Here is a 288,358-nt window from a genome sequence, read left to right as displayed (position 1 = left end):
AAAGTTACGCGAAAAACGCACTGTGGAAGACTGCCACTCATCAAGGTGATGAGGATGGTATGTTTTTCGCGTGGGACGATAGCAAAAAGTTGTAGGTGGTATGATTCCGAACAATTCCTCAGAGCACTCCCCGTGATACAACCGATAGAGGATGCAGAGTGAAGCTACATCTCGGCGTAACTCCAGGGGGTCCAAGCTGTTTGAAACACTATGGCAGTCAACAATTTGAGCAGCCCTTCGTTGGATACGATCCAGAGGGAGCAGTTGGTATTTTGGCGCCCATGCCCAGAGATGAGAACAATATTCCATATGAGGCCGAACCTGCGCCTTGTAGAGTTGTAGGCGTTGGTCCGGACTGAAGTACTGTCTCGCTTACATTTCCTTTCTCCACCTATTCCTGCACCTTATTTTCAACAAACACCAGCCTGCCTAGCATACGCCAACGAGATATCTCACTCTCGAGATAATTAAAAACTACTCATCTCATAATGTCAAAATCTCGACATTATCTCGACAAAACTCTATAAAAATGTGTTATTTCGATGATAGATCTACGCGAGAAAAAATGTTTGTCATGCTAGGGTCAATAGAGATGAAGAGACAAACCATCAAACATCGAGAAAACATGTAGAGTGAGATATCTCGTTGTCGTATGCTAGGCAGGCTGGAGTCGCAAGTGCCATAAACTCTTAATTCCCCGTATGCACCTGCAAACACACCTGCTCCAAAACTCCTTTCCACCAAACTTCTTTCCTCAGGAGAGTCACTGCTACCTCTCCAAGTTCAAGATCCTATCGACCAAGCACGAGATGTCGCAACTGGGCGACGGGTCGAAGCAGCAGTACCGGTCCATCCTCGAGGGTCTGCGGAAGGAGCTGAGTGCTGCTGAGGTGGAGTGTCGCAGGATACAGCAGCTGATTGAGTGGGTGTCGCAGAGGAGGGCTGAATTGAATGATGAGGTAATCCATATTATTATTCTAAGGGCCTGTTTCACCACTTCCTGATAAGTGCGGAATAGGCTATCCACCAATATATAACTTGACAGTTAAAGTATGGAGAATCTGTCAAAAAAGTTATGAATAGCCTATTCGGCACTTTATCAGAAAGTGATGAAACAGGCCCTTAGACCTTAGTGTTCTAAATCACTAGGCCGAAAATACGCGACCGAAGTTTGGCATGATTACGCCAGCAATGCGCTACGCATACAATATAACGCGACGTAATTTCGTCATGGTGTGTGATGTGTCATCTGTAATTTAAAATACTTGTAGGCGTAACTATGCCGAGCTTCGGTTGCGTATTTTCGGCCTAGTATATTTAGATACTTTACTGTGCATGTATATTGTGCATTTTATTTGTAGATCCCAGCCAGAGAGTTCTAGCACTTTTAAATTTAAATTTGCTGCACATATTATAATAAATGATTTTAATATCACGAATCCACACCGAGTCGAAGTCAGTCGAACACAAACGACGTTAGACGAAGGTTAAGTGTTTTTCGTTACGGAATTTCTTGATTCGGTCACCACGCTCAAAGCCCGCGATAAAAGCTATATTTAATAGCTTAAAAAGCAAGGTTAGCCTCGACGTCACGTATTCATCACATTTTTAACCGACGTCCAAAAAAGAAGAGGTTGTATATTCGACTGTTTTTTTTTTCAGATCCAACTAGGTCACCGCATGTACGGGCGGGCGGCGACGGAGCTCGCCAGCAACCTGACAGACCTCCAGCAGGGGCGGTCGCTGTGTCGACCTGCGCCCTACCAGGTGCAGACTGCGGTAGGATGTCGGTGTAAAGAGTAGGAGTTTCGCCTTTACTAAAGACTAAGTTGGCGCAGCTCTGATGAATCAAACACACTGACTCATAAGTAAAGTTTTCAATTTTTTTAAATCGACATTTTTGAGACATATTTTTTGGATACTTTTTTTGTATTAGTATTTATTTATTTAATAATATACTTTTGCTTTATCTAATCGGATTTTATTTTAAACTTATGCTTGATGATATTACGTTGAAAACACCAATAGATTCCGATGTTAAATCAATATTGGATCAATGCTAAGTCTCATTCTTTTTAACCCGGCGTCAATGACGTGAAAATAATTACAAGGACTTTGACGTCGGGTCATTTTGACCCGAATTTCGTAGATATATTTTGATAAAAGTAACTAAGATACCGCAATTTTGTTTATTACTTACTCATTTAAAAGTGGTCTCTTATTATGTATTACAAAAAACCTAAGTAAATTATTAAAAAAATATTTTGCCTTTCTTCATGGCACAAGCAAAATCAATCTTGAAACTTAACTTGTACATACCTACGTTAATTTCAAATTTTCAAAAAAAATCTATGCATAAAAAAATTACTTAGGAATCAAAAAAGAGGTTGAGTAAGTAGTAACTTACTAATATAAAAATAAAAAGAAATCAGTTCATCATAGTCATTATAGTTATTACAATATGTAAATAATAGTCTGGGCATGTAAAAAAGTGACATGCTGTGCAATTTTAAGACGCGTTTTCTTATTTTTTAGTCGGACAGACTTCACACCTTTTGTGATTTCCAGGAATTTTTACACTTTTATCTGGATACGTGGTCCTCAAGTTCATTGTCCTAAGTAGCCTAACTCGTCATCGTCAAAGTCTAACTCTTGTAATTTAACTCTAAAATCCTTTCTGGGCTAATTATTGTCAATGATATTCTTCTTCAAAACGTAAAAAATAAGGCAAAACAATAATATTTTAATACTAATAAAAGTTAGTCACGACAATACGTTACACTGGCGATGACGCCGGGTCATCAATCATAATGACCCGTTTTGACTTGACGCGCGTGTATCTTGCTGCACACGAGGTGTTGCTCTAGCCGTAACAGCTAGGCGGATGGAAGGGGGTTGTATCTCCAGCTACACGAAGATTGGAAAACATTTGATTGGCGCAAAGATAAAAATTAAAATATACTTATCAAATAAACATGGCTCTGGTCAATATGACCCGGCGTCATTGTCGCCGGGTTAATTTATTTGCTGATCCAGCCAGCTTATTCCTTTGGAACTTAAAGTGGCAAAAAGACAAGGAGCTAATGTCTAGCAATCACTCGGACCTATAACACAAGGTTCCATAGTACGGTATATTCTATTAAACAAGGTGCAAGGTTTACTCTGAGTGGGAGAGTCTTTATACGTGGGAGAGCCATGCTTCGGCACGAATGGGCCGGCTCGACCGGATAAATACCACGTTCTCACAGAAAACCGGCGTGAAACGTGAGTTTACCGAAGGCCCAATCCCCTACCCTATTCCCTTTCCTATTCTCCCCTATCCCTTCCCTTCCCTACCCTCCCCTATTACCCTATTCCCCTATTCAGCTCTTCTGATGCTGCGAGTGTCCATGGGCGACGGAAGTTGCTTTCCATCAGGTGACCCGTTTGCTCGTTTGCCCCCTTATTTCATTTTAAAAAAAAACTGAGTATCTTATGCCAGAAAACTATATGCCTATAAAAAATATCCAAACAATGATCTATAACAATGCTGCAATGATCTAATAATTGTAACCTCAGGGATCCAACAGCGAGAGCGCGATAAAATGAGCCAATTATGGAATATCATATTCGCACAGACTGCATATCTCCGGTCTCCCTCGGCTGTCAAATTCGAAAATAATGACTTTCCGTTTCGCGCGGGAATAGAGCCGCTTTTTCCCGCCAAATTCCGCGTCAGTTACGTCACTCTGACATTCAAAATGGCGGCCCCTAATCTAAATTAAAATCTAAAACCTTGTAAACAAGGCAAGTGCTCACTTTTTCGGGGATTTAACCCTCGTGAGGGGTCCGTATATTGATGTGGTATTAACTTTTTAATGGGGTCCCAATTCGAAAACAATTAAAATGCTACAATGGTTTCGTTGCGAATTTCAGTATTGTGTTAAAAGCTTCTAAGTTCCACTCTTAATTGGCAAATTATCAAGAATCAAACTCGGTACACTAATTATCTTAATTAAGAATTTAGCCTGAAAGATTAAGATGAATGGAGAAATATTTTAATTATGGCTTAGGTAAATTAAATTAATCGCCACTAGCATATAAAAACATTTAAATAATGCAAAAATGTTATATTTTTTCATGCAGTTTTAATGAAAAATTCTAAAAACACTTGTAACTTCTGCACTTCGTGTTTAAAAAAACGTTCCGATGTACGATTTTTTGAATGCTTAGATATTTAAAAAAATATATTTGATTGAGGTGAAAACATTAGAATGCGCCTTCTTTTATGGTCTTTTATTTAACATTGTAGTCGATATCGAAAATAACAAGATAATACTTAATAATTTCAATATGAATCTTATATTTTAAACTCCTTGGTGTAAATAAAATAAACAAAAAAGATATTGACCAAAAGGCTATAGCCAACTCGTATTAAAAAAAAACCTGCATCGCTACACCGAACCAAAGCACCGAACGTTTTTCTATAAAAATGCACCCACCCGTGTCGTTTAAAGTTTAATAAACAAAATGGTTTAACTGCCTATCAATTAACGTTCGTATTGACTCACATTTATTTGCGCGGCCATCAAATAACCCCCAGCACTACAATCTCGGGAGCAAACACTGCGGTACTTTTTACCCAGATGTCGTGTTTTGATTAATAATAATTGAATCATTGGCCTCAACAGTTGGTTTGACATGCGGACATGCCCTAGAAGATGTTTGAATAACCGTTGGACGTTGTTATTCCTACGGCTGCACTTAGAGACATTTAATTAAACTTTAATTTAATGAAGGGTTTGACAGATAATGTATGGGGCATAGTATGTCAAAATCTTTATTTAATTACAGTTATATAAATAATTAATGTTCGTCTCTGAGTGCGGTAAAGAAACGTATTATATCTAAACTTTAGATACATGGTCAGCATTTTGTATGAAATTTCAAATTTAGTGGTTCCATTCGCCGTTTGGACATATATATATATATATATATATATATATATATATATATATATATATATATATATATATATATATATATATATATATATATATATATATATATATATATATATATATATATATATATATATATATATGTCGTTATTTTCGTTCAAATATGGAAGTTATTGCCGCTAGACGGACTTCGACACATTGACCTTATATGATACGGAACCCTTTGTGAGCGAGTCCGACTCGCACTTGTGTTGTGATTATTTATTCCTTATTTAGTTAATATTTTTTATGCCTAGGTCTACCTGCAGCACTCTAGTTCGAATAATTTTTGCAACACAAAAACATTTTTCAATTCGAGCCAGTGGATAAGTCGATATAGGTATATTCTTCAGATTAGCGAATTCATTCTAAGAGAAAAGAGATGACACTAGGATGTTGCCACTTTTTAATTTCTTCACTTTCTTGACAGACTGATTAGTGTAGATGATGAGTACTAATACTCAGTATCACTCTAAGTAGGTATGTACCACAGAGCTTTATAAATATCTCCTTATCCGAGACCGCAGCTGCTACAACTTCTGTACATAAAAAGTGTTAACGCTTTCAGCGAAACTTCGGGAGCTTTAATAAGCGCATTAGGGGCGGAAAAAATTTCAAACTCGCCCCAAAAGTTTGCGCTTTTCTTTTTACATTTACAAATGTACTTAGAAGGGGGGCGACGCTTTGTCTTATTGCGACGTGTTAGAGGCTAGTTTCCTTTGTGTAATTTTTATAATATAAACACGAGCTTAGCGATTTAAAAGTGCGGGGGCCAGAGGGAGGGGGAGGGGATGGCCACCCGCGGGGTTTAGTGCCTGTTTAAAATGTCTTTGTTGTTAAACTTTGATGAGTCTCATTCGAAAAGAATACGCAAGTTGTGATGGGAAAAAACTGAGTGTATTTCGGGACGAATACTTGTGTCTATTGGTATTAATGTGTATTTCTGTTTGTCTGTCTGTAACTGTAACCTTTACGCCTTACCGGCTAAACCGATTTAGATAAAAAATAATAATATATACTTCGAGTTACTTTGAGAGATGGCAGAGGACATACAACCCTGTTCGTTGCCTGATAGACGTACAAACTTAAAGTACGCAGGTTTTAAGTTCGCGAACTGACTCGGCTCGCGTCGGTGACACACGAGAATCGTTCACACTGGATTACCTGCATGCCGCCAGGCTCGCGGCTCGCGGCTCGCGGCTCTTTGCTGACACACAGACGATTAAGATCGTCGAGCCATAAGTCCGTGTACTTACTCGTACGTCTGTCACCCCCTTTAGGAAAAATGTACGGTTACCTCTTGATAACTGACTTTCGGCGAATCGGAATCGCGAGCGTTATCTAGTAAGTTCAGTAATCCATCAAAAGCAGTTTAGCGGCATAAGCGAACTTAATAGGCAACAGAGTACAGACAGCTGAGCCTTCGCATATTTTATAATACATGGTTTACATATTAGTAACATCAACAATACAATACAATCTTAACTTAACAATACAATCTTTGCCGAGAAAATATAAAATATTATATTTTCTATATAGTTAAAACCTAGTAACAATACTTCAGTAAAATGTGTACAGTAGCGCCATCTGTGTGCAGCCGCGCACACTAAGTGTTCACTGTTCACTCAGTTCAGAAATACATCGCGTACCCTCGCGCTAACTATTTTAAAACGCCAGGCGTTTTTATATTTTCGTTTGTTTTTTTATTATTTTTTATTTATTTATTTATTACAAATCACAACTATCATTACAGGTTAAAACCTAATACAATAGAGCGTTACTATTACTTACATAAAATTACATTCTAGCTTACTTGCTACACAATATGTGACCTTGGTGAACTCATTCAATGAGCACGTAAACAAATCGACCGTGTTTGCGACCGTGTTCAGCGTCCGCAGCGCCCGCGTGAGCGGGGCCATCCGCAGCAGGTTGGTGCGCGCGCGCGACACCTCCAGTAGCGGCGGTCGGCGCCGCCGCTCCGCGTACCCGTCCGGCACACTCAGTCTGGCTGCTTGCAGCACAGCTGGATTGTGCGTTTCACCGCGCAAAACTTTAACTACATAAGTAGCTAAAGCTACTTCCCTCCTAGCTTCTAATTTGTAATATCCGACCATACCCAGAACAAATAGCGTTGGATACAGTAAAGGGTAACCTGGGTAAGCCCCGTACCTCTTGAGGTATATGAAACGCACAAATTTGTTCTGGATACGGTCTAGCATTTTAATGTACTTGTCTTCGTACGGGGACCAAATGACGGCATTGCCTTCTAAGTGGCTTTTCACTAGAGCCTCATAGAGGGCTTTCAAAGCTGCGATGTTAGAGAAGTGATGCGCTTGCCGTAGCAGAAACCCTAAATTGCGGTAAGCCTTTTTACATACTTCAACTACATGTTTTCTAAAGTTTAGATCGGATGTGAAGCTGACTCCTAAATCTTTAATTTCAGTGACACGTTTTAGTGGTGTTCCCTCTATGCAGTATTGATGCTGACGAGGTGAGCGAGCGCAGCTGAACGACAATACGCAGCACTTAGTCGTGTTGAAGTACAGTTTATTGTCTATGGACCACTTCACAATCCTGTCAATATCCTGCTGCAATTTTATGTGATCAGCGTCCTCTATTATTTTCATTATGATTTTAAGGTCATCAGCAAACAGTAAGGCTATCGTTTTTTTTACAACTTCAGGTAGGTCATTCAAAGTCAAAATGAACAGAAGAGGACCTAAATTGCTGCCCTGACTCACTCCAGATCTCGTGAAATACGATTCAGAAAAGCATCCGCCACAATCCACATACTGGCATCTATCCCGCAGATAGTTAGCAAAGAAAGCCAGGGTATGCGGGGCACAACCTGCTTCAGCCAATTTTGACAAGAGAATGTCATTGTCGACTGTGTCAAATGCCTTCCTAAAATCAAAGTATGCCACATCTACCTGTTCACCAGCGTCTACAGCAGGTACAAGATGCGTCATTAAGTCCAGTAAGTTTCCTGTCGTTCCTCGCGCAGGACGAAAACCATGCTGAGCGTCATTCAACTGGCTACAAACCTGAGTATACAGGTCACGATGAATGGCCGACTCAAAAACCTTAGCTGGAGTACAAACAGTTGAGTAATGACTAATGAGTCATTTGCTAGTCATTTGACTACAGGGCCCCCGCTACTAGGGAATGCAATCTTGATCTTGCAAGATCAAGATTCCACCAAAATCTTGAGTGATTTTCCAAGATTCCAAGATTTCCAAGATCTTGAAAGCCATCAATCCTGAATTTCGAAATCCTGTTCGCGATCTTGACAAAATAGTCCAAGATTGTAACAAGATTTCGAGATTTTCAGACCTGCTTGCAATTGTTCATACCTGCGCTGCAAAGCGCGAACCACATATATAAGGGTATATACTATATAATATAGTAGACAGATAAGCGCAGACGACGGACTATCCGTGACGCACTTTTTAGTCCATGGAAATAGAACCTATGCAATTGCCAAATTATATGCAGTAACGCACACGTCTGCGCTGCGCGTCGTGTGCGTTACTGCATATAGGCAGGCCTGTCCCACTCGCGCCTTTAGGTATCGAACTGTAAGTACCCCTTTAAAGGGGCAGATCACAAGGGACTCACAAGCGAGCGGTAACGCGCGCGCAAGATTTTTTCGTCGCATATATCTACGTACTGATTTAACCGCTGTGACAGAATCATTATTAATCTGATAAATATGAACAATTGAAAAAAGTCAAAGAAATATTTCAATAAAGTAATTTAAGACTTTAAAATACAAAAAAAGATAAAAAAAAATACACAAACATAGCAAATAAACCAATTTGTTACAAACAAACCGCATACTACACATAAATAAACACAAGTTACTATGTTTAAGTTGTAAAAAATTCCTGACCAGCTCCTACACTATAATCGAATATAAAACTATTATAAAATATACGTTGGGTTACTAAAATTTGATTATTACTATAAAAAAGTTTGCTATTAGTAGCTATAGTAATTAAAACAAGATTATTTTATTTTCTAAAAGGTGACAATCTTGATTTCGTCAGAAAGGGAACCTCTTACGAGATAGAAAGAGAGCGCACATGTAGGCAAATATAATTGTAGGCACCTAGCACTGCGCGGTCGGAATTTGAACTTTATAGTATCGCAGCAAGAGTTGTTATTGAAAAAAACTTGAATTTGTAAAAACTGAGTTTGTTATGTTTTATATAATATATTAAAATATTGGTTACTATCAATGTGCAGCAAAAAACGCATTTTTTTTCAATTATTTTGCTCAATCTTGAAAATCCCGAAAATCTTGATTCGCGACCAAGATCTCGACCCGAATCTCAACAAGATCTCGAACTGACCAATCTTGGTTCAGAAAAAAGACGCCAAGATCTTGAGTAGTCAATCTTGGTCCAAGATTGCATTCCCTACCCGCTACCATATGTGTAATGTGTGCAATGCACACGGGCGCCATCCTCTAGGGGCGCTAAATCGCCATCTTTAGGGGCGCCAAAACCAAGGACCCAAAAAATTTGCCTAAAGGGGCGCCTAAATCTTTTTTTTGCACACAGGCGCCAGTAGGCAGTAGCCCTTACGGGGGCCCTGTTTGACTATACATCGGATTTATATTAGGCATTTGCATATTTGCATAATATATATTTGAATAATCAAATTGATAGCCAATTTGTCTATAAAATATACATACTAACAAGGCTCGGAATCCGGTGTTGGGAGTTGGGACACATTGTTTCTACGATTAAGTATACAAAGTAATTAATGAAAATTCTTTATTGCACCAAAACAACCATGACATACAGAACTTAGAACTATTGAGTAAAAAGTACAAAAGTAAGGTTTATGTAACCGATTTCAATTATGATACTTTCAATTATAGAAGAGCTACAGGTCCGTTGCCGGCCTTACTTAGTCTAAAATAGCAGCTATATCCAACTTTTTTAGTGGCCCGCATGATGTTAAACCATTTTTAATTTCACCCCCACTGGCAAAATGGTGCAATAAAAAATTTTGGTTGCGGCCTGCGACGCCCAGACCAAAAGGTGCTTGTGGCCCGCTTAAAAAAAGGTTGAGGACCACTGGTCTAAACTCCACGTGAAGGAACCAGTAAAACAAAGTTTATAATACAATGATTTATTTATACATAACACTTATGTACGATTCTGATTACATTATAACTTAATAATTATTGCTATAGTCTGGTCTCAGAGCAAGTAAAATCTTACATTGACTAAGCACCACTTACACTCGCTCGAATTATTGCTATCGCGAATCAGTGGAAACATAATAGCACCATTTTCGTGCCCGATTAAAAAAGATAAACGGCGATAGGTCAATGTGATAATTTCTGTGCGCTCCGCGACCGTACTTCAAAGACTTGTCTAAACAAAGATAAAAATTCAACACATTATTGAGCTCAAGGATTTCATTTCTGAATAAAAATGCAGTAGTAAACGTAGTTATAGACCGCACACAATTTTTAGATCGGTCGGCAAAACATTAAAAAGACCAAGCGCAGTTTTTCATTTATATAAAACAAAAACTGAAATATTTTCGAAAGAATTAACGGGATGTACCTATTTGATATTATTGCTACTTCTCATCGTCATCTTCTATGCCAAACTCCGCGTCCAGTACGTCCTAAAACAATAATATTTGTAATGTGTTAAACTGTATTAAAATACCTTATCTCGCTTAGCACATATCGGGGACTACTTTGTGTTACCAAGTGATCCCCGATATCTGACAAGCTCTTTAACAAGGGAAATGCGCGGTGTAAGGACCAGGCAATGTATGGCAAAAACAACCTTTGAAAAGCAATGTATTAATATCACTTAGTTTTGTTACATTCTGTATATTAGGAACTACACGGAACCAATCATTGTAAACACGGGAACCACGCTGTTACCGCATCCACCACTTCCAACATACCTCCTGCATGCCGGCGACGGCCCTGTGCGTCTCCTCCTCGCCCTCCGTCTCCGCCTCCCCCTCCCCCTCGCCGCCGCCCAGCTCCATCTGCTCCTCCACCACCTGCATCTGCCCGTCGCCGTCTGTAAAAAATGCGATTTAGTGGTGTTTGTGGCGTAATTTATCACGTAAAAAAAGTTGTCATCTGTCAAAATGACGCTGTCTTCTTTATGCTTATAAATAAGGACTTTTACTCAGATCAAAGAATAAACATAGATCAAAGACTAAAAAACATATTATCGTTCCTATCCCCCATAGAAGTTCTGAATGTTTACTTGCGGACGTGCTTACGTGCGAGCTACGAATAATAAAAACTAAGGAATCGTAACTCCCATACTATTACCGTTTTAAATTTGGTTCCTTTTGATCTGTCATGTAACGTCAGCCTAGTACCGTTCAAGGTCACCTAAATATTTCAAATGTATTGAAATGTGTACCTAAGGTACACTTTTTTGACAAGTATTGTGGAGCATGTTTTTTGACGGAGTTACTTTTCCTTAGTTTTTATTATTCGTAGCGTGCGAGCATGCGTAAGTGCGTGTATGTGTTTGTGTGTGTGCGTGTACATGTGTACGTGTACTTTTGTGTTACTTGTAAGCGTACGTGCGTGCTATGATTGTGCGAGTATACGCTTGCGTTGTCGACTCACCTCCTCCAACGTGCATAATCTGCAGCGTGCCATAATATACGACGTGGAGCCCGCGTGTACACACTAACGTTGTATGTGTGTGTGCGCGTCGGTAACCGCTTGCGTTGTATGCGTGTGCGCTTGTATATGCTTGCGTTGTACTTATATGTATTGTCTGTATATTGTATACGCTTGCGTTGCATGTGTGCGCTTGTCGCTTGCGTTGTATGTGTGTTTGTATATGTCGCAGCCGACTGGTTTAAATAGCCGTTCAATCAAACAGCTAGCCTTTTGACTGAACAACGCCATTCAATCACACGGCTATACGTCGTTTAGCCGACTTGTTGACTACAACGTTCAACACTACAGCTAGACGACGCTTAGCCAACTGGTCTGTTTTTGTTTTGGCGTGGGGCTGTGCCCCCCGAGCCCCCCTTTTATTTAAAGGCGGTCGCCGGCTGCTGCCGCAGCACGCTCGTTGCGCTCGCTCGGCTCCCTCTGTGTTGTGGTCTAAATTCTAACCTAACCAACTTTTGGACTTTCTGGATTGTGTTTGTTTTTGTTTTGACGGGGGGCTGTGCCCCACGAACCCCCCTTTCGAGGGAGGCTGCGTCCATCCATTTCATAATCCCGTAATTTCTCCTCGAATATTTGTTGAAATTTTAATTCACTCGACGTATGTGCCTCGACAATTTTTGTCTCTTTAATAACACTTGTAACTTTTATTAACTACTTTCTTTCCGAAAAACAACCACAAACACCAACAAACACCTGCTAGTTGACGCCATATTGTAAATAAAACGCACCTAGCGCCGCAGCGGTGCGCGCTGAACTACTTCAATTAGACGGCGGCTTTTGAATCAGCTGTAGTGTTGAACGTTTTGAGCGACTAAAATATTCAATAGAAAAGCTAGACGTGTGATTGAATGGCATTGTTCAGTTTTATTTAAACCAGTCGGCTGCGACATATACACTATGACTCACCCTCACCACCGACGTGCACGATCTGCAGCGTGCCGTCGACGACGTGGAGGCCGAGCGCGGGCGCGCCGCGCAGGTTGGTGACGTTGGCCTGCTGGCGAGCGCGCCGCGCCTCCGCCTCGAGCTGCTGCTGCGCGTACAGATCCTTGTGGTGCACCTTGTTGTGGTACTTGAGGTGGTGGGCTTTGGTGAACTTCTTGTTGCATGGACCGCATCTGTACATAAACATAACACCATATTAGTAATTAGTATTATAAATGCGAAGGTGTGTCTCTCTATATGTCTGTAAACGTATTTATGTTTAAACGGTTGAACCCATTTAGATAAAGTGACATAAAAATACTATAACAGACGGGAAAGGACAAAGGATTATTTCTATTGCGGAAAAAATTATTGTTTCAGCGCGACAAATTTTGGGCCAATTAAACCATACTAATATTATAAATGCGTTTCTGTCTGAACCGATTTTACTGTTTATATTATTTATGGAGCTCGAGTCAAGACGTAGGATATTTTATCCCAGAAAAATGTACGAATCTCGCTCGATAAACGAATTTCGGCGCGACGGAGTTGCGGGAGTTGTCTAAATATGTAGTAGTAAGTAATTAAGTATACTCACGAGTACTTCTTCTCACCGGTGTGCGTGAGCATGTGGTTGGCGAGCACGTACGAGTACGTGAACGCCTTGCCGCACAACGTACACTGGTACGGACGGACGCCCATGTGGAGCCTGTAATGTCAAACAAACAATCATTTAGTTTTTCAATATAAGTGCCGTTAGCTTTTGTTTGTCTGCTTAGTTTGTAAATCAAACGTAAACAAAATGATTCAGTTCAATAAAGTAGTTGTTAGTATGTTAAACGACTGGCTGAAAATGCCTTGTATTTTTTGGCTCGATTTTTGATCTGTATCAAATACATTTTTCACATCACCTATATTAAGTTTTATTTAAAGAGATTATTATTCTATAAAATGTATGAAGTGTTGTTTTAGCATATCACCTCTTAGCAGTACAACTTGTATAATGTTCTTAACTATAGTTTTGTGTCGTGAACTACCTAGTGCTTGCAGTTTCACGTGAGCGTTGGTCCTGCGAGCCGGATCGTTTATAAACTCGGGACATACCTCTTATGTCATTGCTAAGTGTCGTATTAGGTAACGGTATGTTACTCCGTCGAGTTTCCAATTCTTGCTTCATACTGCTGTTAGTTAAACTTGCTGCTGCGTATTACTGCCACTCGCGTGTTGGTCCTTCGAGCCAAATCACCTACAAAACTTTACCTCTCCCACTTCTGCCACTCGCGCGTTGGTCCTTCGAGCCGGATCACGTACAAACTTTACCTCTCATGCTTCTGCCTTGTGCCGTAGTCACCGAACCGTCGCTCGCATATGCGACACTTGTACGGGCGCTCGCCGGTGTGCCGCAGCATGTGCCGCTTCAGCGCCTCCTTCATCACGCACGCGTACCCGCACACGCTAGACACGTCAACGCTTGTAGCTTGGACCGCACGCTATCGCATGGACCATACGGTATCTCGTGGGCCAAAACGATGTACTCACGCTAACCCCCTTATTGCATATCGAGGCATTATACAGAATGTTTCAAACCATATAACATTATTAAACTTCAGTTTTACAGATGCAAATATTTGTATTTACTAGTTAGTAATGATTACAAGGCAAAGTGACGATATTTTAGCAAGATTTGTTCAAAATACACTCTGTATATAACCTCATATACAAAATTTGACGTAGAAATAGTCGAAACCGCATGGCCAGCTTGTTTTGTGTGATGTGTTGTGTATTTAATACCAATCTGGAATGTATATCTCTTTTACAAGCTATACTGTACTAATACCAGTTTTCTGACAGAAGTTTATCGATTCAACAGTGTTGTTAATTGGTTACTATTTTGACTTTAACCAATCAAATGTGCTACTGAAAAGATAAATTGAAGTGAAAAAACCTTAGAAACCGGACATAAGTAGAGTATCAGGTACGACGTGAAATCAAGACTCACATTAAATATACCCTTCTCTTTCTTTCATACAATAAAAGAGAGACATACATTCCAGATTGTTCTTATTTTAATACTGGCCTCTCATGCTTCTGCCGGCTGCCGAAGTCTCCGAAACGGCGGTCGCAAATCCGACACTTGTACGGCCGAACCCCAGTATGCCGCATCATGTGACGACGCAGTTCCATTTTCAAAACGCACGCGTATCCGCACACACTAGAACATTTTCAAAATTAACTTTTTTATTCTTACCAGCCAGGTTTTTTATTGTAATCAGCCAGTTTTTTTTATTGCAAATAGCCAGTTTTGTAAATGGCCAGTTGTATTTTTTTTTAGTAAAACATAGGTGCGGATGCGGATGCGTTTGCGTTTATTGTGTACGGTTTCGACTATTTACTACGAATGGGAGCAGATGACTACTATTATGTCACTTAAAGTAAGGGTTTAAGAAAAAATATTTTTTTCCGTCAATACAAGATGTAGAAAAATCAAACATTATATCGAATCAACAGACTGTATGCCCGTAAAGGTATACCTAAAAATGTTTAATATATTTACTGGCGAGATTAAAATATTAAGCGCCTTACTAGAAAATATTATGTTTCGATTCATTAACTATAGTAAGGTGGTTAATATTATATTACCCACCCGCACCCATGTTGTTTTTAGAATTATAAAATGAAATAAAAATAAATGTATTTTTTGTCTTTATTCAACCATTGATTACATTTGGTTGAACATAGACAAAATAAAACAGAAATAATAAAATATTATATTAAACCCTCTGATAAAAATTGAATCATATTAAATAAAGCATATTTAGGGCCTGTTTCACCAGTTTCTGATAAAGTGCCGAATAGGCTATTCACAACTTTTTTAACAGATTCTCGATACTTGATCTGTCTAGTTAATTGGTGGATAGCCTATTCGTCACTTATCAGAAACAATATAAGCGGTGAAACAGGCCCTTAAGTTATTTAAGGCTTGTTTCACAATCTCCTCATGATGTTAGATTTTAAACAGACTCAGGACTTACTATGCGGAAAATTACTAAAAATGAATATTATCTCAAAAAAATTAAGACATATTTGGCAGAAAATTGTGAAACAACCACTTTATAATAAGATGATGATAACGATCAAAATAAAATGTATATTTAATATATAATTGAGTCTACTAGAATCAAAAACCGCAATGTCCAATAATTATTCTATTGGACATTGCGGTTTTTGATTCTAGTAGACTAATATCTCCTTTTAATAAAATAAAAAAAATACAAAAGCTACACAATATTTTGCCCTTGTTTAAGAGGGCGACTAACCCAAAAAATCAAATCGTCCTTCTCTCTTCACACTCATTCCCGTCTTTCATATGCCAGGTGAAAAAGGACGACGCGGATTCATCGCCAAATGAGTTTTTTCTCAATTTAAAAATCCGCTAGGTTCAATGATAGGATTTTATACAATGTGTTAAAATATTAACTTCGTTTAATGCACGGTTATGGCAATAAATGAAAAATTCGTGAAAATTAGATGAATCTTTGTGATTTTTTCTATCGAGAAAATTTTAAGACATCGTGTTTTTGCTCAGATCGAATTCTCGGAAATATAATTTAATATCTAATTTTAGAAAATGAAACAATTCGGGGCTTATTTTTAAGTATAAAATTAATTATAAAATAGAAAAATTTGGGTTAGTTGCCACCTTAATACTTGAGAAAATAAATCTATTCTAAATATTGTAGTTTTATAGTTACCTGCAAACAAACGGCTTGATGCCGAGATGTCGCCTGATGTGCGCCTGCAGCGACGCGTTCGACGTGAACGACGCGCCGCACGTCTCGCACACGTGGCTGCGGGACAGACATACATACAGTTTCACATTAAATATACATTGCGGTTGCGGTTCCCGTGCTTATATTGCGCGGTTCCCGTGCTTACATTGCGCGGTTCCCGTTTTGACAATGTGCAGTTCCGTGTGGTTCCCATATATACAACGTCATATTCCCGTACATATACCTTGTGGTAGGTTACAGGCAGTACACGCGGAAACTGCGCGGTTCCGTATGGTTCCTATTTATACAGTGTGTAACTAAACTAAGTGATAATACCGTAAGGTATGTATGGGTAACCTATATCGAGTTTGTTGTAAAAGTATCAGCGCTGTAAGAGTACTCAGTATTTTTACTTTTGTATGGGAAAATTTATGACGCTCGGGCGCTAGCCCATGCAAATCACAAAAAAATGTTCTTTCAGAACTGCTACTTTTGCAGTGAACTCATACACACCCTAAAGTATTATTACTTAGCTTTGTTATACCTTGTATAGACATAGTTACACGAATAACAAAATGAATCCGGCAAGGCAATTGCATGACTTGACAAGAGAATTTCGGATTCTAATTTCTAACAGAAATCTAACATAATAGGCGTTTGTCAGTAGTCAAACGCCTATTAGGTTACTGCGGGTCGCGGTCGCGTTCTGAAGCACGCATGGATCGAAAGGCTACCTTTAGGTACAGCCCATCGAAAAACCACATTATACACAGTAGTGTCAGACAGACAGACAGTAATAATATTAGCACGGATATTATGGAACTATGGATATTTTATGAATAATAATGATAAACACGTTATGCAGTGATTTAGTAAAAGAAAAAATATTTTGTAGTACGCGTGGTAATTCAAATATAATCTTCCATACCTATGGACGATTATAGGAATCAAGAAAAACGAATAGCATATCAGCCACGACACGAATTTCGCGTTATGGTCTTTTTGTGATTGCCATAACGCGTCGTGGCCGTTTTCATTAGAGCCACGACGCGAATTTCGCGTCGTGGGCTCGTGGCTGTTTCACTGTGACCACAACGCGTTGTGAGCCATTTTTTCGCTCATTGAGCGATTTCGGTCTTTGAGCGTAACATATACATGCTGGATAAGCGCGTGTACAGTGTAGTACGGGCGCGCACTATTTGGTTTTCATTACATCTCAGCATTGTGCATTAACTCAAAACATTTTGCTAGTATTTACACATCAATAACTTACATCTTATCATACACATATTTCTTCCTGGGCTGGGACTTCTTCTTCGGCTTGGGATTCAGGATGTGGTCGGGGATGGGCTCGGAGAACGCCAATATCGTCTCCTTCAGCAGTACGTCCTCCCCGTCATCATCCTTAGTCTTATCAGGAACCTCTGCTGGGATCTTACGTGGACGACCCCTTGGTCTCTTTGAAGTTTTCTACAAAAATGGTAGTTATTAATTAAATAAACTCTTTTATTGCATAGATCGTATTGTTTTGATATACCCAGTGTCACTATAATAATATAATAATATCTATGGATGCTTCACACCATGTCAGTCTGGCCCCGTGCTAAATACCTAATAGATGTGTGTTACAGGTACCAGACAATGGAAATATATGTATTTAATACTTTTATACTATACCTATATTTAAGATTTTTATCATATGATACACATATTTAATACACACCCATGACCCAGGAACATTGATTCGAACCCTCGACCCCCGGCTTGAGCTACCAACACAATCACCCACTGAGCCACAGAGGTCATCAAAAACACTATACATGAAATATGAATACATTAGATGAATATTGGAATGAAGATACTTAGAAATTAGATTCCTAGTACCATAGGCTTTTTTGTCTTCTTACAGACGAACGGCATTGTTTTCATTATTATTATATTTTTTTTTCATTTTTTTACACTTGTCGATGGCTGCCGTAGACGCGTGCGGTCGACAAGTTCCGTTCGTCTGTACGCGCTCTTAGATAGTATAATTTTTATCAAAGCAAAAAATGATGTTTCCCACGCCATAATATTATACAAATCGCGGTTTCGAATTCGAGCTTACCTCCTCTGATTTATTTTCAGCGCCTGAGCCCTCCTCACCATCCGGAAAGAAATCTGGATCATCATCTGCAGCTGAAATCATTAAAAATAAAAGACAATGTAGAAACTTAAGAAATAAAGTTTTTTGTAATTACAAAAAACCTCTAAGATGAACTGAGGCCAGCAGAATATCCGGACAAATATGAATTGCTCTGCTTAAAGGTTTTCAAATAATCGGCCAAGTGCGAGTCGGACTCGCTCCAGGGTTCCGTACCATTATAGAGCAAAAATAGGCCAAAAATTGTTGTATGGGAGCCCCCCTTAATTCTTTCATTTTATTTTATTATTTTTATTAATTAATATAGAGCACATATTATAATCTTGAAGACTTTGTGAAAATTTCAAAAGCCTACCTGTTACCATTATTGATATCAAGCAAAAAAGGCCTTTTTCCCATAAGGCAAATGTTTGTTGTATGGGATTAAATATTTTATTTTATTTTTAGTATTTGTTGTTAAAGCGGCAACATATATACACAATCAGTGAAAATTCATAAGTCTAGCTATAGCGGTTCTTGAGATACAGCCTGGAGACAGACAGATGGACGGACAGACGGACAGACAGACACCGAAGTCTTAGTAATAGGGTCCCGTTTTTACCATTTTGGTACAGAACCCTTAAAAATAGGGTATGAACTCTTAAAAGGCCGGCAATGCTACTCCTTTGATGTTACCGGTGTCTATGGCATAAAAAAAAAATGTATACTCTATTCTATTTTTAGGGCTCCCACACAAAACTACGAATTTGCATCACATCAAATTGCAATGTCATTTTTATCATGAATTTTGTCTCAGATATTTGCAATGCAATGCAAATTCGCAGTTATGTGTGGGAGCCCTTATTCTGCCGAATTATAAAGATGACTAGAAGAATATGCTCGCTATGCTTCACCTCCGTCAGCTTCAAACGGCTCCTCATTAGGTTCCTGCTTCAAGTCCAGGGATCCCGAGGCCAGCAGTGTGGTCAGGGCCTCCGGCTCCCTCACTATTGGCTTGGGCTTCTTACGTTGGTACGGTGATGTTGCTGTTATTAAAAAATAAAGAATAAGCAATATTATATTGACAAAATTGTATTCTGATGGTTTAAAAAATGTTTTTAGTTACTAAGAGGACATAATTTTCTTATGTATTAGAATTTAGATAGTTCTGTAGCAAAAAATTATAGAAAAGTTTGTAATGTTCAAAATATGCAAATACTTTGTGCATTCGATTTTCACCTTTATCAGCTGTAGCAATTCTTTTACAATGTGGTTAAAGATTACTTAGGACAAGAGCTATTTGATATGGCAGTATTTGTTCCTACATTGTTGTTTATGACAAGAATAAATACATTAAACTTACTTATTTCACCCTGTTGATTGGGGTACTTCCTCGGCCGGCCTCGCTTGCGTTGCAGCGGTGCTTTGGTGACCACGGACTTGTTGGGAGTCTTGATGAGGGTCCTCGTCCACTGTGACTGCGGGTCGTGCTCCACCGGCAGCTCGTATTGCAGCAGCAGACCATTCTCTTGCTTTATAGTTATTGTCTCCGTTTCATTTGCTACAAGGAAAAAGTACATTGGGTTTTGATGTTCCTCCATTACTTACAAATGCTAAGACTATGTAGATACCGTCATAGACCTAAGAAATATCTTTATAGGTTACCGTTACTTATATGGAAATCGGTGAATAATTATAATAAATTGTACACTTACATTCGTCCTTGACGCCTGAAGTCGCCACTGCTGAGGATTTGATGAATTCGTCCAAACATTCCTTGAGGGTGTCGATAGAAGAGAGACATTGCTGCTTAAACTGGCAAGCGTAAGTCAAGCGGTCGACGCAATTTAGGCAAATTAGCGTCGGCAAAGAATCATTTTTAGTCACCTGAAAATCAATAAAACAATAATTTGATTGTTGATGTACTTTTTGTCTATCCGGGGATGACAGCAAAAAATCCCAAAAATTGCTATATATTTACACAATATAGCAACATTATTGAGTGAAAAAATTATAGGGTGGCCATCGCAACCATTTTATATGGCATTTTTCGCACCTCCACTCCACAGCAGTACGCGTACTTGTCACCGAGTTGCTCGTTATTTTCGTCCCAATCGAACAGGGAAACCATGTCCCCGGTTTCCAAACAAACACGACATGTTAATTGCCAATCCATTTTGTGTAGAAATCAGCGTTTTGTAAGTAAAAATTAACTTGGAAGCCATGAAAATCCAAGCTTGTAATACCGGAAGCAAGCTCACCAACTTGACAAACTTGACGTAAGCGTTCCGTTGTACGCAAAATGTAAGAATGCGTAACAGCTTGTCATTGAAATATTACGGTATTCTTTGTAGTGAAATAAAACAATAGGATTATCCTTTATTCATTTCATGCATCATAATATAATTCTACATTTTGTATCTAAATTAAAATATACATTTTTGATTTGGTAAATAGTTATTTATTCGACATTAAATACGATGACTTACAAAATTACCTAAAAATTTTAAATAAATGCGTTACTATTCAATGGAATATTAATTATTGTTTTAAAATCATATTATTGATTTATAAAAATGTTCATGAAAAGGAACGTTTAAAAACATCAATGAAACAGTCTAGCCAACATTCGGAAAAAATATTAAACTCCCTCCAATCTGTGCTCCCTCCCTCACCCCCCTGTCAGACGTCAAAACCAAATTTTACAATAACAATAAACAAAATGAAAATAATTAAATTGTACCAAATAAAATAGAAGTGAAAATACAAAAATGGAAGTTTTTCGATCCGAGCTGTACTATATATTCGTCAGACAGGAGTCAAGCCTATGGTGGAATAGGGTGACGGGAGCATTTTCTGTAAAATCAGGTAAAACTTCATTTTAACAACAAAAGAAATAATTTATGTGCTTCCTTCCTTCTACAAATACATATCCTTACAGCATGGGACCTATCGGACATCGAGGATATCGAGTGCTTAGGGATTACGGACGGAATACTGGGTATAGTTGAGCACTCTACTATTTACGAGCCTCGCCTAATGATTATCAAGGAGAGCGTGGCAATCGGCCAGCTATACTTCCACCACACGATATACAAGATAAAGTCAATATGTATCCTGAACATGGGCACCGCTAATCAGGAGCTGGAACTGTCTCCGTGCACTAAACACAACTCCTCAGCGAACAGCGCTAAAGCTGGTGGCAGAAAGATTGGTGGCAGGCTGTTTGAGAACTCCGCGTTTCTGAACAAGACGGTGGGAGCTGTGAAAAATGTCAGCAACACTATTAAAACTACCACACAACAAGCAGCAACACAGGTATCTCCTTTGTGACCAACTTTTAAATTTTTTTGTTTATCCAACTTCCAAAAGGGCTCTCAATTCTTCTGTGTGTTTTTAATACTTTCAAATATTTTATTTTGTTATATATCTTTGACTATAACAAAAGCTATCGCTTACTTTACAATAAAACAATTGCTGTCTATTTGAATTTAACTATTAATTTATATTGTTACAAAGTAGATTATGAACTTGGTTACAATTCATAAAAAAGCAACTTCCATTTTCATATTAACATTTTATACAGGTAAAACAGACAGTTAAAAAGCAAAGAGATCCAAAACTAGCAGAAAGATTTGAGCAGAGGCTCACGGACGAACTACACAAGATATTTGACAACTCCGATAGCTTCTATTACTCAAGAACATTAGACCTTACCAACAGCCTGCAGCGGCAGTACGAGATTGAGAAGATTCTAGAGGCAGAAGAAGGGAATACAAAGCCCATAACCGACATAACAAGATGGTGGAAACATGTGGACGAGAGATTCTTCTGGAATAAGCATATGTTGAAGGATATTATTGCTTTAGAGGTAATTCTGGGACATCATCACAAAGTATGGTTAATTTTCAGTTTTGCTTCACATATTGCTTAATACATTTATATCAAACTTGAAACAAGCTAACGAGGTAGTGAGGATATAACAAATTATTATTATTAAGGTTATTGTAGAACTTTTAATTAGATATCATCATGCAACTGTTGAAATATTTATTAGTTGTGAAAATTAAAAAATATGTGCTAATTATTATAAAATCATTAAATTTCTTCCTGCTTTACGCCATAAATCGACCAGTATTCTTTTAAATCGTAATTTTCCACTGTGCGTTTTTCGCGCAACTTTCTGCCACGCACAGTAAAACTCTGGAACGAACTGTCACCAGCAGTATTTCTGGACCTATACGACCTGTAAACATTTAAGAAGAGAAGGTATTCCCTCTTAAAAGGCCGGCAACGCACCTGCAGCTCTTCTAATGTTGAAAGTGTCCACGGGCGACGGTAGTTGCTTTCCATTAGGTTGACCCGTTTGCTCGTTTGCCACCATATTTTATACAGTACAGACTATGGAGGTATGTTGCTCTGACTTTCGAAACTTCGATAGCGCGACTCAGATTTGTGTGTTGCCATAAAGTTAATATACCTAGCAAAATAGAGCAACAATCTCGAGCTGTCAAACGAAACCGAAATTGGTTTCATCTGTGTGTAAAAATATGTGTACGTATACACTTACACAAGCACGATTGAACATGATTTCTATGAGAGTAAATTGGCAATGTGCAGCACGTGCCGACTGGACGTCAAAAAAAGAGTGCTGCTGTCATGTATCACATGTCTCTTTTTACCATGCAGTGTTACTGATAGTGACATCTCCCTTGCTCAGGCCTTTGTTTCTCTATTCCACTAGGTATATTAACTTTATGTGTGTTGCTTAGTTTACTACAGCTATAATGTTAACCCCCCAGAGCCCAGCGTGCGACGACTGGATCCTCCCCATCATACAGGGTTGTGTGCAGCTGTCTCAGCTGTCCGTGGGTCCACCAGACCCCAACCCCCTGGCGGCTCCTGGCGCAGACGACACGTTCACGCTGGGGTTGATATCGCGAAGGTCGCGACACCAGGCTGGCACCAGGTTAGTGTAAAATAGATAGGATAGGATTTAATTACAATTTTAAAACTGTTCTATATCTTTATCCATACTAATACTATAAATGCAAGTGTGTGTGTTGCGAATTGGCACATCCATACTTCCATACTAATATTATAAATGCGAAAGTGTGTTTGTCTGTCTGTCTGTTACCTCTTCACGCCAAAACGGCTGAACAGATTTGGCTGAAATTTGGTACAGAGATACTTTGAGTCCCGGGAAAGGACATAGGATACTTTTTATCCCAAAAAAAATGTATGGTTACCGCGCGATAAACTAATTTTGACGCAACGGAGTTGCGGGCGTCATCTAGTTCGATATAAAATTAGGATACCTATTATTGTTGTACGCCAATTCCCGAAAAAGTGTATATAAGAACATATCAAAAATATGTCTAAAATAATATAATTGGTTCTGCTGATCCTGTAAAATAAAGGAGTTAATTATACTGTTTGTGAGTGTTGACCTGTGTATGTCTGTCTGTTTGTGTACGTGTCTGACTGTAGTCTGTAACCTCTTCATGCTTAAGCAACTGAACCGATTGATATAAATGGTATAGAGCAGGGGTCACCAAATGGCGGATCGCGGTCCGCATCCGGACCGCCTTCTATCCAAACTGAAAAATACTTTGGCATAGTCTTTACACTACAATATTTTAATTTTTTGTGAATCGCGTCTCATACCAAAGATTTACGAATTTCTAATTTTTATTCGCGCCTTAAAAAATTTAAGAGCAAAGTTTCATCGAATTTAAGAGCAAAAAAAAACGACCAAGGTGATGAAGAATAAAATATTTTATTATTTGACTGATTTATTATTTGAATGATAAATAATTGACTGTATATTTAAATTGTAAATGTTTTATTTTTTGACTGATTATAAAAAAAATTTTGATTGATGGAAAGCAGAAAAAAAATAAAGTCTAAATATTTTAAAACATTAAAATCTCAGGAACTACTTGAATTGTAGGAATGAAATAAAGTACAAAATTTGTGTCTCTTAATGATCAATCTAATCAACTGAGTAGCAAGTTTACAAACCCTCGTAATTAATTTAAATAAAATAATTTCGTTTTCAGGGAGTCAAAAAATGACTAATTGAAAAATTGATTTTCTCAAAAAACGAAGTAAAATGCGCACACGGGAGTTCTACTCTTGCATTTGAAATATAAGACGCCATCGACTCATTGCATTAACTTAGTCATGTCCGATTTTGGGGATTTCTAAAACACTGTGCGCCGCGTCGCCGACCCATTGTGTGCGGACCAAGCATGTTCGAAGATGATCTTCGTTCATCTTAGAACTTCAACATCTCTAGGATTTAGTGTCAATATCTATAGCTTGCACCAATATTTCACTCCAAACTTCAGAGAGATTCATACACGTGGGAGAGCCATGCTTCGGCACGAATGGGCCGGCTCGACCGGAGAAATACCACGTTCTCACAGAAAACCGGCGTGAAACAGCGCTTACGCTGTGTTTCGCCGAGTGAGTGAGTTTACCGGAGGCCCAATCCCCTACCCTATTCCCTTCCCTACCCTCCCCTATTCCCTTCCCATTCCTTCCCATCCCTACCCTCCCCTATTACCTATTTAAAGGCCGGCAACGCACTTGCAGCTCTTCTGATGCTGCGAGTGTCCACGGGCGACGGAAGTTGCTTTCCATCAGGTGACCCGTTTGCTCGTTTGCCCCCTTTCATAAAAACTTGTGTGTGGACCGCGAAGGTCATTTCATATCTTAAAACGGACCCAGAGCGAAAATAATTGGTTACTTCTGCCGGGCTAGCCCGGCCACCAGTAGAAATGCGAAAGTATGGACAAACTGTGGACATGAACTTATGGTGCCGTTCCGATCTTTACCGCGGCTAATCGCGACCGACAAAAATTCAATTAAAATGCCACTTTATGACAGACTATATTATATGTCATAAAGTAGGATATTATTTGAATTTTTAGGGCTATAGTCTGTCATAAAGTGGCATTTTAATCGGAACGAAAAAAGATCGGAACTTCACCTTGAGTTTATCTATACTTTCGCATTTCTACTAATGGCCGTGCTAGCCCGGCTGGTATAGAGATATACTTCAGAGAAAGAAAGACAATAAAGGGTAGTTTTTGTTGCGGCAATTATTGTACTCGTATGGCAAACTATTTTTTCAATAACTGTCTAATCAGAACATAAGTAACTAAAAATATCGAAATAATATAAAAAGATGAAAAATAAAAAGTCACGTAAATAGTGGTAGCGAGGTTTTTCATAAAGTAACCACATATTGCAAGTTTTCAATTAAAAAGTGAACTAGCTGTAGGTCAAGAGTACTCCGCTACGGCTGGCTGATCGCCAGATGCTCGGGTGTATGTGCCAAATAGAACAATCATGGTGGAATCTATGAGGCAATATTTTTGTACTTTTTGCTTACTTTACTTTGTTTGGATTTATATTGATGTTGTAGCAAACCGAATATCCGATCGGGTAGCAAACTATCAAAAACAACTAACCGCGCTGTAATTCTTGTGACGCGACCACGCCCCTTTTTTACAAACTTTGTATTTTTGTACTTCCAACAATTTAACCTGTGACGTGCGTGAATAAACTGGGCAAGGGCGTATATAAGTGGGGGCGGGGTCCTAGGGGTCCGGACCCCTCTAAATTTTTATGAGATATATATCTAGAACTTAAGACTAAAACTAATGAAAAAATTTCTGAACACTGTTAAAAATGACCGCCCGTTTTCTGTTTATAGCAATACGATTGAGTAATTAACTTTTATATAATTTGTCGCTTTGGAACTATCACAAACTATCCTATGTTCTGTCCTGTCCTGTGTTTAATCAAAATCGTTTCAGCAGTTTTAGCGTGAAGACGTAACAGACAGACTTTGGCATTATAATATTAATATGGATAGAACAAGACTGCATGTAAATGCTTAACAGCGTCCAAATGTAATCACGGTCACAGGTACAACCGGCGCGGGATAGAACCCGGCGGCAAGGTGGCCAACTACGTGGAGACGGAGCAGATAGTGTCCCTCGTCTGCGCAGACACCGTGCACCGAGCTGCCTTCCTGCAGGTGAGGAGGTGTCAATGACAGTGCGAGCTGTCAATGACACTGCGAGGCCGAGGTATCAATGACGGTGCGAAGTGTCAATGACGGTGCGAGGTGTCAATGACGATGAGAGGTGTCAATGACGATGCGAGTTGCCAATGCCGGAATGAGGTGTCAATGGCGCTGCGATGTGTCAATGGCGGTGCGAGGTGTCAATGCCGGTACGAGGTGTCAATGACGGTGCTAGGTGTCAATGATGCTGTGAGGTGTCAAAGACGCTGCGAAGTGTCAATGACGCTGCGAGGTGTCAATGACGCTGCGAGGTGTCAATGGCGGTGCGAGGTGTCAATGACGGTACGAGGTGTCAATGACGGTACGAGGTGTCAATGACGGTACGAGGTGTCAGTGACGGTACGAGGTGTCAATGACAACTTAAAGTTGGAACAGAATAGTATATATTTCTTCTCCAAAAAAAACTTTAATCAGCTACTTTTTTTACCACAGGTTCGTGGCTCGATACCGATATTCTGGAGTCAGCCAGACTACAAGTTTCGCCCGCCGCCCAAACTCGATAAAAGTGAGTACATTTCACCAGCATAATTATCTTATCTTTTCCCACGTTACAATGATCAATATCTCTTTCTCACAATCAATGTCAATTTTATTCAGCTTAAGAAAATCTCAAATGTCATTTACAACACACCACGTACTTTAATCAATGCTATCTCTTTCCCCAAACTCATTGATTTCTATATTTATCTCTTTCTAACGATTTCGTCTAGCCAAAGACAAGTCTCACGCGTTTTTGACACACCACGCTTATTCGGACCTATCTTTTTGCCACACCTAATAGATTCGTATATCTATCTCTTTCTAACAATCTCTTTTACCTTAACACGAATCTCACGCAGCGTTTTTGCATTTAAATCGATCCAATCTCTTTCCCACACACGCTAAAAGAGATAGACATATGAATTATGTCTATCTCTTTTAGCCGAAGACGAGTTTCACGCGGCGGTTACAAAACAATAAACATCACCTATTTAAATCGATCTTGTCTCTTTCCCACACTTCACCAATTAATATATCTATCTTTTTCAGCCGAAGACGAATCCCACGCGGCGTTCACAAAGCATTTCGACGAGGAGCTGTCGCGGTACGGGCGCGTGTGCATCATCAACCTCGTGGAGCAGGCGGGGCGGGAGCGCGTGCTGTGCGACGCCTACACCCGCCACGTGCGCCGTCTCGACCGCCCTCAGCTGGTGTACGCCACCTTCGACTTCCACGAGTACTGGTGAGTGAGAGAGAGAGAGAGAGGGAAACAGCCGTCATATAAGAATAAGAATACTTTTATTTCCAGCATCACACGAAACATCATAATAATTAAACAGTATTCAATAGTACAGTTATTATGATCTAGTTACATTAATTATATTATTACAATGCTGTGTGATGCCAAAAATTGAAATATGACCTAACACCAGCGAGCAGGTTGATACGCAAGTACGGATGCGTGTACGTACGTACACGCACTATTACGTACGCGAACGCACTATTACGTACGCCCACGACACACTTACGTTCGCATGCGTATACGTACAGAGTCTGTACTACAGACACCAATATACGAAGAATATTAATTAACTAACAATAGCTGAGCCTATAGCCATAACTTGGCAAAAAAACGTGCGTCTTAACTGAGGTCGCATTTTTTTTTAAGCAATCCTACACTACGCTAGAATACACTTTTGACACAATTGTCAATACGTACTGGAGTTGACAAGTACTGTAATGTTGCCACAAATAAAAAAAATTAGTTCCGGCTGTCACCGCGCCAGGCTCTTTTTTGATAAACTGTACTTGAACAATATATTGGTCTACGATCCAACCGCAATTACATTATAATAACAAATTTGTCCGTTACAGTCGCGGCATGCGCTATGAGAACGTGAGCGTACTGGTGGGCGCGCTCGCCGACGTGATCGCGGACATGGGATTCACGTGGCGCGACGGACGCGGGCTGATCTGCGCGCAGGCTGCGGTCTTCCGCGTGAATTGCGTGGACTGCCTCGACCGGACCAACGTGGTGCAGGTGCGTCGTGACCACGTGATCATACAACCTCCGCCTTCTTTGCTCTTTCATATAACTCCATCTTGCTTCCACAGACGGCGCTGGGGCGGCACGTGCTGTTGCTGCGTGCTCACTTGAGCCCCGCCTTCTTTACTCTCTCTCCGTCTCTCATATAACTCCATCTCGTTCTCACAGACCGCGCTGGGGCGGTACGTGTTGGAGCTGCAGCTGTGTCGGCTGGGTCTGGGCGCCCCGGGCTCGGGTCTCCCGCCCGCCCTGCGCGCCGCCTTCCTCGCGATGTGGGCGGACTCCGGTGACCTGCTATCCAGACAGTACGCTGGAACCAAGGCGCTTAAGGTAAACACACCATGCTGGACGTTTTCCAACAGAGTAATTCGTTGTAGAGATGTTTTTAACACGGATAATGTTAAGTCCAAAATAAATCTAAACATAAAAAATATCATCAATGTACTTTTAATGAACTATTGATCAATAGGGATGATGACAAGGTTAAAGATTAGCGAATTTTGTTAATAAAATAAAGAAATCACGGTAAAAAATAAGTGTTCCCAAAATTTCAGCTTGATAGCATTTGTATATTTTTAGTTATGCGCCTTCAAAGTTGGATATTCAATTCGATTTTTATTTTCAATTAAATTTCTTAATATTTGTATACAATTCGATAACTTCGATAACTAAAATTTAAAGCAACTTTTGTTATGAAACCACTTTCATAAACGCAATATTTAATATACCTGTCGAACAAAGTTGTCTCCCGATGCGTACAAACTACGAAAGACTGACGACATACTTTCGTAGCACTTTGTATGGAGCGTTTCGGGCAGGTCTTTTTTATGAGATATTTGAATTGTCATATCTTGGTGAATTTTTAAGCTATCAGAGTCATTCTTTCAATGATGTTTCTATCTTTTAAGTGTATTTCAATTACCGATAAGAAAAAAAATAGTCATCATGCCTATTGTGTTTGTTTTACACAGGGTGACTACACGCGCACCGGCGAGAGAAAGTTCACAGGCATGATGAAAGATGGCGTCGCCTCCGCTAATAGGTAAACAGCAGAACCCTGTGATACACCATTTTATTTTGTAATATACACACACACACCTCCATAGTTCAGTGCCTTAGAGCGATGGCTCTTGACTGAGTGATGGTCGTTGGTCCCACTGGGTGATGTGAGTAAAGGAAGCACGCAAAATGCGCTCGTGCCTGCGCGCACACTTGGGCACTATAAAATCACTCCTGCGTAAAACGGGCTTCTTTTCAATGAAATTGGCCGCCGTTTCCGAAACCGGTGCAGTTTTTATAATACAAAAACATTGGATAACATTATGTGCAACTACTATAGTAATATTCTCTATGACAGGTACTACTTGTCGACGTTCAAGGACGCGCTGCGTCAGGTGGCGGTGGACGTGATGACGGGTCAGGCGCGCGCCGTGCCCGACCGCCTCATCGTGCCCGACGCCATCGACGCGCCGCTCTCTGACCACGTACGTATACGCCAGCGTAAAGCACGCACGCGTACGTATATGTCTGCGTACAGTACGCACGCGTACGTATACGCCAGCGTACAGCACGCATTTTACGCACGCACGTTCCAATGAAGTATTAGCACACTTCGACATTATGCGCCAATGATTCGTATTATGCTCTGCTGTTGGAAAACAAGGATAACAGCATTTACACAGCTCGCTTACTACGTAGGGCGAAGTACGAACGTACAGTATAGAGGCACGCACATGGCAGGCGTGCGTCGTCGATAACGTCCTTGCGGCACGGCGTGCTATTGCATGCCAGCTTCAGTTCAAAACATATTGAGATTCGTCTCATTATATTTTGATCTGGTTTTACTCACATATGCAAATAAGTGCGTCCGGTACGCAAAATGCGTCCAAAACGGACGCATTCATTTGCGTATTTAATTCAAAGTGTGTATGCGTCCTTGATTAACTACTTCTTTTACGTGATAAATGAAACCATTGACTTGATATACCGTTACTTATTAATTAATATTGAATCATCAAATGATCCGGGTGTGCGAGCACGCGCCTTGATTAATCGATGCGAACTGATAAGCTACCCGAGCGCGTCCCACACGCTGACACATCAAAAACCCTAAAACTGCTTAATGTACGATATGGATCGTACAGTGTTTTAGCTTATTATAATACTCATCTAATAATGCTCAACAACAGGAGCAGGGCGCGGTGGACACGGCGGCGATGGCTCAGCACGTGAAGCAGCTGATCGACGACTGCAAAAAGCTGCTCGTCGACACAGAGCCCGTGCTCGGCTCCTGGGGACTCATTGATGCTGATCCGCAGTGAGTATATTATGTCAGACATCTTTATGTCAGGATCTTATTCATCGTTTTTTTATAAGGAAACTCACAGATTGAAAATAGTAATTGGGAATATGCATTTTTTTATTTACTTTAAGTAGCCAGTTAGAAAGAGAGATCAGATATCCGCAAATATAATAATCTGAAACCGAAACTGTTATACACAATTACGCACGATTGGGCCACGCCCCCATAACATATCTATATATTTTTTCAAGTCTGTTGTTGCTGTCCTTGTCTATTAAATGACGCATAATATATGAAACATATACCTGTTGTATGTTTTATAGTACTGGCGACCCTCACGAGACCGAGATGGACAGCGTGTTGGTGCTGACTGCGGAGGCGCTGCACGTCGCCGACTACGACGAGACCAGCGACCGCCTGCTCGCCGTGCAGCGCGTCCCGCTCGCCGACATCACCGCCGTCGAGCTGGGCACTCTCGACCAGCCCGCCTCGGTGAGCGTGTGTGTGTGTGTATGTGTGCGTCTGTGTGTGCGGGCGTGTCTGTGTGTGTTCGTGATACTGAACGTTGTCAAAAACGACGAGACAAGCAACGTGTGGTGCGTGCGTAAATGTGCGTGTGTATACGTACGAGTGCGTGTAAATGTGCAATTCATGACGTACACTTGTGAGTAAAATGTAAATAGGAATGAGAGCATCTTTATTGTAAGAAGGTTGCTATTCGCATTATTGTTGTTAACTACAAAAGGATGTGCTATCAAACTTGTATAGCCTGTCAAGAAAGTGAAGAAATTAAAAAGTGGCACCATCTTAATATCTTTTCTTTCCCTTTTTTCTTAGATTGATTTGAAAGGGATGACACTACGATGTTGCCACTTTTTAATTTCTTCACTTTCTTGACCGGCTATAATTTAACTGTTCCGTTCGTAATCGGATAGCAATTTTACGTGCCTACAAATGTTAACAAACATTTCTGTTCCTAGCTGTTCGGCGTGGGGCGGCGCAGCGAGGCGCTGCACTGTGTGCGGGTGAGCTACAGTCACGAGGGCGAGGCGGGCTACTACCGCATGTTCCGCTCCACCGCGCTGCGCTTCTTCAACAACATGGCCGTCGCCATCACCACCAAGGACGAGATGATCGGTGAGTTAGCATAAGACGAGAACGCACTAAGCGACACCACGCCGCCGCGACGCGACGCGACACTAGTCAGTACACGTTTTGCGGGCTCTACACTCGCGGCGCGAATTGCGGCCGCGATTCGCGCCGTGAACACGATTCGAACAAATACAAGCCGCGAAACCCTCCACACTCGCGGTTCGCGGCCTTCGCGGGCTTTCGCGCCGCGAGTGTGGGCTTTTGATAGAACTGACGTTTTGTGTCGCGTAGCCTTCACTGCATTCACCCACTTCATCATACGTCCGTCGTTCGTAAAACATCGGAGCGTAATCGTTGCGGCAATGTAATAATATCGTACGGTGCTCCCAAAGTGACAATGCGCATAGAAAATTTCGTAATTCTTCGGCAACGGTCGTATTCTCCGAGCGTCAGAAGACGTCGCTGCAAGCGCTGTTTTAAACTTAACAGCACTTTGCAGCGACGTAGAGGCGCCTGACATTGCTCGGACGCTACCGTGATAACGCCGCGATGGCGTCCCGGTATGAGCTAAAGCACTTATTGACAGACCGGCGACAGCGGACAGCCACCGGCTATATGATATTTACTTCTATTTCCTTCGAACAAGGTGCAAAATGCAAGTGCATTGTTTGGGGCTCTTACGTTTCATAAAATCGGGTGTTTTCGTGATTACGACAATTAGCGAAGATTTCCATGGGCATTATTAATTTGGGAGTACTGCACTCGTAATGCGATGGAGCAATCTAGCTACACATTTACCCTAAAAACTATTCGGGACAATATTACATCTACCATATGACGGTACTTCTTTCCAGAGCTTAATTAGCATATGCATCAAATAATGTTTACAGAGTCGCTACACTCGATCTGCGAGTCTATTCTGGTGGCGCGCGACGTGGCCGGCCTCCCGCCTATACCATTCCACGATGGCGTCAAGCTAGACCGGAGAAAGTCCAAGGTAGGTTATAGAATAACAAGCGGAGAGTCCATTATTATTATTACCATTTAAAATTTATTACAAGTTAAGCCTAATACAAAAAAATCGGCCAAGTGCGAGTCGGACTCGCGCACGAAGGTTTCCGTACCGTTATAGAGCGAAAATGGAAAAAAATGTGTTTTTGTATGGCCTTAATTATTTATTTTATTTTAATTTTATTATTTACTATTAAAGTACACATAATTGAGGATTTAGTGAAAATTTCGAGTGTCTATATGTTGCCATTATGGATTACGAGCCAAAAAGACCAAAAAAATAACGTTTGTTGTATGGGAGCCCCCCGTAAATATTAACTTTATTTTGTTTTTAGTATTTGTTGCTATATCGGCACCAGAAATACATAATCTGTGAAAATTTCAGAAGTCTAGCTATAGCGGTTCTTGAGTTACACAGCCTGGAGACAGACAGATAGACGGACAGACATCGAAGTCTCAGTAATAGGGTCCCGTTTTTACCCTTTGGGTACGGAGCCCTAAAAATCAAGCTGCTATCTTCACTATAAAACACTAATGACGTCATTATATTGAAGGTGGTGGGCGGGTCGGGCAAGGGCGGGGCGCGGTCGAGCCTGTACGCGGACCTGTCGCGGCTGCCGGCGCTCACACGCAACGTCAGCGAGACGCAGCTCGTCGCCGACATCCGCAGCGCCGGTACGTGCGAGAGAGAGAGAGAGAGAGAGAGAGATTGATAGATGAGGGAGACATATTATCTCAAACAGGGATATATTTCTGTTTCTGTCACCACCCTAATGGTATAAAAATTCCCAAAGTCATTAGTCCGCCATTTTAATATTTTAATTGTGTTACTTTGTTCACATTACGTCCTTTAAAATATGACTTGTAAAGTCCTAATTGTATGTTAAGAGAAATGTCGTTATTATATTATTATCTTAGTAACGATTTTTCAATACATAGAATTCATTACTCCTTTAAAAAATAATTACAGAACGGATAACTTATATTAGCTGTCTTTTTCTGTCAAGTGACATTCTCTACGTGTTAGACAAAGACAGCAAGCATCCTCTGTGTATTTCCTTTAGTAAGCAGAATATATTTACGCATAGGTCCGTACTGCCCAGACACATGTTGTTACAAGATTTGGAGCAGCGAGAAATAGATCAAGAGGCATTGCTATGTATGGATCGACACTAAAATTGTTAGTTTACATTAGTTCAAAGTACCTTTATGTTGTGAAATAAAGTATTTGGTGTTTGGAAAAGTGTATTATGTATTATTGTTATTTGTTTAGAAATTAGCTAACAATATGTTAGCGTTGTAAGTAGGTACATACTTCATCACATAATGTCATATCTTTGACCACATCTTATTATGAACGTTGCGAGCAACAAGCAAGTCCATTATAAAGTGTGTTATGAAACAAAGCGATAATACTGCTCCCAAAGTGATAATGCGCATAAACATTTTCGTCATTGTTCGGCAACGGTCGTATTCCCCGAACGTCGGAAGCATAAAGTTAATATACCTAGCGGAATAGAGAAACGAAGGCCTGAGCAAGAGAGATGTCACTATCAGTAACACTGTGTGGTAAAAAGAGACGTGTGATACATGACAGCAGCACTCTTTATTTGACGTCCAGTCGGCACCTGCCGCACGTTGACAATTTAATCTCATAGAAATCATGTTCAATCATGCTTGTGTAAGTGCATACGTACACATATTTTTACACACAGCACAGATGAAACCAATTTCGGTTTCGTTTGACAGCTCGAGATTGTTGCTCTATTCCGCTAGGTATATTAACTTTATAGTCGGAAGACGATGCCACAAAACCTTTTATTGCACATTTCCAAATCATGTCGTGCCAAGTCGTAAATGTAACTCTATCTGCGCTGCTACTTTCACAATGAATAAATATAAGGCCGGCAACACACCTGCAGCTCTTGGAATGTTGCGAGTGTCCAAAGGCGACGGTAGTTGCTTTCCATGAGGTGACGCGTTTGATCGCTTGCCCCTATTATTTTATTGAAAAAAACCTTGAGAGGTGTCAAGGGACACCCGGATGGAACGAAGTTTAATATTTCTTATGTACAAAAAACCTGTATACACGCAAAAAAAAAACTAAAAAATGCAAAAAGAAACAAATGTACGCTACATCACACTGTTCAATGCGAGAGAGAGAGAGATAAAGAGAAAAACACGCGCTACCGCACGGCTTACAACTTTTACTATAGCAAAAATGCTATAGTTGTAAGCCATGCGGTTGTAACGACACGACACGTTGTCGTTACAACTTTTCATCTTAATTTTTTCTGTCTAGCCCCCTTTCGCAACTTCGTTCCAAAAAAAACTATACCAGAGGCACATACACACCCTAAAGTATTATCACTTAGCTTTGTTACAAAACTTATCACTAAGCCTGTAAATACGAATATTATATTGTATTTACAGGGTCCAAAGCTCTCAACAACATGTCGGAACAGTTCAGCAAACTGAACAAGCTGGGCCACTCCCTCGCGCCGCGCGCCCGCCCCGCGCTCAACCTCAAACTCGACCACAACGCCAAGACCAAGAAGATCTTCACATTAGGACCGAAGACCGACACCAAGAAGAAAGGAAGTCTATCCGACGGCATGAGCTCCGACTACTCCTCTGATGATGAAAACAGAACGAATATCTTCGAACCGACCCTAGACAACTTCGAACACATGTCCCACTACATCGGAGACCAGAAGAAGAAAGAAGATGATTATGACCTCGTCCAAAACCCGCTGTATTCGTCCAAAATCGAGCCTCATGATGAAGTGGAGACGAATTCGGAGCCGGCAGAGAAGCAGACCCTCAAAACACCGAGTTCGAGCAAGAAGAATCCGTTCGATTCGGAATCGATAACGCCGGAGATACAAGTGGACTCGGTTCCGGCGAAACCGGTGCCGCCTAGCTCGCTGGTTCTCAACCAGAAGCTGTCGCAGAGTTCAGGGTTCATCAACTTCGAAGACGACAAGATGCCCGATGTTTCATATACCAGGTATGTCAGACTTTGAATCGTAATGATTGTGAAATGTGTAATAAGTTTGTGTTATTCACAAGTTCATATTTACCTTTTAATTCGGTCGCCGAAACGTAGAAATTTATCCATTGACCTTTCGCTTTTTGACTCTTCCACGACTTTCGTGTAATTCGCTATCTCATTGTCGCAAAAGTGACACATAGCGGTAGGTCAAAGGCCAAATTTCGAGGGTTCAGTGACTATATCGCTAACACTGAATTGCTGGGCTACACACCAAGTCCCATGAAGAGGTCCCTGGTGGGGAACCAGGTCAAGGGTTATATCCTAAATTGCTTGTCTTTAGCGACTTATCTTTATGTCCATGTGTTGCCGTTTTGCTCACATGTTTGCACTGTTGTTATTAAAAAAAAGTGCTGTTAATCTTATATATAAAATTATCGTGTCACAATGTTTGAATAAATAATAGAAAATTATTACAACTCGAGACTGACGGCGACCATTGTTTGTGCGACGGGATAGCGATGGACGTTGCCATGGTGACATACTTATTTAGTCACTTCAATAAAATAATACGGGCACAATACTTTATACAGGGTGTAACAAAAATAAGTAATAATACTTTAGGGTGTGTACGTGTAGAGAATTCACTGTGAAAGTAGCAGCGCTGACAGACCAAAATTTTTTTTGACTTTTGTATGGGGAAACTCGTGACGCTCGGGCCCTTGCCCATACAAAAGTGAAAAAAAATCCCCTTTCAGCGCTGCTACTTTGACAGTGAACTCTCTACAAGGAACACGTACACATCCTAAAGTATTATCACTTATTTTTGTTACACACTGTATATGGCAAAGAAACGTTTGCCGGGACAGCTAGTTAAATATAATATTTTCTTTGTATGATTCCCCCTGACACAAGTCCTTCAGGTACTTACTACAGCCAGACTGACGTGGTGTAAAGCGTTCATAGATATTATTACAGTACTATTATTATAACCTGATGAGGATGATTATAATTTATACGTGGGAGAGCCATGCTTCGGCACGAATGGGCCGGCTCGACCGGAGAAATACCACGTTCTCACAGAAAATCGGCGTGAAACAGCGCTAGCGCTGTGTTTCGCCAAGTGAGTGAGTTTACCGGAGGCCCAATCCCCTACCCTATTCCCTTCCCTACCCTCCCCTATTCCCTTTCCTTCCCATCCCTACCTTCCCCTATTAAGTATCCTATTCCCTCTTAAAAGGCCGGCAACGCACCTGCAGCTCTTCTGATGCTGCGAGTGTCCATGGGCGATGGAAGTTGCTTTCCATCAGGTGACCCGTTTGCTCGTTTGCCCCCTTATTTCATTAAAAAAAAACCTTTCAGGTCTAACTCCCAACACGAGATCACTCTCAACATAGCGCAGTCGCACAGCGAGTCGGCGCTCCTCCGCAGCATCGCCAGCCCCGTCACCAGCGCGCGGGAGATGGTGCTCTCCCCGCTCTCCAAGCTGGCGAGGGGCGTCCAGTCGCTCTCAGCCAACCTCGATCCCAGGAAGATCAAGGTGAGCTTATTTAATATAGTTATAACTTATAACGCCTTCGTGGTCCATTGGTTATAGAGCGTGGCTCTTGACTCGGAGGTCGTGGGTTCGATTCCCGCGTTGGAAACATGTTATTTCCAAGTATAATTAGGACAACGCATAGTTTTTTAGTTATTGACGAGAAACCAAAGATTTAGATAGAAATCGCTTAGGTTCCCGCTCACGCACTCTATACCCTCTTTTGAGTCATTCGTTAACCGGACTAAAAGTCCCGTGGATTGACAAAATAATATGATAAACAACAACTCAGACTTTGGTTACAAGTTAAGTAACCGGTTAATTAACCGGTTGAAACCGGTTTCGGTGACGGTGGTCGGTTTCATTGAAACCAGGCCAGTTACGCAGGAGTAATTTTTATAGTGCCCCAGTGTGTGCGCAGTACACAAGAGCACTCTCTATTCTTTTTACCCTCATAATAGAGTAAAAGCTCTCATAACCCAGTGGGATGGAAGACCGACACGACTGGCGAGAGATCAGGCGCAGGACCGACTTTTTACATTCCCATCCGACGCATGGATCATCTTACTTGTCAGACAATCAGGTGATCAGCCTGCTTTGTCCTAACCAAACTTGGAAATAACATGTTCCAACGCGGGAATCGAACCCACGACATTCGAGTCAAGAGCCACGCTCTATACCACTAGACCACGGAGGCGTTAAACAGATGTTAGTCTCCATCATCTGTCTCTATCTACACTATCTGTTTCACAGAGCGCGGGCGCCGTAAAGCACATAACGGAACAACAGTATGAGGAGCATCGCCGACTGCAGGAGATGTGGCAGGGTTGTAGCACACGACTTATTGCGCTGTAGGGCTGTCACACCAGATAATGTATTAGCTAAGAAGTTGATTCAGACAGATGCCGACCTACGTCATTTGGTCGGACTAGGTTACTTCAATGTTAGTTGCAACTGTCGGCTGGGTTTGACATAACGCAAAGGTCGCAGCAGAGGGCACTTCTAGCACATATACAATAAATAATCCGACAAAGGTCGGATCGGCTAACAGATCACAGCTTATATTAAACGAGCTTTTACCCGCGGCTTCGCTCGCGTTAAGAAGTATTATTATAAATAAACTTTCATCCCCTATTTTAACCCTTTGAATATGAATCCGCTATGAAAGGATTTTGATCAATCCTACCCGATTGATCAAAATCCTTTCATAGCGGATGCCTACGTCAAACAGCTACCTGCATGCCTAATTTCAGCCATATCCGTGCAGTGGATTAGGCTGTGCGTTGATAGATCACCATGTCCGTCAGCCACCTTTTAGTTTTATATATTTAGATAGACATAATCCATCCAAATGACGCAGGGCCGCCATCTGCCTATAAATCAATTTCTTCGACGGTATTTGAAGTATAACGTGCTAGGGCTGACACACACGAGATAATAGGGTGTAACAAAATTATGTGATAATAATTTAGGGTATATACAATATACATGTTCGTATCGAGTTCACTGTGAAAGTAGCAGCGCTGAAAAAGTTACTATTGAATTCTTTGTTTCTATAAAAAATGTTCCAACGTTATAAATTAACACTTTCAACGCTGCTACTTTCGCAGTGAACTCTATACAAATAAATACGTGTCGTAAAGTATTATCACTTTGTTTTGTTACACCTTGTATATCGGTAACTGGTAAGTTCGCTCTCTATGATTATAGGGTTGTCGAATTTAAGTTTATAACTAGGGTTACCACACTGCAAGTATTTAAACAAATGACGGTCAATCGCCTTTAATCGTCACGATAAAAAGATGAATAAATAAATTGCTTACATTTGAAAAAGCTTCCATAAACGAAAACAGATTTTAAATTGAAAACCATGAAGAATAAAAATGAAAGTAGGAATCATCTGGCAATATGATTAGAACGCATCTGACAATAGTAAAAATCGTGGGACAGAGCACAAAAATTCATACTGGCACACTTTATATAGCGTAACGTGCCTCGTTTAGCGTTTTCACATTACGCGGTACCGACAATCGAAAAAAAATTGCAAATATTCGTAACGTTTGGTACGTTGCACCAAATAATTATGTCTATTAATATTTCGAAGCATCATCATTCATCAATTTTATTTTTCTCACACCAATGTTTTTATCAGTACGACATGTGATATCGTATCGTATAATGTAAAAACGCTGTTTGACAATTTTCGATGTTAGCGTCTTCAATTAAATTTCAAAATGGATTTTTGTGGAAACTTTTCTATTCTTCATGACAGAGTTGCCAATGAATGCTTCAAATAGTATTAAATACGCTATGACTTATGACAGTATATGTTTACTCAAGTAATATAGTATTAAAATACTCATAGTTCAACAATCGAAATCGAAAAAAAACGTAATTATTAAAATTCTTATAACCAAATAGAGATTAGAATAGAGTTTTGCCAATAGCCACCGTAAATAAGTTTACTACCATTTATATTTCATAGGATAAGTTGCCAATGTTTGACACTAGAGGCGCTGATTCGATGTCATAGAAATTAATAACTTTTTAACCGCGAGTATTGACAGACAATCCCATTCTACACCTCGGTAGTAAAACAATAATCTTGCTCAAACTAAAGCAACGATTCCTAGAATTCTTAGCAATTTTCTTGTAGATTACTTAACTATATTTTTCTAACCGAATTCATCTTATGTTTTGTTATTCTTTTACGATTGTTGAATCCTGCGACGAACAAAATATGTAGCTTAAGGTTAGTTAGCGATTATTTTGACATAAGTAATAAGTTCCTAGTTACAATTGATTTCAACAGTACAATAGTCGGTATTATAACGTTCCCAGTTATTAATAGTGTAGACTCGCGGACCCCTAAATGTATGGTTTTTGGCTCCTCGAGGTCATACAATAATGTTAATGCACGCAAAATATTTAAAAAAATAATAGACAATTTAGACTTTAGAGCGAGACGATAATACATCTATCTCTTGCTCGCTCAATGATCTCGCAAATAAAACACACAAAATGTATGAAGTGAAAATAAACAGTGTCCCAAAAGGTAGGGTGAGAAGGAAAGTCGTGTGCCTCTCGCTCGCTCTTACGCATTCTGTACATTTGGGGTCCGCGTAAAGCGTGATAAAACTTAGTAATAAAATAGCCAAAGTTCACAGATATAGATCAAGATAGATACCGCATGTCGCTCCATTTGTATGAAGACGAGCGTGTCACTTTTTTACTACCTACTGTGACGTACCGATGATAAGAAACGTGTCCATTATCAAGGCCAACGTTTCTATTTGAATTTCTACAGCTCAATACGGCACTTTTAGGCATTTAGGCGATTTTAGAATTCCGATTGACGTCCGATTCCGATAGCAGACTAAAGAAAAGACTTTCGAAAGACGAGCATTTCTCGTCGTTTAGGAACGTGATATGGCACGCGAAGTACATACACATGCGGTATTTATCTTGATCTATGTCTGTGCCAAAGTTAATGTCTGTCCGTTGCTATTTATTTTAGATAATAATATATGACTTTTTGAAAACTTAAACGTTATAAAAAGTATTATACGTATGCATATAAACCTAGTTGATGAAATAAAACAAAGATTTATTTGATCTGAATGTATACAAAGTTTAGTATGGGCGGCTGTAATATAGCTGCCGTGTACCTCGATCGTGGGAATCACAGACACAATAGATATTCAATTGTTATGCGGCACCCGGGTTCCGCTTGGGAGTTGATGGTATAAATCGTCACTTGATGCTACGAAACCAAAAAAAACTCTGTTTCTGAGGTCTTTTTAATAAGGGTTTATTCATTCATTAGCGCCTCTCATTGAATTACAAGAAATTAATCAATCAATGATGTTGAAAAAACTCCTGTTTAAAAAAACCTTAGAATCTAGAAATTAGGTCTCTGTTCATTATGTACGTCTATGGACGTTTGAAAACTTGTCAAATACCTACAAGATTTATACGTATACGTAGCGAGCGCGCTTGTATAGATATGTATATCCACTTTGTATAAACTTACAATTCCTACCTCTTTACAACGTTTGTAAACTTTTGACTCTGCAAATGAAAATTACCACTTTAATAAAAATATACCTTAGTTTAGCTATCACATTCCGTTAGTTCACAAACGCGTGTAAATGAAAGAAAAAGCATGTGAATTAGAAAGAGGTGAGCGGGTCAAATATTGAAGAAAGAGATAGCAAATCATGTCTAGAAAGAAGTGCTGTCGGAAGAGAAATATATTTACTATCTCTTTTTAGAACGCCTGGTTGCGGGATAGAAAAAAATTCTCCCAGTGAATGCTGCTTGTCTCTTCTAAGACCACACGAAAGTGTCCACACTATGCGTGAGTCAATATAAGAGTTTAATAGAGACAAGCAAGTGATTAGTGAAGGTCAATGGACGATATTCTCTCTATGCTGCGACTGGACTTTAGGGATGTTTTTATCAATATTTACAGGAAGAGTGTATGAGTAACAAATATAGAAATATACGCTAGCTTTTTGCTTTGATCTACACATAGTCAATTTTATGAAAAACTTAACTTAGTTATTGTATATAAAGTGCGGTTGCAGGGCACTTTGAATTTCGAACAAAAATGTAAAGGCCACTTCTCCTTCTCTATCGCAATATATAGGGTGCAATTAAACCTTCCGGCCAAATTTCGATATATTGATCCTTGTTAAACATAAAAATACAAGTATTTTTTCTTTTATAATCACTCAGTACTAAAATGTTGACAAATAGCTTCCGAAAGTTTTCCTCAAAAACACCACAATTAATGGACACTTCACACTACGCGTCGCCGGCGCGTGCCGCGGCCAGACCTCCCGCGTCACCCGCGCTCTACCCACCGCCGCGAAGTGACCGTTCTGCAACGATTTTAAGTGACATGAAATATGTTATTATAAAAAAAAATTAACTCCCTATTTTTTTGTTAAATGGACTCTCCAGATGATACCTAAGCCCTAAAGAAAATTTTGGCCAGTAGATTTAATTGCACCCTGTATAGTGGTCGTCTGGAAGAAAGCACTTAAAGCTTAGCGCTTTAAGCTGAAAGCGCTTAAGGCCGCCATTTTGCACGTATTACTTTAATGTTGCGACTTTGGTACAGGAGTAAATGATAACTCGACTGTAGGATCAGAAGAAGTGTTTTATTCATGAAACTTACGGCTATATATACAAAATTTTACAGACTAGAAAGAGACGATACATATTAGCACAATAGAGACAAAACATAAACAAAACGATAGCGATGAAAATTGAGACGATACATGTGTGACGTGTGTTGAACTTTGAACCTCACTATATTCCTACCCATAGTATGTCACCACATAACCCCCCTTCAAGTGATACGCACCGTAGGTTTGCTAATGCGGCCGGACCTTGTGACTCGAACTTGCGGCTGCGTCGGCTGCAATGGCTGCGGCGGCTGCGACGGCTGCGGCGGCGACGGCGTACTTGATGTATTTTCCGATTCACATGCTTCTTGGTTAAGGAGATACGCCGGTTTTAGTCGATCGAGCGATACGACTGTAGTTCGAAGCGGCAATTGTATCTTGAAATATTTTTCGTTGCGCTTCAATACTTCGTAGGGTCCATCGTACGGTGGTGTCAGCGGGGCTCGTACGGTGTCGTTTCGTACGAAAACATGGCTGCATGTATATAGATCTTTGTGAATGAACGTAGATCTTTTTTCACAGGAGCGTTGTTGCGGTTTTAACGTGGCCATCGTTTCAGTTAGTTTTCGTACAAACTCTGCATCTTCGATTTTTGATGTTGACGGTACGAAGAAATCGGATGGCACTCGTAGCGTAGTTCCGTATGTCATAAGCGCAGGGCTCACTTTTGTGTCTTCGCGGAGCGCCGTGCGGAGGCCGAGAAGTACAGTCGGCAACTCGTCTGTCCACTGCGTCGATGCTCCGCGGGCCACTAGTGCTGTCTTCATAGTGCGGTGCCACCTCTCTATTTGACCGTTCGATTGTGGATGAAAGGCCGTAGTTCGTATTCTTGTTATTCCAAACTTCTGTAGTAGAGTTCTGAATAGCGACGACTCGAACTGGCGTCCTTGGTCTGTAGTGATACGCAAGGGAACACCAAAACGAGCGATCCAGTTGTCGTAGAATGCCTTGGCTACGACTTCGGCTGTGATTTCTTGTACTGGTATTGCTTCCAACCATTTCGTACATCGATCTGTCATCGTGACGCAGTATCTGTAGTCTCGAGATAAGCGCAGCGGGCCCACTATGTCGATGTGTATATTTTCAAAACGCTGCGACTGCGGTAAACGCTGTAGCGGCGTGACGACGTGTCGCTGAACCTTAGCGCGCTGACAGCTGATGCATGTTCTCGCCCATTCTGTGACTTCTTTATTCATCGACGGCCAAAAATATTTTGATTGAATTAATCTTCTCGTTGCTCGTACGCCGGGATGACTTAAGTTGTGTTGTGACTTAAATACGGCGTAGCGATACACTATTGCAGCAGTCTCGTCGTCGTCTGCACCATCAACCAGCAGAGAAAATAGCGTCATAGAAATGATGTCCAAGAAAATCGAAGAGCTTACCATTCAAGTGGCCGAACTACATACTCACTCATCGCGGCCGCACTATCGCCGTCCCTTGCACACGCGCGCGCGGTACTCTCGCTCCCGGTCAAAGTCCGCGCGCCGAAGGCCTGTAACGAGAGACGAATCGACATGGGAATGTAAATATCACTTCCGATTTGGCGATAAAGCTAAGAGATGCGAATCGCCATGCTGCAGAAGGAATAAAACGTCGGAAAACTAAAATCGACACCGACTGTGGCGGATGTCGGTGTCCCCAAGACGACAAATCGCCTTTGTGTCCGCGATCGCAACACTAACCAATGTTTCCTCGTGGACACGGGCGCGGATATCTCCGTGTTAGCCGCCACTATTAAAAACAAGAAAAAGGAAGATCACGTCGGGGTCACCAATATGTGGTGACATACTATGGGTAGGAATATAGTGAGGTTCAAAGTTCAACACACGTCACACATGTATCTGTTTTTCTTTTTTAGAAGAGTGACACAAACACTATGTAGACTTACTTGGTCATCTCCCAGTTCCTCTAAAACGGAATTCAAATCATCATAGGTGATTCCGTTCATCCCAACCTTCATAACAAACTCTCTAGTTGGGTTTGACCGGCCTTTTAGAGTGAAACCATCAGTGAACTTAGTTATTATAGCCATCTGATCTTTGTCTGACTCTTTACTGTCCGGAGAGCCTTCACGCGGCCCTGGCTTGTTCGAGACATTTTGAGTGTCTGTTTCAGCAGGTTCAGTCTCGACCCCTCTAGATACAGTGTTAGGCACACCTGAACTGAAGCTCACTTTGTATTTTAGAAATGTGTGACATATAGACCGCATAGTGGTGTCATATGCATCCTGTACTTGCTGGACAATTTCTTCCGGTAATCCAGGTAGAGGAACCACCACAATAGACGTGTCTTTTTTAGCATCAGGTAGCCCGAGGTAACTGGATGAGGACGATCGATTAAGTCGACTTTGTGCGTGTTCAATAAGGGCATCCAGCTGCTCTCCGTCTCTTTCGATACGGTCCCCAAGATCATCATTTTCCCCATCTGAGCTGATTGTATCATAGGTCGAAGGGCCATGCGTTCGGCTGGATGATCGGCTTATTGCTTCGTCCGTTTGTAAATCATCTCTGCACTCTGTGAGACCTTCGATGGTAGACTCGGTATTCAACATGTTATCGAATAACCCACTCTCGTCAGCTTCCTTGATCTTCTCTCTTAGCTCAGAGGTTGATGGTCCTGGGCGTTCCATGGTTCGTGTACTATTATTTGTGTTGTTGTCGCCGGAATACTCCATCATTTTATCGGCCATCGCTGCGAGTGTGTCTAGTGATGATTCATTGTTTACGGAGAGCACGCAACGTATGTAAGGCGGCAAATGATTGAGCCATTCTATTTTTAGACCATCTTCAGTGATCATGCCGCCTGCTAATTCTCGCATCCTTCGGAGCAGCTGTGTAGGCTTCTGGTCGCCGAGTTCTAGGCCGCTGATGAGCTTCTGGAAATTTTGGACTTCTGATTTCTCGTAGACGGTGAGCAGGCGGTTCTTGATCGTTGCGTATTTGTCTTTCTTAGGCGGGTTGTAGAGGATGTCAGTGAGATGCTGGAGATCTGTGTTTTGCAGCTGTTGAAGAACGTAGCGGAACTTCATGTCGTCCGATGTCTTGAGAGGTTCGACGACGGCTTCGAATTGTATAAACCATGCTCGTGGAATTTCGCGCCAAAATGGTAGGAGTCTTGACTGTACGGATACGGCGGAGAGTTCGTGACAAGGTTGATTTTCTTCAGTATTTCTCGATGGTCCGGCTGCCAGAGTTTCTTCTTCGCTTCTGATTTTCGATGCTTCCTCGGCCATAGTTTCTGCTTATTTGTTCTTTTTTCAGTACGGGGTCACCAATGTTGCGACTTTGGTACAGGAGTAAATGATAACTCGACTGTAGGATCAGAAGAAGTGTTTTATTCATGAAACTTACGGCTATATATACAAAATTTTACAGACTAGAAAGAGACGATACATATTAGCACAATAGAGACAAAACATAAACAAAACGATAGCGATGAAAATTGAGACGATACATGTGTGACGTGTGTTGAACTTTGAACCTCACTATATTCCTACCCATAGTATGTCACCACAGTTTATTTTTTTCTTGGTTGTTTTTTATTTTGTTTTGTCACTTTGAATTTATTTTTCTGTTTTTATTTTTTAACCGCAAAATATAAAGAATTTACACAACATTAATAAAAGCTCAATGGCAAAACATGTAAGAAACAAATAGACAAACAGTGATTATAGAATGTACAAAATTCTACTTGCTCCGCGGCTGCACTTTAGACTTAGTTTTAATATGAATGTGTTTTTAATTTAATATTATCACTATTATATAACAATAAATTATCTGTTAAATTTTTCACAATAAATTTCAAATATTATATTTTGATTCTACAAAAAGGTCTATCAATACATAATATAACTATATTATTAGAAAAAATATATTGATTTATTTAATAACAGTATTAATACAAATACCATATAACACTACTGATACACATAGCACAGGTCACAAAATGGAATTTCATGTAGAAAATATATTTTATCAATTATTATTGTCATTATCATTAATTATTACTTATTATAATATTATTATCGTATGTTCTTAGCTGCACTTCCGCCAATATGGGTTATTTAGCTAACTATAATAATATCATGTCATTCTTTAGAAAACAAAATGTTAGTTAATCCAAGAGCTTTGTAATGAACATGGAACTTAATCCAGAACTTTTACCCAGATGGCACTAACTTAACAAAGTTTTCAACCACTATCCGAAAAAAGACACTAATGTATTGCAAGTGCATTTTTCTCGGTAATGTTATGTCGATATTAGTTATATACAAATTAAAACGTAGCTGTGTCGATCATACCTATGTAATGGGGAAGATTTTGTGACCAAACAATAATAATATGTTAATGAGTTGCGCCGGCCAGTAACAGATAAGAGTTTAAACGTCAAAAAAAATATGCACCAATAAGCGAAACGGATCGTAGTAATTACGACACCTAGCGAGATAATTTGGCGAAAACCTTCCCCATATGTCGGTGCGATATCTGATGTCGTATCGTGTGGTCTAAAAACGCTGTTTTATTGTTTTTTTTTTATTCGTTTTATCTAATATTTTTAAATTAGGCCAGTGATCAAATCGAGGTTATAATTTAAAATAGTACCTTATTAAATTAAATTTATTCATTATTTATAATTATTCATATTATTATTCGTGTAAATAATTTTAATAATATTAAACAATGTGTATGCCAATTATTATTGTATAACGTGGGTCAGGTTAATCCTACTGTAAAAAAATAATACTTACTTCAAAAAAATGTGTAATTTCACTATTATTGATCACTTTTCTGTATAGCATTATCTTAAAGTAAAACTGGGTTAGAGCGAGATCCAATATTTAAAGCATCCCTTTTTTACGTATGAGACAAGATCCGATCCGATCAGCCGGACTAAAATGGTCGCTTTGGCGACCATTTTAGTCCGGCTGATCGGATTTCATATTATGAATATAATATGATTCATTTTTTTTTATCGTTATATGGTCACTCTGCATGCAATTCATGTCTATACTCCACTCGGGCTAACTTGTCGCCAGCGGTCATTGACCCCCTGTCAAAAACCTGCCACTTTCCATATAAACCGCGATTGACAATGAAATGTCAGATATTGTCAATCGTGGTTTTATATGGAAAATGACAAGTTTTCGACAGGGAGTCAATGACCGCTAGCGACAAGTGAGCCCGAGTGGAGTATAGTAATTCGTACTAATTTGACATTCGTCAGTTTGACACTATTGATTGAGAGGAATTGCTAAATGTGACCATTTTGGCCCTCGATGATCATTATAATATAAAATTAAAAGACTTACAAAATTGAAATATCCGAAAGCGTCACGTTTTTGACATTATATTACTTTTATGTATTGCCGCGTCACGCCTTCTCTTGTCAATTTTTGGTAACCTGACCATAAAAGCTTGATTCTTGTTCATAAAGATGTAAATCATACAGGCGTTTACATTCAGCCACTGCCGCTGCTCGTCGCGCTGCCGCCAATATTTCCCTGAAAACTGCTGTGGCAGTTACGACGCGAGTGATTGTTTACACTCAGCCCTCTACATGCCGCTTCGAGCGTCGACAGCGGCATGAAGAGTGGCAGCGTGAGTGACTATTTACATTCTCGCGCTGCCCACTTCCCTGCCCAACAGGGCTGAACATAAACGTCACACCAGATCTGGGGATTAACCTGGCCTGCGAGATACGAATTGTAATCAAAAGCTGTTCAGTAAAGTGAGATAGATATAGTTTAGCGTCGTCTAGCTTGTGTGTGGGTAGCTTTTGTAGTGGTACGCCCACATGATAACGTGGAGAGTGGTAGAAAAAGAAAAGATAGCTCGATCGCTTTGTCTCTTTTCTGAGAGTAGGTAAGGTACGTTCAGCAAGTTGATTTATAGTCTATTCTTTGTTTTTTTTAAACTTTGATATTTATAAGTTGCTATTGTAATTTCTGCGACGCTAGCGCCATATTGTATCGGAACTTTTATAATTAATTTGATGGTACCTACCTATTTGTAACTAACTTAGTAAATAGGAGATTTTAATATTATGTTCTTCTGTGTAAATTTTTCAATATTTCTCTTCCATTCTCCATGTGTAGCAAGTTAGAAGCTAGAATTGTAGTTTATTACTTACAAACGAATTTGCTTTTACAATTATTATTAAGTATTATTAACCACAGTATTTATTCAATGTATATTTTTTAGTATTTAATAACAAAAAATATAATATGTATCGCACTTATTTTTACTTATATTTTCTGTATACGCATATTATCAGTAATTGCACTATTTTATTTTAAAGCTGCTATAAAATTTGTCAATATTATATTCTTTAAAATGTATATTACAAAAAATGTTGTTAAATAATAATTAAAATCTCTATTTATTCGAATTGTTATTTAAAAAGTTGTAGAGCTCGACAAGGCTTTAAATGAACGTGGCGAGAAAAAGAACTAACGCTGCTAATCTTTTTTTAGTAAGGGAGTTTCTTAATACAAGCCCAATCTTTTGCACATTTAATATTAATTTATAGTCTTTGGGTCTCTCAGATTTGCTGGGCTGTGTAATAAAAGTTAGACCGCAGTACGCGACACTACGCGGGAACGACACGACGCGACACTTCGTGTTCCATGGAACTGACGTTTTACAAACGTCTTTTTTCTTCTTTTATATTTCTATGGTACGTGAAATGTCGTGTGACGTGTCGTGTCGGTTAAGTGCGATCTCGCTATTGCGGCCACAGCCCGACGACGTACGAAAAGGTAATTAAATTCAAATTCAATGTCCAGTGTATGATTTTGTTTTGGTAACATTATGTTCGTCTGTGATTTAAATAATAATGTTAGAAAATTATAAATGGCTTTTGAAATTGTGTTTGTTTTTTTATACTTAACTCTTTATTAAATTTAGTACACGTAAGAGCGAGACGCTGCTCCGGACTGGTGCCGTCCGCGTCTGGACTGTGGACTCAATGTTTTTATACTAGAGTGACTAGAGTTGGGACGTAATCTCTGTTCTTCGATGACTTAGTTGCAACTTGCAACGCAAGGCTGCGACTTACTTGGATCATATTCTAATTATTACTTTCAGTCAATGATAAATAATAAAAATGCCCTCCGGCTCACCTCCTAGACGTCAGGACTTTTAGTATGTTTTGTCCCTGATCACCCTGAATAAGTTCCAGCAGAAATCGCGTAGGATCCTGCTCGCGCTCTTTTGAGTCATTACTCATTCCTTAACCGGACTATATTGTTACCTAGGTGAAATTGTTAGAAACAGTAGTGACAATTTAGTTTAAGAAAATGAAGATAATTGTTTGGTTAAATTATATTTTGTAATATATTTCATGATGTACGGTAAGTATTAAAGATGAAGTTTTAATACTCCGACAAAAACATGCAAGAGTTTTCGTCAAAAACAAAACACAATGAAATGTATTGCAAAATAAAATTTAAGTAAACAACAACAATAAACTTATTCTTGAAATGAGTTATCCTAACTAAAATATAATATTATTATAATCAAGTATCAAAACTAAAATTCCGACTATAGACAAGATTGCCATACGTAGATTTTTGAATTTGCCGCCTTTTTTCAGTCTCATCTTTTGCTAGCCAGACTCTACTAGCGAATGGTGCAATAATACAGGGTGTTTTATTTTTCCTAAGTAATAAAAAAAAAACATCCTTCATTATTGCACCAATGTAGGATATTAACCACATAATTAACCAATATTCGTGCACAAGTGTAGGAAAGTGATGCAATATCCAGAAACGTGCTATTTTATATTCCCTCCGATTTCCGAAACTCCATCGTTGCTCCATCGAAATAGAAAACGATGCTGAATATTGTTTTCCCGCCATAATATAGGTACTCAACAAATAGCCGAAGTGCTATAATAAGAAAAAAAAATTTTTTGAAGTTTCGAACTCCGTTGAGGTGATACCTAATAGCGGCTCTACAAGATGGGCCAGCGCTGGGCGATCGAATAGCGCATGCGATGGCCATGCAATGGTCGCAACGCCTCTACATGATGGCCGTATTCAGGCCTTGTACCATGAAACTGTTTTGAGACTCAAATAATCGAACGAAAATGCTGCGTCCTACTCTAACAAACGTGAAATGACGTTGTTAGAGCAGGACGCAGCATTCTCGTCCGATTGTTTGAGTCTCAAAACAGTTTCGTAGTAGGCCTACAGTTGTGACCTAAACGTCGTTAAAGATGGACGTGTAAGCATTAGCCATTGCGGCAATGCGAAACGTGCATTTTTAATAATTTATGACTTCACCAGATGACCCGGTGAACTTCGTATCACCTCCTATGAACCTTCCCCCAATATGAACCTTCTCTTGAATTCTAGGAATAATTATTTCGAGACTAAAATTAAAATAATGGTTTATGGGAGTGATGGTGATGACAATGATGAATGTAATAATAGCATATTAATATGCTTTCCGTTCTTAAAACAACGCCGATACTCCCAAACTTGTATGTTTGAAAAGTCAGGATTTATGTATATAATGTAAAAGCTATAATAATCTTTGTAAAGTTTCATTAAAATCCATTCAGTAGTTTTTGAGTAAAAGAGTAACAAACATCCATACATACATACATACTTTCGCCTTTATCATAATATTATTATAGATTCATTCATTATGAGATCACGTACTCGTCATTTAGAAATAAATTCGTAAATTGTAATACGAATTACGACGTCCTCACTCGACCGCGGTCAGGCACCGACTGTCGTATCGCCAACGTGTAGAGGCGTACCGCCATCGCTGGGCCATCATCCTTTGATGCGCAGCCGAAAAACCGACACCGCCGCCATTCCACGGCCAGCGCTGGCGCCATGGCCATCCTACGCCACTACGTCCTCCCCACGCTGGCCCATCGTGATGGCCCACTACGCTGGCCGATCGTGTAGAGCCGCAATAATTTGTTTTCTGTGGTTTCGAAACAAAGAAGAAGTAAACTTTATTTACTCAATGTTTTTGTTGTGATCACGTTTTGTGGATATTTTGGCGAAACAGTAACACTAAGATAAATAGTTAAAAGTTTGTTAAAAGTATGGAAGTGAATACACCACATAACGAAAGTTATTGGTTTGTTGTGAGAGAAGATCAAAATAATGTTGTATTGAGTAGGTTCAGTGGTAACAATTTTGCCATCCAAAGTCCTCAAAGTAAGTTGAGTTTTTACTTTTTGAATAGGTACGGTACCAGCCAACAAAGTCGCTTATCATATCTTTTCAGTTCCAGGCCCCGAAGCTCGATATATCTTAGAGCCTTCCGTGAATCAACAGTATACCCCAGTTAGCATACCGTCAGAGGACGTTCCCAAAACATACGCTAAAGAGAGCACAGCTAATAAAGATGGGGAGAACTTCTGGGATAGAAACAAAGTCAAACTGTTCCTCAGTCTGTGTCTTAACGACAGTTTCAGAGATGAAACAAAGAGCAGACCGCTCTGGAACGAAATCGCCCTGCACATTGGTACAACGCCAGAGGAGTGCGATAAAAAATACCGAAACCTTCGACGCACTTTCCTGAGATTACTAAAAAAGAAGAGATTAGGAAAAGGTATAAAGTGGGTGCACTACCACGCTTGCGAGGAGGTGTTCAAAGACTGTAAAACGATGTCGCCCGCCATCTTAGAGCCGTGGGAGGACTCCAAGATACGACGGCTCTTAACTCTGTATATTGAAAACATCAACAGGTTCCGAAGCTCAGAGTGGCTACAGAAAGATGTGTGGAAGGAAATAGCGATTCAACTCCACACTACAGAGTACAACTGTTACCATAAATTCAAAAACTTGAAAAGAACATACTTCAATTATGTCGAGAAAGGGAATGAATCTGGAAAGATAAAGTGGCCGTACCACCACTATTTTGAAAGAATATTTTACAACTACCAACCTGGCGAGAAGCCCTGGAGTAGAAACAAGGTGAAGGTGCTCATTTCTGCATACACAGAAATAGCTGAGAAGTTCAAGAGCACTAAATACCAGAAGAAGGAGCTCTGGAAGGAGGTGGCGAGAAAGGTCGGGGAACCTGCCGGCAGCTGTGACAAGAAGTTCAGGAACCTCAAACAGACGTACCTCAGATTGAGACGTAAAGCCATCTCCGGACGATGCATCACAAAATGGCGGTACTACAATGACTTTGTAAATTTATATGAAAACGAGCATTCTGCACTAAATATACCAACAGATGAGGTATTTAAGCCTGTCGAAGAAGATTATGTCAAACACCTGCTCAGGTTTTACATAGAAAACAAGAAGAAATTTAGGGACCCACTAGTGAAAAAGAAAAACTTGTGGAAACAGATAGCTCCTAAAATAGGTTACTCCCCCGAAGAGTGTGACAAGAAGTTTCGGAATTTAAAACATACCTACCTAAGATTGGCAGAGAAAAAATCTGCAACAGGCAAAGCCGTCACTTGGCCCTACTTCTCCGATTTTGAAGAAATTTATGGTGAACCGAACTCAGCCCGAATGCAAGTCAAGCAGGAGTGTAATGTTGACAATGCAATGCTCTCAGAAATAAGGAATATAGTCCACACTGCAACTGACAGTAACGATAGAGATAAGTTTGATAAATTAGTAAAAGCTGTTGAAGAGTCTAACAACATACAACGGGAAAGAAATAGAATATTACAATTAATGTTGGATCGAATGCCAAATTAAGTATGAGGAATCTTATTTTATTTTGAGAATATAATTTTAAGTAAAATGTGTCGTTTTATTTTAATATAATTCCTGGAATTGCTATAATGCTTCAACTCATAAATCTGGATGAAAACAGGCTCCCACACATATATCTGCGAATTTTTTATGCATCGCAAACATCGGCAGAAAAAAATACAAAATTACAGATGTACTTTGTGAAGTGATGCGAATTATTAGTTGTGTGCGAACCTTCGATCACTTAGGCTGGTTTTATAGTAGAGCGTTTCGCAGCGCCGTTGGAGCGCCGCGCGTTCGAATATGTATGGGGGTAGTAGTTGCGTTTTAAAGTCCGCGCGCTTGAGCAGCGCCGTTCGTCCATACGTTTGTTACAGCTTCGAACGCGCGCGCTCCAACGGCGCTGCGAAACGCTCTACTATAAAACCAGCCTTAGTGATCGAAGGTGCGAACAGCTGCAGACTGCAGCTGTCTCTTGACAAGCAGGTGCAGCCATTACACCCATGAATGCTACAGTTATTCGCCATTTTTTTCTTATTTGAATTTTAAATTTGGCACAACAGCATATTACTTTCTTTGACAATGTCTTCAACATGCTTCAACAGATCTATTTGAACTCCCACTGGCCACAGGGGCAGGTCCTTCGCGTCATAATATAACGTGACGTAATTTCAGCATGGTGTGTCATCTATAATCCGATTTTAGGTCTTGTGTGTTTAGACCACAAAGTTAATATACAGCTATATTAACTTTATGGTTAGACTTTAGACAACGTAGTGATTATATTTTAGACGTCTTTCTTGATTCGGCGCGCGCGTTTACAGAACGGAGAGCATCGGAGAAGATTTTATACTAGTGCATAAATGCTCGAACCTTGCAAATCACGCGTCCTCGAGGATACGCATTACGCGGGAATCCTTTATCGCACTTAGTGTAATAATTTTAAAGTATATTTTCAAGTGCGTTATATTGAAACACTTGAAAATAATCTGCTGCACTCCGTTCTGTCTTTCCTGATTCGGCTAATCGGCGCGCGCTTATTGCGCAAGGGTTAGGCAGGGGGCAGACTTATTTCGTTGTCTCATCTATTAGAGAAGTTAGGGAAAATAAAAGCAGTTCAGAATGTTTAGAAATGTTTTATTATTACCGTCCTTATGTTTTAATGTATATGTACAAACAAACTATAATAGTTTTTCATTCTGAAAAGAGAAATCGTTAGCAATTTTATGTAAATCTGCGGATTCCATTACAAATCGTTTCTTATCTTACACCCATTACGCTTAACTTAAAAATACGCGCGAATCCGACGTCGCACGCTATACCACAGTAAGGAATGAAAATATGAGTACAAAAAAAAAGTGTAAGAAATCACGCTTATAAATAATCCAAAAATAGGATCAAATTATACGACCGACAACAGCATTCACCGAAACACACACGCGTCCGCACCTCGCTCGCTCTCACACTAACCTATGTTACCGCACTAGGACGGCGCCGGCCCCCGCGGGACTTCAACAGAACTGGTATGATCCGGGCTACGGCATGAGGGGATGAAGTAAGTCAGTCTTTAGCGGGATCGTGAGGGCGGGGGCGCGGCGCGCGGGGGGGAGGGGGGAGCGCTCACTTCTTGGCGTTCTTCTTGGGCGAGGGTTGCTTGCCTTTAGCGTTGTTGGACATTTTCGCCTTCTTGCCCTTGGGTTCGCCTTCCTCATCGTCTTCGTCCTGTAATCAATTTACAATCTCGTTACTTCACAATGATATAATGATTTCAGTAGTTAGTCGTCAAACAATAATTCTGTAGACGCGACGTGATACAGCACAGACAAAATTTAAAAAATCGATAAAATTAATGTACCATTGTATTTTTTTGTGTGTATGCTCATTCACATAAAACAGAGTATAGAATCGCGTCGCGCCTGCAATTATTGTGCTAAGGATACTCTCGACGGAACCGACCCTAGACAAAACCGGCATGCACTCCCGTACCACAGAGACAAATACCGACATTGAGTACTCTTGTGATATAAATATCTGTTGACACAAGTATGTACAGCACAGTAAACAACAAGACTATCAGAAGGTAAAGGGTCTGAATGAGTACAGAAAACCAACAGCCAATCATAAATGTTGCGTCAATTTACAAGCTATGGTAGGAACAGCTAAAAATACATAACCAAAATATTATATTCTACCAAACACAATCCTCTATCGGTGTATGTATAGAAAATACAATACAATTTACACTTATATCCGTAATTTTTTACTTCCTTATTATATTAGCTGTTCTAATCATCTCAAGCTGGTATTTTATTGACGGCATAAAAATTTGTGTATCGAGGGCACAGTTTTACCAAAATATGATATTTCTTTAAATCATAATTTTGCAGAATTGGCCCTCTTTGGCCCTTTTCCCTCTGTTAGACGTGTACAAGATATTAGTTGAAGGTTTTCAGTACCTCATTCGTCTTGCGCTTTCCCGCAGATCCTTTCCTTTTATTCTCATCTTCCTGTAAATTCAGTTTACAGTCAATAAGTTAATAAATGCATTCTAAAGACCATTCACATGTACATAGTTTAAACTGCACAGTGACTTTTCCTCATGATATAATCCTACTAACCCAAATATTGAAGTTCCTAATGATAAAGAATTAATTCTTTTGAAAAGAGATTTTCAGCTATAATAGTTTGTCTTCAGTAACAGCATATAATTTGTCAGAGGTGATTGGTAAGATAGTTTGGGTGGCTATCCAGTCAATAAAACGCCTGCAGACGACGGGCACCTACCGACGACACGCGTCGACGGTAACCAGTGTCAAAAAAAAAATGTTAAATAAAAAATCCCAGCGCCAGCTGTCGAAGCGTGCCGTTCGTCTGTAAGAAGCCTTATATCAATGAAAAAATAACCAAGTTACTCTGTGTCGAAATACTGAATGTCCCTTTCCAAACATTCATGCCCATTTTGATGAAATTCTCTTAACATGCATTATATTTGCCCGCTCATCTAACTGACCTTGAACTGGGAGTCATCTCCCTCCTCCTCGTCAAGCATCTCCTCCTCCATCTCTTCCATGTCTTCGAACTCCTCCACCAGCGCTCCGAGCAGGTGCTGGCCGATTAAGTGCACCGGTCCGGAGCCCTGGAATACAAACATCACTCATAACTACATTGTGGGACATTGTAATGTGTTATGTGCTATGGACAGTGGTGTGTGAACTCAGACAAATGCCTCAAAGCAATCATTAAAAAGGTGATCATCTTCAAAACGAAGTCAATCTCCCAATCAAAATAAATGGTTGTTTGTATCATCATTGAAAACGCTGAGTATTTTAACAATTTTATAAGTATTTTATTTAAATCGGCAAAACAAGTATTTTTCAAGTTTAGTTATACAAAAGTGTAATCTAATAATCTGTTACTCCTTTGTTAGTTTTTACTAAACAATAGCATGAATGAACAACAGTGTTGGACTGTGGACTGGTATTTTCGCTAGTTACAAATTAAGTGGCAATTCCAAAAATATCTGCTAAAGTTAATGATTGAGTTATTAAAGTGAAATGTCTGGTTTTCAGTAGAAACTGATTACATGAAACTGAAGGTAATTATAGAAATTGACAATTTATATAAATTTAAGATAAAATTCCTAATCAAAAAAAGTTTTTACACAGTTAAAGAATATTTAAATGAAATTCAATGATAATGAATAAAGTATTGTCCTGTAATGTTCAATTCCATTTTTAATGTATTCCAATTTGTATGTTAATTAATATCAATGTTACACATTTGCTTGAGAATCAATGAATATTTAAATATTTTGGCTGTTAATTTAGAGGATCCTATTTATTGTAATATTTGCATGCCATTAAAACGGCAAAACATGTACTGTTTTCGCAAACTTGTAACATCTTCTTATCATGTTTTGTGCAAATAAAGATATTGAATTGAAAATTGAATTATTTTAACATGCCACAGACCAAAAATAGCAAAACGTCACTACACATTACTTAATTCTATATAATTTTATTTATTTATGATTTCCTAGCCGATAGTTCAAGCTACAGTTGTCCTTTTATGTTTGTTGCTTGTTATATTAAGCTTGTTTGCTATTTAGACAAAAGACCTCCTCCGGGACTTGCCAGCTTTCCCCGTTCCTCCTCTTGTAATAATTATACTGTATACTAATTAATTACCTGGATAAGTGTGAAGGTGACAGGAGCATCAGGAAATTCAATGTCAAGGCGCGCTTGCCTCGTCTCTCCCACTTTCAGTATGGCCACTGGAATCTTGATGGAGTCTTGTAGACACATGGTCTCCACCTTCAAAACACTTTGTGTTAATCGGATGCATTGTATGTTTAAATAATTGCTAAATTAGGAAGTAGTCAGACAAATGCCTCGAAAGTCATCACTGTATGACTAAGTGTGTTAAAACAACACACAAAATCATCAAGGAAAATGGTAAAATTATCATCATTCTAGTAAGTATAAGGTGCTAAACTATAAAAATATTATTTTATTTAAAAAAAAATGTCATAACTAAGATTTTTTAATAATCAACCTTGACTTACACTAAGATAAGTACCATCTTAATATAGCATGATCACTACATATTATTATAAAACATAGTCGCTTTTTCTCCCTCATGTCCTTTGTTCCCTTTAATCTTCAAAACTACGCAACGGATTTTGATGCGGTTTTCTTTAATAGATAGTGATTAAAGAGGAAGGTTTTTAAGTATAATAACATTCATTAAATAGTGTAGAAATATTGTTATTTTTGGGGTGTCTAATGTGATGTCGTAAATAATTAAAATAATTTCTCTGCTTACATAGCAAACACAGATCCCTACGAGATTTATCAAAATAATGTACTAAGTATTGTACACTATAAAAATGTCTAAGAAAACTCCACGATGGTATATTATGTCTATCTCTTACAGATATCCCACAATAACATTTTTTATATATATTATATGGCCCTTTACAGCATATGATTTAAATGAATATTTATGAAGATATCATTACAGATCCTAAAATTGCGGGATGTAGCTTTAACGGCGGTACCTACCAATGTGGGCCAAGAGTAGTAATGAATATTATAATTAAAAACTCCTGAATCGATTTTAATTATTTTTCAGTGAGTGACATGGGCTGGCAATATATTTTATACCCGTGCGAAGCCGGGGCAGGTCTCTAGTATTACTATCAAGGGTTGGACTGAAGGAAACGGGGCACTTTGAAAAAAAAGACTTAATTTTAACCTAGTTATAACCACCCTTTTTGAATATACCAATCGATGGCCTTGGCGCCTCCTGCCAAGGGAAAAAAAAAGCTCAGAAAAACTTTTCTCAAAAATCAACCCCTGTCTCTTTCTAAACTCCTGGGCTCCATCGACTTTTTCCCATAGTGCCCCGTTTCCTTCAGGCCAACCCTATCAAGTCTAAAATCAAAATAAAAGAATTGCAGTAACAAACTAGATTCCTCAAATTATTTGTTAACTAAATATAAACTTTTGCATCATGGTATACAACACTGTACAATTTCTAAGTTCTATTGTATGGAAGTACTCTCAGAAGTTTTCACAAACCAAACAGTACAGTAATAAATAGTTTAATAAACAAGAACCAACTTTAACCTTCAAAAGGTAAACTTGTGGCTCGGTATGGTGTACAGTTGCAGAAATATCCGGTGCGCCGCTTTTCGACCTTCCCACTTAGCAATAAGGTTCGGTTCACAAAATGCTACACAGTTACAAATTACAATGATAGTTTACCTGTACGACGTTGAGTTCGTCGGGTTTGGCGTCCGGGCCGAGCAGAGCTTGGCGAATTAACAGTTTATTACTGCGGGGGTACTCCGCTTTCGCCTCTGGGTCCCATGTTTCCGACTGATGTGAAGATGAGAGGGTTACACCTGGAACGTTCGAAGTCAGCCGTCAAACACAAGGATCCACGTTCCACCTGCCTCCTCGAGGTAACAATGAGTCATAAAACGATATCACACGTGCAAGTCGGCATTTAAACGGTCACTCGACGCCCAGCACAAGGACGCCATACTTTTGAATTCCGCGCCCGACTCTGCCCGCTGCCGCCTATCACGAGCGGCTTACGCGACATACCGAGTAATAAAATCAATAAATTATTATAGCATCAACGTGATAGCACTCGTAGTGATGATAAAGGACTACAGGCAGATTAATTAGTTACTCGAAATAGGTGCAACCTAGAAATGGCGGCAAGTAGGTGTAAAACCAAAATCCAAACAATACAAAGTTTTACCGGTAGCAGTCTCAGGCGCATTGGATCACCGCAAAAACACGCAATTGAAAAGTAAAATGCTAAATTTATCACTGTGAATTCGCAAATCCATTGTGAAATAAAATGGCGAAGTAGCCGGGAGCCAAACACTCCAAACATTTGAGGCGTCGTTTTCGTAGCAAATTACACGTTTAAATCCATAAATACAATGAATATTATACACGACATATATTAAAGATCGGTACAAACCATAGAAATATTCGTCAGACATTGTGATTTCACTAATTTATTGAGATTTTTGCGACACGTTCACGTGCGATGCCGGCACACACAAATCTGAAACAGGGTTGTCAGATTCAAAAGAAGTAAAAAAAGTGTTTGACAGCTAGAAATTTATAGCAACACTGATTTTTAAAAATACTCAAAAAAATCAAATTAATATTATTAATAAGACGAATATAATCATTAAATTTTAACTTCTAAATGATTGCTAACTATAAATAACGATACTTTAGATTTTAGACCCTTTCTATCCACAGCAGACAGAAAAAATCGGCCAAGTTCCAGTTGGATTCGCACTCGAAAGTCGAAGTGTTCCGTTGACCGTTTCAAAATTCAAATCAATATGTTACGCTCAAAGACCGAAATCGCTCAATGAGCGAAAAATGGCTCACAACGCGTTGTGGTCACAGTGAAACAACCACGACGCGAAATTCGCGTCGTGGCTGTTTCACTTTTTTTTCACTTTTTCGTGTTATTGTTTATTGTTGTTGTTTTTTTTTTTAATATAAGGTAATCTGATCTTAATAAATTATAAAAATTTAGCTTTATTTTTATTTATATAATTTAAATATAATACTACTAGTTGATGCCCGCAACTACGTTGCGCCAGACATACAGTAATATTAGCTAGTACGTATAGTATGGAATTATGGATATTTTATAAATAATAATGATAAATACGTTATGCATATATAATAATAATGATAAATACGTGATCTAGTAAAAGAAAAAATATTTTGTAGTACGCGTGGTAATTCAATCATAATCTTCCTTATAATGTAGAAATATCCAGATTAAAAAATGGTTTCAAAAGAGTTATCAGATCAAAATTTTTAATTAATGCGTTTGGCGTTCCTCAGGGAAGTATCCTAGGCCCTTTTCTGTTTTTACTTTATATCAATGACCTTCCCAATGCTATTGATCATAAAACAGTATTATTCGCTGATGACACAACTTTGGCAATTAAATGTAAAAATAATCAATTATTTCAAAACTTAGTAAAAAACATACTTGACAAAATATTAAAATGGCTTGAAAACAATAACTTAAAAGTAAATCTAAATAAGACAAAAATTATACAATTCGGACACTCTAAGACACAAAAAATTAACCTTGACATACAATATAATAATACAAACATTGACATGGTAAATAACACAAAATTTTTAGGACTAATAATTGATGATCGCTGCGACTGGAAATTACACGTAGAACATGTTTGTAGTAAATTGGAAAAATTTGTCTACGCAATAAAAAAATTACGAATTTTGGTATCGGTTGAAGCAGCTCTAAATGCCTACCATGCTTATGTATCCTCTGTACTTTCATACGGTCTATTATTGTGGGGCAACTCAGTTGAAGTTGAAAGAGCTTTTAGAGTACAAAAAAATGCGTTAGAGCAATATGTGGAGCGTGGTCACTGGATAGCTGTAAACCATTATTTGAAAAATTTCACATTTTACCTTTACCTTGTATGTACTTAAGAGATATTAATGTGTTTGTGAAACAGCATCCAGAATACTTTATACTAAGTGCAAATGCAAATGGAAGAACCGCCCCACCAAGAAATAAATTTAAATTATATATGCCCCAGTGCAGGCTTGATATTTTTAAACGAAATGTATACATTAATGCCATCAAAATATATAATAAATTGCCAAATCATTTTAAAGACCTTAATAACCTAGTTTTCAAAAGAGAAATTACAAAGTGGTTTGCAGAGAAAAGTTTTTATAGTATCCAAGAATATATGAATTATAATTGAATTTATTACTGTAATTTTGACATTATTTTGAATTCTAATGGATAATTATAATTGAATTTATTACTGTAATTTTGACATTATTTTGACTTCTAATGGATAATTATAATTGAATTTATTACTGTAATTTTGACATTTTGCTACTTATTTTTTATGAATTTTACTTATTTTTACTTCTAATGGATATTTTAATGCTAATTTAATAATTACGAACTTCGTTTTGTAATCGATTCTAATTTTGTAATTCTATAAATTAATTTTCAATATTATATTAAATGTTTACTTTGACTTTTGCACGCCACCTGGATGGCAGAATGTTTAGAACAGTATTTTTAATTTGAAGACCTATGTAATGCACTACATTCTTGCAATAAATATATTTCATTTCATTATTTCATTTCATTTCATACCTATGGACGATTAATCAATCAAGAACAAATCAAAAAAAAAACGAATAGCATATCAGCTACGACACGAATTTCGCGTTATGGTCTTTTTGTGATTGCCAGAACGCGTCGTGGCCGTTTTTATTAGAGCCACGACGCGAATTTCGCATCGTGGCTGTTTCACTGTGACCACAACGCGTTGTGAGCCATTTTTTCGCTCATTGAGCGATTTCGGTATTTGAGCGTAACAAATATTATAAAGAAAAAAGGAATGACACTACGATGTTGCCACTTTTTAATTTTTTCACTTTCTTGTCCAAATTTGCCAAGTTTGGCACTGACATTTACCTATTTGTATTTGTGCAAAGTTTTAACCACGGAATATATAATGGCGGCTCTCGACATAGGTGAACGCGTTGGCCAACGCGTCTGCAGACGCGTTGGCCAACGCGTTCGCCTATGTCGAGAGCCGCCATAACACTACAGGAAAGGGCATATGGGCGTGGCCCGCGTGCCATAGTTATGTCCAGCTGGACATAACTTCACTCGCACGCAAAAGAAAATTCGTGAGTACGGATTTAAACCTTACGTTAGTTGACGTAAGGTGTAAAATTGCGTAATCGACAACTTCAAGTCTTATCATATTTAGCTGTCAAGCGCCATCTAGCGTTGAATAACTGAACTCTGTAGTCAGACCCGGTATTGCTAAATTTAAATTCTTCTTTATTTCAAAAGGGTTAGAGTTGTTTTTTCGACATTGTAATTAAAAAAGAAATCTCTTTATGATAGGTTATTTCTTTTATGTGCGTAAAATGTTATTGTGTGAGTTTGGCGACAGCAGTTTCAATGAAACTTACTTGCTATGGCCCTTCCTTTAGTCTTTAAGATATGTAAAGAAAGGGTGGAACTTATTTCTGCTTACGACAATCGTTTTATTTATTCGAGTCTATTTTTCACAATACAATAATAATAACAGTTGCTAGGATACATTGGAATAATAGACAATAGTTCAAAACTATATATGCTACCTTCTTAACATTCCCTCTCCTCTGAAGCAACTGTTCATTATTTGTATATTCCAGCTAGCTTACACAGCTCGGAAAGCCTCGGCTTGAATAGCGGCTTAGTCAAAAAGTCTGCTAGTTCATCATTGTATCAACCTTCTCAACTCTTATTTCCTTTTCTAGGACACACTGCCTTATGAAGAAATGTCTCAGCTTTATATGCTTTGTACGCTGGTGCGTTTCATAAGGTGGATCATAAGCCAATCTTATGGCGGATTCGTTATCTATGTACAGTGGCGTGCTCTCTACCAGAGTGTTAGCCTGCATAAATTTGACGATCCGTCTAAGCCAAATAATCTCTCTGGCGGCTTCGCTAGATGCTATTATTTCTGCCTCTGTAGACGATATAGCGACAGTAGTCTGACGTTTACTTTGCCATCCTATAGCACCATTGGAGTTAAGGCAAATTATGCCGCTGGTGGAGCGTCCAGTCGATTGATCACCACCATGATCAGCATCACTGTAGCATTCTATGCCTTGGCCCGCAGTGGAAGACTTGTACGTGATACCGTACTCTATGGTGCCTTTAACATAGCGTAGGATTCGCTTTACTCTCGCTACGTCTTCTGGTGTAGGGCTATCTAGCTTACGTGACACTATACCAACCGCATAGGCAATACCTGGTCTAGTGCCAACCATCAATTATGAGAGTGCTCCAACTACTTGTCTGTATGGAAAGTCATGATAATCATTTTGATCTTTTGAACCTGGCACGCTGTCTTTTACGATCGGGGTTACTGCGGCTTTGCAATCCTGCATTCCAAACCGTTGTAAAAGCTTCTTTGCGTAACTTTTCTGATCAACTTTGATTGAGCCATCTTATTTCCGGTTTATTTCTAAACCTAAGAAATAGGAACCGTTACTCGTCGTGATTTTGATTCTTTGCCGCATTTCGTTCAGAAACACCTCAGTTTCTATTGAACTCGCTGACGCTATTAATTCATCATCAACGTATAACGCTATCAGTAGCTTTCTCTTTCTCTCTCCTCTTCTAAACAAGCAGGGGTCGCTCTGACTCTGTTTGAAACCAAGTTTGAGGATGTGTTCAGTAATGGTGGAATTCCAGCATCGCGGAGCTTGTTTAAGTCCATAAAGGCTCCGTTTAAGTTTGCAAACCTTACCATCATTGTTTGAGTATCCTTCAGGAGGCTTCATATAAATCTCCTCTTTTAATGTGCCATACAGAATTGTTCCGTCTCAGGAAATGTCTGTTCTAGCACAGCCATGTCATCTTCAAAATCAGCTCCATTCTCTGCACACGATGGTTCAGCAGCATGCTCTACTTGCTGAGGCGGTGATGATGTACCTTCATCATGGCTTGTTGATGGCTGCTGGTTTTCTATGACGGCGGGTTTAAAATTTTAAATTTCACGAGGTATGACGAAGTCAAATGTTGTGTCAGGTATTTTATCAGCGGTACTGTTCGGTGTGGCTATGGGCTCGTCAGATTCTTCTGAATGACCGATTAGAGGATTCTCATCAAAAATCACATCTCTCGAACTAATCAATTTGAAGGTGCTGCTGTCCCATATACGGTAGCCATCATCAGCATCATAGCCGATAAGTATTCCCTTCTGTACCTCCTTATCTAACTTCTTTCGTCTTTGTTTCGGAACATGTGGATAACAGTGGGATCCTATTATTCTTAAGTGGTGTATTCTGGGCTTCTTCTGGTGCCATAGCTCATACGGTGATTTATCATTTACAGTGGTAGGACCTGTCCTGTTTAAAATGTACACCGCTGCAGATACCATTTCAGCCCATAATGCAGGAAGAATTTCAACATGTGCATACATTAGACTTCGTGCCATTTCCACAACGGTCCTGTTGTCCCTTTCAGTTGGGTTCTGTTGTGGCGTATAGGGCATAGTCAATCGTTGTACAATTCCTTTCTTCTTGAGAGTAGCTTGTACTTTCGCGTTGACAAACTCTCCGCCATTGTCGCTCAGCAGTTCTTTAATAACAACTCCAGATGCTTTGACTTCAGCGAGCATGAGTAGCAACTTTGCATGTACTTCAGCTTTCTGTCTCATAAAATATACAAATCTGTACTTCGTATATGCATCTTTGAAGAGGACAAAGTATCGTAAGTTTGTGATAGAATATGGGAAGGGACCGCAGACGTCTGCATATACCAGCTCTCCGGGTTTTGTAGCTTTATCTTCCCAAACTTTAGACGGTGGGATTTTCCATAGATGCATCATTCACAGAGTTCTTTAGTTGCTGGTACTTTAATGGCAAATTCCTTCTATATCACTTTCTTAACGTGACTCTTATTTTGATGTCCAAATCTTTCATGATACAGCTGTAACCATAGACATAATAGCATTATATTATGTCTATGGCTGTAACAGATTAGAGGTTGTGGACACATGATTAACTCGTACAGTTGGTTGTAGACATCTTAAATTTAGTTTAAATAGTCCTCCAAACTTGCTGCGAGTACCAATCAGTTTTGTCTGTCCATCAATCTTTATTGTACATTTTTGTGTGGTAGACTCAAAAACGCTTTTGTCCGAAATATCATGGGTGGCGAGGACTGAGAATAAATTCTTGCTAATGCCGGGTACGTACCATACATTTTTCAGTAATATTGATACTGGTTTACCATTTACATCAGCCTCTGCGAGAATATTTCCGATGCCCAGGGCTTCAATACATTGGCCATTCGCGCCAGTCACTGTTTGACGGCTCTCGAAATATTTAAAGGTCTGGAAGAAGTCACTCCGATTGGTCACGTGACTGGTCGCCCCATTGTCAACGTACCAATTTAAATCCTTCCTGTCACCAAAATCTGGCTGTATTGACATTGCCTCTGCGGTCTTGGATTCCTTGGGAGGTTTCGGAGGTTTTCCATCCTGGATCCACCGCTTGCAGGTTTTTGCCCTGTGACCCTTCTCCTTGCAATAGTTGCATTTGAGCTCTTTGAAATTATTCTTTTTCTTATTACTTCTGCAGTTGTGTCGTCAGTAACTTGCGTGTCTGTCTGACGCAACACTCTCATGTGCGCATAGCTGACTTGTCAGGTTCTCGACTGAGCGTTCCTTCATTGAAATCAATAGCCAACTGGCCCTAAATCCAAGATATTGGATTTAGGGCCATTGGTAATGTGTCTAATATTTTACATACAAGGAGAATTTCTGGTAATTTCGCCTCGTTCTTTAGTTCTAAACACAATTCGCTCCAGATGTTCTTTAACATTGACACATGTGTAATTACGAGTATGTCATGATCTGGGTCCTTTTTGTAGCTGAAGAATTTCAGGCATAGATCGTATGTCTTGTCTACACACGTACCTCCAATCTCCATAGACGCGCTCAAGTTCATCCCACATGTCTTTAGCAGCATCAAATCGCAGAAACTTTTGCAAAATATCATCAGACATTGTCGTTAGCAAAATTAAAATGGCGCTGTTCAAATTTTTCAAAACTTTGAAGTTCTTTTTCATATCGCTAGTTGCCATCGCGATCCGCGCCGCGGTCCGCGGCAGTCACTGCCGATCCACACTCGCGCGCAACAGCGTGCCGCGGATCGCGCATTCTGCCAAATTTACTGATCCGCACTCGCAAAGTTCGCGTCATGTTCGCAATGTTGCCACTTTTTAATTACTTCACTTTCTTGACCCACTATAGTTTGCGCGCTTGAGCCAAATTTATCTTACTTTATATTATAAACTAGATGTCCCACGCGGCTTCGCTCGCGTAGATTATTAGGAATTTTACGGAAATCGTACATTTTTTCGCAACAAAATAGCTTATCTCTCTTCACGTAGTCTACTTTATATCTGTGCCAAATAACATACAAAATTGCTTTAGTAGTTCGTGAGATAAACCCTTGCTAATAATTTCTCGTTTTAACCACATTTCCTCTGTTTCTTCGGTCCTATTAGTTTGCGTGATAAAATATATTTTTTTATCGGACCCATAGTTCCTGTGATTAACGTGTTCTTTTTTTTTTTTTTTTTTATGAAATAAGGGGGCAAACGAGCAAACGGGTCACCTGATGGAAAGCAACTTCCGTCGCCCATGGACACTCGCAGCATCAGAAGAGCTGCAAGTGCGTTGCCGGCCTTTTAAGAGGGAATAGGGTAATAGGGGCGGGTAGGGAAGGGAAGGGAAGGGAAAAGTTGAGGGTAGGGAAGGGAATAGGGTAGGGGTTAGGGGATTGGGCCTCCGGTAAACTCACTCACTCGGCGAAACACAGCGCAAGCGCTGTTTCACGCCGGTTTTCTGTGAGAACGTGGTATTTATCCGGTCGAGCCGGCCCATTCGTGCCGAAGCATGGCTCTCTCACGTAAGTTCAATCAAAGAAATAAATATTTTTTAAATCGCTTGACAAAATCGAATCTTAAAAGTACCAATGGGTCATAATAGGCTCATTTAATCATGGGATGCATATAACTTTTAAGGTATAATATGGTAGTGATGATGAATGTAATTTGCATAGTAGCATATGCTTTCCGTTCTTAAAACAATGCAAAGGAGTTCTCTCAGCACCTTTCCAACCTAATTATGGTATACCTTGGTGCAAAATCTTACTTGTTGATTACATTATGCTTAGACTACTTCCCACGAAACCGAAGTCACCACATGTTTCCATATAAATTTTGAGGAGTTCCCTCGATTAGTCATGGCTCCCAGCATCACCACTTTTGTGAGTATAGTACTAAATTGGGATGATATTCTGTACGCCAAAAGAAAAATTTTGAAAATCGTTTCACAAACGGCGGAGTAATCGTTGAATTAAAAAAAAACTAACATAACACCTCCCCCATTTTGAAAGTCAGTTAAAATTATAGCCTATGTGTTATTCTGATGTATAAGCTATAATATTATTGTAAAGTTTCATTAAGATAATTCAGTAGTTTTTGCGTGAAAGAGTAACTAACATCCATACATCCAAAAAGTATAAAGTAGGATTAATTATATTCTGTTCACTAAACAATGCTGGCATGTCTTGTATGGCAAAAGCCAAAAGAAAAAAAAAATAAAGAAGAAAAAAAAATCTCTTTGTCGCGGGACAGAAAACCGCAATATATACTAGTAATCTGTGGAAAACCGACAACAATCGGGGAACGGGCCGCGAAGTGCGAAACATATGCGAATCGGATCTCTCACTCATGCTTCGCAGGAATTTCGCGGCGCCGCGGCGTCGCGCACGGTTCGCGCGCGAGTGGGGATGCGGTCGGGGAACCAGCCGCGAAGTGCGAAAAATATGCGAACCGGATCCACACTCACGTTTCGCGGAAATTCCGCGGCGCCGCGCGAGTGTGGGGATGGGGCTTCAAAACTTTGAAGCCGTTTGGCAGCACTTAAGCCACCCCCACACAGGCGCGTTATTATCGGTCGATAATATCGCATGCGTTATCTATTCTATTCCTACTTCCAATGGAAGTCTTCCATTGCGGCCTTATTATCGCAGTCACTGAGCATTTGAGCAATATCTTAACTTAATACAAAATGTACTGAAAACAGATATCGCAATAACGCATGTGATATTATCGACCGATAATAACGCGCTTGTGTAGGGAGCCTTTGTGTTTGCCATTATTAAAAATCAAGGCCAAAAAACCCATAGACATAATAATTATGTCTATGAAAAAACCACTTGATACTTGATAGGTCTACCCTGGTCTACCCAAGGGTCTACTGTCAAGGTAGTCCTATACCTATTAGGTATGGCCATACAAGTGATTTTTGACTGATAGAACGGTTTTTTTAGGCTAAAAGGATTTAGAGGTAGACAGCAAACAGCAACTTTATTAAAAAAGAAGAAAATAGGTCATGGTCATAATATGACACATTGCACAAGCGAATAATAGGTACATATTCATATATTATATAGTTATGTAGGTATAATAATAATTAGTACACAACTTCAATAACTTTCAAGTTTCAACTCAAAACATTGTATCATATTACATATTATACATAATTTTATTTAATTAAAAAATTTATAAATATACTACAAATCTACATATTGGATTCACTTCCTACGAGATTTTCAAGCTATCTAATGCTTAAATAATATTTTTTATGTATTCCCAGAATGCATTTGCTCCTTCAGATATGCTGGCATTCTACCAAACGATATCTTCTCACGTTTATGGACATGTCGCTGGTGTTTCATCAGAGCCTTTCTGTATCCGAATGCTTTTCCGCACATGTTGCACACATCATTCTTTATTCCCAGATGGTCAGCGTCATAGTGACTCTTCAACATTCTCTGGGTGTGGAACGCTCGCTTACATGAATCACATTTAAACTGAGGTTCCTTGTGCTTAAACATGTGTGTGTTTAGATTGCTCTTAAAGAGGAACCTGGCCGGGCATTCCGTGCACATATACCTGTAATCCCCCGTGTGAGTTCTCATGTGCGTTTTGAGCAGCTCCGCATACCTGCCTCTGTACGGACAGAACTGGCATTTGAATGGGAAATCTTTGCCATGTCTGAGACTGTGGTTATGATATGCACAGCGCAGTCTGAATGACTTACCGCAGACATCACAAACATACTTGTGATGGTTGGGGTCGTGCATGGTCATGTGCTCCTTATAATATGTTCTAGTTAAAACCTTGTTGCAAACTTCACATTGGACTTTAGCAGACAACTTCACAGGGTCGACTTCGGGTATTTTTATGTCTTTTAGGTAATCCGGCGAATCTCTTCCCATATAATCATTATCATTGTAGTCATCACCGTCCGACTGAGGAGGCAACTCTTTAGTCTGTTTCAATGTTTCATTAGTTATATTCGCGACCTTTCTAAATAATATAGCGGCTTTAACGAACTCGTAACACATCTTACATAGATGTTTAGGATCGTCTTCTGTGAGTTCAATGTCACCGAGCGTTCGTAGGGTCTCAGCTATTTCCTCGGGGTGTTCACACTCGGAAATTGTTATGTCGGCTGTTTTCGAGCACACCCTGCAGCTATTCGTCTTATTTAATTTTCTGCGCTGCGTTTTATTGTATACATCGACGAAATGTTTATTAAAATCAATATTAGATTTGTTCGCCGATAATTTCATCATATAATAAGAAGTAACCATTTTGTATTGTTCCTATTTTTACTAAAAAGTAAAATATAAATAATCAGATTTTGTATCACTCGCACTCATGGATTAATTTATCGTAGTTATTATTAATTCCATACTCGCACTCGAGTCACAGATTACGGTACTAGTTTATTTGTACGTAGTATAGTAATTCTCTTTGGTTTATATCATTGCATTTTTTAAGTGGACTCGGCATAATGGTCTCTAACTCTCTACCAAATCAAAATAGTGTGGCCGGTCCGCCATTTTATGTTCCGGTTCTCCGAGGTACATAAACTGTCAAAGTGTCGTATTAAAGGGATGTCGAAATTGAAAGAAAATATCGATATATCGATACATCGATATTTCTTCTTCTTCTTCTTTTATTTACGGCAAACCATCGCTTTTTGCGACATTCTGCCAGTGTCAAGTATTGAAATAAAAAAATATCGAAACGAATTGGTAAAAATCATGAAACAATTTTGGTATTTGAGATCTGAAAAGAGAAATATTGTTAGTTTAATTATGGTATGTTAAACATTTAAGGTATATAACAAAATAATAAGGAATACAAATAAGGAATACAATAAAGGGTTTAGGGTTATCAAAGGAAATAATTATTATAGTTTAATCTTATTTAGGTTTATAAATTTAGATAAAAGGAAAAACAATTTGTAATTATCAAAATGATAAAGAAGGGACCTGAAATCAGTAGGTAAAGGAATGTTGAGATTTGGAAGATGATCATAAATAAGCAAAGAAGGAGAATTCAGAGGGCAGGTGAAAAATATGTGATCAAGGGTTCCTTCATCTAATCCACACTCACAAAGTGAGGAATCTTTTACTCTAATTTTGTTAAGAAACTGAGGAGTGCAGCAATGGCCTAAACGGATTCTACATAAAGAGGAAACAACATTTTTTGTTAACTTTTAATACTTTCAAAACCAGGGCTTATGTCTTATTAAATGTTGAATTGATGCATAAGATTCCTTTGATTCTCCCTGTTGATTCCCAGATTGATTTTTACAGCTGGAAGGTCATAAGTTTCATAACAAAAATATTTCTGATCTACCTCATGTGATGATACAAATTTAGCTAAGGAATCTGCTATTTCATTACCCTTAATGCCAGAATGTCCTGGAATCTAAACAAGTGAAATATTCAAACGTTTTTTAAGGCTATTTAACAGAGATTGTTTAATATTAAGAATGATAGAACTATGTAATTTGTTATATATTGTATTAGAATATAGGGATTCCAGGGCACTCCGTGAGTCAGAGAAAATTACTGCATTTGATATATTATACGTGGGAGAGCCATGCTTCGGCACGAATGGGCCGGCTCGACCGGATAAATACCACGTTCTCACAGAAAACCGGCGTGAAACAGCGCTTGCGCTGTGTTTCGCCGAGTGAGTGAGTTTACCGGAGGCCCAATTCCCTACCCTATTCCCTTTCCTTCCCTCCCCTATCCCCTTCCCTTCCCTCTCCTATTACCCTATTCCCTCTTAAAAGGCCGGCAAGCACATGCAGCTCTTCTGATGCTGCGAGTGTCCATGGGCGACGGAAGTTGCTTTCCATCAGGTGACCCGTTTGCTCGTTTGCCCCCTTATTTCATAAAAAAAAAAATGGCTGTCTATAAATAGGCAAGCCTCTAATATACCAATACACTCACCTGTATAAACGGAAGAATGGGGAGGACACTGGAATTGCAGTGCTATTCGTGAGTTTTGGTAATACACTGCAACACCAGTGTTCCCATCCTCCGTTAATTTAGATGCATCAGAAAAGAAGTAGTGACTGTTTTTCCATCTCTTATCCAATTCCGACAAAAATAGAGTATTAGAAGAAGATGATTCTTTTGAGAATCCAATATTGATAAAGATATTTGGGATATATTATGTAAGAGACTCATATGGGTATTCATAAATGGGAAGTTTTGAATGTGATTGAATGGGGATATTGTGTTGGATATGTGATAATTTTCTATAGCTATTTATCAATAAAGGAATAGACTTATGAAGCCAGAAAGGGGACGTTGAACACAAATTATTCAAACAACTAATTTTATTTTTTAAGGGATGATTTGATCGCAAGCTTGTTCTAAAGTAAAAACGGTCTGCTAAGAATTGGAAACGGATGGATAGAGGGGGATCACCACATTCCACTTGTAGGGCGTTGATTGGAGTAGATTTCATACAACCCAAAACACAGCGGAGTGCTTTTGAGTGTAAGAGATCTAAGGACTTAAGAGAAGATTTATTACAAGGATAGATGAGGAAAGTACCGTAATCAAAAATACTTCTAATAATGGCGTTATAGAGAATTTTTTGGGAAAAAGGATGGGAACCCCAAGAAACACCCCCAAGAGCTCTTATAATATTTAAATTGCGTTCAGTTTTTTTAATAATATAATTAATATGATTTGTGCCTGATAATTTAGAGTCCAAGTTTAAACCTAAAAAATTAACATTATTTTTTACTGGTATAGATTGGTTTTCAATTGCCAGGTCCACATGAGGGAGATTTCTTTTTTTGCTGAAAATAACTACACTACTTTTAGAAGCTGACAATAATTGAAGACCAATCTGTTGTAGAGTACTAATAAGAGAATCTAAAGATATTTGCAAGGATGATAAAGCTGTCAAAATTGAGGAATGAAGAATGTAAAGGACTAGGTCATCAGCATATTGGAGAATGTAGCAATTAAGGTTAAGGGAAAGATAAAGGGATGAGGAATAAAGGTTGAAAAGGATTGGACTGATCACCGACCCCTGGGGAAGACCCATCCAAACCAACCGAGGTTCAAAATTATATTCAGGGACGTGGAGTTTCACCTCCCGACCCATCAGCAGGTTACAAATGACAAGAATAAACTTCTCTGGTAAGTTCAGCTGTTGTAACTTGTACCTGAGCACAGAGAGTTGGACTCTATCATATGCTGCTGATATGTCGAGGAAAGCCGCAATGAGAGACTCCTTTCTAGAGAAAGCTATGTTTATATCAGTGAGTAATATGCTTAGGCTATCTAAGGTACTCAAACCTTTACGAAAGCCAAATTGACAAGGGGGGATGAGATTGTTACTTTCTACAAAGTATTCAATTCGGTTCCTTAAAAGATGCTCAAAGACTTTGCAGAAAGTGGAAGACAAGGCAATTGGACGATACTATCACTTTCATTAGGTGGTTTCCCAGGTTTGCAAATAGGGAGAATTATTTGAAGCTTCCATTCTCGGGGGATAAAATTATTGTCAAAAAAATTATTTATGAGTTTAAGGAAATAATTTAGAAATTTTGGGCCGGCTTTTTTTAGAAAAGAGTAAGGATCACCATCAATTCCAGGGGAGGAGTCTTTGACATGAGAGAGGACGGATTTAAGTTCTGACATAGAGAAGGGAGAACAAAGGTGATGATTTTGATTTGAGCAGGAAGTATTTGGTAAATCATAAAAATTAGGTACAAAAGGTGGGGCAATTTTATTAAAGAAACTTGTAGCAGTTTCTACAGAAATACGAGGAGTATTTGTGGGAGAACAACCACGATGAAATCTATTTATTTGGTTCCAAACTACACTAGCATTAGTACTTGGGGACAGAGATGCACAGAATTGATGCCAGCTCAGAAATTTCTTTTTCCTAAACAAACGTTTGGATCTAGCCAAAATTTTACGATAATTTATCAAATTTTCTTCAGACATATTTCTATTATAAATCTTTTCTGCTGACTCCCTGGCTTTTATCATTTCTGTGCATTAATTATCCCACCATGGAGGAGACGATATTTTCCTTTTGGCTGAGTTTTTGATAGGGATAAGGAGATATGCAGTTTCAGATATGATATTACAAAATTCTGTATAGCATTGATTCAGATTTACTATATTAATTTCAGGCAATGAAGAAACTTTGGATTCTAATATTAGATTGTACAGATCCCAATTTGCACGAGTTAATCTGTACTTAAGAAGTGGTATATGGCGTACATGGGGAATACATCTTAACGGGAATGCAATGCTAATAGGGTAGTGATCGCTTCCAAATGTACTGTCTAAACGTTCCCAATGTAAAAGGGTGGACAAATCATTAGAGCAAAAAGAGAGGTCTACACAGCTCTTCTCCTCCTGTAACAGTTCCCCCAAATCATAGCCAATCGAGTCATTAGCTTCTGAACCCCACATAATATTGCGACTATTAAAGTCTCCTAGAACAAGGAGAGGAGGAGGGAAGTGAAGGAAGATATTATGAAGAAAAGAAAGGATAGAACTATCCGGATGAGGAATATAAATAGATAAGATACTCATTCCATCTATTTTTACACCTACAATGTTAATATTGTTGTTATTATGAGCAGGAATTGATAAATTGACTGAGGGAATATTATTATTGACAAGGATCATAGACCCCCATATCCATCATCCCGATCATCTCGGTATGATGAATTACCTGTTAAAGAAAAATTATTATTTTGTTTCAACCATGTCTCTGTTATACATATTACAGAAGGAGAAATATTATTGGCTATGTGAATTAGTTCATGCTTCTTAGTCTGAATGCTCCTGGCATTCCATTGAAGAAATTTGAGAGGATCCATTATCAGACTGATTTATGATCGAGTATAATTTATGTGCTACGTGGTCAGTTATAGAATCTTTTTTGTTGATAAGATTTACTAGAAGATTTATAAGTAAATCCTTAATATTAATGTTGTTAATGTCTGATACTGAAGGAATTGAGTCAGAAAGAGCACAACCATCTTGAGATTCAGGGATTCTAAAATTATTTAAAATTGCATTATGTGCCTGTCTGTCATATCCCGGAACTTGAACCGGACGAGGTTTCCGTGGAATAAACACAGTTTTTTTGTAGGACATACTTATTGGTTTTGTGGGAGTAGAAGAAGAATTGATTTGAGGACTTATACTATTTTTTGAAACATCCGCATACGATCTGTAGGAGGGAGGCATGAATTTTGAGGCTTCTTCATATGAGATATTTTGTTCTGCCATCTTTAATTTTATCTCTGTCTAACATATTCTGGACAACTTCTGTTCACAGCAGAATGTGGTCCAGAATAGTAAAGACATAGAAAATTAACATCTGAGATAGATCGGCATTGGTTTTTTGTATGCCCATAACGGCAGCAATTAAAACATTAGCGGTCTTATTAATAAAAATGGCCTACATCCAGCATAATCCGTCCTTACACTCAGAGTTGTTAATCCAGGAGTACGGCCGACATAGCTCTGGTAATAATTTTTTATTTATAAACGTGGAGTAAACTTGGAGTAACAATACATTCCTTACATCGGGATTAAGGAGTGCATTATGGCAACTCTTCCAATTTAAAAGTAAATAGTGTCACTGAGGGAATAAACTAACGTCAGAAATGACATTTATGACACTGACAGTCAACATACTTTGCCTGTTATTATTTCAAAATTCAAAATATGTGCGGGTTTTGCTGTGGTGCATGTCGTGCATGTGGTGCTAGGGTGTTTACTGTTTTGTTCTTTGGTTTTGTTAGTACTGTTATTTTGTGCAAGTTTGCAACGTTACTTCTTTGAGGTTTTGTACTTCGAATCTGTGTTGAAAACAAATAAAATATATAAATTATCGAATACAATGAGCAAACAAACAACGTATTCGTTCCAGTAATTGGGATATACTTTTTTTTGTTCGCTCATTCAACGATATCAAAATACGCTCATTGTATTTGATAATTTATAATAATAAATATTATTATATTTATTTGATAATTTACAATAATAAATATTATCATATTTTAAATAAAATATAATAATATTAATTTATTATTGTAAATTATCAAATACAATGTGCGAACAAACAAAACGTATTCGTTCCAGTAATTGGGATGAAGATGAAAAAGTAAGTTTTTGCGAACGTTAGACATCTGGTACCTATAAAATGTTGGGTCGTGTTATTTTTTGTTCCAATGTTTTTTTTTCAAATGCCAAAATACCAAAATACACCTTTGTTCTATACTTAATCTCTCCTTAAACTAGGTAGTGTGAAGGACTAACTTTTATTCCGAGAGTAGATTCGGATTAGTTTACTCCTTCCTTACTCCATGTTTATTAATACTGAATTTTATTACTCTTACCTTTAGCCTAGGAGTAAAGTTATTCTTGCTCTAGTCTGTGTTTATTAATAAGACTGTAGGGTACTTATAGAGATCTACAGGAAGGGAGGTATAAAAACAAAAAACCCTGGTAGGTAATGTCTGACCATCGAAGGTTAAAATCACCGATTGAGTAGGATGCCACTCTGTGGAATTATTAACAATCACTTTACGGTTAATTCAGCGAGCCTTTATAATTTTACCACAGCCTAATGGAACTTCGAGATTAACAATAATTTCCTCTGGGGACCACTCAAAAGGAACTTCTCGGACTACCCCCATTCTGGTAATATTGTAAGTTGGTATTGAAAAGCTGTAGCCATTTTGAATTAGTGATATATGAGTCAAAAACGAGTTGGCGAATTCGGCAGACTTAAATTCAATTGACACTTTATTGCGACCAACACGTTTGACACCATCATTAAGAATTCCTTTAAAATCATTTTTCTTTAAGAATTGACCAAACTTCAAAGGATGAAGATCGGTACTAGATGAAGGATCACTTTCCATTCTAGTAACGTGAACGATAAAGGGACGCTTATCATGTTTATTGTATTAATAGGTTAATACCTATGTTCATTTTGTTTGGGTTGTTTTGCAGGAAGATCAGCAAGAGTTTGAGATGTTCTTTTCCTTACAGATGATTCTAAAGCAGTGAAAGAAGAAAGGGGGGCAGATAGGACGGGAGAGTAAGGAAATTCGATTGAAGGAAAACTTTTGTCAGGAGGTATAGGGTCAGGAGGTTCGTTACCCTCCATGACTTAAGGAAACACGAAACAGTAAAGACAAACACTTACCACGAATACAGGACAACACAAAATGTATACAAATCAGATTTAATAAATATTCAGATACCAAAAAATCCGTCAAATGAAAGCAAAAGTTTGGAAACAAACCGGCGCGCTCGGCACTTGACAGAGAATCCACATCGATATTTGAAAAATATCAATATCGGTCTCGATATATCGCAAAAAATAGGCACTTGAAATGTTCACAAAATACTCAGTTGTATACATACTTTAATAATAATAATAATTGATGGTAAAATTAAAATAAACTGTAAGCACTTCGTGCGCGAGTACAACTAGTATTTGTTCGATTTTTGCCCGATATCAATAATGGCAACATAAATAATAATTAATAAACTTAAAATAAATTAAATAAATTTATAAAATTTAAGGAGGCACCTATATAAAAAAAAACATATTTGCCTATTTTGTCCCTATGTACTATATACATAGAGACAAAATTGGCAAAAATGATATTTTTTTATATAAAAAAATCATTTTTGATATCAATATAATATATAATATAACAGGACGCTCACTTGTTAGTTTATCGATGTCCTCGACAAATATCAACCGAGTGTCCCATCACTATAGACCGCCATGTTTAGTTCTTGGCAATATGGCGCCGGCCACACTTTTTTGTAGTTATGTCGCCTCCATCTGTTTCCTTATTCATTGGTTTATATTGACCACAGATTAATATTGACTCGAGTAGCCAGTACCACAGAATATATATTAGTAGTACACTGATCTCCATTATACAAGTACGCTGGATCTATGATACCCACTTTTTTTTGTGCCATTTGAAGCGGAATCAGCGCCCCCAATATAAGGACCGAGAACTAAATTTGACGTAACCATTGGTAACCATGTATTTATTTTAATTCTCTATGGCTTAATCGTTCGAATTGTTTTCGTGTTTTTAAAGTGTTTTAAAAGGTTTTACGCGATTAAGTAATATATATAATATATAAGTGGTGGTAGTTCATAGTTAAACTATGAAAGGGTGTATGTTATGTAAAACATGGTACAAAAAGGGATGTGGGGTTACATTTCACAAGTAAGTGATTTTAACAGCTCATTTCTACGATATTAACTTTTATTGATAATATAGGCACTTAAAAATGTGGCACTAATCTTATTATACCGTATTCACCACATATTTACCTTTGTTTTACCGATTTTTGATAAACAATAAAATTCAATAGTGCTGGAGTTTTCTGTCGATAAAACTTATCGATATCTATAATAATTGTATTAAAATCTCCGATAACCGATTTTTATTATCAAATACATATTGTGTTTTTAAAATAATTGACAGGTTTCCGTCTGACGAAGGAAGAATGGAATTATGGTTGAAAAAAATTGAAAAGCCTGGTTGGCGTCCGAAAATTGCTACTACCGCTTGCCGTTACTATTTGAAGTGTACAAACGTTCTCTGTGAAAATACAAGGCGCAAAACTACCATTTGATCGTGATTATGTTTGGAAAATTTATTTCAGCGTCTACTCTTTCTTGACAGACTGTAACTGTGTAACGGTAACTAATAAAATTTAATGTTAAAGTTACCTCCTACTCCACCTTAATAAAAAAATATATTCAAACGTTCCATATTTATTTATGGATCGCATTATCCAATTAGTTAATTTCCCTCGCACTTCTGCAATCAGCGCCAAAATGGCGAAAATCAAATGAGAAAGTAAATCGATAAAATTGGCTTGCTAGATCCATAAATAAGGAACTTTTATATTATTACTAGACTTTCCGCGTGGCTTCTCCCACGTAAATAGCTAATTACACAGACAAATTGGTCCACAAAAAATAATAATCCTTCACGTTATACATTCCCCCGCTTTTTCCACATTTTCCTCTATTTCTTAGCTCCTATTAGTCTCAGCGTGCTAAAATATGTAAAATGGGCTGTCTAGCACTGAAATAATTGTTCAAATTGGACCAGCAGTTCCTGAGATTAGAGCGATCAAACAAACAAACTCTTCCGCTTTATAATATAATATGAATTATGATGAGATTAGTTAGGGTCTAATCACACAGAACACTTATTCAGCTTTGTTCAGCTTTAATACGATACACTGTAGCACTACTTTAATAATATTAGAAATGAAATTAGAAAATACAATACAACAAAGTTTTCATTAGAAGCTTATCTTCAGTTTTGTTTTTAGTTTTTCGTAGTGCTAACTGGTAAAAATAAATGGATTATAGATAGGTACTACTACTTCATATGAAATCGTTGTTAATTTATTACGCCTATCTAAATTACGGAGAGGAAGTCTGTAATCTATAAATATAAAAATGGATTTTTAAATGTGTTAGTCGCGCTAAAACTTGAAAATGGCTGGACGGATTGGGCTCATTTTAGTCTTAAAATATTCGTAGAAGTCCAGGGAAGGTTTTAAAGTGACACGAAGTTCACCGGGACAGCTAGTCTTTAATACAAATATGTAGCGTTTGTATTATTCAATTTAATATTTTTGTCCTAATGGTCGACATTATCTGAATCTGGAAACATTTCATCGATAATAGAAAAGACAGTTGTACATCACTAGTATTAGTTCCAAATACTCCCACTACTGCTATCAGCGCCAATATGGCGACATGATGGCGACTTTCATACGTCATTTTTACGTCAAATTTAGTTCCTATCCCTAATAATGGGGGAGCTGATTCCGCTTCAAATAGGCACAAAAAATAGCTGTCATTTCAAAGGGTATCATCAGTCCAGCGTACTTGTATAAAGGAGGTCAGTGAGCTAGTAGAACACATGGAATTAATATGTACTACGTACACGTAGTACATATTAATTCCATGGTAGAACATAAATGAAGTATTATAGTATAGATGTAGTCTTAGCCCGTCATAGCGTGGTCATTTTGTGCTTATTTTCATACAAGTAGAGTAGTGTGCGTTTATTTTCTTGAATATTTCTATTTGTCAATTATTTCGAAGCACTTTATGATACAGGAAAGAAAGTCATTTAGTTCATGATATCGATAAACTAATAGTTCAAGTAATGAGAATCCGTAAACACGTAAAAAGCTATGCAATTTTTGTAGCCAAATTATTAATTGATGTGACATTTTTAGCACTAATGCCTTATATAGCACGAATAAGGGATTATCCATACTAATATTATAAATGCGAAAGTATCTCTGTCTGTCTGTCTGTCTGTCTGTCTGTATGTCTGTCTGTCTTGCTTTCACGCCAAAACTACTGAACCGATTGCAATGAAATTTTGTACACAGTTATTCTAGAGTCTGAGAAAGGACATAGGCTACATTTTGATGTGGGAAAATATCTTATTTCCATGAAAATATCGATGAAAATGAATTCGCATTGCGCGTGGCCAGCGCTCATCCCGGGGGTCCTGGGTTCGAGTCCCGCAGGCGGAACAAAAAGTTTTCAATGTTCCTGGGTCTTGGATGAGTATTAAAATAAAATTTCAAAAATCTTAAACATATTTTATGTATAATATTATAAAAAATCCAGAAATATATCGATGCAATTTCTAATACGAACATTTTAGTTCTAATACGATTCAACAGATGGCGCTTTATTTTTTACTTTATTGTAACATAGAACTAATCATACTTATTAGTTAGTATGTTTTTGTTTATAGTTTTTAATACGTTAGAATATTATCTATACTAATCTATACTAATATTATAAATGTGAAAGTATCTCTGTATGTCTGTCTGTCAGTCTCGCTTTCACGCCAAAACTACTGAACCGATTATAATGAAATGTTGTACACAGATAGTCTAAAGCCTGAGAAAGGACATAGGCTACTTTTAACTGGAAAAGGGGGTTGTAAGGGGCTGAAAATGCGTAAATTTGGTCAAATTAAGTTAGTTCCAAAAACTTAAAATAGATGGCACCAAGAGTCCCCTAGATCGCGCTATTGCTTGCTCATGCGTATTTCTATAAGAGGTGGTACCATGTCAAACTAGGTTTTTTGATTCTTTCGATTGTTTTACACGTCATTAACTAAGAACTCACCTACCAACTTAGATTAGATATCAAATTCAAAAACAACAGCACCAAAACTACTGAACCGATTGTAATGAAATGTTGTACACAGATAGTCTAAAGCCTGAGAAAGGACATAGGCTACTTCTTACTGGAAAAAGGGGTTGTAAGGGGGTGTTTATGCGTAAATTTGTTCAAATTAAGTTAGTTCCAAAAACTGGAATAGATGGCGCCAAGAGTCGCCTAGATCGCGCTATCGCTTGCTCATATGTATTCCTATAAGAGGTGGTACCATGTTGAGTTAATATTTTCGATTCTTTCGATTGTTATACATGTTATTAAATAACTCACGTACCAACATAGAAATCAGAAACAACTGTCTACCAATAATAAATACTAAGGCCCGATTCGACCAAACTTGAAGTTACACGAGTATAACTATCATGAGAATAATTTTACTCCTTTAATTTACTCTAGGGTATAATCGTTTGCATTTTACCAAGTTACTCAAAGAGTATGAAATAAAATGTCAATTATAGTTCACAATGACACCGACCGTGACAGGTGAACCCTGTTATTCTCAGTTCTCAGCAACTATTCTCAGTTTAATATTTATTCCACCAAAATAGCCCGTTTAATTATTTACTCCCGTTACCTCATTCTTGGATTAGAAGTTGGAAAAACGCAAAACCAGCTTACTCTTAGATTAGGAGACAGTTATACTCGAGTAAAATTTTACTCCAGTTTGGTCGAATCCGCCCTAAATAGTTTAATGGCCTATGGGTATTGGCTATTGGGCAAAGCTAAAGTTGTGTAATGCATTATGCAGCTAAGTTGTGTAAAGCTAAATAAGCTTTAAAAGGTATAAAAAAGTTTAATTTTAAAAAAATCATATTATGTGCACACTACACGGCTGTTTTGGGTATTTTGATTGAAGGGGTACCAGGGTTTTAAAAAGCTTTTGACACCAATTTTATTGACACCGCGCGCTATAAACTGAAGTCCACGCGGACGAAGTCGCGGGCAACAGCTAGTTAAATGTATAAATTATCTTTTAACTTTTTAGGTTCCAAAAATACCGATTGAATAGCCCAAAAAACGTTGTTCAAAACTTACGTATTTAATGTTAAATCCACGTGTTTGAGGCATTCTTTGGCCATTCTTATGGTTTATTATTTAGCGGAACCACAAAACTCAACAATATCTAGCATTAAATGTTCATGTTCATGCTTTGTTCCTCCCTCCTAGTAAGTAGGACATAACATCACACGCTTTTGACGCTTATACGCTTATAGTATAATATAAAATATATGTTTCTAATGTCCAATCTGAGCTATTCCTATCTCTAGTAGGGCAAAACCAGAGATAGATCAAATATTGGGAACGGCCGTAAGAGAACCTTATATCGGTGTATAAGCCAATGACTTATGTGTTTCTTATCTCATTGTATACACCGATATAAATAAGGTTCTCTCCAGTCTATAGTACCCATGGAGGTATGCTATGTTTATTAAGTAATATTCCAGTGTTGAATGTTGACCCAGTTTCCAACAACAACAACACTCAATTTGAGTATATTATGACGGGAAAACAATGTTCTTTAAATTACAATTTTCATCACCGTTTTTCTAAATCGTCATTCGTCATGTCCGTAGTTCAGAAGGAATTATTGTTGATAGAATTTCCTATTTAAGGACTCTAATGCCGGCTCTTGATATAGGCGAACGCGTTGGCCAACGCGTCTGCAGACGCGTTGGCAGTGCGCTTGCAACGGCGTTTGTGAGTAATCCACACATAGGAAGGTCGTTCAGTATGCTTTGGATCGCGCCAATGTGCGGACGGATTCAAAATGGATGTTTAGTCGCTAACAGCTGCAGCTGTTTATTTATTCACAGCTTATAATTACTTTGTAAATGTGGACAAGAAAAAGTTTTTAAAGAGTATTCTGGAAATAAATAAATAAAAGGCGAGAAAACGTAACAAACAAAGAAATAAACTCACTTTTACATAATATTTTATAATATTAAAATAATATAAGTAATTATTTTATTACCTACTTATTATTTATTAAATTATTACATACAAAAATTATTACATATTATAATAATTATCATAATTATAACTCCGGGCAAACTGATCGCGCGGCCTATGTGTGGATGGAGCGCGAAGCTTGCGACAAATGTCCTTTGATCTTTTGCCGATATTTCCGACCCGCGCGGCAAGCTCGCAGATGCGTCGGCCAACGTCTAAATACCTACGGCCAACGCGCGAACGCCCGTTCTACACATTGGGCCAACGCGTCTGCAGACGCGTTGGCCAACGCGTTCGCCTATATCAAGAGCCGGCATAAGCTCTAAAGTGTAATACCAAAATTCTAACGACTGGTGATTTATTTTCTTTTTCTTATTGCATTTATTTCTCTTTTTGTCCTAATAGTTTCAGGTTAAAGCCTATTTATAATTAAAAAAAAAAACTATTACTGAGGGGTGTTTGATTGGCTGTTCAAAGTCACAATAACATTTGATTCGTTGAAATTCGTGAAGCATATTTTTTCTACCAATCATGATTTAGTATCCCATCCATTCATTGATAAATAAGATGATTGCAAAATGACTGACTTTCGATCAGTCAATTGAATTGACACAATTTACAAATTTATTTGTCAAAATACCGTTTTAAACATAATTATTTTAATTCTTATTAATTCTTCAATGTTTTTCTATATCTCCCATAATCGTTCAGTTAGTTCGTTTACAAGTGTACACCAGAAAATTGTAGATAGAAATTTATAGCAGGTTGGGCCGACGACATTGAGCAACTAGCAAATCAAAATCTTATGTCGAGTGAGTGAATCGTGTTGCATTACGTTCTTGACCTTAGGGCAGCGATGTTTCCGTGCATTTCGCATCGTAAGTTGTGTAACGACAGTAAAACGCCTGGATGTTCTATGCCAAGTTTTCTATTTTCAGTCAGCTTCGTATTTTGTCAATACCACTTCAACCTGTCACCGAGCTAGCGAAAGCCATAAAATGAAACCGTGTCTATTGTTCACCCTAGCGTTTCCCACCTGTATTATGTAGTGCGATAGAAAAAACGAAGTTTTTTGAGATAATATTGTAATGTTTGTAGATGCAGATTAGCTCACGGCGCCAACGTCTCTCGTCAGTCGTCCAGCTGTGAGCGCAGTGAATATGAGATCACTGTAGCAACGGTCTCCCTGCTTAGTGGTACAATGAGTGAGGAAGTGCAAAATGAGAGTACTAAAACGAACACAAGTGCCGTCGCCTCTACGGAGACAGAGGCAGAGGAAGGGCAGGTGGACGCTGCAACACACGTGTCTCAGACCAGCCTCGCTCAGGTATCTAAATGTTTTAATGCAAAATTTATACAGATACAAGATGTCTCTGTGACTTTGTTCGCATTAAAAATTATTTGTTTACTAGCTGTCCCAGTGAACTTCGTGTCACTTTAAAACCATTCCTGGACTTCTATGAATATTTTAAGACTAAAATCAGCCCAATCCGTCCAGCCGTTTTCGAGTTTTAGCGCGACTAACACATTTGAAAATCAATTTTTATATATATAGATATAATATGCAAGTAACCAACAATTATTATTATTATTATTATAGGTAATCAGGCAAGCAGATGACACAGCTGATGTTGCCTGTATCAGGTTGTTCTCTGTGTATTTTAACAGTGATTTTTCATATATCTGTCAAGTCTGTTCTTAAAATGATTAACATTCTGGGCTGCTATAAAATCCTCTGACAAGCTGTTCCATGCTCTCACAACTCGATTGCACAAAAAGTGTTTATGTGGATTGTTTTTTGAGGAACTGGCAGAGAGCTTCATGTTATGGCCTCTAAATTGTGTTTATCATTCAATGTGAATATATTTTGTATATCTTGAATGTCATAATGTCCGTTCAGGATTTTATATATTGTTTCTATTAAATCGCCTCTATCCCTGCATTGTTTTAGAGTGGTGATGTTCAAGGTTTCCAGACGTTTCTCATATGACAGTCTTTTCAGTTTTCTGGGTATTTTAGTAAAGGAACGCTGTACTTTTTCCAACAATTCAATTTCTTTAACAAAATAGGGTCTGGAATGCATATTCTAATAACGGTCTTATGAGGATTTGGAGCATCATTTCTGGTGTAAGCTCACGAAATGCTTTCCTCACTAAGTAAATTATTATATTATACTTAGTGAGTCTAATAAGACTCCTTGCTTTTTTTTTAATTTTGCTATAATAAATCAAATCAAATCATTTATTTGCTGAATAAGTAGGTGAAAAGATGTTACAGATTTATAATACAGGAGGTGCAACTTATTCTTACCTATCTGAGGCATGCAAATTATTATTATTGTCAAAGTTCAATTACATTATTTTATATTAGGTATATTACTAAGTTACTGGTAAAATATTTCATAGAGTATCTATGTCAAATAAAAATTAAATTATCCTATATCCTTTCCTGGAACTCAGAGCTTGTCTGTACCAAATTTTATCATAATAGGGTCAGTAGGTCTAAGTATAAACAGGTGTGGATGTAGATTATACCTAAAGATCCATTGCATGGTATAAAATTTGGAAGGAAAATGGCAGCAAAAAATAGACTACATATATCTATCCATACTTTAATATTAGAAATGCAAAAGTGTGTCAGTTGGTTGTTCATCACACTCAAAACTCTGAATGCAGAGGTAATAACCAATTGTAGCAATATCAATTGATATTGCAGAAATTTGGTAAGATACTTGTACCGGGAAAGGACATAGGATACGTTTGATCTCGGAATAATGTATGGTTCCCATGTGGTAAACGTATTTTAGCGCAACGGACTTTCGAGCGGCATCTAGTCTATATATATAAAATTCAAAGGTGACTGACTGACATGGTGATCTATCAACGCACAGCCCAAACCACTGGACCGATCGGGCTGCAGAAATTTGGCATGCAGGTAGATGATATGATGTAGGCATCCGCTAAGAAAGGATTTTGATCAATTCTACCTCCAAGGGGTTAAAATAGGGGATGAGAGTTTGTATATAATTATACTTCTTAACGCGAGCAAAGCCGCGGGCAAAAGCTTGTATTACATAAATAAGCTCCCTGTAAAAAAGTGTTATTCTGATTCCTGTTTATTGAAAACTTATGTTATTTTGTAGGTGACAGACTGTGCGGTGGCAGCACCACCCGGCGACAATGGGGCCAAGTGGACCTGTGAGATGTGCACTTATGAGAACTTCCCTTTGTCCAGAAAGGTAATTTATTGTCAACATCAATCTACATGGAATGTAAGCTATACATTAATTTTATTTTATTCTATTTTATTCCTATGGAAGATTTACAGCTCATTTAAATTTAGATAATAGCTATAAATAATAAACTAACTAAGTAATAATAAACTAACTAAACTAAGGAAAAGTAACTCCATCAAAAAACATGTTCTACAATACTTGTCAAAAATGTGTACCTAAGGGACACTTTTCAATACATCCTACTAATATTATAAAGGCGAAGGTTGTTTGGATGTATGGATGTATGGATGTGTGGATGTATGGATGTTTGTTACTCTTTCACGCAAAAACTACTGAACGGGTTTCAATGAAACTTTACAATAATATAGCTTATACATCAGAATAACACTTACAGTGTTACTTATAAAAATTGTTTATCCTTAGGATATTCCAAGCTTAAACTAGGAATAGTTATACTCGGTATAAATTAGGAATAACCTAAGATTATTTTCTAACTCATAAATTCGGTATAAGGTTGTCATAACTATACCACCGCTATTCCCGATGCACAAGACGGCAACGCCGCAAACAGACAATACTATTAGATATAAAACAAAGTAAAAAGTCGCTTTTTGTCTGTGAATTCTGTTAACAGCTGTTAACTATAAATCAACAGATGGGGGTTTTGCCGGGAATATGAAAGAGTGATGTTGTGTTTTTGTATTGTTTTCCGAAAATTGTGTTATCTGAGTTTTTAATGTGAAGTATTGGTGGACTATTAACCATTACTAATTGATATTCATAATAATGCACAAGTGTGGGCAAGACTTTATACAACTTCCAAAAACTACTAAGTACTGATTTACTGAGTCAACTGACTTGATTCTTTAACAGTAACTACATGGACTTTTATTTAGACTCTGACTTTGGACTTGACGATTGAAAAACGATGCTGTTAAAATTGTAACCAGAATAGTTTTCCCGCTATTTACTCGATATTGGCCTAGGTTTATTAGCCATAGTGCCACAATAAAAAATTAGAACAGATTTAGATCATTTCTACTGTTTCAAATACTTTGCTACATTGATCTTGCGCCATCAAAATCATCAATTTATACATAATAGTCGATTTATGAACAGGACACCATGTTTAGAAAAGCGATATTTTAAACGAAATTTTTCTTACTATTTTTCAATTCTTGTATCGATCTGCAGGGTTTATTTAATGGTCATTTTATTATCACTGATACCTATGTATTTTATTATCTACTCAAAAATTTATTCGAATCACTTATTATAAAAGTTTTATTCATGAAATACTGTTTTTAAAGGCTATATATTACGAAATGTGAACTGTCAACCCAAGTTATACCGACGTTAAACTAGGGCTGGGGTTGGTATAACGATGGTATAACTTTTGTATGGGAGTTACACCAACCTTATACTAGGTTTAAGTTGTACCTTGTTTACGAGTCCCGATTTTGCTTATTCCAAGTTTATTCTGATTATAACTTTTATACTCGGTTTATAAGTAACACAGATAGGCTACAATTTTAATTCAAAATGGGGGAGGTGTTATGTTTGTTTTCTTATGTTCAACGATTACTCCGCCGTTTGTTAACCGATTTTCAAAATTTTTCTTTTGGTATGTAGGGTAACATCCCAATTTGGTATTATATTCGCAAAAGTGGTCATCTAATGAAGGATCCATAAGTAATCGAGGGAACTCCTTAAAATTTATGGGGAAACATGTGGTGACTTCGGTTTCGTGAGAAGTATTCTAAGCATATGCTACAAACAAGTAAGATTTTGCACCGAGGTATACCTGGTATACCGTGGTTCGGAAAGTGCTGAGAGAACTCCTGATTCTTTATAGATACAAGTTTGGGAGTTTCGGCGTTGTTTTAAGAACGGAAAGCATATGCTACTATGCAAATTACATTCATCATCATCATCATCACTACCATAATATTATACCATGCATCGTCCCATGATTATGAGCCTTTTCATAGTCTTTTCGATTTAAAAACTTATTTCAGTGTTAGGTATCTCATATTTTATCGAGTAAGGTTAGTCTTAGCGTGTTAATATGGCTATATTATATGAACACGCTAAGACTAATACGACCGAAGAAACTCAGGAAAATGTGGTAAAAACGGGGAAAATATTAGAAAGGGTTTATCTCACGAACTACTGGAGCAATTTTTATAGCAATATTTGGCACTTATATAGAGTAGACCACGTGAAAGGAGTATTTATAGCTATTTTTATTCGAAAATGTACGGTTTCTGTGAAATTCCTAATTACGCGGGCGAAGCCGCGTGGGACAACTGGTTTACAATATTTAGGTGGCCTTGAGCGGTATCAGGCTGTCATTACATGACACTTCAAAAGGAACCAAAATTAAAATGGGACCGTGCAGAGCGATGACACTGCCACTAGTGACGAGTAGCCGAAACTTTTACGAAAATTTTATTGTCAAGCTCTAGTCGATCTACGGAAAATTATAAGATTTCTTGAGAAATTTGGGAATTTTCAAGACTTAAAATGCATTGTTGTATTCCCGGATGTTCTAATACATACGTACAAGAAGGCAAATCGAACGGAGTAAAATTTTAATATTTTTCTGCCAAAAGTATTCACATCCCTTCGCATATTGAAAAACGAAAGAAATGGATAAAAACCGGTAAAAGCATACGTAAGCATTTAAAAAGTTCCATGAATTTTATGTGTAGACTCGTAAAAACACTGAATTTTGTAGATTATAAAACCTATAACCGTTGCTTCTTTCAGTAAACATCCAAACTGGCTGCCATCTAAATTGATATACATACTTATGCACCGCTCATTTAATTGGTGTAAATTTGCATCAAAAGTAAGGATTTGGAGATGTCCTGCCAGGAATTCAACACTGAGGATAGTATTGAACTTGAACCATCTTGTCAAAGTGTTGGTTCTCAAAAGGATGATTCTTCAAGTAGGAAAACTATTGATAGTGCAGTCTTTGGGTGTTATTTAAAGAATACTTATATGGTGTTTGCACTGATGAGGTCCAGACTGCAATTAGTTAAAAATAGTGACAAACACATGTAATTTAGTGAACTTGTTTTATTTTATTAATCTACATGCATTTTCAGTAATTATTATAAGTATTTTTGCATCTTCATTATTTTATTGCAATATTTATCAAGTTTTTACTTTCTATGCTGATGGATGCTACTAATTACTTTTTCACAATGATATTCTTTTTCATACAATATCATTGCTTTTTCAGATATTTTCTTAGATAACTAGTTACTAGATAAGCTTTATACATTTTTATTTACGCTTTCGTTCTTTGTTTACGGTTAGAAACTCATCCATACTCAATATTATAAATGCGAAAGTGTGTCTGTCTGTTAGCACTTCACGCCCAAACCGCTGAACCAATTTTGCTGAGATTTGGTATGGATTTACTTTGAGCCCCGAGAACGGACATAGGATACTTTTTATCCCGGGAAAATGTACGGTTCTCGCGCGATAAATGTTTTATGGCGCAACGGAGTTGCGGGCGTCATCTAGTCTTTTACTTTAATCCTTCGATCACGGATCCTTGGAAATTAGTTGTTGTTCTCGCGGCCGCATGTGGCCACTTGGGAGTGTAAGTATCAAATCATTTTATAGTCTAAAAAAAAAAAAATCACTTATAAACTGGCCGGGGTCAAAGAGAATGCGAAGCCAAAGTCACACACAAGTTACTTCTTTTACTCGCATCGTGTCGCTGCTGTCGAATTACGACGCCCTCTATAGTTTCTGCACGGTCCCTATAGTATGGGAGTAAATTGTAAGACCTTTGTACCAATTTTTGGAAATAAATAAATTGAATTGAATTGAATTATACGAGTCTTCACAAGTGAATTACAATTTTGAAAAGAAAATATTATATTATGCTCACTTCAGACTAACTAATTATGCCAACGATAAGAAATAGTAATAATAATAAATTCTTTATTGACAGCTACTTTGGCCCAAATTGTTTGTAACATTGATCTTAAAAACTAGGTTAGTAGATAATAATTTAGATAATAATCAAATTAAAGTTTTATATAAATTTAATTACCTAATGAGAACCTTCCAAAATCGGCCAAGTGCGAGTCGGACTTGCGCACCGCGTACGGCTATAGAGCGAAAGTAGGTAAAAATTGTGTCTTTTGTATGGGAGCCCCCCTAAATATTTTTTTATTTTTTTTACTAATTATTAAAGTACAAATAAAATAAAGGATTTAGTGGATTTAGTGAAAATTTCAAGTGTCTACCTGGTGCCTTTATTGACTATGAGCAAAAAAGGCCAAGAAAGTTACGTTTGTTGTATGGGAAATAAATATTAACTTTATTTATTTTTAGTATTTGGTGAAAAAATAATCCTGTATAATACTTATGTTAGTGTTTTCAAAACACATAAATACATTAACTTTTATTATTATTATTTACAGTGCACCATGTGTCGGACCCCCAAGCCGTCGCTAGGAGAAGACATATTTAGGTTACAAGACGGAGCCAGCGCCCTGCCCCCGCAGGACATATGCGGTGAGTCTTGCTGACCTTCCAAATAACTCCTACAACTCTTTTCTCTCCTACAACTCCCTTACAATTCTCTATTTGAAGACGTTAGTGGATGATGTAAGTAATTTACTATTATAAAACTGTCATTTACTGTAAATGGAGGGTCAGGAAAATGATTAAAACAAATTGATTCGATATATATGTATAGTTTGTGTGTTCTAAGATGATATGGGTGACAGTTTTCATGTTCCTTGCTACGGGTTTTTTTTTACAAGAAAACAAAAAAAAATCAAAATGTAATAAATTATATTCCATCTACAAAAGCAAATGTTTTCTATAATTGTAAATGAATAAAAATGAAAAGATGCTAAATGCTAACTTATTAATAAAAATTATAAATATTAACTGTGAAATAGGAGTATAAAATTATTGTTATGAAAACATTTGAAAAATGTCATATGCATGAAACGGAACTTATGTCAATAGAGATTGACTCTGTTGAATCGAAATGAAATCGATAAAAAAGGGCGGCTATCTTAAATCGCCGGCACCACTGAAATATCAGTACGAAATCGATAATTTTGATTGCAATTCCTTTACGAAGTGATTCGATATTTTTAAACTATCGATTAATTTTTGTTAGGTAACTTCCCAACTATTGTCAATTATAATGTGTCACGCATATCATCATAAAACGCACAAACTATAGTTACATTGATGAAGTATGTAAGTCTCTAGGTTGTGAAAATTGAGATATTGCTCTTATGTCGTAAAATGTTAGAGAGTTGAAAGGGTAGGATAGAAAAGAGTTGTGGAAGTTATCCTAGTTTCCACAAACTCTTATAAGTACATATATTAAGTTGTTAACAAAATCATTTTGATAAAGGAACTCTCACCTAGTTAGATGTATTCTGTATATATTTGAAAAACACACAGCTGCAATAAAAAAAAAATTGATACAAATTTTGTCGATTCTTTACAGTATTGTGTAAAAGTTGTAAATTTCAACATTCAAAATTAGTTTATTAGCATGAATGTAGTTACACTTAACATTGTTTCAAGCAGGCAAATTCATCTGTATGTTTTTGTTAAATTTTAAAATTATTGATTAAACGAACTTACCTTACGTGAAGTTCAATCAAAATTATACGAGGGGTTTGTCCGAAGATATTAGTATACCTTTTTACACTGTACTTTCACCTCTATTTGTTACCACGTCATAGCATCATTTTAGAGTCAAGAAAAAAATAAAAAGTTGTCTCTGGATTTCGATTGTCTCCATATTTTCCCGCCTCTTGTCTCTGATTTTCCGTTTCTCCTGTTACCTGCAACTCTAGAACCTTCATTTAGTTCAGAGCCAAAAATAAAATGACATCTCTTACTCGGGTGTTATCTACCGAAAATCGGGTTGGGTCGGAGTTCCTACTAATATCTTCGGACAAACCCCTCGTATAATTTTGATTGAACTTCACGTAAGGTAAGTTCGTTTAATCAATAATTATACTTCGGGGGTTTGTCCTCGATATTAGTATACCTTTTTACACTGTAGATGTTTAGAGATCAAACAAGATAATATGTCATTTTATTTATGCTTTATTTTCACACATATATTAATCAAAGAAAGAAAAAAAAATCTTATTTGTACGGTACATAATATTAATTTGTCTTATGTGTCTGTCATAAATGACATAGCAAAATTATTTGAATCACCTTCAATATCAGGTCTATTATAGAAATGCGCAAAGGTAGTGGAGTTGGCTGTTCAACCTGCTGTTTGGCGAATAACATCTAAATTTACTCCTCGTTTAAATGCTAATGAAGTTGAAGCGTGACGGGTACTGTGACTAGAGAAAAAATACACATCAACTCCACTATCTTTTAACATATCCTTAATCCACCTACTTAATGTTTGACTTGACACAGGATTATATGTTTTCCGAAATGAAATAAAAACATTATTACAATTTCTGAAATTAGATGTTTTGTTTATATAAGCCAATAAGGTTTTGGTTGGACATATTTCAGATTTCTCTGGAAAATAAGGCAAATGTAAAATGGGTTGCATTCTTTTAGGATTAGAATTAAATTTTTATTAGAATCTCTTTCTCGGTCATAATAATGTTATCTAAATATATTTTTGATAAAGTCTGCACCCTGTGTGCAGTTACTAAAGCTAGTAATGTTATACATTTCTTTGTAAGTTTTTCTAAAGATAAAATATCATTAGGATGTAACGACCCTGAATAATTTAAAACTGTATTAGCATCCCATGTTACATTATACTTTGGCATTGATGGTCTTAGTCTGTATACACCTTTAGAAAATCTTGAAAATATCTCATTGCGCATAACATCTCCAAATATTAAAGCCAGAGCTGATTTATAGGTATTAATAGTGTTATACTGGATATCTTTATTAAACATTTCAGTTAGAAAATCTAAAATTATAGAAACTGACGGCTTAAATAAATCAACCTTATTTCTATGTGCATATTCACACCATCTTTTAATACAAACATTATTATATTGTTTGTAAGTATTGTCTGATAACGACGCTATAGTTATGTTTACTGCTGTTGATGGAACACCTCTACTCATCATTGCCGTCCGGATAACACTGCGGCAACCAGGCTAGTTGAATTGATACTGAAATTTGGTATAACAAAATTACTTGAATCTAATTGTATAATTTCTGAGACTACTAAACTAGTAAAAAAAGGATACCAAGATTGAGAGGACCAATTTGGTACGACCACAATGCCTGTTGCTTTATCATTATACACGCTACTGGAGGGAAAGCGTAAAAATAATATTGTGACCAATTCACTGTAAAAAGGTCAATGACAATTGCATCAGGGTGCGTAATTTTCACATTTTTTGTTTATAATTCGATTTGCAAATAAATCGATGTCTGGCAGACTAAAAGTTGAAACTATTTGGCGAAACCCAGTATCTAATATCTCCCACTCTGTATCAGGATGCATTTTTCGAGATTCCCGATCCGCAACAAAATTGTCTGCAGATTTAATATATGCTGCTGTAATGTTTAATTTTCTTCCCTCGCACCATTGTCATAAATGTCTAGTTATTTTATTGAGTGCGGAAAACCGTATTCCACCCATACGGTTAACATAACTAACGGCCGTCGTATTATCTATTCTTAATAGTAATAACAATTTTTCGCAAAAATTCGTAATGCAAAATAAGCAGCTAGTAATTCTAGTTAATTAATATGTTGTTGTTTTTCGGACTGTGACCATTGTCTCCCTGCCAATTGACCCTCACACGCTACCCCCCATCCCGTTGAGGCGTCAGAATAAATTTCGCGACAAAAATTATGGTCCTTAATTTTTAGTACAGTATAGTCTATGGAATTCAACCACCGTTGGATGTCAACTTTCGTTGAACTTGGAATATCCATATAATTATCGTAAAACTCGTCCTTTTCAAAATTTAAATATTTACATCTTTCTAAATCTTTTATGTGCATCCACCCGTATTCTACACCTGAACAGGCCGAAACCAGGAGGCCTATAAGTTTTGTCCATTCCCTAATTTTACACCGATTAATATTTAAGAACTTACGTAGTTGCTATTTTATTTTCGTTCTTTTATCCTGAGGTAAACTAATAGTCCAATCGTTTGAATTTATAATAAAACCCAAATACTTGCAAGCATAAGATGGTTGTAAGCAACGTTTATCTAAATTTCTAAATTTAGAATAAATCCTAGGGCTTGTAAAAATTCACGACTCGTCTTTACATTTAATTCACAATCTTCGAATGTATTTATCTATTAACAATATTATTTCATCCAAGTAGCAAGAGGATAAAAATCCACAGGACCATAATATATTAAGCACCGGCTTTAATAATTAGTAAAAATATAAGGTGCCGTGCACAGTCCAAATGGTAAAAACTTGAAACTCGTAAATAGTTTTAGTATTGTCCTCTTGAAAATTTATTTATTGCATTTAATCAAAATTAATTTGTTCTGATTATGATTTAATTACTGTGTAGCTTGGAGTCTACTGCAAAACTAATTGACTAAATGTTATTTTATAATTTTTCGGTCCTTAGTTATTGTTTGTTTAATAGCTAAGCTAAGACGACCTGCGTAGCTTACCTCGCTAGTATCGTCCAATCGTCTATCGCTTCCGTGGTTGTCGCTGTCGTTGAGACGACGCGTTCCACGAGCTCCCTTGAGACGCGTGTTGTTTCTGGGGTGGATGATTGCGCGTCATGGTTCTGGATGATGGAACCGAACGCTGGTGACGGGTCGACTGGCCTGGGAACTGCCTGCGCTTCCCATTCGATTTCCAGTTTTTTGAATGTCTCACGCCTGTATTTGATTGGTCTTTTAAATCGGTTCCCGATTTAGTGACTGCTTTAGCTACTTTAAGCGTTTCAGCGAGATTATTTCCAAATAAATACTTGGTAATTTTTGTGTTAGCCAATTGATCTTGGAGCTCTTTTTTAACTGTAGATAATGCAAAATTTCTACGAGCTACGGAATCATTATATTGCACGTCACATAAAAGACGTGTAGCATCTACAAGTTTTTGTAATAATTCCTGATCGGGTGAATCGCTAGAATTAAAAATTTTTGATGTGATCACATGGCTCAAACAAGAAATAACAGTTGCAACACTTTTTTGACGCCATTGTATTGCGCAATCACGTTTCCGTGATATTTCTGAAAACGTGGCCTTCATTTCCGCGTTCATTTCCGGTGCCGCTATTAATTGACAATTTTCGGGTATCAGATATTTTTTCGAGAAATCCACGCATTCCTCTTTTTTTAAACCAGATGTTAAAACGTAATTTAATCTAGTTGCCAATTCAGGATTAATTTCCGGTCCATAATTTGTAATAGAATTAGGATCAATGCCCAAAACTTCAAGAAATGCCGGATTCAAATCCGTATTTTGTTTTTCTACAACGGATTGCTCTTGAGCCCCGGAAGTAGATGGAATGGCTAAAATATCATCGTTAATTGTCTGTTCCAGATTTTCAGTTGCAGAGATTATATTAACTACCCTCAATTTTTCTAATAATCGTAGAGATTAATATGAATGTAATAATTTTAAAATGCGACAAATAGTTCCACCGACTGTTCTGAATGCAAAATAAATGTAATATTGAACGAATAGTCCTACAGACTACCCTGAATGCATTTTTATTTAGGGCAGCGAGATAATCCTAAAGACTCCCTGAATTGCCTTTGATGAAAATATTATCTGTTTTGTAACCATCCATGTGTCACTTAAACAAAATGCAAACTTACCGTTAACATCACGTTCACCTGAAGTGGAACTGGATGACGAAGATACACTCGAGGACGAAGAGCGAGATCGCCGAGGTCGCCGTTTTATCTCCTCTTCTAGCCACTTTAACTTTTTAACAATATAATCTAACGACTTCTCGTTTTTGCGTTTAGGCATTTTGAAACCAAAATTAGTATGAAAATAATTTTGTTTTAAAGTTTAGTGCGTTCGTGGCAAGCACAAAAGTGAATGACGGTTCTAGAGTTGCAGGTAACAGGAGAAACGGAAAATCAGAGACCAGAGGCGGGAAAATATGGAGACAATCGAAATCCAGAGACAACTTTTTATTTTTTTATTGACTCTAAAATGATGCTATGACGTGGTAACAAATAGAGGTGAAACTACAGTGTAAAAAGGTATACTAATATCGAGGACAAACCCCCGAAGTATAATTATATTCAAATAGATTAATTTACATTACGCTAAATTCCATTTTTCCTCCACTTTTTTAACCCACAAACAAGAGAAGCTTGTGGAAATTAAATTTATACCTTTGAGGTTATGTGAAAGGTAATAAACATTCAAAATAAAAAACATTCAAATACAAACTATTGTATTTATTAGTATTTACTCCGTGTTTCAGGCGCGGAAGCCGTGACGGAAAGACTGAAGCCCCTGCGGATATCCTCCCCGCAGGGGCAGCCCAGCGCCTCCGCTGCCAAGTGGCCGTGCGCTGTGAGTTTCAAGAATACTTTTTAAGCTGTTATTTTTCAGGAGTGTTTTTATTTAGTCCTGAAGAAATAACCTCCTAACATATTATTATTTTTTAGTTTTTTTTTTCAATTGTAAGAGATCTTGGTGGTAATTGTTTTTTATTAATGAATGTTTCTGGGGTTCTTACGCATTAAGTTGCGAACTACTGTTTTTCAATACATTGTAACGTAACTTTAAATAAGTTTGGCCTAAGGCTCGATTCATATAAGCGTTCTCGCGAACGAGCGGTTTGGCCGTGAGATCAAAAGCAATTGTATGTATCTATTGCTTGTGACCTTACAGTGTAGTGGCCAAACCACTCGTTCGCGCGGCTCATATAAATTACATAGATAATTTTAGAGGTCTCAATGTCATTCAAGTATTTTGATTTGTATTGAATTAAAATAGTGGTTAATTGAAACTGAGTATAGTATAGTATACCTTTATTTACAACTGATACGTTGAAACCTCTTCACGTCATACTCGTGTTTCAGACGTGCACGTACGAAAACTGGCCGCGGTCGCTGAAGTGCGCGATGTGTAACGCGCCCGCCCCCCCCGCAGCCGCCGCCGCGCCACCCGCGCCCGCGCCCGCGCCGCAACACGAGCGTACGTATACGCATGTTTTAATATTATTTATTTGTTTAACCCTCGATCACTCGCGCGGTTTTTAGCCCCGCGAGCGCTCGCGGGGTGTTGTGGCCACCCCACATATTGCTGTCAGCACCCCACTCGCGTGGGGTGCTGACAGCACCCCACGCGGGTGATGGCGGGTTAATTGAATTAAATTAAAAATATCATAACAAGGACGTACTCGAGAGGCAAGTAAACTTACGGCCGTTCCCAATATTTGATCTATCTCTGGTTTTGCGCTACTAGAGATAGGAATAGCTCACATTAGACATAATTTTATGTCAATTGTGAGCTATTTCTATCTCTAGTAGGGCAAAACCAGAGATAGATCAAATATTGGGAACGGCCGTTAAAAATCAATTATAATTTATAGTAAATCATAAAACATAAAAACAAAGCGAGGTCGGAGCCAAAAGGTAATATACACCACTAATTACTATGATCCCCTTCAGTCTTCAGTGACGGGGACGGGGGAAGTGATGGGACTGGATAGAATAATTTTTTAATCTTCATGTGACCATGTTTTTTGAACTGTAAAAACGATAGCCACATTTTTCACTGTGATACAAATAGACAAATAATGGATTTTTTTTTCTAGATGCAATCATTTTTTGTTTTGCGACCGAAGTGTACTATAAAGTGCCTTGTAGAATAATTAAAGTTTATGATAATAATGTATGTTTATCAGGGTTGAGCGACACGATCAACAGCGAGGCGGCTAGTGAGGACGGCCGCCGCAAGCGTCGCGCGCAGCCCGACTGGCTCTGGCTGCAGGCGTGTATAGGTACGTTCATGGGCGTAGCGAGGTACGGGCAGCTGCCCCCCCCCCCCTACAAGAGTCATTGGTCGCTGAAATGCTCACGAGTTTCATACCTAAACATGGAGCGGAGAGAGTTGCGGGGTGAGAGGGGAAGGCATTCAATCCCAGTTCGCTCGCTTATATTTTGTTTTTAATTTTTACCTCCTGAACTATACCTAACCTTTACCTTTATAGAATCCTGGCTACGCCCATGGGTACGTTATACTCTACTTAGTAGGGTACGGAGTTGCGGCCAAAATTAATTTGAAGTGAATTTTTCAGGGGTAAAAAGTATCCTACGTCCTTTCCCGGGATAAAAAGTATCTCCACACCTTTCAGCGAAATCGGTTCAGTGGTGGGCGTGAAGAGGTGACAGACAGACACACTTTCGCATTTATTTTATTAGTATGGATTCGTTTACTTTCGTTTTGTTAACCGACTGAAAAAAGAGGTTTTTCGATTCAAAAGGATATATGTTTTTTTGTTTGTTCGCGGATAACTTCGCGATTTGTGAACCGATTTTGATGGTTCTTTTTTTGTTAAACAGAGGATACTTTACAGGCGGTCCCATTATAAGGAAATACTGAAATCAACTATGATTTGGACCTTATGACCTGAAAGATCCTTATAGGACAGCCTCCAATTAATTAAACAAGGCACAACGCCACAAAGCTGAGCTGTCAAAATGTGGAAACATAATGCCAATGCCAACGTGAACTTCACGCCATCCTCGTCGAGTCTCGCGTGGACCCCTGGGGATTCACCTGGCCCACTTTGGGAATTACTGATTTAAGGAATCGTTGTCTGTAGGTGTGGTAGAGGGCGACGCGCGGCGCGTGGACGCGTACCTGGCGGGCGGCGGCGACCCGGCGCGCGCGCTCACACCCGCCGAGCTGCCGCTGCTCGACCGCGCCTCTGCCTTCGACGCCGGACACACGCTCGTGCACCTCGCCATACGGTACGTGGACACACACACACACACACCTGGCATATATGCACACACATACACGCTCGTATCCCTCGCATCGTCATTAGGTACATGAGAGAGAGATAGAGAAATATTTATTCGCATACACATAGGTAGTAGGGCATTTAAAAAAAAATGTGTACCCCTGGTTTTTACCTTGTCCCTTGACTTCGCTACAGAATTTAATATTAAGTGACTTTTGCTTGTGCGTATTTTGTGCATATTTCGACAACTTCTAGTGCATATTTGCATGCATATTTCGGCACTTTGTTCGTGCATATAATCCGATGTCTAATAATAACTTAGGAATTCGTAGACATGTGAACACATCTTTATGATTATGAGATGTTCGTCCCTCTAATTAATGAAGTTAAATCTATGAAATCAAAGAATGTTTTACTTTTATAAGTAGTGCAACAATAAAAATGTTTAAATAAAAGGTTTTTGTGTTATAAAAACTTCTTTAAATATGTTAAATATTACTTACTCATGTAAAAAAATGAAAAAATAACCTAGTGGGTAGGTCACATAGTCACACTATGGATTAAAAATAATTGCTACTCTTGATGATCCTTGAAATTATCTATATTTTTTTAATAAACAATTAAATATGCACTTCACTATATTAAATAAACGAAGAAATCCATTTATTGCTGTATTTTTTTGTATTAAATTATATTTTACATTTAGTCGCACAACGGAATCTGTTTCGTCGAAAATTCGATTTTGTTTCAATAATATCAGAATAATATAACGTTTTCGGCGTTCTTTTCCATTAGTTCAATATTTTTCCTTGTATATGACATTCAAATAAAGGTAAATAAATGACCTTAAAAAATATAGACATATTTTTGCAAGGGTACACGTTTTTTCGAAAATGCTCAGTACACGCACGCACGCTGGCGTCGCAAAACAGATTACAGATTGATGCGTATGAATACATAGTTACACACGCACAATATATACGATATCCAAAGAGAAAGAGAGAGCGGGAGGAAATAAATGTTTCACAAAGAGAGATTTGTATATAAGTATGTATACTTATATACATATCTCTCTTTGTGAAACATTTATTTCCTTGCGTATGTGTACATACGCGTTGACGTATACGCATTTAGGCGTATAAAAACATATATCTCGTACCATACGTATTTCACGTTTTTTTTATTTTTATTTTATTTTATTAAGGTAAAAAGTAAAAACAGTTCTTTACAAAAATTATTACAAATATGATTACAAATGAACCTAAATTAGCATTAATTGCTAAACTATGAAAGATATCGCTAAACTATGAAAGATCTATTTTTGCTTCAATTGAAAAATAAAACTTATTGGTTTATGCCTCCTTAGGAACTTGGAATAGACATTGTGGCCTATTTATAATACTTTCAACGATTTATCCCCAGGTTTCAAAGACAAGAGATCCTGTCGACACTCCTCTCCCGGATATCCGGCGGCGGGCCGGGACTCAAGCGGTCACCCTCCTACATAGGTAAGGGGGACGGGTCTTGTGTATTGCGTACACACTTGTGAATTATCCTGCGTAGTTGACTAGTTTCAACGAAGCCAATGTTACTGAATTCCGCAACTGAATTGGAAAAGTCACAGGGCACAAAGGGCAGTGGACCTTGTTAAGCTATATGATGTGTTAAATAATATATTTTAATTAGTAATGGTTATGATGAATGAAAAGAAAAAAAAAAGAGTGCGGACAATTATAACTCTATATAGTTATTAATTATTATATTAAAATTAATGTATATGTGTTTATTTTAGCTCCCGACTTGGCGTCCGCGATCCGTCGTCACATGGCGAACTGCGTGCGACACAAGAAGGGCCCCTTCCCCTGCCGGTATATAAACGAGTTCTGCACATTCTCCCTGCCAGCCGGTGAGTGAGAGAGACGGACAGAGAAAAAGAGTGAGATAAAGTTGGTAAATAGTTTGTTCAGTGCTGCTTCAGTAGCTTCTTCAATGATTTGCAAACTATTCCCTATCCGAGTCGAAGAATGAACTGCCAAACGGTTTTGTTGATAAAATGACATTATTTTGAATATAGTATTGATTCGAAAATTATACTTATTCAAAATTATATAACATTGATTCGAATCATAGAGTAATAAATATATGTATGGCTGGTCTCTGTTCGAATGAAGAAAATCTCGAGGAATATGGGCATTAATGTTGTTGAAACGACTAAGAATACGGGTGTATGTCACGTGTTGGCGGCGACGTCACGCGTTGCGTTCCGAAGTTTCCCCCGGCTATAGCTGTCCCGCTCACTTTAACGTTTTCCACTACTCGTGTAACAGAGATCGAGGAGTTACCGGCGGCGATCCAGGAGCAGCTGTTCTCGGAGCTGCTGGACCGCGAGGCGCAGGCAGCGCTGGAGGCGGACCCGCTCTGGCCGGAGCTCGCTGACGGCTCGCGGCTGCACGCGCTGTGGAACAGGTGAGGAGCTGCTGAGCGATCATTGGTCACTGCTTAGCGCGGCGAGCGTTGATTGGATGTCGCGCGGTGGTCTTCGAATCCGACCCGAATTGCTCATCGTGAATCAGGACCCTGGTCAAACCGGCCACCGTTACTGAAACCCTTTTATAATCAATGTTTCTACTCGGCAGATCTGCTGGCGACTGTCTGCCGGACGCGGTGTGCCAGGCGGCGTACGGCGTGTCGGACCGCGCGAACGTGCTGCGCGCCGCGCTCGCCGACACGCTCGCCGCCTGCCGACCCATGTACGCGCGCTGGGCCGCCTGGGAGCGCGCGCAGGTACCGCCCCCCGCACACACACCTACACACACACACACACACACACACACAGCAGATCCGCCTTGGAACAGGTGCAGGTACCGCCTCTCCGAACACACACACACGTCGTTAACGGACAATCTTTACGCTTTCCCAATCGTTCGTATTGTCCATCATGGGCAAACTTGCAGAGGCCACATCGTAAAATCCGTAAATTTTCGATTACGTATCGAAATCCTGCTTACCTTTCTTATTTTTTCTTCCTTTTCTGAAAGAACGTGCGAGGTTATAGTTCCCGAACCGGTGGGAGGCACCATAGCTTCGACGTTCGAAACGTGTATATTTGTACCTCCTTCGAATAAAGATTATCGATTTGATTTGTGGCTGAAGTAATCGGTGTTGTTTCCCAGGCGGCGCGGCTGCACTACTCGCCGGAGGAGGCGCAGCTGCGCGCGGAGTGGGCGCGGCTGGCGGCGGCGGCGGCACGGCCGGGCGCGGCGCTCAGCCCGCTGCACGTGTGGGCGCTGGCGCACGTGCTGCGCCGCCCCCTCATCGTCTACGGCGTCGATGTGGTGCGAAGCTGGCGCGGCGAGGTGCGTATACGTAGAATGTTGCGCAGGCGGCGCGGCTTTATAGGCACTATTTGGCGGCGTGTGCCACGCCCCCTTTACATATCTCTTTGTAATTTCTGTGGTACGAAGGTCACCTAGTATTGATCATATTAATATTTGTGTTTCCAGGCGCTGGGGTACGCGGGTTTCCGCGGCGTGTACCTGCCGCTGCTGTGGGACGCGGAGTGCTGCAGCCACTCGCCGCTCGCGCTCGGCTACACGCGGGGACACTTCTCCGCGTTAGTGCCGCTAGAGGTACACACACTATATTATCTATAGCAGCCATTCTACTCTCTAATAAGATCATTTTCATTGCACGTACAGGGGCAGACTCTACAAAGAGGTTAAAGTCATGATATTGTACAGGACGGCTGCGAGGCGTGCGCGTACCTGCCGCTGTCGGACGCGCGCGGGCGGCCGCTGCCGGTGCCCTACCTCACGCCGGAGGAGGCCGCCGCCGAGACCGCCGTGCTGCGCCGCTGGGCCGCCGCCAGGGAGGTGGGTGTTACATGCAATGCTATTGTCGGACTTTGAGTGGATTGCAAAGCAAAAAACGAAAGACGTAGACTGTTACGTCGCTGGGTGCCGCAGCTTCCGATAGCTAAAAGTTGAAACCTTTTTTTATTTGGAATGATGATATGATTGTTTTTCTTTCACACTTCAATCTTCCGTTCACAGGTGGGCGGCGTCCTGTGCGCGCGCGTCCGCCTGCCCCCGCGGCCGCTGCTCGCCGCACAGATGCTGGAGGAGTGGCTCAACCACTACCGCCGCCTGGCGCAGCAGCACTGCGCCCCCCACCCCCACCCCCCGCACACGCCGCACGCACACATCGACCTGTCATCCGACGCGGACACCGACGACGAGTAGCCTAGCCGGGACGTAGATACTGACGATGAATAGGCTAGCCAGGATGTACCATCGAGGAAATTGATTCCTATGCATTTGAGAGACCAACGTCATTTGGTCGATCATGTCAATTCAATGTTAATACTTAATTGTGATCTGTCGGCTGGGTTTGACGTAATGCGACCAAACTACGTAGGTCCCCCATTTGCATAGGAATCAACTTCTCTGATAGTACTATCAGAGAAGTTGATTCATAGGCAGTTGACGGACTTGCGTAATTTGGTCGCGTTCTATCAAACGTAGCTAACAGATCACAATATACGATACTAGATTAACATTGAATTGACAAAATTTCACCAAATGACGTACAGTCTGTCAAGAAAGTGAAGAAATTAAAAAGTGGCAACATCGTTGTGTCATCCCTTTTTTCTTAGATTGATTTGAAAGGGATGACACTACGATATTGCCACTTTTTAATTTCTTCACTTTCTTGACAGACTATAGGTCCGTCAACTGCCAATGAATTAATTTCTTCCATGATACGATGCTAGAAGAATCTTTTGAATTGAAGTAATGACGCCATCTTGTGAATCACTTGACTTACCGCTGACGTTCAACGCTGCCTGTTATGCATATTATACCTTTTTAGATTTAGGTTTAAATAACCTAATAACTTTTTGAATAACCTCGGCCTTTTGGCTAAGATCAAAGTGTAGTATCTGTTCTTTTCATAACCTCTCTCTAATATTCCTTTTAAGGCGGTCTCATTGAGTTAATGAAATGAGCAACAGCTTATTATTGTTCTTGCTCTGCAATCATCCGACCGTAAAAAGATAAGATCATTGTAGTACGGTCCATGTAGTTGTGCTGCCGAAATAACGTCCTAAAACGTTGCGTACTGCACGCACGAGCTTACGTACTGTACGCAGTGAGCGTATACGATTATATTTATGTACTCTTTGCAAATGTGATTTAATATCAATATAAGCAAATCAACAGGTAAACATGGCTACTAATTTAAATTGAAGTTTCGTCATGCATTCTCTTTAATTAAAATGTTTGTTTACCTTTTTATTAAATTGAATCTGGGGCATTCACAACGCATAGAAAGACTCGTATTCGTGCGACAAGTTTTCGAATTCGAGGACAAACAGGTATTGTGCATAGCCTCGCAGAACAGAGAATATATATTATTAAAAATGTAACCAAGAGAAAACAAAACTCCTTTGGAAAGTGTTACGCTTAAAATAAAAACGCCAAGTGGCGGTTGAACATGATATTACGAGTTGTAGGTATGTCTTAGATTAACGACCGGTCAGCTGACCACAACATGGCGGTGGCCATGTTAGATAACGTACCGGGTATACACGGCCCACATGCTATTCAAGTTTTCGATTTGGCGTTTTAACTTTTTAATCGACAATTTAAAAAGTAGTTTGTCACAATTTGACATTTTGTTTAAATAAAATGTTGAAACGTCAAAATGAAGACAACGACCAGTCGCTCACAAAATGGCGGTGGTTTAGGCCCGCCATTCTGAATTTTACCCGGAGCTGTATTCCCTGATGCAATGTAAATACGGAATAATTGCTTGATGTGTGTGTAAAAGTAGCCAAAACTAAAAACATTTTACACTTTAGATAGTTTTCTGATTCCTCTAATTCCCTAAATAAAATATTTACATAGCGAATAACACTGATGCTATCCTTGTCTGATAATTATGAAATGTCATTTGTAAGATAAGGACAGATGCCAGAGGCTACTTTTACGCCCAGCTTTACAGCACGCGCCAAAACTAACACGCTTAAAGCGAATCTATAATTGTTTTTGTTAATATTTTTGGGAATAAACTTTATAAAACTTTAATATAATATTTTATGCTCGACTCAAATTCCGCTCCGAGTTATTCAAATTCAAATATCTTTATTGCCAGAATGTTGTTGATTTAAAGGCCTGGTATTATTTCAGTCAAATACAAAAAATGCCAAATTATATAAAAACCCTATTACAAATAAAAAGATCAACCTCTGTGTTACAAACTTTGCAGATACTCAAGTTTTGTCCTTGTCTGCCAATCGACTTTTAATACGTATCAAACATCGACTAAACTTGTGTAACTAAAAAGTCTGTATACACTGTATATATTTATTTAATTTTTTATTAAATTTTTTTCATAAGTTGTAAACATTTATGGGTTTTGGTTGTACTTGTACCCTATCTATAAAATGTGAAACAAAATTCTCTATATTATACTAGGTACCGTAATTTGTCAAAGAAGGGGGGGGGGGGGATATCGTACCCAGTACTGTAGCACTTTGAAACATGTACCAAATGAAAGTGTTTAAAAAGTTGAACATATTGTATTACGAAAAATCTTTAAATCAATTTCTGATTTCAAGCGAGCTTTATTATCAGGAGCTCGCTTGTCGATAAAGCAAGCCGCGATTGAGATAGGCGGAGCGTATAGCGATTAATTTAACCTCTAACACTAGCTGTTATTATTAAATAGTACAATATGATGCACCCGTTTAATGCCCTAAATAAAGTGTTCTTAACTACACCGTTTCCAATAATTTGGGATAGTCTATGTATATAACATGATTATAGAATATTTTTATGTTAATATAGGCAACTGAAAGGCAGGTCAATTTGCGATTACGTAGCAATAATTGTTGGATCGCTTCGAATCCGATAGCTAGAGTAGAGTCAGATGTTCGTATACAGTTTATTTTTACACTTAGACATAGACATAGTCGTAGCTTTGCCCGCTCTATATCTTAACGTCTGATTCGATTCGTCGAGATATCTCAATATTTTTGTGTAATAGTATAGTGCGATCGTTAAATATAAAAATAGAGAAGATTTAAAACCGACAGGTATGTTGTAGGAGCTGGCACACGTTGGAGAATACTTAGCGTAAAAACGCTTTAGTAAAGCGCACGCTAACAGCGGCTAACGTGTACCAGTACTTATAATAACGTTCGGCGATCGTGATAAAAAGTGAGTACTTAAAACGTCGCTATATTGTTCAAATTCAAAATTTATGTACAGAGAAAAAGTTCAGATATTTTACTAGTGTACAGAGATGTAAGGTTATATTTATTTTTGTTTGTGTTATGTATTATAAAGCTTACCGGGTTTGTGAAGCGCTGTAGTTACATAGGTATCGAACTTTTTTGTTTTTATTACCTTAAAGGTTTTTGTTTGTAGACGAGTGTAAGAAATAATTTATGGAAAATTTCGTTTACGATAAGCTACGTGTGGTATCCGAGTGCAATGTTTATATTTTAAAAATATAAAATTCTTAGTCGCTAAGTACTATAGTTAGATAGGTATTAGATAGTAAAATGTCTCGATAAGATTTTCTGTTTTCGTCTTAAATTTTATGACGCTTACACTTGTCTACAAAACAACAAAACATAAGCTAGATTTAACCGACTATATTTTCTGCCAATTAATTTTAGAAGCACCTTAAATGACACCTACATTTGAGAAACTTAGTCGTAAGTCTAAAGACAAGAGGTGTACCGGGTTAGCCTTACTAGGAGTTCAGAAAATTATAAATTCATGTTTAGTTCTATTTTATTAAATCACTATGAAAATGTCGATACTCCATCTTTGAATATTGTAAGTTTCAGTTATATTTATTCGTATAAAATTAATATAAATGAGCGATATTATTTGGCGATTAAATTTAAGTAAAGCGTTTTTTGAGTTGAGCGGAGAAAGGGCTTTGTTCCGCTATCCGCTAAGCTCGTCGCTCCGCCGCACTGTGCGCACAGTCGGAGTTGTAAATAGTTGTCGAAGGTTTGATCTGGTTTTTGTTTGTTATTTAAAGGAACACGTACAATTTACATTAAAATTATGTACCTACCTATTTTTTTTATTATTAAAGCACTTATTTTATGAGGCGTTTAATTTTTTCGTTTTATTTTTTATTCGTAAAAAATGTTGGTTTTTAGCAAAGACTCGTTAGCACTTAGTGAGTCTTAGTGAGGTTCTTTAATTTAATATTAGTACAAAAGTATTGTATCAAGTTCAATAGTTGAAAGAGTTAAAAAGACATTTTCAACGGTATTCAACACGATTCGAGAATGGGCATTGGGCTGGAATCAAAGTAAAAACTGGTCCACACTTAAAAAATGTACGAGGAGCCCTGACCTATAAACAAAAATTATTACGGTAAGTATAATAATTAAATTCTGACGTCAAAAAATACAAGAGATTCTTTGTAAGTACCCCTATTAATACCTAGGTTCGTTTTGGCTATTGTGTACCTCACAGATTTTTTTCCTGTTCTGAGGTGTACCTAGTGAATACGGAACCCAAGAATGGGTTTTTGAACGAATACCGTTTAGTCATTAGCGTGTATTCCTAAATTTTTAGTATCATACCGGCTGACACCCTCGATAGTCTCGGTAGCCAATAAAATCTCGTCAAATTGCACTCGTCCCAGTACGCAGAATATATTGTAGAGTTTCGGAACACACCTTAAAAAGCGCAAGCGCGTTCGACAGAATATTATGTCATTTGTGACAGGTGACAGCCGCCACCCGCCGGTGCCGTAGTTTTTACAACTGGGGCGAAGGGAGTGTATTGCAGTTTTTTCTCAAAACTATTTTCTAACACAAAACTAGATTACAGAGAACTTAAATAGTGCTCGTGCTGTTTCTATGGTGTGTGTGATGAAGCTGGGAAGTTGTGTTTGAAGTGTTCCATTGAGCAGCGGCGCTAAATCACACAGTAAAATATGGGTGAGTACCGGTAAATCCTTTATTTCTTTAGTACTTAATATATTACAATAGTTACGTGTTAACTACAATTAATATAATACTAACCCCGTGACCTATATATTACATCCCCTGCGGATAACGCGCGGCCGACGTTGTAACGTTTTGTTAGAAATATCGATTTTTCTCATGTGTTTCGAAGCGGTCGAATTTTTCGGTCTTTGTTCGCACGATTTCATAGCCCTGGATATATTATACTACTCTACATTATTCGATTGCTTTTGAGGTTTCATTTATTGTCTATCGATTAATAGCTAATTGTAGTTGGTATATTGCAAGGATCAATCATATTATAAAATAGTATAAATCGTATTCTCTCGCTTGCATTAGCAAGACGTATCCAAGATTAGCATGGCTGTGTCAGAAAATTATAATATGTTTTATGTATGTACAATGCAAGCCTGTGTTTTACATTATATTATGTCCTTATAGTCCATGGCTGTAAGGCTTATAAGTGCTAAATGACATTGCCAGCTACTGTACTCTCAGGTGGTACTTGGAGCTCTAATGAGAATATCCTTCACGGTGTGTTACTGTGTAGCTAATTTTGTTTAGTTCCACTTGACAGGTTCATAATAATTATTTGTCACAACTACCTGCCTTGATTTTCAATAAGTTATTATAAATTAACTAAGTTGTAATAAGTTATTGAACACAACTATGTTTGCTCTGCAACTATGTTCATAATGCCCGTAGAAGAACTTTGAAGTAGACAGAACTCTAAGTTTTATGCTATGATCTAGTTGTGACTTATTTCAGAAAAAAAATATATGAAACCTACATTGTACCTTAAAAATCCTAAATCAGCTACAAGTCTATGTTCTTTCATGACATAGAGAATAAGATATTTAGGATTGTAGTAGTAAGTAATAAAACTGCAAAATTGTAAGGCTGACATTAATAGTGATAGTATCCACACAAATCTCTTATTCAGTGAAAGTAATTTAAACACGTAAGTGTAAGAATCGGGATTTCATTTAACATGGCATAAAAGCACCCACAGAGAAAGAATAGGTGTGAAACTTCACATAATTTATGCTGTAACGTAGCACAAGCAACACAGTCTGTGCTCTGTACATGTACAAGTAGGTCAAAGCTACAATTAATACAAATTGCTTTACGCCAACACTTCTATACACTAATGAATAATGATACTGGTTTTATGGGTTTAGGAAATGTTCAACATGTATGGGTAGGTTTCCAGAAAGGGGTATGAAGATTTTGGCCGACCTACTGTCCGCTAAATGTGTTTTTTCGCGTTCACGAATATTTTATTCAAAAATGGATAGCTATCATCAATACAAACAAAAAACTATCTTGGTTAAAACGACGTAAAGTGTCACATTTCCATTTTTGAAAAAAATATTTGTGAACGCGGAAAAACACAATGGCAGACAGTAGGTCGGCCAGGCTCCATATAAAAATCTTCATACCCCTTTCAACTCAATTATTATATTTTGTAAAAAAGTTTATTGAACATGTAACAATTATATGAACTTTAAATTAAGAGCAAGCTATTAAAGTAGTCCTAGTCTGTCATATTGTAATCTTGTTAGACACATTGAAATATCAAGCCATACGTCATATACTCTGTTCCTAAAATATATTGTTATAAAATTATTGTAATAATATGCAAATAGTTGTGCATATTTTTATATCAATGCAGCATAAGTAGTGCAGTTGTGAAGGAGTGCCAACTTAATAACTTGAATGTTTTTATAAATGACAGATTACTGTAGAATGTAGATTCTCCCAATTATGCTTGCACAGTTGGCACTCTGATATTTCTTATGCAGAATAAAAATTATGTAGATTACTTACTGCACCCATTTCAAAATAGGGATTGATATTATTCTCAATTGAAATACAATAAGAGTATATATGTCGCAGCCGACTGGTTTAAATAGCCGTTCAATCAAACAGCTAGCCCTTTGACTGAACAACGCCATTCAATCACACGTCTAGCTTTTATATTGAATATTTTAGTCGCTCAAAACGTTCAACACTACAGCTGATTCAAAAGCCGCCGTTTAATTGAAGTAGTTCAGCGCGCACCAGTTCGGCGCTAGGTGCGTTTTATTTACAATATGGCGTCAACTAGCAGGTGTTTGTTTGTGTTTGTGGTTGTTTTTCGGAAAGAAAGTAGTTAATAAAAGTTACAAGTGTCATTAAAGAGACAAAAATTGTGGAGGCACATACGAGTGAATCAAAATTTCAACAAATATTCGAGGAGAAATTACGGGATTATGAAATGGATGGACGCAGCCCACCGGAAAGGGGGGTTCGGGGGGCACAGCCCCCCGTCAAAACAAAAACAAACACAATCCAGAAAGTTCAAAAGTAGGTTAGGTTAGTTTAAAACTTAGATCACAACACAGAGGAAGCCGAGCGAGCGCAGCGAGCGTGCTGCGGCAGCATCCGGCGACCGTCGTCAAATAAAAGGGGGGCTCGGGGGCCGCAGCCCCCCGCCAAAACAAAAACAAACAATTCAGAAAGTCCAAAAGTAGGTTAGGTTAGAACTGTGACTGTGCTGCGGCAGCAGCCGGCGACCGCCACAAAACACCTCAGATTTTTTTATTTTTTACTTATTGCATTAAACTTTTGGTCACTCACCCCTTAAACTTAATCCGAGAATAATCTTTCAATAAAATACAAAAAGTTTTCCTATTCTCCCAAATTACATATTAAGCTAGTGGTCGCCCTAGTTAATTTGCCATTAAACCAGTTGGCTAAGCGTCGTCTAGCTGTAGTGTTGAACGTTGTAGTCAACAAGTCGACTAAACGACGTATAGCCGTGTGATTGAATGGCGTTGTTCAGTCAAAGGGCTAGCTGTTTGATTGAACGGCTATTTAAACCAGTCGGCTGCGACATATATACATATACAATACAAATACAATAGAGTCAAAAATCTGCACAGTTGAAGAAAGTTGAAAATGGATAAAAATGGACCAGGAAAAATAATTTTAAATCAAAAAAATGAAAATTACATATATTATGTACATAAGATATTCTGATGATGCCTGATGATGAAGTAGACTTCATCAAAATAGGTTCTTTTTTTTTATTATTAAATAAGGGGGCAAACGAGCAAACGGGTCACCTGATGGTAAGCAACTACCGTCGCCCATGGACACTCGCAACATCAGAAGAGCTGCAGGTGCGTTGCCGGCCTTTTAAGAGGGAATACGCTCTTTTCTTGAAGGTTTGCAGGTCGTATCGGTCCGGAAATACTGCTGGTGACAATTCATTCCAGAGTTTTACAGTGCGCGGCAGAAAGTTACGCGAAAAACGCACTGTGGAAGACTGCCACTCATCAAGGTGATGAGGATGGTATGTTTTTCGCGTGGGACGATAGCGAAAAGTTGCAGGTGGTATGATTCCGAACAATTCCTCAGAGCACTCCCCGTGATACAACCGATAGAGGATGCAGAGTGAAGCTACATCTCGGCGTAATTCCAGGGGGTCCAAGCTGTTTGAAACACTATGTCAGTCAACAATTCGAGCGGCCCTTCGTTGGATACGATCCAGAGGGAGCAGTTGGTATTTTGGCGCCCCTGCTCAGAGATGAGAACAATATTCCATATGAGGCCGAACCTGCGCCTTGTAGAGTTGTAGGCGTTGGTCCCTTCGCAATGTCCAAACTAACAGCCAATGCCTCTGCCTTCGACTCAATTGCCTGGGCCCAATGATGAGTCAGGTATGCCAAGAGATCACCAGCCAAGCGATCACCACATCGGCAACAGAGTTGGCAGTGTTGTCGGGATCATCCGGCGAGAAGCACCCGTGCCCCCAAGGATAGGATGCAAAAAACGACCGCATCCCATCCCAGTCTGCTGACTTGTAGTGCCACACTATATTTAACAGCGCGCTGTCTTAACACCGTCGTAAGTGGCACAAAACTCCTAACAAGGCAATGATCCGATGAACCAAGTGGTGCGGTTACGGATATTTGGTAGGATTTGAAGTCAGTAGGAGGTCCAACAAGGAAGAGTTCTGACCATCCACATCTGGGATTCGCGTAGGCGTAGTAACCAGTTGTGTCAAGTCGTTCGCAAGGGCAAAATTGCAGACAGATCTCCCCGCATGATCAGTTTTACTGGAATTGAGCCAGTCGGCGTGGTGGGCATTAAAGTCGCCAAGTATTATGATCTCTGCGGATGGGATCTGCTGCTGCACAAAATCTGAAGCAGCTTGCAGGTGCTCCAAGAGTCGGTCCGTCTCGGGGTCACCACTATGGGACCTATATAGGCACGCATAGACGCGAGGGTGGTCGTCGCAATCTATGCGGAGCCATAAGTTTGATAGGTCCATGACCTCAAGATTGCTGAGGCGGCGAGAGCTGATATCATCTCTGATATACACACACACTCCAGCTTTGGGTAGAAAGGAGTGCTCGAGGTAATACCCTGGGTGGGAAAGGTATGATGTGTCACTCGGAGATGATATCTGCGTCTCGGTTAAAAAGAGCAAAGCCGGCTTTGCCGTCTCAAGGTGGTAATGGACGGCATTAAGGTTGGAGTGTAATCCCCTGATATTACAAAAGTCCATGTTTAATATCGAGTGGGGTGCCTTTGTGTGTTTGCTCTTGCCCCGAGCAGATTGGAGCGCAGTTTTGCCCTCCCCAGAATACGAGGGGCAGCCTGGACGTCGACGCTCAGTTCCAGGGGTTCCTGAGCATGGACGTCCAGAGAGGGATTCTCCAACGCAGTTGGTACCCTCAGTTCGGTCGGTTCAGTTAAATGTGAAGAAGTATGCTGTATGTTATGCAAATATTACGTCGCCAGTCGCGAATTCGTGATAAGAAGCCGGTTTGCGCGAGCTGCGTGTTTGAAGAACGCCTTATCGCACGCTGTTGAATGTTGATAAAACTTACATGTTATTTTATCATGAATGTATAGCGAAGTCCACTTTTGTATAGCTGTTGACTTTATGGATTTAATTTGAATGTACTTAACTGAAACTTTCATGAGGATGAATGGATGTTTGTCTGTGGAAGGAAAAAACTACTGGTAGTTGGTACTACGCAAAAGCTATAATACAGCCCAAACCACGAGGCGAATCACAAAACTTTTTTTTTAATGAAATAAGGGGGCAAACGAGCAAACGGGTCACCTGATGGAAAACAACTTCCGTCGCCGATGGACACTCGCAGCATCAGAAGAGCTGCAGGTGCGTTGCCGGCCTTTTAAGAGGGAATAGGGTAATAGGGGAGGGTAGGCAAGGGTAGGGAATAGGGGAGGGTAGGGAAGGGAATAGGGTAGGGGATTGGGCCTCCGGTAAACTCACTCACTCGGCGAAACACAGTGCAAGCGCTGTTACGCGCCGGTTTTCTGTGAGAACGTGGTATTTCTCCGGTCGAGCCGGGCCCATTCGTGCTGAAGCATGGCTCTCCCACGTATAATATTATCCTCCTCGCCCCCTTTTTCAACGTTCATAGTCTCAGTCTGTACTGACTGTTACGTTTCCAATATGACAAAGACAAGGAGAATGTTGACATTAACCGCTTCGGTCCTTACATCCATACTAATATTATAAATGCGAAAGTGCGTCTGTTTGTCTGTTACTTCTTCAGGCCCAAACCGCTGAACTCCTTTGGGTCCCGTCACTCCCGGGAAAGGACATAGGATACTTTTATCCCGAAAACATGTACGGTTCTCACGCATTAAACGATTATTGGCGCAACAGGGTTGCGGGCGTCATATAATCTTTTTTTTTTTTATAATATAAAGCTATGTCAAAAAATGTATGAAAGTAAGCCTCGTGGTTAGAACTATTACACTAATCTAATTCATGTGTGGGTCGTGAGATATCCAATACTATAATCGTCGGCCGGAGCCCGGGGCTTCGCCCTCGACGCCCCCGCGCTCATTTTGGGGTGACATTGTTTATTGGATTATCCCGAGCGTGGGGTGCGAGGCGCGATGGCACACATGTGATAATAATAGCACGGTACTACTAGGTGATCCGGCTGACGTTGTTACAAAAAGTTATAATTTCGGCTACAAAAATGTTGACTATTCTCGGACAAGCACACACAATTTCATCAAAATAGGTCCAGCCTTTGCGCTAAAATTCGAAACAAGTTTGGTTGTTACATAAATTACAAAATACAATCGAATACAATAATAATAATTTGATCTAGTTTCATTAGTCTGAGCGGGCGCCAAGTGGAATAAACTTGAACGGGGTCGTCACCCAGGCAACGGCCACGAAACTTGAAAATTAAAGCATAGCTTAAACCTGGTTTAAACTGTTCACCCAGTTTTTAATCATTATCGCGCAGGGGGTTGCCTACCACGAGCTTTTTATAGTCTTTAACCGACTTCCAAAAAACGAGGAGGTTATATATTCGGCTGTGTTTTTTTTTTGGTATGTTCGACCACTACTCCGCCGTTTTTTTTTTTTAATGAAATAAGGGGGCAAACGAGTAAACGGGTCACCTGATGGAAAGCAACTTCCGTCGCCCATGGACACTCGCAGCATCAGAAGAGCTGCATGTGCGTTGCCGGCCTTTTAAGAGGGAATAGGGTAATAGGGGAGGGTAGGGAAGGGAAGGGATTAGGGGAGGGTAGGAAAGGGAATAGGGTAGGGGATTGGGCCTCCGGTAAACTCACTCACTCGGCAAAACACAGCGCAAGCGCTGTTTCACGCCGGTTTTATGTGAGAACGTGGTATTTATCCGGTCGAGCCGGCCCATTCGTGCCGAAGCATGGCTCTCCCACGTATAAAAATTTTTGTATTTCCACGTTTGTAAACCGATTTTCAATTTTTTTTTAATTATTATCTTATAGGTTGTCAGTAAGACGGAAGGAAGGTAAACTGCAGTCTGCACCTTAGAAAAAATGTTTTATTCGTCTTCAAGTATTGTTATGTTACAATGTTTGTATAAATTCTAATTGGAGTTAGGACGTTGCCGCCCATAGACCATGTCCTATACTGCCTATACATAAATACAGAGCTGGGCCTAGGGCGTATTCTAAGCCTCTACGCCTCTGTGTAATCGCAACATTGTAAATTGCATATTACTGAGACAATTCGCAATAGTATTACGACGCGGTGTCCGGTGTCGGTTCCACCCCACTACGCTCACCGGCCGGGTTACACTTGCCCAGCGTTGCCCAACTGCCAACACTGGCCCCAAACTTGCCCAACACTGCTCAACAGGAAATGCCAATCTGCGGACAAGCAGTATCGTCTTACGGTGAATCCTTTTACAATTGAAAAATGTATTGATATGCGTTTTTTTTAATGAAATAAAGGGGGCAAACGAGCAAACGGGTCACCTGATGGAGAGCAACTTCCGTCGCCCATGGACACTCGCAGCATCAGAAGAGCTGCAAGTGCGTTGCCGGCCTTTTAAGAGGGAACAGGGCAATAGGGCGTCTCGAGCGTTTTAACGATGCAGGATCGGCAAAGGACTTTATCATATTCATATTATAAAGATGTTGGTTTTTACATTCTTTAGTTATTATTATTCGAAGAGCATGCGTCTTGGAACTTAGTATTGTGCGTAAAACTACTGTAGAAATGGGTTTTGACTGTGTTGAGTTAGATATTACTAACTCTTACCCAAGCCTAACACTGGAATGAACTGTCGCCAGCAGTATTTTTGGACTGTTACGGCTCAGATGAACTGTTTGCTCGTTTGCCTCCTAATTTTATAAAAAAGAAACCTTTGCTTGGGCTGTTTGAACAATAACGTAGCTTTACAATTACTGTATTAGACACCATTTTCGCCTGTAAAATACGGCGTGCATCCACCCACAGCTGCTGTATTAGAATTAACAGTTAATTAATATGGCTGCCTTTTGTAGATATTATTAATGGATGTTCCAAAAGCAATAAATCCATAGTTAATAGTATCCTAAAGGCGGTGGTTGCGTAACAGTTTCGTAAACGCTGCTGTGATGTTTTGCTGTATTATAGGCTTTGTTGTCAATCAGTATTATAACAAAACATAGTTGGCATGATTTTGGTAGCATAGGCCTATTAAAATTGCTACCAAAAATGCTTAAAACGTAAAAACTTTACAAATTCAACAAAAAGACGTACTATACCTTACTAAAAACAATAGGGACAAATACTAAAGGGATTTTCTCTATGATTTACGTTACAAAAATTATTATACATATTTACTTAGCTCTATAATCTATATATAGTCTTTTCCAGACATAAGTTTTTGTCTTTACCAAAAATCTTTAACCCGTCAAAACTCTACCTCGTCTTCAGTAAAGAGGTACATAATAACTATTATCTATATATCTTAAATATATGTATAGTATAAAAGTATTAAACATATTTCCGTTGTCTGGTACCACAAGTCCTTCAGGTACTTAGCACGGGGCCAGACTGACGTGGTGTGAAGCGTCCATAGAATATATTCTATCCGACAAAAAATGTTTAACCCGTCACAACTCTACATACAAACACAAGTGCATTAAGCGGCGGATATTCAAATTGTTAACCTTTTCAATTGATATTTATCTACCGCCGTTACTACTTCCTCCATATCACCACATGAGGTCACTCTGCTCTTCCGGGAGTGATTTTAAAATATGTAGGAATGTTGGTGAGGAGAATCCGGCATTATGTAGCAAACGTGTTAAATCACAGGCGTATATAATATATTTATTTATTTAACATTCAAGTACAACTATCATTACAGATTAATATCCAATTCGATAGCGTAGTAAATAGATTAATAATTAAATTAATTCATGTATAAGTTACTAGATGTCCCGCGCGGCTTCGCCCGCGTAAATTAGGAATTTTACAGAAACCGTACATTTTCTCATAAAAAATATTTCTACCGTTTTTCCCACATTTTCCTGAGTTTCTTCGGTCGTATTAGTCTTAGCGTGATAATATAATATAGTCTTACTCGTTAAATGATCTATCTAACACTGAGATAAGTTTTTAAATCGGACCTGTAGTTCCTGAGATTGACGCGTTCAAGCAAACGTACTCCTAATATTATAAATCTAAAGTTTATAATATTAGGTTGGTATAATTTTTTTTTAATTATCGCTTGACAAACTCGAGTCTCGATCTAAAAGACTATGAAATGGTATAATATGGTAGTGATGATGATGATGAATGTAATTTGCATAGTAGCATATGCTTTCTGTTCTTAAAACAACGCCGAAACTCCTAAACTTGTATCTATAAAGAATCAGGAGTTCTCTCAGCACCTTCCGAACTACGGTATACCAGGTATATCTCAGTGCAAAATCTTACTTGTTGGTAGCATATGCTTAGAATACTTCTCACGAAACCGAAGTCACCACATGTTTCCCTATAAGTTTTGAGGAGTTCCCTCGAATACTTATGGATCCTTCATCAGAGCACCACATTTGTGAATATAGTACCAAATTGGGATGATACCCTATATACCAAAAAAAAAATTTTGAAAATCGGTTAACAAACGGCGGAGTAATCTTTGAATATAAGAAAACGAACATAACACCTCCCCCATTTTGAAAGTCGGTTAAAATTGTAGCCTATGTGTTATTCTGATGTATAAGCTATATTATTGTAAAGTTTCATTAAAATCCGTTCAGTAGTTTTTGCGTGAAAGAGTAACAAACATCCATACATCCACACATCCACACATCCATACATCCATACATCCAAACAAACTTTCGCCTTTATAATATTAGTAGGACTAGTAGGATAACATACGATAGTGTCACTTTTGTGAACTCACTCAAAGGACATATTATGAATAAGTCCAACTTGTTGTTGACTTTGTTAAGTATTACCCCTAACGTAAAAAAGCGGCCAAGTGCGAGTTGGAATCGCCCATGAAGGGTTCCGCAGCAGCAAATAGGCAACGTGTTTAGGAAATCAAAAATATTTTTTTATAAGTACATGTACCGCATCGGCGAGGTACATATGTATATTATTGTCGAAATTGGACAAGTAAGATGAATAGTAATGGGGGGGGGGGGGGGTCCGGAATATAGTTTCTATCCCAATATTATAAACTCACCATTTATCTACCATTGCACACTGAAATTTGTGATTATAAAATATTAAAAATAAAAACTATGGAAGATATAGCGAGAATTCTAAAAGTTATACAAGAAGACATAGCCGACCAGAAACAAAGAATGAATACAATGGAAAGTAATATAACTAATGTAATTAACAAAAATATAAATGAAAAATTTGGAATCTTAGAAGCTAAATATGAAGAATTGGAGCAGCAAGTGAAAGAACAGAGCACGAAAATTGAATACTTGGAGCGACAACAAAGAAGAAAAAATATCCTACTTTTTGGTATCGGAGAAGATGAAATAAAATATTATGATGATCTACTGCAAGAAATCCTACAAATTATAAATAATACTATGAAAATATCCTGCGAGCAGAGAGACATTGATCACGTGAGACGTTTAGGAAAGAAGAATGGCACCATACGACCTGTGTTGGTCACACTGACATCTGTAAATATGAAAATGCAATTACTTCGTTCTAAAAAACTGCTGCAAAATACCGGACTGTATATAAATGAAGATTTTCCACCAGCTATTTTGGAGAAAAGGAAAGAGTTGCAAAGTGAACTCAAAAAACTCAGAAGTGAAGGAGCACGTGCAATCATTAAGTATGATAAAATAGTCATCCTGGAAAACAAACATCAACAAAAAAAGGCAACAAATAATACCCCTACAGCCCCTACAACATCTCAATCAAATAAAAGATTTTATTCAGAATCTCCCGAAACTGAAAATAAAAATTCCAATAGAAATCTTCATTCTAATGCACGTCAAGTACCGAAGAAAAACAAAACATATACAATAGCTTCCTATATTAACCAAAAAACAATCACGGACAAAACAAAATAGCAAAAGGCAGAGCCCCCTCTCAACACACTTCAAACAAAACTAAATTATGACAAAAACATACAATACTTACCCCTTTTCCCCAATCCGGCTGGTCACCGTGGGGAGTACGACCAAATCCCTCCAGCCTCAGCAGAACCGGAAATATTCATTGGAACCTTAAACACCAGAACTTTAAGAACGGACGAACACCTCAAAGAACTAGAACATGCCCTTGCAACTATCAAATGGGATATTATTGGACTCTCGGAAGTACGAAGGTTGGGAGAAGACATTCTTGCCTACCATGATTATATTATGTACTACAACGGCGAAACACAAAGTCAATATGGAGTAGGATTTCTTGTAAAACAATATCTACAACACAAAATAGAAGGGTTTACTGGTATATCGGAAAGAATAGCTGTTGCTAACATAATGTTGAATGAACCATGGTCAATAATACAAATATATGCACCAACTGAGGCCTCCGATAATAACCAAAAAGAGAATTTTTATAACCAATTAGGCAAAGCTCTCGAAAATACACACAAAAACGTCATAGTTATGGGTGACTTTAATGCTCAAATTGGCGAATACAACGGAGTTACGATGCCGTTAATAGGGAAATTTGGCACAGGAAAACGTAACGATAATGGACAAAGACTTATAGACTTTGCTCTTCAGAATAACCTACTAATAAATATCGCAAATACATACTTCAAAAAAAGGAAAAACAAAAAGTGGACGTGGATCTCGCCAGATACAAAATACAAAAATGAAATAGATTTTATCCTCATCAATAAGTTACAAAGATGTAAGAATGTTGAAACAATCAATAATCTAAATTTTAACACAAATCATCGCCTTGTACGAGCAAAACTGAGCTTCTTCTAAACGCTAAATTACCGAGGAAACATTTTAAATCGCACAGAAAAGAAATACCACCATCTATACCTGATAACATATTATCTAAACATTTGGCATGTCTAAATAAAAACAACAAACTTTATGATATACAAGATGAATATGACAACATAGAAAAAGGTCTGCAGTATATAAACAGCGAAATAATCAATCAACCTACATGTAAAGACAAAATAGGACAAAGAGCCAGAGAATTACTTGTGAGGAGGAAAGAATTGTTAAGAAACAGGACAGAAAACAAAACTGAAATAACTAAAATTAGCAAAGAAATTAATAAAAATATTAGAAAACATAGAAACGAAGAAAGAACAAGTAAAATAAAGCACTACATAGAAAAGTCAGGAGGTATTAAAAGGGCTCTAAGAGATCTAAGAGACCATACATCATGGATTCCCAAAATTAAAGGAAAAAACGAAAAAGCAGAAACTGATCGAAAAAATATCCTGAATATAGCTACAAACTTTTTTAAGTCTTTATATCATGACAATACTTACTGTTCAGATTACACAAGTCAAAAAATATCAGAAAACCATGAAAAAGTCCCTACGATCCTAAATTGTGAAGTAGAGAAGGCAATACTAAGCCAGAAAAATAAAAAAGCATCCGGAGATGATAAGATATCCAATGAACTTTTAAAAGGGACATTACAATATATCGTAACTCCACTAACAAGGCTATTTAATGAAATTCTTATAAACGAATATATCCCTACACAATGGACTTCTTCTACAATTAAACTACTGCATAAGAAAGGAGATAAAGACCAAATCAATAACTATCGACCAATAAGCCTATCACCAAACATCTATAAAGTTTTTGCCAAAGTCATATTAGCTAGGATAGAAAAAGTGCTTGATGAAAATCAACCAGAGGAACAAGCTGGTTTCCGTTGCGGATACTCAGTACTGGACCATATACATGCATTGAGACAAGTGATTGAGAAATATACGGAATACGGCTTAACTTACTATATAGCGTTTATTGACTACAGCAAAGCCTTTGATACCCTACTGCATGTAAAAATATGGGAGGCACTTGAAGAACAAGGAATAGATGACAAATACATTACAGTTTTAAAAACTATCTATAAAAACAGTACAACTAGAATACAGCTTGAAAGAAAAGGGGAACCTTTTAACATACAGAAAGGAGTACGTCATGGTGACCCCCTATCACCAAAGCTTTTTGCAGCTGTATTGGAAAAGGTATTTAGAGGCATGAAATGGGATAGCTTCGGATTAAATATTAATGGCACCAAACTAACACATTTCAGATTCGCCGATGATATTGCTCTGTTTGCTACAACTTCTGAAGAGATTAATATAATGATAAATCAATTAGCTACTGAAAGCAAAGCGGTCGGTCTGGAATTAAACTTAGACAAAACAAAAGTAATGACGAATGGTCCTAAACACGATGTTACAATTGAGGATAAGCAGATTGAATACGTGGAAGAGTACATATATTTAGGTCAAGTAATGTCACCCCATAACACGATGAATAAGGAAATGGAAAGAAGAGTCGGAAATGCTTGGAAGAGTTACTGGACTTTAAAAGAGGTGATGAAAAATTCAAATATACACATTAAACTTAAAAGTAAATTATTTGATACTTGCGTTCTCCCTGTTTTAATGTATGGAAGCCAAACATGGTCCCTTACCAACCAAAACTTAGCCAAATTAAGCTCCTGTCAACGCGCAATGGAGCGTAGCATGCTTGGCATAAAGAAAATGGATCGAGTAAGAAACGATGAAATCAGAAATATAACTAAAGTACAAGACATTACGGTGAAAATTAAACGGCTGAAATGGAAATGGTCAGGACATTTGATAAGGGGCAAAGACAAATGGAGTAAAAAAGTCACAGAATGGTACCCGAGAAACGGCAAAAGACAAAGAGGAAAACAAAACAAAAGATGGGCTGATGACTTTAAACTCATAGCGGGAGTTACCTGGAGTAGAGTAGCCAGGGACAGAGTTGAATGGAGGAGGTTGGAGGAGGCCTTTGCCAAATGGCATACGGAGCAGCATGCCAAATAAACAATATTAGAAGTAGGATTAGATATATAGAAAATATATGTAAAAATGTAGTAGTTAAGTAGTGTAAATTCTCTGTAAGAATGGCTATAAATAAATAAAATAGCCATCTCTCTCATTAACCAGAAATATTTATTTCAAGCTTACGGTGATATTCGGCTGTCAGACAGACGGAAAATATTTGCTGTAAAAAATGTTAGAAAAACAAATCGCCAACGAATATAGCTTTGAACCAAGTATGTATGTTTATTTTTCTCTATGCTTTGAACCCAGGTTTTCTCATTCTTGTACGCACACTTACTTTTTCACGCAAATGAGACAGCCTGCGACAGGGCTCCGATTCCAATCCATACTTTTATTATAAATACGAAAGTGTGTCTGTCAGTCTGCCTGTTACCTCTTCACTCCCAAACCGCTGAACCGATTTTACTAAAATTTGGTATGAAGATACTCCCAAGTCCCGGGGAAGGGCATAGGATACTTTTTATCCCGGAAGAATGTATGGTTTCCATGCGATAGACTAATTTTGGCACAACGGAGTTGTGGGCGTCATCTAGGACTTCATAAAGCAATATGTGAATTATTAGAATCGGAATTCTGAAGTCAAAACGTGAACCTATTGTTAAGTATGCACACAGTATGCGGCGTGGGTCGCGCGGGCCCGCGTGACTCACCGCGGGGTTAATATGGGTGAAGGCGAACCTGTCAGCTGTTACGTCAGCGGTCATGTTGAATGTGAAGACGAGTGGTCAGCGCCACAGGTAAAGAGTAAAAGTGTATGGTGAAATAACTACGTAGGTAATGCCCGCCACAAAGGTTTCCGTGACGGTTGCCAGTTTCATTGAAATCAAAGTAACTACTGTGGTAACTACGCTGGAGTGAATTAATAATGTCCTAGTTTGTTGAAAATACACAAGAGCACTATCTCCTCTTTTACTCTCATAAGTCATAACCCACTCACTACGCAGTGAGATGGACGACCGACATGACTGTCGAGAGATCAGGCGCAGGACTGTCTTTTTACATGCCCATCCGAAGCATGGATCATCTTACTTGTCAGACACGCATGATTAGCTTAGATTTTAGAATGTCCTAAGTCCCAACCAAACTTCGAAACTATATCTTTCCAATGCAACGCGGAAATCGAACCCATGAACTCCGAGTCAAGCGCTGAACCGCTGAACCACGGAGATTATGTTTTAATTTTTGTGTCACCGAGGATATCGCTTGTCAAGCGGTAGTGAATATATTGACACCGCGACATACACCTAGTTCTGTTTCCAGCTACTTGTAATACGCGAGTAGCGAGTAGGGCCAGTAGGACGAGGCACGAGGATCAGTGGGACACCTTCGAGGTGGGATTTACATAGAGAAAGTAGATCCTACCATACATAAATATACAATGATTAAGACTTGGAGAGTAAAGGTACTGTGTTTATTAAATAAAATATTATGAATATTGGTTGTTGAACTTGAAATTTTGCAAGAGGTAACTGAAACTTGAAAGACAAGTTCACTTTTTAGCATTTGTTATTTAATATTTTTAATTTATAATTTTCAATTTATAATTGGACGTAGTTAAGCTGAAAGGACTCAACCCACACAAAGTCACTTTTAAGATATTGGCGTTTGAAGTTTCAGCTTGAATTTCTTTATCAAAAAGTTACATTAACAAAAAAAGTAATTGCTTAAGAGGATTCCACACCGCCATTTTTTCCATACAAACGTTGTCCCCTGTTTCCTCCCTGGATAATGCTAGTAGAGTTATAATTTTTTTCCTGAATATCTACGGCCACTAATACAATGTCCCTATGTTTTCTTTTTTTTATGAACGTTCAAAAACCTAAAAAATGGCCAGATTTTCCGCTGTGTTCAAACGTCCAGAAAACAGATTTGGCTAGATTATACAAAAAAAAGCAAAACATAGGAACACAGCTCAATCCTTTTTTTAATCTTTAATGAAAAAACTGCTTAAATCGGTTAAGTTTTGGAGAAGGAATCAGGGGACAACGAATCGTTGATTTTCTGGATTTTCTGCAGTTGTCTCTATCGCGTTCTGCGGTATAGGCTTGAGGTAAGGGAGACAGCTATAGATATTACACGTACTTTTTTTTCATTTCTCTAGCCCCTGGTGTATCCTCTTAATTTAAAGAATAGTTCACACTTTATTGGTCTGTCAATTATTTTTTGTATATTTTGCAATAAATTTCAAGATATTAAGTGAATTGTGGGTTGAGTACTTACTAATATTCTCAACTTTGTAGGGACAGGTATTTTTTATTTATTTCTCAGAAAGGACTCATAAGTACCCTTCGACTGAAAAATTAGTGATAAAAGAAAATAAAAGAAGTTAAATTAATAAAAAGTTATGTATTTATCAACCTTGATAATTAAACTTTTAAACACACACAAAATAAACCTTATTAAAATTTAAAAACATTAAAAACCACGCAAGAATTCAAGACGTGAGTGGAAGAATAAGGTAACATGAAAAAACTTCCCGTTTTTTTGCTTAAAGGGAGGCATTAGGGCCAGAAAAATTATTTGAAATAGAAAAACTATGAAGTATATGTGTAGCCAGATATATTAGCTAGGATATGAAGTAGATAAGTTACAAGTTTTATTAAAATAATTAGGGAAAAAATGAGGTATTGTCCGTATGTTACGAAATGTTACTTGTTCGATTTTTCCACTCACGTCTTCAATTTATTGCGCGCAAATTAATTATTTGCGACATCGTCTAAGTAAAAATCGAGGGTGGGTCCATAACCATCAACATCCTCTTTGATATTGGTGTGTCCCTTGAGATTACTATAGAATGCATGGCTATCTTCAGGTATTAAACTGAACATTGATTGGAGGTCGTCAAGTTTTGCCTGAGGAATTAGTTTACCATGGGACAAAGAATTTCAAAATCTTCTTCGGTAAAGTGCATTATAGCACCCTTGTTTTTTTTCGTCAAATCTAGCTTTTGACTATATCCAGTTTCTGATATCATTGTTATTAAAAATAGTTCTTCTTTTTTTAATAAAATATTTTTAGTTTTAAGCCAATTCACTTTATCTTTGTTTGTACATATTTTGCGGTTCACTATTTTTTTTTTCTATTTTCTTTGTACTCAAAAAATCTTGAGTCGTCTCGTAACGTGAAGCGGTTTTTTCTTTTTAGCGATTTTCATGAGTTTAATATACTCTTCTACTGTATATATTCGCTCGTGATGCTTAAGTACACATTTAATTTTACTAAAATCAGTGTCATTTGGCAAAAAAGAATGACCGGACTCTAAATATTTGAAAGTAATTGTTTTGAGATTTGGGTGGCTGTGAAGTATTGAACCTGTTTGAGTCGTTTTAGTTATTTGATAGAATGACATTTCCAATCCAATCAAAATATTTAGAAATGATCCAAACGGTTTGAGATTAATCAACTTTAAAGCAATACTCCTAGAAATACCATTACTCAGAAACAACTCAAGTGGACTGAGTTCGTTCAGCTAATTTATTTAGAGTTCTCTTCATACTGTGGGTTGAGTCGGGGGGTAAAAAAAGTAGTTTCCGTGTATATTTTAAAAATGGGGTTTTCACTACATGATAGATTCGACCCTCAGCAGTACGATGACATACTTAACTCAATTTTGCCCATTTTGTGGGTTGAGCCCTTTCTGCTTAACGTCGTCCAATTATTCATCAATCCGCTCATTCGCGCTACAATGCGCGAGGCAGAATTCCATAAATACAAGAAAAATGTACGATTCCGCTGAAATTGCGGTATGTCTGTCTGAACGAGAGTATATTGAACTGTTGAGGTCTTTACGGACAATCGTGCAAGCGATAGCGCGATGTAGCCACCTAACAGCGACATCTAGTGTTGATATTAGTGAAAATGTTCTTGAAGCTGTACATACTAGGCGGATTGCTGTGTAGTGAAATGGAAAGTAGTATCATAATTTAATATATACACAGTAGACGATACGTTATTGAAACTAACCGTAGCGAGGTAGATATTATTTACAATCAGTTACAGTATGGCATGGCTTTTGGCACGCGTGTGCATTGCATCTTCGTTCTTGGCATATTTCGGAGGGCAACTCCATTGGCCCGAAATTCGTTTACCAGTACTATAAAAACTATCATGCCCATTCCCAGAACTAAAAGCTTGCAAAGCTAATCTTGATACCTGATTTTAGCAAAATCGGTTCAGTGGTTTGGGCGTGAAGAGGTAACAGACATACACCTTCGCGTTAATAAAATTAGTATGGATGCACTTCATTGTGTTGACAAAATGTTAGAACGATTAGTACTAAGACTGGAAAATCCTAAGTACATTTCAAATTTTAAAGTCGAAGATCATCACAAAATTAAAAAGCTGTCGAAATGATCAAATGCGACTAAAGTCCAACGCAATTCTTCCGCAGTCCGCACTGACCGAGTTTGTGAAAGGTACAGTCTCACCGCGACCTAGTTGTATTACCGCTGAGTACTCTGAAATATAGGCCATACGCAGTACTACACAGTACACAGTACACACCATCGATTATAATTAGGGTCTGTTTCACCACTTCCTGATAAGTGCCGGATAGTCTATCCACAACTTAACTTGACAGATAAACTATCCAGGAGAATCTGTTAAATAAGTTGTGCATAGCCTATCCGGCACTTTATCAGGAAATAGTAAAACAAGCCCTAAGACTAGTAGGCTTCGGCCTTCGACTCGTATATTATAAACTAAATAACGCGCGCAACCCTGTTGCGCCAAAATTGGTTTATCGTACGGGAACCGTATATTTTTTGGGGATTAAAAGTATCCTATGTTCTTTCACACTGAAGAGGTAACAGAAACACAGACAAACTTTTGCACTTATAATATTAGCTTGTTTAACGTGGTTGTAGTGATTCGTGTAATTTTAAAGTAAATAAAGGTTAAGAAGTCCATTGAGCGTTTTCTTCATATATCTTTTTAAAGAGGCTGAAAAAAATCGCCAGTGTTACCAACGCTCTAAAATATTTACTTATCCCTAAAAGTTTTTTTTAGTTTATTTGAGTCAACAAACAGTAACCAAAGTAAATATTACAAGTTGAATCAAAAACTCTTAAAACTACCTAAATAACAACAATGATCCCAATATTTGGTAACGCTGAAAATCGTTTAGGTTATCTGAGAGAAAATTATATTTAAGTGTTAAAAATAGAATAGAAAACATATTTCTATATCTGGTGATGTCGGTCAGCGTTCCACAGGCCACAGTACATCAGCCGGTCCATATTTCATGTGACTCATTCAGCCTCGATCATGTTTAAACCATAATAATATAATACATCCATGTTTGTCTAATTCCTGGTTGCTGAGGGTTTTTTGTCAGGAGTCTATCATTTCATTACCGGCGTTGATTGTTTAACTTTTTAACGCTAGCCAAAAGCTAATCAAAAGCCTTAGGGCCTAGTGAATAAATATTATTTCTGGTCAAAAACATTAGAAATTAGTAAATCTGATATTTGAAAATTGAAATGGCAATTCACCAATCGGCGCACCCATTAGTATTTAAGTTGTATGGCCGCTGCGGTATCGGCAAATACAAATTTCGAAGTTTGCCAAACCCCTGGTATGCTAAATAACGTGTAGAGCTGGATAATATTATGTCGATTTTTGTCCATGGGTATTATGCTGATGATCATAGAGTTCATCATAATAATATCATGTTGTATGAAATATATTTGTCCCGTCGAGACTAGTATGTCGGAAGCTTGTCAGTCAGTTTATCAATATATCGGTGATCGGTATCCGGCGCACGGTTCCCGCTGTAAGCAACTTCCTACTTTCTACCGGCGCAGGCGCAGGATTTACGATCGCCGCTGCGGTTTCGTTCAATGGTTGCGGTAACAATCTGCTAAATGGTAGATGACAGGTACGAGGTTGGTTTTCTACCTCATTGGGTAGTAAATAAGTCTCTATATTTTGTTGGTTTCATCACTTTCATCATCAGACGCTTAAAGGATTCTTTTAAGAATCTAAAAGCCCACTCCAGGTTTGGCATTGGTCGATAACTTCTTGAGAAGCTGTTACAAAAACCACAATCGAGGTCGATTATGGGCAATAATGGACGAATATAATATATTATATACCTTTATACGTAGACCGGTACGTAATCAGTGCCTATCGGTCGATCGATATGGTACAATCAATACCTTGACTGCTTTAAAAACTACATGAGTCTATCTTTCTATATATGTATCTATATTTTTCAATGGGCACACCAAACCCAAAACACAGAATATATATTAGTAGTACCAACCCAAAATCACGATATTGTGTTTGCTTAATCGTGGAGTGTTGTTGTGATAACTGATATCTATTTCACACCACAAATGACACAGTAACCTGCACCTCGTCTGATAACTTTCAAGGCCAAGCTTATTAGGACTCCTTTCTGCATTTACCAACCAGACGTTGCAAAGATTAGGATTAAAATATTTTATTTTAGGAACTGTCTTCGTTTCCAGAAGTTCCAGACCATGCGTAACATGCATTTCAAGGATTGGGGCATTTTTTTTAATATTTGGGACTCGATTTGTGATTTAAAGTCAATCCTTGGTTTAAATATCATGTTATTTCTCTCGTAAACGGCATGATGTTGACAAGTGATTAACAATAACTTAGTACGCCAATTTACCTTAGACCTTAAAGAGATATTCTTAAGATTTTCTTGTAATATACCCACAATCTAAAGTTTGGACACATAAAACGCGGTTGAAATAGTCTGACAATATAAATACAAATTCTAAAGTCTGTTTGTCAACTTGTTAAAATCTCAAGTCGATTCAATTACAATTTACATTCAATTAAAAGTTAAAGTTTCAATGGACGTAGTTACAAAACAATTTAAAAGAAAGCAGATGCTTGCTCTACTTTGAATAACGGTCTTCCCAAATAAAAGGAGTTACGAAATGTTAATGTCCTCTGAGGCAATAACATTAGATGCAGTTTGTGGGTCAATTGCATTGACGCTCGGCGACTGGGGCAGAGGGCAAGGTATTAATAATTGTTTTAAGTTCGTGACATGAGACAAAAACGTGTGTCGCCGGATCGACAGCGGTATTCAACCACGAAAACCTTTTGATATGATCTCAGGGAGCCCGAGGGACGTCCTAAAGCAGTCTTGGAACCCGCAACGAAATTAATCAGAAGAAAATAATTGGAGAAGGAAGTTCCAGTTCTCCCTCCCCATAAAATGCGGGAGACACACTGACCAAAAGTCAAAATAACTAATAGAGAAGCACCACGGATATTAATGTTAATAGATGCGACTAGTAACCTAGAACTAGGTTTATATTAATTCGTGACATGTCACAGGTGTTTGGGCTCAACAGGGATCTGCTTTATATGGAGCTCCACCCGGAAGAATACTTCCTGGAAGTTCAAAGTGTTAGAAAATTCTTATTAGCAGTTTTCGAATCAACTAAGCCACCATGCGTCGCTATGTGTTAACTATCTAGTCAGAAAACCTGCATTGTAAGACAGTCAATCTGTTTATAGCTTATTTATTGATGAAAAGTTCATGGATGATTTTTATTATATAATATCATAAAAAGTACACAGTGTAGAGGGGCATATTGGCCAAACAAACAGAATATTATCATCCTTCTCATCTGCTATGTAGATTCGGAGTCTTTTCGTCGAGTTATGTTGTAATGCCACACAACATAACTCGACGAAATATTTAATCCTCAATTGTTTTCACTCTTTCGTCATATCCAGTTTTCGTATCACTTGCCGGAAGAGCGTTTTCACGAATTGACTTGGTTTGCGAAAATATTTCTAAAAGCATCTTTTCGAGGTAACATAACTCCGAACTCATTGCAAAGCTTCGTACAGTAAACCCGGAACGGCCGTCACTCGTCACTGGCGGCCACTTTCTCAGGGCGCGGTCACTCCACGCTCCACTGCCTGCCCGCTGCCCGCTGCCCGCCTGGGAACCGAACTGTCTTCCATGGACGTGCTTCCACACGGTTGCGTTGTCTATAGTTGATTGGGTTCTAACGGTTCTGGGTTTGGTCTGGGTGGCATAAAGTACTATTTGAGTTTGATTGTGTTTTTTTTTGTATATTGCTTGCTCTAATAGAGCTTCTGTTAAAGTAAAGCGGTCTGGGAAACTGACTTGGACCATTGGACATACTTTCTAACCGTTGTCAACTAGTTGTCAATAAGTTGATTGATTAGGTTTTAACGGTCATGGATTTAGATAGAACTAGAGATCGCCCAATGGTCGAAATTCGACCTTACTTGCAACGACATTAGGACTACTACCTATATTTTGTAAAAAATATTGACTTCATCATAGTTTTTTTCAATTCTTGTCTCTGGGACTCAGCTGATCTCAGACTGGCCGTTTAAGCATTGTCTAATAGTATCTAAAATTAATTAAAAAAAACAATAATCCATTTTCAATTTGTCAACTTGTTGTCAACAGACTTCAACCATAAATAAAAGAGTATAATTCGTATGTATAGGCTTGTCACTCAAAAATCTGTCATTTTTCCTAGTAGTAGTGTCGTAGTGTGTGTAACGTTTTATTTGTTAAAAATATATATGATGAAAGCATCATTTTAAAATAATATTAGTTCGATGCACTCCTTCACCATATAAACTATAACTGTGCGAAATTTCATGCACCTACGTTTCCTCATTTTTCGTAAAAAGGGTTACAAAGTTTTTCTCTCACGTATTAATATGTAGATATATAAAACTCTTTATTGCTCACAAATTGGTATTTATTACTAACTAGTTAGAGTAACTTCAGGTTTAGTGCCTTTTGGTGTTAGCTTTTTACTGAATTTAATAGTTTTTTTTCTTCTGTAGATATTGCTTGCTTTAGTAGAGCTCAGCTGTTAAAGTAAAGTGGCCTGGGAACCACCGACGCTGTCTTCTCAACTTGTGTCATTTTGTCATATTTTGCGTTAGTTGAATCTGTTCTAACGGTTCTGAATTTGGTGCCTTTGTTGGGTCTTAATTGATTAGCATTTGGGTCTTTACTGCTCAGAATTAGGATGTGTTTTTTTCTGTAGACTCTATTTAAAGAATTATTATGTTTATTATTGTGTTAAGCATAGCTCGCTCTACTTTGACAGCGTTTAACGGTGTTCATTACTAACTTTTCTTCAATAATTTGCTCGACAAAAGAAACTATCAAAGCTAAATAAATGCCCGTTTCGATGTCGTTTAAAATTCCATCATATTAATTTCTTTTTGCCAGTTTTTGTTCTTTAATTGCTGGCTATTAGCGATAATTAAGGTCTTTATTCTTCCAGGGAACAGCGATGGTAAATATCATAAAACCATTAAAGCAATAAAAATATTAACAGTTGGTAACGTTAGCGGTTAGCATCACATTTTTAATTAACTTTTTTACGGCTCTTTCAAGTGAATTTTTTAATTAGCAATATATTAGTGGAATTGTTGATAATAATTAATAAGTAGTTTTAGTACACGAGTTCTGTGAATTAGTCCTATTCTTATAATCAAGTTTCGAAGTTACTGATACCATATTAATATGTATTTCTGCTTGTATTTCTGCTTGTACTCTACATTTTTATGAGTATAATATATTTTGCGTTTTTTCTCTACTCTACAGTTAGCTGTGGAATTTAGACTATTGAGTGTTCACTGAATAATATTGAAATTAGAGTAATACTAGTCAAATTAGCCGCCGACCGTCTTGACCTTGGCAGAAACAAGTAAAACGTGAAAACTCGACATCGGTAGTCGGCGCTGAATTGCGTTTTTAATTAAATTCTTTGCGAAAGTGATCCTTATGGCTTCGAAATAGAGGTCCTGGCGCAGGTAAACTGTGGACGGACCGTAAGCTACTGGCGAAAAGCTCTCCCGAGTTCATTGGCCATAATTCGTCTTATTTCGTATAGGAAGTGATATTTATAGAGGTGGCGCGCGCGTCGCCTGCGCAGGCGCAGCCCCGCGCGCGCGCGGCGCTCAGTGCCGGTGGACGCGTCGGAGCGAGCGCACGTGTTAGTGCGAGCGGTAATCGTGCGATAATCAGCCAGTGCTGTGCCGAATCGAGTGTTGTGTGCTAGTGATCGTGCACCATGAGGCCGAAAGAGGAGGAGGTGAAGGTCCAGACGGGGACCTTCATCCTGTCAGAGAAGATCGACGACACCAAGTCCAAGAGGAGCGAGAAGGACATCAAGAAGGAGATGAAGAGGCTCGAGAAGGAGAAGCAGGAGCGCGAGAAGCGGGAGAGGAAGGCGAGAGAGAAGGAGAAAGAGAGAGAGAAACAATCTAAGAGAGGTGAGTTTTTTGTGTTTGGAAGATAGAAGGAGAATTGCGAAAAAGAGACTGAAATCGTGACTTGATGGTCCGTAAAAAGTTGGGTTTGAATATAAAGCAAGGCTAACTAATTATTTATTGTGGCGTCCAAGTGTATTCCTAGGTCTTATTCGTTACCCAGTTTAGGGGGCTCCTAAATTGAGTTGTGTTTGAGTGTGGGGCGGGGCGCTGGAGTTTTCTCAGCGTCGTTTCCCACAATAGAGATGTTACATCACGCGGCCGGCGACCTTGATACCGCTGTTTTATCAGCCGGCTTACTCATGCCGACTATTACCTTATCGTTAAAACTTCATCATCATCATCAGGTGACCTGCAGTACCACGAACTATGTGAATGTCGAGATGTTTTCTTTTGTGGGTATTGGCACTGACACCGGGGGTGTACTTTGCCACATACAAGGGTAATATTCTTCTTACAATATTTTTCATCATCGTTTTACTATATCGTCAAGTCTAAAGTCTAGTTAAAGTCTAAGTATAAGTCAGAAGTCAAGGAGTCAAGTCGGTCAATTCAGTAAAGTGGTAGACGCTTTACTGAAACTTTCGGACGGTTTTTTGGAGGAAACACAAAAAAACGCGTTTCTGGATGTTGCAGCATTTGCCTACACTTGTGCACGATAACGAATATCTAATGTTCTACAAATATTACACTTTAAAAACCCAGTTAACACAATTTTAGGAAAATAATACAAAAACACAACAGCACTCTTTCACATTCCCGGCAAAACTCCGTCAAGACGTTTATTTTTAAGATTTCAGGAGCTGCTTTTTTTTTTAATTATTGATTTGGACTGAATCGAAGCTTTTTAATCTACATAAATAAAAATGAATTTTAAATTTTGTTGGTCTCGCTCTAGAGAACGGCTCAACCGATTTGGTTGATTTAGATCTTGAAATGTTCGTGTAAGTCCAGGGAAGGTTTATATTAGGAGGGAAGTGATATGAGGTTCACCGGGTCATCTAGTGTTTGAAATAAATAGTAGTTGAAGAACTTAACTTCTCCGGGCGAGCGAGGTAGCCTCCTATAGTTTTCTTTAGCAATTTAGTGTGACGAATCCCGTTGTAACATTGACTTGCCGATCTGAATACAATGAGCGAGGCGAATCGATCGAAAACTTTATTTACATAAACCGTTCTCTGTTGCTACTCGAATATTATTAACTTGCAAAAATTGGAAGCAACTTTCCTACTTGAAAAATCAGTGGTTTAAACAATGCTAGCAGCAGTTTCAGCGTTGTCTTAAATATTTAGTTGATACTAAATGGCTCCCACAATGCCGTTGCGCCTAAATTAATTTATCGCTCGGGAACCGTACATTTTTCCGAGACAAAAATTATCCTATGTCCTGAGTATATCCATACCCAGCAAATTCGGATCAGCGGCTTGGGCGTGAAGAGGTAACATACAGACACACTTTCACATTTGTAATATTAGTATGGATATGAATACTATTCATCATAATTCGGTCAATATTCATTGAATAGTATGTAGAGTGTGTACTGTAATTTTTTACTGTACTGGCACTATGCTTATTTCGCAAAAGTATGACTCAAACTGCTAACATGCGGGGAAAAACAATTCCAAACACTGATGTTTTGACTGATATTGAACCTCCATTGTTTTGGAATTGAATTATGATGATTGTGTTACCATTGTTCAAATCCTTCGCTATTGCCCCCGGGAGTGTACTGACGTGGTGTATTGTTTAAGCAGCCTCCCTCAACACAGTATAATTATACAGTAGGGTAAAAGTGTGACTTTGAATTGGAGTGACACAACATCGTATTGTTAATTTGGGGTATTTTCACAGTCCACTGTTGGTAGTTAAGCTCAAACATAGGCAGTTTGCGCTTGTTCGATGTGCCACTGCATTGTTTTGTTTTTAGAGGATATTCCGAAATTAGGCTCAAAGCTGTGTCACACTCCAATAACCAATAACAAAGGAACAGTCCGTAGCCAATTAAATAACGTTAAATTGCATTAGCCATAGCCCACAATACCGTCAAGAGTTACGGTACACACCATGTGACACTACTTTATGTCTGATGACTGACTGATGTAGAGTTAAAGTCAGCTCTATATTAAAATGTCAATTATCTTTCAAAATAAAACGACGAGCGAGAAAAACAGCACAATAATTTTTACAACATAATATTGTCTTTTTTACACTCAAGAGTCCAAGTTACCGAAAATCACGTTTATGTGTGCGTGCGGCTAATTTCTGCGGTAGTATAGAGTTGGTCTACTGTATATTACGTATACTTTGCCGCAGCCTCTGCTTTATGCAGATGTTCACCAATCGATATTCACATCGCGACAAAACAATGCACTATCATTAACATAAGGTTTAAATGCAGGTAATGAGTGTCATTGTTTGCTAATTACAACATGTTACAAATAAAGAGAACTAGATCGAAATTGATTCATCCGTTTAGGTTTTATACCAGCTGGACTCTCACATAGAGAGAGTAAAGAGAGACGCCAAAATTAATACACCAATTACCTATCTGTCTGTTACCTCTTTACTATTATACCGATGAACCGACCTGGGTGTTTGATACAGACACATACTTTAAATCCCTTGTAAGGACATAGTTTTCTATGGCAAAATGTACGGTTGCCTCTCAATAAACAAATTTCTCCAGTAAGTTAAGGGCGACAAGTTGTATTTGTAATACAAGTATGTATATTAGTCGGTTTGGTAACAAGTGAGTGGTGTACAACAAGGCTACCTTTCATCGCCGCAGTGATGGCCGCGCGTGACCACTGTAAACAACTGACCACTGTTGATGTATATTGTATACTGTTGTTGTTGTAAACTGTTTGTTGTCTGTTGGCATGACTAATTAGGTCGAATTAATCGGCACGTGGATTGCCAGATGCGTTCTATTTAGTGCTCTAGGTATTTTTATACTGTTTATTATGTATTTATACATTAAATCATGCTTAGTATATGACAAGACTGCGCTCACCGGATTCCTTCTGGAGGACGGGACCCCAAAAATTTTGATTGTTTTAGTTGCTGATACAGAGATACAGTAGAGTTAAAAGCCGAATGATGATAAAAATTTCTAATTCAGTGTAAAGTTAGTGAGTAAAAAATGTTATACTATAATTGGTAATAACTACGCAAGCTAATAACTACACAAGTTTTGCTTGTCTTCGTCTGGGACGATCTGGGACAAGAAATGTTAAGGGCTAAAGATTACCTGTGTAGTCTTCTAAAGATCTTTGAGAATAAGAATAGAATAAGAATCATTTATTAAATTTATCGTAACAAAAACACCACCATTTGCACATTGTACTGTACAAAGTGCAAAGAATTTTCCAGATTTAGTAGTAGAATTAATAGGCTGCTAAAGTCCTGCATTTTCTGATTGATAGCTGACGAGACTGACGGGTGACAAGAAAATGACCAGAAGTGAGACGCGATCCATCACAGACGGACAGGATAGTGGGGCCTAGGAGCTAGAGATAGCCTGGTGTAATAGGAAGACTGTCTGGACTCTGGTGTAAATAGATTTTGACGTGTAATTTTGTACGGTATTATTTTTTTTCTTTTTTAAGAGATCTTAACAGTTTGATTATAGTATTTAATTGTAATTATAAGATTTATATGAGAACAAATAATTCCTTAAAGAAACTGTTCTGATTCTGAATTTAAATTTAAAGTGTCTTTGCTGTTTAAAGTGCAGGTAAATTAAATAGTTTATTGTAAAATTGGTATCGTTGAGTTTCATATTACAATTTTAGAGTTACTGTATATGTATATTAACAACATCATATAGTTTTTATTATTCGTAGTTAACATCAAAGGATTCAGAATCTCTGTTTTTTAGAAATTATCGTCTCACACCGACAAAATAACAGCCTTTTTTTTGGAGTCAGTCAAAACAAGACAAAGCTTCAGCCAATCTGAGGAAAGGCAAATGAAAGGGAGTAATAGGAAAGCTCTTAGCGCGCAGACAATGTACAAACACACAGACATACATATTACCATAGTAGCGATACTTAGTTACAAACACACGCGGGCTGAATCTTAACCTTATTGTAATAAGGTCGGTCGGTGTGTGTGATTTTGCAAGCGGTGAGTGACCGCACGCAAACCAGATGCTTGCGAAATACATATCATGTCACACTAGTGATAGTTTAAATTTCAATATATTGTAAATTGTAATTTCCGATTGTAGGACATAATGCGACTCAGTGCCGCAAAACGCCGAGATGTGCTTAATGCTTATGCTTAATTGGGTATATCAGCGGTCAGGGAAGGTTTATATATTAGGAAGTTATACGATGTTCACGGGATCAGCTAGTAAATAACGGACCATTAATGTTTTGATATTGTTACTGACTGTGTGTTTTAAACCTTAAATAGGAATAATAGTCAGATTTGTCTTATTAATAATACTTGCACGCCATAACGGCTAATTGTAGTACATCTCTGTCTCTATCCAACTGGCAATTACTGTCTTCCTAAAGTATTCAATAAAGGGTAAAGTGTAATATTTTTTGGCTCAAAATAGTACTTGTATCTCAGTGGCTTCAAACAGTAATTTTCAAGTAGCGCGTTTGGTAGCATTTTGTTTCGGCGCGCGCTCTCACTGATTTGATCATACTTAACTTTGGAATTTGGTATCGTCGCGTTGTTCACAATGTCTGTGAGTGTTTATAAACATTGCTGCTATGTAGATCATTCATATTATGATTCATTGTACATTTGTCATTAACTAATGATTCCCTGTCATTATACTGTTTACTGTTAGTTGTTACTAATGTTCAATCATTATTTATTTGTACGTATCAAAATTGTTCACATGCTCTGAATTCGGAGTAATATATCTGCTATTATATCATAAATTGCGTAATAATTACAGCTGTTTATGTTGAGTTTAAAATAAAGGTATTGTAATGTGAAACAATTACTTTGGGTTACTCGTTAGGTTAAGCAAATGGTCCAACAGCAAATTCTTTTAATTGTAGAGTTAAATTGTTATTTAACAATTAACTCTACAATTAAAAGAATTTGCTGTTCACAACATGGGAACCGAAGTCCGTATATTTTATATACCGCGGTTAAATCAATCCTATATAATATACCTTTTCCCCTACCTAATGAAAATATAAGTTCTTTATACCCGTCTAAATCGGTTCTTCGGTTGAATCGTAAAGAGGTTATAGATATAGACAGACAAACAAACTCGCATGTATTTGTTGTTTTATGATATTAGTTTGGATAAGTTAATAATATGCAATACGAATAACTAAAGCATTGCATGTGTATTGCGTTTGTAATCATTGCTCGATTAATTTTTAATGATTATAATCGCAAAGTCCAAGGATAATTATACTTGGTTCATCAGATGTCGTAATATTCCAATAATATTGCTACTTATTATATTATGTTCATTTTATTACAATTAATACTAAATTGCAAGCCAATTTTGCTTCAATTTAAATTTAATTTAATTTTGCTTCAAAACTGAGAAAACCTTAAGACTGGAAATACAAGTTCAATTTGATCCGGACAGATCGGCCTCTACACATATGGGGGCTGTTAGAATAAATAATAGAGGCAAATATATTAGTACTATAATATCTATGGCATATTTGCCATGCTCCTTTTCCTGAAACTATCTAAAAGATATTCACAAACTTCCGCCCAACCGACTGGAACAAGGAAGACTTCCCGCCCTAGCTAACACATTAAACTGTTTACGACGCCGATATTAAACGCCCAGCCGACTGACCGTCGCCGGCACATTGTAAAAGATAGTGCTAGAAGTGTTCTAGAAATAGCTAGCATAGGAAAAATATAGATGACGCCCGCCCGCTCGGTTAGATAAATTATAATGTTACATCGGAGCTTCCATAAAACTGATGCTAATAATGATCTTCTAAATGTCATCTCAGAGGCAAAATAGCTCCGAACCTTATGCATATCTAATAAATAAAAACTAGCTGTTTGACCGAGCTTTGCTCGGTATTCGAATATAATATATATAAAAATAATATAAAAATAAAACACGAATAAAATGACATTTTCTGAAAATGATTCCTAGCTAGATCGATTTGTCGCCCCCGAAACCCCCTATATACTAAATTTCATGAAAATCGTTGGAGCCGATTCCGAGATTCCAAATATATATATATATATATATATATATATATATATATATATATATATATATATATATATATATATATATATATATATATATATATATATATATATATATATATATATATATATATATATATATATATATACAAGAATTGCTCGTTTCAAGATATAAGATATAAAAATAAGTCGGGTTAGGTCTCGGGCTCCGTGAGGTCTATAGAAAAAAATTGAGAAAAAACTTCAAGAGAAAAGCAGGAAAACAGGGAAAATCATTTTATGGCAAAACAACGTTTGCCGGGACAGCTAATCCATAAAGTTCACAATCTTAAAGCCTTATCAATACGAAAAGATCGCTCCGCCTTATTTGTATACAGATAAGGTTCAAAATACTCTTTATCAACACGGAAGCAGCTCGTCCATCAAGATAGAGCCAGCCCGCGTTGTAGTAGGAGTTGACGTTGTTTTCGGATGTTTGTGTAATTAATGAACTGTTTTAGCAGCTGATTGTAGGACGTCGACCTAACACGCAATTGGGCGTTGGCACATTGGAGACATAATCCAAACTAATATTTTAAATGAGAAAATGTGTCTGTGTGTCTGTATGTGACTAGTTTGCTATAAAACATTTTTGATGGTCAGGAGATATTTTTTTCTTCTGTCAAACACCTGTTGCATTGCCGTTGAAACTGCCAGACTAGATCAAAGCTGTATTCACATGGAGTCGCCAGCAGTATTTCCGGATCAATATGTCCTGCAAACCTTCAAGAAGAGAGAAGGCCGGCAACGCACCTGCAGCTCTTCTACTCGTAATGTTGCGAGTGTTTATGGGCGACGATAGTTGCTTTCCATCAAGAGATCCGTTTGCTCGTTTGCCCCATTATTTTATAAAAAAAAGTTGGTAACAGGGTACTGCAACCCGTCCTCGATCGCCATGTGGCTTCTGTTAGTTTTATGTTTACGTTAGAGTCGGTGACATGAGATGAGACTTGAGTGTGTTTTACGTCGTTTTGTTTACGTTAATCTATCGCTAATCTATTTTGATGCCAAACATTTTTTGTGGTGCTGCTGAATTCTTTTATCTTGCTTCATTAACATTTTCAAGTTTTTTGACTGGTGTAATATGTATTCTGTGCTGGTGTTGAGTATTTCCAGACATAAGTGGAGATAATCAACATTAGTTTTCTTTAGAGAGATAGAAATGGATCGATGATTATCTGACCAATGTCTCGTAACATCAAAGGGTTGTCCCAGAACAGAGAAGTTGATTCCCAATATTCTTACTTCAGCAGCCAGATCGTATAATTCGGCGTATTACATTACGGCTAGCCGTTTTTAAAAGCCGATTTGAATACGGCGTTTATTAATTAATATCTAGTTGCTGTTGCACAAAAAAGGTGTTGAGGAATGTAGTCTATAGTCTTGTTCTTTATGATCTAAAGAAAAATACTACTTAACAGCGTTTATCTAGGAATAAGAGAAAATATTTTGACTGTTTATTTATAGCATTAAATATCAGATAGGACTCTTACATAGGTAAACTACAGCCTACGGGTAAGGAGATAGGCTACTTCTAAAATGTACCGTTCGGGATGAAGACTGTGTTAAACCATATGCTGCTGCGCGTGCACTGGATCGGAATCGGAGCGCACGGAGCGTACGGATTTGTTGCTTTGTATTGATTTGTATGGTACTGCGTGCACTGGATCGGTATTTCTGCGCCTGAGACCGGAATTTATGCCGATGACGTCATCCGCAGCCGCGTCTATGGGTCAATTTATACAGGGTGTAACAAAAACAAGTGATAATATTTTAGGGTGTGTACGTGTTCCTTGTAGAGAGTTCAGTGTGAAAGTAGCAGCGCTGAAAGACCAAAAATTTTTTTCACTTTTGTATGGGGAAACTCGTGACGCTCGGGACCTTGCCCATACAAAAAGTGAAAAAAAAATTTCGTCTTTCAGAGCTGCTACTTTCACAGTGAACTCTCTACAAGGAACATGTACACACCCTAAAGTATTATCACTTATTTTTGTTACACACTGTATATTTAGTGCAGAGTCAAAGCGCATCGAAACAAAGTATCAAAACTGAACATAGCAAAATCCAACCTTAACTCCAAAGCGTTAACGCACACATTTCATATATACATTAATAACTAAATTGCCGATGCGGAATCCGAATGCAGTGGATGCACCCCATCGGCATTTCGTAAATGACGATGCTCCGTACGCTCCGTACGCTCCGATTCCGATGCAGTGGACGCGCAGCTTTAAGAAGCTAGAAGTCTATTAAATCCATATAAATCATAAAGTTTTATAGTCCCAGTTATGAGTGGTTTTATAGTTTAATGATTTACATCCAGTATAAAACTAACGTTCATTCCCTTCCTAATGAAGTGTGTCATTGGACGCTGTTATAGGGCTATTTCTGGTGGGATATTTTGGGACGAAGGGCCGGCCCTAAAGGGAGAGACATCCTGTATATTTGGGATCTATTTTTAGGGATGATTTATTGTTTTTGATCATCTTGATCGTCATCTGTAAGTATCAGGTAATTTTGGTGTAAGTTTCTGTCGTATTTTTTTCTTTCCGGCTCGAAGGACCATGGAATAATCCCCCAATACTGACTACTAAGTAAAATACAGAGTATTGCAAGGAGAATATCCTTAGAAATATATAGATCTACACTGTACATACTTGTGTATACTTTATATACGAGGTGTATAGTTGTGTACACACCAAAAACGAGAAGTATATTGATTGAAAATTGAAATATGTTGTTGCAAAGGGAAGTATTTTGATCAATTCGTTTTGATCGAAACGAAGTATACACTGTCAAATGTATGTATGAATGAATGTATGAACTGAAAGAGGCTAGGTGTCGCAATCCGACAAGTCAGTAGCGACGAGCTGACGACATCACACACCTGACTACATGCTGATAAATGTGTTATCTACTGTGCAATAAATATTCTATTCACTAGGCGTTACAAAAGAGTCATACATAATATAATGTTATTACGGTATGTTACTGCCGCACTCAAAAGACAAAAACTTTAACATAATGAAGAGTTTGACAGATAATGTATGGGGCTTATGTCAAAATGTTGAATTAATTACATTTAAAAGTAATTAATGTTTCACTCTGAGTGCGGCAGTAATATACATAATATATGTACTAGTCTCTGAGCGCGACAGTAAGTCCGTTTATAGCTATTTGAAATACTTCTATTGACTGATATGAAGGGTAGCCGACAAAAGGCTGAATTGAAAAGTGACAATATCAAAGAGAAAACTGATTATAGATAAAAGTTCAGTTTAATTGATAAAGTTATACAAAGTATTGTTATTGTCAAGGCAGAACCTTTCGGAGTAACATTTTTGATGGACCCTATAACATCAATGTTTTGTCTTTGAATTAGTAGTCTCCATGCTGGTGCCTCATGACATTACTTAAAACATTTTTTTATATAAATTGAGGGCACAAACGAGCAAACGGGTCTCCTGATGGAAAGCAACTACCGTCGCCCATGGACACTCGAAAAATCAAAAGAGCTGCAGGTGCGTTGCCGGGAATAGGGTAATAGGGGAGGGTAGGGAAGGGAATAGGGTAGGGGATTGGGCCTCCGGTAAACTCACTCACTCGGCGAAACACAGTGCAAGCGCTGTTTCACGCCGGTTTTCTGTAAGAACGTGGTATTTCTCCGGTCGAGCAGGTCCATTCGTGCCGAAGCATGGCTCTCCCACATGTGTACTTGATACTTCTGCCTATCTGCATATTTTATACTCAACGATATGACTGTTGAGTGTTGACTATTGACACAATTGTCCAATGAACATTGTACAGCCCGTCACATCAACAACAATTGCGCATTCCATTTCTATTTTCTCGCGGTACGTGGAATTACCATACGCGAGTAAAACAAATACGAATGTACTAGAAGTTTCCAGTTAAAAATAGGTAAGTACGTATGTCGTATAGCCTGGTCAAACAATATTATGTAGAAAATCGGCCTTTGATCTTTAGCTATCTTGTTTCCATAGCAACGCGATAGGTTATAATTGTATATTTTGGCGTTTGAATGTAGTGATTGGTCACTAGCCAAAGTTTAACGTGTTCGGAAAACGGGATATAGTCTGGTCGTAGGATAGAGAGATTCTATGAGTGTCGATTGAAAAAAATCAAGTCTCACTCGAGCTAGGACTTGTAGAGTTCTGACTTCTCACAAGAGAGGTTTCGCGAAGAAAAGAATATATTTTGGAATTTTTCTATTAAATCCTACTAATATTATAAAGGCGAAAGTTTGTTTGGATGTATGGATGTATGTATGTATGGATGTGTGGATGTTTGTTACTCTTTCACGCAAAAACTACTGAACGGATTTTAATGAAACTTTACAATAATATAGCTTATACATCAGAATAACACATAGGCTACAATTTTAACCGACTTTCAAAATGGGGGAGGTGTTATGTTCGTTTTCTTATGTTCAACGATTACTCCGCCGTTTGTTAACCGATTTTCAAAATTTTTCTTTTGGTATATAGGGTATCATCCCAATTTGGTATTATATTCACAAAAGTGGTGATCTGATGAAGGATCCATAAGTAATCGAGGGAACTCCTCAAAATTTATAGGGAAACATGTGGTGACTTCGGTTTCGTGAGAAGTATTCTAAGCATATGCTACCAACAAGTAAGATTTTGCACCAAGGTATACCTGGTATACCGTGGTTCGGAAGGTGCTGAGAGAACTCCTGATTTTTTACAGATACAAGTTTGGGAGTTTCGGCGTTGTTTTAAGAACGGAAAGCATATGCTACTATGCAAATTACATTAATCATCAACATCATCATCATCATCACTACCATATTATACCATGTTGTTGGTACTTTTCATAGTCTTTTAGATCGAGATTCGAGTTTGTCAAGCGATAATTTTAAAACATCTATACCTTCCTAATATTATAAACCTGAAGAGTATGTTTGCTTGAACGCGTTAATCTCAGGAACTACAGGTCCGATTTAAAAACTTATTTCAGTGTTAGATAGCTCATTTATCGAGTAAGACTATTGGCTAAGACTAATACGACCGAAGAAAATTTGGGAAAAACGGGGGAAATATTAGAAATTACGAACTACTGGAGCAATTTTTATGGCAATATTTGGCACAGATATAGAGTAGACCAAGTGAAGGGAGTAGGGACATAAGAGCTATTTTTATGGGAAAATGTACGGTTTCCGTAAAATTCCTAATATACGCGGGCGAAGCCGCGCGGGACATCTAGTAAGGGTAATATATTATTCGTAAAATCTTTTTTTGGCACGTTACCTGCTACGATTTCCACGATAATATTCAACAATATTCAACAAGTTAGTAAATTAATAGCCAGTGGCAAATAAAATTGATATGCAACTTCGACTTAAAAAAGTATTTGACAAATACCCGCGATTATACGGCTCCTAAAAATACATGTAATTTATTATCAGACGGATACAAATACAGAGATGTTATTGTGAGAGGCGAGAGCTCAAGTTCACCTTCGCAATCGGATTTTATTTATTTTTTATTCCATTTATACTTCATCATCATCAGGCATGATGTAGCAATATAGCTGTTAAGGGCCTTCTTGGTCTAGTTTAAGTTTTATTAATTTTATCGTGGGATTATCAGATTTTCACTTTAATTTTCCGTTATGTGACACCGAAGTCATGATTTTTAAATAGCGAAGTTTCGAATACAGCTTCGGCCACCTTCGGTCTAAATAATCGTGTTCGACCAAATTTCCGGCTTCAGAAGAAGTTTGTGAATTATTTTTAACCCAAAGCTTAACTTCAACCATGTCTAGCGAATGCATCTAGCTATCACTGTTATTAGAACTGACCTAGTACAGTAAGAGTAATCTATATCATAGACATATCAACTAGTAATGAGTGTGATAAGTCGACCTCCGGGAAGGTTGTGACCTTGTACTTGTCACTTGGAGGTCACCCGCCGCTCGCCCCTCTCACTCGCACGATTTATACGCCTTTGTGCTCTGTTCTGAACCGAAAATAATTCTGATGCAGTGTATATTATGTTTCGTGTTTTTGTTACGGCTGTTAGCATCGTTTTAATGCACTTTACTCCTTGGTCCTTCGAGAGAACGCCAAATTCCACGTCCAACGTTTGTTTGAAACCAGTTTAAAGTCATCGCGTTTTTACTTACTCACATCGATGATAAAAATGTTTTAATTTCAAATCGATTTGATATTATGCTTGCGTTGGCTATTAGATCAATGTGATAGTTTAACGTCTTTGTATGATATAGCACAGAATACATATTATTAGTACAGCTTCTTCTTCTTCCAGTGCCTCTCCAATTACTGAAGGTTGGCAGTCATGCTCCGAAACTTTTCCTTGTCCAAAGCGAGTCTGAAAAGTTCTTCAACAAGTTTTGCGTCTCCCTGGTTTTCGTTTCCCGGCAATCTTTCCCATCATTATGGTTTGAAGAAGCTTGTACTGTTGGTTCCTGAAGATATGGCCCAGATACGCGACTTTTCTTTGCTTGATGGTACGAACATGTTCCACCCTTTTACGCATACGTTTGAGTACTTCTGCGTTTGTAACTTTGTCCGTCCATTTTATCTGCAGCATTCGCCGGTAAGTCCACATCTCAAATGCTTCCAATTTCTTTCTTAGGGCTTCTTTCTTAGTCCAAGCTTTACAACCGTAAAGGACTTGCGGCCAAACATAGCACTTGAGCATCCTGGTTCGTAACGCAACAGAGAGAGAGAGCGGTGGTGGTAAATAAACTCCTTGGTCCTTTGATAGAATACCAATTTTCGCGTCTGGTTTCCTTTACTGGATCTTCAAAGTCAAGGTTACTTTTGTATTCTCTACGTGTTGTTAATTAATATGATCGCTCACATTATAACGGTGCGAAGTCATCTGTGTATAATGCACATTAATTCTGTTGTTTATACGACGATATACATAATGATGTCATTTCTCACAGTCACACGACACTACCAACATGTCAGTACTAGTTTTTATCTCTTAAGACATAGCTTCCGATGTTTGCGACTTAAACGCGCGAATGGACGCGAATCTAGTTAACCAGCAAGATACCATCATCAATTTAAGCTCGCTAAGTACAGGTCTGAAGGGCTCTAACGGTAGAACTCAACTTTTAATGATTACTTAACTTTCATGTAATGAAAAGTTAGAGAAAATGAAACTTTGTGATTTATGGAGTGGGGACGTAAGACTCTAAAGTAACTTTAGAATCAACTTTTTTACACTTCTTTCCTTCTGATAGTATCATAATTTTTTTGGTGTGGAAAATATTATGAAAATTAGAGTAATTTTTAGTGACTTAATTCGCACTTGGGCGCACGATTAGCACGACTATCGATACGATCTGCGATTGCATATCGCAGTCGCTTGTCGTCGCTAATATCGGAAGGCCCTTTACATGTCCAGGGTCCAGGGTACGCGCACTACGAGCTACTTGTAGAATGTAGCGGAGCATTTAGAAACGTTATACCAGATGTTTTATGGAGGTTTTTATGTCGCACCATGTTTGGAGAACTTTCATTCGTTACCTTTTGTGGCGAATTTAATGCCAGAGTGAGGTGGATGTCGTAAGCGATATCGTGTCAGATGCCTGATGCTTAATGATGGAAAACGTTGAAGAGTTAAGGTTCCTGCATTTTTTTATGTTTGGTAGTAGTGTCAGTTTAAAAGGACCGGAGATGTAACAATTTACACTAATGTTAAAACTGTAAGAAAGTGTCTGCAGGTATGTTACCTCTTAACCGCGCTGGAACCATTATAGTTTTTTTTTTATGAAATAAGGGGGCAAACGAGCAAACGGGTCACCTGATGGAAAGCAACTTCCGTCGCCCAAGGACACTCGCAGCATCAGAAGAGCTGCAAGTGCGTTGCCGGCCTTTTAAGAGGGAATAGGGTAATAGGGGAGGGTAGGGAAGGGCAGGGAATAGGGGAAGGTAGGGAAGGGAAGGGAATAGGGTAGGGGATTGGGCCTCCGGTAAACTCACTCACTGGACGAAACACAGCGCAAGCGCTGTTTCACGCCGGTTTTCTGTGAGAACGTGGTATTTCTCCGGTCGAGCCGGCCCATTCGTGCCGAAGCATGGCTCTCCCACGTATATATCGTTTATTGTCGATTGTCGAACATATTTTGATGAAATTCGGCTTGGAGATAATTTGAGCACCGGAAAGATACATAGGATAGTAATTTATATCCCGGCAAAATGAACGATTCTTGCGGGGCAAACTTACCTGTACCTGCGAAAATTAAGCGGGCAGCTTCTAATATGCTAATTCACTTCGCGCTTAATATCCTTGGCCTGTGTCGGTGATGATGGTGATGGAGGAGCGTGGGTGTCCAGCAATTGGTGGTGGAGTGAGGATGTGGGGCAATTGGCACTGGGGGAAGCGGCGAGGCCGGGCGAAGGCCGAGGCCTCATAGAGTCTAGAGTCTAGACAATCATCGAGCCGGTTGTAATTGAATGTTATGTAATGATAAATGTATGATCAAAACAGCGATCTCGTGGTGTGAAGCGTCCATAGATATTATTATTATATTATTATTATCTCTTCACACTCACGCCCGTCTTTCATATGCCAGGTGAAAAAGGACGGCGCGGAATCATCGCCGAGTAAGTTTTACTTGAATAAAAGACGAACTATAATGATTATGAAAAAAGTGTTTTGAGCAAATTTATGTTTTATCAATACCTTTTTAGATATTAAAAAATATTAAAGAAAAGACAGCAAACTTCGAAGATCCAAGCAAAAATGTGTCTAAAACAAGGTTTTTTGTAAAAAAGAAACTATCGAGCATTTTTTGAGTAATCGTGTTTTCGTCTTGAGCATTTAATCTTTATGAACTGAAGTTACTTGTGTCAAAAAATCAGTTTTCTAGACCTTACAGATTTTGAGATCTAGGTTAAAGTATGTAGTCAAGTTAGGGTCATATGGGCCCTTAAATATGTGTATCATATAATAAAAATCTTAAATATAATATGTATAGTGTATTATGTAAATATATTTCCGTTGTCTGGTACCCGTAACACAAGTCCATCAGGTACTTACCACGGGGCCTGACTGATGTGGTGTGAAGCGTCCATAGATATTATTATATTATTTGTGTGTCTGTTCACGCTTGAACGGCTGAACCAATTTAGATGCTTCTTTGAGGGTAGGGAAAAGACATAGGATAGTTTTACATTTCTCTACATTTGCTTTTACCAAAATCTTTTTATACTTACAAAAAATCAAAGAGAATAAATAAATATAGGATTTTTTTAATTATGAATTTAATTAAGTTTCTATAAAATTTACAGTAATTTTTGGCTCATAAAATAATTATGATTAAATGTTTAAGTATATGAGAAAATTGTATAATAGGACGCTACAAAAAGCTGTGAATCTAGTTTTTAGTATTCAAAACAAGGAGCCAATAAGTCAGTCACCCCATCGAAAAAAGTTGGACGTGGTTTCCGGTCGGTTTGTTGATTAGTCCTATTAGATTTTGCCCGAAACTTTTCTCGCCGAGATTATATTATGTAATGTTTATCGCGGGAAAATATGTTTTAGTTATGAAAACTATTATATTTCTTTGCCCGGGACCCTAGGTACAGTGACTATACCAAATTAAATCCAAATCTGTCTAGCGGTTCATGCGTGAAGAGGCCTTGAAGGAGTATCAATTTGACCACCACCACTTCGTGCAATACGTCGTGACATTATAATTGGTCGCATTATAATCGCACAAGCTAAGCTTTACTTAATTACATCAAACGAAATAGACATAATAGAAGCTTAATTATTGATTCGATCAGCGGAAGTCAGAGTATTTAATCTTTTGATATGACGAATTTAACATTTTACGCGTGTGTCGGCACTCGGCGTCTGCGCAGCCACATTCCTGCAGTTTCCTCAATATCAGTTCAATGCCAATCTCATATAACGTAATATTAGCTATTAGAATGTCTATATCAAACGTATCTCATGGTGAGTATGTTTGGATTTTTGTTATATTTACAACTAAATGACGCCGGCAACTCCGTTGCGCCAAAATTCGTTTATCGCGTGGGAGCAGTACATTGTTCCGGGATGAAAAGTATCCTATGTCCTTTCCCGGGACTCAAAGTATATCCATACCAAATTTTAGCAAAATTGGTTTAGCGGTTTGGGCGTGAAGAGGTAACAGACAGACACGCTTTCGCATTTATAATATTAGTATAATTAGTATGGATTTGGGAGCAAAATCGATGAAAATGTCATTACACTACGCTTTTACACTTTTTGCTGTTTTCAGGACACGACATAGTTTACCATAATATTATGATACTCAATACGGCAGTACTGTCTGTGAGTACTTATCTCTACATACTTTGTTAATTTCAATTTCGCTAACATTATAATTTTATTTTTATAACTACATATAACACTTGAGGTTTGATTTTATTTTTATGTAAATTGTAGTTTATGAGGCTGCGTTTCCACCAGAGCCGAGCGGTGTGTTGCGAGGAATGTGTTATTGAGAACCAATAGAATCGCTTCATTGACATGACTTTGCCACGACATCGCTCAGCGCGGCGATGCTATTGGTTCTCAAAAACACATTCCTCGCAACACAGCTCCGCTCAGCTCTGGTGGAAACGCAGCCTGAGGGCCGGAAAAGTAGAGCCCACTCAGGGCTGCCACTCTAATATATAACCGATCATCATTTTGTACATGATTTCCCTGACAAAACCTTTATTATTATGTTTGTATGGGAAAAATTGTACATGGGAATATCTTCCGAGCGAGGAAGTTTTTCAGAAAAGTCGATAGCGTGATTCGGGATTGGGTACTTTGGTCAACAGTAGAGCTGGCAGCCCTATGCGCTAAGTAATATTATGTTAAATATAATAGTAGTGTGAAAGTACGAGGGCGCATGAGAATATGCGGCTACCGGTATTCACACGACAGTTGATATGTTTTTGACCAACTATACAAAAAAGAGGAGCTATCTTTGGAGATAGGAATAGTATCTGTAGACCAGTGTTCTTGTGTGTGTAGGACAAAACGTAGCCTGTGTCCATCGCTACAACTTGCACCTCGACGCTTTTTGTATGAAACAAATTTTTTTCACGTTGTTGCCAAAAAGTAGCTTATTGTCAACTCACTGTTTTCAGATTTCAGACTGCAAATCCTGAGGCCTTACCACAGTATAACATTATTTTTAGTAGTTTCAGTAGTCTGTGACTACAATTATTTATTAATCGTTCATAAATCATACAACTATGCCGCATTTTATTGATCTACGAGCTATATAATAGCCGAACTCTTTTCATTAACCCCCATTCTGGTTTACAGTTTTCTGGAACTTTCTATAATTCGCCATTCCCCGTATAGTGTATTTTGTATTGTACCATATAGTATATACTAATATCTCTCACACCGGTTTCGTTGAAACCAGGCCAGTTACGCAGGAGCATTTTCATAGTGCCCAAGTGTGTGCGCAGTACACAAGAGTACTGTCTATTCCTTTACTCTCATAACCCAGTGTGACGGGCGACCGACACGACTGGCGAGAGATCAGGCGCAGGACCGACTTTTTACATGCCTATCCGACGCATGGATCATCTTACTTGTCAGACAATCAGGTGATCAGCCTGCATTGTCCTAACCAAACTTGGAAATAACATGTTTCCAACGCGGGAATCGAACCCACGACCTCCGAGTCGAGTCACTGGACCACGGAGGCGTTAAACCTTATATACATATATATACAGTGTATAAACTGTATAAAGTAGTGTAGGTGGTAAGTGGTAACAGACAGTCAGCAGGTCGACGCAGGTCGGTTATTTACGAGCGTAAACTGTAAACAACACAATTCGCTAAACAGCCAGATTAACACGGTTCAACAAACCGATATACTGCGTGAAATATTGTGTAAGATGGTTGGAATGTTCATTACTGAGTTTGTTTATATTGTAACTAGATGACGGCCGCTACTCCGTTGAGTAGAAATTCGTTTATCGCGCGGGAACCGTACATTTTCCCGGGAAAGACCTTATGTCCTTTCCGTGGACTTGAAAATATCTTTTTTTTTATGAAATAAGGGGGCAAACGAGCAAACGGGTCAGTTAAGGCAGAACCTTTCGGAGTGACATTTTTGATGGACCCTATAACATCAATGTTTTGTCTTTGAATTAGTAGTCTCCATGCTGGTGCCTCATGACATTACTTAAAACATTTTTTTATATAAATTGAGGGGACAAACGAGCAAACGGGTCACCTGATGGAAAGCAACTTCCGTCGCCCATGGACACTCGCAGCATCAGAAGAGCTGCAGGTGCGTTGCCGGTCTTTTAAGACGGAATAGGGTAATAGGGGAGGGTAGGGAAGGGAATAGGGTAGGGGATTGGGCCTCCGGTAAACTCACTCACTCGGCGAAACACAGCGCAAGCGCTGTTTCACGCCGGTTTTCTGTGAGAACGTGGTATTTCTCTTGTCGAGCCGGCCCATCCGTGCCGAAGCATGGCTCTCCCACGTATAAATATCTTATATATCTGTATAAGTACCAATTTTTATCTAAACCTGTTCAGTAAAGGGTAGAAAGCTACTAAGTATAATAATATTATAGGTCTCGGGTGCGGCGCTAGTGTCATGACGTCATCTTGCGTCATCGGGGTCAAACTGACGATTGTGTCATGTTTACTGATGGTTAAAAGGCGATATAGGCGAGCGATTTCGTTTGGGCACACTCACAAAGTTCTCTATGTTAAGGATCTATTTAATATGATGTAAAGTCAGTTCGATAGGTTAAAGATCGATTGGTCTCCCTGTATAACATTGACTTGATATAACCCGACGAAATATCATAGGTCACGTCCGCTATCTGCCTGTATCGATATCTCTGTTGCTGTAGGTACTATAATTGTATAGTATTAGCCTGTTATCAGGCTATTATCTACATTAAGCACTGTACAGTGACGTCACACAGTATTTATAACTCTGATATCACTCAGTTTATTTTCATCGCTCAGGATTATTTGCATAAAGTTCCGATGATAAGTATACAGTGTGTAACAAAACAAAGTTGTATGTGTTCCTTGTATAGAGTTCACTGTGAAAGTAGCAGCGCTGTAAGAGTCTTGAACTCTTGACTTCTATGTTTCTAACTGTATTTTATACTAAATGACGCCCGCAACCCCATTAGGTTTGTCCACACTGTGCCTTTTTCTGTTCGTCAAAGGCATGCGTTATAACGTAGTCAACAGCGAACGTGAGGCATGCCCGCGACGCATGCCCTCTGAATGTATTCAAAACTTCAAAAATGACAATATTGGCGTTGCGTTCCTTGACGCATTCAATTATTGAATGCGCCAATATGAAAGTTGATGACGAAAATTGAAGATGAAAGTGCACAGTGTGGACATAGCTATTGCGGAAAATCCGTTAATCGTGCGAGAACAGTAGATTTTCCGGCATAAAAAGTATCCTACATGCTTTCCCGGGTTTCAACGTATCTGCATACCAAATTTCAGCAAAATCAGTTCAGCGGTTTAGGCGTGAAGAGGTAACAGTAAACAGGCAGACAGACTGACAGACATACTTTCGCATTTACAATATTAGTATGGATGTAGAGACGATACGCGATGCAGCATTTTTTGAGATTACGCAAGAAAACGTGTTATGGATTAGATTTTTTTTGTTATGACGTGTTCTATCTAATGTGTGTTTTTCTTTATCTTTTCAGGTAAGCATGGTTGTTACAAGTATATGCGAGAGCGAGTGGAAAGCATAACCCGCCTTCTGGCAAAGTCGGGTAAAATACGTATGTAACAGTACTTTTTTTTAAAATGAAATAAGAGGGCAAACGAGCAAACGGGTCACCTGATGGAAAGCAACTTCCGTCGCCCATGGACACTCGCAGCATTAGAAGAGCTGTAGGTGCGTTGCCGGCCTTTTAAGAGGGAATAGGGTAATAGGGGAGGGTAGGGATGGGAAAGGAAGGTAATAGTGGAGGGTAGGGAAGTACTTACTATGTGATTATCTCAATGTGAAATACTTACACCCGGTTTCTGAAAGGTCAGTCAAATCATTGATCAACTAACACTGCTGTTAATTTAACATGGATGTCAAATCAATTTGAGTTTCTTGAACATTAATCAGACGAAAATTAATCTATATCTGATCATTTTTAATTTGACTTGCGATTTTTTTTTATTTTCGTTCATTAGTTCATTATTATTATCTATCAAAAATGCCAATGAAATGTCAAAAGATGGAATTGAAGACTGTCATAATTGCAGTCAAAAATGTTCTGGGAATTTCAAATCTGACGGCCATTGGCATTTGTATGAATGAATGAAAATCATTTAATGATAACTTAACTTTAATGAACAGTTTGGTAAAAATTATATAAAGTTATATTGAAATCTTCCTTAAATTAACGTTGAGTATTCATTAAGTCTCATCAGTCATTTAGATGTCGTCTAATTTTCAAACGTCTTTAAAGTATCTCTGTCGCATGGCTTGTGTATAATGGCCCATTATACAGTTTGGGATATATAATGGAGTGAGCCCATCTATGTGGGAGGACCACCTTTCACCTCTGTGACCCTGGTACAGCGGGGGTCAGGGATTGTCAAAATGGGAGCTGAGGAACCCAAGAGTTGAATGTCAACTCTCAATGGTCTCCTAACGTACCACGAATATACATAACTAAAAGTATTTAAAATACTAAATTAAATCAAGTTTTATTCAAGTAATGTGAAGTTCCTGGCCCTGTTACCCTCAATTCACACGATATAAATTATTTAACTACAAATTAAAAAATCTGAGGTTTTACACAATAGCAGTTGAAATATTATCGCCATTTTCTTATAAGATAGCCATCGATTCGTTTGTTTTATTTTATAAAGAACTAGAACGAACGCCCGCAACTCCTTTGCGCGAATAACCAACAAAATTCTATTATAGCGTGGGAACCGTAAATTTTTCCGGGATTTTTATCCCGGAAAAATGTACGGATACTTTTTAGTATCCCAAGTCCATTAGCGAGACTCAAAGTATCTCCATACTAAATTTCACCAAAATCGGTGGAGTGGTTTGGGCGTGAAGAGGTAACAGACAGATAGATTTTAATATGTATCTATTAATAAGAATGAAGGATTTTCTCTCTGTTCATATTGTAAGTTAACTTGTTCCGGAGTTACATCAAAAGATAATTTGTTGTTTTACTGTCTGAAAGTTTAGGAACCCCTGTCGTCGTAACACCATTTATTGTATGAACATTGTACAGTATTTCAACTTAATTGACTTTGGTTGACAGTTGAATTGATAATAAATAACCTCCTTTCGAAAGTTGGTTAAAGCTATTTCCTAATTCAAACAAAATATCGTCGGCTTCAAAATTGTATTGTCTTTGTTGAAAGGGAAGTATACTCTGATAAGTCTATGTGAAGTAGCTGGTACTTATGACTTTTATAATAGTCCACTCTTCCATAGTAATCAATACTAATATTGCAAATGCAAATGTGTCGGTCTGTAACTCTGTAACCCTTTCACGCTTCAACCGCTGAACCGATTTTGCTGAAATTCGGTGTTGAGATACTCTTAGGTCTCTGGAAGGGACATCGGATACTGTTTATCCTGGAAAAATGTAAGGTTCCCGCGCGATAAAGTAATTTTGTCAGAACGGAGTCGCGGGCGTCGTTTAGTTATCTATACTGTAATATCGCATCACGCATCACGCATGGCGTGACTGGAAACTATAAGTTAGCTATAGCAGTTTAAAACGCTATCGCTGATTTAGTTAAATTGTGGGTTATTGGGTTTTAGTTCATTTTGATCTTAGTGTTAACAAACATTTGGGTATAATGGCGATTTAAATTTTAAGTTTCAACTGCGCAACGTAGCATAGGTCAACGCAACGTAACGTAGGTCGATATTTGATTGAATGAAATGTCTGGAAAGAATTGAAACTTGTATGAAATGCCTTTGGCTAAAGTTGAGTAGTCTAAGAGTGTTGAGATATATCATATAGCACACTGCACATAATATTATGTACTAGACGGCTGCGTAAATTAGGAATTTCACAGACAAATTAGCCCACAAAAATAGCCTATGATCCTTCACTTGGTCTACTTTTTATCTGTGCCAAATAACATAAAAATTACTCCAGTAGTTCGTGAGATAAGCTCTTTCAAATATTTTTTCCCGTTTTATCCACATTTTCCTCTGTTTCTTCGCTCCCATTAGTCTTAGCGTGGTAATATATAGCCTATAGCCTTCCTAGATAAATGAGCTATCTAACACTGAAAGAATTTTTCAAATCGGACCACTAGTTCCTGAGATTAGCGCGTTCAAACAAATAAACAAACTCTTCAGCTTTATAATAATATTACTTACTATAGATTATTAAAACGGTGTATATTATGACGTATACCGTATACGGTATAGTCCCAGTTACATAAGCAGTAACCAGTATCCGCACGGCGCGCGGCGCACGCACACCGGCATCATGTGCCGGCATGCAACATGCACCGCGGCAATTTCACTTTTATGTAAAACTTCCGCCTGCGAGTGGAAAGTGCTTTATGATTCACCGGTGGACCTGGCTCTTACCTGGCAGGAGTTATAACTCTTATATAGGTATACCTACAGGTATAAACGTAGCTACCTCTAGTTTATTATATTCTCTTTAGTTGACGTTAAAAAACGTTGCTGTCTATTGATCTGGTCTCCGCCCTCTGGAATCTGGATACATATTTAAAATTGTAAATTGATAAAGTGTTTCTACTTGTCTGTTAAGGTTTATGAGTTATCTCTTCACGCCTAAATCACGGCTTAAATTGCTGAATTGATATTTAATGAAATTAAGATACTTTAACTCCCAGGACAGATTTGGACATGGTAAAGACCTTACCTAGTACCTTCGCGATAAATGAATAATATGGGCCCAACCACAGGCCCAACGGAGTTGTGGTCGATATCTAGCAACTTGTAGAGTATAGAAAAAACTTCACTAAAACTTAACTTTTGGTAGTTTAGAGAGAGATAGACCTTCTATCTCTATTCTCTACCATGATGTGTGCTTTCCATGATCAAACAGAGAAATGTGTGAATGAAATCATATTCAAGAAAAAAATAATGAGTTAAATACTTATTCCTTATTAGTTATTACTCTACTTTCAATACTAATCATACGGTTATAAGTACCGTGTTCTCTAATGAAGTGTTATTTACGATCAATCTGATAAGTCTATTTGTAGTTTAATTATAGCTATTCGTTGGCTATAAATCTCTTATCTAACCCACATATTAAAAATTTCGGTGTATCAAATGACTTGAGATGAGTTATTGGTAAAGCGAAAACCGTACATTTTGGGGAGTTTCAAATGGACTTTCGGTCGCTCCACCTCTGAATAATATTTTTCTAAAGATTGGGATGACAAGTGAAATCTATTAAAAACAACTTAGACAAATTTTTGTTTTTTTTATGTTTGTTTGTCTGTCCTCCTCACGCCGCTCGTAAACCGCTGATAACTAATTTAGATAACATGTAGATAGCTGGAGTCCCGCGAAAGGACATTTTTTTAATTCTTCCTATAAGGTTGGATCTTATCCCGGAAACATGTACGGTTTCTACGTTAATAGAAATTCCTTTGCGAACCAATTTTCCTAGAGCTTCTATTATCTTATATCTTTAAACGAGCAATTCTTGTGTGGAATCTCGGAATCGGCTCCAACGATTTTCATGTTTAGTATATAGGGGGTTTCGGGGGCGATAAATCGATCTAGCTAGGAATCATTTTTAGAAAATGTCATTTTATTCGTGTGTTATCGAATACCATAGCTAGTGTAGTAATAAAATGTCAAAGTCCCATTCTTTATCCACCGGCTAGTATGCACATTGTACGCTAACTGAAATTACTAGGCTGGCAGAGCTCTGCGGGAGTTGTGCGGCCGTCGACCCCCTACGTGCCCCTACGTGACTGCGCCAGCTGCTCCAGTAGTAATTATTGTAGTAGAGCTTACGTCTGGGTATTGTCTTTATGGTGAGGTTATAAGGGTTATTTTGGTGGAGGTTTAGAGGTAGAATAATTTTGAACGGTAGTAGTGTTTGATATTTGTGTAGATTGTAGAATTGTTTCATAGATGATTGCATGGAAATCTATATTATGTAGGCTAAAACTGTAATTTTGTTTCATAAAGTTGCAGATTCGATTTGGCTTGGTTTAATTCTAAATGTAGAGTCTAATTTACTAAGAGCTTTCGCCTGAGCCTCCGCTCGCGTAAATAGAGTATCCCATAGGAACTGTAAGTTTTTCCGCTAATTATTATACACAGGAAAGAAACAAAACAACAAGACTACAAAATATGTTTATTGTAGTGAAGACAATGTAGACATTGTACATATTATGTATACCGCTACATCTCTAATTTCTTTTAATTTCCCACGGCAATAAGACGATTTTGTTTCAACTTTCAGGTTCCGAAAAAAACACTCAGATATGAATCACCCAATTCATCATCTGAGTTTGGTCACTTTTTATGTCTCTACGTTTGCTACGTGACCATCCGTCTGTCAGTTGTCACGGAGTTCAGTGCTCCGTCCACGGTGACTCATCACCACCGTTTTGGGTTTAAGGTCTGAGTTCTGACAGAACCATTCATTGGGTATTTAGATGAGTTGCATTCGACAGCTTGCGCGATAAAAATGAGACGAACACGACAATTTCTGCAACGAAGTTCCTTATCCCGCGTTGCGAAAGGGCACTAGACGGAAAAAGTTGTATCGAAACGACACAAAAGTGTCGGTATGTCGGTATATTACAACTAGAGCAAAAATGCTAAGTTGTAAAGCCGTGCGGTAGTGCGTGTTTCATTATCCGTCTCTCTCTCTCTTTTTTTGAGTGTATACAAGTTTTTTGTACATAAGAAATAACTTCGTTCTCAAGTTTTTCGAAATTTCATTTGGTTTAAAGTCCCTGTACGACAGTAGCGACAATCATCGAAATCACAACAATTAAACTAAATTGTACGCGTTTTTGGTCGTCCCTTTCTTTACCTTATACGGATGCAACCGTTCATAAATATTTTACCTCTCACATGAGTCTTATACCGACTACATAAGGATCACTCTCGTAAACGTAACGAAATATCTTTGGATCGTAATCGCTTCATATCTCTTGATAATCATCGTCGTGTCACTTGTTTTTTGTCCAGTAATTTCGGAAGGCCGAGGTATTCGAAAGCGTTGTCGTTGTGGTTTCCGTCTGAAAACTTTCGCATAGTTTTGTGATTGTTTCGACAATTTGCTGATTGCAGCAAAACATTTCATGTCCACTTTTCTTTTAAGTAGAACTACATATTTCTTTTATCTTTTTATGCTGGAAATTAAAACCGAGGAAGGCTTTAGGCTATACAACATTTCGCTGCGACCAATAGGAGCGAAGAATCAGCGGAAAATGTATAAAAAAGGGGAAATCATTAATGTTATTATTAGTGTCCGACCGAAGCTTCGGCTTCGGCTTCGGCCGCCTTCGGCCAAAAAAACCACCTTCGGCGAAACCTTCGGCTTCGGGCTAAAACCTGGCCGAAGCCGAAGCTTTGCCGAAGGTCCGAGCAACTGTCGAAATTGACCGAACTGTAAACTGTTACGAAAGACTGAGTGAGTACTGAGTCGTGAGAGAGCGACGGACCGGTCGTGTATGCAGAGGCCGCTGGGAGTCACTGTCAGATACAATAAACAAACACTAACTTCTTAATAAATCATTTAATAATTTATTAAGAAGTTAGTACTTGTTTATTTTATTTATCAGTCTAGTTTCGGTCTAGTCAAGTAAAACGAAGACTGATTGATTAGTCTAATTATTGTTATTCGTGAAATAATAAAGATTTTTTTTTTACAATACTTTAGTCAATAAAGTAGTTGTAGAATGCCTGAGCGGGAACCTAAGTAAGAGATTTCTGTTAAAATTTTTCAGGGTGCTTAGGGACAAAACATACTAAAAGTCCTGAAGTTTTTGTTTTTGGTTTTTGGCTAATAACTAAAAAACGATGCGTTGTATTAAAAAACATTCTAAAAGGAAAAAAAAAATCTCTATAATTTTGATTCTATACACTTTTTCCGAATTATCGTCCGTTTTCGAACTACATATTTGAGTCATTCCTTATTAATTAATTATTTGTAGTCCACAAATTATTAAGTAATAAATAAATCACGAAATCACAAACTTTTATTATCATCTCTAAATCAACTTCTCTGTGAGACAGTTAATATAGAGGTAAACCTTCAATATTTAAGTTTTGAAATACTTAATTTTAATATTAGTTATAGCTTGTAGACAATACTTCAATATTGTACTGTCTTTTAACTGTTAATTGTTAATTAAACTGTATTTTAAAAAGATAAAACCGACTTCAAAATTATACGTAATTGAGAATTAAAACTCCGTAAGTATCTCCAAAACTACTGAACTGATTTTGATAAAACTTGCACTATTCCCTAAGTTGAACAATACCTAGTACAACAAAAAAGAATTACTGAAATTGAATGGTAGAGATATGCGAAAACAAACATAAAAACATACATACGTACGTACATACATTACATACGCTTGTAATTTGGCACATTTCTTCAGACGCTGATACAGATTACAGACTAACATACGAATATTGGGCAGTTCTGGAATATTACATACATACGCGTCGAAATGATAACCTCCTTTTTTCCGCTGCGAGTCGAGCGATTAAGAATATTATAAACCTTCGGCTTCGGCCGAAGGTTGTGGCGATTGCCGATTAATCGGCTTCGGCCAAAAATAGACCTTCGGTCGGACACTAGTTATTATACAGTGTTGATGCAGACGCAGTAGCGGGCAACAGCTAGTAGACATAGGTAGGTAGAATAGTAGACTAGGTAGAATTGATATTGTGAATACGTATGACAAATTCGTCTAAAATTGTAATTGTACGCGAATTGAAGTGTGCAGCTCGCGGTGAGTGATGAGTCGCGGTCACAAATATCTCAATGTCACCGCAGTCTGTCCAGTGTCCAGGAATGTGGGTGAACTTTATTATAATGTCAAAACATTTAGGTAGCATCCATACTAATATTTTAAATGCGAAAGTGTGCATGCCTGTTGCCTCTTTACGTTCAAAACGCCGCGCTGAACCGACTGCTGAAATTTGGTACCGCTATACAAAATTTCAGCAAAGTCGGTCGTCCCGGGACGAGAACTGTACATTTTTGTTCCCGCACGATAAACGAATTTTGGCGCAACAAAGATGCGGGCTTCATCTAGAATCTAGATTCTAGTTTATACCTACAAAGTTTTATTTAGGTACAGTTTTTTAAGTTGTTTTTCTGTCTATAAGTGTTCTATGAATAGTTTTTCTAAAGATCCCAAAAACTTGAACTGTGGCTGTGAATCCAATATTATATTGCGACTTCTGTGTGCATTTATAAAAATAATACGAGTATTATAATTTAATTAAAGCCTTTTTAAACGGCGACTACAGTATTAGTAATAATTATATTGACCTATGCATTAATATTCTAACAGAACGGTGTTTATTTTGAAGTTTTATAGTTAAATATTATGCCAAGGTGATCTGCTTTTATAAGTTGTAGGTTATTTTAAATTTAAAATGATCATAATTCACTTCGGAGTTCGGACGTTTTTTTCATTGAACTTTTTGTGCGCTAAAGTAAATAGCCCGAAACTAAAATAAAAATTTAATATTTTAAATGATTGCAGGTTTTTATTGCACAATTTTATAGGGTTTGGTTAATGTGGAAAATCGAGAATCTGTTAAACTTTTTGTGAAGGTTGTTTGTTGATTTTATCGTCTACATTAGCGAATCTCAAAATTTTTTGGGGGTGGAACCCCCTTTGAAGCGACATTTTTGACGGACCCCAATAAATGTTTTGTCTTTGAATTAATTGTCTCCATGCTGGTGTCTGATAAGTGATAACATTTCTAAAATCAATATCGTTATCGCTCGCGAAGCCCCTACAAGCACATTTTGAGAATGGCTGGACTTTACATTGTATTTTTGCACCATTACCTCATTAATTAAATTAGAGTATTTTAATCAATCGCTCGGACTACTAGGAGCTCATAACATTGGAGGTGGTCAGCCCGCACGACGGTGACGCGATCGCCCTTGGCCGTGTTAGCTCGCTGATGTCACCGCGCTTCGGCCAACACGTGCGTCTGTTATGTTCCCCTAGTAGTTTTCTACTAGTTTGAAAGGTCTTTGGTCTACTATAGCAAATGTTTCTAAAGAAATAGTAGTTCCTAATTCCAAGGGGTGACAAGAACTCATTGGAAGAACAATAATAAAATTATTGTGCTAACAGGACAATTTGATTTGTTGTTAAGGTTTAAAAAGGCGAAAAATGTTGTATTATAACAAGGTAATAATGAATGTAGGTCTTTCAAATGTACTTGGTAGGGAAGTCGATAGAGCTAATAGTCCTACGTCACGTTCAAATATAAAATACAGTGTTAATGCCTGATGGACTAAAATTTTATATGAACTTGTAAAGATAAGTCACTTTACAAACAGAGAGACAAAAAAGGTCAGAAGGCGAAAATAATTACTATGAAGGGGTTCCAAGACGAACGAGCAGCTTGGCGGCAAGCACATAGATTTCAAGCTGAAGCAAAAAGTATAAAAGACATCAAGCGCGGAGCAAGCACATAAAATATGCTCGACTCAGTGCATGCTGCCAGGCGCCAAGCTGCTTGTGCGTCTCGGAACCTCCTTAATCCTTATAGTAGAAAACCAACACCACTGCTAAGTGCGATGCTATCAGAGTGCAACACTACGTCATATTCTGCTATCACTATCACACCGGGTGATTGTCACTCGTTAATCGGATAATCGGATTTCGTATCACCATAGCATCACTAATCAATTCGTTACTGGAGTGTCTTGAACTGATATAATTTTTAGCTGCCTTCATTGTGCTTTTCAATCTCTTATGTATTATGCCCAGTTTCTGATGTATTTTGACTGAAGTTTATCTGTTCACTAGCGCTTTTTTTTATTTGACTAACGTCAAAATGTTCACCAATCAACAACGCGACGCGACGCTCAGAAAATATGCATTAATTCACGTTATCATGCTACAGCGTATGAGCCCACAAACTTACTGTATAGCTTCCCATTTCCCAAGAATCTAAGCAAAAATACCTCAAAGTTAGTGGAATTTATGGAAGTGTAAAGATGATGCTCATCTCTACATACATAAATTTCATTTTCGTTTGGATATTATTGTTTTAGTTGTTGTGTATTCAAATGTGATGAGGTAATGCGAAGTCTAGTTGTACGTCAGGGCTGTTATGTTAATATTGGTTTTTGTTCGTTTGTGTCATATTATAATATAGCAATAACCACGAAAAGAGTCATGAACTTTGTAAATTACTAAATGTTATTCGCAATTTTACGTTGAAATTCATTTATCGTGCAGAAGCCAGAAACTATTTTTTATTTCTGATGAATTTAACTATCAGACAGACATTCTGTGAAGTGTATAGTATATACACTTCTGTATTTATAACATACACATATGGATTTTTTTCGTAGAAACCGTACATTTTCTGGGACAATACTCTCCTTTTTCTTTTCCTGGGACTCAAAATGGCACAGCATCAATTGATAAATAAACTTTCGTATTAATTTTTTTTTATGAAATAAGGGGGCAAACGAGCAATCGGGTCACCTGATGGAAAGCAACTTCAGTCGCCCATGGACACTCGCAGCATCAGAAGAGCTGCAGGTGCATTGCCGGCCTTTTAAGAGGGAATAGGGTAATAGGGGAGGGTAGGGATGGAAAGGGAAGGGTTATGGAGGATAGGGAAGGGAATTGGGCCTCCGGTAAAGTCACTGACTCGGCGAAACACAGCGCAAGCGCTGTTTCACGCCGGTTTTCTGTGAGAACGTGGTATTTCTCCGGTCGAGCCGGCCCATTCGTGCTGAAGCATGGCTCTCCCACGTATGAAATTATAATCCAAGTTCAGTATGAAATATGAATTATTAATTTTCTACAAAATTTTCAGACTCATCTCGTGTCTTGGAGTGTAGTTTTAACCGATTACAGCTGAAGGTTATTGTATTTAATGCTCAATGAATGTTAGCAACAGGATTCTGTATATTACTTGTTGTATTGTTCGTGTTTTGGACGATTATTCCAATATTGTATGTTAGAAGCGTGTTTAAATTAATATATTAACATAATATATTTAAAATGTATATTTAATATTTATTCATATATACAGGGTGTAACAAAAATAAGTGATAATATTTTAGGGTGTGTACGTGTTCCTTGTAGAGAGTTAACTGTGAAAGTAGCAGCGCTGAAAGACCAAATTTTTTTTCACTTTTGTATGGAAAAACTCGTGACGCTCGGGCCCTTGCCCATAGAAAATTGAAACTTTTTTTCCATCTTTCAGCGCTGCTACTTTCACAGTGAACTCTCTACAAGGAACACGTACACACCCTAAAGTATTATCACTTATTTTTGTTACACACTGTATGTTATATATGTAGTATGTGTAAGAAATAGACTGTAAAGTTGGTTAAAATTCGCAATTATTGTTGCTGAACAATTAGTTCAAAGTTGCTCTACATCGCGAAAAGTGTAACACACATCCTAGCTTATATTAAAGCGTCAGTTTGTCTGTCTGTCACCTCTTCATACTTATACCTCTGTAACGATTTTGATGAGGTAGAAATAATCTGAGTCCCGACTCCCGGGTAAAATGTACAGTCTCAGTCCATACTAATATTATAAATGCGAAAGTGCGTCTGTCTGTCTGTTGCCTCTGTACGACCAAGCCGCTGAAATTTTGTATGGAGATACTTTGAGACCCGGGAAAGGACATAGGATACTTTTTACCCTGGAAAAATGTACGGTTCCCGCGTGATAAACGATTTTTGGCGCAACGGAGTTACGGGCATCATTTAGTGTTTCAATACTACAATAACTGTGTAAAGTATGTATGAATGTTTGTTATTCCTCGCGAGTCGCGAACGATGTCCGGGTAACGGGCGCGGAGTTGTCCTGTTAATATATTATGCACTCGCACGTTTCGACGGACCGCAGCGGAGAGGGCCGCATTCGCGGACATAATATTATCACACTGTGATATTATTATAATATCCTACTCGCAATATACATAATCCTAGTATATCCCACAACCAGTACATTTTGTGGTACACTGGAAAAACTAATCACGCCTATAATATTATTGATTTGTGCTTTAACACAGTCATTTTTAGGGTTCCGTACCCAAAGGGTAAAAACGGGACCCTATTACTTAGACTTCGATGTCTGTCCGTCTGTCTGTCTGTCTCCAGGCTGTATCTCAAGAACCGCTATAGCTAGACTTGTGAAATTTTCACAGGTTGCGTATATTTGTTGCCGCTATAACAACAAATACTAAAAACAAAATAAAATTAATATTTAAGGGGGGCTCCCATACAACAAACCTGATTTTTTTGGCCTTTTTTGCTCGATATCAATAATGGCAATAGGTAGGTGCTTGATATTTTCACAAAAGCCCTAATTAAATGTCTTCTTCAATAATTAATAATAATATTAAAATAAAATAAAAAATTTAATTTTTAATTTATTTTCCCATACAAAAGCACAATTTTTGGTCCATTTTTGCTCTATAACGGTACGAAACCCTTCGCGCGCGAGTCCGACTCGCAATTAGCCGATTATTATTTATATTTAGATGTGTTATCACCAGTCAGTCAAGGTGTGACGACGCGAGCCCTCACAAATCTCGGCTTTTAGCTAGTATCTTCTACTAGTTGACAAAAATTTCCGGGATAAAAAGTGTCCTATGTCCTGTTCCGGGACTCAGAGTATCTCTATACCAAATTTCAGCAAAATCGGTTCGGCGGCCTGGGCGTGAAGAGGGAACAGACAGACAGACGCACTTTCGAATTTATAATACATAATAATTAAGTATGGATATAAATAAGAATGAATTTAAAATTTTGTTAGTTTCGCTAAAAATCGGGAACGGCTGAACCGATTCGGTTAATTTTAGTGGAAGTCCAGGGAAGGTTTATATTAGGGAGGGAAGTGTCAAGTGATACAAAGGTCATCTAGTTATAATTTATAGGTGTAGTATGTGTGAAAAATGCGCCCCCCTCCCCCCTGCGCGTCGCCGTAGTGTGCGTACGTTTACGTGTGGGTGTGTGACCTTTACTTCTGTCCGAGTGAGTCACATTTATTATTGAATCGAGGCTCGTCGTTTTATTAATTGGCTGGTTCGTCATCGCTAATATTACACTGATATTATTAATGACATAACTGACATAACTTTGTGGTTATAAAATGGTTACCGTTAGTCAGAGTTTAACCTGGTTTAACCGTACGCTAGTTCTTTGACCTAATTATTATAAAGAGGAAAAGTTTATTTGTATTGAGTAGGTTCCGAAAGTACTGGGTCGATTTTGATGAAGTTTTGCACAGACATAGTCCATAGAGTAGATGAATTTGGCATAGACATAGAGTACCACGGTTACGGACAAATTTTTATTGCGGGAAAATGTGCGATTACCGCAGGATGCTGTATTTTTGTTTTTGTTCTTCTACTGCTTTGTCTTCCTATAATAGAGATACTGTTGGATGCAAATCATATAACATTTTAAACTAAGAGGAGCATGGACATCCGACAATTATTACAGTTACCTTATTATGTAACTTCGATGAACATGAACTTCATTGCTTATGATCACAATTTGACGTTTATACTTTTCAAATCGACTTTTAATTTCAAACGTCAAAACTGTGACCATCAGCAATGAAGTTCATATTAGTTACATAATAAGGGGGATTTACAGACTACACTACAATGTAATACAATACACCTACTTGTTACTGGTAGTGACTAGTGAGTAGTGAGTAGTGAGCTCACGATGTTATTTTAGGAGATTCACTAATATTGTGCATTCGGCCGTGTCTCCCACGTCAGTTAGCCGCCTAGGTAAATCATAGAATGTTTATATCTTTTAATAAATACACACGATTTGAATACTTTGCTATTTCTCTTCATAAAAATTATAAAGACGCACCTTTCAAATAATAGTTTTAGAAGACAGATATATTTATTTTTATCCGATATACAATAAAAAAAATCTAGGCTCTAGTCATGAAAATCTGAAAATGAGGATTTTGGAGGATGGATTAAGGAAACTTACAACTCTACACTTTTCCAAAATAACTTAGCCTATGATGTAATTCTAGAGATTAAAATTTCTAATGTTGTAATTTTTGTTTAGTAATTTTTGTGGGAAAAACTCACATACCCTCGCCTTTATAATTTATATTTTTAACCCTCCTAACTAATACAAATCTGCACTATATAGATGATATAGTATAGATTAAATATGTTTGGCTCCTTGTCTGGGAAGGCTCAAGCCACTTTTCTTTTATCAGGCAAGGACTAACACTGTAAAAGTAAATCTAATATACAGCATGAATATTTTGATTGGTAAATGACAGTGCGACATTTGTACAAACATCTTCATGTATTGGCCTCGAGGGACCACTCCATACAGGCCAAGGTATATTGCGAAATCGGTTCAGTGGTTTTATCTATAATATCAGCCTTATGACGGCGACATAAGAGCCACGAATTCGTACACCACCAGTGGCTAGAAAATGGTGAGATAGCGATATGTTTTATCTCTTTTCTCGGTAATATCAGTGATTCGATACTCTACAAACAATTGGGTTCAAAATTCTCGTTAATATCGATCGACGATGATAAAGTCGTTTCTGTGGTTTGCTTGTTTTATTTGGAAAGGGTAAGACATTATTCGTTATGCGATACATACCTAGTGATCCTAGGAGACATCCAAAAACCTTACAAAAGTACTTAAGCTATTTGGGGGTACAACATGAACGTCATCTTTCTGACGTTTGAACTTTTAAAGCTTTATAAACTAGGTATACCGTATACGGTACAACATTCTAATACTGAATATTTGTATACACTGTTCAAAACTTTGACATTGCAACTTTTCACAAAGTGTGCGTGTTTCACAAAGTTTAAACCTCAAAATCGGTTCGACAGGTGCTGAAAGACGTGTCAAAGCCAGCTTTAGCGATAATTCACAACCTCATCCATCAAACAATGCTCTCTTGTGTATAAATTGCGGACGGTCTTGTCGATCGAGAATTGGACTCTATAGTCATCAAAAGAAGTGTCTGAAGCAGAAGCTTGCAGTCTGCACCCATATGACCCCTACCTGAATCATCAGTAATCGATGAAGAGGCCAATGATGATGAAACCTCAAAATATGACTACATACTTGTACTAATATGTATTCTGTGTCTACACTAAGAAGTTCATGAAAGTTACGCAAACGTTCCTCCGTTCTTGATACGAGAACTTACAACTACTTCCTTGATCGCTTGAGAATATAAATGATAATCGAATAAATAATAATCGAACGCGGCATATAAATACGAATTCAATTAGCTGTTACGGAAAAGGAAGTGGCTCACAAACGGCGGTGTAGCGTGCTGCGTGCTGCCTGCCCGGCGGAACGTGACGCAACTGACTGCCCATTAACGGGGAATCGCCTGATGCAATAGGCGTGCCATCATAATATAAACAGAACGCTTCTACAATATGCATTCGCCAGTTTCCACAGCGAAGATGACAAACATTTATGGGACTTGACATAAAGTAATACACAATGGCGCACAATGGCCCACTGCAGGACATCGTGAACTGTGACTACGATCTCTTGGTGTTAAATACAATCTCGCATCGCTCGTTACTGCCTGTCAATCGTCCGCCTACACCAGTACCCCGTCTACACAGTGGCGATGGTTTGTAGTGGGCCAGCATGATCCATTGTGAAGAGGAACCTTAACACATCGCAAGCGCCGTGACACTAAGCATTGAGCCACTGAACAGAATAATCATCTTTTTCATCATTCAAGTTTCACACACCATTTTAATGGTATAATGTAAGCACAAACTAGACATAAGATAACACCTTTATAAACTACATTATGTGAATAAATGATTTGATTTGATTTGATCTTTCAGAGGCGATCCGAAGGGAATTACAGGGACGTAACGTAACGTTCGTGCCTCGAAAATTCTAGGCTACGACATCTACCATTTTTATCCTAGGCTGTGCTGAACAGCGCACGCACACATCATCATGTATCATTAACAAAGCATCATGAATATTGCTTTGTCCCTTGTTTTATCCGGCCCGTCTTCTATAAAATTGCAAAATGGTATTCTCAACATTTTGTTGAGAATACCATTTTGCTATTAATTTACCATGCCACTATAACATAAAAAGGTATCAATATCAGCTATATATCACGTACTCGGTTTCGTCATAATCTATTCCAAAGTGTATGTCGGAATGTGCGATAGCGTATCACTTATCAGTTATCAGCTATCGTTTTATTTCTGTTGTCAATGTCAAGATATCTGCGTTTCGCCATTATATTGCTCGTTTGAGTGTTTTTGTTTAAGATTTCAAAATGGCTTATGGCTTGACGTAGCTCGTAGGTCTTAACAAGGTGGAATGGGAAAGTGAAGAATTAAGAATCGAGTAATTTTTAAAAGTTTCCCTTTTATTATACTGAGTCATCTTAAGGCGTGGCCTGGCTTCGCTTCGTGAGGAGTGACCTCGCACCACCAAAGAGATCTAAAATGGGACTCTCTTACCATTTTTCCAAACGATCTTAGCCTATAACACCGTCTGCCTATCTTTGTAATAATCGTAGCTTCGCTAACACCACGTCCTACCAAAGAGACCAAAAATCGAACTCTCCCGTCCATTCGTCTGAAACGCACCACCAGCAGTATTTCCGGTCCAATACGACCTGCAAACCTTTAAGAAGAGAGCATATTCCCTCTTAAAAGGCCGGCAACCCACCTGCAGCTCTTCTAATGTTGCGTGTGTGGGCGACGGTAGTTGCTTTCCATCAGGTGACCCGTCTGTTCGTATGCCCCCTTATTAAAAAAATCTTCGGAACGATTTTAAAACTTGGCCTTTTCTTGCCTGTTATGCATGTAGTAATAGTAGGCTGGGTGCCAGCTGCCAGCACCCTGACCGTGTGGGAGGCCGGCTATTGCCACCGCGTTCACACGCCAACTTCCAAGCTGACATCATGAATGAACACATTGTTATTTGTTACTGATAAGGTTACGCTAACATTCCTGCGTTGTCTTTGACTCTTGTGGCGTTTGAGCGCTCTTGTGTGGTAATCATTGGGAGTTACTTTGGCAAATGTTTTCGTAGGTAGTACCTACTATGTGCATAGAGTTTCTGTATTGATCTTACTACACCTCAATCCAAACTTATTAGTTACAAGCTGTCCTGGTGAACTTCGTGTCACTTTAAAACCTCCCCTGGACTTCTACGAATATTTTAAGGCTAAAATTAGCCCAATCCGTTCAGCCGTTTTCGAGTTTTAGCGTCACTAACACAATTGAAAATCCATTTTTATATATATGTAGATAGATTCGAAGGTGAGCCTATCCATCCATCGTCTCTTCATGGTTAAAACGCTGAACCGATTTCTGAAGAGTATGAAATAATTTATTCCTGCCTGGGAAAGGACATAGAATAGTCTTATGTTCCTACATGGTTCCTACTGAGTATATGTTCTAAAATTTCTCTCAGAGAAGCCAGTGATCAAAATTCATAACTTCTAAAGATATTAATGGCTGACTTTGCCCTTGCACAAAGACACAATGCGTATTGTGTTTTATTAAATTTCTTAAAAAGGAAATAAGGAATCATTAGTTATATCTTATATATATAAAATTCTCGTGTCTCTCCTCCGAAACGGCTTTACTGATTTTAACCAAATTTTATATGCATATTCAGTGGGTCTGAGAATCGGCTACTGGGTTCTTTTTATACCGATAAGTGCATTTGTTGAATAAATAATAGGAAATTATTACAACTCGAGACTGACGGCGATCAATGTTTGTGCGACGGGATAGCGATGGACGTTGTCATGGTAACATACTTATTTAGTCACTTCAATAAAATAATATGGACAAAATTCTTTATAATATAAAGGCAAAGCGACGTTTGCCGGGACAGCTAGTATTTTTATATTATAAGCTCTTAAGATTACTGTAACTGGTTGGTTTAATGTTTCACTATCGTCATTACGGTCACGCGGGCGCCTCGCAAGTGGCAAGTGGCAAGTGGCAAGTGGCAGGTGAACAAAGGTGAAGGTTGAAGTAACCAACAAGGTTATTCTACTACCGTCTACCACGAAATTCCATTTAATGTAGAGTCCTTTGTCGTAAGATTTAGGCTTTTCGACACATCTTAGTAATCGGGTTCAAAAGAAATCGAATCTCTCTTCTGGAAATGTCGAAAGTAGGTCAGTAGAAAAATATTTCGTCTTTCGACACCTCCGTGGTCAGTGGTTTAGACTTTAGAGCGTGGCTCTTGACTCGGAGTTCGTGGCTTCGATTCCCGCTTTGGAAATACATAACTTATTTTCAGGTTTAGTTAGGACAATGCAGGCTGATCACATGATTGTCTGACAAGTAAGTACTGCGCACACACACAAAGGCACTATAAAATAACTCCTGCGTAACTGGCATGTTTTCAATGAAATTGGCCTGGTTATAAAACATGGAAACTGGACATTAAGCCACGTAAAATTGCAAGTGGAGCGGAGGAAATTGACCGTATCGACATTGGTCATGTTATTTTGGAAAGTGTCTGTGCGAGTGTGTGTGTTATGTAAGCGAGTCGCGAGTCGCGAGTCGCGAGGTCCGCGCCGGCTCACCTTGACCCAGAAGGGTTCGGCCATTTTTGTTCACTCTACAGTGTAACGTTATGTAGTCATATTCGCGAGTTACGCAAGTTCGGGCGGGAAGTGGATAACTGGTCCAACTGGGGAATGCATGCAACTGGTGTCCGTCTAGTCTAGAGCTATGGCTCGAATCCATAAAAAATCATACAATTCGCGAATCCACACTTCCTTACTCCCAGACTAATATTATAAGAGAAGTAATTAATTGCGTATGCCATTTAAAAATTTGGTTTGCAAGAAATAACAGCTAATAAATCATTTTGTCAGCATACAAAGATTTTGTTAGCAATAATTAAAATCAGGCTGCATTTCGTGTTCTGTAAATAATTATGACCATGGTCAATTTAAACACATAACTGGCAGCGAGTTTTATTATGTATCTGCAAAATAAACCGTCACTCGGCAGAATAATTACTTGGTCGGCAAGATTATACATTCGGTCAGCAGAGAAAACATTTCAGTATTTTATTTCATTTCATTATTAATTTATTTATTTTATTAATTAATAAAGACTTAACAGAAGGCCTACTTACCAAGCGGGGGGACGGGGGGTGCAGCCCCCCCGAAAGGGGGGCTCGGGAGGCGCAGCCCCCCGCCAAAACAAAAACAAACACAGTCCAGAAATAATAGTAGGTTAGGTTAGGACTTAGACCACAACATAGAGGGAGCCGAGCGAGCGCAGCGAGCGTGCTGCGGTTGGTACATGTATATTCTGTGGCTGCGGCAGCAGCCGGCGACCGTCACAAAAGTCAAAGCAGCAGACTTGCAGACTGATTTATAAATATTTGCTGAATACAAGTTGCTGTCCAACTATCAATTTTAGCTTACCAATTACATATTTCTGCTCACAAATATTCCAATACTTTGCTAACTGTTTAAATAGCACCCATATTATAAATGCGAATGCGTGTTGTTACCTTAATTCACTGAGTTTATGTTTTTGTTATGAACGTTTCTTCGATGGTTCTTGACGGGTGGGGAAGACGTTTTCATGTCTTTCAAGTCCAGATCGAAATATTATGAACAAACTTTCTCCTTTATAATGTTACTGCGCTGTAAAGGTGTCCGTCGCATCTGTCTGTCTGTTGCTCCCTAACGACCCTAACGCTTTAACAGCTGAACCGATTTTAATGTGTGAGGAGATACTTTTGAGTCCCGGAAAAAGGACATTCGATATTTGTTGCGAAAAAGGGACAGTTCCATCTGGTAAGTAAATATATAAAAATATATACAGACTTTAGTGTATTGATAAATAAAAATATGCCCCGTCTACTTGGGTAGGTAGTGGGGAGAGTGGTAGTGGTCGCTCGACTTCGGTCTGACGATCACTTCGTCTATCAGCTACGAGCCCGAGTGGTGGTGTTGAGTGATATAACAGTATTCTGTGTTTTACTCTCCCTACAAGAATGTACAAGTTGTACACAGACGAACATATAACCTCCTCCTTCTTGGAAGCAAAAGGAAGCAAAGAAAGGTTAACAATAACAGTGGTCAGTATGCGGTATGCCGTATGCACTGTACGCTGTACTGGTGTAGCGGCGCGCGCGATCTGATAGCGCCGCTCTGATACCCACATGGTTATTGTTGCTACTGTTGGTGATCATTGTCCGAATTACTATACAGTACTAGCAGGAAATTTGGTGCACAGAAGCGGACGTACTGTATAATTTGGTCGAGTTATGTCCATATTGATTGTCGAATCGGCTTTACATAACTCGGCTAAATTACGCAGGTCTCATTAAATGCAAATCAATAGGGAATATTACGCGAAGGACGGAGCAGAGGGCGCTACTAGCACATATAGTAAATAATCCGACCAAATCTGATATGTTACATACGTCATACGGCATACCAGAACATTGGAGATATACCATACGTGGGAGAGCCATGCTTCGGCACGAATGGGCCGGCTCGACTGGAGAAATACCACGTTCTCGCAGAAAACCGGCGTGAAACAGCGCTTGCGCTGTGTTTCACCGAGTGAGTGAGTTTACCGGAGGCCCAATCCTCTACCCCATTCCCTTCCCTACCCTCCCCTATTCCCTTCTCTTCCGTTCCCTACCTTCCCCTATTACCCTATGCCCTCTTAAAAGGCCGGCAACTTGCAGCCCTTCTGATCCTGCAAGTGTCCATGGGCGACGGAAGTTGCTTTCCATCAGGTGACCCATATGCTCGTTTGCCCCCTTATTTCATAAAAAAAAAAACATTGACAGAAACGTCAAACAAAACTTTATTATTACTATGATCTATGCTGGTTCTGCCTCTGGCTTGTACTGTTATCTATTCAGTGCTCTAGCGTGAAAACATTGCAGTAATATTATGTCGAACTATTTAACTGATCGTATTTCGTATAATAGTGGAGGAACGGATATTTTGCGGAAGTATTTTAAACAAACTATACCAAACACATTCGTTTAGTTAACATGATGCTAATGGAAACGTTCTTGAACAGGTAGAGCGTGGGTTTCTCCAAATACCGAAAACCCTGGGCTCTGCTATCTGGATCTTTTGATAATTACGGAAACACATAAACTTCAGATAATATTTAGATTATTATTGACTTGTACGAGTAAAGATGTTATTTTAAAACATTCATCAACTAAAATAGCAAAATCAAGTTCGTCTATTGATTACATTTTTACAATCAGTTAAATAGATAGGATACTAGGATAGGTTAACTATTTTCTATAAAGACCTATGGTCCTTCTCTGGCACCTAAATTTTATCACATCAAAATGTTTTAGCATTTTTTGTATGCCTCTGGGGGGTGAGCCAAAATCTTTTCGTTTTCGCTTCGTTATAGAATCGCCGCACCGATGAAAATGTATGGAATTGACATAGGCGCTCGTTAATATGACGTTGACGTTCGACTGGTCTTATGTCAATTCCATACATTTTCATCGGCGATTCTATAACGAAGCGAAAACGAAAAAGTTTCGGCTAAATGGCTCTAATTTCTACCTTTGTAACATACATCCAGACTTTCTGGGTATTATTACTAATATTCTATTATATCTCAAAAGTGTGTCTGTCTGTTATCTCTTCACGGCCAAACCGCTGAACCGATTTTGCTGAAATTTGACATGAAGATACTGGGAGTCCCGGGAAAGGACATAAGATACTTTTCACTCCGGAAAATGTACGGTTCCCACGTGAACGAATTTTGGCGCAACGGAGCAGCGGGAGTCATCTAGTAGTCCTATATCCATCAGTATCCCCGCCACCTCTCGCCCCCGTTCCCGCTTCCTGGAGTATCGGTGTCGGCGCCGCCCTCTGTAAACAATCGCACCACATTCCGCGGGTTAAATGCGGTTTGTTTTGCTGGCAGGAGTTCGGAGCTACGATCAATATCGATTTCCTGCAAGATCAAATCCGTTTAGCCTGAAAAGTTACCGAATAAGTAAAAGTTAAAGAATAGGCGCTTAGCATGGCAACCAAAGGGGGTTTTCTTTTTGAGTACAACAAACTTATTTATGTATTTATTTTATTTGTACAGAAAACTTACAGCTAAACAAATCTCAATAATGACTAAGTTAAAAACAAATAGCCATTTACGAGTCTTTACATTCAAAATTTTTTGTTAGTAGGTATTTCTATTATTTCAAGTTTCATTTTTTTTTATTCTACGTTTGTACAGTTTGGCTACTGGCTAGTCGGTTGTAAAAAAGTAAATTAACTATAAAGATATTTAAATCCACAATTCACATCTAATTCAGCCAAAACAAACATCCTTTATTCAGAGAATAACTCTTGACGTCAATAAAACATTCAGCTTCTCGTTTTTTTCGACCTTCGGCCGAAATCCAAAGGTACGTATATGTATAATATACACAGGTACGTATATGTATAATATACACAGGCATGTGTTACATTATATTCAAATGTTGGCCGCGTCAGCTGTTGACCTTGATGCCGAATAAGGAAAATATTATGTCACGAGGTAAATACCGACCGGTTGTGCAATGGCAGAGGAGCTGAGGTGGGGCGGAGCTGGCCTCAGCGGAGGTGATGGGAATGTTGATAATAAGTAGAAAGCATAGAAAAATAAGGAAAGAGAAGAAGAAAAGTGATTATCAGAGGTATATCCGTGATGGCAATAATTAGAGATACGGATGCTTTTAGTTTTATAGATAGATGCAGTAAGAAAGGGGAAAGCCCTCAGTATCTTAATCATTCTCTTTCATAAATACGAAGAAAGAGAGACATCACATTCCGTTTTCATAATCTACTTTAACCACACTTCCTACATGATGTTGGTGAGCTATTCTCTAGTCTAGATAATAATGAATATGACCTCCAAGAATATTTCAGTAAGTATGTTGATGTACGTGTGACGCATCTACGATTCTCTCAGTTTGACTAAATTAGAATTCTTGGAGCACTGTGTTCTGTGAATGCATTGTTTTCTTAATTTTTACTTGCAGATTGTTTACTTAATACCTACGTAAGAATTTATATCACATTTTATAAGAACTTACAATAAAGAAATCTAATTATATTCTAATAACATCGACCGATTTCATCGCAACATTAAGTTCGTTTTTCCTTCCCAGGAAATGATTCGCGTGTGCACATTATTTGATTGATGCGGCGTGCCAAGTTCGCTTGTGAATTGACAGCCATTACAATTTTGTTGCTATATTTCCTTATAACTGCTACAACTTTTTGCAATGGTTTCAAGCGACAAAACTTTTATTCTCATCATCTTGCAGAGCGCCAGTTCTCCAGTTGTCCGCCGCATTCTGCTAGAAAGATTTTGCCACGCACGATTAAACTTTGGAGTAAACTGTTGTCTGAGTTATTTCTGGCACATCATGACCTGCCAATGACATTTTTCGCCACTTGTATGGTATATAGCACTCCAAGGGATGCTCGCGCGACTAACTTGGAACCGTCTGAACTCTGATTTCATCCTTTAAACAGTGACTAGCTATTTGACCGAGCTTTGCTCGGTATCCGATGAAAATGACACTTTCTAAAAATGATTCCTAGCTAGATCGATTTATCGCCCCCCCCGAAACCCCCTATATACTAAATTTCATGAAAATCGTTGGAGCCGATTCCGAGATTCCAATTATCTATACTAATATTATAATTGGGAAGAGTTTGTTTGTTTGTTTGTTTGTTTGAACGCGCTAATCTCAGGAACTACTGGTCCGATTTAAAAAATTCTTTCAGTGTTAGATAGCCCATTTATCGAGGAAGGCTATATGCTATATTTTATTACGCTAGAACTAAAAGGAGCGAAGAAATAGAGGAAAGTGTGAAAAAAACGGGAGAAATTATTTGAAATGGCTTATTTGAACGCGCTAATCTCAGGAACTACTGGTCCGATTTGAAAAAAATTCTTTCAGTGTTAGATAGCCCATTTATCGAGAAAGGTTATAGGCTATATTTTATCACACTAAGACTAATAGGAGCGAAGAAATAGCAAATTTTCTGTTATTTGGCACAGATAAGAAGTAGACCACGTGAAGGATCATAGGCTACTTTTTGTGGACTAATTTGTCTGTGAAATATCTAATTTACGCGGGCGATACTGCGCGGAACGTTATATTTCGCGTGGTCACGACATCACCCGTAAACGGCTGGACCCATTTTGCTGAAATTTGGTATAAAAATACTTTGAGTCCCGAAGAAGAACATAGGGTACATTTTGTCCCGGAAAAATGTACGGTTACTGCACAATATACTTTTATGATTTGCGCGTAAACTATTCAATCTTTTTTGATGGAATTTGGTATGGAGATACTTTGAGTCTTGGGAAAAGACAAGGAATACTAATTTTGTCCCGGAAAATGTACGGTTCCCGCACAATAAACTTTTATGATTAACGCCTAAACTATTCAATCTATTTTGATGAAATTTGGTATTGCAATACTTTCAGTCTCGGGAAAAGAAAATCGATGTACGGGAAAAACTATAAACTAAAGTCCACGCGGACGAAGTCGCGGGCAACAGCTAGTATATATATATATATATATACAAGAATTGCTCGTTTAAATAAGATTTACAGACAGACAGATTGTATGTCTATCCTCTGTTTATTCTGGTCGGCTATATGTGTTGTACAAACACAACAAAACATTAGAATAGTGTGGTGAGTTGTGACAATAGTCAATAGAGAGACAGGATGCGGCCAATGCGTATGACTTCACCGGGTATTAACTCATTGAAACAGACCCTAATACTAACTGCCTCTTATGTAACCGACCTCGTAGATGTAATAGGGCATAGGCAATAGCCAATACCTCTGTTTTTCTGTATAGCATAAGCGTCCAAGCCGAGAGCGGAGAGGGTCACAGAATTTCTTGCAAATTCATTCTGATTGTCCAGATGAAGTTTTGTTTCTAGTCTGCTAGTTTGCATCACAATTTTGGATTGACTTTTTGATAGTTTGTTTCTTCTTTTATTCATATTTAATTTGCCTGTTTTAGGGGCATTTGGGCCCTAATTTGTTTTATTATTTCTTGTTCAATCGCTTTCGTCTTTGATTTATAATGTTCATTATGATGTTATTGGACAAGTTGCATTTATCACAACTTTTGGTTAGATCCCCTTGGCCTTTAGGTCATCGGGGACATTCGTTTTTTCTCGGAATCGTTTAAGTCTTGCATGTTTTTGCGGTCGTTTATATTTTTAAGGATAATGTGCAAAATTATGAGCGAGTGACGCTCGTCTTTAGAATCTTCGAGAATTTGCATAAAAGTAATGAACATTCTGAGCATACTAACGATGAGATTAACACGGTGGCCTCAAACGTTATCGTTACGTGAAACTACATTATCTAATAATATCTTATTACATCATACGTGGGAGAGCCATGCTCCGGCACGAATGGGCCGGCTCCACCGGAGAAATACCACGTTCTCACAGAAAACCGGCGTGAAACAGCGCTTGCGCTGTGTTTCGCCGAGTGAGTGAGTTACCCTATTCCCTTCCCTACCCTCCCCTATTCGCTTCCCTTCCCATCCCTACCCTCCCCTATTTTATTCCCTCTTAAAAGGCCGGCAACGCACCTGCAGCCCTTCTGATGCTGCGAGTGTCCATGGGCGACGGAAGTTGCTTTCCATCAGGTGACCCGTTTGCACGTTTGCCCCCTTATTTCATAAAAAAAAAAACAGCTCGTTCTTACATTTGTGGAGACAATTATTATTAAACTTTTACTAGATGACCCGGTGAACTTTGTATCACTTCCCTTCTGATATAAAAGTTTCCTGGATTTCCACGAATATAATATTTTGAAGACTAGCCATATCGTTTCAACCGTTCTAGAGTTTGTATATTTTTTTAAACTGTACATTTATCATTGTTATATTATGTCCTTTCCGGGTCTCGAAGTATGCCCTTATCAAATTTTAGCAATATTGGTTCAGTGCTTTGGGCGTGAAGAGGTAGCAGACAGACACACATTCGCGAATATAATATTAGTATGGTTACTAATTTGTATGTTTTTTATCATGAGCGATGTTTCAATGATTCTAACGAAGTGTTTTTTGTTGCAGGTAATTACGGAGTTTGATGAATCATATTGTGGGCTGACTCGAGCTGGTATTGTTGACATTTTTTATCTGATATCTGTTGTATAGTCATCAAACATTATTCCTCTCCGCACTATGATTGAACTTCAATTTAATGTAGAGTTTGACTCATGGGGCATAAGGTGCCGGTTGGCAGCGGGCGACATGGAGCAACCGCAGACGACGTGTCTTCGAAACACCCTCCGCAGCTAGCGACACAAAGCTATCGACACATTCATAGAAATACATAGAAACCAGTAGTGTCGCGACGACACTTCGTTTACTGCCGCTTCATCATTCATGTAACCGGCTTTCAACTTGTACCCTTATGTCAAATTCTTCATTTAATTACAGTTCAGTAATTAATCTTCGTCTCCGAGTGCGACAGTTACTAATAAACATATCCACAGACTCTACAGTTATAAAATGTTTTGTCCTTGTCCAGTCCTATCTTGTCGAACGACATGAACCCAAACAAATTGTTATTAAAACGTTTTTACACTTCATTTAAAGTCAATTTATAATGCAATGAGAAAATGCTTGGCTTATTGCCAGCAACTGTCGGTGGTACAGAAAAATAATGAAGTGACCTCATTGAAAACAGTCTACCATCAGTCTCTTCGTTTGTTTAGATTTTACTTACTAAAATACTCACAAGTAAAAGTTACTTTTTAAACGCACCTTCGTTGTGCTGTAATTCGTACATCCGTATAATTTCTCCTGGAACTCATAGTATACTTATTACTTAATCGTTATACGAATTTTCAAATAAATTGCTTTACAGTTTACTGTCTGTTTACATCTTCCTGCTGTAAACCACTTACAGCGCGAAGAGCTAGGAAGGTAGACCTATCTGAAGTGATTTCTAAATAATTTTACTATAGGAGCAAAGATATTTCAACTGCTTTTTGTAGATTTTTTTGGTTTCTATATTTTCCCAGTACATCTCATTTGTCAAGTGCCTTCAATTCAGGCGCTGCATAATTGCCATTATTAGTGCTTACTTTCACTAGATGTGCTGGCTACAATGGCAAATGTTATTAGTGGTTGTAACAGACAACCATAATTGGCGTGGTTACATTCAACCCATTGCCAAATATTAAATAACAAATATTAAATAAAAGGGAATGCAATACCGGGATCCCGAAATACCGGGATCCCGCATGTATTTTGCGGGACTAATCCCGTTCGAAAATTTTGCGGGATCCCGCGGGACTGGCGGGATTACAAAGAAGCGTTATTCATACGTGTAACTCTGCGTGAGGGGATGCGAGAACTGGCTACAGGCAGCCCACTAAACAATTTACAGTCAATTCACCTATATTTCACTTTAAATGATAATAATTGTACCAACCAGCTTGGAAGCTGAGCGAACTTTTTCAGCTACTGGCTACTTTGTGTCGAATATCAGGAGCCGTTTGGGAGGCGACAAAATTAATACATAAAACTTGGGCTGTATGTATGTAATGGAATCTTTTAGTACAATTTTCTCTATATTTCAAAAAAAATTTTTTTTTCATAAAACATGAAAAGAAATAGGCATGGTTTTTTTAGTTTATTATGATTATTACGTAGCCATTTCCAAAAAATGTTTTTTTTTTTTACATCTGAAGTCTGAAGTATTTAAAAACCCTTGTAAAAAAAGTGTCCGACAAAGTTAGTTTCATTTGAATTCTAAGAATAAAACTGGGTCTATCAACTAAAGTCATTATAACCATTTATTTTGAAAGTTTAAGTGTACTCTGCGGGATCCCGCAAATACCGGGATCCCGCGGGATTGTCATGGTTCAGTCCCGCAAATACCGGGATTGAAATTATCTGGCGGGATTGTATTCCCTAATAACAATCATTAGTATACCTACAACGCCTCCGTGGTCTAGTGGTTGCTTGGCTCTCGATTTCGTGGGTTCGGTTCCTCGACAATGCAGGCTGATCACTTGATCGTCTGACAAGATGAGGAGGTAAGGACGGTCCTGCGTCTGATTTTGCGCTGGTTATGTCTGTTTGTCCATTTCACTGGGTTACCATATAGATAACTAGCTAACCACGGAGTAATAAAGGAATAGGGCTATGTTTTGCGCACACGTCAAAAATCATTTTGATCACAGATTTTTATGACTTATGGTATATCGTAATGCTCATAAGCCTTTTAAGTTTTTAAGTCGCAGGTAGGTACGCTAAATATGGCAGGCAATATCTTTCCATTAGGTGATTCTTCTACTCGTTTGCCAATTCTTAGCTCTGTCTACGTTGTAATAGCTCGTGCCTGTGTCATTATAATTTCACTTGTATTTTTTGCTGGATGTAATTTAGTAATGACCTATCCGCGTGCTCGATAATGATACAAATTGGCAATTTGAAAGCGCAGAACTATTTGCCTGTCTGTCTGTAGTTTGATTGTGATGAGACTTTCACTGGTGATTGCATTTCGTAGCAGATACGTTTTAAATTATATGTATGGTGTAGGATTTTGATTGTTTTGTTGTAACACTCTCTCCTTTTGATTTTTATACTTGACTAGATGCCGCCCGCAACTCCGTTGCGCCAAAATTAGTTTATCGTGCGGGGGCCGTACATTTTTCCGGGATAAAAAGTGTCCTATGTCCTTTCCCGGGACTCAAAATATCTCCATGCCAAATTTCAGCAAAATCGATTTAGCAGTTTGGGCGTGCAGAGGTAACAGACAGACAGACACACTTCGCATTTATAATATTAGTATGGATGGTACGAATGACAGAGCGAGTGAGAGGTTAGGTCCTTGTTTAATCCTCCAACCTAACCTAATGCTATATAGCTGACATGATTGAAAGTGAGCGCCTGCTCAGCGGGGCTAAAATGGTCACATATTTAAGCAATTCCTCTCAATCAATTTAGCAAATGAATTGTCAAAACTGTCAAACTGACAAATTTCAAATTAGTACGAATTACTAGACATGAATGGCAAGCAAGCAGAGTGACCGAATTGCGATTTTTAAAAAATGAATCATATTGTGATTCATAATATGATTCTCCAAGCCCAATGCTTGGTAGCTTTGGACTTGGAGAATCATATTAGCCCCGCAGTGCTCACTATTTCTAGATTGCAGGGGTTTCTAAAAATATAAATTTACATTTGTTGCAATGCTAGAATTGTACCCACAATCGATAGCTTAGTTCTAAACAACTTGACCACTGAGTAAATATATCAACATGAATGTAGAGTTCTCGGTCGATCTAGTTCGTGCGCTATCTCGTCCATCATCACGAGTCACGAGTCACGACACATACACACACACAAACACAGCTATATAAGACCTCAGAACAGGAAAATCTAAAATCTGTGTATAAGACCGACTTGTGCCTAAAGTTAATGAAATAAGATAACTCTCTCTCTCCTATTTTTCGTATAAATGAAAGAGAAGGCCGGCAGGAAGAGATTTGTTTATCAGATTCAATGGACTCTGAAATGACTGAACCGATTTTGATGGGTTTAGAATAAATGTAGAGTCACTGGGAAAAAGTTAATTCATACGTTATTGCGGCCAAGCAACTAATTCCTAATTGTCTTCTGTACACAACCTTACATGCAGCCTTTTCAATAATACAAAAATTTTAAATTACTAAAACATACAGATAAAATAGAAAATACTTTACATTTAACACTATTTTTTTCCCATATTTGATTGGGTTATGTTCCTTATGACTCGCACTGCATGTCTACCCGTGTTCTCTATTATGTATGTGTATCACACGATCCTGGACTACGGGCTACCGTCGCTACCGTTATGTGCCAGTTTGTGGGCCACACAGTTACTGGCATGTTACTGACATTATCAGGTACATCTGATGTGAGTAATGACTAAAAATGTTGAGAAGACAAAACGAGGAATATGATGATATTTGCCATGTTGGAGGTTTAAGTCTAGCCTCTTTTCTGACGGTGAAGCCAAAATGAAGAAATACTTTTGACAGAGAATATTACTCTACTGCCAGAGTATGAAACACATATTTGAAGGCGTCTTGAGGACTGATTTCAATACGACTTGAATCAAACAACTTACCCAAAAATTAGCCAACTAGTTGAAGCCCGCAACTTTCGTCAAAACTCAAAATCTCAAATCTCCAGACAAAATTCGAATCGAACAAACATCGAATTCGATTCAGCGGTTTGGGCGTAAAGAGGTAACAGACAGACAGACACACTTTCGCATTTATAACTATAGTTATTTCTGTAGATCGAAAACTATTTCTGTAGATCCATATTCCATATTCCATACTATAGTATGGAATATAGGAAATAGTGTTCGGATTGAAGTCGAACGGGAATCGCGAATAACCCCTATGACCTCTTGCCCCCGCTGCAGAATTCTCCAGCTCTGCAGTGCAGGCTGCGGCATACTACATAGAGCCCAGTATTATGTAGTTATGTACCGCTACACTACTACTGATTGAGACAATCGCACTACTCAAAGATAATCAGTGATTAAGGTCGGAACTTGTAGAAGATGGGAGGTCGATAGGTTGCAAGTTTTGACTTAAGTAGACTGCAGGTACCTAAGTCAAAATGCAATCGCTAGTTTTGATACCGAAGTTGGACTTGAAAAATGTACCTATGCGATTTGACATAACGCGTCGCTAAACTGTCATGGCGCTTGCATTATGTCAAATCCTATACATTTTTGATATCTTCGCTATCAAAATTGCAATCAACCGGTTTTGAATTTCAAAACTTTTTCGTTATCTCTTCTTTATGTACATAGAATCGCCTATCAAAATGTATCATAAGACGAGTCGAACGCCAACGTCATTTTAACGAACGCTTATATCAATTCCATACATTTTGATCGGCGATTCTATGTATAAAGAAGCGATAAAGAAAAAGTCTTGGCAAAAGGGCCTGGTTATGCAAAGACCTATGTAGAGGATTATTAACCGTAGCCGTTCAGGTGTATCAAGATAGTTTTTAGTACTATCATTAGTTTAATTTTATGAATTGGTATAATGAATACTTTTCCAAGTAAGGAAAAGCGACTATAAATGTATGTAATATTGAAGAAAGTAGAGCTGTAATGAGCAGTATTTATCCGGTAAATATTACTATTTGTATTTAAAAGAGGTTTCTACTTTTCTTATTTGCTCTACAGTTACGATTACAGTAATAAGAATGATTAGTTTAATGACGATATACTGTACGCCGATTCTTTTGTTGAAATATTTGATTTCGATTTGTTTTCATTGCAGTCTCGGTATAATGAAACAACTAATTGGTATTACTATGAAATGTGACACTATCGCGGCGATCAGCACCTCCAAACTACAATACGACGACGAGGAGTGTTCAAGAAGAGAGCGTATTCCCTCTTAAAAGGCCGGCAACGCACCTGCAACTCTTCTGTTATTGCGAGTGTAGTTGCTAACCACGGGTGGCCCGTTGCTCGTTTGCCCCCTAATTTTATATAAAAAAAAAATACATCTTACTTCGCCATCGCAATTGGCGAATGCATTTTGACTAAGCACTCTGCAGTGGTATGCAACGTGCGGTGATAACATCTGACGCCTCATACCACCAGGTCACAGTGCACCGCCCACGCCGGCGCCCTACATCGCTGCAATTACACCTAACTGCCAATTGACCCCCCTCACCTCCAGGAGGGGGGGGGGGGGGGCCTGTCACACCTCCTTCCCCTGCCTCGCGCCGCGATGTGGTGACCGGGTCGGGTGTCAAATGCTGGTCGATGACAGCATGACGGTGCGGGATAAATGTCAGAAATGTTGCAGGGTTTCTTAAACTGTATTGGCATTAAGAACCCCTTTTGATGTTTTCTAATGACAGTGAACACCCGGATTATTATAATGAAGTGGTCTATTGAAGAAAATAAGGTTTTTATTAGCTAACCCCAAATAAAATAATGGGATTCTATTACTTACGGAATACGGCCGCACTCAGATATGATTAAACTTCATTTTTCAGGAGTTTGACAGATAATGTATGAGGCTTATGTCAAAATCTGTTTATGCTAAGTACTCACATACGGTTTTGCTCGATAGTTTTACTTCAAATTGAGCAATAACCACCGTGTGGACCGCAAAACTGGCAGCTCGAAGGCTCGCTTCGAGCCGGCTCGATGGAATTAAATATGTCAAATATGTCATTTCCTTCGATTCGGAGAAAGGGAATAGGGTAATAGGGGAGGGTAGGGAAGGGAAGGGAATAGGGGAGGGTAGGGAAGGGAATAGGGTAGGGGATTGGGCCTCCGGTAAACTCACTCACTCGGCGAAACACAGCGCAAGCGCTGTTTCACGCCGGTTTTCTGTGAGCCCGTGGTATTTCACCGGTCGAGCCGGCCCATTCGTGCCGAAGCATGGCTCTACCACGTAAAATAATCTGCAGCTATAAACTGTTCTGCGCGGCGAAAGTACCCATAATTAAGTCAATGCGGGCTAATTGGTGCATTTCACTCTCACCATAGCTGCATAGTGATCGCGTACGGTTCTGTATGGTAGCTATTTGTTACTGTTACTTACTGCTGCGGTTCAATGATTTGTTTTTCTCGGGACCTTTTGCGCAGATTTGGATTAAACTTGGTGTAATGATAATATTATATTGTCGTCACTATAACAGTTGTTTAGCGTATTTATAGATAACATGATATTTAACCCCGGGTTGACTTTAGTCAATCCGTACTGGAAAGCCTCATTTCATTTATTTATTTACTAGGCTTTAAAGTTGGAATAAATTCTTAAAAACATAACAATTACTACATTCGTTATTAATAGATATAAATGCATATGTAGAGTTCTCTCATAATAATTGTATGAAAAGACGGTAGTCTTAAATGTTAATCAACATCGACCACAATCACTCAATATAACAATAGCTCTACACAGTATGTTGTCTATGAGACTCGTGCGGCGAGCCTAATCGGCGTGGTGTTGTGTTCGCACAAAAACACATAATAGCTCTATCAATAGCAATATATATGTTATGTGAGATGATGTGTGACTATGTGTATCATTATACTATGACTCAAACGCCTCCGTGGTCTAGTGGTATAGAGCGCGGCTCTTGACTCGGAGCTCGTGGGTTCCATTCCCGCGTTGGAAACATGTTATTTCCAAGTTTGGTTAGGACAATGCAGGCTGATCAGCTGATTGTCTGACAAGTAAGATGATCCATGCGTCGGATGGGCATGTAAAAAGTCGGTCCTGCGCCTGATCTCCCGCCGGTCGTGTCGGTCTTCCGTCCCACTGGGTTATGAGAGTAAAGAAATAGAGAGTGCTCTTGTGTACTGCGCACACACTTGGGCACTATAAAGTTACTCCTGCGTAGCTGGCCTGGTTTCAATGAAATCGGCCACCGTCACCGAAACCGGTGTGGGAGCTATTATTATTATACTATGACTCAGACAAAACATGTCACTACTGAATACTGACTGATAGTAATGATTATAATGGTCTGAGTCTCTAGCCAAGACCGTTTACTTTATAGAATCGCCGATCGCAATGTATTGAATTGACATTACACGCTTCGAACGTCAACTTCATTTTATGGAACGCTATAAGTCAATTCCATACATTTTGATCGGCCATTCTATAAAGAAGCGATAGACAAAACGACTTGGCTAGAGGGTCTGGTTGTGTGATATTATGATTTGCCAATTAGAAGGCTTTACGTTTTCAACGTGTATACGATAGAATGTAGAACTTATATCTAATGATTAAAAAACTTCTATGATCTATACTATATAGCCTTACTTAATATTACAATTTTCAAAGTGTGTCGGTCTGTCTATCAGTATTTCGCTACTTCTTTACGGTTAAACCGCGCGGCCGATTTAATTCGGTATGGAAACCCCCGCAAAAGGACATAGGATAATAATTATTGTTGCGGAATTTACGGTTCTCGCGCGATTGACGAAATTCGGCACAACGAAATACGCGACTGACGACTGGCATCTAGTTTAATTTTAATAGGAAATTAATAATTCATGAGCGTTAGAAGGGGAAGGAGAATTAGAGAGACTAATGTGTATGATGTTATGTATGTACTATCAGAGAAGTTGATTCGTAGGCAGATGGAGGACCTACGTGATTTGGTTGTGTTTTGTCAAACCCAGCCGACCGATCATAGCTAACATTGAATTGACATAAGCCGACCACATGACGTAGGTCCGTCAACTGCCTCTAGGAATCAATTTCCTCGATGGTACATAACATTGTATGTATGTATGTGCAAGTGGTGTCGTCGTGACGGGTCTGGAGTGTGGAATTCCAGTTGGCCGCGCGCCAGACCACCTGGCTATACTTAGCAGTTAGCCGGCATTCCGTCTGACGCCGCGCGCCGTAGGTAGCCCGTACCGCTTAGCCATTCATAGACGTGTGGCTAAACTGGCTACGTTAGACACTAGCACTCTTACCAATAAGGGTTCAACTATTCTCTATCTCTCGTCTGTTACGTGAATTTTTCCAATGTGCCAAAGGCAAGAAGACCGACTCCGATTCGGTGTCTGCGCGAAAATCTAAATTCCACGGAAAAGGTCACCTATTTCGTTCTAGTGCCGAGTTTATTAATGTCTACTTGTACTACTGTAACTTCAGTGCCTATCTAAAGAAAATAGACAAAACCTTTAAAATTTCAAAATTTATATTCAGAAAGTAATTTATATTCGACAAGGTTTTCTGAACGTCGAGTCGTCGTATGAGTATCATTGTAACTTATATCAAGTGATCTACCCGCTCGTTTTCCGCTATACCATAACGATATATTACTTTTACGAGTTGATAATAGAGTCGCGCCGGCTACGTGGAAGTCCGCTACATTAAAAATTAATTTGGTAATTTGATTACTTAGTTAACGACTTGTGATAACGCACGCTTCACATTTTACGGTTTGTGATACAGTCTACTGAATGCGGCCTCTACACGTTTGCCCATGATGGACAAATAAAGGCAACATGTCGTTGGGAGTTGGGACTCATTCGAATTGCTCTCCAGACTGTGATGTCTGAATGCGGCCTCTACACTACACGTTTGCCCATGTTGGACAAAATATAAAGGTGACATGTAGGTACGTGTAGAGGGACACATTCGAATTGCTCTGGACGACGTTGATGGTGCATGTTGTAGATAGCTCCTTAATGTTGGTCGCGAATTCGCATGGTTGTCGACTGTTATTAGTTATTACCCAACGTGAAGAGACGTCTTAACACAACACTTAAAACACTTTAGTACTGACGTGTTGACTGATGAGCCTAATATAATCGGTGGTAACTTTTCTATACTGTATCTTCCATGTTTATTAAGTGTAGTCCTCCTTGTAGTAATTCGCCGAATTGGGGTTTCCACTTCATTAAGTCGGATGCGTTTTTAATGACGCGTTAAAACGTCCGGTTAAGGAGTGGAAGGGTTGGTTAGGGTTGGGGCGAAGGGTATGTACTATGTAGTTAGTACATAATAAATTAGTTAACTTTATATGTAGAGGTATTATGATACAAATCACGAGACATTTATGATAAGTACCTGGATGGCCGAGCTTTGCTCGGTATAGCAAACACTCATTGACTTCGTGTTACTTAATAACGCCATCTGCTGGTCGTTAAAACAATTAGTTGCTGACAAAATAGTATTATTATTCGCCAATAGATGTCAGGAAGAGTCATATTTTTCAAAATCGGTTCAGTGGTTTGGGTGTGAAGAGGTAACAGACACACTTTCGCTTTTATAATATTAGTATGGGTTGGAAGTATGGATTGTGATAAAAATCATAAGACATTTGTGATTTAAAAGTTTTTTGATTTGGATGAATCATTTTGCAACCACAAGAAATTTGGATCATAATACTGAAAAATTGGGTTGTAATAGGAGGGTTTACCTGATGATAAGCTATTACAAGGACAATCTGCTGCATCAGAAAAGTCACAAAACTAACAATTTTATGTTACTCAGTTGGCAGATCAAAGCATAATACATAACTTTGTGAGAATGGTAGATATTATTTGGAGAATATGAAGCTTGTGGTAGCCCTGACGAAAACTGCTCTGGAATATAGTGAGTCACTTCTGCTTAAAAAACCTGACGCGTTCCACCAGACATATGGTGCAGTGGACGGACAGACAACAATAACCAATATTATGTAATTAACCCCGCGTTCCATTTAGCGTTAAAAACGATCAAAACGCTCAAAATGCCTCCTATTTTGAGCGTTTTGATCGTTTTTAACGCTAAATGAAACGCGGGGTAAGTATAACATATACTTATAAGTTAAAAACTACTGCATGTTGCCGAATCAGAAAATCGCGCGGGAAATACGTCAATGTACGTATTTCCCGGCCAACTCTAATTTCATAAAAATCGATTTAGAGGTGCTATTTGCTGAAAGTTGCCTATTTTAAACCGACTTCAAAAAAGGAGGTTATCATGACTATATTCACTACTAGGATACTGTTTAAAAATTCTTTCTGTATATTGCGCTTATTCGTCCAGTCTTCATCAATGCTGAGAAATTGTTAATTGTCAACAAGCATTACCAGCAGGGCTTTCTAACCGCAGTGTGCGGTTTTCACGCCTCGTCAGCGTGTGTCAATTACTAGCTGACACGTTGGGCAGGAGTCAGGCATGCGGTCATATTTGAAGCCAACGATGATGTTTCAGCGATTTACAGAAGAGCACCCTCTCTTTCTACAGAATGTAACAAAACTAAATGATAATGCCTATATAGAGTTCACTGTGAAAGTAGCAGCTCTGAAAGAGTAACTTTTTTCACCCTTCTATGGAAAAATTCATGACAAGCGGGCGCTTGCCATACATGATACAAATCACAAAAAATGTTGCTCTTTCAGAGCTGCTACTTTCACAGTGAACTCTATATAGGCGACCCATACACATCCTAAAGCATTATCATTTAGTTTTGTTACACCCTGTAGAAAGGGAGAGTAGTGTAGCAACTCTATGTACCTATAAGCTAGCCGATGTGGATCATCTTACTCTTCTAAACTGCTACCAGTTTAGAAGAGTTAAAGATGATCCGCATCGGCTAGCGGCGGCATCAAGTTCAGAAAGTAGTCTGCTGAAAACTCATTATGAACAGAAATGTACTTTGATTTTATCAGAGTGGCGGTACCCACGATTCGCCTAACAATCCTGCATCGCGCTATCGAAGTTTCGGAGAACGGCAATATGTATATATCTATATACAACCTCTGAAATGACGTCAGTAGGCTTCGGCCTGACCGAGCATGCTGTCTTTTCGGCCGCCACTGACAACGTTAAATTGCTGACTACCGACAAGAACACGCATCCTTCTGGACAACAATCATCATCAACGCTCCCCGCCCCTCCGCACCACGTCAGCAGACATCGCCTCGACCATAAGCCGCGTTAGGCTTCCGCGCCGGTCGAACCCAATCATCTGGCTATCGTCCCAACTACGAACCTTTCAACATTTCCATCACTTTTGGTGTAATAATGCGGATGGCGAGAATCAAACCGACGCTAGGTGTAGAGACGCAAGCGATGCTACCACATTTTTTGCAAAACTGGGCCCGGACGAAATTAATCTTCCAGGACTTTCGGTGAAAACCGGTCCGGGAAATAATATTTAGAATAGAATAGAATAGAATAGAATAGTATTTATTTCCAGGAAATTTGTTTAACAATGGTTCTTAATATTTATGTATGGTATCAAAATTTCTGCCTCATTGGCGTGGAAATATTGTCTAATTATTATTTCAAAACATTTTCTTTAGATCTTATTCTAATTAACATGCAACGTGCCTTAAGTAACTACGTCTTATTTTAAAAGATCTTATTACACATTTTAACATAATATTTTAACAGTAAAATCAAAAACATACATTAAAGTCATTTGATAGTTACGTCATAGTATTTAAAAATAAATTAAAAAAAAAGTAAAATAAAAAACAAAATATAACAAGACGAAGGAGGAGAAGCTAAAATTCCGTGTCAACTTTACAATCATGGATGATGGAGGTTATGTGGTTATAAAATAATATGGCGGATGGCATATTCGTCGCGATGTTAATGCGTGAAAGGATGCCGGCTGATGAGTGATGACAGGCAGTCGGCAGACATTTTGTTTTATTCTCGGCAGACTTGCACGTGGGAAGATATTCCTCTTTAAATAAAAAGCGGCTCAAAAATATTCCGGTTGCATTGTTGAGTGCCAATAATTGCGAGTACTTCTTTAAATGTCGCACTCAGAGACGAATGTTAATTACTTATCTGTAATTAAATGAAGGTTTTGACATAGGCCCCATACATTATCCGTCAAACTCTTCAATAAATTGAAGTTTAATCATTTTTAAACGTCTCTGAGTGCGTATGTAAAAGTTAAAGTCACAAACCAACCTTGGTCCTTGTTTCAATTATTATTTCTATTACGATTTGATCTCGTGTTCCGATTGAGATCTAAGTTTGTGATGATTCAGCGCAACAGATGTGTTGTTTCACCCGCAGATGGGAATTGTTAGCCATCGGATGAAACGTTGAAGCGCTCACGATCTGTAGGGCTGTGGTTTGTGTAAACTACAGATATATTAGGAAACTTGGTCAAGTAGCTATTTCTTATTTCGACAGCGGAGTTGAAAAAAAATAGGCGATTTGTCACAATGCAAGCGGCATGCCGCTTGGCCTTTGACATTTTGCACCACAGTATCTTCGAAACGACGGCTGCTGCTTTCATTGCAGCTGCGATGTGAACAGCCCTTGATACATATAACTTGACTGGCAACTAGTTAACTACTACTTGTGTTTGACGATATTCTCCCGTTGCAGGCAAGGTGGTGTGCGGCGCGTGCGGCGGTAAGTGCAGCGGGGAGGTGCTGCGCGTGTCCGAGAAGTACTTCCACACCGCCTGCTTCACCTGCCGCGCCTGCTCCGCCTCGCTCGCCAAGGGCGGCTTCTTCGCCAAGGACGGACACTACTACTGCCCTCAGGTATTATACAGGAATAATATCGGGAAGAATGCTGTTCTCATAATAGTTTTTTAATATAAAGGTTACTTTAATACAAAAATTAATGGTCGGTAGCCAACACATTGCGCTCTTTTTTTTTTCGAACAAAATATTATGCGTTTTAAAATATAAAGTGTAACAATTACTATTTCACTTAAAAACGTCCCAAAAGTGTGCCCTTGTAAGACTCCGTAAACCACGATGCTTGTGTGAATAGGACACTATTTGATGGACATGAGTTTATGGGCAAGTGCTGCGCTACTGGTAAGGGGCTAATAATATGGTATACAGTACTGGCAGCTTTTTCGGACAGTTGTTGTATGCGTGTGTGTTTGTGTGCAACATAATCAAAGGCCTTGTAAAGATCTTAAAATACCTCTTCGTTGTAGTAATCAATAGCATGTTTTAAGAGTTTTATCCTTATGTAAGTATGCCTTTTCTGTGAATTACCAGCGATACCTTTTCCAGGATTACCAACGCGCATTCGGTACGCGGTGCGCGGCCTGCAACCAATACGTGGAAGGCGAGGTGGTGTCGGCGCTCGGCAACACCTACCACCAGCGCTGCTTCACCTGCGCCAGATGCAGGTACGTCAGCTTGTCTACCGTTTATTGACCAATAACGTTAATGCTTTAAAGGTTCAAGGTCCGTCCAAACATTTCTACGGTTGCACAATGGCAACCTCATTTCTCGGTTATGGCTCTCTTGTAATATGACTTACATATTACAAGAGAGCCATAACCGAGATTTACAAAGGGTGTCGTAGGTCGGTCACCCAATCATTTCTAATCATCTCATAACTGGTTTCTAAATTATAATGAGGATTTGCTTTAACATTCTATTTTGATGTACATAACTAGTTCTATAAGTATATTCGCAAATTGGTTAAATCGTTTGCTAAAGGCCGCTAGTGTAGTAGAGCGGATTACGCAACATGTGTTTGTATACAATAGAGATGTGATCAGCGCCACATCGGTGATCGGACACGCGTGTAGATGACTCACCTGTTAATGAGTACACCTGTGCGCCATGTTACATCATGTCATCACAATAAACAATTGCAGCGTGACCTTGAGTATTGTTATGATGATGCAAGGGATTATTTTGGTAATCGAAAGTTATTGTTTTCGAGGATCCATAAATAAAGCAAATGATGCCAAGTCAGCTTCGCCGCATATTTGCAATTAAATGTTATCCACAACAAAACTCGTTTGTCACGGCGCATTTTTCGGCAATAAAATTATTTTGTACACCTCCTTCTCCGGGACCCAAAGTTTCATTTAGTTCCATTCCAAATCGGATTAGCTTCAGTGCGCTTCAGCTAGCGAACTTGTTAATTAGTATGCAATCGAAATAACATTCGAGGCATGAGAATCGATTCCTTCTTAGATTCCTGCATATACTGTAGTTATACAGTTTCTTGGTCTTCAATCTTGGCCTTACTTGGGCGTCTGAACTAGAAGGCTGCTAATAATTGTATGCCTCATGTGTAACCTTACTTTCTTGTGTTCCAGAAGCGGCTTAACGATATTATATATCTCATGTTATAACCTCCCATATTTTGTGTTTCAGACGCGCGTTCCCCTCCGGCGAGAAGGTGACGTACACGGGCAGCGAGGTGGTGTGCGCGGCGTGCAGCGGCCCGCAGCGCACAACCGCGCGCGCCGCACGCTCGCCCGCCTCCCCCGCCTCGCCGCCCCACCCCGCGCCCCCCGCACACGCCCCCACCGACAACGGCACCACCCAGCCCGATCCTAATGGTGAGTACCTACTTTGAGACTATAAGGCAAGATGAATCAGTAGGCCTGTGTGAAACGGAAAAGTGTCCCTATATGGTAAATTATGGTAGCAAGACGAGGATAGTATGAAGCTAAAGGATATTATGTCTCGGTATGTTTTAGGTACTGTGACGCCTACAGTCAATTGAAACTCTTATTTGCTGCTGGTTATAATTTAAGTTTCCCTCGTGCCTAAAAGGAGAAAGTTCTCCGCTCTCCATATATAAAAGGGAGAGAACGTTATGTTGGCTACCCGACATGAGTACCCGCGGTTTTTATTTACTTCAACACTTTATAAGTTTTACTGCAGTGATATTTAAAAATGTTACCCTGTCATCTCCAATAAGCCAGCACTTGAGTTTAGTTAAAGCGTCGACTGTATGATTAAAAGATAAAAAGGCCCTTGCAGCTGTCGGGAACGCTAAAGGGCGAGCGCGGAGCTGATCAGCTCGTGTCAATCACAATTGTGCCACTTAAGAGGTTCTACACTTTTCGATTAATTGAACTTGTGTGTCATAAAACGTCGCTATGGATTAGACTGCGCGTTACTGTGGGAATATTACTACTTCCAGGGTGCTTTTATGTCACAGTCCTCGCTTGTTGTTACAATTTGACTGCTCTAGCCAGCATCTTGAATGTGAGCTCATTTCAGCTGACTCCAAACGATCGTCATGGGCTTTTGACGTCTCTCTCCTGTCTGTGGCATTGTAACTCCCAAATAGTTGAATTCATTTTGAACTTGTCTTTTTGGGAGCTGACGACGGTGCTATGCCTCATCTTTGGCTCATTTACCTTTCGTTGAATTGGGAGTTTCCCCAACGTTGTCGGTTTGGGAGAGGAGGGGAAAGATGTACTTTTTTTAATTAAACTGGCTTGGTGTTTTCAGAGTGTGCGGGCTGCGGCCAGGAGCTGTCGGAGGGGCAGGCGCTGGTGGCGCTGCAGCGGCAGTGGCACCCGCAGTGCTTCGCGTGCGGCGAGTGCGGGTGCGTGCTGCGCGGCGAGTACATGGGGCGGGCGGACGTGCCGTACTGCGAGCGCGACTACCAGCGCCTGTACGGCGTGCGCTGCGCCTACTGCCAGCGGTACATCTCCGGCAAGGTGCTGCAGGTGGGTACTGCTGCGGCAGTGGCAGTGTGCTGGATGTGCTGTACCATAGGACAGGATCCAAGGTCAGCAAGCCAACGCACACGCTGTTAGTTGCGCGTCAAGAGGTAGCAAAGGCGAAACGTATAATAATAATAAGAACTCAATTTCGGATGTGGAACGGTATGGATTATTAGATTTGCTTCTCCCTTAGATTAACTGACTAAAGCCAAATTTAAATTCATTTGATGAATTTTCTAAATCTTAACCTGTTACGAAAGATTACTAAATACTAAATAGTTTAAGAGAATCACACTGTGTATACAGACGCTTACAGATAAGTACAAAACACTTTAATATTATAATTTACCCGTTGTGTGAACATTTTTATTAGTCGAGGGATAAAAGTATAAAGAACGACATAATCGATTGTTTACGAATGCAAAAGGAAACTGTAATATGAGCAATTTGTGAGCAGTTGTATCATCAACGATAAGTGCTTCGCCTTAACGCAATCGTATTGAAAACGCCGCTGGTCATTTTATGCAATATCTCCGATATACAAAATTGGACCCTAATATTTAGCGTTGAGAGTTTATATTCCTTAAGCTATTTTTAGCCGTGCTTTTATCCCTTGTTATTTTAAAGTAGACCTTATTAGAAGTTGTGAAGGTGTATTTTCTTCTGTTTGGGTTTTACTCCATTGAAGTATTCTTATTTGTATAGTGAATGCAGCGTTGTCGGCGCTTTGTATAATTGAAGCAATAAGAAGGGGGGAGGTCGCATTATGACCCAATAAGCTATCCTTACCATTATTGTGCGTTTTTAATTGCTCACTGTTTGTGAGAGAGCTATGCTTCGACATTAATGGGTCGGCTAATTAATACCATGGTTTCATTGTTTCCAAGTTTTGTGTAAGATAACTTTCAAGTTTTTGGTGGATGCATATTCCAATTAAACATTCTTAGAATTAAAAAATATTTATAATTTTGGCTTGCCGTTGATTTAAATTGTTGTTTAACTCTTCTAGAATTGAAGGTTCAATAAGGCGGAATTTTAAATAATTTCGAAACATATTATAGTTACATTATACATTTTTTGTTAAGTTGTTTGTTAGCAATAAAGAGTTTTATCTATTTGTCTACATACATCTACAACACATTAACCGTCTTCATTTATCGGCTTATAGCATCTATTGATTGTTGTATATCTGTTTAATTTCAGGCTGGCGACAACCACCACTTCCACCCGACGTGCGCGCGCTGCAGCAAGTGCGGAGACCCCTTCGGCGACGGCGAGGAGATGTTCCTGCAGGGCGCCGCCATCTGGCACCCCCGCTGCGGCCCCGCCCCCCACGACACCCTCGACCGCGCCTCCTCCGAGCTACAGGTACGCCACTGACTTGATGCTAGATACGCCCCTGCGTTGCTGTTAGATACGCCCCTGAAATGGTAGATACGCCTCTGAGTTGATTACAAACACGCCTCTGATATGCTGATAAATACGCTCCTGAGTTGCTCTTAAATACGACCTTAAGTTGCTGTTAGATACGCCCCCGACTTGCCGATCTCCTGATATGGACCTTTAATGTTTTGTGGGTTTCTAAAATTTTAAGTTAGAACACCACACACGAGAACGTCACACCGGTGTGACCGCAAAAGTGTACGCAGGAGCGTGTACGCATGTATGTATAGTGTAGGCATTACGCACATATATATTGTGTATGTGTGAGTAATAATATAGGCTATATTATAATATTATAATGTAATCACACGATTATAATTAGTTCCTAATCGCAGAGCCTGTAGTAAATGCTACTTTATTTTTTATTCAAAGCTAGAAGCCATTTTGTCCATTTATTTTATTTTGATTCATTTATGCACTACGTTTATTTTTGTTTCCAGGTTACTCTTTTATTTTAACCTCATTACATTAAAGCATGCAACAACAATCTACATTTCTTACAATATTCCAATTGTACCAAATGTAGTTCAAAACCAAAATGTTAATGTATAAGTGATTGTTGTTGCACGCACACGCATCGCGTTTACGCACACGCGTACGCCGGTGCGTGCACGCAGTAGTGACGTCACTGTGTTGTAGTTCTCCCTGCGCTCGCGCACGCCCAGCGTCAACGGCTCCTACTGCAGCCCCTACAGTAGCCTCAACAGGAAGGTCCGTTGTGTTACTTGTTTATTTTTTATGTTGATATGTTAAACAGACTTGTTGAAGTTAGAGACTTTTTATGTAAGTTTTGCCATTATAATTTGTTAGATAACAAGACTGTTTGGCTTTTGATTTTGCTTTATTTTTATCCCCCCCGTATTTAAACTTTTATTTTCAATTACAATTAATAGCAATAGCGTTTATTTTCTTTTATTTTATGCACAACAATATTACACTAAGAAAGAACTTTCCATGTGAGTAACTGGGTATTTTTCGATCGATCGATCCTTATATAGTCTGGTTAAAGCTGTCAATGCTATGCACACAATCAAACCCTGTACTCACTGACATGTATGTGTGTAATTCCAGTACGGTTACCGCTGCACGTCGCCGGGCCTGGTGCTGCGCGAGTACGGGCGCGACACGTCGCCGCACCGCATCACCACGTACAGCTACCTCGCCGGCGAGCCCGCCCCCCTGCGCCGCCCCCTGCAGCCTGCCGACCGCCCCCCCGCCTCGCCGCACTTCCACCGCCCGCCCTGTGAGTACCGTGTGCGAGAGAGACAGCCGTATACAGCCTGCGTCGTCCCCTCCAGCCCGCGGACCGCTCCCTCCAGCCCGCGGACCGCCCCCTGTACGTGTGTCTACAAAAACTGTACAGATATCTACGAAAACGAATGTCTACAAAAATCGAATAGGTTTCGACGAAAACTGTTCAAGTGTTGACACAATATGTAATAGATACAAGCACTGTATAAATTCCTACGAAAATTATAATTTAGTAAAAAGGCAGTATTTGTGTACACACTATCGTTATTTTATATTATGTTTTCATTTTATGTTTGTGTAACTGTGATTGTGCACAATAAGGTATATGTTATTCATTTGGTTAATTTCATTAGAGTTTTCGACTATATGTTTTATTTTAATTGCGTATTAATAATGTGTAAGTTGTACGCGATTCCGCGATTTAGAGTAATCATAGACGGTTATTAATTTTTTTAAATGGGCAAACACAAGTATCCAAGACGTCATCTGTCAAGATTGAAATGTCAACTTCACTTCATATTCGTCCCTTTGCAATGGACGCAACATCTATTCTTCTAAAAACGTAATAATTTTATTTATCTTAAATTTTACATCTAACTTCTTATACAGTCCACAAGTTTAAAGTAATAACACAAACAAAGTTCTAGGTTAATTAATGTAATTGGGGACACCCGTTCTAATAACTGTAAATAAATAAAATGTTTCAGCGGCGGGCAGCACGCGGTGCAGCTCGCGCGCGGGCAGCAAGGCGTCGTCGCGGCCCGGCATGTGCGTGCTCGTCGACTCCATACGCACCGAGACGCCCCGACCCAAGTCGCCGCACATGAACAACGAGGTACGACTAAGCGGTATACTGCCGCGAAATAATGGCTGTTACGATAAGAGACTTTGTCAAGCGTCCGTCAGAAAGGCAACTAAGTGAGGAATTAAGATGGCGACAGTTTAAAGTTTTAACTCAGTCGAAACATCACTAAAAATGTTATCTATACTAGCTGTTGCCTGCGACTTCGTCCGCGTGGACTTCAGTTTATAGCGCGCGATGTCAACAAAATTGGTGTCAAAAGCTCATAAACTACTGGACCGATTTTTAAAATTCTTTCACCATTCGAAAGCTACATTATTTACGAGTAACATAGGCTACTTTTTATTTTGGAAAATATAGGGTTCCGTAAGATATTTGGGTTTTTCTGACACAAGGTGAAAAAAATCAACCAGTTCAGAATGCGTAGTGACTGTTAAATTAAGTGAAGGTGACAATTTTGCAGTGTCTTGAGACGTTGACATTATGCTTATTTGAAAATGATAAAACACCATTAAAAGGCTGGTCTACTGTGTTTTTTAATTGGCCTTAGTTTTTTTTGGCAAGCTGTAAGTTACATAATATAATTAATAATAATCAGCACGTACGTTATTATTTCAGGAGCCGATCGAATTGTCTCACTACCCGTCGGCGTACAAGCCGCCGCCCGGCACCAAATCCAAGATCGAGTGTGACGACTTCCCCGCGCCGCCCTACCCCTACACCGACCCCGGTGAGTTGCGTACACACACCTTCATCACACTGTCTGTACAATGTATATTCTTGACATTATAATATGTTTAGAAAGGTAGACTCAGAGAAGACACTGCATATCTAAGTAATACGTCGAGAGACGTAATATATTGTTAAAAAAAATGTATACGTACCGTACGCTCGTGCGTACGTTCATATGCGAGCGTGTGTACGTGTACCGCCCCCTTATTATGTAACTTTGATGAACATGAATTAAATTCATCAAAGTTACTTATTAATTTAAATACAATTTAAAATGTTGTTATGTGAATATTTTGACGTTTATACTTTTAAATTGACTTTTGACATCAAAACTGTGACCCTAAACAATGAAGTTAGTATTCATCACAGTTACATAATAATGGGCTGTTTTGTGTCACTCAGTCAAAATTTTTGTATGCTGTAATAATGAAGCTAATGAATATTGCGTCGGCAGAGCGGCGGCGGCGCTGGTCAGACAGCTACCGCGGCGTTGAAAGCGACGACGAACCCGCGACCAACGGCGACGCCGGCAACATCGCCCGTCTGCGCCGCGAGCAGGACGAGCTCGCCAAGATCGACAGCGGCATCGCGCAGGTACAGCTTAAAGCCAGTCCACACGGTGCGTTGCGTCGGCGTTGCGTCGACGCAGCGCTGCCGTTTGACGCATAGCCGGCCACACGGGCGCTGCGACATCGCAGCGTTATTACGAAGCAGTCTTAACGTCAACACCCCCTCCCGCTTCGTTTCGAGAGCTGTTGTCCCTCAAGTGTGCGTTGCGCTCTGCTGTCACGATGCAGCGTGCCGTGTGAACACCTTGGTTATTTTTATGTAAAACAACGTAACGGCAACGCTGCGACGACGCAACGCTGACGCAACGCGCCGTGTGGACTGGCTCTTAGAGCTTAGGCCAGCATGAGAAGCGGCAAAAAAAAACGATAGAAAGAGATGCAAACTAATCAAGCTGTTCTGTCTACTCTGTAGACAGAACTAACGAGTACCTCGACTTCAAACAAACGGGCGAATCTACGCGAGTTGGGTGCGAGTGTCACTTACTCTGGCACAACGTTACATTAAGGGGGGGTATGTTGTCACGAGATCTTCTGGCGACACGTGGTTAGGAGGAGAGGTAGCGAATATTAAAAATACGTTACCAAAATTTACGGAACGGCTGTTTAGAAGTACTGTTGTACGTTCGAACGGACGCACTGCATAATATGGTGACTTTAAACCCCACTACTTTTCTGTGTGTAATACATTTATGTATGTATATATTTAAGTGAAATAAAAAGAGGTTATATTTTATATATTTTTTTTATTGTGTTTGCTTATGTTACAGGTGTTCCTAAAAGAAGTGAAGGAGCGTGAGAAACTGCAGCAGTGGAAAAAACAGAACCTCGACCCGAGAAATGCGAGCAGGTACAATACACAATAGTTACAAGTTTATAAAACTATAGGTTAAGTGCGTAAAAATTTTAAGATTTGAATAAAGCCTCTGTCACCTGTTTAAAAAAACGTGTGCTTTAGGCCCCTTACACACTGTGACTTTTAACAGCGATGCATTCGCGATACTGTCGCGATGCAGCATCGATGCAGTCGCGATGCAGCATCGATGCAGTCGCAAATTGTCCACCTTTACACAGTTGCGCTACTTTAAGCATCGATACAGTCGCGATACAGTAGCGATGCAGAAGCGGTGTAGCGATGCAGTATCGATGCAATCGCGATGCAGCATCGATGCAATCGCGATGCTGTATCGCGTTAGCATCGCGTCTGTATCGATGTTAACGTGATCCATGACGCGAAAGTGCGGTGAACGTATTTTGGTCAGTGTGTGTGTGCGTGTGTATCGATGCTAACGCGCAACTGTATCGATACTTACGCGCGACAGCACCGATGCAAAAATTGCAAGTGTCGCGATGCTATCGCGCGTTTCAAAAACGCGCGACTGCATCGCTGCTAAAAGTCGCAGTGTGTTAGTTTTACTTCTACTTTCTCTTTCTAAGTTTTACTTCAAAAAGTTTATATTGGCGTACACGTGTTTCAGAACGCCGAGTGCGGCGCGCGAGGCGGGCGCGCGGCTCCGCTACTCGTCACCGGTGGGCGCGTCCCCGTCGCGCTCGCTCGAGCGGGCCACACACTACCACGCCCCCCAGCATCTACCGCCGCCCTACAACGGTATATACCACCACCGTGTCACTTAACACTACTCACATACATATCACTATGATATTATCTATGTTGTAGCCATCTTGTGTTATTGACAAGTCAGTCAGTCTAGGCCGTTTTCGTGTTACAAGAAATCGTAAATGTTATAAGAATACTAAATATACCCGTATTCTTAGTCGTTTCCTTGAAATATTCTCCACTCGACTCAAACTTACAAAATTATGTCATTTCAACAAAACGCCGTCGTTTGACAGTTCATTCGTCACCTCGGATAAGGAAATTCCTTGTCGAGGACTTTTTGTTACACTGTTTAATTTAGTTTTAGACTGCTTCTTAATAGAATTCGAAACCAAGGGCCGTTTAATAACGGCCCTTGGTTTCGAATTGCATGGCCAATCTAACTAGATGGCTGCAACAATACTATAACACCTTACAACATACATCAACACTTTCTCATGCCGAAATATACTAAAATCCGCTGCGCACCTAACGATTTATCGTGACGACTATAAAACGTTAGGTATAACAAACGCTTATCGTCAATAAAGCTCAATGAAGCACTTTCAATTGAGAGATCATTTTGCAATAACACTTTACACGTGTACCTAACAAGAACTAACAAAGCTTGAAATATTGTTCTATATTTTGTGCTCCTGAGAAGGATTACCATATACAAATAGAAGAGCACAATTTCAAGCTTAAAGGGAATAAAATTACTAAATAAGTCAATAATATATTTTTTAAATATTTGAAGTCATTTTAATTAACTGTTTAATCTATAGCATAGGACAAAATAAATGGAATCATTTTTTTTATCGAATTTATCTATTTAAAAGCTGATGTGATCGACCATAAGTTACGTTAAATGTAAAATGACTTCATGTATTTGGGCGATGTGTGGACGTAGACTGACGTGTGTGTTACTTACAGTGTTTACGTACAATTTGAATGACGGTGAGTCGAAAAATGTTCATTTGTGCGTACGCGTTACGTACGTATTTGCGTGCGTATACGTAAGCATTTTGCGTGCACATACGTATTTGCGTGTACGTGCACATTATTTTCTTGTGTTGTCAATTAAAACTGACATCCATTTTCAACTATTAAACTCAATTGACAAATATGTACTAAATAAGCGGATACAAATGTCGTATAGTAGTTACCCTGTAGTACATCACCTCATGTCTATGTTCTGTCATCGCACCACGTCATGACATTTACTTTGCCGATTCTCAGTATTTTGCGCTGGTGCCTCCACCGCAGTTTTATTTATACTAATTATACTAAAAGAATTGGCTATCTCTAATCTTTCATTTGATCATACTGTAAAAGCTATGTTATAAATTTTTAATTATAAAAAAATAAATATGATTCAATTATAAAAGTATGGTCCAATGTAGCTGATATGAAAATATTTTTAACAGCAAAATTACTAATTATATTTTGATTAAAAGGGATGTTTACTACTGCTCAATAACAACAGTTGATGCGTCTTTTTGTGAATATAACATGAATAATACCCACTTGTTCTTGATCTAAATTGTTACATGAGACGCAATAACAATATGTAACCTTAAGTACGGTCGCGGAGCGGGTAGAAATTCGTACGTTGATTGACCGCCTGCGTCTTTCACTTGTTATGATCATAAAATTATACTTATTCAGAATGCTATACAAGTGCGAGTGAAAGAGACAAAGCGATAAGTCAGGGTAGGAAACTCTACACGCTCTTCGACCGTACTATACCACCTCGGGTGTACTAACTATTGGAGCGAGATCTTCGGCGGCAGTGTAAGAAGTGACGTCATACTTGTTGTGACGTGACGTCACAGGGGAGTTACGTCACATGGAGTGTGAGGCGGAGCTCGGGCGCTAACGCTTTTTGTGTTGCTGCGATGATATGTTGCCATATTTGCTAAAATTATTTGAATAATGAAATTGGGTTTAAAATGTTTTTTTTCAACATTAATTTGAACTCAACGTCAAAATCACCTTTACCAATGAAAATAAAAAGATCTACATTGCGTATACAGTGCGAAAAGGCCTTATATGAACGTGGGCGGGAGTGCTGCTGGTAAAGAACTGTCAAAAATTACGTTTTTGTATGATGGTAGCGTTAGTTCCTTTTTTCGCCACGTTCATTTAAAGTTTTATTATTTTTATTAATGCAAAAATTATTATTATTATTAAAGCCTTGTTGAGCTGTACAGATGTTAAAAGTAGAATGTATTGTCTTTGTTTCTGCAAACATTTTTTGACGAATCAGACAAGGACAAACAAATTACAAGATTTATTTTATTTTATTACAAGATTAGATATTATATACAAAGTGTGGATCTTTTGTGAGGGGGTTGGAAATTGGAATATAATTTCTCGTTGACAGCTGTAAATATAAATATGGCAACCTCAGTCGTGCGGTGATGCGCTTGTTATGTCACGCATGCCATTCCATAGTAATATAGTGTATGTAGTGTATGTATACCGAGCATGTGCATGTTATACCATAATGGGGTTGTATGTGTAAAAATGGGACTTTATCACAACATAAATAACATCCAGTACAACAATAAATAACATCCAGGACAACAAGTCAGCCTTTCCCAAAGTGGGCGATAGCGCCCCCTTGTGGGCGCTGAAGGTCTACAGTGGTGTGGGATCCAGAAAAAAATGGGGGCGTTGTGTAGAGGTTTGAGGGTGATTTGTAATTTCATTTCTTCTGGATGTTTTTTAAATTGAAATAATGGGGGGGGGGGGGGGGGGGGTAAAATATGATATATTCTCAAAGTGGGCAGTAGACAAAGTAAGTTTGGGAACCTGTATTAAGTCAACACAGACATGTTTTACCAGGCGGTCTAGTAAGAAGATTGTCCGCTGTATATTATTTATATTGTGACAATATTATCCAAAATCTAAAGGCCAGGGAAAGTTTTGACCAAAATATCAAATTGTTCAAAAATTTCCCAAAACTCAAAAATATTTAAAATATACTTGAAATAAAATACACATTTTGGCAGAATTTGTTTTTGTACAAAACCTAACAATACAAATGTGCAAGATGGGCAAAACACATTATAATATTAAATTCAAATGTGACGTATGGAATGCTGGTTTTATATTCACTTGCATGTTAATTTTAAATACACTTCACTTCTCACTGCTTACCTACAGGACACAATAATATTGTCATATACAGTAACTTTTATTACACTGTTTTGTAGTTCAGTTGATACTTCGTTACTGAATTATCAATTACTTCATGACAACAAATATTACAACATAAATTATTATCAGTATAGCCAGTGGCCTGTTTCACACAGCTTAATTCGACTATAAAGTTAATATACCTAGCGGAATAGAGAAACAAAGGCCTGAGCAAGAGAGATGACACTATCAGTAACACTGCATGGTAAAAAGAGACATACATGACAGCAGCACTCTTTTTTTGACGTCCAGTTGGCACGTGCCGCACGTTGACAATTTAATCTCATAGAATTCATGTTCAATCATGCTTGTGTAAGTATATACGTACACATATTCCTAATTTTTCACACAGATGAAAACCAATTTTGGTTTCGTTTGACAGCTCGAGATTGTTGCTCTATTCCGCTAAGTATATTAACTTTATGGTCGAATTAGGCTGTATGAACCGATTTGACAAGTTCCCGGTGCGATGGCCAATAAACGCTCGCCTCGCTAAACGTTGACCAATTAAGTAAGTAAGTTTTTGTATCCTCGTCGAATGGGGATTGTGAATATATCCACTGGTTATGCTGATCGTATTCTAGTCTCTATTACATATTATGCATGATTATATTGGTTTTACGATTTTTAACACGACAATAACCTAGGAACAAAAAATAAGTTATTGGTACTATAGACGTAAACTCGACAAAATTAATGTTACATTAAAATTCGCAGCATTATTTAGCTTTGTTTATATTGAAACAGGCTATACCTATAATAATAGGACGTTTTAAAAAAATCTTAGAACCATTCTTTTCAATCTTAGGATTGAAATCACAGTACTTACAAATATTATAAAAGTAATAATTTTTGTGAATGTCGTTGTCTATATTCCATTCAGTGATATTTTACCTATGACTTATGAGAGATCCTTTATTCAAACAACATTGTTTTATTGAAGGTAAATTAATTCTGAATGGGCTATGTTTATTAAAATATTAAAACGCACTGTCGACTTGAAAAGTGCTGCAGTTCACACGCAAATTTTTTAATCAAACTTTAAATTTTTTTTTAGTTTTTGTATTTTTGTACGCTTCGTACGCACTTTGCGTGTCGGCGTAGCGAGCGTATGTACATATGTGCGTGTGTATTCACGAATTTAATATGCTTTCGTATACGTCCGTACGTAGGATCGCACTTTGGCCCGCAAAGTGCGGTCCTTTGCGTATGTGCGTACATATAGGTTGTGACAAAATAAAGTGTTAATACTTTAGGGTATATATCTCTTGCATAGACTTCACTATGAAAATAGCAGCACTGAAAGATTATTTCAAGAAATCAAAAGTAACTCTTTTAGGACTGCTGTTTTCACATTGAACTGTATGTAAGAAACACATACACAACTATTATAACTTAGTTTTGTGACACCCTGTATGTTATGCTTGTGTGAATACGTGCGTGCATAATATGTACGTATTGTGACGTCATCGTATACGTGTATGTGCAGTAGTGTGTGTGTGTGTGTGTAGTGTCGCGCGCGGGGTCCGGGCCGCGCTCCAGCACGCTGCCGGCGTCGGTGCGCTCCAACGTGAGTACACTCCTAGTGGGGGAGCGGGTACGGGGGGGGGGGATAGGGGGTGACAGTTGACGGTCGTGTTGCAGTGGTGTCGTCGTTGCGGTCGGCGCCGCGGCCGGGGTACGGGCTAGCGGCACGCTCGCACACATTCAGCTCTAGCACTGCGGTGAGTAGATGTGGTACCACCTGTGGTGCTTAGAGAGCTGCTTATACGAGCTGCAACGGAGATTAAAGCGGCTATACTACTCAAGTCCGGTTGGGTTGTAAACCACTTTGTATATGTAATATGTATACTAGATTACTACCTACCTTATATTTATATGAATAACGACACGCTCGGCGACCGGACTTTAGAATGCTCAACGGCTATCAAAGGAAATAAATTACTGACCGGACTATAATAACAGGTTTGATATTTTAAGCGTTATCACACAATCTATTTTTTTATTCAGATTTTTTCAAGGACACGAATTCACTCACCATTTTATACTCCTGTTACTATTATCCTAAATATCGATAAACTATAATATCATTTCAATTTGTTACCATATTCTAGCAAATAAATATTGTGATTATTATACATAGTAAGCGATAATATGCCAATAGCAAATTTTAGCTCATTTAAAAATTATGATTATCTTTGTATGTCGTGTGATTTTAAGATTAGGGGAGTATTTGGAGACATAATGTAATGATTACTTGATTTTAATTTAATGAAGAGTTTGACAAGAAACATATTGGAGCTTATGTTAAAATCACAATCTTATTAAAGTTAGGTTATTATGGAATGACCCCGAGTGCGGCTAGACATTAACATTAACTAACATATTGTATTTAGTAGCTCGTACGCCTCCGTGGTCTAGTGGTATAGAGCGCGGCTTTTGACTCCGGAGGTCGTGGGTTCGATTCCCGCGTTGGAAACCTGTTATTTCCAAGTTTGGTTAGGACAATGCAGGCTGATCACCTGATTGTCTGACAAGTAAGATGATCCATGCGTCGGATGGGCATGTAAAAAATCGGTCCTGCGCCTGATCTCTCGCCGGTCGTGTCGGTCTTCCGTCCCACTGTCTTGTGAGAGTAAAGGAATAGAGAGTACTCTTGTGTACTGCGCACACACTACTATAAAAGTACTCCTGCGTAGCTGGGATGGTTTCAATAAAGCTGGCAACCATCACTAATCTGTATATTATAATATTTCAGGGTGACTTCACATTCAGCGGTCTCGGCGACAAGACTCACAGCACCGACTTCAGCAGCGGCAAGTCAGACAGTGAGTACACGCCCTTACCGCAGACTTCATAGCTACGTATCCATAACATTTAAGTTACGAAAACGTAGCGTCAAATACACGGTGAAAAACCAACACAAGATACAGACTAGCAGAGACTAGACAGCTACGCATCCGTAACGTTCAAATTTTAAACGTTTCGCACGCATTGATGCAGAGAAAAATACACACGAAGGGGCGTAGCTAACACGTTTTCTTTGTCTTTTTTTATATGATCGCCGATATAAGACGTATGGAATTGACATAGGCATTCTATGCTAAGAAGTCTGAACATGTCATGTCAACTCCGTACATTTTGATAGGCGATTCTATAAAGAGATAAAGTATAACGTGTTGGCTGAGCCCTCAGGTCTGTCTTTATTTGAAAAAAAAATCAATACAAAGACAGTATCAATAATAACGCAGATCTACCCTCATAGCACGCGACTGCTCAGGGCCCCCGCTACCATACATGCAATGTGTGCAATGCACACGGGCGCCATCCTCTAGGGGCGCCAAATTGCCATCTTTAGGGGCGTCAAAACCAAGGTCCCAAAAATTTGCCTAAAGGGGTGCCAAAATCCTTTTTTTGCACACAGGCGCCAGTAGCCCTCACGGGGGCCCTGCGACTGCTTTGAGAGTGGTTTTATAGGGCGTGGGCATGATCGGTGCTGTGATAGTGAATGCGTTTTGGCGTTAAGGCGCAGGCGGCAGGGTCATTTGATAGCCACATACCCTACTTTATTATTGGTAGCACATACCACATAAAAAAATGACACATAGAATATATTATACACTCTTATTAACACAATAGATGACGTGGATTTCAATTATAGACATGAAAGCCTTATGTAGATAAACACCGTCAATCGTTATGTTCGAAATATAACTTGAGCCATGCCGAATCATGAATGTCTATTTGACGTTATGACAACGTAGAATAATCCAAAATATTAATAAACGAGCTTTTGCCCGCGGCTTCGCTCGCGTTTAAGAAGTATTATAATATACAAAATTTCATCCCCTATTTGAACCCCAGGGAGTTGGAATTTATAAAAATCCTTTCTTAGCGGATGCCTACGCATAACATCTACCTGCATGCCAAATTTCAGCCCGATCCGTCCAGTGGTTTGGGCTGTGCGTTGATCACTATGTCAATCAGTCAGTCACCTTTGAGTTTTATATATATATAGATGTCATGCCGTTTTACTCGTTTGTTGTAAGGATGTGAAAAAGAAGGCACGATTGGTGTCAAGAATCCTTAGGGTGGGTTGCACCAACCTACTATAACTGTAACTTTAACTACAATGCAAAATGTCAAATCTTTGGTTAAAGACAATAATGCACGCCATTTTATTAAACGATAACCTTAGAGCTTGACAAGGCTTTAAATGAATGTGGCGAAAAAAGGAACTAACACTTTCATCATACAAAAACGCCATTTTTGACAGTTCTCCTTTACCAGCAGGGCCCCCGCCCACGTTCATTTAAAGCCTTGTCGGACCAACAACAGACATCTGTCAAATTATATGGTCAAAGTTAAGGTTAAAGTTAAGTTAGCCTTAACTATAACCATAACTTTGACCATAACTGTAACTACAACCACGCCTCCGGTGCAACCCAACCTTAGGTTTCTTTAAGTATTTCACTAAAATGTAAATCTACATAAGCGGAACAAGCCAGTCTATAAGAGAACTGAGATGTACGAATATGGTACTACTTACTAGTATGTAAGCGTTATGTTTTGTCACGCAGTGCGCTCAGTCCGGACGGACCTGTGCAGTAAGTAGCGCGTGCGAGCGAGACAGAACACACTGTGAAAGAGACAGAATATCACACGATTTTTTTCTTTATCTATTATGTCGAGCTTTATACATAAATTTAAATGCTTTGGCGGCCTGAATGCAATCTTTTCGCCACTTACAAGGCTGTTATGGCGCGTGGCATTATCAGAACGATATCATATTGTAAAATGTCATCTTAAGTCGTAAAATTATTATTTGCATAGATAGCTTTCAGTTCGCATCTACGTTCCACCTCTTAATGACACGCACCAAAACATTACTGTAGGTCCATACATAATACCAGTAAACTATATTGCCATCTCGCTCGCACGTTTGATGACTGTTTCATCCGCCATAAGCTTGTCCCGCTTCTGTGCCAAATATTTTATGTTCTACCTTTCTCCAAGTAAAGATTGACTTGAGTGGTTTCACGTCAAAATTGAGAAGAAAGGAGACTGTATTGCCCTGAACGACAAAGATCTATGTACTCATGTAGCTACACCATCACAAAAAAACATAACTCCAAATCCAAAATATAGCTTATACCCAAATAGCTTATACCACGTTTGATCATTATCAATATTTGTTCAAAAGCATTATGTAGCGTAGATATCATATTATTATGTTCGGACTTCACACACGTTCACAATAATTTGACCCTAATTTCACGCAACACCGACAGCTTTCTTCTAATCGATGCTAGTATTTAGTTAATGCCATTATATTTTTTTAAATTTCAGTATCTGCCGGCTCCATTACCGATGTGGATAGGAGTGCTGTGGTGAGTTACATTATCATTACCTCATTGACTGTGGAGTGAACTGACACTGCGCTCCTCCCTGACTATAAACATTTTAGTTTGTGTTCAGTTTCACTTGGAGAATTTGGGAAACTTAATTTAAGTTATATTTTTCATAATATTTGCATCGGGATATATATTCCGTCATCATAATATTATTATTCTGTCGGATATTTAAAAAAAACATCATTCAAAATATGAGTGTTACGTCACATTGTACCATCCATAGCTACCATATTTTTGAGAAAAAACATTGTTATTGTGTAATTTGCAGACGACGGACGGTGCCGGGTTGGCGCGCGCGACGTACACGGGCGCGGCGTCGGCGCTGGGCGGGGCGCGCGCGGGGGGTGCGGGGGGCGGGGTGCGGCGCTCGCTGCCCAACATGCTGACGTCGCGGCTGCTGCACGAGCCCGCCAAGCTGTACCCCTACCACCTGCTGCTCATCTCCAACTACCGCCTGCCGCCCGACGCCGACCGCCTCAACCTGGAGCGCCACCTGTCCGACGCGGAGTTCGAGGCGGTGCTGCAGCTGCCCCGGGCCGAGTTCTACCGCCTGCCGCAGTGGCGCCGCAACGAGCTCAAGCGCCGCGCCCGACTCTTCTAAGCGCGCCCGACCAGTATAGCGAGAGCAGATATTATATGTAAAGCATAATATTACCAGCCGGTCGTAGTCTGCGGCGCGGGTTTTTATATAACTGCCCTCTACATATTTAACTTTGGTGAAAACAAACTTAATCGTTGTATAAGGTCGTTATTTTGACGTTTGAACTTTTTAAAATACGATTTAGAAAGTTGTAATTTCAATATTTCGAGGTTTATACTTTTTAAATTGACATTTAAAAAGTTCCAACGTCAAAATTGTGACCGTAAGCGAATGAATTTCACGTTCATCAAAGTTACGTTATCAGGGGGCGGGTTCTCGCGCCGCGCGCGGCCGGCGGACCAGCTCGAGTGGCGGCATATTTTTTATTTTTGTAAGCGACGGGCGGGCGCGGCGCGTCGTGTGTGCGCCGCACCGCGCGCCGGCACGTCACCGCGGTGACGTCACGATGTGCTGTGACGACACCGCGACGACGTCGCGCGCCGAGTGCGTTCCTAGCTGCGAGTGTTTGGCGCGCGCGGACGGTCGGCGACAAACACGATGTAATCTACTCTAATACTCGTGTAGCAGAGTCGAGGTTGCATCGTGTCGGTCGGCGGCGCCGCGCGCGCGCGTATGTGCCTGTGTGAGCGGCGAGTGTGTGGAGCTGCGTCGATTGTTTTTAATTTTATTTTAATCAAATATTATTTTGGTTGCGAGTAGAGTTAAGTATACATAGTTTTATATAGGGCGGGCGCGGCCGGGCTCGGAGTCCCGCTGTACTGTCGGAGTGCCGAGTGCGAGATGATACTCGTCTGGAGGAAGTTTACTGTTATATTATAACAGCGCCCCTAGCGGCAACGAGTGGTGACCGACATGATGCTACAAAACAATATTTATTGAACTTTCTCAAGTGACAAGCCCGCACTCGATGCTCGTGTCGTGCTCGGCCGCGGCCGCCGCCGCTGGAGACTGCTGTATATATTTATATATGAGACTGACTCGACGCTGCGGTCGGAGCGCGCGAGTTTCTACCGACGATATTGTAGCGAGTAAACTCGACGTTCCCTTTGCCGACAGATGGCGCTGCGCATTTAGGCCGCATTTGCCGGTACACTGTACCGCGGACGGTAGAGACTCCCGCGGACGCGGCGAGGGGCCCCGCAGAGTGCTTACTCCCGTGCTTTATTTATTCCCGACCTCGGCGCGAACGCACTATATATTAATGTTATCGGATGATATTTCGCGTTACTAGAGGCGTGCGTTCGCCGGAGGTCGCCGAGTGGTGCAATACGACAGTCCCGGTGCTGGTGGGTCCCTCGCCCGCCTCCGCCGGCCGCGCGCGGGTCGCGGGCGTGAGCGTGTGAGGTCGAGAGTGAGGACTATGCTTAAAGTAATATAATTGCAATTCTAACTGCTCCCGACTTTTATTTTCTGCCTACCCCGTAGACCTGAGCACGATAGAGTATATCAAACATATTTATCCAGAGGTTTTCCTCGCAGAAAACCGGCGTGAAACAGCGCTTGCGCTGTGTTTCGCCGAGTGAGTGAGTTTACCGGAGGCACAATTCCCTACCCTTCTTTACCTCCCCTACCCTGTAATCCTATTCCCTCTTAAAAGGCCGGCGACGCACCTGCAGCTCTTCTGATGTTGCGTGTGTCCATGGGCGACGGAAGTTGCTTTCCATCAGGTGACCCGTTTGCTCGTTTGCCCCCTTATTTCATAAAAAAAGGTTGAAGATTGGATTTTGAAACTATTTCAATGGAAGCAGTTGTGTATACATGGTACGGCTGACCCGCCTCACGCAGCGTCGCATACGTCCGTATAATGCAGCTACACTTACAGGATAACATAAAATAACACCCCGCGCGAAGGCTCTTTGGGTGTGATTAAAAGAGAATTTACTTGAACTTATTTTTTCACATTCAGAAGCCATTATTAATTAAAAATCGTCGTACTTTCACAACGAATACTATAATCACAAGGAGATCTTTTATATACTTTAATTTTACTTTGCAGAAGCTCACTAAGGGTCAATTTATAATAGCGCAGAGACGAAGCGAAGCGAATTTCCAAAAACTGAGCACATAAAATTCTACCTTAACTCTAGAGTCGTAACGCATAGACTTTTTTCCACTTAATATAGTGGAAAAAGTGCACGCAAATATTGTTTTATTAGTGTTCAATGCATTTCCACCAAGAACCAACGGTACAATCAATTACATATATTAAATCGGCAAGCACGGCTGAATTACTGGTACTGTACAAAAGTTTAAAATTTAAGTTAAAGAAAAAATCACAACATATTTGGTTTAATACACAATGTAAGAAACTGAGATTGATTCCAAACTACATTCAGATAAAAAAAAAAAAACAATATAGTGGAAAAAGTGCACGCAAATATTGTTTTATTAGTGCTTATGTTTTTAACCTTCAGGGAGATCTATGTGGCTTTCAATAATATTGTAACGCTAAATCACATGGAGCTTAACCAACAAAGAAAGGATAGGAAATAAAAGACGCAGAATTGTCCAACTGTTTATTATATTCACTTTATACATTTTTCAAATATTCGTTCGGTTCGCCGACGTCCTACACACCTATGCAACTCTTAACACTTAACATTTAGACCGAGCGGTCAGCGGCCGAACGATCAACAGCCGAGCGGTCAACGGCCGAGCGGTCAGCGGCCGATCGGTCAGCGGCCGAGCGGTCAGCGATCACTGTACAGGACCGTCCGCTCGTACGGGGCGCGACACAGCTCATAAATATCTCAACAAATAATAAAACACGCCGGACGCGCGCGAGGCCGCGGCGGCGGCGCGGGTGTCTTAGATTAATTTCGATCGATTCAACAAAATATATTTTTCGTCTGGCGCTCCACGCGAGTGCCGGGACGCGGATAAATACAGATATACATATACATTATTGTTGTGTATAAGCGTAGACCTCAGACTAGTTTGAGCACAGCTACCGTCGGTGACGCGGACGCACCGCTTCGTCTGTTACACAGACTCACGCGATATAAGAATATATTATTACATTACAACAAAAATACAAAAATATTATACATAATAATATCATTTAATTTTACAACAAGATTTTGTGCTAGCCAATTGTGGTCGCCGCCGCGGCCCGAGTTTTACATCGCTAGGATGAAACGCACGCGCGGCCGCACGTTGAAGCGACAGTTAAACTAGGTGGCGCCCGAGACGTTCTGCTCGTATAGAAGAGGCCTACAGGAGGGCTTGTAATTATAACTAACGCTTCAACATTCGGCCGACGCAGGCTCACATTCACACATTCACGCCATCACTCACACACACAAGTTCAGCAACAATTCGCGACATCACATCACATTAGAGCTCCCCCCCCCCCTCCATATCACATCCCCCCTTCCTCCGGCGACGCGAACCGATGCCGAACACTACCGGAGTCGGAGATACGCGTAACAATATCACTGCCCATAATTTCAAGAATATTCCGGACGTATGCACAACAGATAACAGAATTTGGAGTCCCGGCTACAAAAATAAAACGCTGGAGATGTGGCGAATCACACTCGACCCCGACTTCGCGACAGCGACGACCGCCGGGCGGCGCCGAGCACCGCGCCGGGGTATTTGTACGATTGTTTAGAACGGATGATCCGACACATCCGCGCGACGCGATAATACTATGTACAGGAGTGGCGGCGGCGGCGGCTACGGCACGTCCGCGGCGAGACGCAGCGCGGCGGCGAGCGGCGCGCCCCCAGCCCCGCCCCCCGCGCCCGCTCCGCCCCCCGCGCCGCCCCCGCACCCCGCCTCCTCCACCAGCTCCACCTGCAACCCCACACACACCTAGGGTTGCGAATAACTCACACTATAGTGTGCTCGCCGCTGTTCGTATTACATTATTATTATCATCATTTCATAAGTATATTCGGTAGTCGGATGTTTTATAAGAACATTTCTATTCAGCTAGAAATAAGGCCAATTGCTTATAAATTTTAACAGCAGTCACATATTAACAACCGAAAATACCAAAACATGATGTCGCAGTACAAAAACGTCATCTGTTAAATGACAGTTGACGTTTAAGCTGGGCGGCGTCAGCTCATCGCAAATATAATATTATACATGAATGTAAACAAAACAAAACTCGATTTACAAAATATAAAAACAAAACGGACACGATCGCGGTGACACTAAAGCTCATGAGGTGATAGTACAGCGGTCTATGGTCTACGGTAGTCTACGGTGGCATAGTCTATGGCGGCGTCATAGACTACTGAGTGTACGTTGTCTGGGCGCTGCGGCGCGGGCGCTAGCGCGGCGGCTCGCTGCTGCCGGCGCCGCCCTCCGCGCGTCACTGCGTACACACCGCGCGGTCAAGCGTGAGCCGGCACCTCACACCGACGCCCGTATCATTCGTTTCCCCGAGATTTCCTCCAAACTCAATCTTCAAATATTTCTTCGCCTCACAAAATAAATTTAAGGCTGTTTACACAAATGTTGCGGCGGCGAAAAATGCTGCCGCTGCGGCGCCGTGTGTCAATGACGTTTTGTTGAACAAATGACATTATTTTTGAGGACCGAGGTCGAGTCGAGTGAAGGAAATCTCGAGGAAACGACCAATGATACGGGCGTAAGGCTCCATACGCAAGGGGCAAATTGATCATGTAACATGTTCTAAAATGACACGGTAAATATATTGCCCCTTGTGTACGGACCCTAAGCGGGACATCGGATGGATGGATGAGAACCTCCGATGATATACGTCACAATCATTCTTATAATGTATATTTTATGACTAAAATGCTAGAGGTACTGTAAAAAGTTACTAAATAAATTAATTATACAAGTGAAACGAACCAAAAATAGTAGTTTTTATAAAACAGTGACATAAGTTTTTTAATAAAAACAGTTCATAAAAACATAGATCTTATGTACCCATTGTCGTCAATAATCGTTGACCATGCATTTTATATGGATCTCACTTTTGTGATGGATAATGGATATTCCGGTTGAACGTAGATATGCAATGGCAAGGGTAATATTTAATAGCTAACAAAGTTCGGTTCGAAGAGCCCATAAGAGTATACCTACATATTCCCCATGTTTGTTTGTACGTATATCATCCGAAGTGGCTTTATAAACTCATACAGCGAAGCGCATTTCCATTTCCAACACTTGAAAATACATGACACGGCCTGCTTGTATTTATTTTGCATAAATAATAAGCAAACAAGCAAATATGGCCATCGAAATCGCGGCCTTATTATTATAATGGAAACGCGCTTTAAATACATATTCGTACAGTAACGACCCGATACGGTGCATCATCTTACATATTATGAGATAAGCGATTTGTAAACTAAACTGACATAATTTATAAATCAGCTGTTAAGACATCAATTTCAATGTCTTAGATATCAATGCCTATTTTTAATTTATTTCTTTCCTTATCGATATTATTACAATAATACGATATTCATCATTAAACTCTTTGATGCTTAAAATAATTTACTTTTCACCTTAGCAGACGCGAATTTGTGCATTGGCTCGTGACTGTACGATGGTGATGATTACAGGATGAATAACATGCAACGAAGCGATGTCTTCGTCTGTCGAGTGAAGTGTTCAACGCAAAAACTGACAGAGAGAGCAAATTGTGTACAACTGTAAAATATAACTTATCAGTAAGAGCCAGTCCACACGGCGCGTTGATTTTTTTGACGCATAGCCACATTACGACATCGCAGCGTTATAACGAAGTAGTCTTAACGTTAACACTTCCGCTTCCCGCTTCGTCTCGGGGGTTGCTGTCCGTCACATGAGCGTTCCGACGAACGCTCGAACGACAGCACACCGTTTGAACACCTTAGTTTTTTGTTTGTAAAACTACTGGATACGTCGTGACAGCAGCGCGCAACGCACACATGACGGACAGCAGCATCCGAAACGAAGTGTTGACGTTAAGACTGCTTCGTAATAACGCTGGGATGACGCAGCGCTCGTGTGGCCGGCTATGCGTCAAACGGAAGCGCTGCGTCGACGCAACGCTGACGCAACGCCCGTGTGGACAGGCTCTAAGGGTATAAGAAATGTAAGTGTTTACATGATTAGTAACATGAACCCCCCCACTAGTCAAAAGACTTATAGTGTGTTTACAGACGTAATAGTTAGACAATGTTTTGAACGTTTTCATTTTACAAGTTGCTTGTTAGACGCGGACAAAACCGACTCTTTGTATAAAATTGCAAGCTGCACGCAGCAGCGAAGCTACGCGACACATAACGTCGGTTCTATGAAACGTGAAGTGACGCGTCGCTACGCTGCAGCGTAGTGTCGTTTAATGTAGAATTAAGCCTGTAAACACACTGTGTGAATATTTTTATTAGTAGAGAGATTATGTTTATGTCGTGGTCGTGTAGTTGTATCGTGTGTGTGTGTATGTGCGTGTACTGACCCTGGCGAGCGCGTGCTTGAGCGTCTCGTAGGTGAGCCAGCAGATGGCGGCGGCGGGCATCTGGTAGAGCACGCGCGCCGTCACGCCGCGGAAGAAGCCGAGCGGACCCGACGCGCGCAGTACCAGCGCCGCCGCCTGGAACATCACAACACGACCTTTATACATCTATCAGCAGTGCCCCGAGGACTCGCGATGTTAACCGTTGTTAAGGAAAATAAATTGTGGTGTTTCGTCCGCAGTAAATCGTAGCCTATGTATTTTATAAATAGGCTGCATAGGCTGCGTTCTAAAGGCGGTAGCGTCTATAGAGGGCCTACACTCATAAAAAATATAAATTCGGTACTGGGTATCTAACTCCAAACCAAATTTTATTAAAATTTCTCCAGCCGTTTAGACGTAAGGAAGTAAACAGACATGCACCAGCACAGTGCACAGTAAACTAACTGCCGCCTTTATTATAAAATGAGTGTAAAAAACAGTCTATTTACATTGATTGGACTTAGTGTTGATAAAATATTTGAAATAAAGAAGTTTTCATGTCATATTCGGACGAGAATCGTGAGCAGTGGGCGGGGCATAGCGCCGTGCCCCGCCCCCGCTCACACACACACGCACCTGCGCCAGCCCCTCGGCGCCGCCCTCCTGCGTGTTGAGCACGGTCTTGCACACGTCGAGCGGCGTGGTGGCGGCCGCCGCCAGCGCGCCCGCCGCGGCGCCGGACAGCGCGTGCGCCTTGGGCGAGTACCCGCGCCCCGGGTTCAGCGCCGACTGGCACGCCTCGTACGTCACGAAGTGCAGCGCCTGAAACGTTACGACGACTTATGTCGGCTGATGGTCGATTTACACGGGTGACTAACGGGTCGATTTTAGTCACCCGGCAAGTCACCAGTCAACAGTAGTATTCGCAGCAAGCGATCGCTTGCGACTGAGCGTTTGCACGGTCGACTTTAGTCACCAGCCGCATGCGGCCATTGGCCGCACGACTTTGGGGTTTGCGACTTTAGCCGCATGCGGCGTAATCGAATTGCCATTTGCACGGTCGATTTTCGCAGTGCGGCGGAAATCGTGCGGCTTTAGTCACCCGTGTAAATCGACCATGATTGTCTGTTATGATTTGTCTTTATACAATGTGGCCCAACACCGGTGTCCGATCCTTTAGTGTCGCCACACACGAGCCACACGCGACAGCACAAAAAATACACATTTATTTTCCTTAAACTTTGGTTTTTCTAGGTTTAAATCTACGAAATTCATAACATATTGCCTGTGTAAGCGTAGTCCACAAGTGTAGCTATCAAATGACACCTTTTTAGGGTTCTGTACCCAAAGGGTAAAAACGGGACCCTATTGCAGAGACTTCGATGTCTGTCCGTCTGTCTGTCCATCTGTCTGTCCGTCTGTCTGTCCGTCTATCTGTCTGTCTCCAGGCTGTAACTCAAGAACGGTAATAGCAAGAGAGTTGAAAGGACATTGACAGGGTTTGGCCCAAGTGGTGCCCACACGTGGGAGTAGTGCCAACTAGTTCTCCTTGGACTACAATACATTAAAAAAAAATCGGTCCCAGGAGTTATTAATTTGAATACATCTTATTTTTTAAGATTTTTCTGGTGTTTAAGGTATATTTTGTTTAATTAGTTACATTTTCACGCTAAAAAATGCACACCTAAGTCAGTCCTGTCATACGTATCGCATAACTCCTTAAACCGGTCTTTTGTATGCTCCGCTCCGATAACAAATACCTACCATGTGCATAATATGGTTTTTGGGGTGGGCTAGGCATGTCGACGCGATAAGGTGCCTTGCTTTATTCCTAGATAGAATTATAATCGATGACGATGACGACAACTAGTATCTTATTTATTTTATTGTTATGTTATCCTGTGGCTGAAATGATGATGATGATAATGATTGTAATGTAAATGTTGTATAGTATTTTTATAACTATACTATTACAGTACAATAAGTAACAGTCACTGCCACAGCTGTTACCAACTGATTACTTATGTTAATTAATGTAAATATCGATTGATGAATAATATTGATTTATATTAATATATGTAAAACTATAGAAGTGGACGTCCTGTGACTGACATGATGATGTAAAACTGAAGTAATAATTATGCAATAGTTGCTTTTTATTGTCAAATTCATTTTTCGTAAATAAATAATTCACTACAAACAAAAAAAAAATTCTCTTGACCCCTGGGATAGATTTTCGAGCGCTTTGGTTTACAGGTTAGGGTTGGCCTGAGGAACAAAATGCACCATGGCTTCATTGTGGGCAGCACTTGGGCCAACTTCCGTATAAGGATTGGCAATGTCCTTTTCACAGATTATGTACTTATATCTGTTGCCGCTATAACAACAAATACTAAAAACAAAATAAAATTAATATTTAAGGGTGGCTTCCCATACAACAAACGTGTTTTTTTAACCTTTTTTTGCTCTATGTCAATAATTTTGGGCCTAATTTTTTTCTTTAATGGTACGGAACCCTTCGTGCGCCAGCCCGATTTTTTTGTCTTTATAGGATATTTACATGAGAAGTATTGGTCAAATTAGTGTTAGAGCCTGAGGAAAACTTAAATGGCTGCCATTTTACAACCGTGAGGGAAAAAAAATTTTAGAGTCAATTTGTCGATAAAAATATATGCCATACATCATGACATTAAAGGATCGGACACCGGTGACGGGACACGTTGTATAATTTCTGACTGTGTTTTCTCCCTTGTGTGTTTAGTAACTTTTTAGACTAAGCCGATTATAGTTTGTTTTGTGCGATTTTATATATTATTATGTAATACACTTCAACTACTCTTAATCTTGTGTTTATGTACATTTTTGGGCGTTTAACTAAATATCCCTAATCTTTGACTACAAAAAATCATAAATTATATAGCCGTCACCTCTGTAGCACCTCCATCGTGGGTATCGCAGACACAATAGATTTTCAGTTGTTATGCGGCAGCCGGCTGCCGCTTGGGCATTGATGGGTTAATATACATGACATACCCATACAATCCATACATACCTGGAATGGCACGTTCATGGCGACTTGCGTGCTATAGGAGCGGTAGAAGGCGCGCAGCCCCTCCGTGCGGAACACGTGCCGCGCGCACTCCCACACGCCGCGGTACGGCGAGTTCATCATCTGCAACCGCTGCTTCACCACTGAAACGTACACGCACGCCGTATTTACCAAGAAGCTATTAAATTACCAACCGTATACAATATAAACTAGGGTTGCTGAGGATTCCTCTTCCGCTTCCTCATAATGAGGAAGTTCCGCAATATTTTGGGTTCCTCAACCGTTACCGCATCCTCATAAATAAAAATAAAAAAATCCTCTTCCGCTATCGCTTCCTCAAAATTTACGAGGAATTTATGAGGAATTTCACTGCACATGCGCATCGCGTATCCAATCATGGCAACGCACACGCCAGAGCCAGAGAATTGTATAATTCACTCATCTTTTTTTTTTGTGTGCGTTGTTGTGTATGTTTAGCCTGGGAAAATTAAGGAATTCAGACCGAATAATTCGTGTAGTTTTGAAAGTTGGTACAGTTGTTCCTAAAGGTGTCCAGATGAATATACTAAAAGTCTCCGAGGGTGGGACAAGAGCCGGCGGTGTTGGAGAGGGGGGAAGGCTCTTCCTGAAAATAATAAAAAATAAATAAAATAATATGAAAAAACTACACGAATTATTCGGTCTGATCATCGATTTTGAAACTAATATTCTTAAGACTAGTTACTGAACTCCTCCTTAATTGCTGGACCGATTTTGATGATTCTTTATAGTGTGTGTTTTGAGAATGGCTTAGATTCATAGTTTGGTCTTTTAATTAATTTTTGTGTAATGTATGTACCTAGTTATGTAGAGACAGAACAAAGACTTTTGGGTTGGGTCCGCTAGTATTTATAATTTCCTATCATCCTCTTCCTCATCCGCTTCCTCTTCCGCTTCCTCATCCGCATCCTCTTCCTCAAAAAATATCCTCTTCCTCATCCGCATCCTCTAAATTTGCGCGTGAAAATTCCTCTTCCTCCTCCTCTTCCTCATAATCACTTCCTCAACAACCCTAATATAAACAAATGAGGACCCCCAACGGACCCCTGGGATACTCCCAACCCAAAATGCTATTTTAGGCAATTTTTTATGTGGGAATAGCCTCGTGTATGTATTAAGATAACGTTGTAATGGTGTAGCGGGGTGTGGAGTGCGACCCGCGATAAGCATAGCGAGATAGCGGCCCCGTGACCCAGCGCGGGTCGCGACTCGCGACAGTAAACAAACCTGACTCATGGGGAGGTCGATGGCCGACATATTTACAGGAAATTTAAACTACTCTATCTTAGGAATCCCTAGACATAAATATAATATTTTTTTTTTCATATACTTTATTCACTTTATTACAATTGTTTTACAGTATACATTAATACGCCAAACTGAACAAGCAGTTTGTAGGCGTTCCGCTCAAACAAAAAAATTACATGCAATTATAATACAATGATAATAATTACACAAAATATAATACTAACAAGTAACAATAATTACGAACTAAAAAGTGTGTGTGTGTGTGTGTGTGTGTGTGTGTGTGTGTGTGTGTGTGTGTGTGTGTGTGTTATGTGTGTTATGTGTGTGTTATGTGTATTAAATGAAAACTAGAAACAAACAATATTAAGACGCTGACAACTGCCAATGACCTTGAGGATTCGCATTTCTAAGCCACGCCCCCTAATTGTCCGATAAGACAGCGCCAGCTTTGCTAGCGGCTAAACTGGGAACTTCTAAAAGATAGGTTTGATTAATATTGAGCTGTCGCATAGAGATTTCAATAGATGGCGCGTATTAAATAAATACTATGTACTATACTTCCGTGAGCGAACTATAAGAGTGCGGAAGATTAGTGCAGAATGCAGATAGAACGGAGCACAGCGGAGAGGTAATATTAACGCACTTGAAAATAAACTTTATAATCATTAAACTAAAGTGCATAAATGCTTGAACCTTACAAAAAATGCACGTTTGTCCTCGAGGATACGCGGGAATCTTTAAAAGTTTGAAGTCGATATTATACTGATTCGTTGTCTATTGTGGTAGTAATGTAAGCCATACACGTTACGCAGGTAGACCGGAATGTGTGAGGGAATATACCTGTGCAGTTTTTTGGACCTGCGCAGGCGACCAGGTCCCACACACATACCGGTATACCTGTGCAGGCATACCTGCGTGCTGTACAGGTGGATCTCTCCCGTCTCCGGTAGACCGTAGCGTGTAAGGCTTACTTATGGTAAATAAAACACAGTTATTCTTTTATAATATACCTATTATATTATAAAATAATGACAAAACCCAACTGCGTAAAAACATTCAATTTTTTTCATAAACATTTTTTCTGTTACATTACAATTTACATTAAAATTACAATTACATAAGTACAGCAAGAAATAAAACAAAATTCAGGAATCGTTTTTTACTGTCCCGGCAAACGTTGCTTTGCCTTAATATTATATTTACGATAATATTATTATTTTAATTAAGTGACTAACGGCCGTTCCCAATATATGATCTATCTCTGGTTTTGCCCTACTAGAGATATGAATAGCTCACATTAGACACATAGAGACATATATTTTATGTCAATTGTGAGCTATTCCTATCTCTAGTAGGGCAAAACCAGAGATAGATCAAATATTGGGAACGGCCGTAAATAGGTAAGTATGTCACCATGGCAACGTTGATCGCTATCCCGTCGCACAAACTTAATGGTCGCCGTCAGTCTCAGGTTATAATAATTTACTATTATTTATTCAACAAATGCACTTATGCACTTATCAATATATAAAGTACCCAGTAGCCGATTCTCAAACCTACTGAATATATATATATATATATATATATATATATATATATATATATATATATATAATATATATATACATAGCTGGGCATCGTTAATCAAATAGTTAACTTCGTTAATCGTTAATCCGTTAAAAAAAATTTAGCTTCGTTAAACGTCAAAGCGTTACACTGCGGACGAATTAGCGCAAGTTAACGTTAATCGTTAATCCGTTAATATGTTGGTTACAAAACCTGTTGGTTTAAGGTTTTGGAAGTTAACAGGTTAGGGACAAAACAAAATAATACAATAATTATTATAGATATAGTTTATTGTTATTATAAATCATTTGCATGTTGATAAAGAAGAGTGCAGTATAATTTAGTTAGGTAACTAAATTATACTGCACTCTTCTTTATCCCAAGAAGACCCAACACTGCAAGTGCTAACCTAGTAAAAGACATTTTATATAAAAAAAAAATAAGCTTCGTTTCTTCTATCAAACATGGCCAAGAAAATTAAAAACAAGCAATAAGAGATTTAGAATTACAAGAAGGAATTAAAGTAAAGCCTTGCGGGCTATTTATAGATACAGACTTGCCATTTTTAGGAGCAACGCCCGATGGAATTTGCGATGAAAAAACTATTTTAGAAATTAAATGTCCCATCACAGCATATAACATTGGAGTAGACGCTGCTATAACACAACAAAAAGTTACATTTTGGAAAATAGATAAACAGGGAAAATTAAATATAGACAAAAATCACTCCTGGTTTTATAAGGTGCAAGGGCAGCTCCATATTTCAGGTTACGAATATTGCCTTATTATTATTGATAGGTATGTAATGGTCTTCATTTGAGTCACTATCAATTATCAATATTAGATTGCAAAGTATGCATAGAAATGTGAATTTTGAATTGAGGCCATCTTGCTTTTCACCTACTAGTTCTATGTCAGTTAAAGCACATCCAAGAGGACCATGATGAGAAATTTCTTGAAACCTCTTATAAAAATATGAAACACTTATAATTCTTCTTCCGACATCAGGTTTCTTCTGAGGAAGTGCAGTTTCAACAATAAGCTTTTCAGCATCACATTCAGCCTCCAAACTACATAGTCCAGTGTCATGGGTACTTTTTTCTTCCAGTCTGCAAGTAAGTTTATACTTTGAGACATCGACATTTAACAACAGTTTAAAAACTGGATCACCACAAAATTTCATAAATTAAAATGATTAACTTTTCGATTATTGGGAAATAGGAATTAGGATAAAATTATACAGAACTCAATATTTAAAAAAGCCTTTTGCTCGTTTGCCTTCTAATTTCATTAAAAAGGTATACTAAAAATTTTATTAGGCTAATACGCTGCACTCCGCAGTAGGGGTGGGTCGTTATGTGATTTTTAATCGACGAAACAAGTTGTAACTGTACGACGCGGGCGCCCGGTAACGGTGTGACGTCATATCACAATTTCGCCGCACGGGCCCCATACAATAAACGTGATTTTTTGCTCTATCTCAATAACTGCAACAGGTAGGCACTTGAAATTTTCATCAAGGCCTTAATTATATATGTACTTTAATAATTAATAATAATATTATATTATGTTACTAAACTTTTCGATTATTGGGAAATGGGAATTAGGATAAAATTATACAGAACTCAATATTTAAAAAAGCCTTTTGCTCGTTTGCCTTCTAATTTCATTAAAAAGGTATACTAAAAAAATTATTAGGCTAATACGCTGCACTCCGCAGTAGGGGTGGGTCGTTATGTGATTTTTAACCGACGAAACAAGTTGTAACTGTACGACGCGGGCGCCCGGTAACGGTGTGACGTCATATCACAATTTCGCCGCGCGGGCCCCATACAATAAACGTGATTTTTTTCTCTATCTCAATAACTGCAACAGGTAGGCACTTGAAATTTTCATCAAGGCCTTAATTATATATGTACTTTAATAATCAATAATAATATTATAATAAAATAAAAAATTAAGGGGGGCTCCTATACAAAAATCACAAATTTTGGCCTATTTTGCACTATAACGGTATGTGTATTCATAAGTGAGTCCGATTAGTAACATAATATAATATTATTATTAATTATTAAAGTACACATATAATTAAGGCCTCGGTGAAAATTTCAAGTGCCTACCTGTTGCCGTTATTGAGATAGAGCAAAAAATCACGTTTATTGTATAGGACCCGCGCGGAAAAATTGTGATATGACGTCACAAGCGGTCGCGGGACTGTTAGCGGGAATCGATATTTTTCGAAACTTTGAATGCCTATAAAATCAAAACTACAAGGTATTTTTGACTGCAACAAAAACTAGTGTATTTGTATACATACAGGCTTTACTGTGACAAAATTTCAAGCAATTTGGCATACCTAGTAACATTCTCAATTAAACCTTCCTGCCCAATTATTCCAGCGGGGCTAAAATGGTCGCTTTGTTGAATCATGAGACGACTCAATATGATTCATTTCTCTAATATCGCAAAATGCAACTCTGCTTGCAATTCATTTTTGTATTTTTGCACTGATTTGACATTTGTCAGTTTTGACAATTCATTTGCTGAATTGATTGAGAGGAATTGCTAAATATTACCATTTTAGCCCCGCAGGGCTTAGGTATCATTAGGAGAGCCCATTTAACCAAAAAAATGGGTGTTATTTTTTTTTAAATGACAATATTTTATCCCATTTAAAATCGTTGCAGAAAGGTCACTCGCGGCGCGGGGGAATGAAAGGGGGTGACGCCGGGATGAGGCGCGCGCGCGGGCCTATAGCCTATAGCCTTTTTTCAAATCGGACCAGTAGTTCCTGAGATTAGCGCGTTCAAACAAGCAAACAAACTCTTCCCAATTATAATATTAGTATTGATATAAACTAATTAATATTTTTGCTAGGTAATCTGCGCGGAACTAGTTGGCCGCACATACCGGCGGCGCGGCCAACTAGTTCCGCGCGGACTATAGCAAACTCGGTGTCGCTCGCTAGGTCGACCGGTGCAGTGGGCGGCGGGCGCTAGCTGCGACTCCAAACGAAACAACGCGACGATCGCTCGACGGTACTTCATACCACCCAATGCAATAAAAACGTTACAAAAATCACTACTCTACTATACAGTGTGTAACAAAAATAAGTGATAATACTTTAGGGCGTGTACGTGTTCCTTGTAGAGAGTTCACTGTTAAAGTAGCAGCTCTGAAAGACGAAAATTTTTTTTCACTTTTGTATGGGCAATGGCTCGAGCGTCACGAGTTTCCCCATACAAAAGTGAAAAAATTTTTTGGTATTTCAGCGCTGCTACTTTCACAGTGAACTCTCTACAAGGAACACGTACACACCCTAAAGTATTATCACTTATTTTTGTTACACCCTGTATAAATACGACTCGAAACTAGTTATTCGGTTACTGTATGTAGCTAGTTATTGTAACTATAGTGACGTGAAATAACGCTCACCCCTACTCCGCAGTGAAGCCGCACCCTATTAGGGCCGGGACACAAAAACACGGTCCGGCGCCGTACGACGTCGCGTCGTCGTGCCGTGATTTTGTGTCCCGGCCCTTACGGAGCATGTCCTTGAATAGAGCTGAAAGAATCGCGCAATCGCATCGCGCTCAAATAGTAATAAACTTATTATATCTATATTTACCTAGCCTACCTATCGTAATTGTAAAAATATACTTGCCTTTTTAAAATACTACCCGTCGCTATATTGCGATCGGCATTTGCTACATTTTCCGCTGTGTTATTATCTAATTCCATCGTTTTCGGTCGACTGTAAAAAAATTAAATCATAATAATATCATAAAAAGGCTAAAATAGCTTGTAATAGATAAACTGGATCATAAAAAATACAATGAATGAGCCATGCTTTGGCACGAATGGGCCGACTCGACCAGAGAAATACCACGGACTCACAGGAAAACCGGCGTGAAACAGCCCTTGCGCTGTGTTTCGTAGTCGTGAAGGACGTTTGGTTACAACTTATAATAAGTAGATAAATAAACTTATATTACCTTTCCAACATACTACCTGCCGCTGGATCTGAATTGGCATTTGGTGATTCGTTTGGGTTATCAATAATTGCACTATCCATGGTTTTCCGCCGCCTGAAATAAAAATTTAAATAATAAAGGCCTAAATAAAACTTCAGATTCAAAGCAAAATGAACTTATAGTACCTAATAATAGTACTTGTACTATTATTTATTCTGTGCTAATAGTGATAAAAAAAACCATAAAAAGTATTACGAAAATTCTCTGAAACTCGATCCATAGACCGATTGAATATTGATTTATCAGAACGATCCCCGACGCGCGACGCTAAAACTTATTTAGGCTAACGAAATAATCAACTTTATGAGTAGTGATTTTTTAACTTTTTGAACATTTATTTTGGAGTGCAAAACTCCAACATAAATGTTCAGATACAAAGCAAAATTATTATCAGTGATAAAATAAAACATAAAAAACTGTATTACGATTTACGAAAATCCTCTAAGATTCGAACCATAGGCCGATTGGAAATTGATATAATGTTATCACAACGATTGTGATAACATTATTATGTCAATTTCCAAGGTCTATGGTTCGAATCTTAGAGGATTTTCGTAAATCGTAATCAATCGTAATACAGTTTTTTTATGTTTTATTTGACACAACGATCCTGACTGTCCTAAAACACATTGAGAGTGACGAAATATTTTGATTCGGGGTCGTAATTGTTCGTTTTTTTTTTAATAAAGACGTACGCAACTAGAAAGTAGATAAAATTGAACTTACTTTTACTTCCATCATGTGTTTGTGGCTTTCACGAAGCTGTCGCTTTTTTGCTGGACGTCTTTTCTTTTTCTTGTCACCCATTTTTACAGACGCGCAATATAATTTCAAATATTTACAGAAAAATATTTACAGAATAAACTTAATATACTATAAAACAATGAGAAATAACTATATACAAATTTTAAGAACTAAACGCTTCAATTACACTAAAATCACAATATCGGCAGAGCGAAATCCGTCACACGTCCACATAGCACCGCGCCTCAGCGAACACTGTCGGTTTTCATGCGAGAGAGAGAGATCAGAGATGTGAAATGTTCACTCAGAAGCGTGGATACATTTTTCGTTTGTTAGAGGAAAAATAAATATTGTGGGAAATCTAGATGTCAGAGCCGAAAATTAAATCGGGCAATCTTTGGATTTTTGTAAAAGGTATCAAATAAACAAATTTTTAAAGCATAGATTGTATTATTACTTTAGTTAGAACTGTTTAAAGTTCCCGAAAGATGTGACTTTGGTATTTTTTTTCATCCAGTAGGAGTACATTATTTTATTATTTAAATCGGACAAGCTTTTCCAAATATAATCAAAAATCACATATATTTTTTTTGTGCCAATCAATGAAATACATACGTCTAGAAAACTGCACAAAGATGTCAAATTGGCAGCTGTCTGCGCCTTAAGAGTAGGGACTAAATATTAAATACCTTTAAAAAGCGGGATGACGCTTAGGTAAGCAAAACTGCAAACATTAAGTATTCTAATTCTAAAGAAAGGGAAATATTATCAAATTTTTAGAATTAATTCTATTGTTTTGGACGTTTTTTTAACATGGGTATTTGTGATTGTAATGGATTAACTTTCTAACTTGTACAAGTTATCGCTCCCGGCGAGTGGCGAGTGGCGACAGTCGCCGGTCGCGTCGCAGTTATCGCTGTGTAACATAATACTTCGTGTCGCTATCATTCAGTAACAATTGATTGCCATTAATGACATGCGCATTTACAATGTTTTCTATCATATTATGCATTACAAACACAACACGATGTAGGCAAACACTCGCGAAATTTATGAATATTATTTATATATCACGAACGTTTTAAAAAATATATAAAAATATATATAATAATAGCAATAATTTGTCAAGTTTTTCTATAAAATTAATAGTGAATAAATATTATGACGCGACTATAAAATATGACGATATAAATAAAGTAGGAGGCGGTGTGTATTTATCTACAGCAATAGATTTCATAGACGATATAGATAAGATATAATGTTGTGTGACAAGTGGCTATCGTTATATAATATATTATTAAATGAATATCACGATAACTGTACCTAACGTACTGAACTACTGAAGTAACCAAATAATTTTGAACCTATTCAAAATTAGATGAATGTGTCCTAAAGACTCTGGTTGTTACTGAGTTATAGGAATATGTCTGTTATAATAATAATAAATATTCTTCATTGTGCACACACTAAGAAGTAAAAAAACAAAACAATAATTATCAACTTATAACTACAGTGTACCACAATGGCGGCCTTATTACTAATAAGTAATAAGTAATTTCTTCCAGGCAACCACAGGCAAAGGACAGTATGTTATTGAAATATTAGGTGAATGTGCAATATTTACTTGGATAAGGATTTAATATTTTAATAATACATACACAAATACATACATACATTGTAATATTATATAAAAAGGTGATTAAAAAAATAGGACATAAATAAAAATAAAAAGATAGAGACATCATTCAGAAGTTGGAACTTAAGACTACAATTTAATCATCATTTTTAAATTCTAACTATTGCATGAATTACTAATAGATAAAAAATGTTCTTTTACCAGCATTTTGAACCGATACAGTGTAGTCGCCATTCTTATATGGTATCAATTCCTCATCAACAGAAATAGTCATAAATAGGGTTGCTGAGGATTCCTCTTCCGCTTCCTCATAATGTGGAAGTTCCGCAATATTTCGGGTTCCTCAACCGTTACCGCATCCTCATAAATAAAAATAAAAAAATCCTCTTCCGCTATCGCTTCCTCAAAATTTACGAGGAATTTATGAGGAATTTCACTGCACATGCGCATCGCGTATCCAATCATGGCAACGCACACGCCAGAGCCAGAGAATTGTATAATTCACTCATCTTTTTTTTTTGTGTGCGTTGTTGTGTATGTTTAGCCTGGGAAAATTAAGGAATTCAGACCGAATAATTCGTGTAGTTTTGAAAGTTGGTACAGTTGTTCCTAAAGGTGTCTAGATGAATATACTAAAAGTCTCCGAGGGTGGGACAAGAGCCGGCGGTGTTGGAGGGGGGGGGGAGGCTCTTCCTGAAAATAATAAAAAATAAATAAAATAATACGAAAAACTACACGAATTATTCGGTCTGATCATCGATTTTGAAACTAATTTTCTTAGACTAGTTACTGAACTCCTCCTTAATTGCTGGACCGATTTTGATGATTCTTTATAGTGTGTGTTTTGAGAATGGCTTAGATTCATAGTTTGGTCTTTTAATTAATTTTTGTGTAATGTATGTACCTAGTTATGTACAGACAGAACAAAGACTTTTGGGTTGGGTCCGCTAGTATTTATAATTTCCTATCATCCTCTTCCTCATCCGCTTCCTCATCCGCATCCTCTTCCTCAAAAAATATCCTCTTCCTCATCCGCATCCTCTAAATTTGCGCGTGAAAATTCCTCTTCCTCCTCCTCTTCCTCATAATCACTTCCTCAACAACCCTAGTCATAAATAATGAGACATTAACCGTATAAAATGGACATTGGGCAGTGTTTTGCTTGCAAACTTGACATAAGACCTCGTGACCCGTATTAATATGTAAAACGCGCATATAACACACATTATTACACCGGCCGGCCGGTGATGTAACGGGACGTAAATAGATGAAACTATGGACTAGTTTCTAATATCTATTGTTGTAGAGTTGTGTCTTCTTCTACCTCTATATAGATTATAGAGGATGTGCAGAGGAGAAGCTCGGTCGAGTGTCGAGTTGAACTCGGCACGGACAGACAAAGGGATGTTGTAGGCTCAAAAATAAAGTGACATTGTGTTTGAGGTTAAGCTTTAGACGTAGGTTACACGATCAGTTTCTCATCAATCTGATCGACAGATTGATATCTGGTAAAGATTGACGGAAAACTGATCGTCTAACCCACGGATTGATGGACTGATCAATTTTTTAATATGTACTTTTTATTACCATCAATCTGGCATCAATCACCATCACCATCAGATTGATCGTGTAACCTACGTATTAGTTTACCTAACCAAAGGCTCAATCCAAATCCTGCTATTGCTGCAGAACAAAATTTACGTTATATTGGCAAATAGTAAACAATAACTATGTCAGCGGATATGGTAGACCAAACAGAGGGAAAAGTTTACCAAACAATATCGACTACCTGTTTATAGTACACCTGGCGGTTTATGTATACTGTCTGTATTGTCAAATACGGAAACAGGAAGATAAAGGATGGAGTTACTATTATAATAGCAGTACACGTTTAGTTGCATTGACCGGTTGCGAGCCTCTTAACTTTAATTACCAACTAACAATAGTTTCCGAACACACAAGTTCTTCTCACAGAGTTCCCTTAAGAGCCTACTGTCAAAACGCTAGCCCCGCCTACACACAACGCTATCCTCCAATCGTGATACAACGATTCCATGAATCGTGCTCCCGGGCAATGTAGTTTACACTGCGAATCACTATATGAATTGCACGCAAGGTGGAGTTTAAAAGTGATTCGCTTCGATTAATGATTGGTTTCCGCGCGCTAGCGCCGCTCGCGGGACCAATCATTAATCTAAGTGAATCACTATATGAATTGCACGCAAGGTGGAGTTTAAAAGTGATTCGCTTCGATTAATGATTGGTTTCCGCGCGCGAGCGCCGCTCGCGGGACCAATCATTAATCTAAGTGAATCACTATATGAATTGCACGCAAGGTGGAGTTTAAAAGTGATTCAATTCGATTAATGATTGGTTTCCGCGCGCGAGCGCCGCTCGCGGGACCAATCATTAATCTAAGTGAATCACTATATGAATTGCACGCAAAGTGGAGTTTAAAATTAATCATATTATGATTAATTATATGATTCTCCAAAGCGACCATTTTAGCCCCGCTGCAGCTAATAGTGAACAATATCGCGTAACAACGGTTCTCGTATCATAGCACCGAAGTAAAGGTCGTAAGTCCTAAAACTGTTTTTGATGATTACTTAAAAAAAACCGGCCAAGTGCGAGTCGGACTCGCGCACCGAGGGTTCCGACAGCTTAAAGGTATTATAGACCTGAGTATTTGGTATGAATTTCAATTTAATACCTCTACGCGTTTATGAGGAAATGGGTAGTAAGTTTAAAATTATTAAAAAAAAATATATTATGTGATGTAACTAAAAATTTATGGTTTTCGTAATTTTTCCTTTATCTATGCTATAAGACGTTGCTTCGTACCAAATTTCAAGATTCTGAGTTCACGGGAAGCACCCTGTAGGTTTTGATTCCCTTGCAAGTGTCGAAAATTTGCGGCATAAACGGCTGTATCTTTTGATTGCGTTGGCTTAGAAGTTTGATTTTTTCACAGCTTCAAGGGACAGTAGACCTGAGTAAATGATATAAATTTCAGCTTCATACCTCCACGCGTTCCTGAGAAAAAGGGTCTTGACAGACGGACGGACGGACAGACGGACAACAAAGTGATCCTATAAGGGTTCCGTTTTTTCCTTTTGAGGTACGGAACCCTAATTAAATACAATACTAATATTTCCTTTAGCTATTATTTTATAAAGTATGTGATTGTAGTAGTGCAAGTTATTTAATGATAGTAACTCAATAAGTGTAACAGATATTTGTTGAAAAGCCCAGAAAGATTCATAATTTCGAAAAATAAAACTTTGACTTGATCAAAATAAGTGAATCGTGTTTTCCGTTAGCTAAATATCAGATAAATATACCATGATTAAATTAATCTCAATTTCATTTGAGTCAATCGTCTTCCGGGATCGTAATACATATTAGAAAACACAGCAAAATTTGACAGCCCGCTCTTAAATCCCACCCGCTCTTTGCAATAACGGCTTCCAAGTTCCTATCGATTCTAACTCAAACGTTTCGTATATCGCTCGCCAGACTGACGTGGGAGGATGCCAGCAGGTCTATTAATACTATACTGATTACTGACACATAAATGCTACACTTTCACTCTCTACAGAATACAGATATTATGTATTGCATATGTGAACTATTTGGTTTTAAAATAAGTTACTTAAAATAAGATTTGGTCTTGGTAAATAAAAAAATCATGGCTAAAGAGCGCTAAAATCTCTGCTGATAATATCTGGTGGAGACAAAAAACCAAGCCTCATAATCTACATACATCATGCCGCATGGCCGGTCTACATATACATATGTATTATGTATTGTTATGGGAAATTTCAAGAAATATTTATTGTAAATATAGGAAAGCTAATAGTAAAATCATCAAAAAAATGCTGCCTCAATGGCACAGAGCTGGGGGTAGTCAGACAACCGCTACCCCGGTGAAGGTCACGCGTACAGTTCGGAGCACGGAGTACCGACAATGTCAGCCGTGGCCCGTGGCCTTGATAACCCCAACCTACTTAGCGTTTCTGCCATTGTCGAGTTGTAATATTCGACGACGTGGAACATGCTACACATTTTGGTATTGATACTTCATCGACAAAAATTCTAGCAGAATTTTATTTTGTGGCCTAATTTTACCAATACTTAAACTCAGTATCGCCTACTATACTTTATTCATCATTTTTGCATTAAATGGACGGACAGTTCTGTATTTGTAGGGCAGAGATAGCCTCATTAGCGTCGATAGAGCACCGCGCACGGCGCGCACGGCACATCGCGCCGCGGCGGTCACAATGTATGGCGGAACTGAGCGCTTGCCGCTTCCTGACAATCAGCATACGAATGGCGAATACCGCACTAGCCACTACACACGAAACGATACGCCACCACTATCGCTCTATTGGAAATAATCAAATAACTGTATTTTAAAAAGATAAAACCGACTACAAAATTGTACGTAATTGACAATTAAAACTCGATATCTCCAAAACTACTGAACCGATTTTGATGAAACTTGCACTATTCCCTAAGTTGAACAATACCTAGTCTAATATAATATAACACAATCTGTGAAAATTTCAGAAGTCTAGCTATAGCGGTTCTTGAGATACAGCCTGGAGACAGATAGACGGGCAGACGAACAGACGGACAGACAACGAAGTCTTAGTAATAGGGTTTCGTTTTTACCTTTTGGGTACGGAACCCTAAAAAGAAATATAAGAAACCAAAACAACGATCGTTCGAGCGTCTGCAATTAACGTTGATGCGGTGACTGCAGCTGTTGACAAGAATCAACAAGGAGTTCTGATAAAAAAAGAGAAGAGAGATCGACGTCGAATGTTATAGTTCTACAGCAAACACTAATCGTATACTAAGCAAGTATAAAATTCCACCCGAATCTACGAGAATATGCGTGACCCTACCTAATGCCTTATTTCGTCGCGCTAGTGAATTATTAATGGAAATATATTTTTAAACGTCACCGTAAATGATTATTGATTAACAGCCGCGTACGTCACTCGTGATTGTACAACAAATACGGATAATGATGAACGTAGTATAATGTCAAAGGTTAAAAGAAAAAAAATGCATGAAATAAATATTATAATAAATTATAATAAATCGTTCAAGATTTGGATAACAAAAAGGCAGAAACTAAAATACTTCATTGTGCTGGGGAGAGGAGCTGTTGTGTCGCGTTTTACGATACGCTCAATGGATCCTAATTTAGCATTCTGAATACAATCTTCCTCATACAATAGTCCGGCCAGTCCCGGCCAGTCCCGGCGCGGACGCACGCGTGAGAAATTGGATGTTAATTGAAAGATGCAATAAGATCCAATGAGCGAGCTGCCATTCGTCAAGGACATTCGCTAAACGTAGGTCTGTTAGCGCACTGCATCATGTGCCTAAGGATCTTGATTTCGAAAGAATGTTGTACAGTAGTGAGCTGAACGTGATCCTAAGTTTGCAAACAAGTTATAAAATCTAAGGTAATCTAAGGTAATTTGCCGTAGACCTATCGGAAGGGGGATAGGGGCTATCGGAAGATCTCAGGCTGTCTCACTGCCGTCTAAGACAGCATGGGCATTGTGCAACATCAAAGCAACGTTCGAGCTTCATGGCACGAGAATCAGACACCAAGGCGTTGTAAATAAAATCCACAATGACAAGTCAAAATCAAAATAATTGCGACCTTGTTTTCACAAGGTCGCCTACATAGGCGTCATTTTGACTAGTTTTCTGCACCAGGCCTTGTACCATGAAACTGTTTTGAGACTCAAACAATCGGACGATAATGTCGCGTCCTACTGTAACAAACGTGGAATGACGTTGTTAGAGCAGGACGCGGCATTCTCGTCCGATTGTTTGAGTCTCAAAACAGTTTCGTAGTAGGCCTACTGCTTTGTACATACAAAGTGAATGGGGAAGACCAGGCATCTGGGAGCAAGGCAGTGCTCCAGCCAAGCTTTTTAGCAAAGGCACGGCCGTAGCATACTTTTCTTGAAGCGGTTCGCGGCTTTTTTTCACACCCCCTTTGTCTTCGATGTTAACAAAGCTAGGGATTTAGAATTTCGGTGACTAGGAGCAAGTATTAAAACTAGCTTAACCACAAAATTTGTTAGAATTTGAAATTGCCGCCTTTTCAGTCCTTGTAGTCATTTTAATGTCACTACAATTAAAAATGTAAACTATGACTTCCTAGTCTGTTGTCTATTCCACCATTCTCTTTGTTCTGTACCATGTTCCGAGTATCGTTTCCAAAATTACTGTAACCGGCTACACGTAATAAATCAAGTTATTAGTGAAAATATCGTTTAATTTCTACTATTGCCGAGCCACTTTAATAATTATAAAATAAAGAAAACTATTGATAAATTCACTTAATGTTGATTTAAATTACAAAATAAGTTGAAGGCTTGGCTTGAATGTGATCTGAAAACTTTTTACGATAGATATATTGCATGGCTATGCAATATTTTGCTTGGCTCCTTTTTACATTTAATGTTTTGGTGGTATATCATTAGACGCACGTCCGGGATTCCCCGCCAGCTCGTGACCGACATAGAGAATTAGCCCGAGGAAACTCTAACTTGAGGAAAACGGCCGCAGCTGGCTTCACTATTGAATATAGATGAATCATGGTAATTCTAGTAGTTGGTCGAGTCCTACACTCGTTTAGATAGTTTAGTATAATGTATTTATGCATTGAGTTGATTAACAGAAGGTGCTTTTCGTTAGATACGTTAGAAAAGGCAGAGCTCTTTTGAGCTCAGGATAACCCTTGCTCTAAACAAAAAATATTGGCAATATTCATAAAATAAAATTGACAACAAGAAACATAAATTAATATTGACTGTAACATATGTAATTTATAGTAGGACCTTCTAACAGATACCACAGGGGATTTTATTAAACGAAGCAAATAAAAAACTCTATTGTTCGTATTGGAAAAATATTAATACTCAAGAGACGTATTATAATACAATAATGTAATCTATGGAGAGATGTAATATAACTATAATATTATATCAATGTAGCTATAATTAGCGTCGCTCAACACACCACACTTGTAATAATTGTAGATAACGACCGCAGTCCGCACCAAGTCCGCACTGCCACGCGCGTGCACTGCACAGTGCACACTTCACAGTTCACTGCGTCTTCTAATATTTATGTTAATATCGCTATTATACTAAATACGTTTTATGGGAGTTGAGGTAAAATTGTACATATTAATTTTAACCTTCAACTTAATAAAATATTAGGTGGTAATTGCTATAGATCAGTGGTTCTTAACCTTTTAGTCATGAGGGATTTTACCAAATGCTTGTCAAGCCGGGGATCACGCGGTTGGTTTACCTAAACTAAGGGTTTTTTGACAAAGAAAACGAGGACAACTTAATAATTAGCACTCATTTTTTTTATTTGGCAAAAATCTAAAAGTTACAGATTTTAATTAAATGTAATTTTTGAGACTGCATAGTCCATCTGAATTCTCACATTTTATTAGGATGGCTTCGCGGACCAATTGGAATGCCTCCAGGGACCACCAGCGGTCCGCGGACCACCGGTTAAGAACCACTGGTATAGATATTAGATATATGGTCGCTGTTAAGCATTTGTGTATTAACCCACAAAAATGTGTTGAGTTATGAATGCAGTCTTGTTATAACTAAACGATCTAAAGAACATGACAGCATAGTACATAACTCAATACGTAATATTTTTGTGGGATGCAAATGTTTAACAGCGTCCAATTATATAAAGTGACTAGATGTCCCGCGCGGCTTCGCCCGCGTAAATTGGGAATTTTACAGAAACCGTACATTTTCCCATAAAAAATAGCTATACTCCCTTCACGTGGTCTACTCTATATCTGTGCCAAATGTTGCCATAAAAATTGCTCCAGTGCAATGGTTCGTGAGATAAACTCTTTCTAATATTTTGTCCCGTTTTTCCCACATTTTAGACTATTTATATAGACTATAGCCTTTCTCGATAAATGAGCTTAGATCTAACACTGAAATAAGTTTTTAAATCGGACCTGTAGTTCCTGAGATTAGCACGTTCAAGCATACATACTCTTCAAGTTTATAATATTAAGTATAGATTTTTTCAAATTATCGCTTGACAAACTCGAGTCTCGATCCAAAAGACTATGAAAAGTACCAATAACAGGGTCTTAATAGGCTCATAATCATGAGACGATGCATGGTATAATATGGTAGTGATGATGATGATGAATGTAATTTGCATAGTAGCATATGCTTTCTGTTCTTAAAACAACGCCGAAACTCCCAAACTTGTATCTATAAAGAATCAGGAGTTCTCTTATCACCTTCCGAACCACGGTATACCAGGTATACCTCGGTGCAAAATCTTACTTGTTGGTAGCATATGCTTAGAATACTTCTCACGAAACCGAAGTCACCACATGTTTCCCTATAAATTTTGAGGAGTACCCTCGATTACTTATGGATCCTTCATCAGATCACCACTTTTGTGAATATAATACCAAATTGGGATGATACCCTACATACAAAAAGAAAAATTTTGAAAATCGGTTCACAAATGGCGAAGTAATCGTTAAACATAAAAAACGAACATAACACCTTCCCCATTTTGAAATTCGGTTAAAATTGTAGCCTATGTGTTCTTCTGATGTATAAGCTATATTATTGTAAAGTTTCAGTGAAATTCGTTCAGTAGTTTTTGCGTGAAATCCAAACAAACTTTCGCCTTTATAATATTACATTAGTAGTAGGAAGTAGGATAAAATAAAATATGTAGGTACAATTTTTAAGACGTCTTCAGTCAATTTATATATTACTAGCGGCCCGCCCCGGCTTCGCACGGGTGGACACGGGTGGTTTTTAAATATTTTTAAATATTATTTTTTTCTTGAATCTTTATTTCTTAGTCAATCTTTATGTTAAGCAGAACATAAAAATGGTTTACACTATTTAGCCTGTAACTACTATATTATAATTATTATACACATTTTTATTGTATTTTTTTTTATATTTCAAGTGTTATGTTTGATTATTTTATCCTTACCTACAGAAGATACTATTATTTATAAGTATTATTTTGCAATTTCTAAATGTACTTATTATTTTTTTGTTTAAAGTATTTTATGTTTTTTTTTTTGTAGTTTTATGCTTTATTATTTTATGCTTACCAACATGCGTAAAAGATTCCATTAAAATTGGGTTAAAGCTTACCAGTAAACGATATTTGATGTTGTTTTATTTTGTGGGAGCAAAATAAATTGATTGGAGATTTATAGTTATAGAAATTAATTATAATAGCAATCAAAAATAATAGTCATTCAAAACGTAATGAATTAATGAAGCACTATAATATTATCCCATCAATGAAGCGGCACCCGGCTGTCGCATAACTATTATATTATAAATCTATTGTGTCTGCGATTCCCATGATCGAGGTAATAATAATAATTAATATTTACGTGGACTCTCCTAGCGAGCACACCCGCGCGGCGCGCCTTGACGACGCCCAATTCGCAACGTGCAGCAGAAATCGTAATATTTTAATTTCGCCATAACATTAAAACCAAACGTCCAATTTTAATCATTCAAAGACCAAATATTATCTACATTAACTGTACTTAGTAATGAAATAATTTATTTTGATAAGAATTAATGCCATGAGTAAAATAAAGGCATTTAAATGTAGTCCAAAAACATTTCAAGATTTTTTAATAAAAAAATGGTTATTGTGCCTCAACATAGATAGGTATAGTGTGTCGCGGACTTTTTTGTAGATATTTAAAAGATCTACAATTACTTAAAACATTTTATGGTTCTATCTTTTATAGTTTAGTATCTTACGGAACCCTATTTTTTTCCAAAATAAAATTTAGCCTATGTTCAGCAGAATTAATGTAGGATTCCAATGGTAAAAGAATCTTTCAAATCGGTCCAGTAGTTTCGGAGCCTATTCAAGACAAACAAATCTTTCCTTTTTATAATAGTAGTGTAGAAAATTATTTGTGTCGATTGAAGACAACTAACTCAACATTATTGAGATGAAAAAAGTAATAGATATAAAATAAAAAATATTTCTAAACTTGTTTTTGTTTAAATAATTCGTAACGGTAGCTGCAATATTTTTTCCAATGCCAGATACAAAAATATTCACAAGACGTGTCGTGTGAGTAACTTAACAAAGATAAAGATGAAATTTCAAAATACCGATAGTTATCAGGAATTGCGCAAGAGTAAGGGACTATTCCAAGTGCGGACAATGATCTAGAAGTCAGTAATATTCACCTTCAGCCGGATTTGAGACGGCGTCGTGGACCAGCGACGCCAGACACCCTGATAAACCTGGAACGTGAGCAAACGGGCTTCATTAACATTATGCACCTCGTAAAATTACATCCTATGCATACATTCTGCAACGGTTATTATATTGTGTTAACCTTAAACGTCCTTAGCAATTGCAGATACTAAAATTTACTTAAGTGATGTGCACAATATTTCGAAGAGGTACTTAGGAGGCGAATCTGTGGTTGTGTTTTGAACCAAGTTGACGATCAATGCCAAAGTAGTCCAGGTACTTTCATGCGGTATTTGAGTCACCGGTGAAAGCTAAATTTGGGACATAATTATTAAGATCGATAATTCGTTCAAAGTGTTATACATTTGTATAAATTGTTTGCTTAAAAAACTGTTTGGTGTTCAAGGCAAGGATGACGGTGCAAAAATCAAAATTCATCAGCACTACCACCGATTGATTTATCCATTAAATGTTAACTGTATTAGGGGCTGTTTCACCACTTCCTGATAAGTGCCGGATAGGCTATCCACAACTTAACTTGACAGATAGAATATAGAGAATCTGTCAGATAAGTTGTAGATAGCCTATCCGGCACTTATCAGGAAGAGGTGAAACAGGCCTTTTGGATATTAAATTGTATTATTAATACAGTTTCACAAAATATATTCTTTTTATTTTAAAAACAAGTTCTCCAGAGCCGTTTGGTTCGTGTTTGGATGTTACAGAGTTTTCTAGCAGTCATTTTTTGTTGGTATAATATAGCAATCAAGTAATTAGATATTCCTTATTGCAATTCACTTTTTTGTTATTCTCATTGCTGGAAATGTTTTAGGTTACCTCAATGATATTCTACTTATACATATCTGTTACGTTCATACTATTTTCCAGTTTAAATCTCTTCCGAACCACATTGACAAATTTGACAGATAAGTGAAACAAAAGATACGAAATGCCATTTACATAAAAGAGACAGACTAAATAAAAGACGACCCAATTGGGTCGTATTTGAAGCTTCACAATGTGCGCGGTAGTAACATAATATCTGCTTTGAGTTTTTTATATAATATATCATTGGGTTACCTTGTCATTATGACTCATGAGTCATGGCATAATATTATGGCGCAACTCAAGTCAATTTGGCAGTGACAGGGCATTTTTGTTTATCCCACATATCTACGGTATACATACAGATGAGTTTCTGTCGCCTGCCTTTATTGACTGAATTTTAAAATGTATTTGAGTAGGTGTACTGTAAGTAAATCCTGTTAAAGAAAAATGTATTGATTGGTCCCAAGGATTTTTTGACAAATTCATATGAATATCTTGTATTTTTTTTAAATAAATTACTTGTTTTAGTTACCGTGTGTGATGTGGTCGTGCCGATGGCGCATGAGCTGCGACAGGGTGTGCTTGCTCTGCTCGTAGGTGGCGAAGAAGCAGGCGTGCGCCGGCCCCGCGCCCAGCACCACCGCCGACATCCCCCGCACCGGCCTGCAACACACAGACTTTAGCGAGGCCTTCGACACGGGAGCGCATGGAGTACCACAAGGGTCGATTGTTTCGAACGCAAAATTTACAATATTCGTATAATGTTTGGTGCTCGTGCACCAAAATCATTATCAATTTAACTTGCTGTGATAAATAAATTATTAAAATGTAAAATAACAGGATTAACGATTTGCAACAATAAATACATGCATATGGAAGAAGCTGTCTGTCAATGAATCATAGGTTTTAGGGAAAATAAAAATATAAGTAACTTTATTGCAATTGCCAATATCACATACAATATAATTTAATGTACGATATCATAGTGTTGTGTGAACACACCTTCGTATGCGTTTTGCGTGGAGACTATCTAATCAAATTAATTAGGTCGATAACTACAATTTAACGAAAACAAGTCGTTTGTGTGATAACTGATAAAGCTCAACTCGTGTCATGTGCAATGAGATACCGCCGCGCGCCGAGACCACGACCGCAGCCAGCCACATTTATAAATACAATTAACACAGCGTCGAAATATCTACGATGTAAATGTTGGACTAAACAAACGCCATAAACAATACGCGTCAGAGAGATAAACATCTCACGCTCAGGGGGATGGGGATACTGTCATGTGTCAAAATTTGCGTGATAAAAGGATAACTAATTTATCAAATCTGTTTCTTTAAAACCAAATGAACTATGTAACATCTCTTTTTGCTACTGTCATATTGTTATGGCACAATAATCAATAATTCGTAACGTCTAGACTCTAGGCGAAGGAGCTTTCTTTGTTAAAGGGAACAACTTTGTATTATATTATGTGTATGTATCGAGTGTGGGTCGCGGTGTCTCGGTCAAGGCCGCGCCGCGCTGACCGACACGCGACGGTGTTGTGAGTTGTGACGCAACGCGCCACCAGCTGCTACAAAGGACACAGGGACTCTCCGCGATCTGTAGACACTCCATCCGTAGGGCGTAGACGGGCCCAGGCTACCGTGTTCCCATGGCTAAGGCAAATAGCAATGAACGCCCAGAAGTAAGCACTATATGCATTGGAATTTAGATATGCTCCAAATATACATATTACATTGAACACTACTTTATATGTAAGATTGAGTACATTGAGTCTGTAACGTTGCAATTTCTTTGCATTCAATTTTTTACATGTATGTATCGTGTTTTTTTCCTATGGCAATTACCGAATACACACATTAATGTCATTACCTGTCATTATGTCAACGTCATGAGGTAACATTGACGTTTGGTCAAGGAGTTAGATTTTGTTCTGGTTTCCGAAAGAATGGGCGAACTATAGAGATAAATGAAATTTTAATATATCACACCTCATTTTTAAAGTGTATTGGCAAAATTGGCCAAAATAAATAATAACGGTAAGTGTCTTATGATGCTGATATCATATTTTGTCAAATCTGAACCCTAGAGCTTAGCACATTGTTTGATTGCATTCGTTGTTCCACAGGCATTAGATGGTATCGCGTCGCGTGGTATGTACAAACCATAATTTCCATTAATTCGGTATTGTAGTTGTTAGATGTGTTTCTCATAGATGTCTTGTCTTTTTCAGATGGGTCTTTCTTTGTATTATATATTGCAGCAACAAGTTTAAAGCATGCCCTATAAACTAGCTTTCTTGACTGTCTTGGAAGTCACAGTATTTTGGTTTAAAGAAACTCATACCGAAGTGCGAGTACATGTTGTTTAGAAGGATATAAGGTACAACCCTCAGTATCTTCACTCCACATCAATCCAGGTCAGTGTCTCAAGGTCTAGACCTAGGAATACACAGTGGACGCTCAGACCGTTACCTCTGGTTTCTCTCTGAGCCGCCACTGCGCAGATGGACGACCGAACAAGCACCAGGACTTGTGTCATGTGTGTGTTTTAGATAATTATTATAGTCATTTTAAATTGTTTAAACTTAATGATTCAAAATTCCTTAAGAATAATAAATGGATAAAGTAAATTTGATCAAGACACGCGAACTAGTAACGCGACCCTGAGATATTAATTCATGAAGACCTAAGCGACCGCATCCGGCCGCGATAACAATAGATAAGCTATGGTGTCTCGTTATTCCACGATCGATGGGTTCTTAGTTATCTCCAGTAAGAATTATAGGTAATAAGTAATAACTAATAAGCCTTAAGATAAATGATGAAATTAAATTTAGCGAACAATTTATACAATTTAATGAACTAACTTTGATGTGTATAGAATAACTTACATATTGTGTTAATCTTTTGTAATATAATATAATACCTATTTTGTGGTGAGATCATGTTTGCATTTCATTTCATCTCCTATTTGTTAATGTAGGAAAAATATACGTTTTCTAGTCAGTGTTCTATTTTTCCTCGTTTTCGCTGAAAAATTTTTCCACGATCGAGGCCCTCTCAAGAGTTTTTTCGAGAAAGACCTAAAACTTAGAAATTCCGATGACTTACATTATCAATTTGAAAGTTATATAAAATATTGCGCAATCGCCTGAAACATGTATTTCAGTAAACAGACGTTTACGACACAATTAGAACTGTCGTGGTATATTTACTTCGTGTCACATAAATTGGTGTATTAAATATTTAAGTATAGAAATTGTAAAGTAAATACTGAGATGAAATCAATAAAAGTATTTGACGTTTAGAAAGCGAGCAGTAGCGTTGTTGACTACATCATTTTGTAAACATCCCTAAATTGACTATAAGATTTGAGTAACGAAATCCATTCACTAATGTAAATGACATAAAATACCATAAGTCTATGTATACAGCTCAAAATGAAAAACACTGTAAGGCTGCGTTTCCACCAGATATGTGTTGCGTGGAATATGTTAGTGCTGCGCTGAGCGAGGTCACGTCAATGAAGCGATTCTATTCCTCGCGACACATCTCTGGTGGAAACGCAGCCTAAAGACGGATGTATAACACGAACAGTACTGTACTGTACTGCAGGATTAAGTGTCTAAAACTCTAAACACACCATGCCGAAGTTACGCGGCCGAAGTTCAGCATGATTACGATTTACGTGAGCAATGCGCTACGCATACAATATATCTCTAAATAGTATAAAACAAAGTCGCTTTCCGCTGTCTGTATGTATGTGTGTATGTATGCTTAGATCTTTAAAACTACTCAACGGATTTTGATGCAGTTTTTTTTAATAGATTGAGTGTTTCAATAGGAAGGTTTATATGTATAACATATGCATAATATGGTAGAGAAACACTGATAATTTTAGAGGTTTCTAATGTTATGTCGTAAATAAATTCATTTTTTTGCGTTTATATTGCAAACGCTGGCTAAACCCTACGAGATAGATCAAAATAATGTACTACAGTATTGTACACCTTAATAAGGTAAACAAAAAAGTCCGCGATGGTATATGTCTATTTCTTAGGGATAACTCACAATAGCCATTTTTGTTCTTTACTTTTTACGAAAAATAATGGCTTATTTACGAAGCGATTTTAACAATTTACAACATTAACCCTTATCCAAATAAACATGTTTGGAAGCTAAGACATTAAATGTAGATTATAATTGTCTTTTACACTATACAATTTCGATCAATACTTTAGAAGTTTTCAAACGTATAAACTTACGCGGAATCAAAAAATATGTCGCGCGGCGGCGGCCGAGGGACATAGCGGTTACGGCGGAACCGGCCGGGGGCTCTCATAAGCTTCGGGCTTATGTTATTGTAGTAGATAGTGTATTTCGTCATTGTGTGGTTGTGCAGACGGTAACGCAGAGGAGCAACCACAGCGCTTTCTTTCAGATATTTATTGTTTCTGGTTCTTTGGTTTCTGAATTGTCGATAAAAATATATTTGACTTGGTTAGAAAAACGGACTTTTGTTTTTGCTTTGCGATTGGGTTATTTGTTGCTTTGTGGGTATTACTATACGATCATGCCTGGAAGACGTCGTCGTTCGAACATAGGTCGTAGTACAGTGAATGCCAAAAGAGCACGTTCAGCAAGAGATGAAGAATCGTCAACGGAACGTGAGACTCGCCTCAGCCAGAATAGTGATAGAAATCGGATACAGAGAGAAAGAGAATCGTCTGTAGAGCGTGAGGCTCGCCTCAGTCGGAAAAATGATAGAATTCGGATACAGAGAGAAAGAGAATCGTCTGTAGAGCGTGAGGCTCGCCTCAGTCGGAAAAATGATAGAATTCGGATACAGAGAGAAAGAGAATCGTCTGTAGAGCGTGAGGCTCGCCTCAGCCAGAATAGTGATAGAAATCGAATACAGAGAGAAAGAGAATCGTCTGTTGAGCGTGAGGCTCGCCTCAGCCAGAATAGTGATAGAAATCGAATACAGAGAGAAAGAGAATCATCTGTAGAGCATGAGGCTCGCCTCAGCCAGGATAGGGATAGGCATCGAATACAGAGAGCAAGAAAATCATCCGCACAGACACATAGCAACACCGAACAAAACGAACAACCAAACAGCCACAGACCCGAGAGAGTAACTAATTCATGGGTAAATAAAGAAAATTCTGCCAATTTTTGCGAAACTTTTATCGTTTACGCAGCACAATAGGAAAAATCACCCGATTTTGAAACATTCTTCATTGGTGCTCCGCTTCTATTGGTCTTAGCGTGATAATATATTATAGGCTACATCCTACTAATATTATAAAGGCGAAAGTTTGTTTGGATGTATGGATGTGTGGATGTATGGATGTTTGTTACTCTTTCACGCAAAAACTACTGAACGGATTTTAATGAAACTTTACAATAATATAGCTTATACTGATGTATGTATATTATTCTGATGAATAACACATAGGCTACAATTTTAACCGACTTTCAAAATGGGGGAGGTGTTATGTTCGTTTTCTTATATTCAACGATTACTCCGCCGTATGTTACCCGATTTTTATATCCACAAAAGTGGTGATCTGATGAAGGATCGAGGGAACTCCTCAAAACTTATAGGGAAACGAGTGGTGACTTCGGTTTCGTGAGAAGTATTCTAAGCATATGCTACCAACAAGTAAAAGTTTGCACCGAGATATACCTGGTATACCGTGGTTCGGAAGGTGCTGAGAGAACTCCTGATTCTTTATAGATACAAGTTTGGGAGTTTCGGCGTTGTTTTAAGAACAGGAACCATATGCTACTATGCAAATTACATTCATCATCATCATCATCACTACCATATTATACCATTTCATAGTCTTTTAGATCGAGACTCGAGTTTGTCAAGTGATAATTAAAAAAAAATCTTTATTTTATTTCTAAAAATAGTTTGACTATAGGCTATATTATATAATATATTATCACGCTAAGACTAATACGACCAAAGAAAATCAGGAAAATGCGGGAAAAACGGGGAAAATATTTTTTATGGGAAAATGTACGGTCTGTAAAATTCCTAATTTACGCGGGCGAATCCGCGCGGGACATCTAGTATATATATATAACGCGAAGTAATTTCGGCATGGTGTGTCATCGGTAATTTAAAATACATTGCAGGCATAATCATGCCGAACTTCGGCCGCGTATTTTCGGCCTAGTGTGTTTAGACACTTGCTGATGATTTTTTAGCAGTTGAGCTGTTCACCTAACAGATTCTTAATAAGCTATGGGCCTTAACAAAATGTAATAAAGACTACAAAGGTATCGTAGCGAGTCGGGTTCCTCTCAAAGGAAAGGCGGAGGACCTAGCGGCTAGATCCTCCGCTTTTTTTGATTTTCAAAATGTGATGCTTACCCATCACATTTTGAAAATCAAAAAAAGCGGAAAGAAAATAAAAATATAAAGCCATTAATTGGGTTATAGAAACGCCAAAGTACTCGTAATTATACTTGTATCGGAAAATTACAGAAAGCAGTGACAGCAATAAAACTGATCAAACAAGAGTGCAGTTAATATTGACACAAGTGAGTACAAACAAATTGCATTATACACTTGAGTCTATTGATAAAGATAAAGAAAGAAAGTTTGCAGAGACCGAGAGAAGAGAAATGAAAAGTACATAAAAACCACTGAGCCTGAGGTCTTCGGATCAATAGTAATCAATATAAAAGGGTTACGCGGAGCGATGTCGTGACTTGGTAATGTTCGAAAACTGAATAACATAACGCGCAAAAACATTTCCTGTTTCGACAATAAAGATGATATCAGATACTAACTACGAATATTAATATTAAATTACTTTAAAATATTATGTAAAGATTTGAAGTACATGGGAAAAACTATTTAACAACATATTATTATGATTAGCCATGGCATGGAACAGATTATAAAGCTGCTACTCTATAATTGCTGTATAAAAGATCCAATAGAATGAATATTCATTATTTGTGTTGCAAGCAGAATTAAATTAAATAAAACAAAATATGAAACATTCCCTTTTTTTCCCCAAAAATCCTAAACGAAAAAGATACAAATCTTTTGGAACGCATTATACAAGACTTTGAAGTAAAAAATGAATATGACAGTAACAAATGAGACGTTACACACACAATGCAAACACACGACGGTCAGGAAATGTGTGATTACGAAGACGATAATAACGGTGGTGGTTCGCGAATTGTGTAATCTCATTGGCGACCGGAAAACGATCGTGTAAAGACCATACACGACTATTTTACCCTGACAGGGCCTTTACAGCGCCGACATAAGGATCACTCTCATATAAACTGATATGTAAAATTACTCTTAAAGGACTGTCGTGATAGAACATAAGCAGATCAAGGGCTAACTTCTCTCAGTTCGTTTATTTACTCTACTTTTGATAGAACCTTATTCCAAGGACATAATGAGATTCTTGTCTAAGTTATGAAAAGATTAGAGGAAACCTTTTGTAAGAATCAGAATAATTCGACACCTACGAATATTATAGTAGGCTGGCCTTTTTCACGTGTCGTTATAATATTATTATTATAAAAACATCTTGAAAATATAACTATGGGAGGAAATTTAACGTAGCTCTAATTATTTTAATTAAATTCAACTACTTCTGCGGTATTGATAACTCAAAATGAAAATCAGTAGGTCAAAAACACCGATAATGATATCGCCGATGTAAAAATGTTATCTAACGTTGAAGGTAAATTACATGTTACATCGTATAGTGACAATTTGATAAGTAATAAATAAACAATAATCCGCATATTTCTGGTGACGGCCTGTTAGCTTGTCGCCTACTGTAGTAAACTTATACCCTCTACTAAACAAAATGACGAACCACGAGTCACGACATAAAAATACAAATTATTAATATTAAATTCAAGATTCAGATTATTATTTGTATATGTGGTTATTTCTTAGTGGATGTAAAGAGAAAGCACTTTTCGTAACTTCCTCGGCTAGTTTTGTCTATATTGAAATTAAGCCTTAGATAAATCAACAAAAATAAAATTTTATTAATTTTGAACCAAAAGATAAAGTTAGTAGAACTTTATATGCACACTTGAATATTCATGAATTTAATGATATTACTCGTATCTAAACAGTGAAAACTGGAAACTAATAAATATGCAATTAGCTACTTCCATACTTATCCATATTATAGTTCCCGACGTTGCTGGTAGCTTTTAGCGGCACCGAAATGCGTGATAAAAAAACCACACGTTTATTTTTAACATTCCTGCATACAGGACCGGTTTAATGCCTCTTGCACAATTTTAGCTAATAAAAATTTGCAAAACCGCTGAAAACGAAGAATCGGGACAGTATCAAAATATTGTCACCTGCTTTCCTAGAGTTAAATCCCAGATTTTCATACCTACGTAAACGTTTTACACAATATAATATTATTATAATATATAGAACCAGATATATTATGATATGTAGAAGATCGTCCAAATCAAGATTAGGTAAAAATTTCGTCACTAATAGTTTTATTTCTGCATCAATGTGCCTTATCTACGACGATAAGACAACACTCGGTCACGACACGGCGTAAAGAGCTAAAAGATAACAGAAATAACGTGATACTAGGAGTTTCGGTCGTTTTAGGCACAAAATTCCCAACAGATTCAAACGTCGATAGGCAGGCATCAGGCATTCAGGCCTGATAGCTAATGATATAATAAAAGATTTAGATAAGACGGCGCACCTAGCGAGTAGCGATACGAGAGACTGCGGCCGACACGATCGCACACTAACCTACTAATTACAATGAGACTATTGTCGAATGCTTTGTAGAAGTCAGATAGATTATCTTTAAGAATTAGTTACATAAGTAACGATATCAACCTAAATAGAGTAGGGATTGACAAGATTATAGGAGCTGCAAGAGATATAATCATTGTTAATACACTAGATTGAAGAACTTAACCTATTAATGCTACTTGATAAAATTAGCTATCCTGAAAAAAATTGGAGGTTCTAAACACCCATAAACTTTACCAATGTCTGAGTCCCTAGCTCTTTTGTCTCCTAGCTAAACAAAAGCCGCCAAAGCCTTTTCTTATTTTTTATAATATTATTATTTACTAGCTATTGCCCGCGACTTCGTCCGCGTTAGCATAGTAGATCACATCCCAAGTATTATTTATTGTACTAAAATATTTAATGTACAGAATTGACTTTCCTACGATTTTATTATATTATATAGATGTTCCGCGCGGCTTTGCTTGCGTAATTTAGGAATTTCACGCAACCGTACATTTTTTCGCAAAAAATAGCCTTTGTCCCTTCACGTGGTCTACTCTTCATTTTTGCCAAATAACATAAAAATTGCTCCAGTAGTTCTTAAGATAATAAGCAATTTCAAATAATTTCCCTCCGTTTTTTCCACATTTTCCTCTATTTCATTGCTCTTATTAGTCTTAGCGTGATAAATTATAGCCTATAGCCTTCCTCGATAAATGGGCTATCTAACACTGAAAGAATTTTTCAAATCGGACCAGTAGTTCCTGAGATTAGCGCGTTCAAATAAGCCCTTTCATATAATTTCCCACGTTTTTTCCACATTTTCCTCTATTTCTTCGCTCTTATTAGTCTTAGCGTGATAAAATATAGCCTATAGCCTTCCTCGATAAATGGGCTATCTAACACTGAAATAATTTTTCAAATTGGACCAGTAGTTCCTGAGATTAGCGCGTTCAAATAAGCCCTTTAAAATAATTTTCCCCGTTTTTTCCACACTTTCCTCTATTTCTTCGTTCCTATTAGACTTAGCATGATAAAATATAGCCTATAGCCTTCCTCGATCTACGGGCTATCTAACATTGAAATATTTTTTCTAATCGGACCAGTAGTTCTTGAGATTAGCGCGTTCAAATAAGCCCTTTCAAATAATTTTCCCCCGTTTTTTCCACACTTTCCTCTATTTCTTCGCTCCTATTAATCTTAGCGTGATAAAATATAGCCCATAGCCTTCCTCGATAAATGGGCTATCTAACACTGAAAGAATTTTTCAAATCGGACCAGTAGTTCCTGAGATTAGCGCGTTCAAACAAACAAACAAACAAACTAACTAACAAACTCTTCCACTTTATAATATTAGTATAGATTACATTATTAATTTCAGGTTCATTATTTAAATATTTGTATAGCTAAAACGCCTAAAAGTAGTCGGAAAGCTAGTAACTTCTTTGTCACCCTGAGGGGTTTTTAGCTGTATAGGTAGTAACAAATTGTTAAAATACTTGATCTCATAATTAACCTTTCCGTTTTCTTCGAGTCGGTATATTAGCATATTATGTGCGGGTTTCTTCAATATTATTTTCTTCACCGTCCGAGCGTCCGCATGTATGCGATAAAGCCTTATGGTTACACGTTACTACCCTTACTATCTGGGATAGAACCTGCGCCATTTAGAGCACAAGCCAAAGTCAAAATGTCCACCGGCTTTGCGCTGAACCACGGGAAGTTTTATCATCTGAAATGGGCAATGGCAACTGGCATGTTCCTTAAACACGAGATAATCGCACATGTTAACGCACTCAAAACAGATATCTCAATACGTGCAGACCCCGAGGTCAATATTAATAATTATCGCATGAAAAATACATTGTGCCCGGGCTGGGGTCTAAACGCGCGACCTCGAAGTCCTCAAACACACCGCCTTGCTCATATAAGAGTAGAGAATATCAGCTTATGTCCAACTGAAATGGACCTTGTAATGGTTGAAACCACTGATCTCCATTACACAAGTAATGATAAAGTAAATCGATAAAAATTGGCTTACTAGATCCATAAATGAATAGGGAACTTTTATATTATTACTAGACTTTCCGCGCGGCTTCTCCAACGTAAATATCTAATTACACAGACAAATTGGTCCACAAAAAATAGCCTATATAATCCTTCACGTTATACATTCCCCCACTTTTTCCACATTTTCCTCTATTTCTTAGCTCCTATTTTGGCGCATATTCACTGGTCGATAGGGCCCGCATGCGGGGTGCGGGAGATCATGCCATGACCAATAGACATGCGCCATTCGTTGTCATAGACTCCCCGTATGCTGTATACCGTACGAGTTAACGACTAATGAAAATGCGCCCTTAGTCTCAGCGTGATAAAATATATAAAATGGGCTGTCTAACACTGAAATAATTGTTCAAATTGGACCAGCAGTTCCTGAGATTAGAGCGTTCAAACATACAAGTACTTCCGCTTTATAATATTATATGATGAGATTAGTTAGGGTCTAATCACACAGAACACTTATTCAGCTTTGTTCAGCTTTAATACGATACACTGTAGCACTACTTTGATAATATTAGAAATGAAATTAGAAAATACAAAGTTTTCGTTAGAAGCTTATCTTCAGTTTTGTTTTTAGTTTTTCGTAGTGCTAACTGCTAAAAATAAATGGATTATAGATAGGTACTGCTACTTCATGTTATCTACGTATGAAATCGTTGTTAATTTATTACGCCTATCTAAATTACGGAGAGGAAGTCTGTAATCTTTAATACAAATATGTAGCGTTTGTATTATTCAATTTAATATTTTTGTCCTAATGGTCGACATTATCTGAATCTGGAAACATTTCATCGATAATAGAAAAGACAGTTGTACATCACTAGTATTAGTTCCGAATACTCCCACTACTGCTATCAGCGCCAATATGGTGACATGATGGCGACTTTCATACGTCATTTTTACGTCAAATTTAGTTCCTATCCCTAATAATGGGGGAGCTGATTCCGCTTCAAATAGGCACAAAAAATAGCTGTCATTTCAAAGGGTATCATCAGTCCAGCGTACTTGTATAATGGAGGTCAGTGGTTGAAACACATTTACATCGCATGGCACTTTGTTTCTAGCAGTTTTACTTTCAATTTTTGTGATCCGAAGTGAAAAAAATGTGCTGCTTAGCACTTCTAAAGTAAGGCCAGTTAAAGATAAGTTTAACCATAAGTTCAACCTTTAGCTGATTTTCTCTTTCAAAGGCGCAAGTACAATATACATATTGGTATCCGCATTTTATCTTGACGTGTACGCAATATTATGTTCCCGTGCGAATGGAAGAGAGGTCAACGAAGCAATTTCCCGATGCCCTGCGAGTCCTGCGAGTTGCGAGTTGCGACCAATAAGATAGAACCCTACCGCGTGCTGTCGAACTTCCGATACTCTAGTCTAGTAAGCAATAGGGATGAAGTTCAGACAACAATGAATCTTCCCAAACCGATGTGAGGATGGTCAAACCACTGAACAGGAATTCTCTGACCGTACCAGGAAACTATCACGCGGTGGACGAATTCGGCGGCGCTCTACTTTTGTTCTCGTCGTGATAACAGAATGTAAATAATGTTTCACATTTTGCGATAACTGTCACCTATCACCCTCCTTATGTAGTATACCGACTACCGAATACTTAACGACTTTTATATTTAGATTTTTGCAATTTTACATACCTTTCGTCTTATCTACCTCTAGTTTTCTTTGCGTGTATTTTAGTGTCCCGAACTAACGTTACAATAATTATAGTAAAACTAAGTTGGCAGTAATTAGAAGCAGAACCAAATTAAGTTCTTTTTCGAATTCGTTTATCTCACAAACCGTTTCCCGTTTCAAAGCTGACTTTGCTTTCTTAGTATCTGACATCTAACACAATATTATAATTTATAGTATTGTGATAAGGAGTGTTCAAGTGGAGCCGCAGCTCACGTACACTGATAACTGATAGCTGCAGATAGCAGATAGCGGGCCGCACCCCGCCTGGCTCCGCAATCTTAAGAGGATACACCAGGGGCTAGAGAAATGAAAAAAAAGTACGTGTAATATCTATAGCTGTCTCCCTTACCTCAAGCCTATACCGCAGAACGCGATAGAGACAACTGCAGAAAATCCAGAAAATCAACGATTCGTTGTCCCCTGATTCCTTCTTCAAAACTTAACCGATTTAAGTACTTTTTCATTAAAGATTAAAAAAAGGCTTGAGCTGTGTTCCTAAGTTTTGCTTTTTTTTGTATAATCTAGCCAAATCTGTTTTCTGGACGTTTGAACACAGCGGAAAATCTGGCCATTTTTTTGGGTTTTTGAGCGTTCATATCTTATTTAATAATTAAATTATGAAAAAAAAGAAAACATAGGGACATTGTATTAGTGGCCGTAGATATTCAGCAAAAAAATTATAACTCTACTAGCATTATCCAGGGAGGAAACAGGGGACAACGTTTGTATGGAAAAAAGGGCGGTGTGGACTCCTCTTAAGCTTTATTACACTCTTTTGGGTATATGGACCAGTCTCAACCCAATGACTGTTTTGAGGATCAATCTTTCCAATAGATATCCTGACTTGACTATAGCAACATTGCTTGCTTTTCAATTTTTCTTTTAATTATAATCCTTATAAAAATAATACTCAACCAACATTCCATATTATTTGAAAGTGAAGATTGTAGCAAAAACTGCAACAGGAAAAGAAGCAACGAAACAAAGCATACATAACTAATGCACGCCCGGCGCTCGCGCACCTACCCTGCGTGTGCATATTCATTATTCTCTCTCGAAGACGAGCTGAACAATTTTGAGCGTCTCTTAGAGCGGGGTAAGAATGGTAACTAGATTTTAAATCTCTACATTCTACAAGGACGAAGGAGTAGATAAATCGGTCGACATAGATTTGTTATTGATGTTGTTATAGCTCGACCTGGTCCAAAGAGACGGGCTCTCACCCTAAGAAACATAAATGTATCTTGTCTTTACTTTTTAAACCGACGACTTCTCGTGAGTCTACTAGCCGTGACGCTAAATCCACTAATCGGCCCAGATGATTTTCCTATTGCATCATCATTTTTAGGATCTATTATTACTTTCTTCTGTTTCTAGCCCGATTGTTGCTGGTGGCACGTGTGACGTGACATTCGGCAGCGGCTGCCCACTCGGCCACTAGGCCTGTAGTTCAGCGTTGGCAGTCGGCCCGGTCGCCAGTTCCTCGGACGATCTCAATTGTCAGCCAATTGTATGAAGCGTTTTCTTACAAAAGCAATTTTCGGGAGTAAGCTATGTTCTGTGAGTTGTAACCAGCACGCCATGGCCACGCGTTATAACATTCGTAAACAAATACATAATTCGACTTGATTAAATGTGTAAAGTGTTATTGTGACTTTGTCGAAGCATCTACGATAGACTCGGCAGTTGTTTGGGAATCCTCCCGCTCTATTAGTTACAACTTAGTCCATATACATTGTGGCGGTACCCACAACGCCTCGCCTTCGCCTAACATTCCTGCATCGCGCTATCGAAGTTTCGGAGAACGGCAAGATATATACAACGTCTGAAATGACGTCAGTGGGGCTTCGGCCTGACCGAGCATGCTATCTCGCTCGGTCGGAAGATCTTCCTTTTCGGCCGCCACTAACAACGTTAAATTGGTGACCACCGACAAGAACACGCATCCTTCTGGACATCAATCATCATCAACACTCCCCGCCCCTCCGCACCACGTCAGCAGACATCAAGCATAACCGGGTCGCCTCGACCATAAGCCGCGTTGGAGGTCCGCGCCGGTCGAACCCGCGTCTGGCTTGAACGGGGCAGCCATAGGCTACAACGACCGGTCAGCAAGCAGAGCACGGGGTCCCTCTCCTGGTCATTGCACGCGTAGCTTCGGCCCACACCTGACAACACAAGCGCATCGAAGAATACCACAGGTCTTCGGGGGGGAGTGATGTGGCGGTACCCACAACGCCTCGCCTTCGCCTAACATTCCTGCATCGCGCTATCGAAGTTTCGGAGAACGGCAAGATATATACAACGTCTGAAATGACGTCAGTGGGGCTTCGGCCTGACCGAGCATGCTATCTCGCTCGGTCGGAAGATCTTCCTTTTCGGCCGCCACTAACAACGTTAAAACATTATAGTTACCTGAGCAGGCCCTCCCGCTGCACCATGTGTCGGAATGTCTCCACGATGCTGCTGTTGTGCGCCGACCGCAACGACTGCATCCGCGTCTGAAGACAAATACACACTCTTCAAAAATAAGTTAGGATACAAGGTACAAAATATGTTAGAGATGAGGGTATCCATAACCGTAACCAGAAATACATAACATAACAAGGTCATGTCACCAGGCGAAAGCATCAAGATTCAAGAGTCAAGACGTGACTCAATATTTTTCGTTTACGAAAAGTTTCAATCGATTCTAAAATGAGCATGAAGAGAAGAGCAGCTTTGACTTTATATTTTATAATACGTTTTTTGATTTGAGTTCAAATTAAAGTCAAAACACCACTTTTAGAAGTGCATCTACTTAATTCTAGTTAGCTGCACATTACATGCCTCGTTCGGTTACATAATGTAATAACTCTATAAAAACACCGAGTACTTGACAAGGTATAATCAGATCCGTCACACCGAATAGCGGCTGCCGGGTACAATTGAGTATCATGACTAAACAGTACGAGCGAAAATTATAGATCCGCCCCCAGCCGAACAAACACACAGCGCAAACAAGATTTTTTTTAATCACGGGTCGCGGACGGAGGTTGTAATTTGGGGGAGGCACCGGCCACGTCAGGAGGTGGACGTGACATTGAGGCGGGCTATTTAACGGCCGTCGAAGCCGGGGGAGGCTCATAGCTCGTCACGATGCTCGTCAGGAGCCTGCTGGTGGTGGTGGTGCTGGTGGGCGCGGCGCTCGCCATGGACGAGGAGATGGCGGAGCTGGCCCGCGTGCTGCGCGAGAGCTGCGCGGCCGAGACCGGCGTCGACGTCGCGCTGCTGGATCAGGTCAACGGCGGCGCCGACCTCATGCCCGACCCCAAGCTCAAGTGCTACATCAAGTGCATCATGGAGACGGCGGGCATGCTGGGCGGCGGCGACGTGGACGTGGAGACGGTGGTGGCGCTGCTGCCGGAGGACATGCGCGTGCGCAACGAGCACAACATCCGCGACTGCGGCACCAAGAAGGGGGCCGACGACTGCGAGACCGCCTTCCTCACGCAGCAGTGCTGGCAGCGAGCCAACAAGAAGGACTACTTCCTTGTATGATTTAGTCACATATTTGTCCGCTCCTCCGTATTTTTTATAATTTATATACCGACGAATCCTTTGTATACTTGTATACATTCCATATACTCCGTTTAGAACCGACTCCACCTAAACTTAAACAGAGAGACAGTAGAACACAACCATATCTTCCAACTTGCATGTCATATTACTGACTACTGTACATTTACTGTAGTGGTGAAATAATTTTAATACTTGTTACAATATGTATAATTAAAGATAAATAATTGTTGATGAGTTGTTAATCCTAAACCACCCTGCACCTTTTACATAGAAATTAGATACCGAATTGATGCCCAGGGACTGCTGGCGGCATACACATTACACACTCAATCTATAATATTCTAATAATAACTAATAAGTCACAGACTTATCAGCAGCAGCAGCCCAGGGTAAATATTGTTACTATACTAATATGGCTATTAAACAATGGATGTTATTCAGATAACATATTTTAAGAGTAAATGGTTGTATGTTTTTAAATGCATTATCATTCATCATCCATACTAATATTATAAGTCTCTCTGTTACCTCTTCACCCCCAAACTGCTGAACCGATTTTGCTGAAATGTGGTATGGAGATACTTTGAGTCCCGGGAAAGGTTACTTTTCATCCCGGAAAAATGTACGGCTCCCGCGCGATAAACAATTTTTGTCGCAACGGAGTTGCGGGCGTCATCGTCATCATCATAAATTAATAGTGAAACAAATTGAATATTTTTAATCATTTTGAAATATAAAAATAGCTCAGTCTATAGTCAAATCCCCTTGCAAATTGTAAGCAAGATGTTTCAGAATATGTGATCTTTTGAGGTCTCCATATAGTACTGATTTGTATTTTTTACTTTGATGTTAGTAATAATCAATTATTGAACATCTCTTTGTTATGTACTTGTATCGATGTTACCATATCCAGCTTCCTTTGTCCTGTTTCCACCATATTAATGTAAATTAAATAATATGTAACCAGCATAACAGCACAACATGAAGCAAATCCCAACTATTGCAAATAAATAATAGAAAATCTCACATCTTCTTCATCTTGAAGAACATGATAACTTACATTTTGTAATATACTCATATATTTACTCATTTTTTAGGGTTCCGTACCCAAAGGGTAAAAACGGGACCTTATTACTAAGACTTCGATGTCTGTCCATCCGTCTGTCTGTCTCCAGGTTGTAACTCAAGAACCGCTATAGCTAGACTTCTGAAATTTTCACAGATTGTGTATTTCTGTTGCCGCTATAACAACAAACACCAAAAACAAAATAAAATTATTATTTAAGGGTGGCTCTCATACAACGAACAAGATTTTTTTCTACCTTTTTTGCTCTATATCAGTAACGGCAACAGGTAGGCACGTGATATTTTCACGAAGGACCTTATTGTTTGTCTAAGTCAATAATTCATAATAATATTAATATAAAATAAAAAATTAAGGGGGGCTCCCATACAAAAAACACAATTTTGGCCTATTTTTGCTCTCTAACGGTACGGAACAAACGGAACGGAAGGGGGCAAACGAGCAAATGGGTCACCTGATGGAAAGCAACTTCCGTCGCCCATGGACACTCGCAGCATCAGAAGAGCTGCAAGTGCATTGCTGGCCTTTTAAGAGGGAATAGGGTAATAGGGGAGGGTAGGGAAGGGAAGGGAATAGGGTAATAGGGGAGGGTAGGGAAGGGAATAGTTGAGGGTAGGGAAAGAAATAGGGTAGGGGTTAGGGGATTGGGCCTCCGGTAAACTCACTCACTCGGCGAAACACAGCGCAAGCGCTGTTTCACGCCGGTTTTCTGTGAGAACGTGGTATTTATCCGGTCGAGCCGGCCCATTCGTGCCGAAGCATGGCTCTCCCACGTATAAAACTTAACTTAAATCAAACATTTTAACAGTAGTGTTCAACCTGAAATAAAATTTCTTAAAGGTATGAAACATTTGGCTTTTGCATTGATAAAAATCAACTTCGGAACGAACAGTACGAGATTGCAATAACAAAGAGGAATAAATATTGTGATTACAAATTAATTAATGCTTTTTAAACTATTCTTAATAGGCTATATTTTCATGTAACATCTACAGATTCATAAATATTATACCAAAATAAATTACTGAGTTACCACTCAGTGAGTGACTGATAAAAAAAATTGAAATTTCATTTATTTTTGATCTATTAATAGATTAAGGTACTGTTGTTTTAACTGTTATTACAGTCTATATCTGTTTGTTTTCTTTTAAATTTACACTTTCATAATAATAGCTATTTGTTCTATTCCATTTGAAACAAACAAAATTAATGCTTAAATGGGTACTTAACCCTACTTATACAAATTATATGAAGTACACAGATGTAAATGTAAACATAGCTACTGCTATAACAAAAAAAAAAAGTAATACTACTAATTGAAATATAATTTACTCTCTGTGTAATCATTTAAAAAATACAATGGCACATTCTTTTGGTCTAGTTACAATTTTTGTTTAACATTAGATTTAATCAAAACTAAATATAAAGTCAAATAAGAATAATAAAATAATTGTGGTGTGCTGATTTACTTGCTGCTCATCAGTTTTAGGTCAAGGTCAAGTTCACACGGGTGAGTGACAGCATGTGCTCTGAGAGACCCTTGTAGACGCAGCCCTGCGCCTGGCTCTTTATGACTTTCATTATGATATTGCAACTACTTTCATATCCTAAACTCATTGTAATGGAATAAAATTGTATTTAAATAGAGCAGCTTGAAGTATAGGAATGTTAATTTGCAATCGATTGCAATGCGGAGGGTGCTATTCATGAATTATTTTTTATTTATGCTCCATATACGTTTAAACGATTATGAATTAACATGTCTAATGTCTCGGAGTGAACAGTCGAGTCTAAATGACGACGGCGATGAAAATAGTTCCATTTCAAATGTCAAAGGTAAAAATACTTTTTATGCCACCGAAATTGGTAAAAGAGATATTTTTATGTAACTGCTATTGCACGGCGGTGGCGTAACGACCGAGCACCGACGGCAGCCGCGAGCCGTCACCGCGACCGCCGAGGTTAGGACGGCGGCCGCGGCGTGCCACTCACCTTCACGGAATCCAGGGGATACATCACACAGTGCTCCATCACCCCCGCGATCGCGCCCGCAGTCATGTGGGTGATGGAATTCTGTGTCGGAAGGGTTTCATAGTCCTCAAAGTTCATAATAATCACTATAATATCACTTCGCGATCTCGAACGGCGGCCGCGTAATTCGACTGATAGATTTGTTCACCAATTTATTAGTGTCATTTTCACCACACTCGCTGGTTTCATGCGATCATCCGAAACCCAAAATCCGATTCTTCGATCATGCGATGAGCGAACAACAGTACACGCGCTATTCACGAATCACGATTGTCGTTTTTGACAGCTCTGGCTGACGTCTATTTGACAGCTGTTTGGAATCGATTTGACAAAGAATTTTTTTTTGGCTTTTGGCACTGACACGAGGGGTTACCTTGCCACATACAAGGGTAATAATATTATACATCTTACAAATTTTTTTCTAAGTCCGACCTCTTGTTACGTAGTTTATGTCATATTGCTATACTGTGACGTAGTACCGTATACAGTTTACATCCTCTTTGGTCACTAGTGGCTGTGACACTGCCCACTGGCCACTGGCAGTGTCACCTTGGTGTCATCTCTCATCGCTTTTTTTTTTTAATGTCGGCTGTACACTCGCCGAGAGCTCTCGGGCGAGAGTCTCGTGCGAGAGCCCCTTGCCCCAGTGCGATCTTGTACATTCTCGCTTAGTTCAATCGCAGTTATGAACTCAGAGAAGATGCACCATTATTTTTCTCTATGAGATGGACGAACCCACTTCTCTTGCAGCTGCCGTAGCTCCTGTGCTTATCAGTGGCGAAGAGTCCATATAACCCGATTCCCGTCGGCTTCCGTTTTGGAAAATCGAATCTATGGGCCAAATACATTTTTATCTAATAAATATTTTTCATACTTAAAAAACTTTGAATTCCCTAAACGCCTACAAAATTTTATATATTATGCAATAAATTTTTCTCTCACTTGTAATAGTTTGAATTAATAATTAATCGCCTACAAATTTTAAAAGGCAATGCATTGTGCAGGCGCAAAGAATCAAGCCGGTAAATTAGCGGCTTATTTTTCCATACAACGATATTTCATAGTAAGCATCTGTCCTTTTCATTCCTGTGAACTGATCGTCATGTTCTGTCTCGTTCTAGCACGCGCGAATATACTCGGAAATAAGCCGATACTCGGCGAGTTATTACGGAGAAAGGTTAATTAGCAACGCACAGGTGCGAGCGAGAAAGATGAGCCATGAAGTAAAATTGTTATGATTCAATTGTTTGTAAACAACTTGTATGTTTTGTGTTGTCGAATGTAGAATGTTTTAGCGTTAAGAAGAGTGCAGTGTCACGAATTTAAATTAATTTGTATTGTGATTTGTTAATTGTGACTCGTACAGCTGAGACTGTTGTCTGACAGATTATTTGCTGTCTTCGTTTTCCAAACTTAGTTTTGAATGACCGCATGTGCCGTCACGCATATAACTTAACTCTAGACTTATTTATATACTATGCTTAACTCAGAAGGCATTTTTCAAAGGCATCATTATCAGACTTGAAACTCGAACATTGTTGAACATCAGTGCTGAGCGTTTTGGTAAGTAGATTTTTTTACTCCGGCTTCCCTTCCGAAAATATTCACTCTTCGCCACTGGTGCTTATAAATAACTAGCTGTTGCCCGTGACTTCGTCCACGTGGACTTCAGTTTATAGCGCGCGAAGTCAACAAAATTGGTGTCAAAAGCTTTGATTAAAAAAACCCTGGTACCCCTTAAATCAAAACAGCTGTGCAGTGTGCATATAATATTTCAATTTTTTAAATAAAACTTTACAATTTATGCCAAATTGTTAAGCTTATTTAGCCCCCCAATTATACAACTTTACCCATAAACTATATTTTATCATTGATAGGTTTAAGGTTACGTCACTGCATGGATAAAGTACTGATTTTTTAAATAACGTAAAATAGAAATAACAATTGAAAAAAAAAATTGAAAGCCAAATGTGAGATAATACCACCTCTTATAGAAAAGACTTTTGGGCAAGCGTTAGCGCGATGTAGGGGACGCACGGCGCCATCTAGTATGAATTTTTAGAACTAACTTAATTTGAACAAATTTACGCATTTTCACCCCCTTACAACGCTTTTTTCCAGTAAAAAAGTAGCCTATGTCCTTTCCCAGGCTTTAGACTATCTGTATACAAAATTTCATTACAATCGGTTCGGTAGTTTTGGCGTGAAAGCGAGACAGACAGACAGACAGAGATACTTTCGCATTTACAATATTAGTATAGATATAGATTAGTAATTACCAAGTAATTACCAAATATTTACACAATAAAAATACAAAAATTAAAAAAATGGAGAAAACGTATCTACGATCAATGATCACCATTCATCATGCATCGAAAGATATCATTGTAATCCAAAGATCTATATAATCATATTTAATTTTATTTCTCATAGATAATGTTAGAAATTGTTTATTTTTAACACTTCCGTTGTATTTCATTTTAATGAAACATCCGGTACATCCGGTGTAGATTATTTAATATTAATTAATAATTTTTAGTTACAATATTCTGTAACTGTTGCATTTATAAATTGTAAATGTATTAACCAATTGAATAATCATTTAAAGTTATTTTTCAAATGTAATTTAATATTCCAATTTAATGATTATTCTGTTGGGGGAACTTCCGGTGGAAATGGCGCCACTGACTAGTTATAAAAGCTCAGTGTCGCCATATTGGCGGTTCAGTCGTTGATCATATCTTGAAGCAGTAACAACTTGCAATAGTTAAATATAAATTATATACACTTAATATATAATATATAAAAAATAAAAGTTAAGAGCAAGGAATTTGTGATTTGTTTCCCGAAAACCTTCTGGTCGTTAATATCAGAAGTTGGATAAAGGATTTTCACGCCACACGAAATTAAGATAATTACCTCCTCGTTTTTGGAAGTGCAGCTAAGACGCTTACAAAATAAATTAAGTATTTAAAATAAAATCGAATTATGTATGTACATCTATTAATCAAACACATTAAAAATAATTGGTTTTAAAAATACAGTTTATGTTGTCCTATTTTAATTTACTTTTCAGTATGGATGAGACTACAGAAAACGTTCTAAGACGTCCGTCAGTGGACCGAGATCGTAGCTATCGAGAAATAATGGATGAGAGGCGTTCTGGAACAAGCAGACGTAGTCGATCACGATACAGCCGGGCCAGGCCTAGCCGGTCATCACGAAGAAGTCGCAGTCCTATTCTACCTAGTACATCTGCAGAGCAGCAACGGTTACCTTCGCGACGACGACACCGCGAGCTCCGAAGTCCTACCGTCCATCATAGAAGGTCGAGGGACGTCAGATCGAGATCATCGCGACACCGATCAACTTCATCGAGCTATTCTCGTTCTCCTAATCGGTCTCCAGGAAGAGATCGAGGCAGCGCGGATGTTTCCGGTATGGCCAACACTTTGAATAACTTAAGCTCATCAAATGAAAACTTATCGGCATTATTAAACTTTATGAATAATTTCCTGAAATCGGAGAATTCTCAAAAACTACATTTTGATAAAAATATGATTCCGGAATTTGATCCTACAGCAAAAAATCATAGAATCGAAAATTGGATCGCAAAGGTTAATGAATGTGCTCAAATTTATAATTGGTCTGAACAACAAATTCCACATTTTGCATTACCTCGTTTAATGGGTCATGCTAAAAGGTGGTACGAGGGTTTATATTCTGTAAATCGTACATGGTTACAATGGCAGGAATGTCTAAAAAGGGCTTTTCCCTCTGATTCTAACTATGGTAATCTTTTAACTGAAATGTTAGAAAGGCGTTTTAAAACTGGAGAATCGTTGGACAATTATTATTATGATAAGACTTTACTATTGAATGCTTGCGAAATAGTTGGTAAAAAAGCCGTCGACTGTATAATACACGGATTGGAAGATCGAACTCTTAAAGCTAGCGCGTCATCAGGAAGGTTTACAGAACCCGAAGATTTGCTTTGTTTTCTCAAAGATATTTGTAATGATAGGCATGATAACAAAATTAATAAAATAAAATCTACTTCTAACTCCAATAATGATATAACTTGCAGCTTTTGTAAAAAGTTAGGGCACACCTTAAAGCAATGTAGAGCTTTATTTTGTTTTAACTGTAAAAAGCAAGGTCATAGAGTAAATCAATGTAATCAACCTGTAATAAAGTGTGAATCTTGTCAAAAATTTGGACATAAAAAAGAAGATTGTTTTAAAAATAAAAACAAAAATAATTTAGAAAAACGTGTCATGAACATAGATTCATCTGAAAATCAAAATTCAAAATTTTATAAACCAGTTCATATCAACAATAATTATTCTAAGATAATCACTGCCTTTATTGATTTTGGAAGTGATTGTTCGTTAATAAGCAAAGCATTGGTAGACGAATACGGACTAGTAATAAAGTACGACAACGTGCCAGTAATTAAGGGCATCGGTAACGGAACTATTATACCAATAGGCAAAACGGAATTTAGAATTTCTATAGATAAGGTTGAATCTTTGATAAATGCGTTCGTAATTGCACCTTTACAATTACATGTGCCCCTTTTAATTGGTCAAAACTTCACTGAGTTGCCACATATTTTAGTAATAAAAACCAAAGATTCCCTTGAGATTTTAAATAGAAACTATACGTTTCCTGATATTACAGATGAAGCATCATTAGTTCGGTTGGTTACTTGCGAATATACCTATATTGATAAAATAGGATTAATACCTTGTTTCACAGAGGATATATTAGATGGAATAATTTTTATCCGTAACAGTTATCGTAGTTATAGTGGAATAGAGTATTGGATACAAGAAGGTCTTTATTCAGTAAGCAAAGGTAAAATTTCAGTTTTTGTGGTTGCTCCATCTACTCCGGTTTATTTCAAATCCAATACGCTTCTAGTCAGGGCGGAAAAAGTTGACATTTCTGATGACAAACCTAAAATGTGTTTACAAACTCAAGCTAGATTTGAAACAATAGATTATAAAGAAATTAATATTAATAATGAACTTACACCTCAACAAAAAGATGCAGTATATCAGTTGATTCAAGTTTATCGTAGCACTTTTGCCCAAAATCTTTCTGAACTCGGATGTACTAATTTAACCGAAATGGATTTAAAGTTATCGGACCATACTCCTGTTGTATATAGGCCTTATAGGTTGAGCTATAGAGATAGAGAAACTGTTAAAAACATGGTAGGTGAACTTTTGCAAAATGGAATAATAGAAGAGTCTTCCTCTTCTTATGCGAGTCCAATTCTGCTTGTCTCAAAGAAAACAGGAGGCCAACGTCTGTGTGTTGATTACAGAGCCTTAAATAGTCGCACAATTAAAGATCATTTTCCACTTCCTCGTATCGAAGATCAAATAGATTCATTGAATGGTAGCAAGTATTTTACCAATCTTGATTTAACTAGTGGTTACTACCAAATTCCTTTATCCCCAGATTGTAGACATTTAACTGCATTTATTACCCCTGATGGTTTATATCAATTTAAGAGGATGCCTTTTGGTTTAGTAAACGCTCCTGCAGTTTTTCAAAGAACAATTAATAAGGCCTTAAAACTAAACTCAGCAGATGGGAATAATAAACCAGCAGTAGCATATATGGATGACATTATTGTTGTTTCTAAAGATTTTAATGAAGGTGTTCAAAAATTAGAAAATACTTTTAAATTATTAAATGAAGCAAATCTCACTTTAAATATTAAAAAATGTAATTTTTTCAAAACAAATATAGATTATTTAGGTTTCGAGATCTCGTATGAAGGTATTAAGCCGGGTAAAACTAAAATAGAAGCAGTCAAAAATTTCCCCACCCCAAAAAATGTCCATGAAGTTCGGCAATTTATAGGTCTAGCAAGCTATTTTCGTAGATTTATAAAAGATTTTTCAGTAATTGCACGTCCTTTGACTGATTTAACAAAAAAGAACCAAATTTGGAACTGGAGCAATGACCAAATACAGTCTTTCAATACTCTTAAGGAAAAATTAATTCAAAGACCTGTTTTAGCATTATATAACCCAAAATATATTACCGAGCTTCACACTGATGCAAGCAAAATTGGACTAGCTGGAATTCTTTTGCAAAAAGAGTCGGAAAATTCTCCTCTTAAAGCAATAGCGTTTTATAGCCGAAAAACTACTATTGATGAACAAAAATTTCATGCATATGATTTAGAAACATTAGCTGTCATTACGTCATTAAATAGATTTAGGGTATATTTATTAGGTACCAGTTTTACCATTGTGACTGATTGCAATGCCTTACGTGCAACTTTTTCAAAACGAGATATTTTACCCAGAATAGCTAGATGGTGGCTCGCTCTCCAGGAATATGATTGTAATATTATTTACCGACCTAACAGTAATATGTTGCACGTGGATGCACTCAGTCGCAATCCGGTGGACTTGGTTTGTGAAGAATCTGAACCTGAAATGCTGCGAACATTGACTATAACTCAGCATGACTGGCTAATGAGTTTACAACTGACAGACCCCAAAATATCTCATATTCGTCAAGTCTTAGAAGATCCTAAATACAATGAATTAGTAGACATAAAGCAAAATTTCTTGATTAAGGATAATAAATTGTTTAGAAAAGTCGGAGAGAACGATTTTAAATGGGTTGTACCAAAGGGGGCTAGATTCCAAATATTACGTCTGAACCATGACGATGTCGGACACTTTTCGGTAGAGAAGACCTTAGCTAGAATAAAAAGGGATTTCTGGTTTCCGAAAATGAAAAAGTTTGTCTACAAATATGTAAAATCTTGTATTCATTGTACCTATGGCAAAGATTCGAATGGTAAAAAAGAAGGATTTTTACATCCTATACCGAAACCAGATATCCCTTTTCATACTATACACATTGATCACCTAGGGCCATTTGTAAAAAGTAGTCGAGGTAATATGTATTTACTTTTAATTGTTGATGGTTATACAAAATTTTGTATTATTAAACCACTTCGTAATTTAAAAACCTCTGCTACCGTAAAGGCTCTCGATGATGTCTTTTCTACATTTGGTTTTCCAACTAGGCTCATATCTGATAGAGGAACTACGTTCACATCTAAAGAATTTGAAAAATTTTGTACTGATTCAAAAATAAAGCATATTCTAAACGCAGTTTCCTCTCCACGTTCAAATGGTCAGGTTGAGAGGTATAACCAAACGGTGCTAGGTTCTTTAGCTTCTTACACTGATAAGCTTGGCGAAACTAAATGGGATCAGGAATTAGGCAGAATTCAATGGGGACTGAATAACACATTGAATAAAGGGATTGGCAAAACCCCATCTGAAGCTTTATTTGGTCGAACATTAAATCACGCGAATGAAAATATGTTTAGCGATCTTTTCTTAAAATCCCGTGATCCTAACCAAAGTATTGAAGAGATTAGGTCAGAGATAACGGAACACATTGAAAAAGATCAAGTTAATCAGAAACAACGTTTTGATAAAAATAGAAAGAGTCCTACCATATATAAAATCGGTGATCTAGTTAAAATAAATAAACAAGTGTCCTCGAATGATGGCCAAAGTAGAAAGCTTTTACCCAAGTTTTCAGGTCCATATAAAATAACGAAAATTCTTGAAAATGACAGATATGAAGTTTCCACCATACCTGGTACAGAATTGGGAAAACGTAAATATAGTAACATTTGGGCAGTTGATCAAATAAAACCCTGGATAAACATACATCTCAATAAAAGCTCTAGTTCTGATAGTGAAGAAGAATAATAAATGATTTGAGAAAAATATTAACAAAAAAAAATATAATGAAGTCAAATTAATTTATTTTTATTATGAAAATAATTATTAATGGCTTGAAGAACTTTCCAAGTCATTTGTTTAAATTATATTGGACTTGATGAACTTTCCAAGTCATCTATTTAAATTATATTGGACTTGATGAACTTTCCAAGTCATTTATTTAAGTTATAGTTGGACTTGATGACCTTTCCAATCCAACTATAGAAATATATTTTATTATACTTGATAAATTTTCCAAGTTATATCATTATTATTTTTCAAGATATACATATTACAACACTTGATGAATTTTCCAAGTTGTATTGTTTTATTAAAATATCAGGTGGAATAGATGAACTTTCCTATCCACATTCACAAAGTTTAAATGATAATTACAACAACATAAATGTACACTATAAATAAAATATATAAATCACGAATAATTAAGTTTGTTGATTTAGAAGTACATTTTGTTTAATTGTTAATTTAAAATTTAATTACTATTTTATTGCATGTATAAAATTATAACTTATTTGAAACTAATTTTATTGTGAATTATTTATTAATTATTAAAATTGTATTGTTATTCATGAATTTAATTTAAGTGAAATTACATGATTATCAAATTTATTTTTGTATTTTAGTTTAATTTTAATATTATATTATGCGATATAGGTAAGTATAAGTATGTAAGTTTGAGGTCAAACTTTTTGTCAGTATGGCCGATTGTTAGAAATTGTTTATTTTTAACACTTCCGTTGTATTTCATTTTAATGAAACATCCGGTACATCCGGTGTAGATTATTTAATATTAATTAATAATTTTTAGTTACAATATTCTGTAACTGTTGCATTTATAAATTGTAAATGTATTAACCAATTGAATAATCATTTAAAGTTATTTTTCAAATGTAATTTAATATTCCAATTTAATGATTATTCTGTTGGGGGAACTTCCGGTGGAAATGGCGCCACTGACTAGTTATAAAAGCTCAGTGTCGCCATATTGGCGGTTCAGTCGTTGATCATATCTTGAAGCAGTAACAACTTGCAATAGTTAAATATAAATTATATACACTTAATATATAATATATAAAAAATAAAAGTTAAGAGCAAGGAATTTGTGATTTGTTTCCCGAAAACCTTCTGGTCGTTAATAATAATGACTGATAATGACGTTTATTATTGTTATTTTTCTGTTCTGCACTGTCTAGCGGCGCGACTAGTAGTGAAAAACGCGAGAGTGTACAGTAATGCGCTCGCTTTCCTCGCGAGACCTTTGTCTCGGACGTAAAATACCGACACCGGACCGAGAGGGTCCGAGAAAGGCGAGACGAGGCGAGCGGACCCATTTACACTGTCGCACTCGGGCCGCCTCGCTGTGTCTGATGTCTCGGCGAGAGTGTACAGCCGACGTTAGATTTAATGGCCTGGTAAAAAGGCCCATTCACGGCAGGACTGCCTTGCAGTCCGCCGGCTTAGCAGGATAGTGAATGGTGTTGCAGGCCTGCACGGCAGCCTGCAACACCGAGCAGGACGCGACCTGAGTCCTGCACAAAGTGTGCAAGCTCCGCCCACCACTTGCAGTCCGCCGCAAAGGACCGTGAATGTGGTTGCAGGATGTTTGCGGGCCTGCATTTTGACATTTTGTATTCTTAATATGGCACTTCGGCGGAGTATATTATGGCGGGAAAATTATATTTTATAATACAATAATTTTCAGCATCGTTTTTCTATATTGTTAGGTCTAAAAGTCTAGTCAAAGTCTAAGTAAAAGTCAATACAGTCAGGAAGTCAAGTCGGTCGGTTCAGTAAAGTGGTAGACGTTGACTGAAACTTTCGATGGAGTTTTGGAGGGAACACAAAATAGCACGTTTCTGGATATTGCATCACTTTCCCACACTTGAGCACGATAACTAATATCTAATGGTTAACATCCTACCAATATTACCATAATATAGCACCGGCTTTAATAATTAGTAAAAATATAAGGTGCCGTGCACAGTCCAAATGGTAAAAACTTGAAACTCGTAAATAGTTTTAGTATTGTCCTCTTGAAAATTTATTTATTGCATAATCAAAATTAATTTGTTCTGATTATGATTTAATTACTGTGTAGCTTGGAGTCTACTGCAAAACTAATTGACTAAATGTTATTTTATAATTTTTCGGTCTGATGATGGAATGGCTAAAATATCATCGTTAATCGTCTGTTCCAGATTTTCAGCTTTGCAGAGTGATAATCTAAAAATAGAAATGCATTTTTTTTATTAACTACCCTCAATTTTTCTAATAATCGTAGAGATTAATATGAATGTAATAATTTTAAAATGCGACAAATAGTCCCACAGACTATTCTGAATGCAAAGTAAATGTAATATTGCGCGAATGTCCTACAGACTACCCTGAGTGCAATAATTTAAAATATGCGCAAATAGTCCTGCAGACTACCCTGAATGCATTTTTATTTAGGGCAGCGAGATAATCCTAAAGACTCCCTGAATTGCCTTTGATGAAAATATTATCTGTTTTGTAACCATCCATGTGTCACCTGAAGTGGAACTGGATGACGAAGATACACTCGAGGACGAAGAGCGAGATCGCCGAGGTCGCCGTTTTATCTCCTCTTCTAGCCACTTTAACTTTTTAACAATATAATCTAACGACTTCTCGTTTTTGCGTTTAGGCATTTTGAAACCAAAATTAGTATGAAAATAATTTTGTTTAAAGTTTGGTGCGTTCGTGGCAAGCACAAAAGTGAATGACGGTTCTAGACTCTAGAGTTGCAGGTAACAGGAGAAACGGAAAATCAGAGACATGAGGCGGGAAAATATGGAGACATTCGAAATCCAGAGACAACTTTTTATTTTTTTCTTGACTCTAAAATGATGCTATGACGTGGCAAATAAAGGTGAAACTACAGTGTAAAAAGGTATACTAATATCGAGGACAAACCCCCGAAGTATAATGTTAAGTCTATAGTGGTCTACTTTGCCACGTATTTTTCTTAGAGTTTTCGTAATTAATCTTATCATGTTTTGTACTGGAGCATTAGCTTAAATACTCATATTAACCATTTTAAACATAAGAAGGAACTCGTGCATGTGCAACATTGAGAGAACGTAGGTTTTAATTTTGTCACGCGAAATTTTTCATATCGTTCCGAGCCAATGGTTTTTATGTTTTTGACCAAATCTGCATCTGTAGATCTACGTGCAAATATGTTTCGGAACCCCCACGCCCATGTCTGCCATACATTATAGGCGAGATAAGATGTGCGCATTGTTTCTCGGAGAAAATTTAATTTTTAGTTGCAAATTCTCGTTTTGTCACGGGTAAGCCTTCATTACCATCCTTTGCCTATTTAAATGACTTTTGTTGCTAGTGATTTTTATAATACATTATGATAAAGGCTATTGAAATACCTTCTAAAGATATGTTGCAGGGCTTTTGAAAAATATAAGAATGCAACAAAAATTTAAATTAAATACCAAAACTTCATTTCCATCCACTTCATTCCCATCCATTACTTCCGATTTTTAAATCAATTTTCCGATTTTTTTGGTATTATTTTTAAGAATAAATTCTTAAAAAACAGTTTTAGATTTTATTAGTTACACGAACATAATACATATTTTTGTTGCTCAACATCACTATATCTAATGCCTGTAAATGTATAAAGTGGTGTGTAACAAATTGGGATATTATTTTCAAGAGTTGACTAAAATTTACTAAATTAGTCGGCGCTAAATTGCATAGAACTGCGATTTGTGAAACTATTTCTTAAAATTGAATGAAATTAAAGTTAGTAGTTGGGTAAAGTACATGGAATGTTGATTGTATACGATCATATAGTAGAACTAGTAGAACTAAAGATTAGTTGCATTTTATTTAAATAAAATAATAATGTCTGACTTGTTTCCTACTTTTTAACAAAAGTCTTATATTTTTGTAAATTTGTGTCTTATATTTTAGTAGAGGAGATTTCAATAACTGACACTGGTTTTATTAAGTATTCATAAAAATAAAACAATAACAAGTATTCTGTTTATCTAACATGAAATTCCTTAACTTTTTTCGCTTCCATATAACTATTTTTCATTTCCATCCAATCCTTTAAATTTCCATCTTATCGATTTTCATTTCCATCTGTTGCATCATTACCATCCATCTATTTATATCGTAAATATAAATAGCAGACTTAGGCAATTTAGGGAACAGAGTAAGTATACGTACACAAGCCTAAATACAAAATTTTGTCGTAATATCTTAAAAAAAAATTGATTCTACAAAAATAGCCAAATGGGACCGAAAAAATAGAACCACCCGTCCACGTTCATTTTAAGCCTTGTCAAGCTGTATGTAATATTATCTTTGAAAATATTCATTTAAATCATATGCTGTAAAGGGCCATATAGATCTATATTAAATCAATAATATATTTAAAGTGTTTAATTGAATAAGGATTAATGCCGTATTAGTTAAAATCGCTTCGAAAATTACCCATTACTCGTATATGTCGTTAAAAGTGAATCACAAAAAACTGTTATTGTGGGATATCCTACGAATAATAAAAACTCGTAGGAAATCGTAACTCTCATACTATTACCGTTTTAAATTTGGTTCCTTTTGATCTGTCATGTTCATGTAACGTCAGCCTAGTACCGCTCAAGGCATAGATTAAGTATTATAGTATAGATGTAGTCTTAGCCCGTCATCGCGTGGCCATTTTGTGCTTATTTTCATACAAGTAGTATGCGTTTATTTTCTTGAATATTTATGAAGCACTTTATGATACAGGAAATAAAGTCAATTAGTTCATGATATCGATTAACTATAGTTCAAGTGATGAGAATCCGTAAACACACGTAAAAAGCTATGCAATTTTTAGAGCCAAATTATTGATTGATGTGACATTTTTAGCACTAATGCTTTATATAGCACGAATAAGGGATTAATAAACTTATAAATTATCTTTTTAGCTTACAAAAAACCGATTGAAAAGCCCAAAAAACGTTGTTCAAAACTTACGTATTTAATGTTAAATCCACGTGTTTGAGGCATTCTTTGGCCATTCTTATGGTTTATTATTTAGCGGAACCACAAAACTCAACAATGTCTTGCATTAAATGTTCACTAGAAACCTTTATTAACACTTTTATTACATGAAAAATGCCGACCGACTCCTTTGTTATGTCCTAGTAAGTCGGACATAACATTACACGCTTTTGACGCTTATACACCGATATAAGGCTCTCTCCAGTCTATAGTACCTCAATGGCTCAAGGTCACCTAAATATTGCAAATGTATTGAAATGTGTACCTACCTAAGGTACACTTTTTTGACAAGTACCTATTGTGGAGCATGTTTTTTGACGGAGTTACTTTTCCTTAGTTTTTATTATTCGTAGGGGATATCCATAATGGCGGCTCTCGACATAGGCGGACGCCCGTTCTACACATTGGGCCAACGCGTCTGCAGACGCGTTGGCCCAATGTGTAGAACGGGCGTTCGCGCGTTGGCCAACGTCTAAATACCTACGGCCAACCCGCGAACGCCCGTTCTACACATTGGGCCAACGCGTCTGCAGACGCGTTGGCCCAATTAAAATAAAATAAATGATTAATAGGGCTCATACAACAAACACGATTTTTTCCCCTTTTTTTCCCCTATATCCATATTGGTAACAGTGAGGTTTTTGAAAATTTCAGAAAATACTCAACTGTATTTTAACTTTAATAATTAGTAATAAAAATTCAATAAAAATATAATTAAGGGGGGGCTCCCATACAAATTTACGGTATGGAACCCTATGTACGCCAGTCAAACTCGCACTTGGCCGGTTTCATAATTTTTCCTTTTATTGTGAATAAAAACCTATCCGGGTACCAAATTTCAAGGTTCTAAGTCTGCTAGAAGTACCTTAGAATTTTGATGATCTCTGCCAGTGAGTGACAAAATGCAGTAACTTTGACCATCCGTAACTATTAAACTATTTATCGAAATTTCATGAAATTTAGAGGTTAAGCTAGTTTTAATACTTGCAACTAGTGACCGAAATTCTAAATCCCTAGCTTTGTTAACATCGAAGATAAAGGGGGTGTGAAATAGCCGCGAACCGCTTCGAGAAAAGTATGGTACGGCCGTGCCTTTGCTAAAAAGCTTGGCTGGGGCACGGCCGTGCCCCCAGATATATTGTCATTGGTGCGACAACTGACAACATTGGCAAATATCTTTTATCTTATACAGGCGACAGCAAGCGCTGTCGTTATGAAAAAAAAAGAATGTCAAAATCAATTGACAAGTATTTTTCTTGCCTGCGGTTTCGTGATATTTTTGATTTACCTATTTATGTTAAAAGTGAAGTTATTTTATAAATATTATGTGATTAATGTGCAACGAAACCTAGGTATAATTAACTAGAATCATATAATTCAAGCCTAAGTGTAAACAATTTGTGAGTTGCAAGTTGTAACAAAATATTTTTATTGTATCACTGTTTAGAGTACAGCATGAACTAAAATACAAGTGTTTATCAACGAGGAGGGCGCTTGTCGGGAGCGGGCGAGTGTCAGGGAACATCAAAGCGGGACAATATTGCTAACAAACCGGTCTCGGTGCCAAGGCAGCGTTGTGGCCTGCCAGCGTCTCGAATGCTGGAACTCTGATGAAGATTGACTTAGAACACAATAAATATTTCATACCCGACTCTCATTATTTACCCTTTTGTTTTTGATAAATACTCATAGCACTTCGAGTTTTCATCAAAACCAGTGTCAACTCAAAGACGTCAAATGTCATTTTGACAGCTGTCAAAGTGACATTGATGCCTAAGATAGGTTCCTCCGGGACCGCTAACCTAACGATTAATATCCCGAGGAACATACGCAAAAATTTCTCAGACCTAACCTAATAATGTATGATAATAATTAGTCTCTATTATAATAAATCTCTATTATAATTAACACCGTTTGATCGACTTCCGATCTAAACTCGTGTTAACCTAACACCGTGTTCACCTAACACCATGTTAACGTAAAATCATTCAACCGAACCTCGTCTGACTTACAATATAGTATTAACTAAACATCTTTTAACCTGAACTATTTTACCTTCATCTCTCTGACTTACAATATAGGATTAACTAAACACCTTTTAACCTGAACTATTTTACCTTCATCTCTTTTAACCTAACCTCTTTAAACCTAACTTCTTTAAACCTATTAACCTCTTTGAACCTAACCTCTTTGAACCTAACCTCTTTGAACCTAACCTCTTTGAACCTAACCTCTTTGAACCTAACCTCTTTGAACCTAACCTCTTTGAACCTAACCTCTTTGAACCTAACCTCTTTGAACCTAACCTCTTTGAACCTAACCTCTTTGAACCTAGCCTCTTTGAACCTAGCCTCTTTGAACCTAACCTCTTTGAACCTAACCTCTTTGAACCTAACCTCTTTGAACCTAACCTCTTTGAACCTAACCTCTTTGAACCTAACCTCTTTGAACCTAACCTATTTGAACCTAACCTCTTTGAACCTAACCTATTTGAACCTAACCTATTTGAACCTAACCTCTTTGAACCTAACTTCCTTAAACCTAACCTCTTTAAATCTAACCTCTTTGAACCTAACCTCTTTGAACCTAACCTACTTAAACCTAACCTCTTTAAACCTAACCTCTTTAAACCTAACCTCTTTAAACCTAACCTATTTAAACCTAACCTCTTTAAACCTAACCCCTTTTAACCTAACCTTTTTTAACCTAACTCCTTTAACCTAACATATTTTAACCTACTCTCTTTAAACCTAACCACTTTTAACCTTACCACTTTTAAACTAACTTCTTTGAACCTGACCTCTTTAAATCTTACCTCTTTAAACCTTACCTCTTTAAACCTTACCTCTTTAAACCTAACCTCTTTAAACCTAACCTCTTTAAACCTAACCTCTTTAAGCCTAACTCCTTTTAACCTAAATCCTTTAACCTAACCCCCTTAACCTAACATCTTTTAACCTACTCTCTTTAAACCTTACCTCTGTTACCCTCACTTCTTTTAACCTAACCTCTTTTAACCTATCCTTTTTAACCTAACTTCTTTTAACCTAACCTCTTTTGACCTAACCTATTTTAAACTAACTTTTTTTACCTATGAATAATAAAATGAATTACATAGTATAAATAAAATGAATAAATTTTTAATAATTTTTTCATTTTTGTATCAGTCTTAATGTGGTTCACAGACTACATATTCTATTTACCAAGTTTCAATATTTAATAGTAGCTCTTATAGTTTCGGGGAAAAGTGGCTGTGCCAAACGCACGGACAGACAGACAGACAGACATGACGAATCTATGTATAAAGGTTCCGTTTTCTGCCATTTTATAGAAACGAAAAACTTCGTTTCAAAGAGACTTTTCTAAGTGTGAATGTTAGGTTGTCCGTCACAATAAAATTTCAAGAGCTTATAAAAAAAATAGAAAAAATAATTTGCTTTGAGTAGAAAAGCTTCACTCAAACCCACCTTCACCCACCGCATAAGTGACCATTATGCCAATTTGTGTACACCAGCTGTTCCTTACTATAAAATTTGAAGTTTCAATTTTTTTTCGTGCCATTTTGGTTTGACTACAAATGGGTTAACCGTTATGAGGATACCCCAGGGGCGAGAGAAATTGAAAATAGGTATTTGAAAATGTATTGCTGTCTCACCAATCTCGTCTCCCACCGCAGAGCGCGATAGAGACAACACGACAAAAGTTCTAATAAAAGAACAGAAAATCTTCGATTCGTTGTCCGCTGATTCCTTCTCCAAAACTTAACCGATTTAAGTACTTTTTTCATTAAGAATTAAAGGAAGGCTTGAGCATTGTTCCTATGTTTTTTTTTTTTTGTATATTTTAGCCAGTTTTGTTTTCTGGGTGTTTGAACACAGAGGAAAATCTGGCCATTTTTTTGGGTTTTTGGACGTTCTTATCTTTTTAATAATAAAATTATGAAAAAAAGGAAAACATAGGGACATGCTAATAGTGGCCATAGATATTCAGGAAAAAAATCATAACTCTACCGGTATTATCCAGGGAGGAAACAGGGGACAACGTTTGTATGGAAAAACGGTGATGTGGAATCCTCTTAACGTAACCCCTATTAACCTAACTTCTTGCATTATCCCATTTCCATTCGACCTAATTCTATTCGAACTAAGTCCATTTGACCTAACTTCATTCGACCTAACTCTATTCGAACTAATAATTCCATTTGGCTAGTGTCAACTTGACTACTTGTTTTTGAACATAAAATTTCGCCATCATGCCACAAGCTGCGGAAGAGCAATGGTTAGGATAGCGGTCTTGGCTCTATTGGGTCAGGTTCTAAACTCGGGCTAGTTTTCTTCTTTTAACCGAAAAAATGTCCGAGAAAATTTATTTTGTCAGCCAAAATTCAGATAAGCATGATATTTGAAGGATTCCATGACTCGAATTTGGCTGTTGGCATAGCTTCTGAAAGATGTCGCTGACTCGAATTTTTTTTTTAACTTTACAGTAAATAAGTATTTTCACTAAAAACATACTGTAAAATACATATTTCTACCTAAAACATAGTTTAAAATACACATTTCTTTATACGTGGGAGAGCCATGCTTCGTCACGAATAGGCCGGCTCGACCGGAGAAATACCACGTTCTCACAGAAAACTGGCGTGAAACAGCGCTTGCGCTGTGTTTCGCCGAGTGCCTGCAGCTCTTCTGATGCTGCGAGTGTCCATGGGCGACGGAAGTAGCTTTCCATCAGGTGACCCGTAACAAATGTTTTTTTTCATATTACTAATTAACACGTTCGCTGCGTTATAAGGCTTAAACGCCCGATGCATGTACGCGAGCTCTGTGTGGAGGCGAGAAACGGCGAACTTCCCCTGGTGCGGGGGCTGTATAATGAGTATTTTTGTATGTTAAAAGAAGACAAGTATAGGTTTGAGTTTAGGACTTTAAGGGCTACTTGATAAAGCATTAAAATCATGTTAAGGTATTATAGATCACAGGGTCGATCCACCCCTATCCGCACTGGTATTTATTTATTTATTTAAATTAAGGACACCAAACAGTACATACATTAAAACTTTGACACAATAATATTACCTAATTTGTACCGATGCATGTACCTTAACAGGCGACACAGCATTCACGAATATAGCTCTACAAAATATACAATAAAAAAAATTGATTTTATAACTAAACACAATTAAATCGTTAAATATGATTATGAATTAAATAAAATTTCATGCAAATAATTATTACTGTGATAACAAACTAAATAACATAATAAAAAATAACTTAAAACTATGACAATACATTTAAATCTTAACTAAGAGCAGTTTAGATGAAATAAAGTTAGAAAATATAAACACAATTTTAAAACAAGGTCATATAAGTAAAATTATTTAAAATTTTAGGCGATATAAATAAATTTAGTTAATAATAATAAATTAATACTACTTATTCATAATTATTAAAAATCGAAAATCTGCGAAAAATTAAATTAAAGCAAATTACATCCAGTCGTAACTTAATCAACATAGAGTTCATTAAAAAAAAAAAAAAATTAAATGATAGAGTTATCGGGATACTTATACATATTTTATGATTATCATTTTTCGATGTCATTCACCACATAATAGTGCTTGCAATTTGGTATAGGTAATTGAATTGTTTACTTCATATTAGTGTTGTGACGTAATTATCGGGAGTGGTACGGTAGTGCATTCACAGTCATTTGTTTACGTTTTGAGATATTTTATTGGTCTTAAATCATTAATAATACCTCGGCCAAATAAACAATGTAGAAAAATGATTGAATAATTGTTCCAGCAAGGAAGAAATCGTGAAAGTGAACGTTCTGATATAGATTATTTGAAAAATGACAAAAAAAAAATAATTCACAGCAAAATCCTTACTGACCTGTAATTTTTTTAAAATAACAGCCCAGATATTTTTGTTTCTTCAATAAATGATATTCTAATAATGATATGTCGATAACTCATATCCCATCACTAAAACTCCCTTAAATAAACCTACAAATCAGTGCGGTATTGGGTTACAAGACCTTATATATATTTTTGCATGTATCTCTCAAGTAAATTGTAGGAATCCAGGGCGAAGCCAGCACCATGACCACTAACTCTTTTACGATCGATATTGATTGGTGGATTTCCAAATTTTTTTTTTTTAAGTTTTCACATAGTTACAGTCATTTATATCGGTTGATACCTTACTAGGTCAATAAGCCCTATACCGCAGCGCCGGAGAGTTTAAGTATAAGGCGAATCATTCTGATAACGCACCATATAAAAAACCGTCCTTTTTTTTTTTTTTTTTTTTTTTTTAATCCCGCAGCGAAGGTGTTAAACCAAATAAATTAAAGAAAATAAAACGTTACCCAAATTGGAAAAGTCGGTTTAGGTTTAGGTTTAGGTTTAGGTTTAGGTTTAGGTTTAGGTTTAGGTTTAGGTTTAGGTTTACGTTTTTTTTTTTTTTTTTTTTTTTTTTTTTTTTTTTTTTTTAATTTCCACAGGCCTAGGTGGCCCGTGCCCTTTTTAAGTTTAATATATTTAATTTAGTTTCTTTTCATTGTAACTTTCAAGTAACATACGTTATACGCGTCTAACATTCAGTAATTTGCCCTGAAGGGGCTCTAAGTGTCGTACCCTCTGATATTGTTGAGGGTATTTTGTGTTGGCCACCTGGTTGGTGGCTGCTGTCATCTTCCCGGAAGTCATCTTCTTGACTGGGATGTCATCGGAGTCTTGATCTTCCGGGGTGATGTCATCTTCTTTTTGGAGCCCAGGGTGTAAGTCCGGCATTTTCCAGTTCCTCTCGATTTGCGTCCACCCTTTGCCTTTCGATGTTGTGGCATTGGCTCGGGTGTAAGGGGGTCACCAAAGCTGGGTGGAGTATCTGGGGTGTTAAAGAGTGCTGGTCCATGCCGGTCCCACTCACTGGGTGAGGCTTGTTGTTTGGTTTTTTGTGTTTGCCACCTGTTGGTGGCTGGTGTCATCTTCTTGATTGTCAATCCAGTATTGGAGCTTTGACCGAGACCAGTTTTTGGATGGTGGGATGGTCCCGGTTCTTGATGGCCATCTTGGCGTTGTAATCCATGATGGTCTGGGTAGATGTTTCTAACACTCCCTTTATGAGTTTGCCCAGCGCGTCATCCGTGTCGTCGGTGTAGTAGACTAGATGTTCCGTGTGACGCGTCAGGGCAACCACCGCGTGTGAAGCACTGTCGTGTAGCTGCAACTTCCTCTTTTGCTGTTTGATGACGTAGACTCTCTTGTAACACAATCCCTGGGCCTCGTGTATTGTAAGTACTTTTGAGGCCTCTCCTGTTCCGTAACCTGACTTCCTCAGAGTTGACTTTTCTAGCTGGGTGTAAGTCAGGTACAGGGTGTTGGTGTCGGTTTTAGGGATCTCCGTCCCGGTCATGGGTGTTATTGCCAGGGACTTGATGATGTTGCTTGAGGAGTAGATGCCCTTGTGTATTTGCTTCAGCGCCATAGCGACGTCTTGCGGGCACCTATGTGTACAGAGAAGATCTTTGGCTACATCTGCGAGGTGATACGGGCGATAGTAATACAGCTCGAAGAGATTATCCCGGTCAATGTAGGGGAGCTGATTTACGTCCCCTATTAATAGCAGGCTCTCGGCTTTGATTATCTGCGCCGCCAGTATTATGGATCCGAAGTGACTCATAAGTGCTTCATCTACAAGCAGCCTCTTGCGTTCCAGGTCTTCGAGTCCCTTCGGTCCATTTACTAGGAGAGATGCGATTGTGCGCACCCTCCTCGAAGCTTCATGGCCTGCCTTTTCCCGGATTTTCTCCACGAGGTCTTTTTTTGCCTCGATTGTTGTCGTTACAGCTACATCCTCTTCGGCGTTGAAGTTTTGGACTATCCACGTCGTTTTCCCGCAACCCGGGACCCCGTTTATCCAAGTTATTGCCGGGATCGTCCATTCGTCGGGGGGCTCTACCTCAGACAGGATCTGGGATGTTTGTAGGATCCTGTCTTCCAGCCATATTTCTGTCCCCCTGGTGGTAACGACGATGGGGTCGCGAGACGGAATGTTATAGACGGGTTGTCCTCTTCTTTTAGTCCGGTCTTCGTCCAGGAGGACTATTCCTGAGGTGGCGCTATACGCCGCCATATGGGTAGTCATGTCCTGTCCCCTAAGGACGGTCGCTGTGTTGTTATTATAGACCGTTGCATGGGCCTCCTCTAGTTGGATTTGTAGGAGGCCATCTTTGCCTTTTTGGTACGACTTCATGATATCTTCGCATTCCTTGATCCTGATGATCCTATTGGCCTCTAATACGGCCACGTATTCAAGGAACGCGTTGATCATGTGATCTTCTTGTCGTACCACTTTCCTTAGGGTCGGACTCTTGACCAGACCTATTTGTGCCTTTGTTGGTTGTTGTGTTATTAGTGTTTTCTGCGGTGGTTTTGGGGTGTTGGTGAATCTGCTGAGCGCGTTTGCTTGGGTGTCCGGGCTTCGGAATGTGTCCGGTCGTAGGAGTAGCTGTTTCTCGAGACCTTCTTGAGGCTCTCTCCTAAAGTGTCGGCTCTCCTTTGTGACCAGCCGATGGAGATGCTGGTCAACTTTGGCGGCTGAGGTCTGTTGTTTGGCCGCAATGACGACCTCTTTTTGTTTTTCAGCTGCCCTTTGTCTCCTTAATACTCTTTCCTTTTCAGCCCAGACTTCCGCGCTTGACTTCGGCGTCTCAGTAGATGGCCCTGGGAGTGATGGTTTGCTTGTCTCTGGACTCGGAGACTCGGTTGTTGGTGATCGTCTCCAGTTTGTTAGTTGAGCAATCTTGCTTTTTATTTTACTGATGACATTGTATCTTGACGTAGGGTTTAAGGTCTGCTCCACTGCCAAGGTAGTGACGTGTGACTCTTCTATCTGAGGACTAACGTATCTTAGTTGTGCGGTCGTTATTTCGGATGTTTTCTCGGGTGGTTTGTTGGGCACGAGGAAGCTCAGGTCTTGTGTTCTTCCCTCGTACACAATGATTTCGTGTTTTTCCGCTGCTTTAACGCACCCGAGGTAGTCCGCCACTTCTCCCCTGAATAAGTCTGCTGTCATCACGTCAATGCTGATGGTTCTTGGTCCGATGAGTGTGGCATCCAATTCGGCGATTTTTAACAAGAGCGCACATGCCCGGGCGAATTGGGATTTTTCAGGTGTCTGGTCGAATAGCAGCACTGTCTTGTTTTTGGTGCGTACTACTCGACAATTTTGTCCTTCTATTGCCTCTTCGCCCAGTTCTTCGAATTTCTTCCTTTTCATTGTCGCTCTTGTTGTACTTCCTTTGAGAATAAGGGCCAGCCCTGGTGAGATGGCAACACTCTTGTTTCCAAAAGTGGAGCAGAAACAGATGCCCAGTCTTTCGTAATTATTGTTCATAAACAGAACCACTTTCCTCGTTCTGATGGAGGGTGTCCCACTTTCTCCCCCGCTCAGCCACCTGGGTATGCTGAATGGAGGAGTGGCTATTGGTTGAATTGGGACGGTGAGGGCAGCAGGTTCTGTTCTTTCTACATTTGTTGTTGCGCTGTCCGCTTCTTGATGTTCTTTAAATCTTTGTTTTGCTATGGTAAATATTCTTTCTATGTAAGTCAGGAACGTGTCTTTGGCGTGCTTGTCCTCCAGGTATTTGGGTAAATCCGCTTCCTCTAAGTTGACGTTCAGTTGGTGTTCGACGTCGTGTCTCTGGTGCTGGAAGCGGGGACAATCGAAGATTATGTGCCATACCGTTTCTTCTACTTCTTGATCGCACTCACATCCTGGGCTGTTGATCAGCTTAAACCGGTGCAGATATTTGGCGAAAGCACCATGGCCGGTCATGGCTTGGATGTGAGTGGGTGTGAGAGTTGTTGTTCTTATAAAGCGGTACGACTTCTCGATGTTGGGCAGGAATTTTTTGGTGGTGCTTCCCGTGTCCGCATTCGTGTATCTGTCCTGCCATCTTAGGATCGATTCTCTTCTGATTTTCCTCTTGATGTAGGACAGGGGGATCTGGTCGTAATCTGGGACTTCTTTTGGATCAAGGGCTGCCTGTTTTGCTAGTTCGTCAGCCCTTTCGTTTCCTGGCGTCCCTACGTGTGCGCGGAGCCAGAAGAGTCTTAGCTTCCTGCCTTGGTCTTCGATGTCCTTGATACTTGTTTTGATGTCCGCCACTAGCTGAGTTTTTGGCTTAGGGTTCCGAATTAGCTCTAGCGAAGATCTTGAGTCGCTAAGAATGTTGACTTCTTTATGTTCGGTTTCCTTTACCAACTCTACTGCCTTGTAGAGGGCGAATATCTCTAACTGAAACACTGTGCAGTTTTGATCGAGCGTCAGTCTGATGTAGGTTACTTCTCGCCCGTTCTCCCACCATGATATTGCTGCCCCCGTTTTGCCCTCTATCTTGCTGCCGTCTGTGTAGATCTGAGGGCCTTGGATGTTATATTTTTCTATTGTCGAGGGCTCCATGTCTTCCAACTTCTCGAAGGTGGTAACGGTGAAGTCGGAAGGGTGGGGTAACGTGAGCACGTCGCAGATCTTTTGCAGCGTTTTCCCGGGCGGGACGTAGTCGCTCGATATTCCTTTCTTTGTCTTGTAAAGGGCTGCCGCTTCGTGTATTCTTATGTCCAGCGGCAGCAATCCTGCCAGTGCCAGTGTAGATGTCAAGGAGGCTGTCCTATAGGCTTTACAGATCTTGATTGCAAAGCTTCTCTGGATGGAGTCAAGCAGCGTCTTGGTCTTATTTAGGTCTGCGGCCGGGGCCCAGACACTCGCGGCGTACAGGATGATCGGCTCAATCACTGATATATATATAGTTCTAATTATCTCTCCATTTAACCCCCACGTCACCTTGGCGGAGTGTGCGATCTGCTTATAGATGTTTGCGGCTTTCTTGCAGACTGCCGCCACATGCGAGGTGAAGGTGAGAGTGCGGTTGATTGTGACGCCTAGAAGTTTTATTTCGTCCACGAGTTTGATGTTGATTCCGGACATCTTTATTTGGGGAGCGGTGAATTTAAGCTTTCGGGTGAGCAGCATTGCATTGGTTTTATGTGCTGCAAACCTTAACTTGTTATGTGCTCCCCACCTTTCGACGATCCGGAGCACGCGGTTTGCTTTTTCCTCTATAGCGTCAGCGGTCTCTTCGGAGAAGATCAGTGTAATGTCGTCGGCAAAGGCTTTGAAGTTTACTCGGCATCTGGATAGTTGGTCGAGCAGCGGGTTCAGTAAAATGTTCCAGAAGGTTGGTCCGCCTGTTGATCCTTGGACGCAACCTTTGTTTGTCCCTTTTGCGCTCTTCTTGCCGGCGTAGTTAACCTCTATGCCGCGGTCTTCGAGGTATGAGCAGATCATCCTGTATATATTGGAGGGGCATCCTTTTCTGATCAGCTGGTGCTTCAGCGCTGGCCACCACGCATTGTCGAATGCGCCTTCTATGTCGAGTGACACTATGAGGACGATCTTCTTGTTCTGTATCTCCTCCTTGATGTGGTCCACTAGGCCGAATAGCGCATCCTCTGTGTTTCTTTGCGGGATGAAGCCATACTGGTTCTTGTTTAATGAAGGGAGTATGTGCCATTGAACTCTGGTGATCATTAGTTTCTCGACTATCTTTCCCAGGATGGGGAGTAGTCCAATGGGTCTGTACGACTTGGGGTGAGTGTAATCTTCTTTACCCGGTTTTTTGAGAATGACCACGTGTGCTTTCTTCCATTGTTTTGGGAAGTGTCCTAATTGCAGGCATTTGTTCGCCAATTCTAAGAACACTTCCGGAGCACACATGATGGCCTCGCTGCAGATGTCCGATGTGAGGCCGTCAGGGCCTGGAGCTTTCCCTGGATTCAGCGACGACAGGATTGACTCCAGTTCCGCCATAGTGAATGGTGGGTCATCCTCTACTAGTTGTTCGACCGGGTAATTTCCCCTCATTTGTTGGTGGTATTGGGAGTCGGTCTCTTCGGAGTCATCGGGGTAGAATGTTTGAGCCAGGAGGTCCGCGGATCTTTGCGGACTTAGCGTTTGACCCTGTGTATCTCTCAGTAGTACGTTCTCCTGGTTTCCTGTTGTCTTCCCGATGATTCTGTATATCCCGTCCCACATGCTTTCTTTCTCTTGAGTCGCACAGAACTCCTTCCAGCTATTTGTTTGTGCCTCCTCCATTTTCTTTCTATATTCTTGTCTTGTGGCTCGGTATTCTTCAATGACGTGATCTTTCCTCGATGGTGCCGCATTTTTTATACGTCTTTTCTTCCTCAGGACGTCCTTTTTGAGGTGTTCTAGGGACTTGTCCCACCACGGCGGCACTGGTTTGCCTTTGTAAGTACCTATCTTCGGAATTGTGTCTTCACATGCTACCTGGATGTTATTTATATAGGTACTTACGGCTTCTTCCAAGTCATTAGCTGTCTTTATCGACTCCTTTATGGCATCCTTGCTTAAGTTAGTGTCCACTAGAGACTCGTTGAATTTATCCCTGAACGCTGACCACTTCGCTTTTTTGGTGTTGTACCTCCGGGTTGTTGGTCGCGGGAGTGGTTGAAGTTTTCCCTCGACCCTGATCCGGAAGGTGATTGCGTTGTGGTCTGATGTTGTAGCGTCCCGGGTAACTCTCCAGTTCTCCACCTTCGCTAGCATCGGCAGGCTGCACGCTGTCACGTCGACTATGCTCGTGTACATCCTGCCGTTTCTCTCCGTTTCGAAGGTGGGTGTGTCTCCGGTGTTGAGGATGTGGAAGTTCATCTCATCGAGGAACGTGGAGTAGGTCTGGCCCCTTTGGTCTTCCGTGGCGCTTCCCCACCAATGACTCCACGCGTTCACGTCACCTGCCACTATGACATTGTGAGTGGAAAGTTTTCCTATGGTGTTCCTGACTTTATTTATATTGTTGTTTATATCTTTGTCTCCCTCGAAGTACACCGATATTAATCCAAGCTCTAGGCTCGCCACTTTGATGGTTACCGCTGCCTCGGTCTCCGTGACCAGTTGTGGATCGTGCAACACCTCGATGGTGTCGCCGAATATCACGACAGCGGCTTTGTTGGGCCCTCCTCTGTTCAGGGTGCACTGTATGACTTGTGTCCCTGGGTGTTGTTTGAGGGTGCCTGCACTTCCTACGTAGGGTTCTTGAAGTAGGGCTATGGAGATCTTTTGTTCGGTGGCCACCCTTAACAGCTCTAGAGTAGCCGTTTTCGATCTCTGCAGGTTCGCCTGGATTATCTTGATGTGCTTCGGTGAACTCGTGGGAGATTCTGTCGCGTTATCTGTGCTGTCGCCCTTAGCACAAGTAGGATATCTTTGATCTGGCTATGTTGTCCCATTTGTGCCGCTCCGTGCACTCACTGCTGAATGCTATGTGCGCGGTATCGAGCGGCGATGTCGGTTTGGAGGCAACTTTACAATTGAAGCAGGTGGGTGGCTTTTTCGCTTTCCTGTCCTCGCAGTTGTCCCAGTCGTGGGAGTCTTTGCCGCAATAACTACAGCGGCTCTTCTCCTCCTCGCAGACCTTCTTTGTGTGCCCGTAACCAAGACATTTGGCACACTGGATGAGGGGAGATTGATCTTCAACTGGTCGTCGTTGAAGATCAATGTAGACTTTTCCCGCTTCCAGGAACTTTTTGTGAAGGACAGGCGACACCTCCAGGACAACATGGCACTCTTGGGTGTTTCTGGCCCTCTTCCTATATTTAATCCTACATGTACTTTCTTCGCTTACGGCGCCGGCGAACACTTGCTTGTTTTGAGCCTTTAGGTGCTCTATTAGTTCGGCGTCTGTGTGGTACGACAGCACGTTCTTAATTATTAGCAGCGGGTTGTTTTGTCGCGCTCGTTCCTGTTTCAGTTGATCACAATTTTTTAATCTGTCTGTGATGAGGTCAAGATCTTGTTTGTTTCCGCAACTTAGAATGATTTTTTGGTTTCTTACCTTTTTTAGGCTGTCCACCCTCGCACCAGTCTTTCGAGGGTCCAGCACTGTTCGGATCAGCGATAGGGTCTTGTCGCAGGTGTCATTCTTATTTTTAGATGCGATGATAACGCTATGATGCTCTCTCCTCTGTGGTGGTGGTGGAGGCTTCTTGACAGCAGCGGCGTAAGTTGGTGGGTGCATAACCTGCTTCTTGATCATTTCGACTAGCGCCAGCTCCGTTCCCAGACTTAGCCCTGGTTGCGGTGGGGCATCCGATTTCTCGCTCCGAAGGCTCTTGATCTCCGATGACACTATCTTGAGCCGTTCACAGATGGGTTCGAGGTGGGTCTTAATATCCTCTGACCCGTTTGTCTGGTTTGCTGCTGACGCTAGTTGTAGGTTGCTTTTGACCTCATCCAGTTTTGTTGTGATCTCAACTATCTTGTTGGTGAGCTCTTTGTTTGGTGGTGTCTCGCTATCTGCTGGTTTGTTGATTAAGCTGGGTATTTCTTTTAGCTCCCTCAAATAGTCCTTGAGGAGCTTGGTATTGGTTTCCTCCATTTTCGTAAGCTGTTTTTGGAGGTTCTCCATTTGGTGTTTTTTTTTTTTTTTTTTTTTTTTTTTTTTTTTTTTATTTGGAGATTTCCGGCTTAAGGTCCTCTTGTTGGGAAGTGCTGGTCTCCCTTTTATTCAGTAACTCAGCAGAGATTGTCTTGCTGAGGTTTGTGATGTTTGTATTTATGATTGGGGCCAATTTGTTCGTTTCCCGGACGTGTCGGTGCGGCTCCTGAGTTTCATACTCCAGCCATTTCCGCACGTCCTGAATTTCTTTCAGATTGGCCGCTGCCTGTTCTCTTAATTGAATTATCTCCTGGGTTAGAATGGAGATTTCTTTATTGTGAGCTCTCTCGATGCTCACCAGCTCCCGCGCATGACGACTTCTTTCCTTCTCCAGATTCAGCTTGTGTCTCGACCTGGAGTCGGACAGGGAGAGGACGGTCTCGTACAGCGATTGTAGGGAATCCAAGGCTGTTAGTTTGCTTTCCCTCTTCATATTTCCCGCTGCTTCTAGTGCTTCTTTCCCTTTTTGAAGCATCCCGTTTGCCGCTTTGTTCGCCTGTTTGTAGGTTTAGGTTTAGGTTTAGGTTAGGTTAGGTTAGGTTAGGTTAGGTTAGGTTAGGTTAGGTTAGGTTAGGTTAGGTTAGGTTAGGTTAGGTTAGGTTAGGTTAGGTTAGGTTAGGTTAGGTTAGGTTAGGTTAGGTTAGGTTAGGTTAGGTTAGGTTAGGTTAGGTTAGGTTAGGTTAGGTTAGGTTAGGTTAGGTTAGGTTAGGTTAGGTTAGGTTAGGTTTGGGGCGATACCGGTCCGTCCACGTCGTGTCCCTGGGCACCTCCCCCGTGCCATCGTGAGCTTTTTCACGGTGACACGGGAGGGGTGGCTGAACGCCGGTATATGTGTGTTTGTGTGTGTAATTCTGTGTGTGCATGTGAGATGGATGGGCCTGTGGGCCCCGAAGCCGAAGTTCTGTGCCCGGCGATAGGCTGCATGACCACTGGGTGTTTAGGTCACTAGGGCACAAAGGTCGACCCAGCCTTAAATGGGGAACAAAATATGGAAGGTACGCATGCGAAAAATACTCCCAGGGTGGGTTCCGGCAATGCCGGGGAATCCCACACTCCCGCTTCGGCGGGGGATCGGGCCAGGTATACTGGGGGCCCTAAACATGCTGTAGAGGAGAATGACAACTTCGGCTTTAATAAGGAACATGATTTGCAAAATGATTTGGCTGCTTTGTCGACGTCGCGCGTTGGTCCGGGGCCGATGCCCCTTGCCGCACCGGAAGCGGACTTAACGGCGACCAGGAATGACGACCCTATGCGTTCACTACGGACACCGATTGTTCAGCTTGAGAGGATAGAGTTGACGGACGGATCGCGGGTGACGACCCCCGCGCTGTCACGAAGTAAGAGCTCTCAGAAAGGGGGACTCAAGAACGTTTTGGGGGAGTTGCGGACTTCTGATGGGGCTTCGACTTCTGCGCAGAACCGCAGTAAGAAGGCGGCCTGTGGCCAATCTGTGACAGAGGACAGATTAGGAGTTTGTGCGTCGGGGATGGAGAGTGATGCTGATGTGTCGCGTGACGTGTCACGTGATGTGTCACGCAATGTGTCGCGTAATGTGTCACGTGATCCTTCCCTAGAACGACTTACGATCAGGGGTGGCATCACCGTTGAGGAGTTGCTGGGTCGCGATTGGTCGTACTCGGAGTCGGAGTCTGGTCCAATAAAGCGCCGTCTTGAGGACTTTGGGGCCGCAGCGGATAAGTTGGCAAAGGCCAAGCGTGGCAGGGTGAGGGGTACGGCGGGTAGACAGTCTACGTCTCGCCCTGCAGTTAGGGATACGTCCGAGGAGGCTGGAGAGGCTGATATAACGATCTCTCTGAACCGTAGGGTCTACAGTAGGTCAAATGTAGAGCCCATGGATATTGAAGCGCTCCCTCCTGGTCCCCTGGATTTTGATCCGGACCAGATGGGGATTGAGGACCTAAAGACGGCGGCAGAAGACGGCATCAAGGAGATCCTGGGTCTGACCGGTCGGAGTACGAACCTGAAAGGTGGCTACTCTAACAAGATCCGTCGGGCTGCAGGAGTTGTGAGGATGGTCCTTGAGACCTTGACCTCCCGTTCGGAGGCTGAAGAGACTCGTCGCCTTAAAGCCGACAATAGTCGTTTGAAGCGAGAGGTGGCGAATCTCCGGGAGGAGGTCCGTGCATACCGGAGGGATTTTGAGGAGGCCAAGAAGGAGGCAGCCCAGAAGAAGAGTCCAAGCCCAATGTCAAGCGAACAGCTGGGCGTCTTAGAGGCAAGCATCGCCAGGCTGGTAGGAAATCTGGTTGATGGCAGACTGGCATCATTAGAGGACAGACTGTTGCCTCCTGTTGTTGTCCGTCCTCCACTTGCGTCTGACAACACCAGGATCGCGAAGGAGACTCGGGCTGCAATTGCGGCTAAGAAGGCCGCAGTTGAGCGACCGATGTCTCCGGTCATGGCCCTCCCTCGGATGGAGGTACGGGCAGAGAAGGTGGCACAGCGATCTACGGATAGGGAAGATTTCCCTCCGCTGTCTGTTCGTCCCGATGTGAGGCCGGCTC

At 38.8% G+C, this 288,358-nt stretch overlaps 11 protein-coding genes and 1 pseudogene across 22 annotated transcripts in view; 7 read left to right on the top strand and 5 right to left on the bottom strand.

Moving 5' to 3' along the window:
- The window catches only part of LOC121737668, a 3,384-nt gene extending 1,485 nt beyond the window's left edge, over window positions 1-1,899 (top strand). For both annotated transcript variants that reach the window (XM_042129333.1, XM_042129332.1), the window contains exons 3-4: window positions 759-959; window positions 1,663-1,899. In XM_042129333.1, the coding sequence (XP_041985267.1) occupies window positions 759-959; window positions 1,663-1,803 (342 nt within the window). In that variant the 3' untranslated portion in view covers window positions 1,804-1,899. The remainder of the gene's footprint in view (window positions 1-758; window positions 960-1,662) is intronic.
- A 4,867-nt stretch (window positions 1,900-6,766) lies between these two features.
- LOC121737853 lies at window positions 6,767-7,609 on the bottom strand. Its single transcript, XM_042129585.1, has one exon. It carries the CDS (start codon window positions 7,607-7,609, stop codon window positions 6,767-6,769), a length of 843 nt encoding a protein of 280 aa, XP_041985519.1.
- A 2,499-nt stretch (window positions 7,610-10,108) lies between these two features.
- On the bottom strand, window positions 10,109-20,749 carry LOC121737695 (myoneurin-like). Of its 4 annotated transcripts, XM_042129370.1 has the most exons (13): window positions 20,540-20,749; window positions 20,199-20,370; window positions 19,847-20,044; window positions 19,398-19,529; window positions 18,469-18,539; window positions 17,635-17,831; window positions 16,344-16,439; window positions 13,912-14,046; window positions 13,190-13,300; window positions 12,574-12,785; window positions 10,923-11,044; window positions 10,543-10,631; window positions 10,109-10,512 (listed from the first exon to the last, which is right to left on the bottom strand). In XM_042129370.1, exons 1-12 carry the CDS (start codon window positions 20,657-20,659, stop codon window positions 10,584-10,586), a joined length of 1,614 nt encoding a protein of 537 aa, XP_041985304.1. In that variant the 5' UTR covers window positions 20,660-20,749; the 3' UTR covers window positions 10,109-10,512; window positions 10,543-10,583. The 4 variants fall into 4 exon arrangements, with proteins under 4 accessions (XP_041985304.1, XP_041985303.1, XP_041985302.1 ...); XM_042129369.1 differs by lacking the exon at window positions 13,912-14,046 and adding an exon at window positions 14,669-14,803 and having other exon boundaries at window positions 10,109-10,631; XM_042129368.1 differs by having other exon boundaries at window positions 10,109-10,631.
- A 414-nt stretch (window positions 20,750-21,163) lies between these two features.
- On the top strand, window positions 21,164-38,660 carry LOC121737900 (phosphatidylinositide phosphatase SAC2). The gene is made up of 19 exons (XM_042129633.1): window positions 21,164-21,351; window positions 21,425-21,801; window positions 22,070-22,354; window positions 23,286-23,452; window positions 26,425-26,536; window positions 27,017-27,089; window positions 27,614-27,806; window positions 28,439-28,604; window positions 28,779-28,940; window positions 29,582-29,652; window positions 29,968-30,094; window positions 30,800-30,927; window positions 31,236-31,404; window positions 31,893-32,049; window positions 32,895-33,001; window positions 33,570-33,690; window positions 35,449-36,025; window positions 37,370-37,547; window positions 38,298-38,660. The coding sequence occupies exons 1-19, from the start codon at window positions 21,255-21,257 to the stop codon at window positions 38,397-38,399; spliced, it is 3,369 nt and encodes a 1,122-aa protein (XP_041985567.1). The 5' UTR covers window positions 21,164-21,254; the 3' UTR covers window positions 38,400-38,660.
- A 12,929-nt stretch (window positions 38,661-51,589) lies between these two features.
- Window positions 51,590-53,447, top strand: LOC121737901. Its single transcript, XM_042129634.1, has 2 exons — window positions 51,590-51,923; window positions 51,994-53,447. Exons 1-2 carry the CDS (start codon window positions 51,809-51,811, stop codon window positions 53,424-53,426), a joined length of 1,548 nt encoding a protein of 515 aa, XP_041985568.1. The 5' UTR covers window positions 51,590-51,808; the 3' UTR covers window positions 53,427-53,447.
- Window positions 53,448-54,543: 1,096 nt separating this feature from the next.
- On the bottom strand, window positions 54,544-60,037 carry LOC121737902 (nucleoplasmin-like protein). Of its 2 annotated transcripts, XM_042129635.1 has the most exons (6): window positions 59,925-60,037; window positions 59,192-59,331; window positions 57,611-57,736; window positions 56,434-56,559; window positions 55,880-55,930; window positions 54,544-55,145 (listed from the first exon to the last, which is right to left on the bottom strand). In XM_042129635.1, exons 1-6 carry the CDS (start codon window positions 59,944-59,946, stop codon window positions 55,044-55,046), a joined length of 567 nt encoding a protein of 188 aa, XP_041985569.1. In that variant the 5' UTR covers window positions 59,947-60,037; the 3' UTR covers window positions 54,544-55,043. The 2 variants fall into 2 exon arrangements, with proteins under 2 accessions (XP_041985569.1, XP_041985570.1); XM_042129636.1 differs by lacking the exon at window positions 55,880-55,930 and having other exon boundaries at window positions 59,925-60,027.
- Window positions 60,038-69,121: 9,084 nt separating this feature from the next.
- LOC121737569 (zinc finger protein 708-like) lies at window positions 69,122-87,623 on the bottom strand. Its single transcript, XM_042129225.1, has 2 exons — window positions 87,609-87,623; window positions 69,122-70,231 (listed from the first exon to the last, which is right to left on the bottom strand). Exon 2 carries the CDS (start codon window positions 70,217-70,219, stop codon window positions 69,203-69,205), a length of 1,017 nt encoding a protein of 338 aa, XP_041985159.1. The 5' UTR covers window positions 70,220-70,231; window positions 87,609-87,623; the 3' UTR covers window positions 69,122-69,202.
- LOC121737568 (ubiquitin thioesterase trabid-like) lies at window positions 83,755-103,635 on the top strand. 2 transcript variants are annotated; one of them, XM_042129223.1, is made up of 16 exons: window positions 83,755-83,956; window positions 84,243-84,471; window positions 86,287-86,382; window positions 90,831-90,924; window positions 96,809-96,900; window positions 97,413-97,527; window positions 98,240-98,335; window positions 99,161-99,308; window positions 100,724-100,809; window positions 101,094-101,207; window positions 101,629-101,767; window positions 101,938-102,085; window positions 102,475-102,657; window positions 102,805-102,930; window positions 103,042-103,173; window positions 103,354-103,635. In XM_042129223.1, the coding sequence occupies exons 2-16, from the start codon at window positions 84,346-84,348 to the stop codon at window positions 103,540-103,542; spliced, it is 1,884 nt and encodes a 627-aa protein (XP_041985157.1). In that variant the 5' UTR covers window positions 83,755-83,956; window positions 84,243-84,345; the 3' UTR covers window positions 103,543-103,635. The 2 variants fall into 2 exon arrangements, with proteins under 2 accessions (XP_041985157.1, XP_041985158.1); XM_042129224.1 differs by having other exon boundaries at window positions 83,755-84,022.
- Window positions 103,636-104,202: 567 nt separating this feature from the next.
- On the top strand, window positions 104,203-104,341 carry LOC121737918 (annotated as a pseudogene).
- A 3,733-nt stretch (window positions 104,342-108,074) lies between these two features.
- On the top strand, window positions 108,075-210,778 carry LOC121737781 (actin-binding LIM protein 2). Of its 4 annotated transcripts, none has more exons than XM_042129478.1 (17): window positions 108,075-108,275; window positions 190,715-190,875; window positions 191,362-191,480; window positions 192,466-192,653; window positions 193,558-193,778; window positions 194,979-195,143; window positions 195,858-195,929; window positions 196,290-196,461; window positions 197,177-197,304; window positions 197,890-198,001; window positions 198,458-198,597; window positions 199,340-199,419; window positions 200,048-200,178; window positions 205,015-205,094; window positions 206,129-206,198; window positions 208,720-208,760; window positions 209,053-210,778. In XM_042129478.1, the coding sequence occupies exons 1-17, from the start codon at window positions 108,272-108,274 to the stop codon at window positions 209,383-209,385; spliced, it is 2,217 nt and encodes a 738-aa protein (XP_041985412.1). In that variant the 5' UTR covers window positions 108,075-108,271; the 3' UTR covers window positions 209,386-210,778. The 4 variants fall into 4 exon arrangements, with proteins under 4 accessions (XP_041985412.1, XP_041985408.1, XP_041985409.1 ...); XM_042129474.1 differs by lacking the exon at window positions 108,075-108,275 and adding an exon at window positions 132,064-132,394; XM_042129475.1 differs by lacking the exons at window positions 108,075-108,275; window positions 205,015-205,094 and adding exons at window positions 132,064-132,394; window positions 204,882-204,940.
- A 1,110-nt stretch (window positions 210,779-211,888) lies between these two features.
- Window positions 211,889-258,747, bottom strand: LOC121737782 (mitoferrin). Of its 3 annotated transcripts, none has more exons than XM_042129479.1 (8): window positions 258,427-258,747; window positions 254,205-254,290; window positions 239,773-239,903; window positions 238,403-238,459; window positions 218,847-218,986; window positions 216,431-216,616; window positions 215,816-215,950; window positions 211,889-213,186 (listed from the first exon to the last, which is right to left on the bottom strand). In XM_042129479.1, the coding sequence occupies exons 1-8, from the start codon at window positions 258,541-258,543 to the stop codon at window positions 213,067-213,069; spliced, it is 972 nt and encodes a 323-aa protein (XP_041985413.1). In that variant the 5' UTR covers window positions 258,544-258,747; the 3' UTR covers window positions 211,889-213,066. The 3 variants fall into 3 exon arrangements, with proteins under 3 accessions (XP_041985413.1, XP_041985415.1, XP_041985414.1); XM_042129480.1 differs by having other exon boundaries at window positions 213,153-213,715; XM_042129481.1 differs by lacking the exons at window positions 254,205-254,290; window positions 258,427-258,747 and adding an exon at window positions 240,243-240,374.
- Window positions 254,604-255,830, top strand: LOC121737783 (general odorant-binding protein 69a-like). Its single transcript, XM_042129482.1, has one exon. The coding sequence runs from the start codon at window positions 254,928-254,930 to the stop codon at window positions 255,327-255,329; it is 402 nt and encodes a 133-aa protein (XP_041985416.1). The 5' UTR covers window positions 254,604-254,927; the 3' UTR covers window positions 255,330-255,830.
- Window positions 258,748-288,358: the final 29,611 nt, after the last annotated feature.

This window comes from Aricia agestis, chromosome 21 (genome assembly GCF_905147365.1).
Source record: "Aricia agestis chromosome 21, ilAriAges1.1, whole genome shotgun sequence".
Taxonomy (NCBI): Eukaryota; Metazoa; Arthropoda; class Insecta; order Lepidoptera; family Lycaenidae; genus Aricia; species Aricia agestis.
This window is presented reverse-complemented; position numbering and strand designations above follow the sequence as displayed.

Coding starts and splice junctions, on each gene's coding strand:
- LOC121737853 (XM_042129585.1), bottom strand. CDS start 7,609: ATGAAAATAATAGAGGACGCTGATCACATAAAATTGCAGCAGGATATT.
- LOC121737568 (XM_042129223.1), top strand. CDS start 84,346: ATGAGTGAGGAAGTGCAAAATGAGAGTACTAAAACGAACACAAGTGCC. Junction 102,658..102,804: donor TGCGAAGCTGGCGCGGCGAG/GTGCGTATACGT, acceptor TTGTGTTTCCAG/GCGCTGGGGTACGCGGGTTT. Junction 102,931..103,041: donor CCGCGTTAGTGCCGCTAGAG/GTACACACACTA, acceptor GATATTGTACAG/GACGGCTGCGAGGCGTGCGC.
- LOC121737569 (XM_042129225.1), bottom strand. CDS start 70,219: ATGGTTACTTCTTATTATATGATGAAATTATCGGCGAACAAATCTAAT.
- LOC121737781 (XM_042129474.1), top strand. CDS start 132,193: ATGAGGCCGAAAGAGGAGGAGGTGAAGGTCCAGACGGGGACCTTCATC. Junction 192,654..193,557: donor CACCCAGCCCGATCCTAATG/GTGAGTACCTAC, acceptor TGGTGTTTTCAG/AGTGTGCGGGCTGCGGCCAG. Junction 205,095..206,128: donor CATTCAGCTCTAGCACTGCG/GTGAGTAGATGT, acceptor ATAATATTTCAG/GGTGACTTCACATTCAGCGG.
- LOC121737695 (XM_042129369.1), bottom strand. CDS start 20,659: ATGGATTGGCAATTAACATGTCGTGTTTGTTTGGAAACCGGGGACATG. Junction 17,832..18,468: donor CTGAAAATAAATCAGAGGAG/GTAAGCTCGAAT, acceptor CCATTTTTGTAG/AAAACTTCAAAGAGACCAAG. Junction 12,786..13,189: donor ACCGGTGAGAAGAAGTACTC/GTGAGTATACTT, acceptor GTTTATGTACAG/ATGCGGTCCATGCAACAAGA.
- LOC121737783 (XM_042129482.1), top strand. CDS start 254,928: ATGCTCGTCAGGAGCCTGCTGGTGGTGGTGGTGCTGGTGGGCGCGGCG.
- LOC121737900 (XM_042129633.1), top strand. CDS start 21,255: ATGGAAGTTTTTCGATCCGAGCTGTACTATATATTCGTCAGACAGGAG. Junction 33,002..33,569: donor TAGACCGGAGAAAGTCCAAG/GTAGGTTATAGA, acceptor ATTATATTGAAG/GTGGTGGGCGGGTCGGGCAA. Junction 37,548..38,297: donor TCGATCCCAGGAAGATCAAG/GTGAGCTTATTT, acceptor TCTGTTTCACAG/AGCGCGGGCGCCGTAAAGCA.
- LOC121737901 (XM_042129634.1), top strand. CDS start 51,809: ATGGAAGTGAATACACCACATAACGAAAGTTATTGGTTTGTTGTGAGA. Junction 51,924..51,993: donor TGCCATCCAAAGTCCTCAAA/GTAAGTTGAGTT, acceptor ATATCTTTTCAG/TTCCAGGCCCCGAAGCTCGA.
- LOC121737782 (XM_042129479.1), bottom strand. CDS start 258,543: ATGAACTTTGAGGACTATGAAACCCTTCCGACACAGAATTCCATCACC. Junction 218,987..238,402: donor CGTCTCAAATCCGGCTGAAG/GTGAATATTACT, acceptor TGTACGTTTCAG/TGGTGAAGCAGCGGTTGCAG. Junction 213,187..215,815: donor TCAAGCACGCGCTCGCCAGG/GTCAGTACACGC, acceptor GTGGGGTTGCAG/GTGGAGCTGGTGGAGGAGGC.
- LOC121737902 (XM_042129635.1), bottom strand. CDS start 59,946: ATGTCTGACGAATATTTCTATG. Junction 57,737..59,191: donor ACGAACTCAACGTCGTACAG/GTAAACTATCAT, acceptor AGTGTTTTGAAG/GTGGAGACCATGTGTCTACA. Junction 55,931..56,433: donor GAGATGACTCCCAGTTCAAG/GTCAGTTAGATG, acceptor CTGAATTTACAG/GAAGATGAGAATAAAAGGAA.